Here is a 288358-nt window from a genome sequence, read left to right as displayed (position 1 = left end):
CCTCTGGGCTTGATCTCTCCTGCATCACAGCCTTGCTATCAATTTAAAAGCTAATGCCCAAATTCACTGCCTTTTTGCAATGAAATATGTACACAGTATGAGCACTCTATAAATAGGATTGTGGCATAATCATTTTTAAATTTCAGCTCAATTAGACCCTACCACAGACAGCAGAGGCAGGGACTTGGGAGTACCTGTGGATGAGAAGCTGGACATGAGCCACCAATGTGCATCTGAAGCCCAGAAGGGTCAACGACATCCTGGGCTGCATCACAAGAAGTGTGGCCAGCAGACTGAGATTGGGGATTCTGCCCCTCTGGTCTGCTCTGGGGAGCCCCCACCTAGGGTGCTGTATCCAGCTTTGGAGCCCTCAGTACAAGGACATGGACCTGTTGGAGTGTGTCCAGAGGAGGCCACAAAAATGATCCAAGGGCTGGAATGGCTCTCCTGTGAAGACAGGCTGAGAGAGTTGGAGTTGTTCATCCTGGAGAAGAGAAGGCTCCAGGGTGACCTTATAGTGGCCTTCTGGTACCTGAAAGGTGCCCTAGGAAAGCCGGGGAAGAACTGTTCATGAGGGCATGGAGTGATAGGATGAGGGGTGATGGTTTAAAACTTGAAAAGGGGAGATTTAGGTTGGATATTAGGAAAAAGTCTTCAGTATGAGGGTGGCTGCCCAGAGACGGCAGCCGCCCTCATACTGCCCAGATGGGTGGAGATGCCCAGATGGGTGGAGGCCCCATCCCTGGAGATATTTAAGGTCAGGCTTGGTGGGTCTCTGAGCGACCTGATGTAGTGAAGATGTCCCTGCTCACTGCAGGGGGGTTGGACTAGATGGGCTCTAAAGGTCCCTTCCAGTCTAACACATTCTATGATTCTATGACTCAGTCCTGTGAGGTGTTACCAATTAAAACCAGCAATTGTCTAGAAAACATTTTATAAGAAACAGCCCTGTGGGTACCACAGGGGCAAGGGAAAACTTCCACCGTTTGAAAAAGATTTTTCCATTTCATTACCAAAGCTGCAAGAATTTTAACCAGGTTGCCATGGTTTACATTCTCAACTCCAAATGATGAAGACTTATAATTAACCCAAAGATTTCAACTGAAAGCTCTGACTCCTCCAGTGTCCAGAAGGCCACAGAGAGAGCACCAGAGAGCTGTGAGCACTGAGAAGGCCACGGGGAAATATCAAAAATACTTGTTTTCCTCCACTGGTAATTACTACCCATGGAGTTACCATTAAAGCAAGCAATTTCAGCCTGGAAGGTTTTGAACAGCACATGGAACCGTAACACTAAGTAATGTTTTTTAATTGCAGAGCCATAACGATACCCAGTATTTCAGCAGCCTCTGAATGTAAGTCTTAGTTCAGTAACCTTTAAGATTTGTTATTCTTTGCCTTTTCATTGAGTTGTTACATTGTCCTAGGTGGTTATCTCTATGAGGTTTAAATTTCCAATCTATTAAAGTAATTTTAGCAATCTATTATTTCTAGGCCATTGAGGAAAGGTTAAAATGAAAATTATACTGGAGGGAATAAGTTCTGTTCCAAGTACGGGGTTGAAAACATCTCAGTAGTAGAAAGCAGTGAGGTTTCAGGGGAAGAAGCACTTATCAAGGGAAATGAAATGACTGATAGCTATTGATTAAAGCAGCTTGAGTGAGGTAACGTGAAAGGATATTTTTTCTCCCCCCACTAATGCAACAGAGAATTTGCAACGCATGATTTAGACAGCTTCTACCTCTGAGGTGCTTTTTGTGAGCCCGAGTTAGAGTTCTAGCACTAAATTACAGGGATGGAAAATTTCATTTTCAGGAGCACAGAAGAAGACAAGCATCCATCTCACAGCCATCCACCCAATTTAAACAAAGCTACGTGGCACAGGAGAAGCAGTGAGCATAGCTAAGTGGAAAGAGCGGTGTTCTCATCTGAAGGGAGATGCTTTGACATTAAAACCTCACACATCCCAGCCAGCCAGGTCGCAGTCATAACTCAGACCTGGGTGGCTGTGCAGCAGAAGTGGTGATGCCGTGGGTTAGCCAAGCTCAGTGTCATGCCTCTTTTCAATGGTCTGTAGGGACAGGACAAGGGGCGATGGCCTCAAGCTGGAGCACAGGAAATTCCACACCAATATGCAGAAGATCTTCATCACGGGAGGGTGAGGGAGCCCTGGGACAGGCTGACCAGGGGGTGTGGAGTCTCCTTCTCTGGAGAGATTCCAGACCTGTCTGGACACCGACCTGTGTGCCCTGCCCTAGGGACCCTGCTTTGGCAGGGTGTTGGACTCAATGATCTCTGGAGGTCCCTTCCAACCCCTACAGCTCTCTGATTCTGTGACTTACAGACTGACCAACCAATGTATGCCTGTTGCAGCACCAAGGGTTTGGTTATTCTCATGGCTTTGGTGTCTCATCCTGCCCCATTCCCCATGGCCATCCTTGTAATTGACCTTAGCAGGGAGCCAATCGCATCCATTCCTGTGAGTCAGACCGGTCCCAGGGAATGAAAATAATTTGCATCTGTTGGGACAGAACAGCAGCAGCAACAGGACCTTGAAATAACCCCCCAGCCCATGATGCTAGGTCTGTTTATTTTTTAGCACAATAGCAGCAGTTGATTTTATTAATTTTTACAGCACTATTGGGAAATGTAATAGTCCTATAAAACCCAGTTTAAAACCTCTCTAATTGTCTTATCTCTTCAAATAAATGCATACTCTGGGAGTTTTAAAAATGGAGACTATCAACTGGATAGACCTATTGCTATGTATAATTCCCCTCTTACACTAACACAGAGTCCCAACACAATAGACAATAGCTTCCATGGTTTGTTTGGGGGTGAATATGCCAAGGCTCACTAAAAGGGGGGTTTTGTTCACTGACCCCAGTCTGCTAAGGGCTCTTTTGGAGCTGCCACGTGTGCAGAGCAAACGGCAAGGCACCAAGGGCTCTTGTCAAAGGAGAGATTACATAGCCAGTTGTTTGAAAACACATAACTCAGTCATTTAATGTATTTTCACATAATAAAACTGTTTAAGTCACTGGTAAGGATGAATGGCACGTTCAGGGAATGGAACAGTCAGTCTGGGGCCACTGGAGGTGAGTCTCAGGGAGGTGGAGGTATGGGCAGCTTTGTAGGAGGGCATGGACTTTTAAGGCTTAAAGTCCCAGGTTAGGCAGGGAGAAGGGGAAAATGGGCACTTCACCATTTTCTGGTGCTGAGCTGAGCAGTTTGCACCTCTCTGTACCCTTAATAAGGTTGTTACATGTTCTTGCAAAGGCTTGATGCACAATGAAGGAGCGTGCCAGATGTGTGCAATACATCTGCAGCAGCAGCATCTCTACAGAGGGAGTGCCCCACTGCCCAAATGACATACATGCATGAGCCTGTATCCCCAAATTCTCTTTGTCTAGCCATGGAGCTATACTGTACGGATAGATAACCACTACATGAAAATTCCTGCTGGCCCTGCTTTGCTGTGCTAATATTTTTATGGCCCTCTGTTTTTTTCTAAAGGCAGCCAAGCCCTTCTACCTTTCACCTCCCCATTGCTTGCAGTGGGTGGCATGGCCCAGCTTCATCCCAGCATGGAGCTCCTGTACACAGCTTGCCCTGTCAGCCCATCACCCTGGCCTTGGGGCTGGCTGCCACCACAAGTGCCTGACCTCCTGCAAACAGGGCTTGTGTTCTAACTCCTTGAGACAGTGTTCTTCTCATAGGTCATACTCCCATTAGGTTATTCTTGCTTCTGATAATGCTTTTCACAGCTGCATGGGGTTGGACTCCATGACCTGTGGAGGTCCCTTCCAACCCCTGCAATTCTGTGATTTGATTTTATTTTCCTAGTCAAATGAGCCTTTGGAGGCAGTGACTATAAGGAGGAGTTTTTGCCTTCAGGAATCACCTCTACTACTGACAAAAGCTGTGAGACGGATGTTTTATGCTCCCCCGCGTAAGGAAGAAGAGAAAAAAAAGAACAAGAGCAACAGATCTCAGATGATGTTTCCATTTTTCTTCACGAGATCAAACAGATCCTCATGCTTCCCACAAGCTGGTTGGTGCCAGGGCTGCTGTGCTATGGGCTGGAACTGGGAGGATGCTCAAGGACATGGGGCAAACAGGTGACAAAGCGTGTTTTGAAAGAGAACACCCCAGGCTCACTCTGGATCCTCCACATGTTCTCCCAAAGATCTTGTAAACACCTTCTCTGCATATACCCCCAAGACTGGACAGGAATGCATTGGTTTTGATCCAATTCTGTGACTACTGAGGGTGCTCTTTGCCCCTCTCCTTCCTCCTCCTCTGCATGCTGAGCATTCAACGGGCAGACAGAATCTATTTCTCTCTTGGGTTTTTTTTTTTCAGAAGGAAAGATGCCATCTGTGACATATCCTCCTGTTTATGTCTGCTGCATCTCTGCAGACTGAAAACTGTTGTGTGTGTCAACGTGGAACCTCTCCAGTTGATGAACTTCTGGGTTTGGGGTGGTTTTTATATTTACAGGCGTGACTCACGTACCAGTGCAGAGAGAAAGGCATTTCCAGTCTCAAGGCTGTTTCTGAAAGTGTGCTTGGCACCTGCACTGAAACCTTGTCTAGAAGAAAAAGTGGTAGGTCCTCAATACCCAAAGGCAGACGTCCTGATGAATTCCTGACAGAGGAGGTTGGGTGGTAATTCATCCAGCAGCTTGAGGAGGACTCTGCACCTCTCTTCCAGATAATTGAACTTTAATTTATTTAAATTTAATGGAAAACCATATGGAGAGGAACAGAAAGCTAATTTAAAGCAGCGCTCAAAGCAATCAATATGTTAACAGATTCCTTCAACTTTTCACACTTGGTTGCTGAAAAATGTTTAAAATGTATGTTTTTTTAAACTGGTATTATGAAAATACAGGGTTTCTGGCATGTTGTATTCAAAACTCAAGAGCCAAAATAAGCCTCTGTTATGAAAATGAAATGTTAAGAACACAAATCATTTCATTAGAAGGGAAACAGACAACTGATTTATTTTTTATCAAACTTCACCCATCTCTGAAGTCTTCCAGGAAGATGTGTATGATTCCTAAAGGGTTCAAATCACAGGCCCAGCAATAAAAGCAATAAAGTTGTAGGAATTGCATTCACAGGTTGATGCTGGCAGTAAGAGTGCACGCTGGGTTTTGAGAACAGGTACACAACACCATGCTTGTACCCTTCCATGTCTTCCAAACACTCCAGGAACCTGTTAGACTCCTTCCTCCCTGCTGGATTGTACTTCCAGGAGACATCCAGTAAGTTGAAGTCCCCAATAAGGACGAGGGCTGGTGATCGTGAGACTTCTCCCAGTTGTTTGAAAAACAACTCATCAGCTTCCTCATCCTGGTCAGGTGTTCTATAGTAGAGTCCCATCACTGTATCTCATTCTCCTCTGATTTTTACCCAGAGACACTCAACCCTGTCTTCACCATACTCCAGCTCTAGGCTGTTCAAAGAATTCTCTGACATACAGGGCTACCCCACCTCCTCTCACATCTGTCTAGTTTATAACCAGCCATTGCAGCACTCCAGTCATGTGAATTATCCCACCACGTTTCAGTGATGGCAATCACATCATAGTCTCCTTTAGTTACAAGGACTTCTAATTTGATAGGACAAGGGGAAATGGCAAGAAGCTGTGTCAGGGCAGGTTTAGATTAGATATTAGAAAACAAATTTATACTGAAAGAGTTGTGGGGAGGTGGAACAGGCTGCCCAGGAAGGGGGTTGAGTCACCTTCCCTGGATGTGTTTAAAAAAAAGAGTAGGTGGGGTACATAGGGATATGGTTTAGCTTAGGATGGTAATGGTTGGACTTGGTGATCTTAAAAGGTCTTTTCCAACCTTGTGATTCTGTGATGTCGATCATCCAAACTGACCCTCTTCTGTCCCACATTTAAATGCTGATACTGTTTTGCTTGCAGCCAGGGACAATATAATTTAGTTATATGTTAAATGAACAAACTGTAGGCAATTTAAGGTCCTAGAAAAGAACAAATGCTCTAATTATATTTTATCTTATAAAAATCTACTGGTTTGGTGATGTCAGGGAGCTGTGAGCTTTATATATGCAATTTGTTATTCACATTACAAGGTCACCTATGTCAAGCTTGCAGAGTAAAAATTAAAAAAAAAACCCAGCAAAAATAAGTAAAAGCCTGTTCTTTCCTAAAGTTTAGTAACTTGAGATTAGTAAAAGATCTAGAAGCTGAAAGGATCTGTTGCTGCCTGCAGTGAACTTTTAGCAACCCGTACAAAGTCTTATGGAAATTCTATAAATAGCCTTTGGTCTAACCTCATTGAGGGCAGGTCTGACTTCTCTGTGGCTTTTTTAAAAGCAAATGATTCCAAGCAGCCTATTTTTTTTAAAAAAAGATGGGTTGTGGGGCTTTTTTTTGGGGGGAACAAATGATCCTGCAGCTCTTTTCATTATCTAAAGCCTGGAATTCATTTGAGTTTTGCCAAGTCCTCTCCCAGAAACTTATTAGCACAGTGGTACAGCTCTGCAGAGATTAATAGCTCCAAAGGAAAAAGAGCATATTATGGCTAAAGTAGCTTTTTTCTTTGGATAATGTAACGTTCCTTCCCTTTCTTTGTATCTTTTCCCCCTGGATTTGTTCTGTCTTTGGATAGTCTTGACTATAGAGCAACAGACGATTAAAATTCCGAGGTCCTGCAAGCGCTGCTGATTTCTTGAGAGATCAATGGAATAGTAAAACTCCTGGGTGCCAAACAAAAATGAAAGACTCTTTTAAATACAAGCATCATCAAGTTGATATAATTAAAACATTTGTCTTTCAGTGGCTACTCTGCTGTAAGCCATTGAACACACAGGGGAACGTAGAGGAGCTGGAAATTACACTCTCTATGAGCCTTTTAAGGCCCTCTGAGAAAAACCCCATTATGATCAGTACAAAAAAAAGCCACTAAAATGCCAACATACCAAAGGAAGAGGACAAGGCCAAGAGCATGATGCAGGGTGCCCAGGATAGCCAACAGGTCATGGTATGAGATTTGATAAGGACTTCCTTCCCTCCCAGGCAGTCCTGAAGGGATGCTCCTTCCTGAGCTGAGATCTGATGGCTGGGTAGCTTTAACCAGATTGGCTCTCTCCACCATCTGCATCCTAAACATACTTCTGAATATGAGTTGGGATGGCATCACACTTCTCTGAACATCCCAGTGTGTAATCAGTCTCTGCTGATTCGGAAGCAGGCAAAAAAACCCATCCAAGTCAAAAAGTCCTTGTGGTCTTTCAAGCAACCCATGATCAGAAAAACAGAATTTATTAATAGCCTAAACATGCTTCAATCAAAACTCATCAACAACCACTCAACAAATCTTTCAGCTCCTTGTGCAGAGAACCATCTTTCAACACCTTTAATTTCTAACTTGAGGATTCCTTCTGTTCTGTTACCAAATCCCACCCAGAAAGCTGCCACAATCCATCTTAAAACAGTTTAGGCTCCTTCTCCCACCACTCCGTTTGATGGAGGGTTTCTAAAGTTCAGCACAGTGATGACCATTTAATTCCACACAATGTGTTCAGATGTATGTATGTATGTATGTATGTATGTATGTATCTATCTATCTATCTATCTATCTATCTATCTATCTATCTCCATGTGATCTGGTACTATTCTTTTCCTGATTTTTAATGTCCTGGCTTTCTCTGTGATACCTGAGCTGCTGAGCTGGTTAAGCCACTGGCTTCTCCTGCAAGATGGAAATCACTCTCCTGGCTTGACTTGACACTCTTCCCACAGTTCTGACAGACCAGTGCCCACATTCACTGCCCTCCTCAACTTTTTGTGGAAAATCAAGGGCAGTGATAGAGGGCAATCAGTGAGAGAACATTGCTGAATGTTGCCCAGCACAGAAAGTCAGAATATGACAGAAGGATGGTCTGTTGGACAAATTACTGACTGATTTGAAAACCATATTGTTTGCTGTGCCTTGTACCAAGGAATGATCCTCAGCAAGCCATGGGCCTTTGAGGGATCCAGCACTTCAAAATCACTGTAGCCCACCAGCAACTAAATGTAGCTTCCCATGTACTTAGTATACGTCACTTTAATCCTATTTGGCATTAATTCCTTTGTGCAACCATCCTACAACTCATCCTTCAAGGGGAAAAAAAATCATTGATTAATTTTTCATTAGGGAAATGCAGAATAAGTTGATTTCTACACAGACAATCTGAGTAAGGCAAGTGGAGAAGGGCATTTGTGTTGGTGCTTGTTCTTTTTTAGCAACAGTACCATGGTTCCTTTCATCTGTTTGATTCTCCCTGGTGCACAACTTCATCTCCTCATGTCACAGGACCCAGACTCTCCAGAACATCCCAAGCTTCAGTGAGTTGCTGTTGAGGATATGTTGGATGTGCTTCCAGCACAAACTGATAGTAACACATATCTGGGCAGGTACCATCAAAACTGAAGTGTACAACTCCTCTACGTGTTGATACGTTACAGAGAGTGTTCAAACATCAAGAAAAAGCAGTTATAGCCTTTAAAGCCTTCTCCCTTACCTCTTGCCAGAAGACCTCCCAGTTGACTTCCACTTGCAGTGAGCATCTGCCAGTGAAGCCATAGACAACTGGAGTGAAGGAAGCAGGATCTGATCTGGGTGAGATGATGACATGTGGACACAGTCATTTTGTACCTGACACCTGATGCAGACAGCCTCCCACTTAAAGTGTGATTCATTAACTTCTCTTTAAAGACAACCCGTAAGTTCACTGAAAGGAAAATTCCAAACCTCTCACCCAAAGTATCTTGGGGGCTCCTATAATGGCACAGTTTAAATGAAAATGCCAAACATGGTGCTGTTAAGGCACACAGAAGATGGGATCTCCTCTTCCCAATCTCCCAACCAGAGCTGTGGTTAGCTGTGTTAGTTGTTCACAGGCAGGGCTGGCAGGAGAGCCACGATTCTTGCACGTCTGCTTTGATATAACCTCAAGGGAAGCATATTCCAGCCTGAAATGATGTGCTGGGAAAACAAGAGGACTCATGTGAGGCTGGGAGAAGCATGCTGGGAGGAGGAAGGGACAAAGGAGCTTTGACTCCTGCTCACAGGTCGAGTGCACAGTGCTTGGGAACTGCATATCTCGACATGGGGAGCTGTGGCAGAGCAATCTGACCGTGCCTTATTGGCTCCAGAGGGGCCCCAAAACCACTCTGAGTTTAGTAAAAACACTAAATTCTCTCCAGACTCACTCCAAAGGTATGGATGACATCATATAACGCTGCTAGTGACTTCCTCAAACTGCATGTGGGATTAAAAGAAGTTTATGGACGTGTGCTCCAGTGTCATCTACAGACAGCAGAGCACACAGGCAACAGCATTTACAGGCTGAAGGCAGCAGGATGCCTTCACACATCAGGTCCCACCAGGGCAGCGTCCTTCCATTGTGCTTATCTGTGTGTTCCTGTAAAGTGCTTCTGACTCCAGTGGTTTAATATCTTAAAGAGCCGTGGTGAATGTGAGTAGAATAGTGACGTTATGACAGCTTCTCCTGTGAGCCTGCATCTATGCTCTGGTGTCTGACTGCATTTACATGATTAAAACAAAGAGTGCAGCAGCAGAAGTGGTGCTAATGGATGACTCCCCTCACCCTTTACAACCGAGCACTGGCTGTCATTTACAAAGCAAGCTGGTTTTTCAACTAACTTCATTCTTTATTAGAATTTATTCGCTTTTATTTCCATGGCAGAAAACCTTTACTGGTTCCCAGGATACGACTTGGGACATATAAATCAAGTAGTGCAGGAAAATGTCAGATGTCTGTTGGCAAGAATAATGAGCATAGCCAGTGTGTGCCTCTCTCTGCCCAAGAAATGCATTTAGCTATGGAAAATCTTGGTGAAGTTGGGAAACCCCTGCCCTGACAGACCCTCCATCTACATTATTATTTGGATCATCTACAGGGAGAAAATCCTTTCTTCCTTCAGGATTCACATCATCTGAGCTTTCATTCTCACCTGCTCCTCACCTTCATGTCTGCACTCCTGCTTGAAAGCAGAGATGACAGCAGCCTCTCCGTGGACTTTTCCAAGCTGTATGGAAAGACTGGTTAGTTCACTGTGATTCACTGTTGTTGTTTTCCCTTTTTCCTTCCTCAGCGTGGGCGCATGTGTTAGACACTACCTGGCAGAGAGAGAAGGAGGAAAGCTCGGGCTGTGGGTCTGAAGCTGGAGGGGGATTCTGTACATGATAAAGGAACCATCTCTGTTCCTGGGTCTTGTCCTTCAGCCCTTCTGATCCTTTTGAGGAAGAAAATAAGAAAAAAAGAAGCCTGTTTTTTCCAAAGCTGACATGTTTTCAACCCATTCTCTTTGACTTTTCTGGGGGCAATGCTGCCAAGCAGAGCATCTGTCCTCAAAACAGACAGCCGAAGTGAAGCAATGCCCACCGAATGAAGATGATGGGAGTGATGGAGAAGATGAAACCGGAGACTCCGTCCCCCTCACCCCAGTTTGATAATGAAATTTGTTTCTACCTCCTTCTGTGTGTCACCTCCTACCCACAGTCCTTCTGACGGTGCTACCTCAGTGTCACAGAGTATTAACAGACCTCTCGTCACGTAGCGCTTTGCCCTTGTTTCATGGGCAGGGACAGACCGAGATGTCTGTGAGATCTGTGTGGTTGGTGAGATCTGTGGCCACTGTTTTACAGGCAGGAGACTCAGGTGACACACTCCAAGGCAGCGAGTTCCAAGGTGTTCCGAGTCCCCTGAGCACCATGGTGCAGCAGATGGGAACCTGGGTGTTCCAAGTCCCCTGAGCACCATGGTGCAGCAGATGGGAACCTGGGTGTTCCAAGTCCCTTGAGCACCATGGTGCAGCAGATGGGAACCTGGGCATTCTGAGTCCCCTGAGCACCACAGTGCAAGCTGATGGGGAAAACTCCATCCAGACCTTCATGGCGTAAACACTCAGCTGATGTTTCCTGCAGTTCCAGGGGTTAATGTCTATCCCTTGCCCACGCAGACTGGCTCGATGGAGGAGTCTCCCCACCAGCCTGGCTTTTCCCATCACTGTTCACCACACCCAAGCCCTCCACGGTCCTGGGTTTCTGCACAAAGCGGGTGGTTCTTGTAATACACAGCGAGAAATTCCTGTGGTGGTGTTTCGAAGCGCCAGCACATGTGGACCGCTCTCCGGGTACATATTTTCACTGTCTCCATTTCAGAATGATTTAAGGCTGTGGGGAAAATAGTTACAAAGGGGGAGAAAGAAAAAAAAAAAACAAAACCCAAAACCCCAAACATCCAACAAACCACCCAAACCCCAAACTCTTCAAGACTGCTGAGACTGGGCAGCTTAATTTCATACTTAGCAATCACAGCCCGCGCCGAGATAATTAGACTCAAAAGTCGAAAGAAAAGAGCCAGATGTTTCCAAACCTGTTCAGCAGAGATTTCTGCCTCTGATTGTGACAATTTAGCATATGAAACGAAATTGTCTGTCGTTGGAACTGGAGTTTAATTTCTGAGGTGCAAAAAAAATATCATCTGCTTCATAAGGGGGGGAAGCTCGCTCAGAGAGGAGCAAATAACCTGCAATGGGTAGTGAGATAAAAGGCATGGTTAAGGCAAAAATTAGTGAGTTTTACCCTCCGTGGAGTTTAAGTCCCTGCTATGATGGAGAAGACACCAGAGGATATGATAAACTATTACTGCACATAAAGATAAAACTAAAAAAACCCCAACATGCCCTTTTGATGTGTTTCTATAACAACAATAGTTTTGAGAGACAAAGAAGAGGGATGGCCTCTCAACAATAATTTTGAGAGACCATCCCTGCCCATCAAAGAATTTGAACGAAAAACATATGGGTAAATCATGATACCTGCAGGTTTTCATTTGGATTTTCACTTTATTTCAATATGAGACTAGAATGAAGTCAGCAATCACATCATGAGTTACCCCAGCTGAAGAGCTCCTCCCATTTGATTTACTTTTTTTTGTGTGGACCTCAACTGCCGTTCTCAAGGAACAACCAGAGGGATTGTAGGAGGATCAAGAAAGAAAGACAGGGGAAAAAGAAGTAATTATGAGAGAAGAAGCTAATTAAGATTCTAGACGATTGGAAAATCCCAATGCCACAGAATATGAAAGGTCAGGTAACCAAGAAACAGTCAAATTAAATTTACTTTCCCCTTCAGCTTTCCAGGAAAACCTCCACAGCCACAGCACATTTCAGACCCAAAGGAAAATTGGATGGAAATATTAGGTGTGCTTGAAGAAAGGGCTTATTTAAGTGCTTTCTCAACAGCACCAGGATATTGCTCTAAACTACACAGGTATCTTTGAACTGCTAGAATAGAAATCAGTGGAAAAGCCAGCACACACACAGCAGTTATCTGATTATCTGCCCTTAGTGGGACAAAGCCTGAGCTGCTCTGAGTCTGCTCTGTGGCTTTTATACTGCAGCGCTGTAATCCAATCACTTCCAATACTTCCAGTGAAACGTGTGGTCACGGATAAAAATCTCTCTGGACTGCTCAGGAAGGATCACTGTAACCCTGCCAAGGGGAAGGAGGTTACTGTGTTCAGAAACCTTGATTATATTATGTGACTGGCTAGGGGGAGAGCCGGTCACCTCATACCCAGCAGCAGCTGGTGTCAGAACTTACCCTCTAACCAGCCAGGCACTGGTGGAGCTAATCTCCATGTCTCTGAGCTGTATTAAGCACTTCCCAGCTAGAATCATTGACTGGGAAAATCCAAGGGTTCACCTCAGTATCACCTCTTGTGATGTGATTCCCTTTCTAAGAACATTTGTAATTCAGACACAATTCATATTGAATTTTGTGGGGTTTTTCCTGATAAAACATCCTGCTGAGCAGCTTCCACATATGGTCAAAGTTACCTAAAAGGATTTTTCTAATAAAGTGTTGCACAATAACATAAAAAAATCTCTCCCAGCTACAATTAACTTGGATAGATCAGAGTCCTCAAGCAATTGTTCCCAAATTGTTCTTGTTCTCCAGCCCTTTGTGAGACACACATACCTAGATCGCTACAAACATGCTAATAAAGTCCATATGATGTTCAATTCATTCCTTAAGTGAAGCTGACCCAACTCTAAATTTAGCTGCTCCTGGGGATGCAATAATGCTGTTTGGCTTTTTACACGTTGGCAGCATCAAGCCGTCTGGTCCCTCTTCAGCCTTCTCCTCCTCCCTTCTCCTTTGCTCATGGCTTCCTGGCCAGTCTCTCACTACTGCTCATTGCACCCAGGGTCTTCTTTTCAGTCTCATCACAGTCAATGCCTCTTCTCCACAGCAGCCATCAGACACAACTGTCTTACCTTTGTCTCAGGGCTCTTCATTAGTTAATTGCCCCCCGTGCCCAGACAAGCATTTTTTATAATTGTATTAAGGTTTTTATAGAATTGTGGAATCTTTAAGGCTGGAAAAGACCTCATCAAGTCCAACCATCAACCCAGCACCACTGTACTAAACCATGGAGTGCTACATCTACATGTTTTCTGAACCCTTCCAGGGATGATGACCCTACCACTGCTCTAGGCAGCCTGTCCCAGTGCTTGACAGCCCTTTGGGGGAAGATGTTTTCCCTCATACCCAATCTAACCCCCCCTGGCACAACTTGTTTCCTCTTGTCCTATCACTTGTTCCTTGGGAGAAGAGATCAACCCCACCTGGCTCCAACCTCCTTCCAGGTAGCTGTAGAGAGACATCAGCTCTCCCTTCAACCTTCTCTCTGGGGTAAACAAGCCCAGTTCCCTCAGCTGCTCTTCATGAGACTTGTAAGACTCCTCACTGCCTGGCTTTCAACCTGTTCTGTCTCCTTGTTCCTTCCACAGTTGGTTACTGTGCAACCACCACATCACTTGACCCAATGGATCAGTGTTCTATTTGGTAACACCAATAAGGGTGGGGCAAGGGGCAATAGCCTTAAATATCTTTAAAGTAATTTGCATCTTGTCTAATGATCAAACCCCCAGATCCCTCATCAAATAGATTGTTGCTCCTACTAGAGCAGGCTGGAGGTGGTACACCTGCAGCTCCAGGATCAGAAATAACTGAGAAAGATGGATGGATGCTAATTCTTTCTTCATAAATAGCTGAAGGAAACCATGCAAGTAGAACCAAGTTTCATTTCAATATTAGTGAATAAGCCTTTAAAAATGTGATTTGTGGAACAAAAAACCATCTGTGAAGTATGTTCTCTCTAGATCCTTGAACAAAAGCTCAGCATTTTACAATGCTGGGAGTACATTGTTTATGGATGTGTATGCTTTTCCCTGCTTTTGCCAACTGAAGTTTGCCCCCTGCTTTTCTTAAATATTGAGGTCAATACTGAATTTTTATGAGTCTGAAGAATGGAGCTGGTTCTTTTCTTGGTATTGCTTTGCTATTCTTCAAACTGATATCTACTCACCCTGCCTGGTTAAAGCTTGTCACTGCCCTGTGAGGTAGGAGAGAATTATCTTCGTTGTTCAGGGAGGATACCCTGAGTTTCAGAGATAGATTTATCTAAGGTTGCACAGTTTGACAGAAACAGGTCCGGACCTGTGTTGAAACTGTTAAACAGCTTTCCTGGGAGCAGGAACTGGAGGTATAGCTGTAGAATGTCCTATTTTGTTGTGGGTCAATTGACACAGAGAAATATTTTCAGACAAAAATAATGTTTAAAGAATTAGTGAAAAGAAAAGCTTCTTTTAAAATAGCTTCAGCCTCCAATTACTGCAGGAGAGGAAGGAGATGCTACAGCTTCTTTTTGCAAAATTCTGTTATGCTTTCATATGAGCCACAACAGAATTTAGATCTTGCAGGAATTCAGCAAGACATGAAGCATCTTTTATTTATACAGTATTTATTATATTCTTTTAAAATACATCTTCTTTTTATAACCACCTAATTCCAAACAGAATCCATACAAAATGCCTCTACCATTATATAGACAGATGTACAGGCTTTCTAGCTTTCACTGGTCTTACAGGCAAAGAAATAACAGGATGGAAATCCCTCCCAATTTGATTAGTAGAAAAATACAGTCTATTTCTGTTCTGTAATTCAGAAGAACACACTGAGAAGTGGCTCACCATCATGGATGAGCATCATTTCTGGTAGTCCAAATCTTTTGGTGAAATATAATAGGTTTGTATGAACTTTTTGCAAGGCTGTGTGGACTTGTGTTATCAGCATGACTCCTAGGATGCAGCTCTGCCATTCAAAATGCCAGGGGAGAAATTAATCCTTAACAAGTATTCTCAGGCTTGGGTGAGCAGGGACAGAGCAGGTACAATGGGTCACACTCAAAGCACATATTGGGAAAGCAACACATGTCCTATTTAAACTTCAAGCACCTAACTTTTCTTTGCCTGTATTTAACTCACTCTCTAAGCAATCTATTGAGTCCACCAAGAGAAACTTCCCTGCAGCTGTTTCTGTCACCCTTTGCTCCCTGTTTACTCTAAAAGAAGCCTAAACCCAAAGTCTTGGGTGAATGCTCATCACCAGGTAAAGATCATCCCCTTTGTCAGGGGCAAGAGTGTCTGTGCCATGACTGATCCTCTCTCCTGAACATCAAGAGAGACGGACAGCTGGAACCAGAACTTTCTGTCCCATTTTTCACTCTCCCAACCTCTGATGCCATGTGATAGTCACCATGCTGTAGCAGGTGGCCTGCACGTGTCCATAAGGATTCTCTAAGGACAAAACCTGGCCCAGTGGGGCATGGTGTGTTTTGCAAACCAGAAGAGCAGCAGTGCTGACAGCATCATGGTCCCTTGTGGCTTCCCTCACAGCCTGTGTGCAGATGCAGTTTGAGTGTTGGGAAGTCTTGGGGAGGTTTCCCATGCCCCACCTCAAGCGTGTCTTCACTTGATCGAGAAGGGGCCAGCACAACCCTTGCTCCAAACATAGCCAGTGGCTTGGACTGCTCATCTGAGACAAGGAGGGAGGTCCATCAGTCCATGGGACAGTGGAAGTTGCATGAAATGTGAGTTACCACAGGTCACATTTGCAGCAGGACTAAGCCAGCCAGACACATACTGCTTTTCTGTGGGCTGAGAAAGAGGTGCTGGGTTGTGCAATGGGTGGCCACAATGATGAGAATTAGGCTGTGACACAGGAAGGCCCGTGCAAGAGGGGACTCATCCCAGGAAGCTGATGCAGTCACCTGGGGACCATCTGTTGTTATTGTGAGAGACAAAAAAATCTGCAAAACCAAACCAAAGCTCCTCGTGCTGTCTGGGTGGAGGGAGATGTGGGGACTGTGATCCGTTTGGAAAGCAGCAGTACCAGCATTTTGTTCCTCTAGCAGTCACCACCCAGCCCACAAAGAGGAGAGAAGGAGCCCCAACATAGTGCCAGCAGCCTTGCTCCTCTGCCCATCTGCATCCTCTCCTTCTAACTTCTCAGAGTATGCCAGCACCGAGTTCTTGACTTCTTTCCCCACTCTCTAGCACCCCAGACTTTCAAGCCTCTCTGCAGCTTCTTCCCCAACCCAGATCTGACCTCTTCCCACAAGAAAACAGTTTGTTCATAAAACCTTTTCTCCTGAAGCCAGTTCCTTACGTAGGCAGCTGCTTTTCTCTGTCTCTCTTCCATGCTAAAATAAATGTCACAGCCTTTGTGTGACGCCAGAAGCTTCCACAGTTCTGCTTTTTACTTTCAAGCCTAGCAGTGCCTTCTCCAGCAAAGGGAGAAACTCCAGAAACTGCTCCCTTCCCTGCCCCAAGATCACCCAGGTTATCCAGTAGATCTTTCTAGTCTCTTTGTTTGGGGTAAGAATTGGATTCCTACCTTGAGAAACTTTTATTCCTTCCCCCAAAAATGCTCCCCAGGTGGGACCCCAGCTTTGGGTCACAGATAGTGCTGTGATTTCCTCATGAGGCTGCAAACACCCCAACTGAGATGGGGGTGACACTTCAGGAAAACAGGAAAGAGAAGGAAAAACCATTTTAAAAATAAAAAACCCTTGAAAAACTGCTCAGATGATTGCCACACATCCTGCATTTGATTCTTTAATGCCTTTTTTCTAGGCTGAAACGTTCCCCAGTGAGAGCTATGTCTTGGGTGTCAAATAATCCCCCACAACCCAGCCTTGAGAGCCATGTCTTGGGCATCAAATAGTCCCCCACAACCCAGCCTTGAGAGCCATGTCTTGGGCATCAGATAGTCCCCCACAACCCAGCCTTGAGAGCCATGTTTTGGGCATCAAATGGTCCCCCACACCCCTGCCTTCCTGCAAACACCAAACACTGGAAACAGGAGCTGTAGTGGAGCCAGGAATTACTGTTAGTCTCCTTCTGGATGCCCTTTGCCACCCTACAGACACCATGGCTGGCACAAACAGTGTAAGTTCTGGCAAAAATAGAATAATTCCTGCAAAAATCAGATGCTAAATATATTCCTTGGTTAACAAAGCAGTGCTACTGGCACGCGTCGAAGCAACGAAGAGGGAAGACATAAGGAACTGGCATGGAGCTCTTGTAGTGTTCTTTGCAGTTAATGGGATACATGGAGCCCCCAGCTTGGGGATTGTACCCTTAATTTTTAAAGGGGCTCACAGAGAGTTGAGCACCAAGAGGCATGGGAGGCATCATGAAGCAAAGCCTGGCGTGCCGCGATGAAAATGTAAGTGCAAGTAGAGCGGCTGCCAGCTGAGAGATAATGAGGTGTGCTTCTGGCCTTATCTGCAAACTACTGCTGAAAGCAGTCTCCTGGTGAAGAAGAACGCCTGCCTCCTATTAGGCTGTTTAAATGGTGTACTGTAATTATGCTTACAGATGCTTTAAGAACATGTATACAGGAGACTGCAGGTCTTTAATTATCGCTGGGGCTGCACGGCGTGCACCCTGCTTGGCTGCAAACCTGTGCTGAGCTGGGAGCGACCCTCGAACGCCTGTTTGGGGAAGACACGAGCTGCTTTCCTTCTGCACACTGAAATCAGTCATGAATGGCAATGACCCCCCTGTAAAAGTGCTTCCTTGCTCTGGCACAACAGTAAATCACCATCTTTCCACACAAGAACTGACAGCATCCCAGGAAGGATGGAGGCACAGCCGGTGGCACTTGTTTGTGAACTGAGGAGTACATTTAGCATCTGTTTTGTAGGAATTATTCTATTTTTGCCACAGCCCCCTTACCCTGGACTGGTCCCCACTCCAAGTGCAGCCCCACAGCTCTCTGAACTTGTGTCCTCCTTATCTTTGCCATCGAGTCAGATGCAGTTAGCTCCCGGGCTTCCTGCCGATGGGGAATTTGGCAGGAGCAGGAATTGCCCTTTCCTTCCCCCTTTCTCTTCTCTTGCTTTTCTACCTGCTTAAAAAACCCAGCCCACAGAGGCAACAAGAGCAAAGAGGGAGCTGTGGTAATTACACGGTATGTGGCATTATTATTGTTTACTGATTCTACAAAGAAACCAGGCATCCCCCTCCTGTCGTCTGCTCGGCTTCTTGCACCCTTTCCCAGTAAACAGTTCTCAGGGCAATGTCCTTGGCTATGCATGAGCATGCAAAAACATTAAGTCTGGAATTTAATTGCATTAACAAGGCCAACATCATCAGCATGCTTAAAAAGTTGGTTAACTAAGAGCAGGGGCTGTGGAAGAGGTGGCATCGCATTCTCAGGAGTGATCTGCCTCTTGTACATCCAGTCACAACTCAGATATCGTGCCACTTTTTAATGACTCTTTGCTTCTGTTAGCCTGGCAGAGCACACTTACCCAATAAAGAAAATTAATTCCACCCTTTGTGTTGTTTTGCAGCTTGTTTCCCATGCTCAGACCAGCTGCCAGCTTAGGTGGTGCCGAGGGATGGCAATGGGAGGAACCGGCTGTACCAGCCCTTCTCCTTCACCAGGAGCACAAGGACAAAGGAAACTAAAGTTTACTCTTCACTTTCTTTTAGTTTTCTAATTCTAAACCAAGGGACTCAGCACATAACTAGTTCATTGAGAGGATTAAACACTGTTTTATTAAAATAAAATATTTGGAGACAGAAAATACCCTACAAGTGTCCAGAATGTATCGTTCATATTAAAATACTCCCCTCATTTTTTTTACTCTCCCCTCTCTTGGGTAAGCTGTGTGACCCACAGATGTGGCAGACACCCTTTTATTTTGCAGAGAAAGGGTCCCACAGCCGGGTACTGGTTTTGACCTTACCACTGATCTCTCTATTACCTGAGCATCCCGGCAGGGAGAGAGTCTTTTAGACTGTAGAACTATACAACTCCCCATTGTCGTGGTGCTGCAAAGGAAGAGGGAGGAAATACACTTCCATGGACTTCAGAGAAATGGGAAAACCCAAGTGGATATGTTAAAAAGGATGCTTATGCAGAGATGCTCAGCTGCAGTGACAACATGGGAGACACATTTTTTTGTGGGTTTTTATTTTTACTAAGGCAATACAAACCTTGTCTGAGGTCTGGTTAGCCAAGCTGCATGAGGGATAGAGGGGGCAAAATCTGTATCCTGCCCAAGGGGCAGCAGGTATAAGCAATAACTGTGACACAAGAGGATTTCTTACCTACTGAGAAATCATCTAGCAGGCCACCTTGTCAACAAAAGGGGAAATTGTGGCAGCTGATACGACAGGCTCCTGCCCATGGCAAACCCATCACAGGGCAGCTGAGGCTGGGGATGTTATTACAGAGGTCTCCCCTTCTTTTATTAAAAGAAAGTAAGCCAATAAACAGGAAGGAGGTGCATGTGGAGAGACCACAGTAGATGGAAAGGAAAGGGAGAGAAGGTTAAAGGATGGTTAACAAATTTAAATGTGAGTGTTTCCAGACTCTCTTGGAACTGGATGAAAGGCGCCGATCTCCTCCAGGCTATTCTCAGTGGTTTTCGTTCAGGGTTGAGAGCAGCATTATGTAAAATATGCTTTTCCTGCAAGAGTTTAGCCTTTTCACCATTTCCTGACTTCAAAAATCAGAATAATTTAACTATTTCTACTGGTTGGCCATAGTGATGTCTGCTGATAACCCAGAGTTAAGGCCTTGTCCATGCTTGAAGCTTGTCAGCATAGCTTTCTCACTGAAATTATGCTAGGTTTGCATAGCAAATAGTCTCAGTGTAGAAGATACAGTAGCAGTAGATGGAACCATGTGGGTGAGCAGAATAGCTGCCTCAGTGGCAGGGGTTTTCCAGAGGAAGGTACACTCACAAAGGATGGGGAAAAGGCACATACCCCTCTCCTTGTAGCAACAAACTGTTTAGGCATGATCCATGTCTCTGTTCCTCACAAGTAAAGAATCAATGTCTAAACACTGGTGATTTGGGCTGTATTTTCTTTCTCTTTTTGTTTTGTTTGGTTCATGTTGCCAACAACTGCAGTCCTTTTTCCTTTCTAAATTCTTTGCCGTTAAAGTATTGTTTGTCCAGCATCAAAGACTGAAAGAAAGAACTCACTACTGCTAGAACAATTCGATCCTTGAAGGACAAAATACAAATATTTTGTGACCCAAAGGAAGTTTCAAAAAGGGCCCTAAAAGTAACACATCATCAGAGGAGCCACGTCTTTCACTGCAGCGTGTTGTCTGTGTTTTGTGTCAACCCAGCCCACGACCAGTGATAATCTTTACTGGAGGTGGCCACAGCAGATGGTGAGGGGCAAGAATAAATAATGAACTCACTGATGGGACACAAAACTGTTGGCAGACAGCTCAAATCTCACACTGGGGAGTTTTATTCATATATATGCAGTACTTGTCCTAGTCAACTGTACACAGATATGAGCTTTTGAATTCGTTGGAAGATGTTCCCTACGCTTTACTTTAATCTCAGAGAAGTTATTTAACCTGGCAACTGTAGTTCTCTCATTTTATAGGATCACAGAATGCTTTGGGTTCAAAGGGACCTCAGAGATCATTTAGTTTGAACCCACTGCCATGGGCAGGGACACCTCTCACTAGACCAGGTTGCCCAAAGCCCCATCCAACCTGGCCTTGAACACCTCCAGAGATGGGGCTTCCATACTCTCTCTGGGCACCCTGTGCCAGGGCCTCACCACCCTCAGTGCAAAGAATTTCTTCATAACACCTAACCTAACCCTGCCCTCTTCCAGCTTGAAGCCATCACCTCTTGTTCTGTCCCTGCATTCCATGGTGACCAGCCCCTCTCCCATGGTCCTGTAGGACCCCTTTAAGTATTTGTAGGCCGCAATTATGTCTCCTCAGAGCCTTCTCTTCTCCAGGCTGAACGAGCCCAGCTCTCTCAGCCTGTCTTCATAGCAGAGGTGCTCCAGCCCCCTGATCATCTTCCTGGCCTCCCCTGGACTTGTTCCAACAGCTCTATGTCGTTCCTGTACTGGGGACACCAGAGCTGGATGCAACACTGCAGATGGGGCCTCAGCTGAACTACAGTTAACATGAGAAGATTATATATGTCATTCATGGACGTGACTGTGGGATGGAGACCTGTGCCTGCTCCCCTGCTTCTGCAGAAAATGACAAATATCATTGAGAAAGAGTTAAAGGGCAATAGCAAGGAAATCTTCTGTGTTCTTGGCATTTGGGAGCTTATTCTTTGGGATATCACAGCACTTACGAGTGAGACCAGGTTGTATATGAAAACATAGAAGAAAATGGGCATTTTAGTGAACACACCTTGACTTTTAAAGTAAGAGTTTTCCCCTTCAATTTCAGATTTCCTGCAGATTTCAGTTGTAAATAGAAATGTCTCTCCATCTCTCTCTTTCACTGTTTTAGTTCCTACTACTGTAATTTGTAAATAACTCCAGACTTTTACATCTAGTGTTACAGTGAACCAGATTTTTTTTTTCCTGTACCTGGACAACAGCAGAGATTCTGGGAAAAGCCCACATCTTTATGTGCCCACAGTCTTTTCCACAGAAATATGCTGTAATGCCAGCTCTATTTGTTAAAATGTCTATTGACTTTTTTAACAGAGGTACCAAAAAGCCTTGGCTATAACAGAGCAACTAAAAATTCCCTGGCAGAGGGTGCTCCCCGGCATTTACCTTCCTTGGCACCAGAAGGCATGTTCAGAAGCTTTCTGTGTTCAAGATAGTCTCATCACAAAATCATCTGCAGATATCTTTAAGAGTAATGTACCTCTTGCATGCATCTGCTGTACAAACCCATCTATTTTAAAGCAGCGATGAGCTGGAGAATGGTCCAAGCCATGCTTGCAGTGCAGACTTGGGAGCAGAACTTAGAAGATTTTTGTAGTTTATTGGAGGTTTGTCTTTAGCCTGCCTGTGTATAAGAGGAGATGATTCTCCTACCTAGGAAAAAAGCAGGCAGTTCTTCAGCAGTTCACCCTACACGCCTCTTGCTGAATTTTTAGATTGGAATGAAAGTAAGCACTACTTTGGAATGAAAAGTCTAGTCTGGACACCCCACCAAAACCAAGGAGTTCATCCTATAGGTTTTTGAACTTCAACTCTCTCCTTAATCTCATTTCCAAATCTGCAAGCTCATGGGTTGTGAAATGGCCACAGAATGCCTGCAGGTTTTCAAGCTTCAGCTTGTGCTTTTCAAAGCCACGTAATCTCTGTTTAATTCTCACATCCCTTTTCATGAAAGCTAATTGGATCCTCTAGTTTCCAGAGGTGCCAGGAAAAGCCTTCCTCTTTACCCAGTTAGGATTTGCTATCAAATGAGATCACAGAATCACAGGGGTTGGAAGGGACCTCGAGAGATCATCAGGTCCAACCCCCCTGCCAAAGCAGCTCCCCAGCTCATATGGCACAGATAGACGTCCAGACAGGTCTTGAATATCTCACAACCTCCCTGGGCAGCCTATTCCAGTGCTCCCACAGAGATGTGGGAGCTAGACGTTCAACGGAAGCTTCAGAGCTGAGACACATCCTACAGATAACACCTCCGACTGGGTTTTGCCTGCAGTTTCTCTCGAACGCGGGCTGCAACCAACTGGAGCAGCTGAAATGAGGAATAGAGCCAAATTATGCAATAGAGCTACTACTTTTCTGTTCGTTCTGCATAAAGTTATCCCTCTTCAGTTAAACAGATTCCCTTCTCCTTCTCTCCATCATTATCTTTGCAGTTAGCCACGGTATTTTAGCCACGATGGGCTAGGGTTTAAGTGAGGTAATGGCTTTTAGGGGGAGAGAGTTTATCTTTTGTTGGATTACTGTAAAAGAACAGATAAGCACCCAGGCATGCAAGTCCAAATATTCAGGAAGCAACTGCTGATTTGAGAGCTCGCCTTTTTTTTCCTCCAGCTTCATCAGTTTGTCTAATAAAAGTGTTTTTCCTTGCAAAACTTGCCATGGCCATCCCTGAAATGCTGCAGAGAAGCCAGGGAACAGCAGTCCTCAGGAAGGGCTCACAGACAGGTTTTGAAGAGCTGGAATACCAGCCACAAGCAGGGATTATCTGTAGGTCTCATGAACTCAGATAGGAGCAGGTCTGGGGTTTCTGGCTGCAGACACTCAAGGCCATTCCTTGGCAGAGTTAAAGGAGCAATATTTACACAAGGGTGAAGCACAACTTTGTCAAAAGCATTTGCACAAATTAAAAAACTTTTGTTTTTCCTTTCTATTATTTATCATAACAGTCTGGGAAACAAAAAAACAAATGAAAAAAGACCCAAAGTTGGTTTCTCTACGATGGAATTTTAACTGGTTTCCATGCCAGGGACACTATGGGTCCTTTCTCATCACCATGGGTCCTGGGTCTCTTCCTCAGACACACGGAAAGGAGCTTGTTACAAGTCTTCTCAGGGAAAATCAAACCTCATTCATGGACTGGCTCTAGGTTACTGTCTTTAACCAGTTAAACAGCATCCTTGCCATCTCCAGGTTAGTGCACTCTCCCACACATCTTTTTCAGACCTGTGGCTGAAGATACTCCTTCCATAGATATATTGAATCTTAGATATAAATAGCAAATATATGTATCTTAGATATAGCAAAGCTTATACAATAAGCTCCTTGGTATCACCCTTATCAATGATTAGATCAGCTCCCTGAAGATCTTACTCAAATATTTACACAGCTCTCTCACAGGCAGGAAGGTGGTGACTCTGAATTTGCCCCATTATCCCAGTATAATTCTACCAAGGGCTTCCAGTCCAGTGCTTTCACCACTACAGGAGCATGCTGCAATATCTAGCCACTTCAGCTTTGCTTTTTGAATAGAGAAATAGAAATGCTTTTATATGCTTAGGCTAGACCTTGTGTGAACTGTGAGAATGATGGGGGGAAGGAAAGTATGTTTTCTTCTTATTGGGAATCCTGTACTGGTAGCAAGGAGCAGAGGCTTTAATGTCAGGGATTTATGCTGAGTGATCTGTCTTGCTGAGCTGGAGAACAAGCTGCTTTTCACCCAAAATCTGAAACAAATTTATTTTGGCTTCAGGCTGCTCCTTGAATGCATGATAATGTAGTTAAAGATTTCTTGACATTAACTTTGTCCTTAACAGAAAAAGGAGATGTCTGTAGTTAAAGTCTGTGGTCACAAACGGAGCCTGGGGAGGTCTGTTGATGCCAAACACCTCGCCAGCAGATGCTCGATACGGGGGAGATACAGTCTGTGCACCAAAGAACAGAAAACTGACAACAAAATACCAAGGTAACTCTCCTGATCCCTCCAGAAACATTATATAGCTTTCTGGAATGAATGACCCCATAAATCTCTCTGAGAAATAAGTTTTTATACCTGCATAGGCTCATAATGGATGAAAATAGGATATAGGATCATAATCGATGAAGACAGGAAATGATTTTCAGATGTCTTGGTGGCTGATTAGAACTATTTAGAAAATAGCAGTTTCATTTTGTAGGCAAATGTTAGAATTTCTTCATTTCTTCATTTCCATTTCCAACTGGAATAATATGTCAACATTTGCTGATACAATAACCATGAAGAAACAATACTGTAGTGCTATGGTAAAAAAAATACTGCCACAAAACCAGAAGAAATGATGAAGCTAACATCTTATTGAAACAAGATCTCAACAGTTTCATTAGGAAACTCTAAAATGCAAGTCAAACTTGATATGTCACCTCAAACACTGCTGCTCCCAAAACTGCACTTCCCCAGGTCTGTGTCTGTCTTCGCAAGGGCTGTGATGGCCACAGTCGGCTGTGACTGTGTCCTGCAGCTTGCTTTTCTCATGCAGTAACAGCATTTTCAGACAGTTTTCCAAGAATACTGTTGAATGTGGTGGTATCTAAAGCCTTCATGTCGTGATACACCCCATGCAATACCAGGCTGTTTGATACAGAATCACAGAATCATAACGTGGTGGGTTGGAAAGGACCTTTAGAGCCCATCTAGTCCAACCCCTGCAGTGAGCAGGGACATCTTCACTAGATCAGGTCACTCAGAGCCCCATCAAGCCTGACCTTGAATGTCTCCAGGGATGAGCCTCTACAACCTCTCTGGGCAACCTGTTCCAGTGATCCACCAATATTATATTGAAGAACTTTTTCCTAGTATCCAACCTGAATCTCCCCTTTTTGAGTGTAAAACCATTACCCCTTGTCCTGCTAGCACATGGCCTTGGGAATAGTTCTTCCCCAGCTTTCTTACAGGCACCTTTCATGTTCCTTGTTTCTGTCCCAGCAGCAGGAGAGGGATGATACACAGCCAACTTCATCCTGACAGGTTCTGGGAGGGTGAAAAAAGCATATTGTGGGGAACCTACATTGTCCAGCTGTCTAATCCCAGCCTCACTCCCTCTGTTCAAAAAGCAGCTCGGTCTGGATTTGACCTTGCCACTTAAATTCTACCTCACACTTGGAATGGAGCAGTGGTGGAAATGGTGGGAAATGTTGCAGTATGGTATAGACAAGGGGGAAACTGGTCCCAGGGAGTCCATTTTGCTCCTGAAGCTCTTTAAAGTGAAAAGCTTCATACACTTATTGTTGCTGACAGAGTCAGAAATGTATGAGGTTGTCAAAACCAAACTCAGACGCAATGTTGTGTCTGTCACCATGTTGGTGGGGTTTAGATAGGACTGAGAAAAAGAATTTGTTTCCTTGGTAGCAGAAAATTGCTTATTTTACAAGGTGCCACGCAGAGTGTTATCTGCTTGGGATTTACAGGGCAGGGGCTTTAATCATGCATTTCAGCAGGAAAGGAATATTTGTTTTACGACACGTTTCCCAGGGTGGCCGTTGGCTTTTAGATGCACCGTGTCTGGAAAATTAACAACCCACCTATCAGAGAGCTGTGGTCTCACTTGCCCCAAGGGCTAGGTAGGATTTGCAGTGGAGTTGGGAGCTCAGAGTGTTCCAAAGTCCTCAGGGTACCCGAGTTGCAGAGACACCCTGGGTGCTGGGCGTCCTGGTGGGATGGTGTCGGGAACAGAGCAACGGTGCATTAAATGCAGCTCATGATTTTGGACAGCACCTCTTTGGGTGGAGATGCCATTAGGAAGAGCAGCGGTGCTGGAGCCATAAAAAGCTGTTCCCATTGGATAGTACTGGGATCTGGTCCTGCGAAATACTGGTCGCTGATATCAGGTAGCAGTGGGGAGATAGTGCAAGCCTTTGAATCACATCCAGTGAGGGTAAAAGTGGTGCAGTGACTTTTATATTAAAGCCAGGGGATCAGGAAACATGCTGTAACCTTGTGGTGATCCAGCAAGCAGCAGCTCTGCCAGCTGAGTGGGTCCGACCCCAGCAGGCTGAGAGGGGAGGAAGGCACATCCCCTGCCAAACAGCTCTGGGGAGGGTAACATCACGTAGGCACAGAGAGTTATTTGTTGATTAATGAAGAGCCTCTTGAGGTGGAAGGTTCACAGTCCTTTCACAGCTCAGGTTGGTTGGAGTATGGGTGAGGCTGTGATGTGCGGAGGAAGCTGCGCAGACCAAGGCTGCAAAATCATATTGACCAGGGAAGGCTGACTGGGGATGTGAGCCAGCAAAGGTCAGGTAGAGCATGGTATGGGGGTAGTAATTAGGCCACTAATTAGATTCTTAAGGGCAGGCAGGGGAACGAAGAATGCTTTATGGTAGAAAAAGGAGGAAAAATTTCCCACCACAGTGTCAGGCAGGCATTGCTGTTTCCCTTCAGACCAATCCACCTCCTGATTGCTCTGGCGAGCCAAGTCCTAGTTGAGATGAGGTCTGAGCAGTTGGTGGTGAGATGTGAGGACCTTGTGCCAGAAATGGACATGTCTTCTTCACCGCAGAAAACCCTAAATTCAGAGAAGAACCCACTGTGAGTCCTTCTCCACCCTCCCTGGGGGAAAGCACTGGGCCAAACAAGCTGGATCAAAGCTGGATTTGGGTGAACGAGGGCTGGGAGCAGAGGTGTTTGAAACAGGCATCATCCTTTGCAAGCCTGAACGTGCTGCCATCTCTCCTCAGCGTGTAGGTAACTGGATTAAGGCAAATTAGAAAGGCTGAATATGTTCCCTGGAGAAAACAAGGTTCCCAGTGAGTTCAAGAAGCTGAATTTATGTCACAAAAACACTACAGCTTGATTTTCTGAGGTGGTTGGAGGCCCTGCAGAATCACAGACAGTGTTGGCTGGTGCTTGGCTTCATCCTGGCACCCTCCTCCTGGTCAAATTTAAAAATCACACTCATTTAATCTTCTTTTTCCCAGGCTGGGAGATCAATAGTCCAGTCACACGCAAATATAATCGAAATCTTTTTTTCCCTACTGTTTCAGTTGTTATCACAAAAAGGGCTCAGATTGAAAAGAACTTTATAAAAGATTGTTGTTTCTGCCGGGATGGATCAAAGCTAAATGTGTAATATGGAGAGAAGGGAGAATTCAAATAGTAAGGAAAAAGGGAAGGCATCTGGGACATAAAATAAATGTGTCATTTTAGCTGTGGTTCTTTCACCCCTATTTTTTATTGTGCTCATATACTTATTATTATATCATATACTTATTATTTATAGCATCTCCAATACAAATTAAGGGTATTACCTGAAATGGGCAAAAGCTTCTCAGAACCTTAAAGTTGACATACCTTAGAAAACACTCAGTGGAGCAATGTTTCCTTGGTATGTATCTGGATGGCATTGACGGTGCTGTAAGCGATGGAAATCATGATTTCAAAGGGCAGAGTCTCTCCCCGTGGGCTGTGTCCCTGCATCTGACTGCACCAGCGTCGCATCCCGTCTCAGGTGCAGCCTGAGGGGTGTTTGCTGTCCCTCCTCCCCCCAGCTTGCACCTATTGCCCCTTGTCCTATCGTTGCCATCACTGAGAAGAGCCCAGCTCCATCCTCCTGACTCTCGCCCTTTACTTATTTATAGACATTAATAAGGTCACCTGCCAGTCTCCTCCAAGCTAAAGAGGCCCAGCTCCTGCAGCATCTCCTCATAAGGAAGGTGCTCCACTCCCTTTATCATCTTGGTCGCCCTGTGCTGGACTCTTCCAAGGAGTTCTGTGTCCTTCTTGAACTGAGGGGCCCAGAACTGGACCCAATATTCCAGGTGCAGTCTCACCAGGACAGAGCAGAGGGGGAGAAGGACCCCTCTTGACCTATTAACCACCCCTCTTCTAATACACCCCAGGATGCCATCAGCCTCCTTAGCCACGAGGGCACATTGCTGGCTCATGGTCACCCTGCTGTCCCCCAGGACCTCCAGGTCCCTCTCACCTATGCTGCTCTCCACAATTTCTATATTAGCAAGCCCAGGCACCAGAACAGCCTGTGTGATCTGAAAGAGCTGCAAGCAGAGGGTATGTTCCCTAAAAAAAGATGAAGTGAAAGGTCAGCAGTGTCTGCAGGACCAGCAGCAATAAAGGGGGTGTCTCAGGATGAGTGAGCAGAGCTGGAGGACAGCAGCAAACCCTGGGAAAGTGTGGGAAGAAGGCTGCAGGCAATAACACGCCTCTAGAAAAGAGCAGGTTGGGACATCAGAGTTCCTCCTGTGATGACAGCACTGCAAACAGTGCTGGAAATAAAGATTTACGGGTGTGTGAAATGAGCAGGTATTCAAGTAAATACTTGAACACTGGTCCAGTCTATCCATAAATAAAATCAGTGAACTGTGCTGGGCCAACCAGACAGGAGGAAAACTGAACCTAATGAACATTACTCTACTGTAATGGTATTTTATAACTCCATATACCCTGAAAATAGAGCTCAGAGTCCAGGTACACATTATCCTGACTGTACAGCCCACATACATCAAGGAAAATCTTGCCCCAGAGTCTATTATCCTCAACATCCAAAGCTGATGGAGAACAGCTTTTTTATGGATGGCCATTGGAAGGTGGACAAAGCCTTCAACTCCACTGAAAAGAGTTCCCTATAGCAAAATTACACTCCACAAAAAGCAAAAGACTTGGTGGTGGAGCTTTTCTGGTGGCATCACCCTGAGGATTCGGTTACTTTGGTAAGAGATTCCATCCTATTTAATTGAGACTGTGCATGTCACTTGTCCTCACGCTTTTTTTTCTTTGGCTATGGAGAAGGGGAAACTTTGACTGAAGGAGAGGACTTCTGGAGCAGCACATAACCAAACTGCAGCCCTCAGCTTCGGTGCACAGCCACAGCGAGTCTCAGAGGTTATTGGCCCAAGAAGTTTATCAGAGGTCACCTTTTCAGCTCTCCAGCAGGAGAAAGTACCAGGAGCCATTGCTCAGCTGGTGACCAGTTTAAAAGAAAAAAAATTAGATTGTCATTTTTCACACAGCAACAGTTGCCAGACTCAGCTGCAGCCGGGCAATGGGGCTTCTTGTTGCCTGAGGAAGTCTCCAGCCGAGCTGCAGGAACACTGCGTACGGGTGGAAAGGACAGCTCTTTGTTTTTCTGGGCTTTGGGACTGCTCTACCTTGTGTAAAGCCTGGGTAAAGAGCATAAAACTCATTATTTTTTCTCCTGGGGAAAAAAAAAATGAAAAAAGGGGGGGGGAGGGGGAACAAAAAATATGAAAAAAAAGGAAAAACAAGAAAAAAGGGGGAGGGGGGAAGAAAAGCAGGAATAAAACCTTGATTCCTGAATTGGAAATAGAGGGACGTGTCAGGGACGTGCCAGGAGTGAGAGGAAGAGGAGCGCCCGATTTGGCCAGGGCAATGATGCAGAGGGCTGGGTGGGAGTCAGAGGAGCAAGGCAGAGCGGGCAGCATCCTGCCCACCCCCCCGGGAGGAAGTCTGAGCCAGGACAACAGGAAAGGCTCCACAAACGTGAAGTGCTGGGTACTAAAGCAAATCCTGGATCCTGGGGTGGAAACGCCGACGTTTTCATCGCTGGTGCTCTGTTAATTATGGATCGGTTTTATTTCCTTGAAGGAAGGAGGGAAACATAAAGAAATGGGGAATTTTATCTCCTGATAGACCTCCCCCCCCAACCCTCACTAAATTTGGAGAGAGAGCAAAGGGAGTTCACAACACCCTGGTGACTGCTGAGTGCCTCCCCAAGCTCGCCGTTCAATACTTTCACGTTACTTGTGGGTACCGATCGGCAGCACGGGTTTAATTACACAAAACCAGCACGCCAGTTTCTTGCTAAAAGGCCAGAAAATAATCATTCTGTAGAAATGGATCCCTCCAGCCTTCACTGAGGATAAACACTCAGAGCACTTGCACATCCCGATAAGCGGCTTCGAGCCTGCGTCGTTATCTTGCTTTGTTTTGTTTTGGTTTGGTTTATACAGTAAAGATGTTGGGAGGAATAAAAAGAGCCAGAAATCTTTATTATTCTTCCTAAGGGATTCATTGCCTTCCACTTTGCAATGCTTCACCATACTACCAGTTTCAGCCGTGCGTGCTTTTAATAAATACTTATTGTTACAAAGATAATAACACTCGTATCACATTAATGACTTTGTGGTAGTGTAAATGAAAATGAATATTAATAAAGTTAATGGTAACCTTGATACAGTAACAGAACACTGGTAACTGGGAATTTTTCTCAGGGTTTTACGGTAGGAGAAACCTTTCTCCTCTGCTATTTTTTTCTCCTGCCAGCACTGGAAGGGAAAGTATGTGAGATAGAAGTGTGGATAGATATTTGTGAAAAGGTCCCAGTGATTATTTCCCATTATAGATCACTGTGGGCTGCTTTATTAGCAATATCTTCTCAGCTGCAATTCTTCCCTGGGGTGTTTCTGCTGCCTGCCGGTGCTGCAATGAATGAATGAAGACACCATATGGACACTTGTCTTCCAGCGTGGGTATAGGTCTTCTGGGGTTCGGTATGGATCTCAGCATATAGGTCAGACTGACATTTCTTTTTCCATCCAGAGGATAAAAAAAACCAACCCCAGCAGCAGTGCTACAGCTGCCTTTCTCAGCAGCTCTGCATCTTCTTGTCTGAACAGCTTTCCTCTTACCTCATTTTTCCCTATGGTTTGTACACCAGCCGAGCCTTAGCTGGAGTCAGGACATACCAGACCAGCTCCACCACTGATCTGATGGGGCTGACTGTGCTAGCACATGATTTTGTTCCCATATTGTAAAATGAAGCAAAGCCAGAGGTCATGTCCCACAACTGTCCCACGCCCAGGGAGCTGAGAGCTTCCAGGAAGGCGCAGATGTCCTGTCCGTGGGTGATCTGCAAGGGCACAGGCAGTTCAGACGGCTGAAGGCACATCAGACCTCCTGCACGTCTCCAGCCCATCTGTGCAGAGCAAAAGCAGTTGGCCCAGCACGGCCCAGAAACACTGGACTGGCTGTGAATGACCTGTATGTTTGAACTCAATTACTGTGGGAGACACATCAAACATTCCCAGGAGTCTCACTGCTCGGTACGAGCCACTGGATGTCTGGGATGAGTGGACAGGACCCCAAAACTGCAACCCACCAGAGAAGAGAATCCTACAGAAGCAAACACACGGTAGAACTTGTTCAATGCACAGCTCCACCACCCTGAGGTTTGCTCCCCTGAGATCTTTCTCTAACAAAAGATTCACCCCCATGCAAACCATCAAACATGGAGGTTTTGCATCCCTGCCTATTTCCTGAGACTCTTCCTTTGCTCCCACATAGGCTGGATTTGAGACTGGGAGCACATGAAAGGGAGCACCAAAGCTTTTTGTGTGACCTTACTGCAGCATAGCGCTGACTTGAAAGCTGTTGGAGCAATGGGTCCTGGCAGTGGCACGTTCCATGACAGAGAGAGAATCATCTGGTCTGAAAAAGGGGCCCTGGAACACATGGTACTTGGTTAGGCTGACAGGAGAGCAACTCGTATGAGGAGCGGCTGAGGGAGCTGGGGGTGTTCAGCCTGGAGAAGAGGAGGCTGAGGGGAGACCTTATCACCACCTACACTGACCTGACAGGAGGGTGCAGAGAGGTGGGCGATGGTCTCTTCAGCCAGGGGACAGGAGATGGGACAAGGGGCAATGGGCTCAAGCTGCCCCAGGGCAGGGTCAGCTCAGATGTGAGGGGAAAGTTCTTCCCTGGCAGAGTTGTGGGGATGTGACACAGGCTGCCCAGGGAGGGGCTGAGTCCCCACCCCTGTGTGTGTTTAACAGAAGGGAGATGAGGTGCTCAGGGATCTGGTTTAGCACAGGACAGGAGGTTGGACTCGATGATCTTAAAGGTCTTTTTCAGCCTTGTGACTGTGAGAGGCATGGCAATGTGCTGATAGGGCAGTCAGGAGGAGTAGGGATATTGAAAGGTTTCAAAACATAGGCATTGAGATTTTAAAGTTAAAACCTGAGGGTTCACAGTGAGGCAAAGCCTGGAGATTTTTAAGTCTACAAAATCTGATAACTTTAAAGTCATTGTCTTTGCTGCACTGAACCCTGTCACACTGCTCACCTGCTTTTATAGTCCATGGACACTTCAACAAAATAAACAGTAATGTGACAAACTACAGACAGCAACTGCAGGGCAGCCAAGCATCAGTTCTGAGACCAAATTCAACTTGGAGGTTCCCTGGTGTAGCAGATGGCAGAGCTCAAGCCTGACTCTGCATTAAGGCAACTTTCTTGAGTGTGATCTTTAGGTGGAGGGAAGCGTGTGGCCAAACGCACGGGGAGCCTGGCTTGCCTGATGCTGCTACATAAGAAGATGATTAAGGGCCTGGAGAATCTCCCCTATGAGGAAAGGCTGAGTTCAGCCTGGAGAAAAGAAGACTAAGGGGGAACCTTATTAATGTTTATTAATATCTTAAGTATGGGATGCAGGGGGAAATGGGCAGCCCCTTTTCAGTGTCTGTGGGGACAGGACAAGGGGCAATGGCTGCAAGTTGGAACATAGGAAGTTCTGCACCTATATACAGGAGAACTTCTTCCCAGTGAGGGTGAGGGAGCCCTGGGACAGGCTGCCCAGGGGTGTGTGGAGTCTCCTTCTCTGGAGAGATTCCAGACCCGTCTGGACACCGACCTGTGTGCCCTGTCCTAGGGACCCTGCTTTGGCAGGGGGGTTGGACCTGATGATCTCTCAAGGTCCCTTCCAACTCGTCTTACGAGAAATACACCAGTTTAGGGAAAGTAGTTGGACCTCACAATGGAAGGTGGGGGTATCAGCAAACACCCGGAGACAGAAGTTCTGAGATTCTCAAAATCCATTCATGGTACAGGATCAAGCACATCTGTGTGTCTGACAGGGAGACCCAGCACTAACTCCATCAGTAACCCCAGGAGAGCTTAATGACCTATGCAAGAGCTCGACCTCACGATCAGCATAGCCTTTATTTCTGCAGCCTTAGGATGGCATTTCTAGCACTGAGTGTAAAGGGAACGTGGATGGATTTTACAGGAATATGTAAATTCCAGCCTGCACGTTCACCTCACCACGCTGGCACTGCTAATATCTCTCTCTCCACCACTCTGATTTACAACAGCCCTTAAAATGCAGACCAAGACCTCTCAGTGGTGTTTACGTCCCTGTCATTTCTTCCTTTTGCCTTGCTATCATGCTTGCAGGCAGCCAGAAGCTGCCAGCCACTGTCCTATAGCATAAAAGTGAACTGAATAAATTAATAATGGCCAAAGGGTATCATGGCAACCAGAGGTGAGAAGGAAAGTGGCCAGGTTTCCAAACAGGGTGATTAAATATGGCAATACAGTCGTGGTGAGTTAATAGAGCATCAGTTGCCCACGACTAACATGATAATTTTACCATCCAGAAATACTCTAGGGAAATAAACATTTCTCATCATTGCCAGGAAAGATGAATCATTAACAAACAGAATGATGATGAAATGCAGAAAGTCTTGGTTCTTGGGCAAAGCACATCAGTTTCTGGGACATGAGGCTCATTTGTAATAGGGTCCTAATTCATATTATCAACACAAAGACTAAACACTGAAGAGAAGACTTTCTGAAATAAAGATTGATTTCTGTGCCAGCCCTTCTATGTGAAACACACTTGCAAGTTGTATTTTTGTGTCCAGCAAGGGATATTGAGATGCCTAAATATCCATTTGTGCATACCAGTGGGCAGTTTGCTCATGCAACTAGAAGAAAAGTAGAGAGGTGGGGTTTCCAAATCCGAACTCTCCCAGGGATGCTTCTTGGCTCTCACTTTGAGGAGAATAGGCCTGGTGTGCTCCTCTGTCCTCTGTATTTCTGGGTAGAATTCACAAGCCGTTGAAGTGCTCCATGGCACCAGGCTGAGCTCTTTGAATAGGGATGAGATTATCTGTCTCATCTGCTCTGTAGTAATGCTTGACATTTATATTTCGCTTTCCACCAGAAGTTCTCGAAGCTCTTTTCAAGCCTAATTAAGGTTCACATCACACTTAAGGATGAGGCAGATATCCTAATGACAGGAAAAATGAAGACAGGAGAAGCAAAGTCACTTGCTTGGTATCACACAGCAGCAATCCTGAGACTGAAATGCAAAGATCTCGAGTGTCACTACTTTGCTCTAACCACTAATTAATAATAATGACCAACTGTATTGATAATTAATAGCACTATCGCTGAGCTTGATATGTGCAAAGAGCTATTGAAATACTAATTCATTCACCCCTGCTGATCACTGGGGGTCTGTACTGTCTTCATCCTGCAACCCACTCCACTGTGCCGATGTGGGAAGCCCCTGATCAGATATTGCTCCAGTGTGGAGAGCTGAGCATGGAAACGGTTGCAGGATGAGGTACAAATGAGGATGCTCATAGCTTCTGGCATGTAACCAAAGTGCCTGATGTAGGGGTGCCCGAGCTGAGAACTTGGTCTCCCCAGCAGATAGAAGCAGGCTCCATTAGAAGCCCATTCAATGCCTCTGAATTAGAAGCTCTTTCTCTCTGCCCAGCCTCCAGAGAGCCTAACATTAGAGGTCTCAAGCCAGACGTGTGAATACTCTCCTTTAAGTGCTTATTATTATTCCCATTTTGCAGGTGGGTGAACTGGAAAGGACAGGACTGTGCTAAATTAAGTGAGCTGCCTGCTCAGTGGTTAGGCTCCCTCTTTGCTCCCCCATAAAACCCCTGGAAATGTGCATGAGGAAAAGGAAAAAAAAAAAAATAAGAGCAAAGCTGAATAAATCTCCAGGGAATATGTTTAGGTTGTAAAAATACAGGGACAGTATCGAAATATCTCCAAGTGCTCTTGGAATATATGGTGAGTCATGAGCACCGTATATTAAATGGTCAACGCTTTTTCAACAGAAGTCATTTCTCATGCGAGACCACAGGAGTCACAGGAATTGGCTTTGCACCAAACTGCCTGATTCAGCAAGATATTACCAGCGTGCAGAAGCTCTGCTCTTAATGTTTCAGCTTCTAGGCACTGGGAGAGAAGAAGCAACCAACCAGCATGAGGAGGAACGAAGAGATTCCTTACGGATCCAAGGATGGCAGGGCTGTAACTCTGCAAGGAGGAACTTATCAGGGGAAAAAAAAATAATGTGTTAAGAATAGATAATATATGTATGAAATTCATCCCTTCCGTGCTATTTCTTCAGCTAGAGACTGAATTTTATCTCTCTCTTTTCTGCCATCTCTGGTATTCTTCCTAAAGCCAGAATTTCCGCTGCAAACAGGGAAGTCGTTAAAAATGATAATGTAAGAAAGTGTTTATCAGCTCTGTCGTTGCAGGTGGACTGGAAGAATGATCACAAATTGAAATGAGTTTGTAATGAAGCCTGAGTTACCAAAAGAAAAGAAAGGAAGACAGAGTAAAGGAATATTCATTCCCCCCCCCCTCCCTGAAATTAGCAGAAAGAATAACACTTGGAGAAAACATTTGTCATTATGTCAGCAAGGAGGTATGTGATTAATCTTTGCAATAATGGTTTTTCATGACTTTGAAGGTAAAGACAGCTGATCTATGTCGTTATTTTCCATACAACATCTACCAAGTTAAATGGCTTTATTTGTATCCCTAAAGTGAAGGCTGATGTAGCGTAAGCATGCTTGGAAACTCATCTCTCTGCAGCTGTACAGGGTTGGGGCTCTTCTGAAAGGAGCATAGCATGGGTCATCTCTGCACAAGCAAGCCCTCTTCTTTCACAAGCAGTCTGACCTCATGCACTGACCTCATCGGTGACTTCATACCTACAGGAAAGGTTGCTGATGATGCTGTTTCCTGAACCAGGTACTGTCTGGGCTAAGAGGTGGAACCTCATAGCTTGGCTCCAGATCTTGTCCCTCAGCACCCTAATACTGGCCAGGTAGCAACTTCTCACCAGGTGTGAGGGATGCCCACATCCCCCTTGGATCCCCTCACACAGGTAGAGGATTTTCTCTCCATCCATGAATGTCTATCACAACAAATGGCAAGTCCACATGGGAAGCACTCGACCCACAAATTCAACATCAACAAATCAGCCTGGGTAATTGCAATATTTATACATTACAGCTAAAAGAGACAGTCATTCTTTTGTCCAGCCAGATGAGGTGTTTATCCAGAATGTAAATAATTCCTAAGGATTCACATGTGCACACACATCCATGCATACATCATAAATGTATATTTGCTTCATGCCACAGTCTGGTTTTTTAGTTGACTTTGAAGCCTCTGCTGACAGCTGGGTTTGCAAGGAACTTCAGGCTTAGGCATGAATGAGAAGGCACAGATGGGAAAGAGGAAAGACTGGAGTGTGCAGGGAAAAGAGCTTATAAAATACAGCTAATCGGGTTTTTCCTGAGGTAGCTAGAATGGTCAGAATTAGTTAAGGAAATAAGGTCTATCTATAATCTAAGTGCTTGTTAAAACAGATCCCTGATCAAATTTTAAATGCTTCTTTTCTGAATTCAGGAGATGGAGGAGGAGTAATAAACAAGATGGAAATAAAAACTCCAGGCCGTGGCGTGCACACGAAATAGCCTGGTGACCTACAATTCCCCACGCAGGAGCGGCTCAGAGAGGAAATAAATTAACATCCACAACAGATCTGGAGAGAGACAGTTTGGATGTACAGCACAGAGGGGAAAAGATTATTCTGCAACAGACCCTAAACACCTTGAAGAGTGAAACTCTCCCTTCCTTGTTCACAAGGAAACAACAGGGATGCTCACATGGAAAAGTGAAGCAAGGAGCCAAGCTCCCGTTGACTTCAGTGGCAACCACAGTGGCAACCTTCAGTCAGGAGCCACACACAACGGTGACAGAGTGCACAATTGTTTTAACAGAACACTGAGAAGCCTTTGAGCATCTTTCCCCATTTAGTCTGCTCCTTAGCTACCCTCCAGCTCTTCTTCAACCAAAGCTTAATTGTGCGATGGATTTCTAAAGACCTTTTTTAAACTTATTTTATTTCAGTTTAAGCAAACAATTTAAATAAGAGCCTGAACCAACCTAAGGTCAAGCTCCTTGTCTGCTGGCTCACCTAGTTTTGCTGCTGCTGGGATGAGTATCAAAGAGTCGTAAGAGGGACGGTGCGAAGGCCTCAGGCCATCAGCACACCTGAGCTATTTCTGGTGCCAGTTTCGACCCCCATCTCCGTTTGCCTTCTAAATAGTAACTCCTCACACCCAGTCCTTCAGAGAAACGCAGGTTTAATAGCTTTGCCTGCCCTAGAAGTCAGATGTGTGTACCTCTGAGAGCAGCAGGCTTCAACCAGCTCCAAGCCCTCTCGTTGCGTGCGGTGCCGCAGCAGCACTATGGTAATTCGGAGCGCTGAACCATTTAAAACCTGTTTTAATTGATTCCCGGCTACTTTATGATTCCAGCATATTGTTAAATCAGTGGTAGATAAAAGTAGCAGGAGGTAACATCTTTTGTATTGCTGCAGGGAGATCACACCTAAAATAAGGCATTAAATTCCGGGGACCTCATTGCCAGGGAGATGCAGACAAATTGGAAGAAATTCATAGAAGGGCAATAAAAATGATTAAGGGGCTGCAGAGACTGAGTTATGAGTGAAGATTAAAGGAACTTAATATGTATAGCTTGGCTAAATGATGACTAAGAGGGAAATGATACCCTTCAACAAGTACTTGGAGGGCATAAATATCACAAATAAAAAGGGATTCTTGAGGTTGCTGAAGGACATGTAACTTGAGATAAAAGGATGGTGTTAGACAAAGAGAAACTGGCCTGGACATACATCATTAAAATGTAACAGACCATTTGTGGGGAACCGAATTCTGACACGTCTATCTAATCATGTCTCAGTATTAATTTTTGCCCATACAAGGAAAAAAGGCATTACCTTCAATTAAAGTTGGAGCACCAACTCCCAGATGCATCCCAGGGATGTGCATGCTGAGAAGAGTAATTCCCAATCCAAACTGGGAAGGCAGCAAAAAGGCTTTCCTTGTATTTGAAGGTTGATATACCCTTTACCCAAGAGCTGAAGGACATATAAGATACAAAATTAGTGATCTGTATTTTAGGAATGTGTTTGTTGCCAGGATACCATGGGGAAAATAAAAGTAATAATGCATTTCTTTAAAACATATGCATTCCATTAATTCTGGTGAGAGTTATACTGGTATTTTAATGGGACAACAGACCACTGTGAAGGATAAACCTGCAATTTTCTCCCAGCACTCATTTTCTTACAGCTCAGAACCCAGCCTCAGAGTTGAAAGAAGAGTGAAATAGTCTCCATGGGTGTCAGGGTGTCACGGCTGTACATCCCAACCCCAGCCTGTGGTAGAAAGCAACAGTGGGATTCATTCAATGGGATTGAATGCCTGGGTGAAACTGGGCTTTGCTGTGCCTCCCTGTTCAGCAGCACAGCAGCCCAAGTCCTCCAACTGCAAAGTACCACATGCATATCTCTGTGTGGTTTTTCAGACTTTGCTGTGGGGAAACTCCCCAGCTGAGCTTAGAGGTCCCCACACACTGAATTATTTACTTCCAGCTCCAGCCATCCCTTTGATTTTCTGGGCAAAAGGGGGAATCCTGAACCTGCTTGCTTGGGGAACTCGGGACATCTGTTTGCTCCTCATGGCTCGTGGCAGAAGGGGGTCGAGTTGGGAAAGTTTTTGTCTTTTCCTGTAACAACCCACATCCGTTTCTGGTGAGATTGCCCAATTTGATCTATTGGTATTAGTTTATTGCTGGTACCCTGCAAGAACATCCCTTGAGAAAAAGCTTTTGGAAAGCAGCGCCTGGTGATGGGAGGTCATGGGAAAAGGGCTCCCCAAAAGAAGCAGAGCACAAAGTCTCCCGGGTGCTTGCGGGCAATGAACTTCTGTTTTCTGAGTCTGGGAGAGAGGAAGCACAAAGCAGAAACAGCTGCATTGCTAACCCCTCTCTGTGAGTACACCCTGAAGATGCTGATGGTGTAGAAGGCACTCTGAGAAGGGCAGCCCGTTTCCCTGGATTAGCATCACGTTACGGTGGCGCTCTGAGGACACAGTCTGATTTGTCCAGCCCAGAGTTAGACCTGCTGATAAATGCACAGTTCTGCTGCTGTTAAACCCAGCCACCAGACCTCTCTGACAGGCTTCTGCCCTAAACTGCAGTCAGTAGCAATAAAGTAGGATTCCTCTGAGTTAAAAAAGACCCTAAATAAATCACTTTTAAAATTCACACACTTGTGCTGCTAACTCTGTGCCTGCTTTTCAACACTACTAAGGGGCTAAGAAATACATTCAAACTGGTTTCAAAAGTGAGGTGATCCTTTGCACGGTGCAGAGTAAGCATGGCAAGGAGCAGAAATCGTATTTACAGGTCAGGAGCTTTCATTTTGTGAAAAGCAGCCTAGTCTGAGAAACTTTTTCTGTAATTTCTGTATTGAAATCTTTCCATTTCCTGCCTCTTTGAATGTCTCAAATCATGAGAATTAAAGTTCAGTCTCTGCTTTTAGAGTTTCTAGAGACTTTATTCTGACTGTTCTTCTGCCTGACATTGCCCATGGTAACACAATTAGTTCCTGGACAGTGATTTATTATGCCATAAAACTTTGTATTTCCCTCCCCATCTCACCAGGTGATGCTGAAGACAGCTTGCAAGTGTCTGTGAGATGGGTAGACACAACCTTTGTGGAGTGCCTGGGAGGCTGAGGTACCACATGTAGATCATAACTATCATTAAGATAGTTACTCTAGCTGATGGTTGGTGAGGAACTGTGTGAACAGAGACTTCCTTGGGGAATTAAGATCTTGTTTTCATGACAGCTTCTCTGATGTGTTTGTTTTGGTGGGTTTTTATTTGAAATACATAAAAAGGAAGGAATTGTAATTATGCAGAAATCTGGCTAGGAGTAATTACTATTAAGAGCATCCCAGGAGACCTAAAAAGGCTTTGGAGGGCAGCATGTTTAACCCAGACCAGAAACACTGAATATATGTGAATATTTTATAAATCCCAGGCTTCACCTAGTCAGGTGTTTTATTCTGTGAAATCTTTGAGGTTTTTTTTTTTTTGTGCTAAGAATTAGGTGAGAATCAGGTGTGACCTGAACATCCACCCTCTGTGCTGTAGGAAACTTGTTCACGTGTGATTTTTAAGTTAGTCTCTCATTTACATATGGCCATACAGATGTATAATCACCCATTTAAAAATCCTTAAACTGTTTGGCTCCCAATCATCACTGTGTAATTTGGAAGCCTCTGGTTTGTATTTTACTATTAGTTTACATATGGTTTCACTTCAAAACAGATTCCTGCGAATCTGGGCAAGCTTTAGATGCTTCTGAGAGTTATAACCAAAGACAGGCTTGATTATGAAAGGAAATGCTGAAGTGCAACGTTCACCACGCTTTCAGATCCAGCTCCTACTTCACCACCTCAGCATCTTCTGTAACGACGATGCTGACTGCTCGACATGTGGATTTAAGCCCAGTTGTGTGTTCACTTAGTGCTGGGGAGGAAATAGGAAGAGCTTTCCTCCTCCGGCGTGCTCACGCAAACCTTGGCCAGCTGCAGATAGCCCCAGCTGCACACCACTTAGTGATACCATCAGCTTTGCAAGGGTTGCAAAACACCCGTGTGAAACCAGGCTACGGTCACACAACGTCCGGGCACACACACATCACAGGGGTGACTTCAGCAGGCTGTACATTTACATGTACGTATAGAGTCACGCATACGTGGTAGGATGGCTCTTGGTTCAGAATGAACCTTACACATAATGAGGAGATTTTTTGCTTCTGAGCCAAGATCTGTGCTGTTGCCATTCTGAAAGCGGGCGCACACCCCATGGGATCTGCAAGGTACACGGCACCCATCTCTGGTTTGCTGAAGTGATGGAGAACTGGCAGCTCGTGAGCGGTGTGTCTCCTCGGGTTGACCTCCGGCTGCCTCCCCCCCCCCCCCCCCCCCCCCCCCCCCGGAATTTGGGATGCTGGTTCCAGCTAAACGCCGTTTTGGTTGGGACAGCTCAGATTTCCTGCAGGATCCCCACGAAGAGGCCCATCTCCTTCCAAAAGCTTCCGAGCAAGCCCAGCCGGCAGTCCTGCCGCCCATGCCGGTGCTGCCGGGACCGGCCAACCTCGGGGGCGATGCCCGGTGGGACCCCCTCTGCCCCCCACCCCCCGCCACCGCCTCCCGCCCCATAACAGCCCCGCCGGGGCTACCGGAGGGGACTCCGCTCCCCTTCCCCCGCGCAGCCGCCGGTAGCGATGCGGCTCTGCCCAATATCCTCCCCCTCCTCTTCCTCCTCCTCCCGGGGGGCCGCTGGGGACCCCCCGCCCCCGCGGAGCCGGCCGAGCCGAGCGGCAGCACGCCGCCTCCCGGGCTACGCAGCGCGGCGGGGAGCGGCGCGGGGCTGCTCCCTCCCCTCCCGCCCCCTTCTTCTTCCTCCTCCTCCTCCTCCACCTCCTCCGCCCCCCCGCAAGGCAGAGCCGGCGGAGGCGGCGGGCGCTGATGGGCGGACGAGCGGGCGCGGTGCGGGGCAGAGCCGAACCGAACCGAGCCGGCGGAGGTAGGTACGCCGGGCGGGCGGCCGCGGCGGGGATGGGGGGTGTGGGATATGGGGGCTCCCCGGGCCGTGGGTCCCCAAGTTTGGAGCCGGGAGCCGGCGGGACTTTGAGGGAAGTTGGGCGGGCAGCCGGCACGGCGCGGCTCGGCTCGGTTCGGCTCGGCTCGGCTCGGGGTACGGCGGAGCGGAGCCCCGCGGGGGCGGCCCCGGGGGCGCGGTGCTCTCGCCGCGGCAGCCGGTTCTCGGGATGCGGAGACACCTCCGGCTGTCCCCGCCGCCTCACTCCAGGGTGAAGCCTGGAGGTGCCTCCCCAGCAAACTGGGAGCCGGGAGCGTTGCCCCCCACCCCCCCTCCTCTTCCGCGGGCAGGCACGTCGGGACTCCCCTTCCCCCTCACTCCCCCCCTCGCCCCGGGTGCAACATCCTCCGGCGCTTCTCAGCAGGGTGAGCCGAGCTGGCGCGGGGGGACCACTTCTTTACCCCGTGCCCCCCGACCAGGTTAGTGCTCCTCGGAGGACGGAACGATGACAAAGATAATGCAATTTGCTGTCATCTCTCCGGGCTGCCGGTGCCGGGCAGATCCCTGCTTGCCTGCTCGGTGCCTAATTGCGCTGCTCTCACGCTGGTTTGGGAGAGAAGACACTTGTGAAGCGCCTTTCTCTGAAAGATTCATAACATTCCGGCAGCGCATCCTGCCCACAATCAAGCCGTGGATGGATGTTGCCGTTCGCTGATGCATTATTTTTAGGTGGAGAGGGGTATTTCTTAAATGCAAGCTGTCTGCTGTTAAAGATAGCCTGGCTGCGAGCTTTCGCTGAGGATGCAGCCAAGGTTCAGTGACGGGTCATTATGGTTAGAGTCTGGTAAGCAGCGATTCACCGGCTGAACTTTGGTGGTGTCGTATATGGTTTGGGTTTGTCGTGTTGGGTGTGTGTCTGTCTCTTCCCCCCCCTCTGCCCCCCCCGCATCCTTCCTTGTGCTGCTTCATTGTGCTCCGCAGTGAATTGACTTTCTTAACCTTGCACAGCAGCATCTAACAGGGTAGGGGATAGTATTTCTAGGCTGGTGCAGCTCAAGGAAAATTCAGGTCTAGAGATGCGTTGGTGTTTATTTCCCCATATGGTTTTGGGTGGCCTCGAGTCCCCTTCGCATTGATTTGCTTGCTTATGACATAAGAAGGGTTTTGCTTCTTGAATCGTTAGCCAGACCACCAAAAAAATGTATCACTATCCTCTCCTGTAGAACAAACACGTGGCTCTTGTGTTTCGGGACTGAAAAAAACCCAGCAGCAGAGTAGGCTGCTGAGCCGATTACAGGTTGGAACTCAAAGTTTGCTGGTGCTGTTGGGGAAAGAGGAAAATCTTTTTAAGGTCTGGCTGAAAAATCCTATGCACTCATTTGTGTAAACAAATGCCTAATTGAACAGCTCTGAGCTTGATACTCACCGGGGACTACTTGATCCCTGCAAAAAGGGAAATTGCCTTCTATAAGAACTTATATATGAACTGTGCATATGTATTTATATCTGTGCTATTTATATACTCGATACATGGATTTTCTATATGGAGAAACACACAGGCACACACTCCCAAGCAGGCAGTACTAGTGGCATAGTTGTCTTGAAGCTGGTTTCTGGTGGTGGATTAAAGCGTTGTCACACGTCTCACCCTGAGAGCTCCTCTGCTGCTGCTGGTGCCATATCGCTCTTGGGCATCGAGTCAAAGGATTCATCTGCCTCTTCACATGCCAAAAAGAGAAAATCAATTTGAATGCAGAAAAGAGGAAACTACTTGTAGTTTCTCCATTAAATCTTCACAACTCCTTTCCCTTTTTCCCCCCCTTTTTAATGGCACTTAGGTCCTGTGTCTCTAAGTGCAGTCACCGTGCAGCTCTGGAATCAATAGCAAAACAGTTGTATGGCTCAGACTTTGTCATAGGAGGACTAATCTCAAATTCAGAGTCTTTTGTTTGGTGGTTTGCAACACCAACGTGATGAAACAGTGGAGATTTACGTGACAAAACACTTAATTCCACTAATGCAATAGATTTTATCTTCTTTGCTAAACTAGAAGTAGGTATCAGGAAACCGTATGAATAAGGTTAAAGCAGACACTCATAGTGGAATTATTTCATGTGGTTAAAGTGGAAGGATGAACTTCTATAATCCACTGGGCGCTTTAGCAAGGATGAGATTATGCAGGCATGCTCACAGAGATGCAATGCTTGTATTTTAACATTATTTTGAGCAACCTGTGGCTGGAGCTCTATGAGGACCAGGAGTTTCAGTGGGCAAATACTATGTTTGTAGCCCAGGTGACTTCGGGGTTACTGCATGTGGTTTTGAAGGTGGACTGTGTGCCAACTCTGGAGTAGCTCTCAAAGGATTTCTTCATATTTAAGATCAAGTTGTTAGGTGGATGATAACACACTCTTCCAAAGTTCCTGAGGTATTGCTAGCCATGCTGCTACAATCCCTCCAGGCCCAGTAAGGATTTCTATCAAATTGCTGATTAGGAAGGCATCCCCCTTATTATTAATTACTTTTCCTGTGCTGACTGCTTCCTCATGGGTTCGTGGGAGCAAGGTTTAAAGAAGCTGTAACTCAGTGTTTTGTTACCGTTCCATTCTGATGTACTTTCTCTGGAGACAGGCTAGCAGCAGTGGTCTGATCTTGCTTAAATGACATACTGATTTAGGAGGTTAGAGCATCTGACTCTCTTTCAGTACTGATACATCACTGAGGTGAAGAAAACCGTGACTTAAACAGGTGCCAATACACTCCTCCTCCCTCCTAACTATTAATTATCCGTGCAGTTACTGTATCCTTAAAGGGAGTGTATCTCACAGTCAGAAACTCCAAGGAAATGTGCTGTTAAATCACTCAGTGCTCTGGATGCTTGGTCGATGTGAATCACCGTTTCCAACGTCTCACAGAACCTGCAGGAGCTGTACCAGGGTTTGAACTGGGCTCCTTTATTTCTGTCTTCAGGCTTCAGTTCCTCCCTTAACCCACCTATTTTCCCCTGTACATCACACAGCGAGGGATAACTCTGAAGTCTCACCGTACTCCTTGGCTGTATTCATGTTGCTCAGCTGGAAGAATCCACAGTGCTGCGGAAAACCAAGGTGGATTTCCAATAAGAGAGCATTTTATTCCTCCCCCCCCCACACACCTCCCCTCTGGATTCCCCCTACAAATTACTATTTATTTATTTATTTTAAAAGCAAATTGCACTGTTTTCCTTCCTAAGTGCAGTGCCAGATTTGGCGTCTAAATACAGCTGTTCACACGCAGGGAAGGGATCTGTGAGCTCCTACAAGTTCTTAGCTCAAAGCAGCCCTGACTTACCCCAATCTCTCCACTTTCACTGCAGTTTCACTTGAATTAGCTAACGAAGCACAGTGCTGTTAACCTGGTCCCTCAAAAAAACACGTGGGGCTTCCCGTGTGCGCAACGGGAAGTGCCTTGCGCCGTCATAGCGGCTTCTTACCCTCCTGGCCTTTTCATTTGTGCTTCCTGGGGCTGCAAGGCACGACTGCAACTCAGTCCCAGTTGCTTGATTTGGTTTTAAGGTGGGAGGGAGATAGGAAAGCTGTGGAGGAGCTGGAGTGTGGCTGGTGCATTGCGATGGGAGCGCTGTGATCCTCTGATTGCACCGCCGTGCCTGACACGCCACTAAACAGCACTTGAGGGGTGAGCAGTTAATGTGGCTTTACCATGGAATGTTTGTTTATGTTACACCTGGTTGCCAGCAGATGTTGAAGGTGGCTTGTGAGCGCTGGGTTTAAGGAGCGTGGCATCCTCTGGAAGGAGATATAGCTGGGTGATGTGGCTGGTGGCCAGCAAGAAGAAGCAGGGGAAGAAGGATGTCTGTTGGCGTCGTGGTGGCTGACAGAAAGGATGGGGCACCTGTGGTGGTGCTGAGAGACCAGGTGTGAGGATGGCTGTGAACAAGAGTGAGTGGTCCATGGCAGGCTCTGTCCCAGTGCCCTGTCTCTGTCCCCCTGTGGCAGCACATCAGAGGTCATGGGCTTGCCAACCCCAACTCATTGCTCTTCCTCTTCTCATTCCCAGATCCCCATAAATTCTTAAAATTCCCACAAAAGCTTCATGTGGCTGAAATGTGTGTTTTCCAGTGGCAAGCCCACTGGTTTCCCTCTGGATTTGTTGGCAATGAGGTAGCACACATCAGCTAACCAGGCTCCAGAAAGGTTTTAGGAGCTCCTGGTGCAGCAGACCTTCCTTCCACGGTTTGCTGAAAGCCAAACCCCCTTCAGCTTTAGGGACAGCGAAGGACACTGGGCTGGCAAGGCTCCTGCCTCTGCACAATGGGTTTCCTTTGGCACCAGTACAGCCACGTGAAGAGGAGTGGTGATGGAGAGGTAGGGAAGTGACCTTTTTTTTACTTTTATAAGCCAAGCTCTACTAAATACACACTTTTTAATCTAAAACTTAATGTGCTGTCACTTGGGCTCATCAAATATGCACAGCATTTTATAAATAAGTGTGGAGGTTTTGTGCCAGCTCTGTACCTAAGGTAGGTCGTTCCTCCCTGCACAAGGTGTAGTTCAGTACTGAAATGGCAAAATACTACAACTCCTGTCACTTCTCATTTGCTTCACACCTTCCAGTAGGGAAAAATATGTTTCACAAGGAGATGTTTTTCCTGTAAAAAAAACAACCAAACAACTTTGATGCCCAGTGTGGGTGAGTGTACCCTGCTGCCTCACCATAAGAGTAGAAAAACTGATCACAGATTTACACAGAATCGTAGGGGTTGGAAGGGACCTCCAGAGATCATGGGGTCCAACCCCCTGCCAAAGCAGGGTCCCTAGGACAGGGCACACAGGTCGGTGTCCAGATGGGTTTGGAATATCTCCAGAGGAAGAGACTCCACACCCCCTGGGCAGCCTGTCCCAGGGCTCCCTCACCCTCACCATGAAGAAGTTCTTCTGCATATTGGTGCTGAACTTCCTGTGCCCCAGCTTATGATGAGCTTGAAAGAGACTTTTGTGTTATTATTTCCTTGCATATGTTGGTGTGTGGGTTAAATCTGCCATGTATAAGTTAGACCAGGACTGTGTGGAGCATAAGGAAGGACCTTTCTTCCAAATAATGGTGGTGGTTGTGCTACAGGCGAGTTTTAACTGGGAAGAGCTGTGAGATCAAACCAAAAGAATGAAGAAAAAAACCCCAATTCATATATGTAGAGAGAAAGCAAGATGGCTTGGAAAAAAATGCAAACTTCAGGAAGACATGTAGGAAAAATACTAAAGGCTTATCTGCAACATAGAGTAGTCAGGGGATGGGAGAAGGTCAGTAGATGGTGGTATTGAAAGAGTTGAGAGAACACAGCATGTTAGATGTGAGTTCGCTGTATTGGGTGGTTTCAGATGAAGATGACAGTGTCCTTAGATGATGTACATGCCCAGCTGAAAGCCAGGTCTTGGAGCTGTGTTGGAAAAAGCATTTAATTAAAGTGCTTTAGAACTGGCACCAAATTAGCAGCGAGATACCAACTAATAAGAGAGACCTCAGCAGAAAAAAAAACCCCAAAACATTAGAAATCAGGATTCTAGAAGGTTTTGCGTGATTTGAAGGAAACACAAGTGCCCAGCATTATCCTTGCTGTGCCCAAGCTAGCATATAATGGCCTATGAGTGCCAGGATTCATTAATCCAAAGCAAGAGAAGGAATCTCTTTGCCTGGCACAGCCAGGAGGTTTGGCTGTGGAAAGCTAGAAATGGGAGGAAGTGGAGAAGGGTAGTTTAATAGGTTATTAGGAGTGTATATGGTGTAATGAGATGAGTTTGCCTGCAGGGCCAGCTCTTCACAGGGGAGCCTCACCTCCTGAAAATTCTTTAACAGGTTTTAAAAACAACACTTCTTTGCAAGCCCATGAAATGCCTTATCTAGTGTTCCTTCCCAGCCTCGTTGGGTTTGTCACTTCTTCATTGAGAAATCTGCCTGCTGAGCTGTACAGATATTAAATAATGTTAAATAGATACTGTTAAATAAATTAAAAGGATAATGAATGTGAAATTTCTAGGATTTCCCAGGAACACCCTAAAAGCTCAGCTTCCCAGAGGTCTCTTACGACGTTAGGCTGATGGTTGAGCTCCTCTTGTCCTCCATCACCAGTTCATGCCTGTGCAGGGTTGCTGCTCATCCTTGGGCTTGAGGAGGATGTTGGATAGTGCTCTGCTGAAGTGGGAGAGGAGCAGGCTGAGTGTGTACATCAGGCTTTCAGCCCAAGCAGCCCTGATGCCAGTTCAGCTCCCCGAAGGGATATACAGGTTCATGGTGTGAGGCTGTGCTTTGGGATCAGGGACTTTTAGCTTCTTTTGTGGCTCCCTGCAGCTCCAGCCTGGGCTGACACTGTGGTACCCAGGTTCTGCATCTTAGGGGTCTGATAACCCTGGGTAAAACCACCACCACTCCCATTAAGGCCGCCAACAGAAATTACAACACAATAGTACAGTGGTGGTCTCTTCATTTGGGAAGACAAAGCCATGTTCTCCAGCATTTCAGCCCTGAGTATTCCAGCTTTGCACCCCGAGCAACTCCTCGGAGCCATTCCCAAAGCAAATAATTTAGATGAAAAATTTAATAAACGGTGGAGCTGTGGAAACAGTTCCTCAGGTTGAGGATTAACTCGCCTGAGGAACAGATAAGGATAAATCAGAATGAAACCACTATCGCTCTTGACATTTAGTATTGGAATTACTTTGCAAAGCTATTTATACCGGCTTTAAAACGCTTTCAGGAAGAAATGAGATGTGAGGGGTGAAGGGATGGGAAACAGTGGAACTTAAGCTCATCTCCCTCATTAGTAGGGAAGAAGAAAAATTAATTCATCTAATATCAAACTCTTGTAAATACTGAAGAGTTTAAGTCTCTAGAGAAGATTTTGAAACACTGCTAAGGAGACCAGCAAAACTAAAAATACACAGTGTAGTAGAATGGGATATAAACCGGTATCCATGGAAATCCCGCATGGATTTCTCTTGTGTTAAGGTAGATCAGGAGTAATTCAGCTCTGGGTTTTCCCCAGTGTAAGGGCGGATCAGAGTCTTGCTCCTACAAACTGTGGGCACTGCAGACGTTTTTCTGTTTGTTTTGGAGAAGTTCAGAGCCCTCAGCTCTGCTCAGCATGTCAGGGTGGTGAGGCTGGGAAACCTTGGCACCCGGCTGCCCCCGCCACCCAGCACTTGGCAGGGAGCTGCTTTTAGCTCCAGTCCCCACTACTTTTAAAAAAAAACCCAACCCAGCAACAAACCAATCTCAGCAAATATTTGGGGGAATACCCTTCTTCAGTGGTTATTTCTGCAAAGTCAGGTATTATTCTTGTTTGATACCAGAGTTACAGTGTCGCAGTAGCTCGGTTGGGTGTAATACAGGGAAAATGCATACAAAGCTGCTCCTGAGTTTTGATAGCCAATTCTTTTATTGGTCCCCATTAAGTGGGTGTGGTAATTTATCCAGTTTTCCAGTTTTTTTGTATCTTGCTATATTAGCACATTGGATAATAAATGAAAAAAGCTCTGGAAAATGTGCTGTGAAAATACAGGCAACCATGTAAATACCAGTATCACCAGTGATTTTTGTCAGACTGTTACAGTTCCTAGATCCTGAGGGCTTTTGATACTAGAAAATAAGATGAAACTTTATGGCAAGCTGTATTTGCACACTAAAAAATACTTCCCTGTTACTGAAACAAGAATATCCCAACCATAATTGAAGCTGAAGGAGGGAAGGTTTAGATGAGATATTGGGGGGAAGTTCTTTCCAGAGAGAGTGGTGAGGGGCTGGAACAGGCTGCCCAGAGAGGGGGTGGGTGCCCCATCCCTGGGGGTGTTCAAGGCCAGGTTGGATGGGGCAACCTTGTGTAGCTCCAGGCCTGGAGGTTGGTGTCCCTGCCTGTGGCAGGGGGTTGGAACTCTGTGATCCTTGGGGTCCCTTCCAACCCAGACCAGTCTGTGATTCTATGATAATAGCTAAAGTGGTGACACTGTGGTGTTTTAATAACCTCCTTTGTGTTATCTTTAAAGATAATAAATAATTTGGTTAAGCTGCCTTTTAAAAATAAATAAATAAAATAAAATTGAGGGTTTCAAATTAGATAATACAAATGCTGTGTTCATTCCAAGCAGTGATTCTCAGGATGAACCTGTGGCTTCATTAAAGTCAATGAGATGTCTTCCTGCTGACTTCAGCATGCCAGGATTTAATAACTAACTAACTAACTAGAAATGGGATCTTAAAAAGTTTCCTTCTCAATGAGGGACTGGGGCTAAAGTCATTCAGGTGTACTTCTCTGTTCTTTAGTTCAGCCAGGAAGCCTTAAGGTGAAGATGATGTCTGGTGGGGATAAGGGTATGTGAACAGGAAATAATATTTCTCTTTGAAATAATCTATCTGTAGTTGTGTTATCCCAGAGGTACCGTTTCATTGAGGTACTGCAGGCGTGTGCCTGTGTCAGTGCTCAGGGATGCTGACCGTGCACGTGGATGTTCCTGTGAAGGATATTTAGGCCCTTAAAAGTGATAGAAAGCCCCAAAATCAAACTCATTATTTAAAGTATTGCATCACTGCTTGGTGTGGATGGGTGTTTGGGCAGCCTTTTGCACCAAGTGCCCCGCTCAGGCAGGGTTTGAAGGGACATTTTTAGCTTTGCCTTTTTGGCATCAAGGATTTTTTTATGTAGCAATTGAATAGGAGGAAGGAATTAATTTGATTTAGAGATGTCAGGCTGAAACTACAGTTCCTCCTAGCACATCCTTCGAAGAACAGCTCAATGGCTCTGGATTTAGCCTGCCATCCGCTTTCTTTTTGCAGAGATATTTTTGAACTTCCTCTGCTGATAAATATTTAGAGTTTGTTTATCTTTCATCTGATTTCTGTTAGACAGTGCTTACAGATTATTTTTTTTTTTTCCCCCATAAATACTTATTACTGCAGAAATTGCTGCTCCAAACCTGGAAACTGCAGCGCTGGCAATTCTGTCATTTGAACTGTAGCTGACTGACAGTGTATTTATTAATTATCCAGGAGAGGCTTATAGCTTTCTAAAATAGAGCCTTGTTTCTGGGCTGGAGGAGTTAGAAGGGGAGCTGTAATTGCTTTCTGTCTGGAGTGCAGGTCTAGGTGCAGAAGGCTCGGCTGGATTAGATGTGACCATTGCTGAGGATCAATAAGGTGTGAGAAGTGGGAAGGATCTTTCAGGCCAGTTTTGAGTCACCAGGATGCTGCTGAGCTCAGGAAGAAAATTGCACCTCTTTCTTTCTTGTTGTTGTTGTTTCATTTAATTAAAACCTAATGAAAATCAATCCAGGGAGACCCAAGTTGGTGTGAATTACTCTGCCTCTCTGAAGGATTTCTTCTGACAGAACTCTGCTCAGCTGTTTCTCACAGCCCAGCTCCATATATGATTCTCACTGGTGCTGCCCAGCTAAATCTTAGCACTGCTTTGGCTCTGCCTCACTGATTCCTTTCCAGGGTTATGTTTTTGCCTGATGTGACTGTGACAATCCCACTTTAATTAGGTAACAGCAGTTGTCACTGTGCACAGGGGTTGGGATGCCTCAGTCTCAGAGGTATCCCTGTCTAAATAAATAAATAAAACATCTAAAAAACCCAATGAAGAAGCAGCAAACTTCAAAATGGAATTGGGTAGCAGCACTGGAATGAGTTGCCCTTTTCCATTACAGCATACAGCCACCAGATATCACTCTCTGAACCACTGTGCTGGGGGGGAATACACCCTCCATACGTAAAAGACAATAAAAACTAGCAACTTGCTCTAAGTGTGTTTGTTTCTGTTTGTATTTGTAATTGGCAGCTGTCTCCCTTGATAAATATTTTCATCTTTAAATAGCTTGCAGAGACTCATTTCCCACAGAGAAGCTAGTCTTGCATTTTTTTTTTTTTACAAGCCTTAAATGTCAGCAGTGACATTTTGAGATTTCAGCCTTTATGAAAATAATTAATGGGCTTTACTAAATTTTCAAAAGGGTGAGCACACGTTTTATGGGAAGGACAGTTTTATTATTATCAACTGTACTATCCTTAAAGACACTTTAACCAGTAGCTTGAACATATATATATATATATTTAAGTTGGCTGAAGGTGAATATATATATATTTTATATATATATATATTTATATATATATTTTTAATATATATATTCACCTTCAGCCAACTTAAAATGCAGTGAGATGAGTCTTAAAGTCACACAAGGCTTAAAGCAGGATAGAAATATGTGTGGGCAGGGGAAGGACCACTGCTAAAATCAGAGAGCAGCATCCACTTAGAGAATAAGCAATTTATCCTCAGGGTTTAAAGTCTTTAAAGAAAAGTGTGAATAAAGAGGTCGAGACAGGTAGGTAGATAAATAGGTAAGTAGGTAGAGATATCTCTCTAACCTGGCCAAGGAACACTTGTTACCCAAAGCAAAGCTGTTTTTCTTGACCCCAGGGAGCATGGGTGAAATGATTAACTGCTCACCAGTGGGAGCAAGCAAAGGGCTTCTCATCTGGGTCGTGGTGTTTCATGGTGGGTTTTTTTTTCCTCCCAGTGCTGGAGATGCTGATTTGACAGGTGCAGACCCTCCTCCTGCTCCATGCTCACATAAGCCTCATGCTCATTTATTTTTTGGTCTGTACCCAAAGGCAGCATCGTTAGGTAGGGGAAATGTCACTTGTGGGATGTGAAGCAGAAAGACTGAAAACTGAGGGATTTCCTGATGGGTAATTAGCAGGGTTTTTTCCAGTGGTATTACCACAGTTGGGTTTACATGCCAAATGTGTCTTCTACTCCAGAATTCAGTTTGGGATGGAGTCATACTCACTCTGTGGATCTTGGTCAGGTTGAAGGATGTAAATCCATCGCTCTGAGTGATGTGTGGATGGCTCTCCAAATTAATTTCCTTTTGAGTCCTCAGGAGCAGCTGTTTTGAAAGACTACATACCTTCCTTTTTCATCTGTGCTGAAAAATGGACTCAAGCATCATTCACCAACTGCAGGCAGGGTGTGTGGCACAGGCTTTTCCCCCCCTCCTTTTCTTCTGTGCTTGAGCAAAACCAGAGGTGAGCTACACCAGCCTTAACGAACAGAAAGGTGCTGACTGATAGCAAAGCTGAGAGAGTGTGGGATAGATTAGTGGATGGTGAGGTGGGTTGAGAACTGGTTGTCAGGCTGAGCTCAGTGGAGCAGAGTCTGACTGGAGACCTGTGACTAGCTGTGTTCCCCTGGGGTTGGTGTTGGGTCTGGTTTTGTTTAACGTCTTAATCTCAAGCTTGATGAGGGAACAGCATCCACCCTCAGCAAGTGCAGATGATACAAAGCTGGGAGGAGTGGCTGACACACAGGACACTGCGCTGCCATCCAGAGAGACCTGGCCAGGCTGGAGAGCTGGGCAGGGAGAAACCAGATGAGGTTCAATAAAAGCAAGTGGAGAGTCTGGCACCTGGGAAGGAATAACCACTTGTACCAGTACAGGCTGGGGGTGACCTGCTGGAGAAGAGCTCTGCAGAAAAGGACCTGGGTGTCCTGGTGGATGACAAGGTGACCATGAGCCAGCAGTGTGCCCTGGGGGCTGAGAGAGACAATGGGATCCTGGGGGACATCAGGAGGAGTGTGGCCAGCAGGTCACAGGAGGTGATCCTCCCCCTCTACTCTGCCCTGGTCAGGCCCCACCTGGAGTTTTGTGTCCAGTTCTGGGCTCCCTGGGATAAAAAAGACAGGGATCTCCTGGAGAGAGTCCAGAGGAGGCTACAGAGATGATGAAGGGCCTGGAGCATCTCTCCTGTAAGGAAAGGCTGAGTGAGCTGGGGCTGTTCAGCCTTGAGAAAGGAAGGCTGAGAGGGGATCTGATCAATGTTCATAAATACTTGAAGGATGGGACACAGGGGAACATGGGCAGCCTCTTCTCAGTGTCTGTGGGTACAGGAAAAGGGGTGATGGCCTCAAGCTGGAGCACAGGGATTTCCACACCAATATGTGGAAGAACTTTTACCCAGTGAGGGTGAGGGAGCCCTGGGACAGGCTGCCCAGGGGGTGTGGAGTCTCCTTCTCTGGAGAGATTCCAGCCCCGTCTGGATGTTGACCTGTGTGCCCTGTCCTAGGGACCCTGCTTGGGCAGGGGGTTGGACCCGATGATCTCTGGAGGTCCCTTCCAACCCCTGTGACTCTGTGACTTCTAATTGCAGCGAATTAGTGTTTTCACAGCTACTATGAAACCAATTATATTAATGCAGTGTCTGAACAGAGGGTTAGTTGTGAGACAGAGGGTTTCACTTCCTAGCAGCAGGTCTTGCACCATTGCTCCCGAAAATGCCACCTGCCAGCTCTGGCCCTGGCAAGTGCTCACTGAGTGTCGTGCAGTGGGGTCCGGGTGTGGCTCTGGGATGAGGAGCATGATTGCTGCTTGGAAAGGTTGGGAAAATGACTTTCTTTGCTTTTTGAGCTTATGGAAAGACTGAAATTCACCCTGTTTAATGTGGTTACTGGGGGAAATTCCGATTCAGTGCTGCCTGCCTTGGGTGCTTTATTTAGAAATTGGATGGCTGGTGACTTTATCTTGTACAATGTATACTGAATTCTGTTCCAAGTCCCTCAGTCCCCATGTAATGGGATTCTGGGCTGGGAGTTGAGAGAGACAGACTTTTCTTGGACTTTAACCATTTTATGCCATATGGTGGTATAGGCAACGCCTGTCAGTGCTCTGTCACTTTGTCATCCATAAACTGTAAAGCTCTCTTGACATCTGCTGTTGGGAGCTGCTCTGAGGAAGTGAATGCTGTCCATGCCCCAAGGGTCTGATGCACATGCACGTTCATCAACCTCAGAGACACCTCTGAGCAAGCTTCAGCATCCCCCTGAGCTTGCTGTGTGTGGCATGAGTGTTTGCAATGAGACATTTCCTTTCCTTGTTTAACTGATTTTCCAGGTTGAACAGAAGCTTCTCCATAAAGAGATTAATGAAACAATGTATATGTTGCTTTTAAATGTTTGAGTTTGGAGACTACATTCTGTCTGTTCTAGGTCAGTTTTGTTGGTGTAGCTTAGCCCTGTGCAAGTAAACTTTTGGAGGGGAAGAAATACTAACTTCCACATCAGGTTTTCCCATGTAAAGGAAGAAAAGCATGTAATTGTAAGGGTTTATTCTAATTTACTATGACTATCAAGGTCTAATTTATGACTGAGCCACACAACAGAGAAACAGAAGTATATTATCAGCATATGATTTAGTTTTACATTTAATGAGAGGAACTGTGAAATTGTCTGGGTTTATAGATGATTCTGAACTTCTGAAGTCCTTTAGTCTCATTATAAATGTTTTGGAAGCTGAAGGTGTTTTTCAGGGTTTAAACATGCAAGAAAGTTGTAAGTTACATCATGTGGACAGAGGAGAGGCCATAGTTTTTTCTTAGGTACCTAGTATAGTGGTTTTCTTGCATGCCTGGTTTCTCCACATACTGGTGAAGCAGCTGCTATGAAAGCAGCAGGAGTGACTCAGGTATTCACATGGATGATCTTTTGTCCATCAGGGCAGGGAGCTGACCCCTGGGCACCTTCCCTTGTTGGCTCTCTTTGGTTCAAAGCTCTGCTCCAGCTGTGCAAAGCAGGATCTGCTCTGTGGAAGCACCTTGGAGATGCAGAAGGGAATTGTCACAGTTGAGTTGCCAACTCTCCCTTGAAAGCATAAGCAAAGAGAGGAACTCACAGTACAGTTATGTTGCCAAAGTGTGGGTGTTCACCATGGGGAGAGCACCACAGCAATTCGTCATTGGGAAAAAAAAACCCCAAAATAACCAGTTTGGCTGACAACCTCATTGCCCAGACTCACAGAGGATGTCACACCTGGGTGTCAAGGCTGCTGAATTGGTGTTGGAGCTGTTTCTGGTGAAGCCAGGACAAGCCAGGGCTCGTGGGATGGTGGCAGCTCTGCTCTTCTGGGACCTCTGCTGCAGGGTGGAGGGGATGCAGTGTCTGACACCGCTCCTGCCAGCTGCTGAGTCACATTCCTGAAGCTTTGCTGGAAGTTGTGGCACTTTGTGGCACATTACTGCACGTTGCTGTCTTTAGATGTGGACTTGGAGTGACTTTTTTTTTTTGTAGAACACACTGAAGTGGCATTTGTGGCAAATGTGTTTTGTTTCATTCTTGAGGGTGGGAAGTGTTGATGGAAACCAAGCACAGGTGGACTTCTACACTGCCTGGTTTCTAAAACCATTCAGCTTTTTTTGGTGACTACTAAAAAATAGGTGCCACTCAGTGCATTATTGATAGAACAGGTCAATATAGACCCATCCTTCATGTTTCTCTGGAACTAAAAGAGCCCTTGTTTCAGGACCTGCAGTTTGATGCATCAGCTGGACCAAGCTCTTCTGCTGACAGATACAGCGTATGTCACAGAATCACAAGGTTGGAAAAGACCTTTAAGATCATCAAGCCCAACCGTTCGTGTCCTGTGCTGACCCAGATCCCTGAGCACCTCATCTCCCCTCTGTTAAACACACCCAGGGGTGGGGACTCAGCCCCCTCCCTGGGCAGCCTGTTCCAGGCCCTGACTGACAACTCTGCCAGGGAAGAACTTTTCCCTCCCATCTGCTCTGACCCTGCCCTGGTGCAGCTTGAGCCCATTGCCCCTTGTCCCATCTCCTGTCCCCTGGCTGAAGAGATCATTGTCCACCTCTCTACACCTTCCTATTAGGTGGGGAGAAGGTCTCCCCTCAGCCTCCTCTTCTCCAGGCTGAACACCCCCAGCTCCCTCAGCCGCTCCTCAGAGGATTTGCCCTCCAGCCCCTTCCCCAGCCTGGTTGCCCTTCTCTGGACATGCTCAAGGACCTCAATGTCCTCCTTATGGTGAGGGTCCCAGAACCATACCACTATCTGCATACAATATATGTATTTTATTAACCCTTTTTTTTTTGTAGTGTCTGGGTTTCAATTTTGAGACATGAACACTGCTTTCCTAGAATGCTTGTGTTGTCACTTATGGGACAGATTTCAGGGGTTTTCCTTGGTGTTATTATTTATATTACATCATAGTGCTTAGAAACCACAGAAAGGGCTTGGACATCATCTGATCCAGCCCTAAGACACCCTAGTAGGCTTTTATTTCAGCATAGTCCCTGCTGCAGACATATATTAAGGAATTTCTAGTTATTTCACATAAGAATAATGCATCTGTATGCTCTTGATGCCATCTTAGTCTCCTGTGTGTCTGAAAGCTTCGAATGCATTAACAGCCTAAACCACGTTATTACAGTCATCTCCTGAAATCAGAGATTCATGTCTTTTGACTCAAGGTAGAGTAAACACTGCTGGCAGCAGAGAAGCTTAACAGATGGAAATGCATCTCAAAATTTGGGAGGTATTTTTGCTGGATGTGATTTTTTGGTTAGATATGTTAATTCAGCCAAAGTTGGAGTTTATAGACCCTAGAGAATTATTTTGGGGGATATATTCCTGAGATGCTTCTAGTTCTCTGCAGTTTCGTAATGTTAATGCTGGATCTCAATTTTCCTGCATTAGGAACTAAGCTTTTCTGGGTTGTCATTAGTGGTTGTGTGTCTGTTCTTGAGAAGCTGGTTGGCAGCTGCAGTTGATAGAACTTGTGTCACTTCAGATTTCTTCAGTTAAGGGCTTCAGTAAATGGTTTGTTTCAAGAAGTGGAACCTGCACTCCAGTCCAATTCTGGATCCATCCTGTAGTGGCTCTGTGCCCTCCTCTATTTGTCTGGAAGCAAATATATCACCAGGCACTACAGTTTAGAACTGAAACCTCCTGCTGTTGGCTTTTGAGTTGGGCCCTGCTGTCCCCAGGGACTCAGGGAGTTTTCAGGAGTGAGAGCTTTTGGGCTGGAGCAGAGAACTCCAGAATGGCTGTCCTCCCTTTCTCCTTACCAGTGCATCCTCTGGACCATCTCAGGAGATGGTCTGTCCCACCGAGCAAGCCAGAGGAGCAACCTGGCCCAAGGCCACCCTGTACAACACCTGAGTGGGGATCAGGTGGGGATCAGTAAGGACCACTGGGTGAATTAGATGCTTGTGCCATCAGGGAGCTCCAACAAGGATGGGATTGTGGTTTTATTATAATTTCTCAATGCAAGGCTTTTAAAAAGTGAATTTTGACCAGAGGAGAAGTGAAAGTTTAGTATCAGTCAGCCCTCCCTAAAACAGAAGTTAAGTAATTAACATCTCCATTGGAAAGAAAGTCTCTTTGAGAGCTTGCCTTGGACTGTGAGGCTAAAGGCTGCCTTTGTGTTGCAGAAGAGACAGGGTGTGAGGGTGTGCATGCCAAAATTCTCTAGGTGCACTCATCATTATGCAGGGTTGGTTTGGTTTGTGTTGGGTTTTTCCTGGTTTCTTTCCATGGAAACTCAGTAGAGAAAGTTCTCAGATTTTTATCTTGTTTGTTTACAGTCCAGCTAAAAGTGGGATGCAGGGCATGAAAAGGGGTTTGTGGTTGTCTTCTTTCCAAGTGGAAAACAAGCAGGCTGAAGCCAAACACGGGCAAAATATGTAGGGAGAGAGTCAAGGGAGTCAGTGATACAGTGACTGAGGAACAGATTTATCTTATTACTGTTCTGGATATTACATTATTTACTTACTGGGTTCCTGTAGCAGGGTTGTGTGGCAAAGTTTTAGTAGCAGAGGGTCTAAGGGGGTGGTTTCTGCTAGAAGCTTGCCCTGTGTCTGACAGCTAGTGCCAGCTGGCTCCAATATGGACCTACTGCTGGCCAAGGCTGAGCCCATTGGTGATGGTGGTAGCACCTCTGGGGTAACAGAGTTAAGGAGGGGGGAAAAAAAAACCCCAACCCAAATCACCAAGAGCTATTGCAGCTGGAGAGAGGAGTGAGAAGATGGGAAAGGAACAACTCTGCAGACCCCAGGGTCAGTGCAGAAGGAGAGGGAGGAGGTGCTCCAGGAGCCGGAGCAGAAATTCCCCTGCAGCCTGGGGAGGAGGCTGTGGTGAGGCAGGCTGTGCCCCTGCAGCCTGTGGAACTCCATGGTGGAGCAGATATCCACTGCAGCCTGTGGAAGACCCCACTCTGGAGCAGATGGAGACACCTGAAGGATTGTGACCCCATGGGATACCTGTGCTGGAGCAAGCTCTTGACAGGACACGTGGCAGCATGGAGAGTGTATCCCATGCTGCAGCAGCTTTGCTGTGGGGACTTGTGGCCCCATCACCGACCCATGCTGGAGCAGGTGGTGAAGAACTGCAGCCCGTGGGAAGGACTCATATTGGAGAAGTCCTTGGAGGATTGTCTGCCATGGGAGGGACCCCATGCTGGAGCAGGGGCAGTGTGAGGAGTCAGTGTGTGATGAACTGACCTGACCCCCATTCCCCATCCCCCTGTGCTGCTGGGGAGGAGGGAGGGAAGTCAGGAGTGAAATTGAGCTCAGGAAGAAGCGAGGGGTGGGATGTGTTTAAAGATTTGGGTTTAATTCTCAAGTCTGATGTGACTGGCAATAAATTAAATTAATTTTCAGAAGCCAGGTCTGTTTTGCCCATGATGGTGAACACTGAGAAAGAATGAAACATGCTCTTTCTTGTAACAGTGTGAATAGATGAAGTTACTTGAATTTCCTTCGAGCTTTGTTCTTTAACAGTGATGATCCAAAGCTACAAGGACAGGAATGAGTGTTTAATCCATTCTCAAATGGCATGAGGTTCCACATCAAGTGCACACTCTGCCTTTACAGGTATATGTTGCTAGTGGCAGCAAGCAGGCTTTAGCCGTGCAGGAGCATCTTCAGGTCTTCAGCATGATGGGGTCTTGTAAGCTGGTTGGTAAGCATTTATTGCACATTAGCAGAGTTAAAGAGCACGTGGCAGGGATGAGTGGTGGAGCCTAAGCTTTTCATGAAACACTTAGGAATAGCAGTAGGAGACTTTGGAAATAAATGTTCCTTGACCAGTGCAGAATAAAAACCTTTCTAGGATGCTGAAAGCAATGTAATATATCAAAAAGGTTAATTAGCTATAGCCAGAAATTGCCTACAGGAGTTTTATCTGATGATACTGTCTGTGTTACCCTTGCAGAGATAACTACTAAGAAATTTCTTGAGGATACTTAGACCTTCTTGGGTTCTCCAGGTGAACTTTGAATCTGCTTCATTTTGGAGCAAGTGTGTAGTTTCTTGGTTAATGGACCACAAATTACCTGCTGTGTTCTTGCTGAAAGAATTCAAGTTTTGAATGTGTATAGAAGTTACTACTAAGCTTGGAACGGAGGGTGGTGGTTTGGTTTTTGGGGTTGTTTTCTTCTTTACAGTACTGAAATGAAGCCACAGTTGTGATTTGGCACCGATGAATAGTTTTTGTTGACGAATTTTGGGTTGAATTCGCAAGAAACTTTCACGTCAGGCTGGGAGACTGAGTTTGTCTTTTCAGGATGCAGCTGTGTATGTTTCCTTTCGCCCACTCAGCACTAGATGAAAGATGAAGTGCCCTATTCATAAAAAAAAGCACTTACACGGCACCTATGGATATTTGGGGTATGTTTCTCCTCCCATTTTAATGTGTGTCCCAGGGAGAAGGTACCATAGTCATAACAACAAAATTTCAGATGGCTGTGTTTTAAGGTAGTAAAGTTCATGGGGGGAAGTTCAGTTTGGAGGTGGAGGAAATAATCCCTTCCCAGTCACTAAAAAGCAAGTGAGCAGCTGCCAGCATGCACACTGCTCTGGAATTGTCACAACAACATTGTGTTTAAGGCAATGTTAAGTATCATGGAGACCAATCTCCTTCAGAAAGACTGCTTATTTATGAAGTGTTGAAGGTATATCAAATGAATTCTGGGAGATGCCAGTTGGTTTCATTGTTGGTGCATGAGAAAACATTTTGCCACACTGAGATAAACAGGTAGTGAAGGCGTTACATCACCCATCTTCTGTGTATTCCATACAATGGCATTCATCCCTTTAAAAGAAGCCTTAAATTAGCAGCTGATCTCTCACAGCCCACCAGATTTAGCTATTCATACTCCATACCATTTGCAGAGAGGCAGTAGGCATTGGATTTCAGATGGTGGAAAGAGTATGTTTCTCACTCCAAGTCAACTTGAGGTAGCAGCTGCTAAAATCAAGTGTGTAAAAAGAACAGGATGATAATCAGAGTAACATAACTGTGAATGCCCACTGTTTTGCAGCGTGCTGAAGCTGAAAATGCTTGGCAGGGCTGTTGGAAATACACTCAGAACGTTTTTGCCCCACGTGCTGGTTCTGCACCAGTAATCCATGCAAGAGACAAAGACACGGGCTTAAAATAAAACTCTTTGATGCTGCAAGATCTCTCCCTGCAGATTCAACTGTGCTACACTAGCTCTCCATCTCTCCCTCAGACAAGAGTCTGCTGGCACTCTGAATGTGAAGGTTTGTTTTCTTTAGCATAGTAAGGTTTGGTTTTCACACAATCAAAGAATCACAAGGTTGGAAAAGCCCTTTAAGATCATCGAGTCCAACCGTTCCTGTCCTGTGCTAAACCAGATCCCTGAGCACCTCATCTCCCCTCTGTTAAACACACCCAGGGATGGGGACTCAGCCCCCTCCCTGGGCAGCCTCTTCCAGGCAACGTACATGTTCACCTCATCTAACCTCAGAGGGGTGCATGGCAGATGCCTTAATCTGAGCTGGTCACTCAAAACTCCTGTTGTAGCCAACACAGGGCAATTGGCTGTCCAGAGCAATTTCCCTGTGTCCAGCTAAGGTGATGAAGACGAGCGTGCTGCCCTCATCAAACTGGGCTTTGCAGGAGGGGAAAACCCCCTGTCTCCATTGAGCCTGTTCTTCCAGAAGAGCTATTGGGGTAAATCCAATATCCGTCCAGAGACTCCAACAACAAATCAGACTTGGAAGCCTGAAAACAAAGCAGGATGGGTAGCTGTCAGACAGAACTGCGTAACAAAACATACCCTGTGCTTGATAAGTGAACTCTGTCCATACTAGATCAGTTCTTTGCCTCCAGAGGTTTTTTCCTGAAGATAAGTACTTATTTATTTCTGATTACAGCCTGACAGTGGGGCATATGGGAGCTGTATTTAGATATGATTTTTTTTTTTCCCACATGCCACCCTCAACCCCCCTGGATTTGCTTGAGGAAAAAAAAATACCTGGAGTGGAACAGATTCAGCCTCCACACTTCTTGTTTCCCTGTTGCATTAGGGGTGTGAAGATGATCAGAGGGCTGGAGCAGCTCCCCTATGGAGAGAGGCTGAGGGAGCTGGGCTGGTTCAGCCTGGAGAAGAGAAGGCTGTGGGGGGACCTCATTGCAGCCTGCCAGTCCCTGAAGGGAGCAGAGAAACAGGAGGGGAATCAGCTTGTTACAAGGCTAGACAATGGCAGAACAAGGGGGATGGATGGAAGCTAAAGGAAAGAAAGTTTAAATTAGATATTAGGGGGAATTTCTTTCCAGAGAGAGTGGTGAGGGGCTGGAACAGGCTGCCCAGAGAGGTGGTGGATGCCCCATCCCTGGGGGTGTTCAAGGTCAGGTTGGATGGGGCCCTGGGCAGCCTTGTGTAGCTCCAGGCCTGGAGGTTGGTGGCCCTGCCACCCCCAGTTGGAACTCTCTGATCCTTGGGGTCCCTTCCAACCCATGCCCATTCTATGATTAGTGCTTATAACGAGAATTTGGCTGATTTGTGGGGTGATAGTGTGATTTATTCCTTGAAAGAGCATGTAGGTAGGAATTTCTGTTCTTGTGAAGTAATGTGATATCCTGTGTTGGGAATGAAGCTTCAGCAGCTCCTGGGTTTTATTAAAAATGTAATAAAAACGTTTGTGGTGAGACCAGCCTTATCACTTCCACTCCCTGCACATGAAGTTGTATTTGAAGTGACCTCAAAGAGCTCTACTGTGAGCTCTTTGGTTCCTTTTCTATGGCTGCATAAACAAAAGGAAATAAATAGGTGAAATTCATCCTGGAGGCTTCTCACTGATATAAAACCACTGAATAAGTGATTTAACCTTCTGTGTCTGTCTACATCTTATTTTTGGCACTGGGTTTTTTTTCTGGAGATTTAAGAGAATACAGTTTGTCTTATCAAGGGCTAACTCCTGGTGCCATCAGTATCTTGTATCAGTTCTGACTCTTGGTGATTCGATTGTTTTAATGAGGGATTGGCTGCTTTGCATTAAATGTGTGTGGTTTCTGGTTGTATTCAGAATACAACCAGAATCTGGCTCCAGATTTTCTGGGAGACGAATCTGAGCGCCCCATGGAATGGCTCCATCAGTTGAGCTCTGTTTTCATGGGATGACCTCAAGGACTGTGTAGGATCCGTTGGGAGGTGAGCTGCACTTACTATGAGAATTAAGAAAAAAGATACCAAACCTCAAGCATGCATAATAACTACTGAAACTGGCTTCAGATGGCTTCTCTGTGAGAAGACAGGCACTGGTGTGAGTTAGGTAAAGACAAAGTTTTTCTACAGTGTGCATTTTTTTCATGTTCATTAGGAATCTGTCTGTGTTTCTGTAGCAAGACACTATGTGAGATGAATGGAAACCAAGTGAAGTGAAAAGATGAATTGCTGGAGATGTTGTACATCGTAGGCAGCAAGTTTTGATCAAGAGTTGAAAAGCCTGTGAGTATCATAGGCAGAATTCTGTTCTGAGCATCTGGGAATGGTTTGGGTGGGAAGGGACTTAAAAACCCATCCAGTGCCACCATCTGCCATGGGCAGGGACACCCTCCACTAGCCCAGGGTGCCCAAAGCCCCATCCAACCCGGCCTTGAACCCTGCCAGGGATCCAGGGGCAGCCCCAGCTTCTCTGGGCACCCTGTGCCAGGGGCTCTCCCCTCTTCAGGAAGGATTTCTGCCTCCCAGCTCCTCTCCAGGTGCCCTCCTGCAGCTGAATGCCATTCCCTGCCCGTGTCACCAGTCCCTCTCCAGCTTTCATGGAGTCATGTGAAGGTCCAACAGCTCCTAGGGACCCAAGAGCTCCACACTGGACTCCAGGTGGGGTTTCATGAGAGCAATGTAAGGGAGCAGAATCCCCTCCCTTGACCTGCTGGCCATGCCTTTTTTGATGCACCCCAGGATACAGTTGACTCTCTGGGCTGCAAACATACATTGCCAGGTCATGTAGAGCTTCTCATCCACCAACACCCTCAAGCCCTTCTCCTCAGGGCTGCACTCAATCCATTCTCTGCCCAATAGTTGTCTTCAGGATGGCATATTTGTGCTTGGGATAAAAACATAAGACTGAATTTTGCTCCATGTTGGTATAAGAGAGAAGGCTGGAATTCATTGCTATGATCTCTACCCTGATTCCAGACTGACTTAAACCAGGGGAAGCCTGAATAAACAACACAAAATTGGATACATTTTTTAGTGAGATTTCTTCCTGCTGAGAGTTTAAGTTTAAAAATGGGTGATGGCAAGCTTATTGTTTATTATTATTTTCACATTTTCAAGGCAAATCAGATGGTAACACATCAGAGGGTGTATGTGTTTGTTGGGGTGTATGTGTTGGGTGTATGTGTTGGGAGCACAAGAAGCTGGACCTAGGTAACTTCTAGGAACCTACACAGGACTTCAGACTCAATAACAGGCATGTCCGTGCTGTAGCTGATCCACAACAGTGTCCTGGTCCCCTTTCTGCTCTCCCCACCCCACCTTTTCCCTCTCTTCCAATAACCTGCTTATTCAGGCAGCGTTTATGCCCTAATTGAGTGGTGATTGGAGCTCGGTGACTATTTCCTGAGCACCGTGGCACAAATAATCCAAGCAGGTCCTTACTTGATGGAAACAACTGCTGTTTTGCTGATTTTAGGGGACTTTGCTTATGTTATTATTAGGTTTTTCTTGCTAATGGAGGGTGCCACTTATTCCATTCTCACTTTTTCTTTCCAAGTACATTGATGAGGAAGGAGTGGAGCGTTTTTAGGTTAAATCTTGAGGAAGAAACCAGCTGGGTCCTGGAATAAGCCACACTCAGTTGTTATTTAGGTGAGATTGCTGATTCAGTGGTGATTCAGGTGGTTTTCTTTGGCTTTAAAAGGTTTCAGAACTGGGAACTTGAGCAAGTGTTCAACAGCTTGAGTGTGTAATCATGGGTTATAACCACGGATTTTGGCTTTTAAAATACAATCTTTTTCAAGTGATTGCCTTAAAAACAGTTGCAGGAGGGGTGTTATAATTTCTTGGGCGTTGCATTTACCAATTATTTTTTAAAAATTCTGGGTGTTTTTAAGCTAATAGAGGAGCTTTACATAACTTCAGGCTGCAGGAGGTTGCTGAGCCTTGTGATGAGTCTTGCAGGGTCTCTAAACCATTGCAATAGCTTCCCCCCCCCCTTTTTTCTTCTCTTCTTGTTTTGCAAGGAGGTTGCAGAGGTCACTGATTCATGATTCTCTTTTTCTTTTTTATTTTTGGTCATATCTTCTTTTTGGCAGCTTGTTGATATCTCTGATGTAAATAGAAGGGAGTTCAGGCAAAGTTTATTTCCAAAAATGTTAACTTCAGGAGCCAAATGTGTACAATAAGTAGGATAGAGAGATTATTCCTCTCTTTCCTGAGCCTGGGTTATTTTTTTTTAGGTTAGGTTTTTATTACTTGCACTGTTTATTTGTTGGAATGGTACAACCTGCCCACTAACAGGATGAACTTCCTCACACTGTACAAATACTTTGCTACACTTGTACAAATACTTCATCATGTTCTGAAGAGACCACATCTGAGAACAAAACCTTTGTGCAGCCTGTAATCTGGGTCAATCCTTATCATTTCCTTAGGCTTGATAGCTAAGAAGTATTTGTAACTGTGAAGGTTTGTAGGTTTTTTTGTGTCCAGGGGTCATAAGCTTATCTTGATTGAAGAACTGCAGGGAGAATCATAGAATCACAGACTGGTCTGGGTTGGAAGGGACCCCAAGGGTCACAGAGCTCCAACCCCCTGCCACAGGCAGGGCCACCAACCTCCAGGCCTGGAGCTACACAAGGTTGCCCAGGGCCCCATGCAACCTGGCCTTGAACACCCCCAGGGATGGGGCACCCACCACTTCTCTGGGCAGCCTGTTTCACTCCCTCTGTAAAGATCTTCCCCCTAATATCTCATCTAACCCTCCCCCCCTTTAGCTTTAGTCCATTCCCTCTTGTCCTGCCATTATCTACCCGTTTAAGAAGCTGGTCCCTGCTGCTGTGGGCCATGTCACAGTGAGAGATGGAGGAATGGAAGAGGGATTACATGATTGTGCCACACTGCTGCTGAACATCACACCTTTCATTTATTTAAGGTGAAAATTTTATGAAGGTTTCACTCCCAGCCCTGCTCTGCCCTTTCATGTCTTCATTCCTCTTCATGTGAGTCATGGGAAGTTTATCCTGGTACAGTTGTGGGCAGTGTTTCACTTAGAGACCTACATCTTCTTGTGACTAATGTCACATCACTGTCTTCACAGGAGCTCTTGAGAGTGAAATATTGCCAAAGGGAAGTTTAATTTCTGGAGTGTTTGGAGAGGGTGTGGGATCAGCTTAGCTCTGAGACTTCAAAAAAAACCCCGTTAGTGGCACAAACTGAGAACTTGAATTAAACAAATCTTTCTGCCAGGGAAGGCATTTCAGGCAGTGAGAATATTTATCCAGATTAGTGAAAACAATTAGGAGGCTTTGGATAAAACAACATAGCTGTTATTCAAAGAATGGGATTAGATATTATTAAGTTAGGAGCCATATGCTGCTTCAGATGTTGCTGACCAGATGAGATCCAGCATCATTATCCTTTGCCTGATCCTTTTTTTGCTTTGTTTTTCCTCTTTTTGCTGGAGTTTCTTATCCTTATTTTTCTAGTATCTGCAGTTTTCACTGAAAAAAGAAGGGGGAGTCTGTGTGTGTGAGGGCTGCCTACTGCAGAGGACGTTTTCCATGTGCCTGCTTTGGGTGATGCTTCAGCTGAAATACCTTCTGGTGCAACTGTTGCTCATCACCTGGAGAGTTACAGACATCACAGCAGTCGAAGGTCTTCCCTTAACAAGGAAGCAACAGAGCAAGAACACAAAATGCTCTTGTGCTTTCACATATTAACAGTTCTAGGGGTTTTGTTTGTTTATTTATTTGCTTTTTACTTTTGCTGAGAAGCAATAAGATTCTCTGGGGAAAGGAGGCTGGTTTTCATCAAATTATAGAATGTGTAATGTTGGAAAAGACCTCTAAGATCATCAAGTCCAACTGTCTGTCCCATATCACCATGTCAACTGAATCATGTCCTGGAGTGCCACTTCTACACCTTTTTTTTTTTTCTTAACACCTCCTGGGATGGTGCCCCCACCACCTCTCTCAGCAGCCTGGCCCGATGCCTGACTGCTCTTTCAGTGAAGGAATTTTTCCTAAGATCCAATCTAAACCTCCCCTGACACAACTTGAGACCATTTCCTCTTGTCCTACTGCTAGTTACCAAGGAGAAGAGAACAACCTCCACCTCACTACAACGTCCTTTGAGGTAGTTGTAGAGAGTGATGAGGTCTCCCCTCAGCCTCCTCTTCTCTAGGCTAAACAACCCCAGTTCCTTTCAGCTCTAACAAGCACACCAATGTACAGATCCTTGATGTGATGCCTGACATGAGTGGGAATAGGAAAATGGGCAGAAAGAAGATGTGTGGTGTGAGATTGCAGAGTCTATCTGTGGGAGTTGTAGCTGAGGGGCACACTTTGGCCAGGATTCTTCCCATCTAGCCTGAGAACTGATGGATTATTTTCTAACTTGTTGTACACATCAATATTTTCAGGCTGTAACCTGCCTAACAGGACAATCTCAGCTCTTCAACTGGCACAGATACCTCTGTCCCCAGCTCCATCCCCTGCCCCTGACCAGCAATAAACACTCAATCAAAGAGTGTAGGAACAGGTATTAATAGATTTGTGCCATGCCCATCCCTTTCTAGCTTTCAGGAGTTGAGTCAAGCAGCCACTGATAGATTTATTCTCTGTTAATTATCTGATGTTGTTCAAAAGCATTCATACTTTTTGCCCTATGCTTTTTTTGGCCATACTTTTTGGGTCCCATGTTTTGATTGTATCGTGTGAAGAGAGGAAACCGAGTGCTGTAGCTCCACTGGCATCAAACAGAGAAACAGTTACACATCAAGCTGAGAAACGTGTTACTGGTCTACTTGAAGTGTGTTTAATAGATGAACAGCACGCCACTCTTTCATGTGGGAGGAGGAAAAGCTGAATGGGATTAAAAGGAACAAGGCTAGTATAAAATTTAGCCTTCAGAGTACTAGCAAAAGTTTGATTTATCTTTATTTAAAGAATTAGGGGGGGGGGGAAGGGAAAAGGAAAGCACATTAAATATTAAGGCTGGTGACCTGAAAAATAGGTCATACACTTAATGTCCAGAAGATGTGTGTACATGGGAAATCTGTTCCATCTGTTTTATCTTCTTCATAGAGGAGGGGGATTTTAGTTATATGGCTGAGCATATGAAAGTAATTTCTTTTTTATAGCTATTTTGATGACAGTCTTCCCTTACAAATCTTTAAGAGAAATGGGAAGAATTTTATGGAATGTTTATTTAATAGAAATTAAACCAGAACTTCAGATCTTTCTGTGCAGTGAACAAAAATACAGGGATGAATGGAAAAAATATCTCACCTTTTATTTTTGTTGGAATTTCTCTTTTTCCCCTGTTTCACTTCCCATGTGGCAGTGAGAGAGACAGGATGGGTACTGCATCTGCAGAAGCTTGTTGTAAGGCTCTTGGCAGGATGCTCTGCCTTGGCTGTTGGCTTTTGTGGGACCTGCCAGGGTTTACCTGCCAGCCTTCTCTCTGACGTCCTGCAGCCTGTGCACCCAGCAGCTCCTCTTCTGATATAAAGAAGGAAATGCACAGGGAAAACAGCAAAGAAAAGGCCTTGTCTGTCTGCTGTGGAGTCCTCTGCTGCACACAAATACGTTTCTGTGCTTGGGTCTCCTTCAGTTGGAAACAGTGGTGCAGGTCCTCTGGGTTTCAGCAGGCTTATATATCAGAATCTAAGATAGCTGTTGATGTTTTTCCCCCTTCCATCTCTTATATCCACGTCTCCTACTTAAGATACTCCCAAAGATCCTCATTTTTTATAAGGAAGATTACTTTTGGGGAAGGAACTTGCAAAGGTTGATGTTGGTGTCTGTTTTGAGGTTTGGAGCTGGTGTGCGTTTGTGTACAACAGACAAACACTGTATAGACATGATCATAAATAATTCACCACTCCTCTCAACAAGAGGAAATGACATGCTACATTATTCAACAATATCCAAAGATGCTGCTTGTTGTGTAAAGAGAGTCGTATTCTGCCAGTGAACCGACAGCAGTTTTGCAACTAAAGCAAATAAAGAGACATAAATGGTTTATTATCGACTCACATCTCATAACCTTTACTCAGGCTGCAGTTCACATCCTTCTGCTTTCTGGATTGAAGTACAAAGAAAGGTGAAGGATACCTGTGGTTATGACTACTGGAGATGTTGAATGGAAGAAACAAAACAAAATCATATGGTGGATTGTTTGATTTTGTGGGTGAGTGAGGAAAAGGAGGGCTGGGGAAGGATCCTGAGCGTCCCTCAGCAGTACAAGGTTGAGGAATGAACTTTTAAAAGCCTCTTGGTAAAGAGGAGGGAGTCACAATAGGAAATTATATCCTTTTTTTATAGTGTTTATTACAGTTGGGGTTTTTCTCATTACATGAGCCTGACAGTAGAAAATCACGTAGAACGGTGTGTCTGCAGCCAGCAGTTATTAAAAGGACTGTGTAAAATCAATGGCTCTATTCTGTTAGCTGAGTGATATGTCACAGCACCCTGTGGTAGGTCATCAGACCGATCATCTAATTAAGCAGCCTCTCATCGTGGCGTATGCAGAAGTTGGCAGAGATATAGTTGCTGGTGGATCTTTAAATTTTACCTCATTAAGAGGGTGTAATTAAGATTTCCGTTCTGCTGCAGCCTAAGCATTGTTTTTTTTTTTAACTCTTCCTCATATCAGCTTCCAGATAAAGCATTTTCCTCAGCTGCCAAAGATGTAGCTAACATAACTTTCCCTCCAGATTCTTATATTTGTACTGGAGCTTCATGAGAAGCATCTGGGGAGGGTTCAGTAAATTCCAGTCCATTTTATTAACATACAAAAAAAATAGGACTGAGAAGCTTATGTTTCTAAGCTCCATTATATTTCTAAGCTCCTGTGCTCTGTATCCATTAATCTATCTCTGATGGCACTTTAAAAAAGAAATCAGAATGAATGTCAAAAGCACAAGTCGTGAAGTGATTCTGGAAGAATATCTCAGGTAGCTCTGCTCAGTCAATATCACTGAGCCAGCTTCATCTTTGCATTGAAAGAGGACTGGAAAATAAATTGGATTTGATTTTTTTTCTAAATGGTGCATAGTAACTGGTCCCTCTGAAAATAAGCAGCAAGGAGATGGAGAGCAGAGGTCTGGCAGAACATTGAGATACTTGCTGGGTGTAAAAGTGGAAGATTTCAGGGTTTAAGGATTACATGAAAACTAATGTGTAGCACACAATAAATGAAATGAAGTGATGGTGTTGGCTACCTTCCAGTTACCAGGTCTTTTTGTACAGCTTTTTGAAGAGCTGGGTTTTTTCACCTCCCTTTTCTTATATTTTCTTACCTCATGTACTTTATGTGGGGTTTTTTTTTGTGGAGGGTGGGGGGAATATCTCTGTTTTCATTATTGCCTCCTTCACCTCCCTGGTTGATGTCTGAGTCTGCCCTGAGAGTACTTCAGTCTCCTCCTGCTGTCTTTGCTTCCTCTTTGGTTTAGCACAGGATGGGAACAGTTGGACTTGATGATCTTAAAGGTCTTTTCCAACCTTGGGATTCTGTGATTGAAAGCTTTTGCTCAGGTGCCTTGTTGCTGCCTGCATTGCCAACTTGCAAGGGGGGAACGTCCCATGTGTTGTAGGGACCTCCCTTTCTCATCCTACTTCTCTCCAGCAGTGAGGACTGTTGGTGGTGTTGGGCAACCATTAAGCTCTTTCTTGCTTTAAATCTTGGATCCTTCTCTCCCTTTCCATAGCTCCTCTTTTTCTTTTGGGTGCTCATTTAGGGGAAAAATGTTTCATGTAGAAGAAAGCATAAACTTTCTGGGTTTAGTATTATACATGGGAATCCCATTTAATCTCTGTAGTCACTCAGGCTTCTGTCAAAATCATCTCAGACCCATTTCTTGAGGGACATTTCAAAGACCAGTTTCTTTGAGAAGTCTTACATGGATTTCTTTCCATTTGGTTTAAATACAGTCAGTGATGGTTATGCTACAATTTCTGTCTGCCTCATCTGACGCTCATTTCCTTAATGAGTTTAATCTATTTCTTTTTGTAGGAAGGTATTTTGCAAATGCTTTTTGTTCAGTATTTATCTAAATAATTACTCTTCGAGCCCTTGAGACACAGCCTGCTTGCTCTGATTGCAGAAAACCTCTGATATGAGACCAGGCTAGGTGGGAGAAAGATCAAGAATACAAACAATTTTACAAAAGCACTTCATCTCACACAAAAAAAAGGTAACTAGAAGAATGATGGCATGAAGAGCACTGTAGGGTGAAGAAGGAAGAAGTTTGGAAAAAAACGCTGGGAAAAAGTGTTTCTGAGGTTTGAAGAGAAAGGTGATGGGGTTTTGAAGAGTAAGATGGGGTTTTGAAGAGAAAGAGCAACTGCTGTGGGTCCAGAGGAGGGAGCCACTGGCAAAAAGGAAAGAGAAGAATGTTTGTAGGTGATGACTGAGGTGTATTTAAACTAGGAGAACTGTACCTCCATGAGAGTTATAGTGGTGGCGATTGTTTTGTGTTATTCTGATACTACACTAGATTTTCATGAGTGGGAATTGTCCAACATCTCTTCTGTTTTGTCTTTTGATTAAGGTGAGTCGAAAATGTATTTTAATTAGGTAGTAAAAGTGGACGTTGGACCTTTAGACATCCCATCAAGCCATGAGCTGGCGCTCTGGTCTAGTGAAGTTAATTATAACACAGATTAACTTCATCTGAAAAAATAATCTTAATTAACTTTATCATCCATGGACTCCTGGGCTGCAGGATGCTTCAACCTCTGGTCTCTGTGGATGTGGAAACTTTTCTGGGACCTACAACTGCTCAAGTCCCTACCTATAGTGGCTGCCTTACAGCAAGGGCACATCCACTCCTGTGTCTTCTGCACAAGCTCTCTGGTGCCAAAGCTCACACCTTTGCTGGATCTGGGGTCTTGCCTTGAAGTTGCAGTACTGATGTGATTTAATAACTCATCTTGCCATTTTTAGCAAGTCTTGTTTTCAAACCATGTCTGGCTAGTGGTGCTGAAAGTGTATCTTGGTGACTTTACTGTGTGTGGTGGGTGGTCCCTGTCATCCCAGAATCACTTGGTCAAGAAACCAGAGATCCTGTCATGAGCCTTTGCTCGTCTCTATTATTTAATCTCTTCAATTTGCTGAATGTTTTACTTGTGGCTTTGGGGATTTTGTTTGGCTTTTTATCTCATATGCTTGAAAGGAGACTGTTAACTTATCCCTGCCTTGTTCTCTTCACTGGGGTCCTACCCCACTTCAGGATGGTTAATTTAAGGTCCCTGTACAGACAGAGTGTAAATATTTAAACCTGCCTTACTGAACACTGTCCAAAAATGCTTCCATATTTAAAGAGCAAATTAAGATTGGTTAGATAGGTTAATGAGCAGCTGAGGGAAGTCGTGTAGTGTTACCTGCGGTAGCAACTGTTGGTTGATGTCAGCAGATGGGTGATGGAAAAGAAAAGGGCAGCTCACTGTGAACTCAAAGCCAAATGTTTCCTGGGTTTAATATTGTGAGTGCTGTAATTAATATACTTGGCAAGTAGAAGACATCTTTCAAATAGAATCGTGGAATTGCTTGTGGTAGACTGCGTTTTGCTATGGCTTTGAGTGAAGGTGAATGTAGATTTTGAGCCTGTTGTTCTGTGTGTATCTATATATATGTATATCTTTGTTTCTTTAGGTTGTGTGATGCAAGTCTTTGAAACCATCTCTGGGAAGATGGAGCTACCAGTAGCAGCAGTCCGGTTTGGAACCCGCTTGTTTTAAGAATACCTGGGAATTTCTGCCCATATTTGCCTATTCCAGCTCAAATCAGAGGACAATGAGCTATTTTTGGTTTCTGCATATTTTCATGCTATGTGACAGTTTTCCTTCCTTCTCCTTTTGTTCAATGGGAAAAACTTGAGCCAGTCGTGCAGCTGATTCGTACTTCGCCACATTCCTCTTACAGAGCCAAATTCTTGGAAACTACCTTCATCTCTCTTTGTGTGTTGGTTGTCGTTTGGTTTTCCTTCTTATTTTGTGACATATGCCACTTTTGGGGTACTTTTACCTGCCCTTTCACCGTGCTGAGTAGTCACAGAACCACTGAAGGAACTAAATAGCTTCAGACTTCCAGAAGATGTCTCATGCTTCAGAAACATTTTCATGGCTGTCTTTGGCTCGTTGATACAGGAGTTCACCAGTAGTAATATGAGGTATTGCATTAATTGTTGCATACACTTATTACCAAATGACTTGCACAGACAGTGTTTCAGATGCCGTGGACCCAATCATAATAACCAGAAGTGTCCTGTTTGCAAAGGAGAAAGTAAGATCCCTTTGTACACCGATAGCAAGCAGATGAAGCTGCTTGCAGTTCTGGAAGTGAGGACTGATCCCAGTGAAAGCTGGAACGGATTTTTCTGCTTGAGGAAGGGGAAGCTATGCAGCTTAATATTTGGGTTGATTATAATGACTCTAGTGATGGCATCCTACATACTGACTGGAGCCAAACACGGACTCTTGTTAATACCATCTCCCTTCCATTACGGAGCTTTTACTAGCAATCCAAGCTTAATGGACAATGAAAGCCTTAGTGACATGAAAGACCATTACCAGCCTTCTAAAATGAATATTTCATACGTAAAGGATTATCCAAGCATTAAATTAATTATTGACACTATTACTTCAAAGATAGAGTTTATAACGAGACAGCGCCCTGATTTAGAAGAGCTGAGGAAACAAGAGCCACATGTAAGTATGAATCAAAGTGTGTCTGAAACTGCTGTGTACTTGCTTTTAAGACCTTTGGGTCAATCCTTTACTGAGATAAAAAAGCGCAGCTACTCGGATGCTCATATAGTGATTTACACCACCTAGAGCCTCCTGATCTATACCAGCTGGAAAGTTGGGATTGTAGATCACATCCTTCTGACTCATGGGCAGGATAGATGGGTTGTATAAATGGTCTTGGCACCTGAAACAAACAAAAAAAAAATAAATAAAATAATAAGCTGCACAATCTCGTTGAATTTTTTACCTTGTATCATGCCAAATCATTCTGATACAGAATTGCCACTCACCTTAAATGATAGCTAAGAAAGGAGCCTTTTTAATAACTAGTTACCAGTATGCCTTTATGAAAATCCAGTCATTGCAGACTTTGCATCTCAAGAATTAAAACTGGAAGTTAATTTCTTTTGAGTATTTTGTGTATGTTGCAGGGGAGTTGGGAGATTATTGAGGTCCATTCTGGTCTTAAAATCAAAGTATTTCTAAATGTGCTCCTTTCCCAGTCCAACTGTACAGGATTTGGATCCAGTGCCATCTAAAGAAATCAGTTAGGTAAACTTTGTAGTTAAAAAGCACGGGTTAAAAATTTCCACATATTATTTCTATTGTGTTGTCTTACTGTGGTAAATTAGAAAAGAATAACTCAGGTTGGTTTGTTTGGGGTTTTTTTTGCTGCCTTGACTGAAACTGTTGTTCTTTATGTTGCAGATGTTTTCAGTAATTCCTAATAAATTCCTTCCAAATAGCAAGAATCCTTGTTGGTATGAAGAGTACAGAGGAAACACAACCACGGACCCTTATGCAACAAACTCCTATGCACTGTATTCAAAGCGCTTTCGAACCATATTTGATTACCTCAGGAAGGTATTTTGGAACCACTTGTACCATTATAAGGACAAACACTACCGCTTGCGCTGTCTCCCCCACTTCTACATCATTGGCCAGCCCAAGTGTGGGACGACGGACTTGTACGACCGGCTCAGGCTGCACCCTGATGTTCGGTTCTCTGCAATCAAAGAGCCACACTGGTGGACAAGAAAACGGTTTGGTGAGTAAACGTGTCCCCTGGGGTCCAGGCAAGTTGCCTCTATTAAAATTTGACATATTTCCTATATATTTGGGACAAAGTTTATGGATTTACTCCATACTATCATACCTTGAAACAGCTGGAGTGAATGGTTTTGAAGAATCCAGGTGATGGTTGCTGAGTAGGTTCCAGCCTATCTTTGTTTAATGATGTTTTGGGTTAAACTTTTTGAGATGATGCACCTTTTAGTTTGTTTCATTTGCAGTGGTTTGGCAAATCTAAGGGAAAAGGTAAACAAACCAGAGAAAACCAACCTTGTGGATTTGTAAAAGCAGGAAGAGGAGCTATTATGTTGTGACGGCAGATTTAAAGAACAGCAGTGGTAGTTTTCTGTTGCAGTATTTTGTAGAGCGTTTCTTAGATGAATAAATAATGGGTTGGTATTGGAAATGTGGGTGGTTCAGTCCTTATGGTTCAATAAATACAGCGGTGCTTTGCAGCAGGAGCTTCATTTAGCGGTGTGGCTCCAGTCGAGCACTGAGCAGTAGAGATGCTCTGCAGGAACAGGCTCTCTCACAGTGAAGAACCTGCACATATTTTTTGATGCTGCTTTTTCCCTGGATGACATCAATATTTCATGAAGTGACCCTTCGTCTCTGAAGGCAGACTTGACTAGTTGAGGTTATGGCCTGCTGGAGCAAAACACACCTACCCCTCATGATTGCACCTTCAAAGAGTGTCTGAGGGCCACGGGGCTAAGTGCATTGTTTTATCCATCTGAAGTGTTTATGTCCTCCTTGGTCTGTCTTCCCTGGGCACCAAGAAAGGTCAGTCTTGTGGTCAGAGACTAGATGAAACACAGAAGAGCCGTTCCAGGCTGTTGTGTGCTCAGTGTTTTCCTCTAACTGGGGATGCGTGTAACACTTGCTGTGTTCCACCCAGGCTCTGGGTTTTCACACTGTTGGGTCTAACTCTTAAGTGCTGGTGTGCTCTCACTTTGTATGACTCTGGTATCAAAGATCACAGGCTTTTCAGTGATATTACTGTTTCCAAGAGGAAGACACTGGTTACTTACAGTGATGTGCTCGCTTCTGTTTCTCATTTGCTGTTGCTTCACTGCAGACACTGCCTTTGGAACAAGGGAAAACCTAGCACAGGGTAGATCATTTGATGAGGACTTTGCATCACTGCTTTTCTCTGGTGCTTTTCTAAGCTTCCTTGAAATGGGAAACTCTCTCTCTCCTAATGAACTGTGGTGTTTAAAGGCAAGGAAGGATGTTTTCTGAGGGACCAGGACACCCATAGTGCTACTTATGTTCTTTATCTTGGGGTCATAGCTTCAGTTCTTTTTCTTCTACATGTGGTGTTGCCATTTCCATCTCCCTTCCCATGTCCCTGGTGCCCAGAAGAACCTCTGAACTCCTGCAGATGAGGCATTGTTCCTCAGTGCTGGTCAAGGAGGAAGGCTCAGCTGCAGAGCTGGGATTTCATGATTTTGCAGGATTCTTGGAGTTTGTATTCTCTTCTTTTGCCATAAGAAAGTGGCTAAAATAAGTATTTTAAATGTTTTCTACAGGTTTGTTATAAACTAAAGGTTAAAGCAATATGACATAATACACAGTTTTGCTTTTGAGATAATTTGGTCCCGTTTAGGAGACACTGGAAGTACCAGTGTGAATTGAGGAGTCAAACTAGAGCAGCACTGTGGTGGCCCCTGAAGCCCCATGAGAAGGCATTCGTTCATCACAGTCACTGGATGACTGAAGACAAATTGTAAGAATTACCTCCTGACCTGAAGGTAAAAAATCCAATCAGCAAAGAAAGGGGATTTTAGACTTGGACACCTTCCAGTGCTGTGTTTTGTGTTATCTCTGGGACTGAGAGCAAAACCATCTGTGGAAGGTCACATCTTCCATGTGAGTGCTGGCAGGAAAGCCTGAACTGAGCTGATACTGTTAAAATCCTTCATACTGAACAGTTCTCTACACCTATGTTAGCCTCAACATAAAGGTTTGGAATTAATGTTGGAGGAGGTAGTGCATCTAACCTCAGTAAAGCAAGACTGGACTCAGTAAAGCTTAGAACCAGACCTGCCAAAGGGGCAGAAAGGTGTAAGAAATCAGCCTGGAATGCATATAATTTGAGAACAAGGATGAATTCCTATCTCTGTGCTGGCATTCACAACCCCTTCACTTGCATGGTCTTGTGGTCAGCCACTGGGGGCCAAGAGCAGATCCTTGAAGAGAACATTCTTTGCATAATTAAACTTTTGAAGCTATTTTGTTTAAGCTGAAGAATGAGGAAAGATTGCAGAACTCGTGGTCTCATGGGAAGGAGATCTGTAGACATGACCTTCTGGTCATCTCAGGCTGTTTGCCATTGAGAGTGAAAGATTGTTTGCTCTTGGTGGCTCAGTCCTTCCATTCTGCCTCAACTGTACATTAGGTAATGGTTGCCATTTTAAAATAAAAAAGAATAAGACAAATAGAGAAGAGGAATAAAACAAATAAGTGAAACAACAGACCCCTTTACAAGCCAGCTAGTGGGTATGACTCCTGTGCTCCTGGCTATTAGCTTGGTTTGGTTTATAACACTTACTGGACTAGAAAGTCTCTTTGTTCTCTGGCATCCTCTGATTCAGTGGATTTTTATGAGACTAATTTCAGCTGAAGCTAAAGTGCCCTCCTGGGGAGGCCCCATTTTGCAGATCACCACTTTCCTGTTCTGCTGGGATGGTTGGTGCTTTTGGGGACTTTGTCCCAGCTTGACTGTCTCTCTTTCCTGGCTCTTAGCCACAATTTCTATCCCCTTGAGTGGGCTGACGACAAACCAAGACAGTCTGTAGCACCACGCTTGAACTTTCCCCTGCCCCCTGCCTTGAAACAAGTCTAAATACACTGCTGAGCTTTCCTCTACTCTGATTAAATCCCACTTTCCTAAAGGGGAAAATCAGAGGGAACAGACAAAAGAACTCCCTTGCTGAGCATTCCTCTCCTATAATTGATAATTATTGGCCTTGCAGGAAGAAGAAAGGGAGAGCTGAGAAGCCTTGCTCTATACTTAGCTTTGCTCCTACTCCATTTCCTTCCCAATAATGTCCTTGACCACTGCCTGCTTGAGAAGCTCTCTCATGGTGTGGTAAAAAGCAAGCATTCAAAGGCAGGTGTGGGGAGCATGTACTAAAAGTGAAGAAGTGCAACTACATTTGAAAAGAAGAGTAGGAAATAGAGTATAAAAATCACATTTGTGGCTCAGGATGCTGAGAAAAATGCAGGGAGAAGTCGCTCCTGAGCACATTCTAGACTGTAGGGAAGGCAAGGAGAAAAAGAGGATGCTGACGTGTGGCTTTGTTCCCATGCTTGTGAAAGACAAAACCATGAATGACTTCCCAGATACCTCATTTTTTTTGGTAAGTGTGTGTGGGTTTACATTGGTGGTGTCAGACCCCCTGTTCTCAATCCCAATACAGTAAATCAAGTGGGAGTCCAGTGGTCACAGAATCACAAGGTTGGAAAAGACCTTTAAGATCATCAAATCCAACCATTCCCAATCCTGTGCTACTCCATGTTACTTCAAGTTATCATAGAATCACAGACTGGTCTGGCTTGGAAGGGACCCCAAGGATCATAGAGCTCCAACCCCCTGCCACAGGCAGGGACACCAACCTCCATCCAACCTGGCCTTGAACACCTCCAGGGACAGGGCATCCACCCCCTCTCTGGGCAGCCTGTTCCAGCCCCTCACCACTCTCTATGTAAAAAACTTCCCTCTGATATATAATCTAAACCTTCCCTCCTTTACCTTTAATCCATTCCCCCTTGTCCTGCCATTGCCTATCCTTTTAACAAGCTTATTCCCCTCCTGTTCCTCTGCTCCCTTCAGGGACTGGCAGGCTGCAGTGAGGTCCCCCCACAGCCTTCTTTTCTCCAGGCTGAACAAGCCCAGCTCCCTCAGCCTCTCTTCATAGAGCAGGTGCTCCAGCCCTCTAATCATGTTCGTTATATCAGTGGGAATTAAAGCAGGATCTGGTACTTTGTATTAATTCCAAAAGCTAAATTTAGGAGAAAAATCAAACGTGAGCTATTCGTGCACGGAAGATGTTCCCTATCGCTGTGAATCCGTGGCTTAATCACCCAGCATCTCCAATGTCAGCTACTTCATTATTGGCACTTTTCTCCAAGTAATATTATGCTTACTGCTGTTCTCCTTTTGTGCTGACGTTGGCTGGCTCAGTGCCAGCCCTGCCGGTGCCGCTGTCTCGATATACGCCAGCGGTTAACCTCACCCTGCTATCTTCATTTATTTATTTATTTATTTCTAACAGACCTCTCTCTCTCTCTCCCCTCACTGTCCTTAGGGATCATCCGTCTGAGGGATGGGTTCCACGATCGCTACCCGGTGGAAGATTACCTTGATCTGTTTGACTTGGCGGCGCATCAGATTCAGGGCGTGCTGCAGAGCGAAGCAGCCAAGGAGCGCGGCAAGACCAACAGCATCATCATCGGTAGGGCAGATACAGCCTCGTGCGACTGTCGCTCCGGGTCGGTGGTGTTCATAGAAGGGCATTTTCCCCACACGTGAATGGTTCCCAGCACAGGGCCTCTGATGTTGGTTTTCTCTGCTGTGGGTGGGTGGGTGTGCAGAAGTTCTTGCTGTTTCTGGAGGGTTGGTTGCTTATTTTGTTGAGAAGTTGTGGTTATCCTTAGCAAATGCCTAGGTCAGTGAAAAATGTCTGAACATCAGCATTTAATTAAATCTTAAAAAAAAAAGGGGTAATAATAGAGTGAGAATGACCTTGGAGACTCCTTCAAACATTGTTTTCGTTTTGTTTTCATTGTGAAGGGCTTGCCTGTAGTGATGGGACTAATATCTTCAGGTTCAAATGCTGCAGCAATGTGTTTGGGATAACATGCTAATTGTGGAACTACAACATACAATGGGTGCTGCAGAAATCCCGTAGCTGACTGGAGAGAACTGTGATAGTACCACAGGTCTTCTCAGTTTCCATCATGAGATACGTGTAGAACCACTGGGTTTTGTGTCATCATTCCTGTGTTGCCTGTGGTGGATTGACGGGGGGGACCTTATCACCACCTACAACTACCTGAAAAGAAGTTGTAGAGACATGGGTGTTGATCTCTTCAGCCAAGGGACAGGAGATGGGACAAGGGGCAATGGGCTCAAGCTGCACCAGGGCAGGGTCAGATCAGATGGGAGGGAAAAGTTCTTCCCTGGCAGAGTTGTGGGGATGTGGAACAGGCTGCCCAGGGAGGGGGCTGAGTCCCCATCCCTGGGTGTGTTTAACAGACAGGGAGATGAGGTGCTCAGGGATCTGGTTTAGCACAGGACAGGAATGGTTGGCCTTGATGATCTCAAAGGTCTCTTCCAACCTAGTGATTCTGTGAAGTAAATATGATTTAAACTCAAATAGGGACAATATTTTTCCTGCCTGACTATGGAGGGAATAAATCACCCTAAGAACAATTTTCTTTTTGGTCTCATTCTAATAAAAAACATAATTGACCTATTGTTATCTGGAGGAAATGCTGCTGATGTCTTGTGTTGTTTAAACCAGAGACTGGGCTATAGTCACATTTGTTCAGTCCTTCCTCAGCCTCCATTTAAGTCTATCGTTCACGTTATTAAATATTCAACATGGAGCAAAATTCCTTAAGAAATGTTGCCATCAAGGACATCTGCAGATTTTCCTTCTACTTACAATAATATCTCCTGTCCTTTTGTGGGTGAAGTGCTTATACTAATTAAATTTACTAATCTAATTTGCAACGTACATCTTTGATTACTTACCTCCTGTTACAGCTTTTTCCAGAGTTCACTTTGTGTTTCTTTTTCCTGTAGTCTCATTTCTTCTTTCATTAAGGTTCTGTTCGCTTTTCTTATTAAGTTTACAGGAAAAGTCCTGAATGATTATACTCATTAAGTTGGTCTTTTATGACCTTGGTTAAAAAAACCCCCAATGAAACAAAGATAGCTCATCTCTGTGAATCTGTATGAATATCAGGCTTGCTTGGAATCCTCCATTTTCTTATTTCAAATGATTAGAAAGAAAAATCAAGTTAAAAAACTATAAACATTGCAGTAGTTCATCATTTTATGCTATTTTGAAAAGTTAAGCTTCTCTGGATATTATACTTAGTGGGTAATAATTGCATTTCCCCCCCAAAAAAAAACCTTACTTAGAGGTGAACCAAAGAGGACAACACTGATCTAGCCTGAGGCATTCTGAGCAGGATTTGTTTATTTGTGATCATTAATAGGATAAATTCAGAGGAATGTCTTGTGAAAACACAGTATGCTTTTAATCTATTAATGACTGAATAAAGAGGTTATGCATCTATTCTTCAGGCAGTTTAGTAATTCATATGCTAAGTCCATTAGAAAATTAATATATTTTCGGTTGCACTGCAATAATTTTACATAATTACTATAGTGGTGCTTAATTTATCTCATGTTTAGTATGGCTTGTTCTCCACAGATACTAAATCTGTTGTGAAATGTAAAAGGAACACTGTCAAAACGTCAGGAGTAGTTTTGGCTGCTTCAGGGAATTAAAATTATAGGAGTCAGCAGAGACCAGAATGGGTTTGTTTTTTAATTCCCTAACATCCCCTCCAACTTAATTCTTGATAGTCATCTTGTTTGGAGAAGATTTGCCTTCTCAAACCCAGGGTGTCCTAGACACACTGCATTGGAGCAGCACCATGAGTCCCTGTTTGTCCCATGCTTTAGCATGATTTGGTGGTGTGTCATCTTCCCTTGCTCATATGCTGCTTGCAGGTTTCTGGTGGTGGCAGCTGGTCCAGCTGGAAGGATGTCTGTGGAGTGCTCTGGTCTGTGATGTGAAGAGAATCTGTCCATATATGTGATAACACTCTGGTTTTATGCAGTTCAGGTGGCACATGTGTAAGCAGATGTTCTTCTGCTCAGGTCCGGTCACTGTGGATGAGCTGCTTGGAATAAATCCAGTAGAACATCAGATGTGGTCAGAGTATGAAGGAATTTCAGAAAAACCTGTTCCAGGGAGGAATGGGTGGGTTGATGAGGCCATAGGCTTTAATCTTTGGCATGGCTCAACAAACATTTTTGAGGGAGCAGTTTGAGCCTGGCCTTTCCTCTCAGGGAGGCTTTCCAAGGTTGCTGTTACCCCTGGGCATGCTATTCTGTAAATCCCTGTGTGTGAATGGTCGTACCCACAGGCATTATATCATCTTCTGGTGGCACAGGAATAGCTGCAAGGTGGCTTTGTGGTGCAGCTATCTCAGCTCTTCTCCTGTGTTTAGCCTTTTGTCTTTCTACACGCTGCCTGGGAGCTGGGCTAATGGAGTTTTAATTGACAAATCAAAGCCCACCAATCATTAGGCAGAGCTCTGGCTAATTAATTTAGAGTAGAAAAGCAGGGCTGTTGTGGACACCCAGCTTTAGCCAACGGACCTAATCTCCTCCTTTTGAAAAGAGGCAAAATGAACATGACAGAAGATTAATGTGTTTTCTAACAGCTCCTAGGCTTTATTAATGAATCACATTATGTTAAGCTGAAGTTTGGAGCCAGTACCTTTTCCACGTTGTGCTTGGCCCATCAGTTTCAAAATCTTTATTGGACTTTCCCAGGAGAGAGAAGAAGAAGAAAAACAATATGAAATCATAAGCCTACAACATGACTATTTTTTTTCATCTCATTCCTTTTGATTCAGAAAACCTCATTAACAAGAATTAGCTCTCATTAGACTGCCAAGGAGTGGAAGTTTCCAAAAAGCTTCTGTATACCTTTTATTAAGCGGTTGCACGCCACATAGATGCTGGTATGACTTAAAAAGACAGGGAAGATTACACAACTCAAAACATCATAGCAGATCATTTATTTAGCAGCTGAAGCATCACATCTCTTGTTCTGGCAGAGACATTACTGATGGTGTTCCTCCCTGCAGCACTGCATTTCAGAGTAAGCTTCTTTGGAAGGTATGAGTGTCAGGATGTGGCGTTTAACCAGATGTGTTCTTTGTTCTGTGGACCTTGTGCCTAATAGTTAGTAAGTGGTTATATCTGACTTAATATTATATCTGACTTTCCTGGGCTCCATCAGGAGAGGAGTGGCCAGCAGGGACAGGGAGGTTATTGTCCCTCTCTGCTCTGCCCTCGTGAGGCCCCATCTGGAGTCCTGTGTCCAGAGCTGGGACCCCCAATACAAGAAGGATGTGGAACTGTTGGAGAGGGTTCAGAGGAGCCACAAGGATGATTAGAGGGCTGGAGCACCTTCCCTACAAAGAGAGGCTGAGGGAACTGGGCTTGTTCAGTCTGGAGAAGAGAAGGCTGTGGGGGGACCTCATTACAGCCTTTCAGTCCCTGAAGGGAGCTTATAGGCAGGAGGGGATTCAACTTTTTAAAAGAGCAGATAATGGCAAGACAAGGGGGATGGATGGAAGCTAAAGGAGAGAAGGTTTAGATTAGATATTAGGGGGAAGTTCTTTCCAGAGAGAGAGGTGAGGGGCTGGAACAGGCTGCCCAGAGAGGGGGTGGATGCCCCATCCCTGGGGGTGTTCAAGGCCAGGTTGGCTGGGGCCCTGGGCAACCTTGTGTAGCTCCAGGTCTGGAGGTTGGTGTCCCTGCCTGTGGCAGGGGGGTTGGAACTCTGTGACCTTTGGGGTCCCTTCCAACCCAGACCAGTCTATGATTCTATGATTAATCTACGTGAATAATTGTGGTTGATTAAGAAAGCTGTGATTAAGGGATGATTTTCAGAAGGGGATGTTTCAGACCCTGGTGATGCAGTTCTATACGCTTGATCCCTGGGAATGGTGGCTTCCCCCTGTTTTCATAAGCTGCTGTCACATTGCCTGGTTTGTTGGTGTGGTTTACTTCTCTTGGATGAGGAGCATTAAAACCAGACTTTGGGGTGCTATGGAGAGGATGACAGGTCTGCATAGGCGATGAGCTCCTGCCTCCTCGCTGGAGGATGTGCCAAAACCCTGAACTGTCCACCCCAGCCCAGATCAAATAGATTTGAGTGTGTTAACTGCTGACAGGAGTCAGTGCGGTAAGGGGACAGTAATATTTTGGGCAGAATTACATAAAATCTGCCTTAATCATCACTGCATTCCCAAAGGTACAAGGCAGTGTGACCGCTGTGGCTCCGGGGACCATTCTCCAGGTCAGTTTGCAAGAATAAAGGTACACTGAAGTTCACAGAGTCAAGTTTAAACAGTGCCCACCAGTTCAAAATCCAGCTGACTTCCACTCCAGTGCAAAGAATGAAGTGAGTTACTAGCAGAGATACTTTTCATTTCCAGGGGAGGCCAGTGCCTCGACCATGTGGGACAACAATGCTTGGATTTTCTTCTATGACAACAGCACTGAAGGAGAACCTCCCTTCTTAATCCAGGATTTTATCCATGCCTCCCAACCAAATGCCAAGCTTATCATCATGCTGAGAGACCCAGTTGAAAGGTGAGTGAGGATCACATTGCTAAAATGCATAAGGGGAATTTCATGCTATAAGAGTTTTATTCACACTCACTGTCTTCGGTGCAATTACTTGTTCACATGGTATTTTGCAGAGTTGCTTGGTTTGTGATGAGAGGGGCTGTTTGTATTTTGGCATATAAACAGGAGGGGAATCAACTTCTTAAAAGGGTAGAGAATGGCAGGACAAGGGGAAATGGATTTAAGCTAAAGGAGGAAAGGTTTAGATGAATTATTAGGGGTAAGTTCTTTACAGAGGGGTGAGGTGCTGAAACGGGCTGCCCAGAGAGGTGGTGGGTGCCCCATCCCTGGGGGTGTTCAAGGCCAGGTTGGATGGGGCCCTGGGCAACCTTGTGTAGCTCCAGACCTGGTGGTTGGTGTCCCTGCCTGTGGCAGGGGAGCTGGAATTCTGCAACCCTTGGGGTCCCTTCCAACCCAGCCCAGTCTATGACTCCATGATTCTATGATATGTAATTCTGATAGTGTTTAAAGAGGGGCATGTGAGTGTAAATGCTGCAGTGGGTGCCATGCATGGACACCTGAGGTCCTCTGAAGAAAATAATGTGTACATTGCCATAGGTGGGGTAATCTGGTTCTCAGCAGGGCTCAGTGGGCTGGCTCTGGCACGGCATTTACAAGTCTTGGCATAAGTGGTCCTGTGAAGCACTTCATGTTAAATGATGTTTATGTCTCCAAGGGGTATGCTGCTCAAAATGATGAAAAGATTGCAAATAGATCCAGAGTCAGCAAATGATAAGAAACTTCTTTTAATCCCCAAATGTGTTTGGTGCAACACTTACATAAAGCTTCTCTAGACAATTTGAGCTTGCACAACTAACAACAGCTTAGGACTTCACCCTTGGTCTCCCTGATGTTGCAGGAAGGGCTTTACTTTTGCAGAGCTGTGAATTGTTCTTGGGTTTCCATTGTGTTAGTCGTGAATTCCCTTCTTTCCACTTGCATTTCCTTTTTCCCTCCAGATTTCTTGGGCATTTCTTTCCACTATGTGCTCTGAAGGAGGAAGGTAAAGATGACAGTGATGGGCAGGTGGGAGGGAGTGGAGGCAAAGTCCAAAGAGATCCAAACCATGGAGTGTGAATTGCTTCTCTCTGTAGCTCCCTAGGGATATTCAGGCTACTTAGGGCAAAGGTACAAGGGCAAAGCCTGAGAAGCACCTAACAGAGAGAAGGGGATGATGATTGAAACCAGGCTTGGGCATGGGGACAAGGCATGGGGTGCTTGTGCAGGCAGCTCATACCCCACTGCCCAGCTCCCCAGAGCAACTTGGCAGTGGGAAGGGAAGGGTGCTCCTCATAGAGTTCCTCCAGTGGCAGGACACGATGCCTGGTGGGAGGCAGAGCTCTGTGAGTGCTTCCCACCTCCTGTGTTGGGACATAGAGTTCTCAACTTTGAGTGGCATCTCCTGACCTCAGGATTTAACAGATGGCAATTTTATGTGAGAGCACTGGCTGGAGTGGCTTCCTCATGTAAATTACCAACAAATCCCATGAGTGCTTTAACCAGCCTCAGTAATGTGGCTGCAGGTCTTTGCCAGGTTTAATAAGGGTGGGGTAAAAAGTCAGCCTTGTCTCCCCTGTGGTATTGATGATAAACTGGTTTCTTTCTGTTTACAATTCCCTATGCCCTCGTTGCTGATCTCTCATCTGAACTGCAGCAGGAAAAGGAGCTGTGGCAGAAGGGGCAGGTCCATCGACGATGCTGAGCAGCTGGGTGGTTGCCTTGCAGTAGGCAGGAGGATAAGGGTGCAGCATGGGGTCTGGGACAGGGTCTGATCTAACCCACATGGAGTCTGATCCATCCCCCAACGGGGGATATTTGGAGGAAGGACATCAGAGTTTGTGATGGTGGGTGTCAAGGGTGTCATTTCATTGTAATGATGGGGGTGACTGAGGGTAATGACTTCAAGTAGCCAGACCAGCTGAAATTCTAATCAGCAGAGATTTTACTCCCAAGCAGATGTCCCCAGAATTAAAAACAGATGGGAAGGAATACAAAAAAACTTGACTGCCCTGCAGAGAGAGAACTTGTCTTCAAGAACATAGCTTTCCATAAGATGTTAGCAAGTCTTGAAAACGATGTGTTTATTCTAATGAATGATTAGAAATATTAAGCAGTCATATTAAGCCTTTTTAAATAAAATTGCAGCTGGGCCCATGCTATATGTGATGCATGATGGCCAATTCCCCCCCAGCAAGAAGCTTTTAATTTGCTCTGCCAGGAGCAGTTGGTCCTGCCACCCCTGAGATGAGCTGGGCAAGCCTGAGTCTTGTTGATGTCCACAGCATTCTGCAAGCAGGAGATACTGCTGTGTGCCTAACTTAGTTGAAATTGGCTGGCTTTGTCCCTTAGTTTCTCTGCAGCTTGTCCTCATACCCTGTGCTGGTGGGGTGGCTCCTTGGTGGGTGCCTCCTTGGAGGGAGCCAAGGTTTGCCATTGTAGAAGGAGAGGACACACGTGGTGCCATCATTATAGTTCTCAAGCACTGGTGGGCATCACTTTGAAAAGAGGATGTCTGACCAGTCTAGTCCAGCCTGGTACCCTCCCTCTGCTCTGAGATGTAGTTTTATGATTCAGTGAAAACTGTCTGAAGTGAGTTTGCCAGACTGGGAAGAACTGGACAAAACCCAGAGTCTTTGTCTGTCTTAGTTGGTGACTCTATAGGCAGCATTGAGTGTCTCTGCATCATCTTCTATAGCTCACTGTGATACTTCTTGTTTGAAAAGTGTGTAAAACATTGAATTAAGTGTCCTCCAACAAATGTATCCCTTCTCTTGCCCCTTAAATGTACAGAGAGTCTTTATTTGTTTCACCTGGGAATTAAAATCCTGTTCTTGCAAAACACCAGCATAAATAATGAGTGCAGAGGGGCTATTCTTGTGCTTAAGTGCTCTGCTGGATTAGGGCCTAAACTTTCTAAATTAAATGATGAATTTTTAAGTACCTGTGGAAGTCCAGGGAAGTTAAAAAATAAATAAAGTGCAATACAAAAGGTCACTGCAGCTGTAAAATGAGACCTAAATACATTGACTTTTTTTAGGTCATTTTTTAGACACCTGTGTTTTTTGAAAGAGGCTGAGGAATTTTATAGGATTCCTGGAATTGTGTTGACAGGTGGGTGCTATGAAGGTGTAATGTTTGAGCTGAAAACACACTCAGGGAAGTGACTGTTTCGAAAACACTGTGGTTCTGCTCATAGTTCATAAGCCTAAATATGAAAGAAAATGAAAATATCATGTTTGGTGGATGATTCACACTCTCATATTTGTGCCTTGTGCATTTGCTTTGTCTCTTTGAACCCTGTTTATTATGGAAAAGTTCAATCAAGGTTTCAAGGATTATTGCTACAGCAGATATTTTATTTATAGAAGTTCTGGATTGTTTCCCTACCACCCCCTCCCCCCAAAGGGACTTGAATTTAGATAATCTTTTTCTTATGTGATATTAAGCAACTGTGAAACTTGGGCTAAGAATGTGCAATGAAGTGATGCTCCTCTGCAGTACCTTAGAGGAATTCCTGTCGCTGGTGGTTCTTGGTCACAACACTAGCAAGGGCTCTTCTTACCTGCAAGCTGCCAACATACATGGGGACACATCCTGCTGTCCTTGAAATAGAGGTGGGACAGCTTGGGGAGCAAGCACAGTGCTGCAGACTGTAACATGACTGTGAACTGTTGACCTTGCTGGAGTATCTCAGCTCAAAACCAACCACCACGCCAGAGGTGGAATGCTGTAAGTTGGGAGGCTTTGGCAGAAAGCCAGCATAGAAACAACATGGGATTGGAGGGGAGGAGGAGGAGCTTTCTGAAAATGAGGGAATAAGGATCTTTCCTACTTTTTATGATGGCCAGCTTGGTAATCACATAAAAATCACTCTTCTTAACCCATCCCACTCCTCTGTGGGTTTAGATTTCAACTCTAAGCTTTTGAGATGAGAAGCACCAAACATATAGGGGTACCAACATCCCTGAGACCATTTCTGCTGTTCATAGATAACACAAATTTAAAATATATACATTTGAAAAAAATTGCTGCTGTAGTTTTGCACGGCTGGGTGCTGGAGGAGGAGGAGGGGGCTGCATGGGGGGCTTCTGCAAGAAGCAGTGAGTAGCTTCCTGCAGACCCTACAGAAGAAATTCAGGAGAAAACATTAGCTGGCACAATTAACAGGATCAGCTTCTCAAGGGATGCTGACCTTGAAAGCAAGGATAATGTTTAGCAACTCCCTGGAGTGGATGCTGCACTGAGCCAAAACCCATCAAATTGAGTAGAAAACGTGTCTCCGGCTGAGCGGGCTGTCGATGAGGCAACATTACACACATGTACCCTTCCCCTCAATTTGTGTAGCTGATTGCCATTGTCACACAAATACATCTTCTTTCATTTCCCCCCATCGTTTACTCACACACATCTCACCCACAGATTGTACTCCGACTACCTGTACTTCGCCAGCGCCAATAAGTCGGCGGAGGATTTTCACGAGAAGGTGGCAGAATCCCTGCAGCTGTTTGAAAACTGCCTGCTGGATTACTCCCTGAGAGCCTGTGTCTACAACAACACCCTGAACAATGCCATGCCTGTACGTATTTCCCAAGGGAGTCTGATTGTTTGCTTCTCTAATGGGATGTTGGGACAAGGTGACTGGAAATACCAAAACACCGTGTGAGCGAGCGCTGAGGAATGAAGCTTTCTCCCTTTGCATTTGTAAAGCAGATGACATAAATATATATGTAGGCATGTAAAAGCTGATGTACTGGCTCAGCTGCCTCCTCAGCCTGTTCTCTGGTGAATGCCAACGGTAATAATACAGTCTTTCTATTGTGCAAGCGTACGGCGAGCGCATTGAGTGAAGATTGCAGTTTAATGTCTAAGCTTTCTGAAGATCTCTCAAAAAAAAGTAGCTCTGGCAAGGATCTTTGTGGCATGAAATTGCCTCAAAGTCGGAATAAATTATGTATTCTTTCTCAAGAAAAGGCTACCAATAACTAGATAAAACCTTTTTTGGGTTTTTTGGGGGTTTTTTTTAATCACACATATTAGAAAATGATAAAAGGAAATACAGAAACCTATGGCAGGGGAAATGGGTAAGTGTTACAGGCTCACTATTCCAAAATTCACGTTTTTAGTGGAGAACTGACTTCAAATTTTACTTTGTGAAGGGGAGAGCAGAAAGCCTTTGCAGAAGAATATGGAAGAGATTGCCTTGAAGTATCGCATCTGGCCAGTTCTCCATTCAATCCTCTTATTTCTCAGGCTGTAAAGGACTCGGAGGGAACACTTCCCTCTTTTGTCTCCAGATGAGATTATCGCCTCCTCCACTCGATAAAGTAACCATAAAAGAGTGTATTGCACAACCCTGAGCCCTGCAGCACCATGGCAAACAGGATGTTCCTCTTACTTACCTTGGCAGGTAGACGGGAGCTGCTGCTCTTTGATGATAACCTCCAGGACCTCCACAGCCATGAGCTGCTCTTGGGCAGTATCACAGCATTTTCCAGCTATTTGCTTGCAGAAATCCATACTTATTTTTTTTTCCCCAGTGTGGGGAGAGGAAGACAAGAGAAAACCAGAATTTTCCCCCTCATCTTCATCCTCAGGGTGCAGAACCAATCTTCATTTGTTGTCTTAGGCAGCCCTCTGAAGAAGATAACTTTTGAAAATGAACAGAGGAAGCCTCTTCCCAGAGAGCCTCAAGCAGGTGTTCCCATTAAAACAGAACAGCTAACTGTGCTCCTCAATGGGCTTTTTTTTCAGCTGCTTCTTCAGCCAAGTTGCTGAAGTCTGTTATGTGCATGGTTTGGTACGTATTGAAAAAGTAGGGACTGTTTTCCCTGGTGAGCTCATTAGATTGCTAATTGTGAGGCTGCACAGGGAGGGTTTTGTTAATATATTTTGTTTGTTAATGTATTTCTGAAATGGGAAAGGTGTGATGGATGTTGTTGCTGCTGATAGATGGTTACCTGCAAAGAAAGGGGTGTTTGTCAGCTCATCCTTGCTTAGAGTCAGAGAAAAGAGGAGGAGAAAGGCATGTTGAGCCAGGGTCAGCAGTCTGAAAATGCAGAAATGGGTATTATGGAGGGGAGAGCAGGTTGAGAAACTCTCAGTGTCCTCAAGTTGCACCAGGACAGGGTCAGATTAGATTTTAGGAAAAAGTTCTTCCCTGGCAGAGTTGTGGGGCTGTGGCCCAGGCTGCCCAGGGAGGGGGTTGAGTCCCCACCCCTGGGGGTGTTTAACAGAGGGGAGATGAGGTGCTCAGGGATATGGTTTAGCACAGGACAGGAATGGTTGGACTTGATGATCTTAAAGGTCTTTTCCAACCTTGTGATTCTGCTGATGCCTTTGAGGTACAGGGGAAGCACCAGAGCTTTATGGAAGGAGACAGTCTGGTTCAGAAGAACGGTGATGAGGAAGTCAGTACAACACACTGTATAAGGGAAGAAAATAAAGCTTCTTGCTGATCCCAAGAACACTGAAAATTATGGGGACATATTAGTTAAAATCCCTCTTTGTGTTGAAAAGCTTTAAAAAAGATTCCTAGCCCATGTGGGAGAGTGCTGCAGTCCCAAGCTCTGCCGTGAGGTGATGCTTGCTTTTTGCTTACCTCCATCTCCAGTCAGAAAGAAAAGCAAACCCCATCAAGGGGCCACATGCTTCCCCCAGTGTTCAGGGTAATGGGGCTGCAGCACTGCCCTGCCAGTATTATCACATTAGGCTAAGGTTTTAATCAAATACAAAGAAGTCTGCTAAATACAGGGGAGGTTATTGTTATAAGCTACCACCAACACACATCAGAATCATACATTATGACAATAATGGCTCAGCAATAAATCAAAACCTGGCTTATTTTGCTGGAATGGAGGTGCCAATGTAGGTCATGGGAGTCAGTGTAAGAAGTGAAAGAGACTCTTGTTATCTGGCTTCATTGGCTCTGCGGCAACGCGACTTGAAGATGTTAAGTCTCTTTTATGAAAGATGCTTATGACTTGGGATTCATTTCTCTTTTCTGAGCCTGGAGGGATTTAGAAAAATATTTATAAGCACAGTTGGAGGTTGGACTTTTAAGAACACCAGACTACCCTTTTTATGTTTCAACTTGTTATGTAAAATTGAGGAGGGAAGAAAAACAGAGATTAGGTCAGGACAGGCTGAAAACTGCCTTTTCACATCTCTGGTCTAACACAGTCTGGCACTCTCATTGCACACTCAGACAATGCGCCATTAACACTGTCTGGCAGCCACTTCTACTGCAGCTTAGCTCTAAATCTAATGATTGCAATCAGAGGATAAAGCAAACACACCCAAACCTAATTCCTACACAAGATCAGAATGTTTGTACCGCTGGTAGCGGCCTGATCTGGTGCAGCTGATAATCAAGGTGAAATAAGCAGCCTGAGGGCCTGGAGGAGGTAGCAGGACTTGGCATCTTCCCTTCCACTGCTGTTCATCCAAGGCCTGAAAGCCTTCAGTGTCTCCTTGAAGGCCGAGTCACCCCAAGCATGGAGGTGAGGTGGCCGAGCATCCTTCCGCATATGGTTGTCTGTACAGTGCTTTTACACAGACCTGTGGCTGATGCAGCAAGTGCACAGTGCCAAGCCCTGACTTAAGTGACATCTGTAACCAGTGGAAAGGCCAGTTGCAAAGATTTCCTTAAGCTGCACTGAAAACAAGAGGAAAAACTAAAAATAAATATTCAAATACTGTCTTTTCATGGTTCTTATTTGGTATTTTTTGCCCAGAAGAGAGAGGTGACTTGGTTTGGTACTGCTAGAAGGTTGCAAAGATGAACTGAGTTTGTTTTGCTTTTTTTTTTGTGTGTGTGTGCTTCCAGGTAAGGCTGCAGGTTGGGCTCTACGTTGTGTATCTTTTGGACTGGCTGACAGTTTTTGACAAAGATCAGATACTTGTTCTTCGCTTGGAGGATCATGCATCCAATGTGAAATACACCATGCACATGGTGTTCCAGTTTCTGGAGCTGGGTAGGTGTCTTTTTTTTTGTGATAGGAGTAAAAAAATCATTATTATCCTTCTAGATCATTTTTTCTTTATTAAGAGACAGAACAGAAGCTTGGGAATCTATCTTGAAGGATGCATTAATCTTGTTGCCTGGAGTCAAGCAAAATTGAAAGTCCCAAATTCCCATAGAAAGGCTGGTGTCAGAAGATCTTAATAAGTCTATCTTAAGAAAAAAAAAAAGAAATCAAAACCTTTCAGACCATAGGGTAAGAACATATCTTAGCCCTACAGAGCCAACCCTGCTTCAGAAGGCAGTCAGGGCTTGTTGGTCCTGGGTTTACGTAGGTGAAGAGTTATCCCATGCAATTTAAGCAACGTGCTACCACGGTGTGCCTGCCTTTGCCAGCACACACTGATCCAGGATCTAAATATGAGCCCGATGAAAGGTTGTGTTTCTAGCTGGGGAAAAAAGGGGGAAATTGTGTTTTTGCTGTGTTGATTGAGACATCTGTTGCTGATCCTCAGAGAAACGCTGGCAGGCAAAATGTTGCCCAATGTTGATTTGACAGTAGCAAGAGGATGAAAATGTGGCTGCAAAATAGTCTGGCTGGTCCAAACGCTGGTCTAGATGATGAGAAAGTTTGAGTGTAGCAGATTGAACAGATGAAGAGCTTGGCATCTTCTTTCTGAGTGTGGTTTATGCTGGAAAAGTCTGTGGGGTTTATATCTTGTTGAAGTACGTTGTCGAATTACTCCTGGAACAGGAGCATCACTATACCTGTGCACCCCTGATCCCACTGACAGCCCCCAAAGCAAATGAAAAAAGGACTTAGAGGAGTGAAGCTTGTAGAGTTTCTACCTGGACATCTCTTGCTGCAAAATTAAGTAAACAGTATAAAATAATTGCAACTCCAAATGGGACAGGAAGGTTGTAGTCAGTGTCACAGTTGTTTTCTGGAAACAAATTATTCCCTCCAGGAATTATTTATGCTGCTCGTTGTAAAGATGATTAATTAATGTGAAATGAAAATGTATTATTTCCATATTTACCAACAGTGATTTATTTTACTAATCGTGGCCTGTATTCAATATTCTGAAACATCATCACTACTAACACCAATTCCATTTGTCTTCCCTTGGCAAACCTTGGGAGTTAGTCATTTGTCGTCTTCAGCACGGGCATTTTTGGTGAAATACTTTAACATAATATTCTATTTTTTTCCCACAGCACCTCTAAGTGAGAAACAAGAAGCTCTGATTACAAAGAGCCCTGCATCAAACACTAGACGACCTGAAGACAGAAGCTTGGGACCTATGCTACCAACAACGAAGGCAATTTTAAGGGATTTCTATAGGCCTTTTAATACAAAACTGGCACAAGTTCTTTTTGATGATGCTTTTTTATGGAAGAGGACATAAGATGTAAATTTAGTGCCACAAATACAGTGCTTAAAGGAGTTTTTATTTTTTTAAATTCTATTTTTGTGCGTGGATATTTACATTTTTCCCATTCCAAAGAGAAGCCGATTGAGGAGCTGAGATTCTCGCCTTCAGTCAGCACACTTCACGACAGTAATACCACATTTTCCTTGTGAGAATGTAAAGCATCTTGCTTATCAGTTTATTGCAACTTCTTTTAACCCCCAGCAAGAGAGTAGAGTGGAAAAGCACTGGTGCAAAGATGGTGTCTTACACTCTTCCTGGGGATGTTGAAGTTTAACTTTCTCTAAGATGCTACAACACAGGATTAGCATCAGTTTCCTACAATTACACTTATAATCTCGTTTTCAATATATGTTATTCATTTTTTTCAAACTATGAATGTCATTTAGTCATTAAAATTTTTAATTGAATTCAACCTAAACATTTGTTTCTCTTTTTCTCTGCATATTCACACGTGGTCTCCACTTGCACTAAGGTTTAGTAGTTTCCTTAATTCTGAAACAAAGATAAAAGATAATTACATTTACATAAATTTCCAAGTCTAATTTATCATTTCAAGATAAATGGTCTTTCCTAGTCACACTTCTTGCAAAAGAAAATATCCCAGGTAAGATGAATGACTGAAATCTAAACACCAAGCCACATTTAGTGTTTATTGTAACAAATCCATTTTATTCTGTATTTTGTTAATGTAAAGATATATCATTTATTCATATCACACATTTCCCCACAGGAAGGCACTAGTAGGCTTTCCATAAAGTCCACTGCTGGCCATGGAGGGAGTTTATGAGGTTTTGTGATAGGTTCTACACAACTACTTTGGTTCTACACAACTACTTTCCATCGCAAAGAAATTTGTATTTTAAAATAGTTATGAGATCTTGCTAAATACAGGAAAGGACAGAATGCACATTGTCTCACATCCTCAGAGAAAGGATATGTTAACTAATGAATTAGTTGGACATGATGTGTTTCTCTCTTCAGGAAAGATGTCTTACTTCTGTTGGATATTAGGAAACATTTATTAACCCAACAGCTTGCCAAGCACTGGAACAGGATGCCTGTGGAAGTGGTGGAGTCGTCATTGCTTGAGGGGTTTAAATGCTGTCTACATGTGGTGCTTGGTGCTGGTTTATTGGTGGACTTGGGTTGACAGTTGGACTTGATGATCTTAAAGGTCTTTTTCAACCAAAACAATTCTTTGATTCTATGATCTCCTTAAAAAAAGTTCAGATATGTAGAATCAAGAAAAAACCCCAAACAAACCTGAAACACTTTGAAAGCTATGGAGAAGCCTTGGACTATCTGAAAGCTGTTATTTTACTAAAATGGACAATTTTTTAATATAAATGTATGGTAATTCAATATTTGATTGTAAACACACCTTGTTAGGGCCTCTGTCAGCTACAGTCTCCAGGCTTGGTGCAGGTAGAATGGACTAGCATTACCTACCTAAGCTAGGGGTTTTTTTTTTGAGAGACATGAAAATTATTCCTGTTGGTACTTTTCCTTTTAAGGGCTAAACTGATTTTTTTTCTTTCCTAAATACATGTTGAGTGGGTCAAATGAAGCTGGTACCTAGCTAGCAGATTTCAAAAGCCCAAAGAATCATCTCTTATTAGCTTCATGTGCCCTTTCAACCTTTTTATTGGACCTCACACTATAACTTACTGATGGATTCATAAGTACACTTACAAATACTAGGGATAACTGTTCTCCATCCTCCTCCATGGAGAAATATTATTCACCTCCTGTATTTCTACACTGAGAATCAATGCTGAAACCTTCATGAATTGGGAACATTTCACCCATGAATATGATTGATGACGTGAGATTTTTGGTAACAAAAGTCCATTTCTAGGTCCTTTGCCAGCTGGTAATGAGCTGTTTACAAAGGATTCAATCTGGTGTTTGGAAAGCCTAAAAGAAGTAATTTAGGGAAGCAGTTGTAGACAGCCAGAACAGTTTAGTTCTGAAATGCTTACAGACCAAAAATGGTTAGAGAACTGAGAACAGACTATTTTACCAGTACAAATCCACAGCAGCACCAATCAGAACATCACCATGAATTCACCACTGTTAGGAAATGGAAAATTGTCATTCAACAAGTTTATTTACACTAAAGATTTCTGCCAGGTGTGGCCTGAGTTCCAGTGAACACTGTGGGGGTCAGAATAACTCTGTGCAGAGTATTTGCTAACCTGATCTGCCACAGTCAAGTATTTCCACCTAATTGTGAGCTGCAGCCATGACCTAGTGATATGCACAGTGGTGGTGGCCAACGTAGCTTCACTAAGGGAAGGTCATGCCTGAGGGTTACAGAGTTGGTGGATAAGGGAAGAGCAACCTATGTCACCTACCTGGACTTGTGCAAAGCATTTCATACTGTCCTGCATAACATCCTTGTCTCAGAATTGGAGAGGTGATGATTTGGCAGATGGACCTACATCCCCAGGACAGTAATTTGCTGAGATTGATATCAAGACAATGTATTTTGGAGCACAGGAAGTTCTGCAGCATCATGTGGAAGAACTTTTACACAATGAGGGTGACAGAGCCCTGGGACAGGCTGCCCAGGGGGTGTGGAGTCTCCTTCTCTGGAGATACTCCAGACCCAGCTGGATGCCTCCCTGTGCGCCCTGTCCTAGGGACGGGGTTGGACTTGATGATCTCTCGAGGTCCCTTCCAACCCCTATAATTCTATGACTTCCACATCTGCCAAAGCACAGCAGTGGATCTTCACAAAGAGCTCAGAAAAAAAGCCTGTCTCACACCATGTTTCCTCTTACCTCAGCTGAAAAAAGTGCCGAGGCAAAGACGCAGCTTCCCTGAGCGCAGAGGTGCTGGGGAAAGGGTCACTTCCAAACCTTCTCGCTGCTACTGCAGAAGAACGTGCACCGTGTTTCCTGTAAGCCCTGCCGTGTCCAGGCCAAGCTGGCTGGAAGAAGCACAGTAAAAACAAAGCAACCTCTCCTTAAAAGACAAGCCTCCACGGTGTCACAAGGAGTTGCTCCCTCCTAGGTCGCCCAGCACGGGCATCCCGAAGGATGCAGCGCGGAGCATCCAACACCAAGGCTTGTGTTGCAGTACCATCTTGTGGTCAACACGGGCAGTGCTGCAACTTTGGGGTTGGGGTTTTTTTTTTTCCTCTGCTTTTATTTTCCTTCTTCCTCACATTGAAAAAAGAAAAGGCAGGTGAAAAAAACCCCAAACAAACAAAAAAACCCACACAAAATACCCCTTCCCCCCCCAAAAAAAAAACCCCAAGCACCAAAACCTTCCACATCTTTTCAGATGCCCCTGGGACTATAATTTCTAGTGCATCCCAGGAGATGAGGACCCTATAGAGAAGCACTGGCTCTGCACAGCCCCAACATCGAGAAATCATAGAATTACAGTATAGTTTAGATTAGGGAAGAACTTTAAGATGATCAAGTGCAACTGTTACCCTAGTATTTCCAAGCCCCCCACTCACCCATGTCCCTGAGCACCACATCTACTCCTGTGTTAAATCCCTCCAGGTTTGACGAATCCATCACTGCCCTGAGCAGCCTGTTCCAGTGCTTGACAGCCCTTTGCATGCAGACATGTTTCCTAATACTAAATCTAAACCTCCCCTGGAACAATTTGAGATAATCTCCTCTTGTTCTACCACTTGTTATTTGGGAGAAGAGACCGACACCCACCTTGCTACAATCTCATCCTTGCAGTCCCTCCTGGGGAGCTGTGGTGGGATCCTGTGTGAGGATTTGCCAGCACCACTGCAGATCACCATGCAGCACATACCTCTGCCCAGAGGGAATTTATTGGGCCATGTTGCTGCAGTGGTACCTCTAGTTAGCTCAGAGCAGCACCCAAGCCTCTCTCAGGCTGTGGTCCTGGCTCACAGAGCTACTGTAAGGATATTTGACCCACAATTCTGTCATCAGGGGAAAGATCTCAGCAGTGAGTGAGGCTGGAGAGATGCTCACCACAGCTGATTTCAGCAGTGTCCTGCTGGGGACTTTCTGCTTTGGAGTCACAGCTCCTGTGAACACTTTGCCATCTCGCTGCGCTGCCTCAATCAATAGAAAAGCCCTTAAAATGATTGCCAGCATGACAGGGGCTTAATGGACTGCCAGGCTGAAAGCTGCCATTGAAAAATTAGAGACCTGCTGGGTATGTATTAAGCCACAATTAGAGGAAAATAAGGTTTGGAAGAAACATAAATAGTAATCAGCATATCCCATGTGAGAGGAAGGACACGGTTCCCATCCCTCACCCTCATTGCTTCTGAGTGTCTCTCTGCCCCTTAGAGCAGATGTAGGTGTGTTGGTGTCCCTGTGGCTGGGCAAGCAGGGACTCCTCACACCCCCAGACTGTGCCAGGGCACTGGGGATGCCAGGATCCCTAGGTGTCTGTCTGTCTTCTCCTGGTATTGCCCACCAAGTGCATTTTTCTCCAATGATGGTGGCAGGAAAAGTAGAGAAGGCTGTGTGCATCTCTCTATCATAGATGCTTGCAAGGCTGAGAACTCTCAATCTCCTGATGTGACCCTGTTTGTCGTCTCCAATGCCTGGAAAAACAAGCCCAAAAGGCAGTATGAGTGCAGCTCATACCTCACTCCAGACCTCCATGCCCTTCATCTCCAGTTTGAAGCTCCAATCTAGCAGCAGGACCCCCCCCACACTGCAATGCTCCCCAGTCCCTGCCTCCCCACCTGTTTGCTCTGCTTTAGGCTGTGGGTCACAGCTGTGGAAAAATGCCCAAAATACAACTCTAAGAGCTTTAAAATTGCTGCAGAATTATCCATGAATTATAAATGAATGGGAACGAGGAAATGGAAGGGTTGTGCTGGTACTCAGAGCATTGCAGCAGGAGAACAAACCCAACCTGAGAGCAGCTCCCCAGACATCATTTGTTTTAGCCTACAGAGGCCACAGATGACTTGCAAACAACATGGGATCTGGCTTTGGCTGAAGCTAAAACTAATGCATCCTGATTATAGAACATTTTGGGTTTCCCAGAGACCAAAGATTTGGGGCTGTCTGTACCACACGTAGCAAGACATCAATCATCTGTTGCTTCTCACAGTTTAGCCAACCAAACAGGGTCTTTTACACCAGAATTTTTAAACTTCTGGTGCAAAAAAAAATTGTAGTAAAAATTTACTTCATTTAAATGCCTGTCCCTTTCTTAAGAGCCATTACCAGTGCTGCACTCAGGGACCAATCCAGCTACTGTTAAATAGCTATTAAGTAGAAACACACCCTGATACCTCCAGCCACTCTATCCTACCCTACCTGGGTGGTTATTTGGGTCTAAACATATTAACTCCCCCCTCTAGCAGTGTGAAAATAGAGATAGAAAGCAATGAAAGCTGCTGTCAGCTGATATCTGGGGCAGTGGGGTCCTACAGTGGGGTGAGGAGGCAAAGGCTGTGATAAAACAGCTACAGAAAGGGATGGAGGAATAGGGGGGGGGGGGTATGACAAGTGATTCAGTGATGTAGCTTAAGAGACAATTAACCTTGTTTTCCTGCCTGTGGCAGGGGGGTTGGAACTCTATGATCCTTGGGGTCCCTTCCAACCCAGACCATTCTATGATTCTATGATTTTCAGCTAAAAGGGGTTCCTAACTAGTTTGTCCAGGAATGTGGTTTTGACACTATGGGGAAAACAGTAAAGAGAGGAAGATGTCCAGCCCTCATCCCTGAAGACCACCAGAAGACCCTCTGAGTGTCCCTCAGCATGCTCTATCTGGGAGGAGTTAATGCAAATGATTTCCTGGGAATAATTTGCATAATCCAGGCTTTTCTTAAAAATTATAATGCATATGCAGAGTTAATCTGTATAAATATGAAAAATTTGGCTTTAAACAGTGCACACATTAGGAGGAGGGATCCCCTGGGTGCCCAGTGCTGTGATAAAGAATACCTGCTTCATACTGCTTCATAGCCACCCAGGCTGGGGAGATTTGATTCCAGCTTTCCGAGGCTTCACAAGAAAGAAATCCTGCAGTTGAGTCGAATGAAATCCTGGAAATGGTGAGATAGATCGATCAGGCAAAATTGCACTGGAGAAAGGAAAAAAAAAACAAGCAGGGTAGCCAAAAAATAGAAGAAATCAGGCAGAGAAATAAGCAGAAAGAGATGTTTGTCTGTCAGGAGAAAAGAAAAAAAAAAGAAAGATAGATTATTTTGACCACCTGAAGAGGCTTAGGAAAGGAAAATAGTGATGGAACTGTTGGCTTGCAGGGAGAGGCATCAGCTGAGCCCACTGCAGACTCAGATGTTACTGTGCCTTGCACTGGGAGCTCTAACCTCAGAGATGGGAGGGCTGGATCTGCCAAAATGTGGGTTCCTCACCTCCTTCTGCCCAGCTGGCACAGCAGAGTCCAGTATTTGCACTTGGGAAGGAGCAAACTACATGGAAGGGAATAGAAAAAGTATTGAGGGAGAAGGGCTAAAGTCAGGACAGGTCCTACATGGCTGGATTAGGAGCCTGAAAGAAAGGTGAAATGCTGCATCTATGGCTAAGAAGAAGGAAGGGCTGATGTTGGTATGGATACCTGGCCTCAGGTATCTCCCATCCCTGCCTGCAGGCTCTGGATGGAAGGATCCATCCAAAGGCAGGACTCTGGTCCAGGAGATCTGCTATGGATGGCAAAAGTAGAAGATGCCTTGTGGTAAATATTTAATGTGCCTTTTTTTCTTAGGTGAATTTAGGTGGTGGGGTGTGACGTTGCCAATGGAAGCAGAGAGGTGAGGGGGGGTGCAGCAGGGCACTTGCCAAAACCCAGCTGACACCCCATCCCCTCCAGCCGCAGCTTTGGGGGGGTCACCAGGAATTTCCTTCCCCGTGGTTCAGGGCCAGGGAGGAACGAGCCGTGATTAGAGCAGGAGGACACCACGAGAGGGCAGGGCATATCTGGAAATTCAGCTGCAGCTGGAAAAGCTGCCCTGCAATGGCCAGACCCAGCTTTTGTCAGGGATGTCCCCAGGGTGGTGGTGTGGTGGAGGGAAAGGAGTTCTCATCTGACATATCACGACTGCAAACGTACCATAAGTCAATACAAACCACGTGTAACTCGACAGGACACAAAGGGGACAGGGAGAATTAGGTGAGGGGACTGGAACATGTACAATCACAGGCAGCCCAGCATTGTTGTTATTCACATAGAAGCACTGGCATCACCATCCCCCTCTACTCTCCTGCATGAGCTGACCAGGACTAGGGTGGCCCCACACCTTCAAATTCCCCCTGACCCACACTGCCAAATAAATCACTTTCTGAAACCTCAACACAATCAAAATGGATTTTGAAGGTACCAAATGAAAATCCCATTTCCTCATGGTGGCTGGCAAACACAAGCCCAACTTCTACGAGTTTGTTGTGTCAATGTATTATTTAGTTATCCTGTAGCAAAATCCATCAGGAAAAGGACATTTTAACAATTCATCCCCCTGGAAAAAAAAAAATCCTTCTGTGACAGTTGCACACAAAGCAGTCAGTTCAGTATTTACTGAGTCATTAAACAGTGTCTGTTAAGTGCTGTGTTGCCTCACAGTGATAGTACCAAACCCAGAGGTGTTGAAGCATTCTTGAAAAAGAGTTTCTTACACTGAAAAAATGCCCTCTACATTGGAATAACACCTCCCAAACAGGCACATAGAATCTTAGGATCATAGAATCACCTGGGTTGGAAGAGACCCTTTAGATCATCGAGTCCAACCACAGCCTAACCCTGCCTAACCCACCTCTAGACCATGTCCTTAAGGACTTCATCCACACACCTTTGAATCCCTCCAGGGATGGTGGCTCCACCATCTCCCTGGGCAGCCTGTTCTGATGCCTGAGAACCCTTTCCTAAAGAAATTCTCCCTGAATCTGACTTAAATCTCCCCTGGGGCAATTTCAAGCCATTCCCTCTCATCTTATCACTTGTCACCTGAGAGAAGAGACCAAACCCTGACATCTCGGCAACTACCTTGCAGGCAGCTGTAGCGAGTGATGGGGTCTCCCCTCAGGTTCCTTTACTTAAGACTAAAAAGCCCCAGCCTCCTCAGCTGCTCCTCACAGGACCTGTGCTCCAGTCCCTTCACCAGATGTGAGTCAGCCCTTGTCATTGTTCATTTATTTTAGTGCTGTGTCCTGGGGCCCAGCATGAATCCTGGAACACTGGTTTCCATCCCAAAGCTGAGCGTGTATGATGTCTGTCCTGACCAGCAGTTTACACCTTTCAGAAAAGGGATTACAAAGCATATTTCATTTCAGCAGATGGTGCTGCAGAGCAGCCCTGCCCCTCCAGCTGTGGCTGAGGTTTTGTAATACAGTATTTGAGAAGTACTGCTTTTATACATCCACATTAAGCTGCTTTTCAATAGCTTGCCTTTCTTCTATACGTGCTCCAGAAGGGTACATTACTTAATGAACACCCTGGTAGGCACATGTTGCTGTGTAATTAAAGGCAGGGGGCTGAAGCCAGCACAGCAGGAGCCAAGCCAGATGTTTGAAACAATTCAGCAAGCAATCAAATCCTGAGCATCTCAAGCCAGAAGGTTCAAAGCACTTGGACTAGAGCAAGCGTGCTAGCATGAGCATGATAAACCCTCAGGAGGCAGAAGCTGTAGGTGTCCAGCACTGCAGGAGGCAGGATTTGCTGGAGCTCACTGCTGGAGGAGAAAGGATATTGGGAATTTTAGTGCCATGAATATTTACCAACTGAAGTGTTGGAGAACTGGAGAAGTTGGGGCAAAGAGAGATAAACCATGCCAGCATGTTGTGGTCCTCCAGCTGTAAGAGGAATGAACCAGCAAGAAGTGTTCACTGTTCACTGCTGTCTTAGCAGGTATCTAAGACATTTTAGACAGCAAATCTTGAAGTTCCCCCAGCTGTGGGTGTTTAAAAAGTCGCTACTCTTAGGATTACTTCTTTGAGGAGATCCTTATTCTTTGTTGTTCAGATTTTCTTTGCTTTCAAGAATGCTGCACCAAGGATTTGCCCCAGACAATAAAATACCCAGCTCGTGGTTGTTGTCATACCCAGGCTGGCATTTGCCTGGCTGGTTGCTTTAAAAGGACAAGACAAGGGGGAATACAAGAGATGTAACTGATTAGAATAAGTAGCTTGAATAATATCCTGAGATTTTTAATACAGGGAGATTTTCAAAAGCTTTGTGAAGGCAGCCTGGAACTGGTTGTCTTTAAAGCCAAGAACCAAGAAAATGTTGAGGTTTTCTTTTATAGTTTTCTATACTTTGAAGCACAGACATTGTTCAGGAGTTGTAATTCCACACATTCCTCCTCCATAGCCACCTCTCTCCTCTTTTTCCTTATGAACAGTTCAAGTAGATCCTCAAAAACAGGCGTCTGCCCTCTGTATCTCTGGGGCTATAGCAAAAGAGAGGGGAACTTTCACTATTACTAGTTCAGAAGAGCAGAAATCTATCAATTACACAAGACCTGAAACTGTTTCCATTTCCACAGCAAATGCCAGGTTCCAGACTTTTGGGCAGCATGGGCAGTGCTGTGACCAGCCACACCACTTCCCAGTGCAGCACCTTGTTTTCCCTGGGACATCTTTCCCCTTATAACATAGACACTTTGCAATATTAATGTAGGTAAAGGAGCTTTCAGCATTATGTTATAAAGTCTTTTAAGAGGCCTTCCAACTGACACAATGTCTTGATATCTACCATGTGCTTAAAAAGGACAAACTCTTAATTTACTAGAGCTTTTTATAGCACAGTGTCAGTCTTCCCATGAAGAAATAACACATTTTTGCTTAGCCCTGGCAAGGCCTGGTTTTCCTCACCTGTTTTTCCTGCTTTTTCCCAAGAGAAGGACCTCTCTTACCCTACTAACCACCCCCCTTCTAATACACCCCAGGGTGTCATCAGCCTTCTTAGCCACAAGGGCACATTGCTGGGTCACAGCCATCCTGCTGTCCCCCAGGATCCCCAGGTCCTTCTCACCTACGCTGCTCTCCAGCAGGCCAGTCCCCAACCTGTACTGGTACCTGGGGTTGTTCTCTAGATGCAAAACCCTACACTTGTTAAATCTCCTTGTTAAATCCTTTAAATAAAGTGTAAATTATCTTTAAACACAAACCCTAGGTTACAGAGCCCAAAGGTGGAGGCAAATGCTCCCAACAGGGACATCACGGATGCAAGAGAGCCAAATTGGACACCTGGACAGGGACCTGAAGCTGCTACCTCACAGCATGTCTTGACACAAAAAGCTTTTCCTGTACTTTTTAACACATCAGGAAGAATATTAAAGTATAAATATTCTTACCCTGAGTTACCCTTTTTCAAAGTTATTCTGTGTTTAGGGTATGGAAAAGGTATGCAGTGAGATGGAAGCCCAGGGAATATTATCTGAGCAAAACATCTCAGGGTGAGTCACAACAGGACAATTAGATGCCAAAAGTGTGCATGTCATTACATTCATTGGAGTTTAAAAATAATTCCACCTGCTTAAAGTCAATTCAAACAGGGCTGTAAGGGGCAGCAACTACCACCTTGTTCTTATGATTCATTGACTCTATTTGGGAAAAGAATTGCTTCCGGCATAAAAATTAGGTGAAACCCAGCCCTGCTCCATGGAGCTTAAGCTCTGCCCTCCCCTCCAGCGATCTGGTTTGCATCTGGGAGCCCTTTGCCTTCATGAAGTGTGTAAGAGCAGAAGCACCTCACACCCTCTGTATAATGGGTGCTGTGCACCTCAGCAAGGCACAGTAACAGAAGAGGCATCACTTTCAGGCTGCTCCTCTAATCCAAACGGTTGCTTTGCTGCAAGTTTTGCCTGAGCAAAGGGAAAAACCATTTGGCAGGCATCATTTCCACAAAGCACCAGCTCTTTCTCATGCTTTTGCACTTGTGAGCTTCGCAGCACCTGTGCAATGGGCACTTGGGTTCCAAGGGACCCTTGTGAGAGGAGGCGGATACGGAGCACGCCACCGGTTGATCCCATCTTGGATCACAACTGCATTAGGTGCTGCCACACAGCCACAGCTGAGGCTTATGCACCTCAAGCTGATTCTTTTCCCCTCTCCACTTACTCACGCTGCTCCAGTTAAAAGCTTGCCACCCACCATCCCTGCTAGCAGGGAGACAACTGGGACCTGGGGACAGTGAGGGCTGAGCAGAGCTGAGGACATCCACATTGACCATAGTCTAAACATGAGCTGGTTCTTGCCCTGGTCCCAGCCTGGAGCTCCACTTGGGAAGAGAGGATCAAGAAGGTTTCCCACAGCAGTGAGCTGTGTAAATGCTTAGGAGCAAGGCTCTGTGCAGGCAATACACCGGCTCAGCCCCTGTAGTAAGGATTTTGTTGCTTGGTCTGAAGCCAGTTTTAGTAGAGACTTAAAGGGAGCTGCTCTCACCGTTACTCCTCTCTTAGGAGCAAGGGGGAAGCAAAGAAAACTAAAGCAGGGTATGTGTGTGGAGCTGCCAGGGACCTAGCAGCAAATCTGCACCCTCTGCTCCAGTACCTTTGCCCGCTATCTGTCTCTGATTATTATTGTCTGTCCAGACCAACCTTCAGAGAAGCATAGTTCTGATACTTCAAAGGATTTCTTGCTGGCTGCAGATTAAACAAAAATTCAATCAAAACCACAAGACACCATTTCAGCTGCAACCAGCTGAAGTTCCGCTCTGAACACGAGGGCTGCACAAAGTAATGCTGAGGACTTGGCACTGAAAAATGAGAAGCTGCAGTCCCAGTATGACAAGGAAAAAGGAGATTCCTCTACCTGCCACCCATCCCTCCAGACACAAGCAGCAGAGAAGTGCCAGCCTGCAAGATATGTCTCTGATACATTGAGGTGTGCTGGGATGCGCTTTGTGGAGATGTCTCTTCTTGGCCCTGTAATTATTGCTTAGGAAATGATTCTGCTGGCAATCCACTGAAAGGAACAGAGTCCTGCTCTGCCCCTTCTGAGCACAGGGCAGTAAAACCCAGCAGGCAGAACTGGAGGGCAGGTTTCCAAGGATGAGGAGAGGAGCTGGAGTACTCCTCTGTGATCGTCAGACTGGGTGTTTACATGCCCAAGTCCCCTGTTAGGTCAGAGATGGTGATGCTGCACTGCTTCCCATTACCATGCACATGCCTCCCAGAGATAAACCCCAGGTGGGCACCATGGGGTGTGTGTGGTGGCTGCACATGGAGAAGATGGGACATCCATGGAGAGGAACTCTTGGGAAGCTCTCCAAAGCTCTGACCTGGGTTTCCTCCAGGTATTTCTTTTGGTAAAAAGAGATTTTCTTTCTTCTCTACCCATGTGCAGCGGTGGGATGGCACAAAGCCCACTCCCTTGGTCTGCGGGGACGTGGCACTTCGCAGGAGCAGAAAGTCCCAGTTGTGGCAGGTGTTTCCCCAGCAGTGGTCCCACCATGTATGTGGGGGGTGGACTTCCACAGCTGGGTAAGCCCTGAACAAACAGATGTGCATCCAACACATCTGCTGGGAGCCATCTGGTGAGTGGGAAGGCGCTTGGCCGCTGCTGGAGGGACACTTCTCGCAGCCAGAAACTTGTTCTTACCAGCCAGCAGATCCAAATAGAAAGCGTGGGCTGCTGTCTGGGCTATGTGAGCTGATGAGCTGAAGTGGCCTAGATTTAATAGCAGAGGCACTTTCAGGTGAAACATTGCATCTTCTCAACCCCAGGAGAACACGTCTCATCAAAATTTCATATGGCCTTGGGATCTTGGTGTTGTATAAACAAGGCATTTCCAGATGCATAAATGAGAAAAGGCTGGAATATCACAAATTGCTCATCCAGGGGAAAAATAATTGAAAAAAAAGAAAAGCTGAGGAACTTACTTAAAATACGTGGAAATTTCTATATTCATTTGGGAGCTTTACCCACCAACACCACTGCTGCTCTTGCAGGGAACCAGAGTAACTGGGAATTTCCCACATCATTCTTTCTCTCTTCCCAGGGTACTTTTGAGTTGAGGTCCTGAATGTGTTGCTAGAACAGGTGGTGTGGTCTATGGGGACTAAGTCACCTTGGATGGGGTTTTAGGGATTCTTTTGAAGTAAGCATCCATTTATATGGCTACCTTGTATTACATGGGATGGAACTTGATGACCCAAGTGTTCCTTTCCAGCTTCTAATGAAATAAAACCAGTGAAGAAGTTTGTTGTTCTAGGGCTCTTTTTAATTGCCATGAGGAAGCTTTCACAAAGGGAAGAAAAGATTATTATCAGTCATAATACCATAACGCCTAAGGAAGGTTTGATGTCTTTGTACTTATCATCCACCTCCCCAGTGAAAAATAGCACGCTTTTCCTTTCCATGAAAAATAAAAGGAAGCAAGAATTACTATTTGCGCTGGGTTTTTTCCAGCCCAGCTATACAAAAGGCCATTTTCCAAACCTACAAAACCTATTTCAAGTCTTTAAGGAAAGAAGAAGAGATCTTCGGGCTGGTATTGCTGAAGTACTCCAGGGTCTTTTAAAATACTGCATTAATTCCTATGCAATCTTTCCCATTCTTTCTAGATATCCTTGTAAGGATTCTGAGTGCTTTCTCTGTTGTATACTGCCATTATCCATAGCCAGGGATGCTAGAGAAGGAGTAAGGCCCCACCATGCACTAACAGAGTGTTAATCCCAGGCAGCCTCTGCTTAGGGAGACCCACAGCCTCTACACACACACTACACACACAAACACACACAGGCTGATGCTGGCATTTCCTAACTTCCAAGAGCTGCTTCAGTACAGGGTTTGGGTATCATGCAGCCCTATTGTCCCTATCAGGGTTTGTTTAAGAACAAGATCCATGACTCTTCTGGAAAACCCACCTATAGAACCTACCTGCGAGAGGCTGCTCTCCTCCTTGGCTCAGTTCTTCTAGTATTTAACAGGTACAGTCTCTTCTCTGGCAGCAATATTGCAGTTTCTAGAAACTTTCAGAGACTCTGATATACTGTGCCCTATACAGCCACTTCCTGAGAGGCAGGGAAATCTTGGAAGTGTGCTTGCTTGGAAAGGCTGGGTGAGCTTTCCATGTCCTGCTTCCTCTAAATGTTGCTTGTCTTTTGAAAGAGTTCCCATCAGGTTGTTAAATCACTCTGATGCTAATGTGCTCCAGGTGGTCCCACACTGCTGGGAGCTGACATGTGTTTCAGCACAGACAGACCCAGCAGTAAGTGTTTAGGGAATGGAATCACTGCAAAGGCTGCCAGTTGTCATTCATTCAACCAGCAGAACGGGTAGTGCTGATGATAACACACCACCAGACCTCTGGTGCAGGTCCTGATGCCCTGCAGAGTCAGGCAGCCCATGACTTCCTTCCCCCTTCCATAGTCTATCTATACATCATCCCCATGTCTGGGATAATTTATACAGCCTGCATGGAGGTCTGAGCACTTCCAGTAGTCAAAAGAGTATTTTATGGCAATGTCACCACCCAAATATAAAACACCTTAACAGAGGAAATAATTAACCATGAGTACCTGTGACCAAAGGCTTTGTCAAGATCCAAGATATTCTGAGTTAGCCAGTATGGACAAGGGAATAAAAAATATCTGTGGCAATATACAGTGGCAATTTTAATGGCAAGATCATTACAATGGTTCCTCTCATACCACAGCCCCAAATACTGAGGTTTTTTTCAGACAATTAAATCCCCCTCTCCCTTAAAGTATCAGAAATGTCTGAGAAAATGAGCATCCAAATGTTTTCCAAGGGTTTTGCTGAATTTATCAGCTTGCTAGTTAAAAGTATTTGAAGTCAAGATTTGTTTCAGTCACACTGGAAGTTCGTTTTCCATCAGTTCCTCTCTGCTTATTTCTGGCATTTCATGTACTAAATTTAAACTACATTTCTCAGTCTGTTTGAAATAAGTTCTTTTTTTGGCTCCAAATTGTTATACTAACTAGCTACTATAACTAAGTGCTATATAAACTATCGTACTGAAACTAAAAATGGACCATTTGTTTATGAAACTCTCTTTAGAACAGGGGAAACTTTTAAGCCATCTCACCATTTGGAGAAAATTGACATTGTTTCTGTCTTTCTAAGCATTATAACCAACTTTTAATTTTCCATTTATTTAAATTTCCATTTACATGACATTCCCAGTCAGTATTGCCTCATTTAGATTTGGTCTTGTTTCTATTCAGCTCTGAATTCTCCCCTCCTGTTCTCTGTTTCCTTCAGGCACTGCAGTGAGGTTCCCTCACAGCCTTCTCTTCTCCAGGTTGAACAAGCCCAGCTCCCTCAGCCTCTCTTCGTAGGGAAGCTGTTCCAGCCCTCTGATCATCCTCGTGGCTCCTCTGACCCCTCTCCAACAGTTCTACATCTTTCTTGTATTGCAGGGCCCAGATCTGGACACAGGACTCCAGCTGGGGCCTCATGAGGCCAGGTTACTCCATTTAGCCAGGTTACTCCTTCAGGCTTCTGATAGTTTTACTGACCACTCCTGGGTGAGGTTGGAGATCTCCACTCCTGGTGTAGCTGCAGGAAAACAGAAAAGCTTTAGAAAAATATTCAGCCACATAAGAAATCCTATACTTGGAGTTAATTCAGGTGTAATTAAAAGGGAAAATGCTATATATTGCATGTGCATGGCTGCTAATTTTGTGTATCGAAAAATGTAAATACAATCCTATGAAATGTGAAATTAATTGAAGTAAAACATTTGGGCTTTTTTTGAAGCTTGTGTTTCCCTGTTATCCACAGGTTTCCCATTTCATTTCCATGTTTGCCTTCCCAGCCATGTGGGCTGAAAACTAACTTCTTTTAAAAAGAAAAAGTCAAGGCTCTTCCACATTAAGTAAATTCACCTGATGGGCCTCTAAAGAAAATGCTCATTGCCAAGCAGTGAGCCATAAAACCTTTCATCAGTGGCACGGTGTGCGCAGTGGTGTTGTTCGTGGGCTGGCTCCAGTGTTTGGTGTGTGTTGCTCTTGGGTGGCTGGCAGGCCTCTGCCAGGGTGAAGACAAACACTGGAAGCCCATGCAGGGAACACAAGTCCATGGATTGACTTGATTATCACTGCAGGTGAGTTGGTTACTCTACAGGTAAACTAAAAAAAATCAAGTTTTGGAATTAATCTACTTACACAAGAGACTCTCTTTATATTTTTGACCTTAAAACAGGGTCCTTCTATGTTTTCACCATGACAAACACTATATAAATACAAATGCATTTTTCATTAGGACACCTGACACTCTTAGGAAATACCAAATCTATGCTGAGCTAAAGGACGAGGAACTGCCAACACAAGAAAACAGAGCATGCCTTGAAGCAATTAATCCCACATGTTTTCATCCAGTGTATTTATTATGATTTCTATTAAAAAGCCAGCACTTGCCCACGAAGAGTAACACAGCGCTATCACTGCCTGGTGGGACTGCAATTGTCCCTATAAAATACGAATTGTTGTGGCTCATTGTTCCAAGAACGTTTTTGCTTTACTTCTGTTAAGTTTAAAGAAGCAGAATGAGGCCTATCGTGACCGTTTGGAGTGAACCAGTTACAATTGTTGTAAACCAGTAGTTGAGCACTAGCTGTAGAGGTGAGGGGAAGTGTAGGGGAAGATGCTGTCACAATTCCAGTTGCTGCCACGTTGCATTGGCCACCACTGATAGAGGAAGGGGGAACAAACACACAAATCAACCAACTTTACTGCTGTGCAAGGCCTGCCACACAGCCCAGGCCAGATCCGGACCCTGCAGCTGGCCTCTTCTTTGTACTTTGTCTCACTCCAAATTATGCAAGCTCTTCCCCTCTCTCAGCACGAGCAGGATATTTGCCAACACCATCCAAGGTCACTAAGGGAAAAACCTCCCTGAGTTGGGCTTGAAGCTCTCAACAAGGTCATTTTCTCCAGGCTGCAGAGATGACTGCAGCATGCTGGCCTGAAACGATAGTCTAGATTTTCCTCAGGCTCTTAAAATACCTTTCCAGCATCAAAATCAAGGCCTGAAAAGCACTTTCTTAGCTTAAAACCATTACGCTTCAAACCTTAACTTTTATCACCCTTTGCTGATGTCACAGGTCCTTTCCCTGCTCCTTAAAGCATTTTCCTGAAGGATGGCACTCAGATGGGTCTTGAATATCTCTGGAGAAGGAGACTTCACAACCCCCTGGGCACCAGGTACATTTCCATACATGTCTCTATATAACATAACATTTCTAAGCCTTGACTCACATGAAGAATAAAAGGAATGAAGTTAGCTGCTTGGTTAAAATATTCAAAGCTTGATGTAAATAAATTAAAGGAAGAGAGGAAGAGCACCAATACCAGAAGACGACTAGAAGAAATGTCATTTTGGCACGTCATTCTGAAATCTGTCCCTTTGCTCTGATTCATGATTGAAACCTTTGTCAAGAGCCTCTTCATACCAGTCTTCTGAGGATCTTCTGCCTTTGCAGAGCTGGTGTTTTACATCTGAAAACAAGTGCCAACACAGGGGTTTGTGTTCCTGTTGAATATAGGGCCAATTCTACTGATTTCCATGGTATTACTTGAGCAATAAGCAACTGTTTGATACATTATTTTTTTGTAAATAAGGAAAATTCATGTCTAAAATCTGAATTGAACCATCTTTTCCTATGAAAAATACTTTCAGTGTCTGATCTCATTCTGCTTAATGCCTGACTGTGCTATAGACTGACACCTCATCACTGAGAAATAGCTGATTGAAATCACCACAAAATCAAAAATGTCTCTAAATAGAGTAGTTGAGCTTTTCTGCTGCTCAGGACAAGGATTGTATCTGAAATGAGTTTTGAACATTCAGTTTCTTGGATGTATCGTTCAAGTTTAGTTAAATACAATAGTGGAGTCATGAGGATATTCTTGCAATAGTTGCCATGGATTAGCACACAGCATAATCACAGTCTTATAAAAGTTAATTATTGTAAAAAGTAAGTTAGAGATATTATTCCTGATGCACAGCCAACTAGAAAATTACTATCCTATTTATACTTTAACCTGAGGATAAAAAAGCCGTGACTCAGGTCTCATTAGAACATAAAGAAATAAAACAATAGGATGTCATCTTCTTTCCCCTCCTTCCTTCAGTGATAACAAGAACAATGATAACAGCATAGGCTCTGCCATTTATAAAATTGAAAATGTTTTCTTGGTTGTATTACAGTGGGTACATAGTTTGCCTGGACCCAACACAGCATTTGTTCCTGTAATTTTTTTCAGTAATTAGAAAATTGGACTAATTTATCTTCTTTTCAAATGAAATCCCTGTCCAAATGAAGTCAGTGAGACATGTGTTGCTGGCTGCAGCGTTATCACCACCAAATTCAGTGCCCGTTACCTATGTCATGCACCACACAGCACAGCTATGGCACAAGGACCTGGTAACTTGAGAGGTGGACCACCAAACTGTCCCAGGTCCCATGCCTTTGGTGACCCACATCCTTGTCCCTAGCATAAGGAGAGAAGAATGCTGAATAACATCGTGGACTTGTTCCTCCATAGTCAGAAGCATCGTCTACTGGGGATTGCAGGGTGATGAGCGCAGGGGTCAGGCTTTGATCATCACTTGGCTCCACAAAACCTGAGCTCTGCAGGTACCACACTGACCTTTTCTCAGGAGACCTTCACAAAGACACAGAGTACACTTCCTCAGTTGGGCTAGGGCATCAACAACGATCAAAAATCAAAGTCATGAAGACTCATGAGTGCCACCAAAATCTTTCTGCTGGGCTGATCTTGTTGGTTTTTCTTCACTTTAAGAACATATCTGGACATGTTGGTTTTTTACTAGAACAACGTCTGGTGACTGCAAGCAACAAAACCTCTTCTACTAATATACCATGGGTGATTACCTAGAATTGGTTGCAAATTTGGAAAACTCTTCTCTTATTTAAATCTAATAAACAAGCTGGGCTTGAGATTCTCAAAAACTCTTTAATAATATTTCTGTCTCTGAGTGTGCATTTGTTCACACTGATAGATATGAAGAAAACGAGCATAGGATGAGAACTAAGGAAAGGAATCTGAAGCAGAAACCACAGCCTCGTGGTGCAGGGAAAAAAGGAAGTATCTGCTCTAACTTGTACAGGAAATTTATCTATTACACTGACATGTTGGAGCTTCAGTTGGGGGTGCTCTGAGAGTAAATATTATTATACAAAGAAAAAGAGACTGTAGGGTCCTGACAAAACTGGATGCCAGTGACTTGATTCATTGCCTTGAGTAATTCTTACACGTAAACAGAAGCCCCCAAACCCACTCCTACATACTCCTGAAAATGTTCACTGTTTTGTTTTGTCAGCTGGATGAAAGTCATGTCACAGTTTGTTTAAAGAAAAAGCTTTTTGTTTCAGAAAATGTATTCCCCAGTAAGCCACAAGAGACAAGTCTGTATAGCAGAAAATCCTTACCCTGAGAATACAACAGTAAACAAAACACATTTTCTAACCTAAGAAACCTCTGCCTTCCTTGGGCATGTTGTGTGATGAAGCCACAATGGTTTTACCTTCTAAAATGTGAGCATTGTTCAGAAAAGAAAGGAATGCTTCCATCACTGCTCCTTCTCCAGAGTCTGTCCTGGGGGTGTTGTTTACTCCTTGTGTTGCCCCATCCACACCAACAGTGATTAAAGTCAGTGAAAATTGCAAACAAAACGTTATCTGCCTTTTTTGAGGACTCCAGATACCTGTCACAAATGTACTAGTGACATTTTCTCAGAGTCTTGCAATATTTTTGCCTTTAAATCTTTTTTTCCTCCCAATATTTAAATTCACATCCTCTTAGGGATGTGCTGTAGACATTTCAGGCCCATCCTTTGCCACTTAGTGGTGATGGTAAAGAAGAAAAGATGAATCACCCAGAAAAGTCCATCTCCTCCAAGAGAACAGTAAATAGGACAACTCAACTTTATTTACTCTGTTGGGAACATCTTGAATACTTCTGGCTTGGTATTTTCCCAAAAAGCCAAAATTCTCCAGACACACTAATAAAAATAAAGAACAATCAATTTAATTCCTAACTGGAGCAGATCAGAAAACACTCTTGCATTTATTTTTTCTTGTCCAAGTCCCAAAAAACATCCCTCAACTCTGTTTTGGTTATGTGGGTCTGAAGTCAGACAAAGAATGAAAAGTGGCCAAACACTGAATAAACATTTCTCAAGGAAGGTGACTGTGATAGTCAATCCATGATAACTCCCTGGCTTCCTCCCTTTATAAACTAAGGGGAAAAATCTTCTGTTACATAATAATTTTCTAGAGATTTTTTTAAAAAGTAATTTAAGAAGCCAGTAAACTTTGGTCTTTCACAATTTTATCAAAATTCTGGAATTTTTAAAGACATCTTAGATACTCTCATCAGCTGAAACAGAATCACTTGAACAAACTTTATTTCAATTAAGATGCGATTTTTATGAAAAATGGATGTTGCCATTCAAATATTTTCAGTTTTTCTCTTTATTTAACATTGGTTTAATGTCTGGAAGTCAACTGTGTGCCTGTGGGCTGCATGGGCTCTGGCCAGAGGCAGAGTTCAGCCAATTGATTATTCTAGTCAAGTATTTTTATTAGAATATAAGGTACAGACAAGCCAAAATAAGTTTCTTTTGATATTGTCCCAGTGGCCAAGAAGGCCAATGGGATCTTGGGGTGCATTAAAAGGAGCATGGCCAGCAGATCAAAGGAGGTGATCTTCCCCCCCTGCCCTGGTCAGGTCCCACTAGTTCTGGGCTTCCCGGTACAAAAAAGACAGGGTTCCCTGGAAAGAGTCCAAAGGAGGACTATGAAGAGGATTAAGAGCCTGGAGCATCTCCTCTATGAGGAAAGGCTGAGTGAGCTGGGACTGTTCAGCCTTGAGAAAGGAAGACTGAGAGGGGATCTGATCAATGTTTGTAAATATCTGAAGTGTGGGACATGGGGGGAAATGGGCAGCCCCTTTTCAGTGGTCTTTGGGGACAGGACAAGGGGTGATGGCCTCAAGTTGGAGCACAGGAAGTTCTGCAGCAACATGCAGAAGAACTTTTACACAGTGAGGGTGAGGGAGCCCTGGGACAGGCTGCCCAGGGGGGTGTGGAGTCTCCACCTCTGAAGACATTCCAGACCCATCTGGACACCTCCCTGTGTGCCCTGTCCTAGGGACCCTGCTTTGGCAGGGGGTTGTACTTGATCTCTGGAGGTCCCTTCCAAGCCTTATAATTTGGTGATCCTCTGATTTCAGGGACAAAACCCCAACAACTGAGATGAAAGGTCACCCAGGCTCAAGAACAGCCAGACTGCAGACACTGAAATTAGAAAAGGGTTCTCACCTTCTCATCTAGTAGAAAGTTTAAGCTGGCAAGGATTTCCTTTCACCTGTTTGTAGTCAAAGCACATTCATTGTTTGTTTGGGGATTTTTTGCAAAAAAAGACTGAATGCTTTGCAGATAGTAGATTGAAGTTGGCGTCTTGCTAAGCTTTTTTCAACAGTGGTCTTCACCACCATGCACCAAGATGGTTTTTATTGCCAGAGAAAGCAGGAGACTGCTGGTCAAACACGGCACTCTCTAAAACAAGTTACCACTCCTCACCCAATGATTTCTTCCTTTGTTTCTGAACCTGGGATTTATCCTTTCCCCCCACTTCATTGGGAAAAAAATCTCCTGCCTATTAACTCATTTTGACCAGAGGATGGGAGTGAGAAGAAAACTGAGGCAGAGGGGGGATAAATGTTTCACCAAATGCTTGCTCATTAGCTGAGATGGAGGCTAATTGCCTCACACATTCACACCTTCACAGCCCATGTTTTGGCAAGACTTTCTCCCAAACCTGCTGGAAGCCCACACCCACAAGGTTGGTGGGAGATGTAAAGGGATATTTTCTGCACACTGCAAAACCTCTGCCCCTTTGACAGGAGTTGTTATTTTCTTTCAGGCTGGCTGATGCTAGAGAGTCCCTGGAGTCTGCTGGTTCTCCAAACTGGTGAGCTCATGATACTTTTAATAATCAGAAGTTATTCCCCTGTGGCTGGGCTTGATAGACAGGCTGACAGGATCTACCTGCAGGGCAGGAGTTGCTCAGAGAGTGAAGCAGCAGCACCGAGGGATTGATGTGGAGAGGTGCTGAGCTTCCACAGCTCTCCTGGTGTCTGCAGGGGTAGGATTATTGCTCTGTGCCAGTGCAGGATGAGAGGCAGGCAGAGAAACTGAGCTAGAAACAAGCACAAAGCCTTTTTGCCTTTTTTCCCCCAGGAAGCAAGGCCTGTCAGCTGGGGGCTTTGGCTGGAAGGGGTTCTAAGCAGTGTGATAATCTAGTACTCATCTTTCTTTTAGTTTGTGTATTTTTGGTGCTTTAAGTCAACAGGACCAGATTTCTGCTGTAATGGCCATGGCAGTGCAGCTGCCACGACACAGCTCAGCAGTGACAGGCACCTTGGGGCTCACAGCAGAGTCCTCTGGGGGGTCTGCAAACCACCAGGGACTTCCATAGGAATGGGGGAACATCAGCCTTGCCCATTGGGCATGGATTTCAGACACTACGAGAAGAGGCAGCTTATGACCTGCAGCCAGGGTGGCTGACAGACATGAGGTGGGAGGGACATTGGTCTGTCCTCCATCCCTTCTGCCTTCCTGCCAGCCCTGGCTGCTGGAAGCAGAATCTTTCCCCACTTTGTTCCTTCTAATTTCCACTGGTTTCAACATGTGGATTTTGCCATTAATCTTATTGCTTCTTTATCTGTGCTGTTTTCTTCTTATCCCTGGAACTCCCTAGGCTTTACATCCTAGCAGGGGGACTGTAGACTTTGTTTTTGCTGGTAAATCTAAATTCTATTCTTGAACCCACCCCATTTGCGTGGAAGATCAGTAGCAAAGCTGGCTGAAGAGAGGTGGTAATTCAATCAATGAATTAACCCCCTGGCTAAATGCCATATAGCCTGTGACTAGACAAAAGCATCATGACTCCTTTTTGGTTTAGAAATGAAAATTTCAACAAGGGAGATGAGTGGAGTTTATAATGACCTCAAATATTTGCCTTCAAAAATGATACCCCGGATGTTGGCTGGCAGACAAGGATTCACCCTCTGGAGTCTCAACAGTATGCTTGCAGCATGAAAAACGTGTTCTTATCAAGGAGTGGAGACTCCAGGCCCAATATTGGTTTAAATGAACATAATTCAAAGGCAGCAGAGGGTTTATTTAGTGCAGACAGCTAGCTGAAAACAAGATTTAGCTTGCTTTCCCAGGGCTGAGCAGAGAGTTGTACGTGCAAAATGGTGTGTGTAAAGCTGTTCTCACACTGTATCAAGGGAGAAACTCAAATCCTTCCATCCAGATGACAGAGAAGACAGATCACCTCTCAGCCTTGAAGAAGCGGGTCTGGGGTAGAAGCTTTGCTTTGAGTCCATTTGGGTACTGGGGGATTAACTGTGGTGGCAGCTGGAGCCTGGGCCACTCTTCAGTTTTGCATCTCCAAGGAAAGAAGACAGCTGATCCCTGGTGGCACCTAGATGAACTTCTTGCTCATTATTGAGGGCTGGAGAGCATCCTATCTCCCTGTCCTGCATTCTTGAAGAAGAGACAACTTATGAGAATGACTTGTGAGGATCAAAGGTTTACTGGAAATGTCCTAATTTCCCTGTAGATTGGCAAACTGCCATGGAACTCTTTCTGAGGACACATTCTTCCATGATTGCCCATCATGGATTGTCTCATGGCATCCTTTCCAGCAGGCTTACACTGTTTATTAGCTGCATGCAAACTGCCTCACAGGTCAATGTGACAAGAAATTAGGCTAAGGTAAAACCTTCAGCTTGAAAAAACCCCACACCCTTAGTATTTATTTTACTGTTCATGGACTGTCCCAGATTTCTTATTTCTATTTTGAAATGAATGCTATTCAATTTTTAGAAAGAAATCCTAAACTTCAATGCTGATTGGAGCTTATACATTCTCACATACATTTTTAAAGCTTAACAGAGAGATTTTAGATTTTCTTTAAAAATTAGAACCTTCCCTTTTACTTTTCAAGATCTTCAGCTGCTGCTTTTCCCAAACTCTCCAACCTTCTAGATGTGCCTTATTACTCTCCATCACATGACATACAGGTTTATCTGTAATAAATTCTGAATGTCTTTTCTTCCTAGTGATATACATACCATTAGGAATCTTTTTAAATCAGAAGCATTATATGCATTTTAAAATGTACAAATATGTGCACTTTGTTAAATAAGATGAGTAGAAGTTCAGATGTCTTAAACTCTGCTGTTTATATAATTCAAGCTGGACAGAATTTAGAAGGGTGACCTATCCAGGACATACAACTCTAGGTGGAGTTTAATAATAGCCTCAAAAGTTTTCCTCCTTTACCCACATAACCGGAAGGGAAAGAGAGAAATGAAAGATGAAAGTGTAGAAGACAATGAATATAACTCTGAAAGAAGAGAGAGAAACTGTAGAAATAAATTATTAATGAAACAGCCTCACTAAAAATTAAGATGATCCTTTAAAACCATAAGGCAGTTTTCAGGAACAGAATCTTGGCTTTTAGAATGAGATTATTATTATATTTAAGTGACTTTGAATTAGTCCTGTTGTAAAACTAGATAGCTGTGAAAAGATACAATCATTTGAATGAATTCAGTTTCTAATGGAGTCTTCCTGGAGAAAAAAACCCAACTCAACAGTTTGGCCACAGTGAGAGCCCTGGCATCTACAGGGAAAATTGCCTGAAGGAGTCCAAAGCCAAGGATTAACCATGGCTGTACATCTGCCCATGTCATCCCTCAATCTCCAAATAAAGACATCCACCCCAAAACACAGGAAACTAACTATATCTAGAATTGAAATAAAATTAGAATTCAAACCCAGGAGAGTTAGGACTTTTGAAGAAATTAGAAAACATTCAGGGGGAAACTTAAAGACACAGAGATGTTACGTGCAAGGATCACTTGCCAGGTAGCAAGGTGAAGGTAACAGTGAGAGGTCATATGGTAACAAAGAAAAATGTGATGGATGGTGCCTCATGCCTAAATGAGCAGTCCCTTACTCTGTGCCTTTTGTGAGACTTCAAAAGGCAAAGCTTTCATTTGCAATCAGTTTGCCTGTATTTACATTGCCTCATATATCGACCCTGAAGTTCTGCCTGCAGCTTTGTAGATTAAATATCTCTCAACCCTTCCACAACTCAGAAAGTATCAACTAAAATGTGTTTCCTGGTCTGAGCAGAAATCCATTGTTGCTTTGATAGAAAAGTTGCATTTAAATTCTGTTTTAAGAGCTTGTGCTTGTCCTACGTAGGAGAAAAATTTCAACCCCCTCTAGATACATCAGAGGCAGTGTGTGGGAGAAAATACAGGAGAAGACTCATCATTTAGGTCTACACTTACGTTCAACATCTGGCCATTTAAGCTAAATAAAAGCTTTTGGAAAAACAGAATATTTTGAGTAGAAGGGCCAATGACTTTTCTAAACTTTCCTAGATTATTTTAATAATTAAACAAGTATTTCTTTCCATTACTTGCAATTAGGAAAAGAAAAAAAAAATCTGGCATCTCTTTAAAGGCGTATTTTTGTGTTGCAGATGCATCTGTAGTTAATAAAAATTCTTCATGGCAATCTAGGCGAGGTTTGGAGGAGCAGACAAATTGACATTAAAAACATGGCATTAAAAGTTCAGTTTATTACTTAACAACTTCATAATAAAGATCTTTCCTGCTCATATGATGTTCATCTTCACTGCAGGAAAATACAACAACTCTGTGCAGTGGTACATCGAAAGGGTCTGTGTTTGAAGTTGGGACCATCCTCTTCACCTGAGAAGTGTTACAGCACAAAGACACTCCAAGCTGAACTAGGCAGAGATATCTATATTATATACTACTTTCTACTTTGCACATAGACCCTGAGGAAAGAATTTCTCACTTAAAGAGAGACTAATTATATGACCTTCGTATTTTGAGGATCCATCTGGAGAATTTTAATCACTCAGACAGCATGAATGATTCAAGTCAGCTGTACTTAAGATCAATTCCAATGTGTAAGCAGTTTTATTGGTAGCACAAGCCAGCAAAAAAAGGCACCTTGATGGAAAAAATGTTGTTTACGCTGAGTGCTAGAATATCTATTAAGATTTACACTTTTTCTGCTATCAATGAGGAAATTTGGACACCGATCCAGACCAAGAGTTAGCAGTGAGGACACCATTAGTAAAAGCTGGTGTGGTGAAGCAATGCAACAGATTTTCCCTTGCAAGGTCAGTGCAAATATATTCTTTGAGGTTTGCTCTGAAGTAGCTAGATTAAAAGGTTTTGTAGGCTCACCTGCCAGCTAAGGTAGATCTAGGCATCCTCCAGGCACTCAATTACACAGCCAGCATTGCCTCTTGGTCTGCTTAGGACTGAGGAACATCATCAGGTGAGAAAGGTAAAGAAGAAGATGAGATACACAGAGGAGAGGCACTGAATGGAGAAATTGCAGTTTGGCTGGCAATAGAAAAGGAAGAAGATGAAAGACATTAGTGGAAGTGTTCTGAACTCCTCATGCTACCTCCAGTCTATGGACATTTTATACGTAGCTGTGCATTTCTCACCATCATTAATAAGCACCAGACTCAAAATAAAAGCTTTGTATTTCTTTCCATAGGCTTGCCAGCTAAAGAAGGGAATAAGATCACTTATCCCCTTTCTAAACATCCAATAGATTGGAGAGAACTTGATTATCTCTGCAACTTGCAATGATATTTTCAATGCAAACAAGAGAATCTCAATCTTCACTTTGTTAAGCAGGACAAGTATGAAGCTTCCTATTATAAGGCATCTCTTCTAGACTTTGGATTATGTATTACTTTTAAAAAGTTCTTTTTTTCCTTTTCTTTGTAGAACTTCCATTTTGCTATGGAACAGCCATCTCCCAATTCCCATTAAAATTAGGGCATCAAACTACTTTTAATGATCCTGGTTTAAGAGCTTACAGGTTTTACCAGTGACTGTTACATACCCCCTGATTCATCTTTCTCTTCTGATACATCGTATTTGATAATATCCAGCTACCTCAGCTGCTTGGTCTGAGATTCATTGAATTATGACTGTTTAGCCTATTAAAAAGTCTAACAGACACTGTTATGGCTACTGCTTAACAAAAGGTTATTACAGGTTTTCTTTGCCAACAGATCCTTAGATCTGGGCTCATGTGATGCCTTTATTCCTAGATGAATCTAAGACCAAAGAGAATGTATTAGACAATTCTGCTTGGCCTGTGGGTCATGAATCAAATTAATAGCTCATCCTTGAGCTTTTAGTAAAAGATTTTTCTGTATCCATCATATTACCAGCTGATTTTGCAAGAAGCCTTTTGGTTTCTTAAATAGTAGATTGGCTTCAAGAAAAAAACAACAAAACATTTTGGAGACTTTAGCCTAATTATTTCAAGACTTAATTTTGATCCCAGTATCTGGAGCTGAACAAAAACCTCTTCCTTACTTATAACTCTGTGCAAAGATGTTTCATCATCCTGTAGATAAACTGACACAGAGCTAAAATGTCCCTACCTCTGCACATCTCTTCTGTTTGCTGCTTTTCTGATGAAGGCATGATGAGGCAGAGCACTAAGAGATACAAATACCTACAGATGGTCTCTGGAAATTGATGTGCAGGTGATCTAAAAGGTTATTTCTTTTCTCTGTCTCCTCATTTTCCCCTTTGCTACAACAGTTTTCCATAGCACATTACAAGGCTTTTGCTAGCTCTGCTACGATGATGGTGGTCTCTTGTGGCCACACAGCCAGCACATCTTAGCCCCTGAGGAGTCTGTAGGGTGGAAGTGTCTGGGAATCTGCATAAAAATGGAGATAGCAACAGCCAAAATTGGGTGTGAGGATATAGAGAGCATCAAATCTGTTCACATCAGAACGGATAAATACTTCCACTTAGTGAAATGGCAGCTTTGATTTGATCCGTTTCTACACCCAAACCAAAGTCCAGAAATTCTTGCCACAGTCTTAGGGATATCTATAGTAAGAATAAAAATAGCAACACATTGCTAATTTGAAATACATTATGATTTCATTTCCAGAGACAGACTCTGCTATCTGATGGCCATAAGACACGAGCGAAGTCGGTGGGTGGTTAAAAGCAGCATCTGTGGGATAAGCATTACCCAGGCCTGATGCCCCTATTGCTGATCATGTTGAAAAACATGCTGATATAGCTGGGGGGGGGGGGGGGGGGGGGTGCTTATAGAAATTTGAGTCTTATATTCCTATAGGGGAAAATTAAATAAATAATTTTCCATCTCAACAGCTGTAGGAAATGCTTAGATGTACCCTTTAATTTCCCTCATCAATCAGTTCAGATTGTTTTTAAATGGGGATCATAGGGAACCCATATGCCCAGAGATGTTCTTAACATATTGTTCAGTTGAACAGAACTGAACTTGCTCCTTAGGAGGCTAATTTTTCACTGTAATGCTGTGTTCTGATTGAATTTCCTAGCAGCTGGTGGTCTGTTGCAGTGTACAACGGGGCCATTTCAATGAGCTCCACAATAAAGTGGCAGACAGCTCTTGTCTCCCTTTCTTCTAATTGCTTAAGACATCTCCATATGCAAATGGCAGCACAAAGGTTTCATGGCAAGCAGTGACAAGGATAGCTGATCAGATCAAAGCAGAAGACTGTTGTGAGATACTGTATTTGAAGAAAGTTTTTCCTTTATCACAAAGACTCAGAAACGAGGTTTGATCCACCTTTTGCTCTCAGAGGGACCACGGGCCCTCCTAAGGCAGCAGTTTTCCCCCTCCCCTTCCTTTTACTTTAATATGTAAGCTGATCTTCTGTGGGGTTTCAAGCTCTGCAACATTAATAATTTGAAGCTCATGCATTCATGTGTGTGCAAAACTGTGTGCTTCCAAAAGGAGCAGTTAGCTCTGAAAACTGCCGGGGTTCAAATGCCCACGGTGGTCTGGAGAGAGAAGCATTCACAAATGTCCCTTTTTAAACTTTTTATTGCTCATGAAGGAGGACCTCAGTAACAGAAGAGGAAGAATCTTTCAAGTCAATTGCAAAGTCACAGAATCACAAGGTTGGAAAAGACTTTTAAGATCATCAAGTCCAACTGTTCCTGTCCTGTGCTAAACCAGATCCCTGAGCACCTCATCTCCCCGTCTGTTAAACACACCCAGGGGTGGGGACTCAGCCCCCTCCCTGGGCAGCCTGTGCCACAGCCCCACAACTCTGCCAGGGAAGAAATTTTCCCTAACATCTAATCTGAACCTCATTAGTCTCCAGCTCCATTCCATAAAGCAACTCCTTGGTCCTGGGGGTCTGTTTAGGACCAGGACAGACCTTCAGCTGCTGCTTGGCTCTGCAGCTCAAGGTCATGGATGTGGCACACTGCAGTCCATGAGGAAGATGGAAAATATGGTGTCAGTTCATATGCAATGAAATGCCCTGCAATGGAATATTTTAAACTTTTCCTGCTATTATTTCTTTGTGTGAAAGCAGAGGAATTGAGTCCATGAACATAAACTGAAAGAATGAGCAGCAAAGACAAAGCTTGTGTCCTAGATTCAGGCCAGTAACATCCATTTTTGGAGATGTCCAGTTGCACCACGTTGCCTGGGCAGGGTAGCCAGGGAGGGAAGGAGAGCTGTTCACTTGCTCTTGATTTTGGAAGGGAACTTGTTTCTACATGAGCCTCATCCCAAAGGCTGGGAGCTAAAAGGCAACGTTACCTTGAAGGGAAAGGAGAATGAGCAATCTTCAAGACTAATGGAAATGCTGGCACAGGGCATCACATAAATATAGCCTGGTTCTTCTTTCAGGAGTGTGTAAATCAGGACTGAATCCAGTAAGGGATAAAACATTATAATCTGGTGTACACAGAAGGGGAAAAAAAAAAAGGCAAGGACTCTATTTCTTTTGCCTACGGCATGTGCTCTTTGCAGCCTGAAGTAATAGCTCTCAGCATGGGAGATATTTTATACAACAACATCTGGTTACATAGTGCAAACAAAACAACAATTTACACAAGGGCCTGTGAAAAGGTTTGACATATGGTATTTATTTACGAATTTCAAAGAGCTGCCTGCATTTAGTTTGCATTCAGCTATTCCCCATGTCCCCTGAAGAGACCCCCCACGTATAGGTTGTATACATGACGGGATGGTTTTGCATGATGCCAAGCTAAGGTAACTTCTAACTGTCAGGCTCAGATTCCACACAGCACAGAGAGATATGGCAATGTTTTCTACAATAAATATCAGTAGCAAGTTCAGAACTGAGAAAAAAAATCATCCTTATTCGTGAAAAATGTTTATGTACCTACATGCTATTTTAAGAAACTTTTTCACATGCCATCAAGCATCAAAGGCTAATACCAAATTTTGATCCAGAAGTGGTGTGTCCCATTAAGTAGGACTACATTTTATTGTTTAGATGGAATATATATCAGAGCACTTTTCTAATGCTTTCCCTGCTAAGAGAAGATGAGATGTGCCTAATTATATAGAAGTCATATTTATGCCAGTCATTCGGTTGAGATCATGATGAAATCAGCCACCACACAAGCACAAACTTTCTGTGCCTACATTCACATCTGCTCATTTTTGCTCTTATCTTCCAAGATCCTTAATGCACAAAGTGATTTCAGGATTAAAAGATGCATGACTGGGTAACTTTGTTGTTACTAAACTACAGATCTATAATGTCTGCTTCATAGAATCATGGAGATATAGCATCATTTAGGTTGGAAAAGACCTTTAAGATCATCAAGTCCAACCATTAACCCAGCACTGCCAAGCCCACCACTCACCCATGTCCCTGAGCACTATATCTACACAGCTTTTAAATCCTTCCAGGGATGGTGACCCCACCACTGCCCTGAGCAGCCTGTTCCATGCCTAACAGCCCTTTGGAGGAAGACGTTTTCCCTAATACCCAATCTAAACCTCCCCTTGAGCAACTTAAGGTGATTTCTTCTTGTCCTATCACTTGTGACATGGGAGAAGAGCCTCACACCCACCTTGCTACCTCATGCCCCAGTGGGAAAAACGCACCTTTTTCCAGTGACCAAGCTGATTTCAACTACTTTACACCTATTCCTTTCCAAATCATAAATTCAAGTCTCAGATGGTGTTTCCAAACCCTTTGTAAATGTATGTTAGGCAGATGAATTTGATTAACTAAAACCCAAGAAAAGGTGAAAATTCTTTGGACAGTTCCACCAAGAGACATTTCTAGAATACCAACATATAAAATCTAAAAATTAGCATGATGTTAACCTGCCCATCCCCAGCTCATGACTTTTTTTTTTTTCAGTAGAGGAATGAGGAGCTGTAAATCTGTGATGGATTTTTGTGGTTATCCGTTTAGATCTACTGTGCAATACAGGCTAGAAAGGAAGTTTTATTAGGTTCTTTCCACAGCAAAATTCATAACTTTTAAATACGTTCTTTGTTTCTCTATCACATCTGTCACCAGTTAACTTGTTCCCATAAAGTTTAGCCTTGCTGTTAAATATTTGCAGCTCATTCCTGCTCTGTTTGTTATTTGTTTTATCAGTCGTTTTCAGCTACTAGACCTGAGATTTCCATCATTTGCTGAGCCAAAAGAGCCCTCTGCTGTTGGAAACCTACTTCCACCCAAGGGGACTTGCAGGTGACAGTCGAGCATTTGGATGAACAGTGAAGAAAAACAGAGGGTTTTAAAAGTTTTTGGAAGGCTGTATTTCTTTTGCTGGCATTCTTCTTGTAGCTCTGTTCTGAAACCTTTCTAAAATTGCCAACAGTTGCGTGGGCTGGCGTTGCAAACACTGGCATTTCGATTGTGGTGAAATTCAAAAATACTTTCTCCCCTCATCTCCCTTTCTCAAAATTTTTGAGTCTCAGATTTCCCTTTGAAATGGTTATTTTTTCAAAACAACCCTGAGAAAAAATAGCTCAAGTTGAGACGTTGGCTTTAGTGTGAACCAAGCAGTCAGAAGCAAAGGTGTGTAAGTGGCACTGTATGGAGAAGGCACCTTTCTGTAGTGTGGCTGGCATTGCTTTGAACTATATGTCACAGCATAACCCCTTCATCCAGAGTAGAAGACAGACATGAAGGTTTAAAAATGTAAGATGATAGTGACTGCAAACGCTGTTGAGCCTAGCAACAGTCCAAAGACTGAAGCTTTCCAATTTATTTTCACAGCTCTCATTAAAAATGTGGAAATGGGCTTTATCAAAAGCTTTGTTTCTGCAAAGCGAAAGCAAATTGCTGATCCAAAGTCTGGATTTGTGTTCTATGAGTGTTACCTATGAGGGTTATTTCCATGCCAGCTGCTGTACCCTCAGCCTGATGGCTGGGCCTTGTTTCCCTTGGCCTTCTCCTTGCATCGCCCAGCTGAACGCTCTGTCCTTACTCTGGGGCTCGGTCATGCAGAGCAATCCATGATGAAGATAGTGAGGAGGTGTGGAGGAAATAAAGAGCCTTTCTGGTGGGCAGGAGCATCACAGCCTGTTATGGGCCTCTGCTCACCTCCAGTGTTCAGGGCCACATCAAGGAAAAGACAGGCGGAGTGGACAGGGCAAGCTAGCTGCAGACACATCACTAAGGACAGCTTGGAGAGTAAACTCACTCAGTGGAAGCCAGGATGGGGTGTTCTGTTCCAGAAATCCTAGGCAGACAGAATGAAATACTGATTTTTCTCTGCACCAGACTTACAGCAATGTATCCCTGGATGTGCTTCTGCCTGGCACGGCCATTTGAGATCTGCATGTCCAGTGCACATAGCTGTGGTAGGATTGATGTGTCCCAGCATGAGCCATGCTGGAGGCTGGGTAAATGAACATGTATGGTCTTTGCAGCTGCTTCCACTATTAATTATGATGGGCATTTATGTACAATCCCATTTAAATGGATCCATCACCTTTGAGAGAATTTCATGGAAACATTCAAGAAGCTGAAAGCAAATAGTCTTCCCTTGAGCCAGACAAGCTGACCTTGGTTGAGTCACTGTCACTGGTCGCGCTCCAGAAATCTCCATGGATTTGACTTTATGGTGCTTCCTGGCTCCAATGATGCCCAATGGCTCAACCTGGTCACAAAGATGTTCCTTCACCTTTTCCTGATGTTCAAAGGAGATGCTAAATTTACAATCTATTGGCCCAACTCTTCACAGCATGTTAATTGTGCACATGTGATTAATTTTATTAGTGCTCTGGATGTTATTAACAAATCCCAGTTTGATTCTCTCATTAGCCTGTTTTGTTATTTAATTGGGCTTTTATATCCGTACTGTGAGAATGCTTTCTCTAATAACTTTTCTTCCAGTTGGCCTGGCTCATTGGGTTTTGACAGAGAACATGGAGGCTGCAGAGGTTTAACGTTACTACTGATTTCCTTTCCCACCTTCTTATTTTTATGAAATACCAATTGCTGCTGCTCTGGGTAAGGAACATGGCTGGAACTGACTTGTGAACAGATGACAGAGAATTTATGCAGGGAGATACATTGTAAGTAGCTCAGTCACCATAAAACATTAATAACTGTATTTTTTATTGCAACAGGTTGTTATGTAATGTGGAGTGTCACAGTTTCTGTTTGGATTTTGAGATAGATATTTGACCTGAGCTAGGAATGCAGGAACTTCTTGGTGTCTGCCTACATGAGACTTCAGCATGGCTAAAGCACCTCCAAACCACCAATGCCCACGTGGTGAACCCCCAGGGACCAGAGGGCTGTACACAATAACATACTAGAACAAGAAGAAGGAAGGGAAAAAATCCCCAAGAAACCCATTGAGCTGCCACTATTAATTGCTCTTGAAACAGTCAGGGATAGTGAAGTGGTCTGAAATAACCGACTGTGACTCTCCACAGCACATCTGCTCCAAAGCACACGCCAAGGTCCTGGTGAAAGCTGGTCAGTGTGAGGGACAGACAGCACTCTTGGGGAGGCCATCAAAAGCAGACAGGTTTTCACACTCCTACAGCTATTCTCACATGAAGATGGCTTCTAGGCTCTTCACGGGACTGATTTACTGCCCATCAGGGGGATACAGGAGCATTTTCTGGGCATCTTCTAAAAATCCCATTTACAGTTTAAATTAATCCGTCAGCCCTGGGCTTGTCACAGGATACGTGCTGGGGGGATGCAGGGGCTCAAACAGGTCTGGGCAGGAGGGATTTTTAGAACAAGCATCAGTACAATCAAAAAGCAAGAACCACCTCCCCACCCCCAACACAGCATCTCCCCATACAGAGAGGGACACTCACACCCTCTTACTAATGACCCAGGATCTCTATTTCCATTGAGCTCATTTGCATCTTATGCTTAAAGGTTGGCTTGGGCTGTCACTGCTGTTTATTTGGTGTAATGATCTGCAGTTACTTAGAGATGTAAGAGCAGCAATTTGAGCTAATCCCTTCTGACCACTATCATGCCATAGAAGTGTTAATCATTAACTGTCCAGAGCCATGCAGAAAGAAGAGTTAATTAATACTGTAGGCACCCACATGTATCACCCTTTTACTAAGAAAGGCTGGATGATGACATCAGCCTTCGAGAATGTCAACAGACATTTTTAAGAGTTCCTACTGCTTTTGTCCAAGAGGGCTCAGCTCCTCTGAGCTTCTGTAAAGGGAGTTAAATATCCAATTATAACAATTTTTACCATCCAGATCATGAGCTTACTCTTCAGAATTAGCCTGAATTAGTGGTAAGTGTGGAGAAAGGAGAAGTTACACATCATTATCAGCTGCATGTTTTTTTCTGGACAAAAACAAATCCCTGACCTCATTTTTAAACCCTCATTAGCAGCACTTGTAAAGGAGGTCATCCTGCTCTGCATCCAGCCTGTGGTCCCAGGGCACACATCAGGCTCAGGCAGTCGTCAGCTCTCACCACAGCACCTTGTCCTAAGCAGAGGCTTAGTGATCCACCATACATCTGAAATGACAGGGATTCGTGGCCAGCACCTCTGAGAAAACAGCACTGACAAAGCCAGCTACCTATGGGAGCTCCATAAATGGGACATCTTGGGATACTAACCCTAAGCTCAGGAACTGTGAAGCTTTGGGAAAAGTAACTTCCCCTGTCTTTCTCATACCCACCTCTGCTCTGTCCCACGCTCTATCAGAGCCTGACTTCTGACAGCAGCCTCAATAATGTGACTCCCAGGCAAATGCATCGTATGTGCCCCCACCTTCATCCACACCACCCAGCACAGATGTGTTTCCTAATAATCTCTATCATCATGTTATTATTTATAGGGCACACAATACACATTGCAATTATAAATTTACAAATATATAGAACACAGCCAGCGATATATAATCAAACATGTAAGAACACCACACTTCAGCAACTGTAGAGCAACGGTATGAAACCACCCACTAATCCCATACCTGTCTCTAAAAACACATGCAAATGATATTTTGAATACAACTCAAAAATTTGTATTCCAAATACCCTAAATTGGTAGTTTATGAGTTGTGGGTTCTTCAAGAAACAAGAGAACAGACTGCAACCAGGTGATGTTACCTGCACAGAGTTTTCCCTGCCTTTTACCTGTAGGGATGGTGGAGCACCATTCATAGTCAATGTTCTTAATTCAAATTTTCAAAAACCTGTGTTCAATATCCAAATGCACAGGGAAGCACAAGGGAATAATGCTGACAGCTCTTCTCAGCTGCATGAAAATACATCCCATCCCAGGAGAATAAATGAGGAGAGTTACAGAAAGTTTAAGTAACATGGTTCAGGTTCCTGCAGCAAGGCGGTGCCAGGGTTTAATGCAGCTCTCAGCTCTGCTGTTGCTCAGCATTCTGTGCTGGTGGCTGGACCACATGTTGTTGCTTGTGCAAAGAAGCTGGACAAAGGGAAAATTTGCAAGGAGCGCTTCTGTGTCTGGGGGAAAGAGAAGAATTGGGCTAGGGTGGGAGGAAGAAAACCTTTTCCTCTCTCTTGAGTCCTAAATCTGATTTTGAAAGAGTGCAGTATCCTAGCTTATCTGTTTAAAGATGACCATGCACTACTGACTCTCCAGAATTAATAGATTTTGATATTTTATTTGTAGAAATACAATTACAGCCCACTCTGAAGAGATCAGAATCACAACTGTCCCATTTTAAACCTTTCTTTATAGCGCAGACATTGAAAGAGACTGACAGGCCAGGCAGAAATACCTGTCTGTAAAGGCAGTGTTACCTCAATAGATTGTTGTTTGGCTGATAATAAAACCTTCTGGTTTCATTCTCTTTTCTTAGCAAAAACAGCTATTGGAAAAATCCGAGGTGCTGTGAACACCCAACACCGTAACAATGGATTAAGGAACCACGTGAAATGAAGGCACAAACATTAAGGACCGAGCTACAGAATAACTGGGTTGCCTGAAAGGGAATTGAGATAGAATTTGAAGGGATTGTTAATTGATGTGGCCTGAAGAAAGTCTTTTTGGCCTGATGGAGCCCAGAGCTGGCTGCACGCCTCGGCACCGCGGGGCTGCTGCCGGGCAGGGCTGTACCACTGGCTGCCGGGCTCCCCGGCACTGCTGACACGCACAAGCAGGGCTCTGTAAACACCAACTCATTAGAGCTTTTTGAAAAGAAAATTGTTGTAAATTAGAGCTGGGAGTGATGTTTGTGCAAGGTTTGCAGCCAGCGGACTTCGCATTCCCGGCAGGTCACCGGCGGGATGAGGTTGAGGTTTGCATCTGAACCCTCACACGTGGTTCACCCTCCCGCTGTGGCTGAGGTAGATGAGTGCTGGTGATGCTATTTGTGCAGGAGTAAGTATTTAACTACTAGAAAGTCTAACTCAATAGCACCTGACACTCACTTCCAATAATCTTAGAAATTGCAAGGATTTTTTTCCAGATTACTGTTTATCTGTGGAATTTGGCTGTCTGACTGGCATTTACCATCTCTTGCTTTGCCCTTCTCTACCCTACTGTTCTGTTTTAGGCTTCTGGTGTTTTCCAGGGCATTTTCAACATTCTCCTTTAAGCATTATCTTTTTTCATGACAGTCCTAGACAAATAGGCAGGAGAGATTTACCCATGATTGGACAAAATAACAAGTATTTTCCAATGCAATTACAAGGTTGGCCTCCTCATACAAATTATTTATGGGAAAATACTCTTAATACCATTACCCAGACTTTCCAAGATAGAAGAACATGAAGCTAAAGTTCCTGCTGCATCGTAATCCGTTAGTCTGGTATGAATGATGGATCACAGTTAGAAGGGAACAATGTAGAAAGTAGCTGTAAGTGATCCTCCAGCTGACCAGAGCTTTTGAAGCTAGTTTTCCACTTCCAAGGTGGAGATACATCTGCTACAGCACATCACATCCTTCTTCCCTGCCGTGCAACCCTCAGGTTGTTTAGACACAGTTCACTGTGCAGCCCTGGGAGCAGGAGATGGTTGTGGGTATGGGAAGGAAAATATGACACTGGAAACCCCTTGGTTTGTCTGAGCTGATTCTAGAGTGTTTTGAACAACTAGCACTGCCCTGCAGTGAATGTCTGAGGTGGGCAAGGAGGTCTATGGGCATGTGAGGGACGTGGCCATTGATGAGCCTCATGTTTACCCGAGCACTGTCCTTGGGACTCACAGTCCTTTGCCTAGTGGCTCAGGACAGGGAAGGATTTTCCCGCCCTGCTTAAATGGGATTCACCAAAGTCTCAAAGCAAAGCGCCTGTTGAATCAAGAACCAGCATAATCACAGCTCTGGGATTAGAGAAAACAGTGGCTGACAGCTTGGCTCATTGTAAACATCCAGGGAAGACGATCTGCTGCCAAAGACTCTGTTCAAATTCATTTATTAAACCAATCACTACGCACACTCACAGCTGTTAAAAAGCCCAGAAGTTCTTAGCTCTAACCTGAATTCCACATGTGGCAACTCCATCGTTAGGGCAGGTACTGTGAGTGAAATTTCCTTTTTCCTCTGCACTGAAGACAGATAATATGGGATTTAAATCAAATGTGCCTATAAAACTCCCTCCTGCTTGGTGATGTGCTGCCTACATGTCTGGGAGCTCACTCAGGAAGAGTTTTCGGCAGCCTGCCCTCTCCTCCTCTGCCTGTCAGCCGTGTGAGGGGTGTGGAAATCACACACCAGGAATCTTGGTGCAGAAATGACACCTTTGGACCATCAATGTCTCAGACGTGAGACATCCCTTCTACTGATGGTGCGTTATTCCCCTGGGGGGGGGGAACTATCACACAGTATTTTGGCCAGGGGCAGGAGGGATCATTGCAGCCTTTGGAAAGAGAGAGGCTGAGGCAGAAATAAGGAAAAAAAACCCCGACATGGTTCTTCTCTAATGACTTGATGCCTATGGCTGCTCATCACAGTGAGCTCAGTTTTACTTCATGCCTCTGGCTTTCTTCCACACCTCCAAATTGCTCTCCTGGCAAGAGGATTCATGTGCTTGGGTTGGTCTGAAGCTATCTGCATGTTGAGAAATCAGCTAGCTAACCAGAAGAGAAAATCATTAGACTCACAGTGCAGTTTTCCATCTCTGGGGTTACTAATTTAGCTGTATTTTTGCTATTCAGCCTATTTCCATACTGTGTGAAGGCAATTTATTTGCCACCTTGATTTTTCTGTTCAGTTCAAATGCAATTCAGTGGGGATTCCAGCATCACTAGGGATGAGGGCACTGCAGATGGACAGACAGCTTGGTGACAGTGCAACACGATGGCACAGGCGTTTCCAAAGACTCTACTAAACAAATTATCTCCCATGGGGGCTTGAGGGAGCAAGGATGGAAAAATGATGCTTCTATAACACCCTTGGCAGTTTGAATTTGTGGGAGATAACTCAGATGTATAGGAAGGGTGTGACATTTTTGATAGAATCACTGTTTTCAGATGAGTGTTTGCAAGTGACTTCTACAATTTATAAGACGTCATGACCTCATATGACTGTAATCTCATTTAAAATACATGTAAAGTACCCTTAAAACCTAAAGCTGTCACTCAGCATTAAATAATCAAAATATGTGAGTTCATGATGGAGTTCTCTGGAGAGAGAGGAGCTAAGTTTTCATTTTTCCTCATCTGCTGGCAAAGAGGCCTTTGGTAATGTTCCCTGCAAATGATCTGGAGCCTCTTGTGAGATTCTGCTGGGATTTTGTCCGAAGTGAATAAAATACAGATGATGAATGCTTCTGAAAAATGCTTGTTTGTATTCAGAAAAACATCATATTTAATACAGATTCAAATCACCAGTGAAACCCGATGAGAAAGGTAATTATGGTGCAATATTATGCCTACATAAAGATCAGGCCAACCTGGAGGCTCTGCAGGCTGCCAGCCTTGCAGGATGTCTGCTGATCTCATTCCAAAACCACCACATGTCTTCTGAGATTTCCCATGAAATGGAGCCTGGGAAACAGAAAGGAGTGATGCAGCGTGAAGGCAGGTCCTGGTTGCAATATTTGTATTAAAATCTGGAAATGTGGCACTGAAGAATTGGAGAGCTTGCCTGACCACGTAACTCCTTACCCTCTGGAGAAGAAACAAGGTCCTCACTGTGCCAACCCTCTGGGCTCAGCCTCTCCCCAGATGTGCTGTGGTCAACACCATACAGCATCATGGCCAAAGAAGAGCCCCATCCCAAGATAAGTGTGTAGGGGCCATGGGCAAGAGAGGAAGGGAATGTCATAGGCAATAACACATGTAACAGCATCCTTAAAAATACCAGGAGTATTTTGAAATTGCTGTATGGCAGTTTTGTTACTGGTCCAGTTACACCAGTAAAAAAAGAACTAAGAAACTCATTTGTCTGGATACTGCTGCGAAGGAGACAGGGGTTCTTACTATTAGTCACAAGTGATTTCCTCTAAAAAATAGTATTACTGTTATTACTATTATTTCTGAGATAAGACATTTAAGTCCTGATGGATGCTCCTAGAAATTACTCCCTACTCAGCTGACAAGCTTATCTGGCCTCAAGTGAAACCAAAGTATTTTACTTGGACTGTGTTTACCATAAGTAGTATGAAACAAGCAAAACCAATCTGCACTGTGGGGTGTGTTTGGTTTCAGTACTTCCAAAACTCGAATTCAGGAGCCCAAATATTAATGATACCCTTTGTGATAGAGCTCTGTTCAAATCAATAATGTCTCTAAGAGCATTGATCCCCAAAACGAATGGGAGATACAACCACACTGTGAGGAAGAAACCCTGTCTTAGAGATCTTACCACTTAAATGTATAAAGGGGATTGAACAAGGAAATGCTGGACTCCCAAAAGTCCCTTTAAACCTAAACTATTCTATGATTCTTGGAAGCTAACTAACTACTGAAAGTAGATTTACAACTGCAAGGCAATTTTCACCATCCCACTTCATTGGCAGAATTAGTGCCAAGGACCTGTGCAGAAAAAATATACATTAGTGTTTTTCAGAGAGCTGGGCATTTGTGATATGAGATGGCAAAAAATTATCTGGAACCTCATAATTACATTATGCCACATATTAGCACAATCTGCATGGTCTCCAAGCTTCGCTGCGTCTTTGGAGACTATCACTTCACCTTTCAAACAGCTTTCTCCAACATGCTGGCACAAGTCCTTTTTTAATGGCTAGAAGTTCAAACAAGTTTATTACACAGCTGTGAAATTACATTGGCATATCCGGTAATGTGAGTCTGAGATGAATCCTTGATGCCTCTTGTATGACAAATGAAAACTCATTTCAGAGCTTTCCTTTCCCATAAATTCTTGTGTCCTCACTGTTTCCATAAGTGAACGCATTATGGAAGGCACTTTCCAGCTTGCTGTCAAAAATATCTGATTATGAAGATAAACAAAACCATTTGTTCCCACCTTCAAACAAACACATTATCTATAAGTAATGAAACTTCATTGAATTACACTGAGTCTGTTTGGGTTTGGATGTGAGCTATGCAGAGACATAGTTATCATGTGGAAGTATCACATTATGGATTTATTGGTCCAGACAAGTCGCTGCCATGAAGCGTGCTTGTATCTGAAAGGAAGAATTCCTTGCTGTTCTGTCCTTAAAACACAATCCCTAAATACAGAAGCATTTATGGATTGCTCTCTGATGATGTTGCATTTTCCAGCTCTAATGCATTTAGCATAACAAGGACTACTACCTTCACGTGTCATCTTCAGTTCCCACCAGACTTTTGTCCATGGCTTCTCTGACTACAATTAGGCTGGGGGTGTTGAAGAAATCCCAGGAAAAAGTGGCCTTCAAGTAGGTTTCAGACAAACTCTGCTTTGCATCTCCCTGTCGCTGCCTGGGATGTGTTAAACTCACTGCTCACACTCCGCGTGGCACACGTACAGCGATTTTTCATCCAGGAAATACCAGACTGAAATGTGAGAGCCATTACTTTTTTGAAATTCAAATGTTGGCAGGCAGGTGATGTCCCTGGGAATTTGCTGGACCTGGCTGCTTTCATAGAAGCAAAGCGAAAAGGCCGTTCCAGCCGCCGCGCATCACCCGCAGCCTGGCTGTGTGCAGCCAGGCCATTCCATCCCATTTTCTCCAACTGTTCCATAAAACTAATGCCATCCAGTCATCTTGCTTGTCTTAGTGCTGCCAGTCTTAGAGTTATCATGAAATGCACCTAAAATTTGCCTGGTTTTGAGCACCACTATAAAACTAAACCAGTGACTAATGCAGACCTAGAACCTTCCAAATGCTGAGAAACTACCCAAAGATAAACAATATTTTAAAAAACTATATATTTCTACCTCTCCTTTTTGTACTGCTAGCATTGCAGATTTATTTTAATCACAAGGCAGGCTCTTCAGTGCCTTTCCTAGCGATAATCCTGCTGGCGTTAATCCAGCAGTGGCTGCCAAATGCCAGGGCAATGTGTTGTCAACATAAAATCTATGAGCATTCTGGGGCACAGAGAAATGTAGTTCCCATCATAAAATAAAATAATATAATATAATAACCATTGCATTCTTTACAAAAATGCCAGAAATTCTTTTGGGCTTTGTTTATGTCACTGGTTAACTTTGCCTTCCTGAAAATGTTTCCTCTCCCTTGTTCAGCAGGGAAGGAGAAGTAAGGAAAACTCTGGACCCAGAGTCCATGGAGATTTTTCACCTCTCCAGCAGAAATGAAGGCATGCAGATGTATCAGATGTAAATATTCATACATAATAACAATGATGGGTGCAGACTCTGCTCCACATTGAAAATATTTCTGCCGTGAACTGATCCATCACCCGAGATGATTAATTTGGGATGCTCAAGACACGACAGTCCCACAGTTCCATTTCTTGCTAAGAAAAGGGTTCATATAATGAAAATGGTATCATAGCACAGGGAAGTAGAAGAGAACAAGGAACTTTTGTTTCCATGGCAATCCTAGCTCCTTCTTCAGACACGAGCACAAAGGCAATATGCTGAATGATTATCTGAAGGTCATGTTGTTCTTAGGAGAAAAGTTAGTGAGAATACACCGGGCTAATTTCCCCAGTTAGGATGCACGCAGCATTACTGACCAGTTAAGATAAGCAATTGCTACAGGAAATAATTGCCTTCATTAATGTCATCTGTTTATTTTAAAAATCTGTTTTCCAAAAGGAAACAGCAGGCTCCTCATGAGGGAGGGGAACACAACTGGCTGTTCTTTAGGCTCCCTCATATTTTGCATGATTATTCGGTCTGCTCAGCGACACTTGTTAAGATCCCACATACTTTTGGCATCCCTCACCTGGTAAAATTATTCCATTCCCTTCAAACTCAAATACCTCTTAAACTGAGTAAAATATCTCCATGTGAGATCGTGTTGTGGAGTGGCAAGAGCCACTCTTTGGAGGATCTGCCTTATCAAGTGCAAATGCCTGGACACCCCAAAGAGGTGAGCAGTGCATGCAGGTGAGCAGAAAGACAGCTAGCTAGTGTCTGTCTCAGTTACATATGCAAAAAAAACAGGCATCCAGGAGATGCACAACCATTAAATGCCGTTTTACTTTGCATTTCCCAATGTCAGCTTTAGGTTTCCATCTCCTCTGAGGTGGCTTGACCTTGTTGACAGCGGGAGCAAACGCTTTACGAGGAGAAGCAAACGACTGCTTAAAAAGTGGCATTCTATTTTCTTGCCCCACTCTGTGCTTCATGATTTACTACAGATCTGAAGTACAAAGGAACAGAAACTTTATTGGTGTTCAGAAGGAAAGTTATTTTTAGTGTTGTTTTGTTGCCAAGGCGTATAGAAACCTTATGTGCTACCTCAGAAAGTTACCGTGGACTGGCTGTGAAAGGCGGGTGTCTATTTCCTCATCTTTTCCTTCCAGCCACAGAGCTTTTCTCCAAATTAAAAAAAAAAACCCTGATGCTTACATTCCAAAGGGTAAGTTGCAGGATTCACCAAGCAGTTTGAAGTTGAATTAAGCATAAATGTGCTATCCTCTAGTATAAATTCAAATTAAGATCTTGAACCAGGATGCTGCTTCTATATACAACCCTCCCACCCTTCAGTAAAAATGCATTCCCCAGTCTGAACTTCATGAAGTTATGGTTGTTGTCAAGCAGGTTGGGAGAAACAAGTACACAGACGTGGGGGCATAGAGCAGGACACGGGGAGCCCAGCTCTCCCCACACACAAACCTCTAGTTCTACTAAAGCCACGTATTGTCAAAATGGTACATGTGAAATAAGAGCTGGGAAACACCAGGGAAGGCAGGAAAGGATGGCTCATGGGTGCCCTCCCACTGCTGGCACCTGAGCATCTTCAGCCCCAGGGGATACACAAGGACCAGCCAGGCTAAGGATAACTTTTCCTATGTTAAGGAGGAGCTGGAAGTGCCTCTATTTCTAGAGGTGGTCTTGAAACTGGCTTAAAATACATGGCTCAAGAAGTGTTAACTCGACTTAAAGGGTAAACCATCATCTTTCAAACAAATACTTCTTGGGAACAGCAAGGGGAAACCCTGCTTGCTTGCAGATAACAGCATGTTGCATTTCACTCCAGCAGGACAAAGGTTTATAGCAAAGTGTAGAATGACTTACACATTATCACTGGCGTCAGTCCAGGAGGGGAGTACAGTGCTAGTTATAGTTGTTCCACACAAATATTAGTTTGCTTTATCTCCTTTCACATCACTTTCAAATTTTAAAAGCTATTGTGGTCCTTCACAGGCAAAAAATAAGGAACAGCCCTCAGGCCAAAAACATCTGAGCCTTCAGCAAACTTAATACTCCTGTGCCACTCCAAGAAGAAAACCCATCTCCTTCCCTGTAAGTTGGATGTTGCCAGGATGCTGACAGAGAGAGAAATAAAAATGGTAAAAACAACTTATGGTGAGGAAGACCAACATCCTGACAGATCTTTGAGGGGTTTCAGCTGGCTGGATGCATGCATACCCCAAAAACAGAGGTTGGTGTGGAAAGAGCAGCAGTGCATCCATACCCACACCCATAGGAAGTATTAAAATTCAGGAGATGAATACAGGACAGCTGGTTATTGACACAGGTCAAGACCCAGGAATTTGGCAGGTACGTTTGGGTGAAGAAATCTCCTTAAGGTAAGTATGTGTGGAATGAAAAGAGTTTTTGGTGGTGACAGGGGGAGGTGAAGAGTGGGTATGGCACTGCTTGAAGTCCTGCAAAGTTCTTCCCTGCTGAACTGGAGGTGTGCAAGCAAACCTGCTGCTCCTTGTTCTGCTGGGTACCTCCTTGTGACTGACCATAAATTCCTCACCAAGCTTCACTCCTGGCTCTGCTGTCCCCAGAAGCACTCTCAGCTATGGCTTCTGTTCCCAGCACTGTGCAAGCTCATGTGGTGGCCTTTCACCTCAGATAGCTCAGCGAGGAGGCCCTTGCAGGGATGTTTAGCTAACTACAGCTCATGGAAAGTTCACAGAGATCTTCACTGCTTTGATGAACTTGCTCGTAATCTGCCAGCGAATTCAGAGGTTATTAGGGTGAGATGAAAGAACCAGATGAAATGCTGCTGGCACACTGTCTGGTCCCTGAGGTTTCCACCAGCGTCTCACTTAAACAATGTGGACATAAAGGAATGAGTTGCTCAGTATGTGGGTAAGCTGGTGCTGTGGCAGATGATCTGGGTAACGTTTGGGTTCTATTTGTGTCACTTAAACATCTATTTTTACACATATTAAACATGTAGAGGTCTAATATTGGCAGAAGCTTTTTGCTGCTATACTGTACAGCCATCACATCCACTTATGTACAGCTACTATGCATACTCACCTGTTGGAGAGCTCCAAATCCAATATCTTACTAAATATTAAACCAATATAAATTAAACCCCCACAGAACCAGACTACACAGCTGTCTTTGTAGAAGAGATCCTATTTTATAGAATCGGACTGCTGTATGTGAAAGAAAATACGTGATTTTTGCCACATACATTATTGAAATGGATACATGTAAAGTCACCTAAAGCAAATAATGTAAAATTCCCCCTCAGGTCTTTAATTAATGAAAACTCCACTTTATATTTTACAAAAATGCTTCCTCTTATGCTTGGAAATGTAAATCCTCTTCTGTTCCTGCACACCCTTCATTCACTGCAATGAGTTAAATAATCATTCACAGCTAAAGTTCCTTTAGTTACCCAAAAAAATAGGTCATTAATGATGTCACAGAGAAGTCTGTTTTGCTATCACTTCTCACCACATCGGTGAACATCCCCAGTATGTGAAAGAGTGACTGTGCTGCAAAACTACATGTTTTCTGCAGCTCATGCTCTGCCCCCCAAGCTAGGAGCAAGGGAGGAGAGGAAAAACAGAGCATCTCCAAAAGCCTTAAAAAGGGATACCCAGGATGTTCAGCCTGCCACTGAATGCAGAGAACAAGCAGCCCCTTTCACACCCCACATACAGGGCGTCTTCACTCCCACAGCGCGCCCAGCCTCTGCACCCTGGGCCAAAGGTGACAAAGCCATCTAGTCCAGATAAAACTATCTGAAAAGTTTGATGGAAGGCTTCTTCCCATCAAAGGATTATAATTGTTATTGTTGTTTTTTTTTTTAATTTACCCTAAAAATAAGGCAAGTCAGATATTTCAGGTTAAAAAAAAATCAACCTGGAGAATAAAATGTTTCCACTAGCAATTCTGTTTTCAATCTGTCTAAAAGGAAGGACAACCAACACAATATAATCACTAAATTGCCTTTCAGACAGGGACTAAGAAAGCAAGGATCATCATTAAATATATTGGAGGGGATCACCCGCAGTCTGGAAGCAAATATACCAAAAAACAGAGGTACTGAGATATGAAATTAAGCTTATTATGGCATTAAAGTTATAAGAAACACACAAAACATGATTGTAAAGGCAGAAGGAAGAGCAGGGTAACAGATGTAATACTTTCTGCTAGACGGCTGGACAATGGCAAGGAATACAATATACATGATGAAAATATAAGCTGGTATTTTCAACACGGGAGTAAGGATCCATATTTCATGCAAGCCAACCACTGCACATTTCCTTCAACACCAAAGGTTATTTTAGAGGTATGAAAAAGATGAAAGATAGGATTTTATGCTCAGGCAAATTGATTCCATTAACGACACTGGGTTGCATGTGTGCAGCCGCTAGCAGCACACATCCTAATCTGCTTAGAAGGTGTTTCAGGGAGAACAAAAGTCAGGATGGTTCCAAAAAGGGTGAGAAAAAGGACCACTGATGAAACATGCCCTTCCTGGTTTTCAGCTGGGCAGAGTCCAAGGAGCCCCCATACAGCCTGGAAGATGCTTCTTAGAAATTGGCTCATGCTATGTGTTGAGTTATATTAATTACAGAACTTTTGAATGCAAATATATGTATTAATTAGATTCACAGAATCATAGGGACTGGAAGGGACCTCTAGAGATCATCAAGTCCAACCCCCTGCCAAAGCAGGGTCCCTAGGACAGGTCACACAGGTTGGCGTCCAGATGAGTCTGGAATATCTCCAGAGAAGGAGACTCCACACCCCCTGGGCAGCCTGTCCCAGGGCTCCCTCACCCTCACTGTGAAAAAATCTATGTTATACATATATAAACTAATATGAAGAGGGATCAGTGCTGGGGAGGGACCCTACATTTGTAAAAGCACAAAAGAAAAACAAAATACCATGAAAAGGACCACAGCCACCGACCCACATCACAGATATTGTCATGTACACCCAGTGTCAGAGCGCAGGCAGGGTTCATTCCCGGCCCTGTGTGCCCACCCCCATCTGCACAGCATCTCCTGGGGGAGGGAAACACTTTTGTAGCAGGCTGGGAGGCGAAGGCTGGCTGCCAAGTTTACTTTTCTTTGAATAAACGCGCTCTGGGATCAGCTGCGCGCGGGGAGACTAAGGAGACTGTTAGGGAATTCAGCTGCAACTGTGGGTTTAGAAGAAAGCAGCAGCAACAACAACAAACATGAAAGGCAGGAGAGGGAAAGCAGCGAGCTAACCGTGCTGGAGATCCCACCTGCCAAACGCCGGCGGAGCGCAGCGCTTGCTTGTCCGTCTGTCTGGCTGGTGAGCCCGACGATCACATGCATCCCCGTCCTGCCCCCTCCTTCCTCAGCTCTCCGTCCCGCTGCGCTCCTCACAACTTTCACAAAACTAGCCCAAAAGCGGCGGCTCTTTCCGCAGGGAGGCTCCTCTACCCTCCACGTCTCCCGGGAGGGGTTCGCCAGCTGCCAAGGCTCTCCGTTTTCCTGGTTTCCAAATAAAGTTCTGGGACTTGAAGCAGTGATTTCTGCAAAAGCAGAACGGTGATGATCGCCCTTAGCAAGAAAGGCTCATGTTCTTCTCTGCTCTGCCTCGCTCTCTGCGCCTTTGGGCTGGCATTGCTGGGGGATGTGTCCCAGGCTGTACCCATGGACGATCAGGATTATTACCTGCAGGAGATTAGCAACAGGGATCATTATTATTCCTTTCCATATCCCGGCGAAGAGTTTTTTCCTTTCACGGAGCGACCTGGAGAGGAAGAACCTATCCGCGCTGCAGAGACAGAGGAGCACCCAGGGGTCAAACCCAGCAGGAAAGAGTTAAAACCGAAGAAAAGCAACAAAAAAGGAAAACCCATTCTTGAAACTCCACCAGGTAACTTTCCACCTCCTCCTCCTCCTCCTCCAGAGCTTTGGAGTCTGCTGAATCTCATGCTGACTGACTTTTAGCGTTAATGAATATCCAGTTAATGGCAGTCTTGGTAATAATAACAATAAGTGTGCTTGTGGTGATGATGATGACAACACATTAATTTTTAATAACCCGCAGAACAGACCTACACAACTTTTATAGGCTTTTTAGCCCTGTCCTCATCAAGTGAGGAGATTTCAGAGCAGCAACGTGTTAATTATGCTGCACTCCAGCCAGTGTATGGACTTTTCCTTCTTAATTCCACTTGACAACTGGCTTGCTGTTAAAGCCGCAGTTCTCTAAGCAAAACTAGAGAGACAGATTCCTTACTAAAAGCTGATTTTATATGGTGACAACTTAATTTATCCCTTGTCAGTTTAATCTAAGAGAAGGTCCTGAATTAATTTTACTTATAAACTTGTGAATTCCTCTAATACTTCACTTTAAAGCCCTCCAGAGGAAGATCTGTGAACAAAGATCTTCCTGTAAAAGACTAAGACATAACAGGCTCAATTTAATTATTGACCTGTAAAATAAAGTAATTAAACAGCAACAAAACCACCTTAAAGTAAAAAAAAAGCCACCCTTAACTCCATTCTCTATATTCTGCATTTGACTGGATGAAAACATGCAGTTATTGAAGTTTGCAGAAACTTGATCAGCTTTTACCACCTAGTTGCTCCCATTAAGAGCTAATCACACCCCCCTGGAAGGGGAGTAATTCCCTTCTGTGTTTCCTGAATGCATGGTAGATACCATACTGGTTTGGGACACTTAGTAGTGAGTTTGGCCCATGAACTTCAGAGTTGTAAAACTTGGGGCCAGACGCCACTCCCCTACAGCTGAACTCTCCCCTCTGTACTTCAGAAGGAAAGTTTTAATGTAAACAGCTGGAGCATATGGCACTAAGTTTGCAATTTAGAGCCATTAATACATGCAGTACAGCACAACAGAGAGGATCAATGGCTGGGAAGCAGTTTTAACTTTTCCCAGTTCCATCTAGCAGAGAGCAGAGAAAATATTTTTCAATTTAATGTTAACACTAACTGGAATTAATTAGCCTTTTGATTATCAAAGATACAGGCTTTCATAGCAATGAGTAATAAGAAAATACTGTTTCTGAAATCTGGAAAAGCATTTGTGGGTCAGAAAGCTTGGGGTACCAGTGTAACTGGAGGATGGCAGCAACTGTACCTTGTCCAGGGAAGCAGAGAGACGAGACATCCATGCCCTTGGCTCCCTCAGGGGCCAGCAGCAAGGCAACAGCTTCCCAAGCAGCAAAGACTGCCTGTGTTATCTCAAGGACTGGCTTATTAGGTTTATCATCTAACCATTGACCACACATGGTTTTTAAAGCTCCCTAATAAGGTTCCAGGCTTCTCTGGTGTGTTGGATCCAGTACAGATTTCCAGCCCATGGCAGGATGTCTGAGTGTCAGCTCTGCTTTCAGCCACCCTGCTGGCCTTTTCCCAATTTTCCCAGCCCCATGGCTTCACACACAGTTCACCAAACATGACAATGATGATGCCAGCATCCAGTCTGTGAGGGCAATGTTGACTTATCTTTACAGACAGGCACTTTTCCTGTTCCTCACGAGCTGCACTGAGGACCTTACAGGTGCAAAGGAGGCAGCAGCCATACCAATAAATTCCTCCATCCTTGTGGAACACTCAGCCCTTCCAAACCTCCTCTGATTTATACACTGGAGACACAGGAGTATAAAATTCAACCTATATTACACCTGTGACCTACCAGGGGAGCACACTGAAGGTTTACAGGCAGCCTGAGTTTGGTCATTTCTTAAGACTGTTCAATTTTACAAATGCTACTTACCAAATTATGGAATAAGGAAGAGGAATAAAACCTCTCCCAGGAAACACCCCATTGCATGCCAACCAAATGACATGCACAGGATTCATCTTCTAACTTACAGCTTTCTACATGATTACCTTTCTACCTGTGCTACCTGACTTTCTGAGCCCACTTTATTCCTGCCTTCAGCCAGGTGAGATCCTCCCTCAGCCTCCTCTTCCTTGGCATAGCTGAGCACAAGGCAGAAGAGGAGAGGCTCATGATACACAACCCAAGGCAGCTGGAAAGACCTCAATCCCTGCTCCCACAACAGGCTCATGCTCTTTTGACACAGCTGAGCTCCAAGCCTTCACCAACCACATCCAATAAGAAGTTTTAAAGGCTATGAGATCTGAAAAAAAAAAAAAAAAAAAAGCCAGAGGTACAAAACCCAACCAATTCCCTCCATAAAATTTGGCTCCTTACCCCAGCACACGAAAGCTTGACACCAGCTCAACAAACTGGCTGTTAGACTGACTTTAACATAGGGAAATACAGTGTATTTCCTTGGGAGCAGCTGAACTATTTTAACTGAACTAGCCATAATAAGCCCTAAGGCAAACACCCAGTGAAGGGGATGGTTCCCATTTGTTAAAGATGTAAGTGAAAACAGGAGGTTTTTAACAGGAAGCATCAGGCAGTTTGAACTGCAGTGTTAAAAGTCCTGGCTACAACATTTGACATTTCTCCTCTGCCACAGGCAGGCGAGGGCCAGGTCCTGCCACGCAGCGGCTCTGGTGCTCAGCGCTGTGTCACCACGTCCCCCAGCATCAGTTCTCAACCATCTCAGAGATCCTCAGATCTCAAAGAGCTCGAAGATCTGAGAATCTGGCCCCTTACAGAGATAATCATTTCTCACATTTGGCCTGTTAAGAGGATAGCTACAAATAATAGTAGCACTTGCCAAGCAGATATCCACGAACAACTATAAATCTGACTGAGTAAATGTGTGTGTGTGTGTCGTGTGTACGTACACATATTTATACATAGACCTAGAGCTGGAATTAATTTATTGGACATGCAATAAATACCAAAAAAAAATTGCTTTTTGTGAGGCTCACTGGCAGCTGGGGCATGTGGGATTAATTAGTTGTAACAAACAATAGTCTGGCTGGGAGCTGGGAGGAAGAAAGCGGAGGACCGGGGATGTGCGATCTGCCCTTTGGCTGAGCAGCTGGTCCTGATCAGCTCTGGCTTTGAACCCAAGTGGAAATCAAGCCCAGCGATCTGAAGGACGCAGCGTATAACAGATGACACGGGCTCGATTTATTGAAGCTAATTAGCGAAGGTGGTGAGAATATAGATGCTTTCAATCTGTGAAATATTAATGTAGGATGAAATCCTGTTGATGCCAGTGGGGTTGCATGGGGTTTTTTTTTAGTATTATTAGAGTTAATAGGATATCTAAGTATTATTAGAATCAATATTTGCAGATACTCGATTCGGATTACAGTTAAAATATCAGCCTGCCTTCTTGCCCTTTAAATGACTCATAAATGAAGTGGTACCAGGTCATCATTGGAAGGTAAACAGTCAGATTGACAGGTTTCTGTATACACAGATTTCCACTTTCTAATTCCATCCTTGTTTGTTTAGGTCTCTATCCAAAGCCCGTCCAGATTGGTGGAAGGATTCTTGTTAAAGTCAATGTTTTTCTTTTATGAGGCCTTTAATAGAGTTTAATACACATGGTCTCAGTTCCCATCTGTGGGGCAGAACCCTATGGGTGGTTTAGGGCTCTGTCTGAGTACAGGCAGAAATTCATCAGGGAGAGGTTTGTGGGGGCGAGGTGCCCTCAGGCAGCGCTCAATGTTCACACTACTCTTGGTCCTGACTCAACAGGTCCCACTGTCAATCCTATCACACCAAAATCTGCCACAATAAAATCTATAATTATTTTTATTTGATTTACAAAACTTACACTTCTTACAACATGTGTATGTGTGTAGTAATTATGATTTCCTTTATCTTGCCTCCTCTGGATGCTTTCCCCAGGCTTGATGAAACTCTTCAGATACATCCATACCTTCTCATTATTTCTTTATTTTTGTGTAATGTTGTCACCTGTCCAACAATGTAATTCTTAAGGTTTGGAGGGTTTGGGGCTTTTTTTGGATGGCTCAGGATTTCAGTGAACCCCATGTCTAAGCAGAAGTCAGTTAGGAAGGCAAAAAGAGGATACAATGACCAGTGCAAGCAACGGTGCAAATTATCTTGCAGAAAGAATTTGAATGTATAAAAATAGGCTGATAGTACATTAATTAATTGTATGTCGAGATATGAGATATAAGTTATGTAGGGGTGTTTATCAAGACACAGAGATCAGTGAGAAAATGAGGAGAAAAGCTGAATCATAGAGATGTTATTCAGGGAAAACTAGAAAGATTTTGGTGCAAAATGGTGATGAAGATCTGAAGAGGGTGTGAAGTTAAAAACGTAGTAAGTTGAAAGTGTTACTGGCATATGAATGGTGAATTTCTTCACTTGGAATCAGGTATGAGAGAGAGAGAGATGTCAGGCATTGAACTGATAGCTGGAAGCGCTTTAGAAGAGGTCACCAAGATGCACCAGGTTTCCAGCTAGAACAGAAGGAAACATAGAAGGAAAAGGCAGCCTGTGAAAGAGCACTGCTTGCCAAAAATGTGGGCTTTGGTGGGATTAGCTAAAGCAGAGGAGGAAAGGGGAGACTGAGAACAGGCAGGCAGGCTGAAGGCCTACCTGGAGAGTTAGGAGGAAGTCTGGGAGCAAAGAGAGTCATCAAAGTCAAAGTTTTCCAAAGACATTTGAAGTCCAGAGCGTTGAACTTTGCTGGCATGTTGAAGATGGGGCAACGTCTTCAGAGCTCTGGCTAGGAAGAAGCCATTAGAAGGGTTGGCAAGGTGCCGTTGAGTGGAATGCAAGGGCGCAAAGCCAGAGCAGGGGAGGCAGCTGGCGTGGGTCTGGCAAGGAGCAGAGCCAGCAGTGGCTTTCGGCCACGTGTCAGGGAGCTTAGAGGAAAGGTGTGAAGGGAAATGGGACGGGAGCTGCAAATACAGGAGGTTCAGGGGTAATAGGAAGCAGGCTTTTGGGCTGGGGAACTGAATCCAAGGGTAAAATGAAGGGATGACTGTGTGCTTAGGTGAAGGCTATTCAGTGATAAATGACTCTATGAAGAAATAAACCCAGAATTATCCATATGCTGGGTAATGAGCAGTGCTGGTGTTTTCTAACTCATTGGTATCCTTCCTCCTAAACCTTGTAGCTGGCTTTTGTTCCTGAGAAGCCCAGAGAAAGCAGAGCATGCCTGTGACCTAGAATGTGGATTGTCATCTTAAAGCTTTTGCTTAAAGTTCTTACACTAGCAGCTTTTAAAGATGAACTCAGTGGCCATCAGTGCATACCCTATGAATTTTAATATGACCTGTAGCACATCCTAATTGCCAGATGTGACAAGCAAAGAGGAAAACATGTGGCTTTTAATGAGCTTTCTTTCATCTACCAGCCTCTATTTTCTCCTCAGCACTTCTACAAGTATGTAGAATAAGGAAATGCAACATAGCCATTCCATTTAAAAACCCCTCCTTTAAAGAATGTCACAACAAAAGAGGACAAAGGATGACTAAGAATGAATAATGAACAATGTCCTCAAAATTGGCCAAACCTTTCTGATTAGCATCCTTCCTTACCCACGGCTTCGATGAATAATGTAACATGAGAAAAAAACCCAACCCATAATAATCAGAATAAACACATTTGATTATGCTAGAGAAAACCGTTTTCTACAAGAATTCTCCTAGCAGCCTCCTCTGAATTCAAACTAATTTTTAAGGTGAGAAAAGTACCTCTTTAAAAAAAGGATGGTTTCACTGAATAGATTTTAATAGTGTGAACCTGAGTCTTGGCTTGTTCCTGAGATGCCAGCATATTACAAGTCACTCATTATTTGAATTCATTCTTGGTATTTAATGTTATTTTCTGTTCAGTGAGCTGGCTGTACAGGGCAATCCCATGGCTCACTATCAAATTTCACTTCTTTTGGGTTTGGAATGAAGACTTCTGTCAGCTCTGTGAACTTCGAAGCTGTCAGAAAGATGAAGTAGTGGAAGGTGTGGTGCAGAAGCAGCAATGTCTTGAATTTTTGATGTCTGAGCCCTTTCTTGCTGGGGATTTTGAGCCTTGCCCAATTCATTGCCTATGTAAAAAGGAGACTGCCAAAAGATTTGTTGGCTGGGTACAGAGCTGAGATTTGACTCTTCTATTCCTGCATAGTGGTTGTTTGTTCTTATTATTATTATAGAATATTAACAACAACAAAGATGATGATGATGATAATAATAATAATAAGACGATGATGGTGGTGATGATGATGATGTAGCAAAAGCATCATTTCAGGTAGTCTTGTCAGGCTGGTGAAGTTATCCCTCATGGCACTCCTTGTTTTATGAAACAAGGCTTTTTGAATTCAACATATAAATATGTGGCTTCAGCACTAGAGTTTTGGGTACTCAAGGGAAATGGGAACAAACAAAGCTCTGATGTAGCTGAAATTATTTGCCTTTTAAAAACCAGTGATTGCACATGCAAAGCACTCCCATAGCCTTTACTCAGCTCAAACAAACATTCAAGGAGATGAAGCAGAGGTGACAGGAACAATCATTCATTTTCAAAACAATCACCTTTAATCTTCCTGTCCCTGGGAGCTGCACTGGTGGACATTTGGGTCCCATTTTGGCCATGAATCAAAGACAGCATTCAAGTTTCTTTCACTTTTGGATGGGATTTCAGTCAGGGATGGCCATGGCCATTCTACCTGGGCAATTACATCTCCAATCTAGAAGATACTTGTCCATAAACTGCCACACTACCCATGCCCTGACCAGAATAAAGTGCACTGGCAATGGAACAAGGCTGTTTAGAGGACACTCTGGCCAGCCCCAGGATGGGTCTCTGACACTACTGCTGTCTGATTATTTTCCGTATGGAGACTTCTTTCCTGAGCCACAGATGATGCTGATCACAGACCACCACAGATACCTTCCAGGGGCTTGCCTAGCTCCTCTGGAAACTTTTCTCTGTCTGTTCTGTGGATTTCAAGATGTGTTCCATGGGAGTTTTTCATATATGATCAAGTAACAAAAAAACCCCTAACAAAACCCACTGCAATAATGCATTGATTCTAACACAAACACATTCCTAATTTCCTTGCAGCACACAGCAAAAGGAGCATTTGTGATTCCATTCCCTGTGATTTTATCATCCCAGTGTAGGGAAGAACAGGGTGCTCAGGGTGTTTTCTCAGTGCTGGAAGGGCTGGAGCACCATGAGAGAGGGGCAAGGCATTTTATGCTTCGTGCAGTCACCAGGCAGTGCTAAATCAACTTGACAGGTATAAAAAGAAAACTGTTTCTCTTTTCTACCCATAGCTAAAAATGGCAACAAAAAAAAGGTGAGAAAAACAAGAGGGGGAATGAAAAGATACCAGATGGTGACTCTGAGAGTCAGAGTTCCTATGAAGATATCAGAGGCAGAGAGAGAAGGGATCATTTCAAGCATCTTTAGAGTACTTGGGTTTAGCTGGTTAATCTCTGTAGCCCTGCTTGAATTAAATTTCAAAGGGTATTCTGGGGAGTCTGCTGATAGATATCTAAGACCTATTTTGGACATAAAATAGTTCCCTTCTGGTGGGTAACATATTGGTATTGGCAAGCAAGGATTTGTACCATATTACAGCTCAAAAGGAGACAAGGAAAGATAAGGGGTCTATTCCATATTTCCACAGTGATCTGCATCATTTTTCTAAACAAAAGGAGACTTTGAAGTGAGTTTCAGATTCTGGAGGGGTGTTTAAAGGAGCTGGGAATCAGGTCCAGTACACTGTAGAAGATATTTTACGAGAATGGCTTGGAAAAAATGTTTACGAGACACTGTGAGTGTGTCAGAGCTGGAGAAACACAGTTTATTCTTGGATTAGGCAGAGTGAGAGATTTCCTATCCTGATATATGAGTGAGCCCCAGACCTGCAGCACGTGGTCTGTGTGGGGCTGCGATGTGGTGAGTCCATTGGGATTTGGTATTGCAGAAAATCACAGAAAAGCTGGCAAACCTGAGCAGATCATGGTGACTTCCAGTAGCTGATGCTCATGAGTGAAGCTGAATGTCTAATTTAGAAGTGAAAGCACTCAGACATGGGTTTAACCTTCTCTTTACTTGTGGTGAGGTGCTGGAACAGGTTGCCCAGAGAGGTGGTAGGTGCCCCGTCCCTGGGGGTGTTCAAGATCAGGTTGGATGGGGCCCTGGGCAGCCTTGTGTAGCTCCAGGCCTGGAGGTTGGTGGCCCTGCCTGTGGCAGGGGGGTTGGAACTCTGTGATCCTTGAGGTCCCTTCCAACGTAGATCATCCTATGATTCTATTCTATTTACAGTCTGGGAATCCTGTAAATGTGCAGATCTGTATCAAATAAATAACACAGCTCTTCTGCTCCTGCCTTTGCACAAGCTTTAGCAGGATGCTGTATTTGCAAAAGTCCTGCTGCATCCAGCAGCCCAAACAAGGAATGTAATGAAAGTTGTTGTGTATGTAAGTTAATTATAATCAACATGATTCCCAAGGACCAAGTTCAACCAACAGTGCAACTTAAATCTTTATGAAGTCAGTGTTAAAGGGTTACATTTTTTTTTTTTTTTTGTATTTATAATCTTCTAAAAGTACAGGGGTTTTGAAAGAGGTGCAGGCTTGTGCTCAAGACAACAGACTAAAATCTAAGAGAGAAGCTCCTGTCCTTAGATACATGGGCACAGGTAGCAATCATTTTGGTAGTGGTGATTGAAACCATGGTTGATACTTCTCTATTCCAGACATTTGGGGTTAATACAAATATCAAAATAATTGTCAGGTCAGGATTTCTCATCCCCTAGCCCTTAAGTTGGAGACTCAAGCTCATCTGAGTTCTCCAGACCCCATTCAGCTCCCTCTGAGCTTTATGAAGGGTGTCTCCTGCAGTGTGGGCTGAGAGCACCTCTGTGCCTCAGCAGCTTGATGTTCAGCAACTCTCCCTGTGAGATGTGTGTTCACATCAGCAGTGTGAGTGCTTTAACCATCTGGGTAATGATCTGAGGTCAGAGGAAGGGAAGCAGCCTGTTCCTTCGCCGTGCCTGGTGGCTGCATTTCACCCAGCAATGTTGGGCAGCTTTGCTGTGTACAGATCTGTTCAGGACATTTGGACAGACAAATGCTTAGTTTTGAATCCCACCACATGGCAGACAGATCTTCACCATCCAGAAGGAGACATTCCTGTATGCCCCAAAGCTGAACACTAAACACAGCATTCAGCTGTTCTGTAGTGGGACTCTGGCTGAAGAACCAGAGTCCTCTGTTCACCTTGTTCTCTTGGACCTCAGTAGTTCATCCAGACAATAATAGAGCTCCCTAAATCTAATTTCTTTGCTTAGATTATGGGGCTTGAGCGCTTCCTGTAGATAATTTCTTCCTCATACTCCCACACATCACACATTTTTTTTCTTGTCATTTCCCTTCTTTTTGGCCCTACAAAATTTATTTTCCTGGCTGGGACATAAAAAGGACCCTGAGGGGGAAACCCAAATATCCCTGCTTGACTTCCAGAGTGTTCTTTGATCTGTGGAGGTGCTCAGGACATCTGTGGTCTCTGTTGTCCTTGGATTTGCCTTTTACCTGTTTCCTTAGATGAACTTTAGAAAGCAAAGCAGTCTCCCTCTTCAAGGGGAGTTAAGTCTGACAGGAGAGCACAGACTGAGGCCAAGTATCTCCTTCCTCAAACGCATCCAGGATTCACTGTAAAGTGCCCAAAAGCATTAATCACTGCAGGGTGCTGAGAGGTGGTGTTGTTTGCAATGGGAGCAACTGAAAACCCTCTTTTTTCATTCTTTCCCAGAAATAAGAGTATTTTTACGTTTGCCTCTTCAGAGCTACAGTGCTTTATGATGACATGTTTAGGGCTCCTCTCTACTGTCAGGGTCCTCCTAAAGCATCTGTCAAATGAAGGGAAAAGTTCAAAGTACTTTAGAAGAGCTGATATCAAATCTGGATGCAAACACTCCCTACCACCACCATTATGAACACCCCTGACCAGATTTGGCTTTAACACACTCTTTTTTATCACCAAGATAACTTTCAATAGTGTGATGAGTTTGCCCCATACTCATGGCAGCGGGTGTCTGAACACAGGTCCAGATTTCAACCCTCCCAAAGATCTGCCATTGGCTTAGAGCAGGAATTTCCATTTCAGCCAAAGACCCTTTCACATGTGGTTGTCAGAGTAGAATTTAAAACCTCAGCCTTTGACAACATATTTCTCTCTCCCCCCTTAATTGCTTCTGTGCTGAGAAGTCACAGAAAACATTTCAGAAACAGTTAGAATGATATTTGCCATCACAAGCTGGATGACAAGTACCCTACCCCAAAGGACAGACTCAGTGTTATCCCACAGGGGATTTGAATGACATTGTCTCTACATGCTTTAAATTCCAAGCAAAAATTCCAAGGAGAACTCTGCCAAAAGTGTGTCTGGGTTAAATATGCCCTACATACATGGCTGGAGAGAAGTCTGGAATTTCCCATAGTAAATCTGGACTCAGATCTGCTCCAGGATGCAGGTGACCCAATGGCATGGGGACATGTCCCAGCCTTCATTGCATGCATTTGGAGCAGGAGGCTTCTCCTAAGGTCAGGCAATTGTTCTTATGCTGCTGGTGAATGGAGAAGAGAGGAGAGGAGAAATAGCCAGGGCCAGTTGTAGCCGTGGTTCAGCACATACCCAGGTAAGACATAGAGGGGAATTGCTTGCAGCTCTATTGGTAGATACTCTTTCCTCAGGCTCCTCTGGATGGTTCTGGATCCCAGCAGACAACTGCAGTCCAAAGCTCTGGCAGGGTCCCCAGCTGAGTGTCTCATATCTGGTCCAGTGCCTTTGCATCAGGTATTTCATTAGATACATGTAAGTGACAAAAAGGGGCCCCCAAAAAATCTCTTTTACTTTCCCTCTTGTGGTGGAACAGATGATTTGGGATCATTAAGAGAGGCAGAAAGCTAGGAGTCTTCTTCCAAAGACTTTGAAAATGCTAACAAAGTGAGCTCAGGTACTGCAGAGTCCCAGAGAAGGGTGGAATACATGAGGGTCAGAGAAAAAAAATGGATAAATAAACTTGCAGCCTATGAGGAATAAGTTTTGAGGTATCTGGTCACAGAAGCAAGGTGTAGCATCTGTTCTTTGCCTGAACAGCTGAATTCTTTGTTTGAAAAGAGAAGTATGAGAGCTAACACACTCCTGCTCTGATTCTTCTGCAAAGCTATTGCAAGGACTACTGCAAAACTACTCATAGGACTTATGCTTCAAAGCATCCACCAGCTTCATTGCCCTTTTCTGAACGTGCTCCAGCATCTCAACGTCATTCTTGTAGTGAGGGGCCCAAGACTGGACACAGGATTCTAAGTGCAGCATCACCAGAGCTGAGTATAGTGGAACCATCACCTCCCTACTCCTGCTGGCCTCACTACTCCTGGTACAGGCCAGGATGTTGTTGGCCTTCTTGGCAAACTGGGCACACTGCTGGCTCACTGTGCACTAACACCCCCAGGTCCTTCTCCTCCAGGCAGCTCTCCAGACACCCTGCCCCAGGCTTGTAGTGCTGCCTGGGGTTATTGTGATCAATGTGCAGGATCCAGCCCTTGGCATTGTTGAACCCCACACAGTTGGCTTCTGCCCAGGTGCCTGCCCAGGTCCCTCTGCCTGCATGCACGCAATTTTAAGCTCACTAATAACTCACATTTTATATCTTTCAAAGCTTCTGACACACTTAGCTTTGCATCAGCGAAACCTCCTGTGTGCTAAATGTTTGGTGTGTGATTAGGAGCCTTTGCTGGACCAGGACTGGATTGTTAAACAAAGCAGAATAGCTGTTTAGACAGAATGAATTTCGGGAATCTTTTGCGGGCTGCACAGAGCTGCAAGATTGCAGGAAGCTGGAATGAGGAGGAAGGACCTCTCAACATTCAGTCATTTGAGTTGGAGAGGTGCCCACCCTTTGAGATATTTGTCTGAACCTTGCTTGAACTGTTTCAGTCCCTTCACTCCATAGCATGGAGCTGGAGCCCTGTAAGAGTTTCCCTGCTGAACCTCCGGTCCTTCCCTCCCATCAGCTCACACGTATCAAGAGCCGTGTCTTTCTCATGGTATTTTTAACATTTCTCTTTCTACAGGCAGGAAGCTGAGAGGCTTGGGAGAATGAGGAGTGCTTGAAATATAGAAGTTATTCAGCAAGCTTATAAAACCACGGAATCCTGGTGCTTCCTTGGGCTTGGGGCATTTTTAAAGGTTTTTTTGGTTTATTTTTTTTTAGTTCCCAAAATTTCTTTCCACAGTTTGAGGGCAGGTGGAGAGGGGGAAGTTAAATGGATGGACTATGGTCTGTGCCATTGTCATTTTGACAATGAACATCTGAGAGTTAAAAGTCATCTGGAAGCTGAAATCCCTTGGGAAGACGAGCGAAAGCTCATGGGGAGCACAGCTGGTGGACTGTGGGAAAGGGAGAGCCTGACTGCAGCGTGCATGTGTGCTTTTGGAGCTCCTTAAACATCACTTCTCTTTCAGAAACAGCTTTAGGGAATAATGAGTTGTCTGAGTAAGTTAGGCTCAGTCCTTAGATCCCTTAATCAATGGTGCATTTCTCAGTGGGCTTCCAGTGATGCCCTGGGGTTTGTGTTCCTGCAGTGAGCCCAGATTCCAGTCATAGACCTATTCCCAAGGGAAGCATCCCTCCTTCTGTGCCCCTACTTGCACCCCAGCAATCCCACTCCTCTGCTTTTTCATGCTCCTTCCTTCCTTCCTTCCTTCCTTCCTTCCTTCCTTCCTTCCTTCCTTCCTTCCTTCCTTCCTTCCTTCCTTCCTTCCTTCCGTGCAATATGAGCTAGGGAGATGCTTTGGCAGGGGGTTGGACCCGATGATCTCTGGAGGTCCCTTCCAACCCCTGTGATTCTGTGATTCTTCCTGTCTTCCTCAGGTGGATGCAGTCAGATTTCAATCCAAGCCTGGGTTTTATTTTCTGAAATCTTAATTTAATGTATTCTTGAAGGATCACTTCCTTCTGCTTTGAACTCTTCCACGCTCTGCTTCCAGGGTGCTTCTCAAGGGCGCAACAGTTTGGACATAGGGTGCTTTGAAGGAAAGAGGAAAGCTTTGTAATACGAGTTTCTAAATCTTTTGATTTACAAGATTTCTGGGTATATCCAAAGAATCTCTCATTATTTTGTGCATCCTATGGGTGATTTTTTTTTATCCCTTCACTAAAACAGTTTTCCACTGTTTGGGACTTTAAATGTATTACCCACTTCTGACTTCGTAGTACTACCTTAGAGCTGAGCTTGAATCAACCATGTGATTAAAAGCCCACTAAGAGCAATAATCAAGTGAAAACCAAACAAGCTAACTAAACTGTTTTGGGGTTTTTTTGTCTTTTACTTTGCTCTAAAAAACACAAACAGATTCCTTTTCCAGGGTTGGGAAGGAGTACAAAGTTGGAGTTCAGGTTAATCGCAACCACACAACTTTCTTCTGAAATCTGTGTCTGAGCAATAGCTCCAGGCACTACAGTGACTTCTATGCTTTATGAGAAGTGTTTGTTTTTATTCATTCCTCTTATTATTTCATATGAAATAATAACAACAGATGTGATTTTAGGGGGGAAAAAAATCCAAAGTATAAACATGAAAACTCACTGCTAGAGCAGACGTACCAGGTCTCCATAAAACCAAGACTTACACTTTATAAAAGGTTTTAAAACCAAGTTGGATTGATTTTAGGTATTTCCTGTCACAGGCTTTCTATGTAGGTCAAGTATTTAGCCCAGATGTGCAACCTGGAGGAGCATTAGGCAGCAACCGTGCAGGATGACGACTCACAAAGAAACTCTGAGGCTTGAGGACTCGTTCCCACCCCCTCAGTGATGCTCCCAGGTAGTGGGCAGCACGGTTGCTGCTGCTGGAGGAGGAGGGATGTTAATTGCAAGGGGTATAAGCACAGTTGGGTGCTGGGGTGTGATGGTTGGAGCAGCAACCCCTGGCAAGGCGTCAGCCAGCCTTTGAGGGTCTTCTTGCTTGTGCATGAGGGTGTGTTTGCAACTCCTTGTTCATCAACATGCAGAGGAGGCAAATTTCCACGTCGCTTCCAATTAGCAGCATATTCCTTGAAAAGGATTTAAAACTGGCAAGGATTAGTTGTTCACCAACCAGCAGGTGGGGAGTGACTCTCAGAGAGATGATCCTGTACTACCCACCTAGGCCTAACTGCAGATGCAGACCACTTCTGTGCTCCATTCTGCTGGCAAATGCATGTATTTTTAGTTTTAATCATGAAAAATGAAAGATGACATTTCAACTCACAGCTGAGATGACTGATGACTGTCTGCTGCCTAAAGGCGTAGCTCATGCTACTTCATCATGCTGGCTCTGAAGTTTGCTGGCTCCCATCAGGAGCTCAGTCAGAAAGCTAAACTGGTAGAAAACAGCCTACTAGGAAGCCCAAACCTGAACAGCAAAGTGCTTCTATCTCTATCCCTGATGTACTTGTGGTAGGCTTTGGGCTGCTTCATCAAAGGAAGTTAATGCATCTGTTTCAGGATAATTTTCAGCATGTTTTCTACCTTTTTGAAAAGTAAAAGAAATATGGTTTAGTGTATGCTAGAGCTTAACTTGATTAAAACTTGAGTAACGTTTAGTACTGCTGATTTCAGTCTTTCTCAAGTGTAAATTTAGTACTTGGGAGGGCAAATAACTACAGGAGCAGTGATAAAATGTAATGGTTCATCCCTGCTAATGAGATCTCCTTGACAATGTCTCAAGATTTTCCCTGCTCTATGTGGGAGGGTTTCATGTGTGTGCTAGGGAGAGTGAGAAGGTGAAAGCTGGGTGGCACCATTAGTAGTTCCATCTATTGTGGTGAAATCAGGTGTTTTTTTGAGAACTATTAAAGCTGCTCCATGTGCATCTCACCACTTGGTCTACTACAGTCCCAGGTGTGCCATTCTCATCCTTCGGATGGAGCATTTACAGCCCCTTTCTCATGTCCTTCCACAGGTACACTTCCCTTGTGCCACCTGGAATACCTGTTTTGCCCCCAAAAATGTGTCTCTTCTGCAAAACCTTTAAATCCAGAAGAACTCTTCATAGACTTATATTTCTAGGGTCTAAAGTTAGGGACATTTTGAGGTTATTCATGTTTAAGAAAGTTCCTGCCCATGCCATGACTCTGTACAAGGACACACTGAACAGATATATATATTTACTTCTGTATAAAGTTGCTACTACAGCTTTAACAGAGCAGGAGGAAAATAATTGCACCATAAGCCAATGTTCCACAACAGTTTTTATGTAGCTGTATGATTTTTGCTAGAAAACCCTCAAATGGAGTTAAGAAAGTGGTTAAACTTTAGCACTTTCAAGGTATCTCATTTATCAAGCCAGGGTTGTATCTTAAGATTGCAGCTATTTTCTGCCTTCATTTTGTGCTGGTTAATGGTATTCCAAGTCTCAATGTTTGTTTTTAATGGCTACAATCAATGTTGTTACTGTAGAACCTTTGGTTTTGAAGTATACCTCGATGATTTGATATTTTAAGCTATTTCTGGCATGAAGACATTGGACACATACACAATTTGAATAGTAATTTTTGTCTTCTACCCAGCCATTGTGTGAGTGGTCTGTCTCAGGTCTTTTTTTTTCCCCCTCCCATTGTTTGGCTAAGTCTATTTGTTTGGCTCTGGAATAAAACCAGGATGGTTCTCATTTTTGATGGCTGTACTCAGTTTCGTGGCTTTAGCTGGAATTACAGAAAGTCTTCATCCTGTGCTTCAGAAAAGCATCAGAGGAGACATTTTAAACTACAAGCACAGAAGTCAGGCTTGGTCAAAGTAAAAAGTTAAGAAATTATGCTATTTTTCAGACTGTTTGGTTGTTGTTTGGGGGTTTTTTTGTTTATTTGTCTTTGTTTTGGATTGGTTTTGCCATTAAATGGAATAATATCTTGTTCTTAGAGCAGCTAAATACATGTATTCTTTTGTAGAGAAAGTGAAGGATTTGTCAGATATAGATACAAAAGAGAAGGTACCTTGTCCCACAGGTATCTGGAAATCTTTTCTGGGGCTACGCCTACAGCGATGCTTAATGACTCTGTATGCTGATGGTCCACACTGATTGCAGCTTGTCTTTGCATCATTTTTTTTTTGTTAATGGCTTTGATGTCATGATCAGAAAGAGTTATGGACAGTGTTTCCATACCTACCCACCTCTGCACCAGGAGAAGGCTGCTGCCTGTGGGCATGTATGGCTGTGGGTGCTTCTTCCCCTTGAGTAGAAGGACCACAGGCAGCAAGAGCAAGGAGGAAAAATGGGAGATGCTTAGAATCATAGAACCATTTTGGTTGGAAAAGACCTTTAAGATCATCAACTGATCATCATCATCATCTAACCATTAACTTCCTTGTGCCCAGGCACGCTGACTTGTGCATGGGGAGCTGGGCTCTGGTATTGTCCATGTCATAAATAACATCATCTGGGATTGCTGGGAATGCATCCCTCAACATGAGGGAATGGGTATGGTATCTGGAGTTCAGATGATCTCTCTCTTGAGTCTGAAAACTTCACCAGAAAACTCCCAGAGCACAGAATTTCTGGAAATTCCTGCTCCCAGCTGTGCCAGGAATAAGACATCTTCCTGCTAAATGTGATGTTTTGTTGCATCCAGAACCAGCCACAGCCTGGGTGTGTGAGGGAGCCAAAAGGTGAACAGTAATGAAAGAATTTTTTCTTTAAAAAGTACTTTTTGAATTTCAAAACTGTTTGATTTCATGTCAGACCTGACATAAAGGATCCAGGTGATTCTTAATTTATTCTTTATTTGCTTTTAAATGATGAATGTTCTCTTAACCTTGGAAGCAGTAGAAGAAACACCACTACCCTTGCAGACAGTCCGTACTCTGCTATTTTTTGAGTACTGGTTGTCCCCAGTCCTGCCAGCTGGTGCAGTGTTTGGGTGGCATAAAGAAACCAGGGAAGGGCTCAGTGCCTGTGCACCATGGGAGGGCTCTGTGGGTCATCGCTATCAGATATGGTGGGGACAAAATTTTGGTGGCCTTTAAACTGTCCCAGGGCTTCTGTGCTTGTCTGCTGCCCCTGAGTCCAGCAGAGCAAGGCTTTAAATCCACACCTTCCCTCCCCAGGACTGCATTGCTTCCTGACATCAAGCAGAAGACATCTCTGACTTCTTAGTAGCTACCCCCCTTCCTAAAGAGCTGGTTTGGTTTTTGAAGCATGTGCAGCACCAGCAAATCTTCTGGTGAGACTCCCAGCAGGGAGAGGAGTGAGTTTACCTGCATGTAGCAAGCAAGCTAGGATCAAAAGCCATTTCCCCTCCCCACAAGCTCAGAGGCTGCCAAAACACAGCTCCTGGGCCCAGAGGCAGCCCCTGGAGAAGGTGGTTGCAAAGAAGGGGCATATTTGGTCATCAAAAGCAGCTCTGAGATATCAGGTGGGTAGGATTTGTGGGAGCGTCACTCACCTAGAGCCCTTAAAAATGTCCCCCTGATTTAAGGAGGCTTTGGGTCTAACAGAGCTGGGGTTTGTGGCTTCTAACTAAAAGTGGTTGTGGTCTGGTGCTTTTGGTTTTTTAATCTTCAACAGCAACACTAGAGAGAAGTGTAGGCTGCAGTGCTGTGATACATATTACCCTTTCCTTCTGAGACAAGTCCCCAACGTCTCAACCCCCTGTGCAGTATTTGCCCCTTGTCCTAGAAAAATATATGGCTTTGATGCAACAGTAGAGAACAATTAATGCTGTCTTAGGATAGAAAATATTGGCATCTCTTTTGATCTGGGACTAAAATTCAGTATTTTATGTTCTATATAGGGGTTTGTTTTAAGTGCACATTGCTTGCTCTGTTCTTTTAGTACCCTGGGGATGGATTTATAAGAAAAAGTAAATAAAAGCAAACTGTGTGTGCTCGAAGAACCTTCATCTGCCTCTACTGCTGCAATTCATCTGGGGTGCACAGGGGCTGGTGGCCTGAATTTGGGCCAGAAAAGGAGCTGGTGTGAATTGCTAGCAGCACTTTGTACATGAACCAAGTCAGGAAAGCGCTCGGAGCGAAAGGCATGGACCTGTCTGCAGGGAAAAGCTGGGCCAAACCAAGTATAGCCTGTGAGTCACGAACAGCTGTGGAAATGTCACACTTCCACAATCACATCATCAAACCAGCAACATTTAGCTAGACCACATCCCCCCAACTCCAAAATGTCCCGAGACTGTAACATAGAGAACCTTGTTCTGTTTAATTCAGCCCCCACAAAGGCTGCCCGTCACAGAAAAGCAATCAGGGGATGTTTTCAGCAAGCAGCAGGTCAGCAGAAATGGGCTTTTTCTGTTGTTTCACCTTCTAGGTGCACTGCAGTATTATAATCCTTTGCACACCTCTGACCTAAGTATTACTGGAGGCATGGGAATTAGACTACTGGGGCTCCCATTAAAGGTTTCTGTTTGATAGAACGTGAATTATCAACCATATTTTTCATAGGAAAAGCTCTAAAATTAGCTGTTAGGGTAACATTAAAGAATTTTTGCCCAAAAGTATAAATATTTAAGAATTATAAGAATAGCATAATAAGTGTTCAAGTCTTCATCCCCCAAATATATGCTTAATTGTGGGCTTAACTTACCTGTATTGGTGGCTTCACAGATCTGCCCCTTCTTCATTAACTCTATGTTTAAGTGTTTTGCTTAAGCACATCCTAAATTCTGCATCTACCCTGGGACTTTCCAGGGAATAAAAGCAGGAAATAAAACTCTAAAACTAACTCTTATCTTGTGATGTGGGGTTTTGCTGTGAGATACCTGACCTGAGTGTGCTGGACAGGTATGTGCTGAGCCCCCAAAAACGAGGTCTCCAGAGAAGGGACGAGTCTACGGCAGATCTGATAGGGAGATGGGTTTATGGAAGGAAGAAACAGGTACTGACTGCAGTAAATAAAATGCTGAAGCACATCACGCTGGCACCATACCTGTCATGACCTTCCCAGCAATGACAAGTCATCTCTATTGCTGCAGGGACCTGCTGGTGACCATCTTTGTAGCCCTTCTCTGGACAGGCTCAAGCATCTCAATGTCCTTCTTGTAGTAAGGGGCCCAAAACTGAACACAGGAGGAGGGCTGCAGGGATGATTAAGGGCCCAGAGCATCTTCACTGTGGTGGGGGGCTGAGGGAGCTGGGATTGCTCGTCCTTGAGAGAGGAGGACTAAGGGAGGGACTTTATTAATGTTTATGAATATCTTAAGCATGGGATGCAGGGGGAAATGGGCAGCCCCTTTTCAGTATCTGTGGGGACAGGACAAGGGGCAACGTCTGCAAGTTGGAGCACAGGGAGTTCCACACCAACATGTGGAAGAACTTTTACCCAGTGAGGGTGACAGAGCCCTGGGACAGGCTGCCCAGGGAGGTTGTGGAAGCTCCATCTCTGGAGAGATTCAAGACCTGTCTGGATGCCTATCTGTGCAACATGAGCTGGGGAGCTGCTTTGGCAGGGGGGTTGGAACCGATGATCTCTCAAGGTCCCTTCCAACCCCTATGATTCTATGATTCTATGATCATCCCCTGCCCTGGGCATATTCTACCTACTTGAGGGCCAAGATGTGCCACATATATTTTTGACCCTCTAAACTGACCAACATAATTTTTAAAGGTACTTTGGAGTCCTTTGCTGCTGCTGAATGCAGAGATAACCTGGGGCATGCTGTGTTACTGAAGATTGTACCAGCAGTGTTTCCACAGAAGATGCACTACCTAAAGAAATCCACTACACAGGAGGGGTGATGAGGTCTTCATCACAGTGAAAACCTGATCCAGCTTCTATTTGAGTCACCAGGGGCTCTGTTGCAAGACCAAGCACCAAGTGCAGAGATACAGATACAGCAACAACAAAAAATCCTGGCACTAAAACCATTCTCTGCAGGGAGGAAATTTTGTTAGCACTGCCTTGACCTCCTCTCATCCTCTCTGAACTGCTGTATCTCAGTAGTGCAACACCATTTCTCCCCAAACAGAAGCTTTGAAGTGCAAGGGGATGCTTACGTATTTAAAAATGACAAAGCTCCTGGAGCTAAAACACATTTAGAAACAGAGAGAAAATAAATAGGCAGAGTACATTCTGCCTCCAAATGTCAAGAAGCCTGTCAGGCTGCACACGGCTGAGATTGCTCCGCTCCTGGATCCCTGTATCACTGTACACGAGGAGTTAGACAAGAACAGACTTGTGGGGATTGAAAAGGATTATAGGGACAGCTCATAAAAAATACAACTGAGGAGGAAACATGATGCTTGTGGTTTTTTTCATCCCATTTGAAAAACTGAACGTGTTCCTAAATTGATGGAAAATCTCCTTTAAATAAAACAATGGTTTGCTTTAAAGGCTGTGTCTTTGAAAGAACAGCACAGAATGATTTCCTAAATGCATCATTATTAGATACAAGAGCTATAAATACAACCTGTGCTTATCTGACAAGCTTTATTTAGACCAGAAGAGAATAAAATAAATTCATAATCTGGGCAATAAAGATGAACAGAAGTGTTTTCCTTGCCCTGCTCATACATAAATCTTCTACTTCTTGAATTAATATTTTTCTGAGAATGCCTGCTAACACAGTTTTCTCATGAAGAATAGCTAATTTTGTAGCTGAGCAGCTGTAATGATGCTGCAGGTGTAAAGACAAGCAAACTGGCTCTGCAGAAGGTGTTTTCTTTGACCAGAGTTTCAGTGGAAAACACATCATTGCTCAGGCATAGCCATCATGAGGCTGACACTGCTGTCAAACCTGGGCTAATATCCTTGCACAAAGCCATGCTGAGTGCAGGCTGAGTTGGTGTGGGCTTGAGAAGGAAACTCAGTAGCTCCTTCAGGTATTGCTCGTGGTATGGGCAAGCCCTAAATTATGTCTGGTAAACTGACATTTCCAGAGTTGAGGTTGTGACTGAAGTAATTCTCAAGTGTTTCCCCCTCCTGACTTCAAAGGGCAGGCTCTTGCTGACAGTGTTGAAGTATAAGAAATGCCTTTATCTGGGATACAGTCATCTGGCTGGCTAGCAGAAGGATAATTGAAAATAATGGACACTGAGAGATAACCATTTAACACAGGTTAAGCCATCTCAAAATGGAAACCTTGCAAAACAAAGATGCAGATGTTATCAAGTGTGAATCCAAGCCTCATCTCTTTTCAGGTCTTGGGATTAATTCAATCTAGAGGTCTCATTAATGTCTTGGTTTTAAAGCAAATACCTAATTCATTGTTGCAAATCAGAAGTCAAATCATGGTTGGATATAGGCCAGGAACAGGGGAATATCCACAACTCGACCTCTTCCTTACATCTGCAAGCTTAATGCTTGCTTTTCAGTCACCCTAAACCAGAAATGCTCCAGATGCGTCATTATGGACATAGCACATGGATTTAAGTGTCTTTCAAAGCCATAGTTGAATTTCCTGTATTTTATAATGGTTAGCTTTCCAACCAGTTAAAGAAATTATTGAATAACTAGAATCATGGAATCATAGAATTCCTTTGGGTGGGAAGGGACTTCAGAGGTCATCTAGTTCTACTACATCATTTCCAGTTGAACCTGTAAGGTATGAACTGCTCTGATCATTCATGCTGCCCAATTTCTGTAGCTTCTGCTAGTATTTTTTGAACCAGCATGGAGAATATGAAATTGTTAGGACAGTCTTAGGGATTGTGTGGCAATTTTCGTTGCTATATGGAAGATTTCTTAAATAAAATATATTAAAGCAATCCTTTAAAAAGCTCAGTCTTTATGAATGCCATAAATCAGTTTCTTTTCCTCTATGTTTTTCAAAAATAAGTTGTCCTGACACACACCAATAAAACAATTACTCTGAAATTGAATTCGCTCCATGACTCAGGATTCATTTTTTTGGGTAGTGAAATGGCAACCTTAAGTAGACTGTGTTGTATTCTAATGAGAAACTTGGACTTAATTAGGTGGGTCCATAGCAAAACATTTACCAACACCATCTCTGTACTTTAGAGGTTGATGTTTTGGTTTAACATACTCCTCTTTTCATCCCTTTATTGACACAGGAATTCATATGCATGTGGAAAAAATTAATATTCCTAAAGTGTTAATAAGCAAACATCATGGCTAGAATTAGAAGACATAATTTCATTCAAAAGCAAAGGTTTTTCTCATGTGGAAAACAGCACAAATTCCATACACCAAAGCTACTGCAAACAATAGGCTTGGTGACTCCAAGAATATCATCATGGTACAGAGCTGCACACATGGAAACATCTAAAGGTCAATGGTCTTTTATGAAGAATCCTGCTGCTCTGTTCCCAGTTTGGGATGGTCACTGAAGAAAGAGGGACCAACTGTGAAAGCAGTGTGCTTTTCATCAATTTTCAGTCGAGTGCTGGAGCAAAAAACTTGATTTTTCCTGCCAAGTTAAATAAAAGAATTATAAAATCTTCACATGATGCGGTTACTGACGTGACAGCTTAAAGTTTAGTTCACTTCCAGAGAAAGCAAGTTAGCTGTTCTCCTACTGATTCACATAAATAACAGTGAAAAAAACAAACTCCTGGATACTATTGAATTAGTGGTAAAGATCCTAATGGTTCCCCCTGAAATACTGTAAGGCTTGAGAACTTAAAAAGGGTAGATCAGGTACTAAGGGATGTGGTTTAGAATAGGATGGGAAAGTTTGGATTTGATGATCTTAAAGGTCTTTTCCAACCTTGTGATTCAGTGATTCTGAGAACACTGAGAAAGGACCCTGTATTGTTAACATATTGCACAGTTTTCATCGGTTATCTACATGGCATATAGTAGATAGCTCTGGCCTGCTCTTAGAGCCCAGTCTTGCTTTCATTGAAAACTCACATGAAATTGAGCATTTCATAATATTGGCTTACTAATCTGATCCATTCACAGACAATATGGATCGTTCTTTATCGTGGTTTTGCCCCAGCTGAGAGCTGGGCACCACACAGCCACTTCTTCTTGAAGGGGTTGGGGGTTGGATTGAGGGAGGGAGAAAGGGAGGAAGAAGAAAACCCAGGGAAACAAAACCTGGCTGGTTGGGATAAGGATAGTTTCCTGGGATAGCAGAAAGATAGATATAATAATAATAATAACAGGACTTTATAGCAAAATCTATGAAACTGGTGATATATAATGCAGTGTCTCACCGAACCACACAGCTCAGGTCATACAGCTGACAGCCATCCCGACACTGGACCATCCCCAAAACCACACATCCTGGAGCAGCCTGCTCCTCTCCTCATCAGCACCCCTTTTATGCTGAGCATGACATAAGTGGAATGACCCTTTGGCCAGCTTGGGTCACCTGTCCTGGCTGTGTCCCCTCCCTTTTTGTTAGCGGGGAAATATGAACAACTGAGAGGGCCCTGACTGCTTGGCAACAACTAGAAACATCAGGGTGTTATCAGTGCTGCTCTCATCCCAACTGCCAAACACAGCATTCCATCCGCTGCTAGAAAAGAAACTAACTCTATCCTAGCCAAAACCAGGACATTCATCCTTAAAAAAATCATGAGCAGTCAGGCATGTTTAACTGAGATCCATATGAACGCTTTTGAGTCTCCTCCTAGGCTTCAGTTCCTCAAGACACAGAGATAACACACACAAATACACACAGGCAGCTTTTTCAGCCTGTTAAATATTGATTCTTCAGGTTAAGAAACCCTCCCTGAGATCCACAGGCAACCCAAGAACATTCCAGTTTTATGGTCAGTTGGTGATATTTCAGTTCACTTCTCGTACGTACACTGACTGGTGTATGTCAGTCCAGGTAACTTCAGCCAGGTCTGACAGGCAGCTGCCAGGGTCAGAAATATTGTGTCTTTCCTACAGGTTTTGTGAAAAAATAGGTACAGAAGAGAGCAGCAGTGAGGAAAGGGGACTGTGGATTGAGTGGCTGTGCGTCCCGTGGAGCAGCGATGTGCTGACTGTCCCCGGGGCAGCTCCATAAGCCTTTGCTTACGGTATAAAAGTCAAATGAAATGATATTTTACAAACTGAGCATGAAAAAGCACCTTCCTTTTATTATCATCTCAGGTCTGGGTGCTTCTGGGTGGCTTTTGAGTGTCTGGAAACAGTACCAAAGTGCAAAAGAGTTTGCAGGGTTGCAGCATGAGACTGATTTCCAAGCCTTCCAACCAGAGGAGAGAACTTGTTGAAGAAAGGACAGCAGTCCCCAGCTATAGAATTTAAGCCCAGGAGAGATCTGTCAGAGCCTGAGACTTCTTCCAGTCAGAACATGAGGAAAGATGAAACACTCTATAAGGAAATGTGATTAAAACAATCAGCCAATGAAACAAAAATCCTCTGAGCTACTCCTTCCTCTAGCTTTCCTTGTACATCCTGTCTCTTCTCTCTTTTGGATAATTAGATTGAAAGCCCTTTGAAATGAGGAACTGTCTACATTTTGTCTCTTGTGTTAGGCTAGGATCCCTGCTGCTACTTTAGAAAATACATTAATGCTTAGCATTTGTCTGTACTGCATCTGATGGGGACATTTGGCCCTGGATTTGTGTAGGAACTTGGTAAGTGAGGATGAGCAAAGAAATACTGGCGTGAATTGACAGCATGTAACATTTTTCCTTAGGGATTTTAAGTTGTTATGAACTAAGGAGGAGCATTGGAAATCCTGTATGTTTTGCCATGGTGATGCAAAACTGCATGTGAAAGTTAGTCCAGGATGAGATGCTCTTGTGCACACCCTCATGACATTTTGGTGAGATGTGAAACTTATATATGTAAGAAGGATGTGGGTATAGTGCATGGGAGGAGCTCTTTGACAGTTCTACTGCAACCATGGCATGAGGAAGATCCCAACCCCAGGCAGGTGGTGAGCAGGGATGGTTGGGAATGGCAGGGGTACCCTGGAGAGTGGAAATGCAGTCTGGGCTTCACAACTGGTGCTTGTCTCCCATCTCCCTGTCTCTGCCACAGCTTCTTGTGCAAGTTGCAGCAAACCTCCTACACTGAGCTGCAGGAAAAAGATCTGTCCTCTATCCAAAACCAGAACATGATATGGCCAAGGCAGCACAAAACTGAGTCTAACCAAACAAGTAACTCATCTAAAATTTAAGTATGTCTCTGCTTTCCACCTCTGACCCACACAGACTCACCAGTTCCAGCTGCCCCTGACTTGAGGGTCTTTAGATGGTGCTTTGTTGTAGAACTTCGGTGCTCCCAGAGTGTCTCTCTGCTCTTCTGTCTACCTCCCATGAAATGCTGAGAACCTCACCATTGTATTTTGGGGATAAATACTCTGAGCATTGTGAGGGACTTAAAAACTGGTGGTTGGGGTGATTTTCGAGCAGAACATTTTTCCCATAATCATGAAGTAAACTCTTTCCAACATCTTACCTTCCAAAGCCAGAACTCCAGACTCCAGTTTGCTGCATCGCTGGGTAGCTGCTTAAAGTGGTGGCATCTGCTTTTCTTTCTTCATAGGCTTTGCAGGTTTGTGGAGCTTAGAGAGACAGACCCTTGTTTCAGAATTGCTCTCTTTGTGCTTAGTCATTACCTCTGCAGAGCTGGGCTGTCCAGCCTCCCAGACCTCTGTAAGCAGATGCTATTGTGCAATGTGAGGGACAGGGATTGAAGTTTCCAGAACAGATTTTAATTAGAAGCATAACTTCATACAGTAGCTTGGAATGAGTGCAGGGGGGGGGAGGGTGTGGAAAAAGGGGAAACAAAAAAAAGAAACAAAACAGAAAATGAGATGAAAAAGAAAATGCCAAAATAAAAGGACATTTTACTGGCATTCTGTACTGAAAAACACTTGACAGGAAATACTGTGTAAATGCATAAAAAGAAATGCAGCATATGGCAAGAAGTAACAACTGAGCCCCTCAAAAAGCCAGCTCCTCAGCTGGCATAAAGCAGCATTGCCTGGTTGATTGTCTGAGAGCTGCCATTTCTCATTGGCTTCAGTGGTGCTGTGCTCATTTATACCAGCTGAGGAGCCCAGCCAGCTTGGCACAAGTGAGACCCAAGAACTTTGAATACTTGTTTGTTTTGTGTTCCGTGGTGCTGGTGGTTGGTATTTTTTTTTTGGTTAATTAAATTTTAATCAATCTTTTGTTTTGCAGATTGCCCTCCACTTGGTCTAGAGACATTAAAAATTACTGACTTCCAGCTCCATGCCTCTACAGCAAAGCGGTATGGCCTTGGGGCTCACCGAGGAAGGCTTAATATTCAGGTAACAGCAATTTCTCTCCTAAGTGGGAGAATGGCTTAAGGTTGTATAAAGAGAACCTGGGGATGGTTATCGGTTCTGACTGCTTTGTCAGCTCATGTAATTCAAATGAAGGGGAAACACTGGGATTATAGGAGTGGCTGATGGATAACCTTTAGATTTGTGGGGCTTAGTTAGGGAAAGAAAACAACCCCTTCCAAACTTGGTGTGCTGAGGGTGCAAACCCAACCAGACCTCTATGAGTAAAGCAAAGGTGGAGGCAGCCCACAGAATGGGTGGGAAACTGTCCCAGGTCCCTGAGCCATCAGACTGGGAGGAGGCTCAACCAGCAAGTTGCTTGCTTTGTTCTGTGCCTGTACTTAATGATGATGGTTAATTGAAACTGGGGGGTTTAAGTGAAGAGCTTGCCCTAAAGGCAGTGTTTCTGTGGCATTGCTTATGCTAACAAAAACAAACAAAAGCCTCAATTCAGAAACCACTAACACACAATCTGGTTTTGGTTCTTTTATTTAATTTTAAGATGTGTTTAGGTGCTTTACAGGACCAACTTCTATTTTCCCATTTCTTGTGCCTCAGTTTTCACTTTATTAGTGCTCTTTTTTGAGTTACAGCTTTTTCTAGTGTAAAGAAAAGCTACTTTTGCATAAAAAGTGCAACATTTAAAACTCAGTCATATACAGGATAGTATCACCAATCTAACAGCAATAAACCTAAGTTTTATTTCATTTATTGGTTATCTTTCACTGTTAGACACTCATTAGATTGTGGAAGGGTTTGCTAATTACTAAGACTGGGACTAGGAAGGATGAGGTTTCCTCTTACTATCTGAAAGCTGGTTTTGCTCTTTTCAGCACCAGGCCCATTACCTGATACTGATAACCCAACAAAACCCAGCTCATAACAAAGTCTGATCTCAGTGGCTTCACTAGTTTAGTTGTTTAAATGTACCCCTTTGTCTCTGCTACAACATCACCCCAGCAGAGTTTTCTGGTATCCTGGGATCAAAAGCTTTTACTGTTACTGAAAACTTACCTGCATGCTATAGACACAGTAATTCCTTAAGCCCCTTGACCACTGTGACTGTCAGTGTTAAAAGTTTGGGGTTCCATTTATTTTCCTTTAGAGACTGCTTAAAATTAATAGCACTTTAAGATTTTTTCAAAGCCACTTAGAATTTGCAGATCTCTTCCCCATCACTTGATTGTTTTTACTTTTTTTTCCAGTGCTTAATTTTAATTTGCATTAAGGCTTCTGAATTCCAGTAGTATTTAAAAGATACACACTTAGAAGCAAGAAAAGGTACCCCAAGGGACTGGGTGATCCCTGGTGACTTCTGTTTGCTGTTCAAAAGAGCAGGTTGCACCGTGCTGGGGAAAAGCAAAAGGCAGTGGCTTAAAGCAGCTGTGTTTTCATGCTGTTTGGCACTGTTTATGGAGGAAAATACTTGGCCTGAATCAGAGAGGCTTGGAGAGGCTGATGTGTCACTCAAGTTTCTCCAGAGAACTCTGCTAAGTGTCTGGTGATGAGCCATTTTGTGGGATGCTGCCCCTGTGACATGGTCTGGACATCACCACAATGCCATTATTTGTGTGGCTATTGCATCCCACCCCAAAATAAGATGAAATTCACTTTCTGCCCTATCTTGTTGTCTATGATCTGAAGTGAGCTGGGAGGCTTCAGGCTCACCCCAGGTAAAAGGCACTACCTCAATTTGTGTGGGGCTATGGTATTGTGAAGTTTATCCAAGGCTTTAGAGCAGTTTTTCTGTTTCAATTATTCAAATAATATTAAATTAATCCAGCAGCATACACTTCATTCTGAAGAAGGACAGGATAAGAACTTTTAGGACCTGCTTCTCTTGTGACCTTGCACTGTGAGGGACCTGATTCTGCTCCCAGACCTGTTTGGATGTGGTGACTAAGCTGGGACATCCTGAGGGCAGGAGCAGTGCTGCTCGGGTTCCACTGGAGATCTACCCTGCATCTGCAGAAGTGGCATAACCAGGAGTAATTTCACATCATCAAGAAAGATCATAGCATAAAATAACACTCAGTGAGGCGCTCTGCCTTCAGGGATAAAAGTCATTAGTATTTGTCACTCGGAAAATAATTATCAGTGGTTAAAACCTGAAGTAATTAGTCAAATTATGTTTCTTCCCCTTCCTCTTTTTTTTCTGGTTGGAGAAATCCAAACAGCATTGAAGATTAGCCAAGTAATGCAATCATGTATGCAAATGAGCAGGGCATTTGGTGGGGTTTTTTTGTGCTTTCAGCTCTTTGTTTCACTGGTTCCTTTTGAAAAGCTCCTTTATCAAAACATAACCAAAAGACCAACTTACTGAAGGTCTGCTTTCAGCCCATGTGCTTTCACTCTTCTCCCCCTCTTTCCCACTGGCAGTGGTGGCTATAAATACCTGTGATGAGCAAAGGATTGCCCCCCCCCAATTTCCTATGGTGAAATAATGTTTGTGATCTGGGAGCAGAGAAGAATTTACACAGAAGTCATTCGATATTGGGTATATTATTACCACCTCTCTAGCTGCCTTGTGGCAGAAGACTGAAATTTCTTCCTCTGTTTGAATACATTTAGGCAGTAATGTATTTTTCCTCATTATAAAATAAGGCTTTTGGAACAGGGGTAATGCAAGCAAGTGTTTATTTTCACCTGCATGTCTAATTCTGAAGAGGAAAATGAATTAAAACCAGAAGTCAAGTAATTTGTAAAGGAGTTGTAACCTTTTGGTTTCCCTTAATCTTAACTTCTGGGTACATAACAAGTAGATTTGTTTTATCTGAACTACAGTTTTCAGCATTCACATTTATAGATAATTTATTCAAGACTGACAGAATAAAAGTCCATCTCCTGTATCAGAAAAGTATCTCTCCTAAGACACTGCATGTTGAGAGATGTCTTTATGTTTGCCTGCAAGAGAACTCTAAGCTGGGTTAGACTTCAAGTTACTCTTGAAAATTCAGTGAAGGAATAAACAGTTCAATAAAGACCAAGTCCTTGCCTCCAGTTTTCATTAGCTCCTTCACCTTCCTTTTTATGAAGGCAATCTAAGCGTTTTAAATGTATACCTTAAAGTTATGCACATCCTAACTTAAATCCATTCTCTCTGCTAATTCAATATACAAGGTGTAAATTTGAGTAAACAACTTACTGAGGAAAGGTATCTTGATCTATATTCTTTGGTTTCATATTAGAATATAATTGTTCTCATCTTTCAGGAATGATTTTTTTCCCTCCCTGAAGGAATTAAATTTAACAGCAATTCTAACTACTAAATATTTGATTGGGTTTATAAAGGGTGGGGATTTTTTTTTTTTTAGAAACAGTAATTTTTAAGTGACCATAGGGAAAATTCAAAACTTCAAGTGCCTTAGGAAAAAATACAGACTTGAAGCTTGAGAACTTCGAACACAAATCTATTGGAAAAGTTTTCCTCTGGAAATGTTTCTAATAAGATTTTCTCATTGATTATCCCCACCACACCAGGAACTCAGAGCAGGAAGAAGTAGCAGCACCCTTTCTTTTCTCATTTGTGCTCTCTTTGCCCCTATTTAAGGCTGTAGTATTTTAAGCTGTGCTTAGCTGTAAGCATGTCCTTTAGACTCCTCACATTTGATGTACAACTTAAACCCATGTTTAGCTTTAAGTCCCACTGAAACCACAGAGACCTGAATATGTAATTTAAGGTAATTTTGCAAATAAGCCCCTCTTTTCTCTCCTCTGCTTCCCTCCTCTCACCATAACATAGAGGAGAGTTTTGCACCCTGATGAGCATCACACCAATGGGAAATACCCTCCCTCTGAATGAGGAAGCAGGATCCCAGCTGAAGCAATGAGAGATAAGGGTGCTTGGCCTGCAGAAACAGGTAGAATTTCATCAGTGTGAAGGGGATTAGCAGGACACTGGTTCAAGGTGCTCTGCAGATCTTAACAGTTCCTGGCAAGCATTGGTTTTAAACCCTAAGGCTACTTCAAATTCCATCTTATTATAAAATGAATCAAAACCTTTTCTTGAGAAAGGTTATAACTCAGGTCAGTGATCATATTTATATTCTTGTGTTTTCCTGTCATTCACTTCCCCTTGAAGAATTTACCTTCCACTGTTAATAGTTTTTTTCTCTGCATCTCGTACTTTGACTTTTATACAAACTTCACTTTAAAAAGTCAGAGTTAATACATAGAAATAGGTGACTTAATGTGCATTTGGTAGATGCAGGAGGACAACTTCTCAACTTCCCTATCTCAGATGTGAGTATCCGAGAAAACAAGAAGTTTTAGGTATCATTTTTAGGTATCAATTTAGGTATTAATTAGTGGGGAGCAGAAAGATAATTCAGGAAGTTTAATTGGCAGTTTTATTCTTGGGTACTTCACAGGTTTCTTGTATACACACACAGCAACTGAAAGTATACTGCTGAGCATTCAATAACTGTATATCAGAGCTTTAAGATCTGCAAGTAATATAAACTTATATAGTTTTCCACACTCTTATATTTGGGAAATATTTAAGGAAATCCACTCTTGGAATTGCATGGATGGCAGTGATAAATGTATGTTAAACACAGATGAAATATGATAAAAATACATGTAGCCTCAGAGGACCACATGGAAAATCTTCTGTAGCCAGCTTGGTGTTAAACATTTCCTGGGCTTTAGTAACAGGATAAATATCTGAGGACTTCAGATGCCAAGGTTTTTAAATGCAGTTTGGAATACCACTTGCTCAAAATGTCTTGCAGCTATTTCTTTGAGAATGCTGAGAAGGCTGTGGTGCTCTTGCCAATGTAAATTGGCATAGAGATTGGTACACAACTTGGAGTGCTGCTAGGCATTCCTAAAGTTTTAAACTTTAATGTTAATTTGCTTAAGGCTTGAGTATCCCTAGGGATGAAAAGTAATAATTCTGGGGTTGAAAATTGGTGGGAAATGGTATTTTTGTTTCTACATGCCCTACAGTCTCCTTTGCTGCTTCCAGGTGAAAGGAGATTTCTCCACCCATGGCCACTATTTACATGGCTTGGAGGTGGCTTGTTAGGGCTTCCATAACTCTGAAGACCATGTGGATAATTTTTTCTGGATAAAGGCTCTGTCAGGCCATGGGCACTCCCTTTATGCTTTCTAAATCTTAACTTAATTTTCTATGCAATGCCTCTTAGTTTTTAAAGGCTCTTTGAGTAAGAAAATGTTTTGGTCACTCTATACAGCTATTGAGAATGATGGTCTCAGGGGGCTTAAACTGGAGCCAAAGGAGTAAGTAGAATGAATGATGATTCCATGTGTTCTTTTTTCCCCATGAAAGGTGTTCAGTTTCTTGCTTCTGATTTATGAAGGGAGTTTTGCCTTCTTTTCAGGCAGGTGTTAACGAAAATGATTTTTATGATGGTGCTTGGTGTGCAGGAAGAAATGACCCGTATCAGTGGATTGAAGTTGATGCTCGAAGGCTGACAAAATTCACTGGAGTCATCACACAAGGAAGAAACTCTCTCTGGTCGTAAGTACATAGTTACTTTTTTTTTTTCCATGAGATTCTGAGTTTTCAAAGCAAGGAATTCATGTTGTGTTGTGTTTTGGCTCTTCAAGGAAAAGAGAAAGAATGTAAATACTGTGTGACATCAAGTAGTTCAACAGAATAACAGTAAAAGGCAAAGTGATTATGTATGGCATAAATGATAAGTTTAAGGGTAGCAAACCTCTGTAGTCATGATCTATATTTGGCAAAGGAATTGGCATGATACCCTCAGATTATCTTCCTTTACACTCACCTTGACAAATTTGCTTGTGTTCAACTTCATTCTTGTACAATTTCTAACTTGATTAGCTTAGATACTACCTTTTTGGATATTAGTTTAGAATAACCACTTACCTTTGAGATTTCTCTAATGTACAGCAGATCACCAAAAAAAACCTGGTCAAATTCCAAAATAACATTTTTAAATGAGCAATCAAACCAAATTGTATATCTGTCCTTTTTTGTTGTTGTTCTAGAGAGGAATTTATAAGGTACGTGTTGACCAGCACTGCAGCGTTTGGCAGCAGGCAAGTTGGTTTGCATTTAGAGGTGCTAGGAGGACTCTATGCAGCTCAAACCTACCTGCTAAAGATTTTTTAGGAAGGGTGCTCACCATGAATAAGGCAGCTGCCTTGTTGTGTTGGTCTAAGGAGCCAATCCAGACGTGTGTGCCTCAGGAATTCAACTTTGATCTGATAGTGTTGCCCACTTCCCACGTTGAAGGCATCTGTGAGCTTTCTGGTTACTGCTTCTGCTACTCCTGTGCATTTGCTCATTTGTGACCCATTTCTGAGTGTAGGTGTCCATATTGGGCACCCTAGGCTAGTGAAGGGTTTCACTGCCCATGGCAGAGGGTTGGGACTGGGTGGGCTTTGAGGTCCCTTCCAAACCAGTCTGGGATTCCACGATTGCCAGTGTGAACGAGGTGAGAATTATACACCAGGAATACAACAATTAGCTGGCATAAACAGGAACTGGAGGTGGTGGTTTATTTTTTCCCTGATCTTTACAGTGTCTGTTTAGTCTCTTAACTTCTTGTTGAGCCTCACTGCACTATGTGAGCAAATAATCCCATTCGCCCTGCCAGAGCTTTTGACCAAGGGTGCAGGTGACACACAGCGTTAGGTCCATTCTGGTCAGATCTCTCACTTAAGGGAATGAATGCATCATGTAATAAAAGGCAAACTAGAAAAATGCCACTATATCTAAGAAGAAAGAGAGTTGGTGGGTTGGGTTTGTTTTTTTTTTTCCTTCTATAGTTTAATTTTCTGGGTTTTTTCATTTCTTTTCACATCGCTGTGGGAGTAGGAGCCTTTTGGGCAGGGAGGTTTCTATATTTATCCCACATTGTTCTGTGTTAGGTAGATAATTACTGTAGCAAAGTTGTCTTCTTTTCTACATTCATCCTCTTGACATTGCTGTTCCTATCCACACTGGTGCTGCACTGCTTCATCTTGTATTACTATTTTTAGTTCAGCTCTGTTGTGAGTTTACAGCAGGACTTGATACTCCATTTATAGCTGGTATTCACAGGCATCTTTTTATTTGTTTGGTTTTTGAATTCTTGGATTTTTTGCTTATTCTCTCTTCCCCCAAGGAGAATTGGTAGGTAGAACCTTGAGGGTCTGCAGGAAGAGCAGGGTTGGTGCTGGGAGAGCAGATCCAAGCTCCTCCTGGGTTGTTATTCAGATTTGTGGAGAAAAAGGTATATTTCTGCTTCATAGGAGCAAAGATGGTTTCAACTGGACCAGCTGCACTATGGGGCAGGCCAATGTCTCCTGGAAAACATGAGCTCTGCCCCATGGTGGGGGCTGGGGAGGAGTCGTCCCAGGAAGGTGACCTCTTTCCCTACCTCCAGCTTGCACACATGGGGCTGCCATGGAGGTGTTTTTTCTTGCCAGGGAATGATGATCTCCATCTCACTCGCTGTTTCTTGATATAGCCTTGGCTGTGGGACTGCCTTCTCTGGGGTCCACCTTGGTTTTTATCTTTTATTTCCTCTCCCCTCATCAGACTGAACAGATAAAGTCAGTGTAGTTTCTGTCTGTGTGCTCTGCTTCTGCATGTGTAAATCATTAGGTTTAAAAAAACCAAACCACCTTACTACTCCCTGAGGTACCAAAGTAGATGTTCATGCTTTCAGAAGGGTTTAGGCTGATTGTAGGCAGCCCTCATCTGGGCCAAGAGTAGTGGTTCTGGGTTTTCCAGAGCCTCAGCACTTGGGAGCATCATGTCCAGGAAGATGGCAGATGCTGTTTTCTGAACTCATTGGATTGTTGCATCGAAAAGATGATCTTCTCAGTCTGACTTTCTACCCCAATTCCTCCAGCAGTCCAGAAAGAGAGAGGAAAGGAAAAATGAGAAATCCTGTTGTGGAGTAGAGCTAGGCAAAGGGAAACTGAACCCATACAACAATAGAGATACAGAGGTTGGAGCAGAAGTTGAATTGGGGTGGGGTTCAGAGGCACTTGTCCCAAGCTCCAGAAACTTTCCCTGGAGCCAAAGGGCTTGCATGAAGTGAATTCCCTTTTGTAAGGCAGCCCAGGAGAAACAGGCTGGCAGGACTTCCAGTGCTGGGGGCAGGTTGGTTTGCAACTGTTTTGCTGTAATGGGCACTGGAAGCAAAGGAGACCCTTTAGCTTCCTTCTCTTATACTTAGTTACTAACCATGATGGTATCAAAAAGGACTGTCTATGATATCAAAGCTTGTACAAAAAGATGTGATTCTGTCACCTGAGGCATCTTCCCAACTTCAGGAAGTAGGAGAACATAGTGCTTTCATAAGTAACAGAAGTGCATGTTGGAGAATAAGCTTATTTCAGGTAGGAGAGCCAAAACCCACCCCTCTGATCTGTGGTGTACAAGACAAAGAAGCCTGCCAAGCTTGAGAGCTGGGGTAAGGTTTTTGTTTCAACCTTGGAGACTTTCCCAGTGTTATATATAAAATCAAGACACCAGGTTCTAGGCTTAGTTCACCCATGTTATTATGTGATAATGATGAAGAATTGGGAAAGCAACCTTTGTTCCTTTTACTTCCCCCCTGCCCTGTTTTGTATTAATAGGAAACTTTAACAGAGAGAAAAAATTGCCTAAGTGAAAGTCCTCTCTGAGCTTCTACCTAGGTCAGATTTGTATCAGTCCTGCTTGCTTGAACTTCCTGCTGCTGACTCAAAGAGGACACCTGAAGTGACAAGGGATGGGAGGCAGTGACAGCCTGATGAATCCTGCAACACATGACTCTGCCCCTCATTGCAGGGCTGCAATGTTTGGGGGTTGGCTCAATGATCTCTGGAGGTCCCTCCAACCCCTACAATTCTGTGACCTGAGTTACTGGCAACCTGGCCTTTGATACTCCTATTTCTGATGCTGTGGCTTGAGCTAGTATAGGGCTGGTGGAAGCAAGACTTTACTCCTTTATAGCAGCACTGGCAGCTGTAGTCTGCTTTCCCTGATGGTCCACTCCACCCAGAGACTGTCTATCCATATGAGCCTCGCTCGCTGGTCTTGGTTGTTTTTTAACTGGGTGGATTCAAGGTTACATTTGACACAACACAAAGAACCCAGAAATGCCTGGGGCTGTCACTTTCTGTGTGCTGGCAGGAGCTTCTTCACCTCTGAGATTCCTCTCCCAGTCTCACTGGGAAAGTTGCTGTTTTGTGTCTGCTTTGCCCTGTGGGCTCTGCTTGTCTGTCCAGGGCTCTTGCGCTTGAGACATGAGAGCCTTGAGGAGGAAGAGGTGCAGAAACACCTCCAGAGAGCACAGATCACCTGACTAGAGAAAGAAGGAAACCATCCCTGGTTTGCAGGGAATACTTGAATTGGTTAATCATTTCCTTTTTAAGGAAAACCACTTCTGAGTGAAATTTTGAGCACAAACTGCCTGGCTGTGAATTCCATACTGATCATGTGGAATTAAATCTTCCTGCTTTTATTTTATACCTCTAATGAGCAAAAAAAATGCTTTAAGGAAAGATTTTTTGGTTTTACATTTCAAATCTGGCACATGGACTCAGTGGTTGTTGCTGTCCAGGCACCTCAGGTATTCTTGGGAAGCCTGAAGTCATGGAGAAGTGCTCTTTCACCATCATAAATGGCAAGTTCTGTTTAGATCATCCAGAAGATCTGCAGCTGTTGAATTCCATAGATAAAATGGGGGCCAGCTGCAAGAATTGGCACCTTTTTTGACTCTTACCCTGAAGATATCAAAAACTCATAAGTACCATGAGTGTTGGTTGACACAAATTAAAGTTAACACCTTGAGAGTGGGCAGATCTCAGTTCTGCTGTATGAGCTGAGAACATTTGGGGATCTTGGCTGTTACCACACTGTTTCTCTGTGAATGTCCTGTAATTGATAGACACCAGTGACATCTCTTTGATGACCTTTTTATTTCCTTCTCATGATAAAGTCATGCGAGTGATGTGACATTTCAAAAGGCATGAGACATCCTCCTCTGAGACATGGATGGTGCCCTAGCTGGGCTACAAAGGGGTTTAGGGATGGATACTTGGGGGAGAAACACAGTATGTAACTATTTATGTTGCTGCCAATGCTTCCATCAATTTTATGAGCTAAATATCTTTAAATGACTGTTCAAAGCTGTTGAGTAAGACACTGGAAGCATCACTGTGGAATCATGCCATATATATACAGCAATGATGTGATAGTTTAAAATATGCACTCTCTTGACAGGGGGAAAGAAAATATTAATCATTCTTAGCAGTTTGGCAAGAATCTAAAAAAACATAGGAAAAAAAACCCCCATGTTTCCCACAACCCAAACAATCTTCTGATAATTCAGCATCATCTTCTGTATCAAGAGAAAACCCACACGTCTCACTAGACTCAGAGTGTGCTGACTGTAATATAGAGTTTCAGATTGTCTCAGTGCAGAGGATGTTTTGATCTTTTAGAAGAGGATGCAGTGTTACAGTGAGATGTGTTTGTGACTTGATGTGTTTTATTAAAATTAATCTTCCAGCATGTTCAATTATGCACTCTCATGACATGTCATGAAATCACAAAACAACAGTAGGAAAAAGCACAGATGAAATAATCTCTGCAGAACACTCACATTCCAAAGCAAAGTTCTGAAAGTTTTAGAAAAAAAATCAAATTAGACTTGTTTCCAAGTCTTTTCTCTAAGACCTTTCAATCTTTAAGACCTTTCTTTAAGACCTTTCAAAATATTGAAGATTTTTTTTACTTTTATACAAGATATTTGTCTTTAAGGCATAAAAAAAAGGGGGGGGAGAAGGGTGGTGCCTTGCAAACCTGCAACAGGGCTTAAAAGGTAGGTTGGTTGGAGGAGACAGTAAATCAATGGCATTGCTGGCTGGAAGGAATAATGATGATGACTTACACATAAGGCTTGCTTCTAAACTGACCCACTTCTAAACCAGTCATTTTTTGTTCATTACTGCTGGGGCCATGTTTTAACTGGAGGATAATGCAGACACCATTACCTGCTCCCTACTGTGTGGCTTGTTTGGTTTCCTTTCACTGTTCTGTAGGGATAGCAAATAATAAATATCCAGCAGACTTCTTTTTGTGTCTCATTGTTCTTTTTCTGAAGAACAATATATTTATAATTGAATTGGGGGGAGGGAAGTTACAATTCTGTTGCAGTACACCCTCATCCTTCTCCATGTGCTGTGTAGGTCTTCATGATCCCTCAGCATCTCTTTTTGACAAACTGTCCTTAGGGAATGGTAAGTCTGTAGCAAGCTGGGTACCTTCCAGACATACAGTGGCGGATAAATTTAGGTCAGTGCAGTTTACTGGCTTCTAATTTTGGTGGTATGACATTCTTCTCTCTCTTTAGTCACAAAATGAATGCATTGCCCCAAATTTCAATTTATTGCTGGACTCACTGGCAGCCCCTCAGGAGCTTAGATTGGCTTTCATGGACTGTCTCTATGTGAGGATTGCAAGGTGATAAACTTCCTTGCCTGCAAGAGGGTAAAAATCATTGCTTCCTCCCCACTTTATCAACTATTCATGCTATTAAGACCATGGTCTTGTTATTAAGACGCACTTTGTGAAGAGATGATCACATAAGCATCTTCAGCATTTCAATAGGAGAACAAAGAGCAGAGTTAGTATTTGGGATGCTATAGTGGTTACTTATAGGTCCTTGAACTGTTTCTAGAGATACCTAAGGACACATAACTTTGCTCTGTGTACATTAAGAGGGGGCAAAATGCAACAGGTCGTTGCTGCCTTTGAAAGCAAAGTAGAAGAAATTCTAAATCCTGCCCAGCTCACAGGGACAGCAGACATACCTGGCACTGACTTTCCAAGTCATCTTCCTCATCCCCACCCAGGGACTGTGAAAGCACCCTGATGAAACTCCAGCAAATTCAATGAAAATGCCTTGATGTCCTATCCAAATCATGTAATAAAACAAGCAGATGCTCTGCACTGATAGGAATTGTTACAGCACATCAAATCAGTGCAAACTCTTATTTGCCCTGACTGGGTGATAGGACTGCAGAGATTATCACAGCTTCCCCAAAGTCAGACTCTGAGTCAATTGCTTCACAGCCACTGAAATCATATCAAGTATATTCATGGGAGTTATAAAACAACCTGAAAGCATAGAAGAACCTCCCTCAACATATTAACATCACTGCTTATGTTTTATAATAGTGTTTATGATTGGTGATATTTTGTTAACTCTGGCTTGGTGGAGACATCCCAGGGGCTTTGAGTTGCTGCAGCACTGAGAGTTGGAGCTTTGGCAGCTTCCACCTTGAGTGCTCTTCTTCTCTTTACTTAAACTTTTCCTGGGCTGTCTCCCACCTTGGTTCTTGTGCCCTACACTGGGTTTTGGTGCAGCACTCATGAGTGCCAATGCACACTCCCTGCCTGCTCCCAGGGGTTTGTGCCTGGCTTGGGTGATCATGTGTAGGTGGAGTTCTGACAGCACACCCAGAAATCTATTTATACTTTCACAAGTTTGTTTGACAAAAACGTTCAAAACTGATGATGATATGTTGAGGGCATGATTTGTCATGGTGTTCTTACCCCAATTACAACTCTCTTACCAAAGACTTGGTGACTCACCACATGGCACTGGGAGAGAGCAGGTCACTGCCACCCCCAGGAAGAGGGCTCGTGCCTGGTTTACCCCCACTTTGCACTGGGGAAGGGTGGTGGTGTGTGAAGAGAACCCCTTTTGTGCACTGGGGATGGTCAGGAGATGAAGGAAGGATTTTTAACCTCTGTGATGGGCAAATCTTAACTCAGACGAGCTCAAGCCTTTAGGAAAAGGAACCTCAAATGACTACAGGGATCTGTTGCAACAGATTTGTCATGCTCATCAATCACAGCCATGACTTTTTATAATTTGCATGTGCATAATGACTGGAGGGAGATGGTACCAAGAGGACATGGGGCTGCTTTCCCCTCCACCTGTGCCCTGAGCAGCCTTCCCAAGTCAGCATCCCTTCTGCAGGCACTGAGCAGCACTTGGCTGCATCTTTGTGTGCACTCAGTAGGTGTGAGCCTGTTCAGAATGACCTGAAACACATTCACAGCTGTGCACACAAGCACCAGCACTTGCTGGATACTGTTAGAGCTGCTCATTTTCCATTGCTTACTAATATTCAGGAAGGAGAGGAAAAGGCACAGTGAGGAGCTGCCTATATAGTTGAGATGATTCTCCTCAAATAGGTGAGCAATTCACAAAGGTGAGACAGGCACAAGCAAGACTGGAGAGATAAAAATGCCAGAAAAGGAGGTTTAGAAGGAAAGAAGTCCCAGATTGGAAAGTGTAGGAAGAGTTTCCAGTGCCTGCAGATGCCTTTGCAAAGAGTGGCCTGAAATAGCAGGCATTATGGCCATAAAATCTTTGGGATAGGGGATGTGTTTAACCTCTTGAAAAAGGAGGTCTGGCACCTTCAGGTGTTGTGTTTGCAGCTCCCAACTCCTCCAGGCTGAGAAGAGAGAGCTTTGAAAAATCCCTGGTTGATTCCTTCTGAGCAAGTGCAATTCTGACCCTGAGCTTCTCTTCAGGAGGCCCCCAAAGAGGCAGATTTCACAGTGGTATATTCATTTCAGTCAGCTAGAAGCAATTTAAAAAATTAAATATTCAAAGATTTCAATTATTAAAAAACCCACCCTGGCTGGCTTTTCAAATTCCATCTCTTAAATCATATTTATTTTAATTAGTTTGTAAAACTTGCTGGGCTACCTGTGGTTAGCCTGAGCATTTTTTTTTGAGTTGGCTTGGTTTTGACCTGCTGGGCAGCGGGTGATTTAGAATTTATCAGCATAAATGTTATTATTTAAAATTAATATTAATGGGTTTGTATTTAATTGCATAAGGTTACAAATTAGTTTTTTCTCAAGGAGAAAGTAATTTAATTTCCAACATGCTGATTCTGTTCCTTGATTACAGATTAATCTAAGGTTTGCCTAGCATTTTTTTTTGAGGTAGATATACCACTCTTTCAAGTATTTTGGTGGGCCAATTTATGTATGATTGTAGGATGCACATTTGTCTGCCTGTCTCTATTTTTTTATTAATTTGGGAGATTTATAATACAGAAAAATCAGATCATCAGCAGAATAACAAGGTCCATTGTAGATGATGCTGCAGCGAACTCTGCAAATGTTTCCTTGTCTCATCTCCAGCATTTCTGCCACTGTGGGCCTGAGCTTCTGCTGACCAGCACTTGCCAACCTTCCTCCTTTATCTCCAACCATGTGGGGTTTCGGTGATGTAGAAAAGCATCCTTAGAGACTAGGATGGGAGTATCAGATTTATTTTACTATTCAGCTTTCCAAATTTGAGAATCTTGGCCTTAAAATATCACATGCAGCAGATGCTGTTCAAACAAAACGAAATCATATCCAAATAGTCAGGACTCTCAGCTGATGTATTTGCCTGCTGAAGGCTGGGCAGCCAAATGTCTGGCATCTCTCCACTGTTTCCTGTTTGGTACTCGCCCTGTGTTGTGCCGAGCTGAGATTCATCCATGTGTCTAATACAAAGAAAAGTAAGAAAGATGTATTGGGGAAGGCAAGGCAGGAAGGTGTTTTGCTGCTCTGGTGCTGTCATGATGTCTTTCCCTATGCTCAGTAGCCTGATGACATGGGTAGATAAGGAAAGGCTGATCCTTTGGACAGGAATCTGCCATGGCTGTAGGAGTTCTGCTTTTAATTCTCTGCTTTGGCTCAGATTTCCTTTCTGTCCCTGGGCATGTCACCTAATCACAGACTCACAGCATGACTAGGTTGGAAAAGACCTTTAAGATCATCAAGTCCAACCGTTCCTGTCCTGTGCTAAACCAGATCCCTGAGCACCTCATCTCCCCTCTGTTAAACACACCCAGGGGTGGGGACTCAGCCCCCTCCCTGGGCAGCCTGTGCCACAGCCCCACAACTCTGCCAGGGAAGAACTTTTCCCTCCCATCTGATCTGACCCTGCCCTGGGGCAGCTTGAGCCCATTGCCCCTTGTCCCATCTCCTGTCCCTTGGCTGAAGAGACCATCGCCCACCTCTCTGCACCCTTCTGTCAGGTCAATGTAGGTGGTGATAAGGTCTCCCCTCAGCCTCCTCTTCTCAAGACTAAACATCCCCAGTTCCCAAACTTGTCTAATCCCTCAGTTTGTCCTTTTTTTTGGATAGAAATAGACATGCTGGACATCTCCATACATAACAAGAAGCTGAATTTGAAATTGAAGATGCTCATATAACCTTATCTAGTGCCTTGCCTAAACATAATGCATTACAGATAAAAGCCAAGTAATTATTATTAATAATAATAAAAGCCTCACCAGTTTGAATAGTATTTGCTTTGTGCATTTACTTTCTGTGGCGTGATTTGATTAGGCTGGGCAACACACCATGAGCTTTTTCAGGTAGGTTCCCCCTGAAGAATATAAGGCTGGCATCAATTTTTAAAAGTGTTCTTAATGGGAAATACCCGAATCCAAATGATTCCTGTCAAATCTCTGTCTCATGATCCTGCCCTTGCACTGATGACATGCGTGAGGCGGTCGTGTGAGTAGCACTTTGTGCTGGAGCGCGGTGCACTAGAGGTAACCTCGAAGCCTTTCGAAGACCCTGTCACGCAATAACTTCTGTATTGCCTAGCTGCCTGCCAAAAAATGAGCTCCATAATTAATGCACTGAGTTCTGAATGCTGGCATAGGACTTTCCCTGAATTATGCCTCCTTGACCCCATGAAATGAACAAATATCTGAGGAATAGAATAGTAGGTCTAAGGGGATTTTATAGAGTGTATTCAGAAGAGCTTCTCTCAAACTATGGCAGGGACATCCTGAGTACTGTAAAGCTCCATAGCTTGCTTTCAGCTTTCCTTAAATAGCTTGATTGTTCGGCACTAATGGGCTCTGAAAAGATTCAATGGGATGTGCTGCAGGAATTAATGTCTGCAATCCCAAAGCCAATGAGATGGACCTTCCTGTCATCAGGTCACAACACAGAGCAGGTGACATCCCCCAGCGCTGCTTCTGGCACAAAACTTGGCTTCACCTGTCTCAGGTCTGGGATGGATTTCCCTGAATCTTTCAGATTTCTGTGTGTATGTGAATAAACTGAGCACTGTGTACGGATTAAACTCTCCAGTTCTGGGAAGCACTGTGCTTACTGAAAACAGACTGGCTGTTGGTTCGAGGATGTGCAACACATCCATCTGCTTCCAGGAAGCATCAGACCTCCTGTATCCCTCATGTGTAGAAAATCTGCAGCTTTTGTGAAGAGTTAGTATGTTGAATGTACAAACCAGCAGAAGAACCTGTAGAAATAGCTAGAAACTCATCTACCTGGTCAGAAGTCCCATGCATCAGCTACAGCTAATACATTCAGATACCCTGAACACATGAATTCATGTGGAGTTCCTCCTCCCTGTTGCAGGGAATGGGGCTGCAAGGCAGAAGGTGGCATTTCTGAGGGCAATCTGAATTTACAGCAGCCTTCTTGATAATGGCAAAAGCTGGTTTTGTTAGGCTGTTACCAGAAAGGGGGGAAGGATTTAAGCTCTTAGAGGCAGCTTTGCATTTTGTGCCCGATCTGGTCACCCATGATGTTTCCATGTTGCATCTCAACACATGCAAACTGGATGCTTATTCCTTACAGAGAAACCCAGTTAATAGAATGTGGTGTGGGATCTAATCCATTACACTGATTTATCTCCTCTTGTGACCTTCTGTATTCCTTCTATACTGCAAATGTACAGGGCTGGATGAAGTCCCATTAGAGTTTTAATTGGCAGAGTGCCTCTGAAAAGCATGTTACTCGTTGCCACTGAAGATGGAAAGTGTGTACAGCTGATTAGTGTATGTTTCCCTCTGGGAGAAGTTTGAACCTCAGTAACTGTAGGGAGTGAGAAAATTAAAATATGGTAAATAAAAATCCCAGCTTGGAAATATGAGGGTAACAGCAACATTTTCTCATGTTGGTAAAATGAGCTGGTTCTTTTAAAAGCTTTGTATATGTGCCATGCTTTTCTTACAGAATTCTCAATTATAAAGGTTGTCCACTGTTGCCTTGTTATTAATGTGGCTGTGATATGCTGTCTGAATTTCCTTCCCAGGTGTAGAGTAATGAATATGATGTGTTTTCTTTGCCCTCCTATTCTTATTTGTGCAGTTGAGGGGGAAAAAAAAAGTCCTGTAATGCTTCAGAAGCAGTGGTGTTGTTTGGTCTGTGATCCTGTTGCTTTCAGGCTTTTAACCTGATTTTGAAAATTTGCCAAGAATATTAAAACAAAAACAAACACAAACCAAATTTAAAACCCCCTCCACATCAAAAACCCCAATGCCATTTTTATGTGCACTGAATATGTCTTTACCATCACCACCCCATCCGTACCCATGAGTTTTGCTCTTAAGCTTGGGCTTGGGTTTGGGGTTTTTTTAATCAGAGAAAGACATTTTTCCTTTTCATATAGTTCTGATGTTCCATAATATCTGATTTTCATCTTTGCTAGAAGTACATCTGCCTTCCTTCAACTCATAATCACAGAAGTTGAGGGAAGAAAGTTCTTCAGAAGTCTTAGTAGAAACTTGATCACAGAATCATAGAACCATGGAATGGTCTGGGTTGGAAGGGACCCCAAGAGTCACAGAGTTCCAACCCCCTGCCACAGGCAGGGCCACCAACCTCCAGGCCTGGAGCTACACAAGGTTGCCCAGGGCCTCATCCAACCTGGCCTTGAACACCCCCAGGGATGGGGCATCCACCACCTCTCTGGGCAGCCTGTTCCAGCCCCTCACCACTCTGTTAAGAACTTCCCCCTAATAATTCATCTAAACCTTCCCTCCTTCAGCTTCACTCCATGCCCCTTGTCCTGCTGGTGTCTACCCTTTTAACAAGCTGATTCCCCTCCTGTTTCTCTGCTCCCTTCAGGGACTGGCAGGCTGCAATGAGGTCCCCCCTGCAGCCTTCTCTTCTCCAGGCTGAACAAGCCCAGCTCCCTCTGCCTCTCTTCGTAGGGGAGCTGCTCCAGCCCTCTGAGCATCCTCATGGCTCCCCTGAACCCTCTCCAACAGTTCTACATCTTTCTTGTGTTGGGGGCCCCAGATCTGGACACAGGACTCCAGATGGGGCCTCACGAGGGCAGAGTAGAGAGGGACAATCCCCTCCCTGTCCCTGCTGGCCACCCCTCTGCTGATGGAGCCCAGGATACCATCGGAAAGTCACTACTTTTTACTATATCATTTTATTGATTTTCAGGGGGTATTAGTATGCTACATGCAGAATTGCTTCTCTAAATCCTACTAAACACCTAATCTTTGGCTTTAGGTGTCATTATAACTGGACATCAGTTTTCTGTAAGTGGGACCACAGTTACTCTGAAAATGAAATTGCAGATGGAAATACAGTTAGACGTTTTCTTCTGCCATGCTTTGACTTGGGCATTAGCTGAAAGTCATTATTTTGTTCAAGGCAAAGCTGGGTGAACCTGTGCTGATCTTGTGGCTGATGAATTTGCTCTTGTTCCACCTCTTCCCTTTCTTTTCATCTTCACTAGAAGCCTGACTCTCTTTTAGTGAACACATTAAGGCTGGTACATAAGCACAGTGGAGTCACTGTGTGTGTTTGCAGGGAATTTGCTAGTATTCTTTGTTGATACTAAAAGAAAGAAAAGCAAACAAAGTTGTGTTTGTATGGGAGCAGTACAAGGGGAAGCTTTTCTTGGGTGAGTCTGTCCTTCCAGATACTCCCTGATCTCCAACCCATATGTTCCCATGGCTCTTCCATAACTGCCCAAATTGCTTCTATTCTCCTTTCTCCTCCCAAGAGCTTTCCTTACCCTGGTTTTACTCCCAGCAATCTGACTGTGCAGCTTACCTAAGAACCAGTGTTCAAAAATAACTCCTCTGGAGAACCGCTGGTTACGCGCGGTCAGTTTATATACAGGAAAATGGAATTTAATCATCCTGGACTGTCTTTGCGGTACAAAGATACCTCCAAGCCACAACTCTCCTTCAAGTCACTGCCTGTTGAAACCAGGAAGGTGTTAGGGGGAAAAAAATAAATCACTGCTGCCCTTTCAGACCAAGAAATATGAGAGGAGAGTTGGGGCATTACCTTCTCTGTAGCGGTATGTATACTAAGGGGAGTGCCTAGACAGTGTAAAAGCTACACAGCTTTTACTCCTCTCAGAATCCAGGAAGCAATATTTTATTTCTTCTCACACTCTTCTTTAGATGAGTACAAGGCAGAATTTAAGTATAAATTGAGATTTTGCCTTTTTTACAGGTGATTTTTGCTGTACATCAGGTAACAGGCAATGAGAAAGATCAACCTGCTGAAGATTGATCTAGATATTGTAGCCATGCACTGGTACCATGATTGATTGGACTCTGTCATGCAGAGAGAGAATTGTCTCTTTGTTCCTATCTATTGCTAATAAATACCAGAATGACTACAGGCTCCAGTCGTTCTTGTATTGGAAGAAATGGAAATTGTGCTGGTTGAAATTCATGGACTTTCCATCCTTGAGGATTTATTATTTCCCCACCCCCACCCCACTCCCCTCTCTGATAACAACAGCAGAAATAATAAATATTCTGTAGTTGAAAAGGTAAGATATTTGAATGCTGGATGTGTTTGTTCTAGATAAGCCATTTATCCTGCATCCTGCATTTAAAAGGAAAGGAGAGGAAGAATCCCTCACCTCATGGAATCTCAGAATATTATCTTGGTGGGTTGGGGTTTTCTTTGCTTCTGCTTGCTGAGCTTTTGTTAATTATCTGTTGAATCTAGATTTGTATGTCACTTTTTCAGCCAAGTGTTGACATGACTCTGCCAACTGGGATTTCCATTCCTAGCCACCTTACCAGCTTTATTACGTTAACCACAATTTGCAGTCATTCTAAGTGATGGAAAATAACTCTCTGTCTTTTTCAAGGAGTAACTGGGTGACCTCGTACAGAGTCTTGGTGAGCAATGACAGTCACGCATGGACTGCTGTCAGAAATGAATCTGGAGACGTGGTGAGTATCACAAAACAGATGTTTTATGGAGAGAAGAGGTGGGAAAGTGGGGGCTGTCCACGAGCAGTTTTGATGTGCCAGATCGGTCAGTGTGAGACAACAAGGTGACATCTCCCAGTGATCCCACTAATTTTAAGGAGCAAATCACGTAATAATAATATAATACAGAGACACAGAATATCCTACATCCTACATGAAAAATCTATATGTGCCTGCCTATGGATGTGAATTCTACCCAGGCAGTGCTCTTGTCTGTGATGAGACACGTTTCTTGCTGCAGGGCTTGTGCAAGGGTTAGTGGCAGTCTGCTGGTCCCTGGGGACATCTCACACCCATGAGGTGTCTTTTGTTGGAGAGAGGCTGTGGAGCTCTGGTTCCTCCACCCCACTCTGAGAAGCATGGGGAGATTGTACTCTTTGAAAAGCAGCTCTGGCCTGAGACATCATCAGTCTGGAGCTGTGCCAGCTGACTTTTTCAGCGCTTTTGGTAATAGAAACAGACTTTTTGAAGCCCTGATCTTGCCATTTCTGTCTGTTTGGCTTACATAGATTTTTGAAGGAAACAGTGAGAAAGAGATCCCAGTTCTCAATATGTTGCCAGTGCCACTGGTTGCACGCTACATCCGTATCAACCCCCGCTCCTGGTTTCAAGAAGGCAGCATCTGTATGAGACTGGAAATCTTAGGGTGTCCTTTGCCAGGTAAGAGTCTCTCTCACTCGATGTTGACAGGGCTGCCTGTGCCAAGACTCAGACATTTCATTTCCTTTGGATGTTTGTGCCTTTGATATAATGCCTGTCTTTATTGAGTAGAGTTACGCAAAAGGGAACAAAGATATCTGGCCAGATACATGGACAGTATCAGGAGAACTCTTCAAATGCTACATATAGTATCTATAGGTGTCTTTATTAATAAGGCAAAATTGTATGGATGGTCTAAAAAGATGTTCTGTTTGGGCTGAAATGCAGTGCAATTAATCTTACTGAGCACGCACGTCCTGAGGGGGCAATAGAATTACCCATCAGAACAGTCACTAGCAGAAGTCTGAAGCTTCTAAGTCAAGAAAAACCATTTCAACTGTGTAATCCAAGTATTTATTTTGAAAAAAATTATTATTATTTCATTGTACAGGCGATAGGATCTCCCTGAATTAATTTGAAGGCAAATACTGTGACTGAACTAACACTAATCTTGCAGGGGGAGGGAGGGGAGTTGGGGATATAAAGAATTTCCAGCAAATTTCAAGCATTGCTGAATCCAGCATGATCCCTGACAAGTCTTGGGGGAAAGTGAATAGTCCTGCCTTTGGTAAAGACTCTCAGAAAGGCACAACCTGATGCTTGCCATGAGCATCAGGCGTTAGTGGTTTCTGTGCCAAGTGGAATTAGGGTTTTGCTAAGAAGTGTGTATGAAGTGAAACCTTATACAAGCCTTCAATGCTGCAAATTATGGTAAAGCTGTGTTTCCATTAAGTATGTGCTAAACAGTCTTATGGTGGATTTGTGTCTACATGTCTGTATGTATATAAATATTTGAAAAACTGTACAAACCTCTTCTGTGTTGCCCACTACTCATTCTGTGTCCTTCATTTGTTTTTTTCCTCTTTGATCTTAAATTCTGGCACCCTGGGGATAGCACTCTTGTTTTTTTGTAGGGGGCTATGAATAGTATTTTCAGAAACACTAGAGAGAGAGAGAGAAATGCAGAAAGAGATCTGCCTTCCCAGAGCCTATCATTACTGCTTTCACTGCTCCTGCTGCTGTTCAGAGACTTGCTGCCTCCAATACTACTGTTGATGTAGGGTCTTCACATGCCAAGAGGAGGTAGTCTGATTTTTTTCATTTAGATGCTTAAATACTAATGAGGGGAAAAAAGCAGCATCAACCACCACCACCAACAAAACTCAAGCAGGGACATGGGAGGGATAATTCTCTGAAAAAGAGATGTATAGGGCAAGTATTGTCTTAAAACTTGAGGTGTATTACCATAAAGCAGTGAAAGCATCATTTAGAGAACTGCTTTGCTGGGGTAGCAAATGCATCCTGGACTTGAATGGCAGCAACCAGGGGTATCCTGTGTATGTCAGTGTCTGTTTTTGATATGATTTGGGTTTGTTTTAACCCTGGGTTTAGAAAACTCCAGCTCTGTGAGCTACTTGTTTCCCACAATACCCTTTACCCTGGAGGGGCAATTCCAGAGCCTGTATTTCCCCCATCTCTTGAAAGTACTGGTGTGGGCTGCTGGAGAGCAGAGACCCTGCAGATTGCTCTGTGGGTTTGAGGAGGATCCAACCTATAAGACGGTGTGTGTGGCTGAAGGAAGAGCTTAGCTTTCACCAGCACCATGACTTTACCAGCACATGGGATGTGCACAGAGATCCCCAGCGAACAGCAGACACGATGCTCAAACCATTTTGCAGAGCAGTTTGTAGGGAAGTTCTCATAGTACTTTTCTATTCCACAAAACTCTACTTAAAGAGCAAAAATGCAGCTATTTGGAAAGGTGAGTTTTCTTTACTGAGTGCACCAGTTGCTTGCACCAGTGCCTTACTGGGTATGCACCCAGGAGCAATGTATCTGTCACCCTTCAGTGTCACAAGGCTGTACCAGCGGGCGAAGGTGTTACAGGGGTAACACTCTGTACTCTGAACTCCCATCACTGTGGCAGTGAGTGCTCTTATGGTTTGTTGTGGGTCTTGGATTAGCATAGAAACAGCGTCAATGCTTCTTCCTGATACTCATTTATTGAGTTAATTGCCTGCAGTGGCTGATTCAGTTTAATCCTGAAAGAAAATACCAGAATCATTCATTGAGAAACACAATGGGAACAGGGTGTGTTTATTCAAAATGTAATGGGACTGAAAGAACTAATAGGTTTTGATAAGCTGCTGACCCATCTTTTTAGCTCAGAAAGAACTGACATTTCTTTCTTCTAGCTCATTTTATTCATGGCACACAAGGCTCCCAAAACAAAGCTGTCCCCCAGGTTGCAGAGGCCTTTCCATGAGTGTTTCCTCCCTGTAGGACGTGACTTATCTTTTGCAGTTCCTTGTAACCAGGCTTCTTCACCCTCTGTTGGTGTCATCTGGCTTGTTCCAAGTTGGATAACCAACTGGTTTGGCCATGGGTCCAGTCTCTTTGATAACATTGTTAAATACTGGATTGACTGCTCAACTAGAAATCAAGGGTTCTTCTGACAGATGTTTCCTCCATAGAACTGAGAAAGTCTCTAAATACATAAAAATCAGGAGATGGAGCTCTGTCATTTCCCACACCTTCCCAAAGCCCATGAAAGAATCCCAGAATTACAAGGTTGGAAAAGACCTTTAAGACCACGGAATCCAAAAGAACTTACATGTAGTTACATTTCCTTGAATGCCTGGTGTGCTTTTGAATAGATTTACACCCTGAGTAGGAAAGTACAAGAAATCAGGCTGTCAGAGGGAATGGTTTGGTCAAGTTTTAGAGCTCCCACACACCATGTTCTCCTTAGGCAATGATAATGCATGGGAAGATGGGAGATGGGAAGATAGCCCAAGAAAAAAAGTGGGGCTGAAGGAAAGTGTAATTTTTCATCACTGAGAATTTTTTTCTGCATGTTTTAAACTTGTAATGTTAGGGTGTATGTCTTTATTAATCCCTGAGTAAATGAAGTGATTTGCATTCAGTCTGTACTCAGTATCAGCTTTCCATCGCGTAGGCTCACAAGGGAGGCTAAGAAAGTAATACCAGATGAAGAAGAAACCTGAATAAGACATTAATGTTCTAGGGAAGCTTTTTTAGCACTGGCAGGATGTGAGGGAAATGGTTAAAGACAGCTAGCACCCACTCCTGTGAGTAGGGCTCTGTTAATAAAACATGCTGCATATGCTAGGAGCACTAAAAGTTAGACAAATCATGAGAAAACACTATTTAGATAATTGGAACAGAGCAGTTACTGATTATCTAAGCACTATTATACAAGACGATTGTAATTTTTATCAGTGAAATGCTTATATATTATTCATAACATACATTTTTGGTGTGTTGTAGGCTAGCCTTGACAAATAACCTTTACTGGATGATTGCAGCAGCTCTACAAAAAAAAAAAAGCTGTGTTATTCAACTGTGTCAGTACCATCTTTCAGGCAACAGAAGTGATTTGCTGGTTCACCAAGGGAAAAACATTTAGCTGTGGAGGAAAGATGCCCAAAAAAATCCTACCTATAGCAGAGGATCAGCGCTGCCATTTCTTGTTGGGGAAAAAAAAAAGGGGGTGGGGTAAAAGCACCAGCATTTAATCATTTAATTCCCTCTTCAGTTTCCAAAAACACTAGTATTTACATAGATGGAGAGGCTGACATGCACAATCTTTTCCAATTTCTCTCTGAGGGATGGAAGTACTTTCTTTGCCTTTTCTTTCTCAAACCTAAGGAAAATAACAAAGAAACTGCATCTGATCAAAAGTACCCAGAGATAGGAGAGAGAAAATTAGCTGAGCTCTTCATGCATTTATTTATACTGTAGAGTATTCAAGGTAATAGGCAATTATGTGAATGGAATAAATTTGTGATTAAATTGAATTTTTAATAATTCTTATATAGAAAACTATCACTGATACCATGATTATGCTATCACTATCACCCAAGACAAAAGATGAACTACTCTGTAATGGACTACTGTTTTTGCAGTGGATGCATCCTCTGGTTCTATTTTCATTGCCTGTCTCTTCTTGCCCAGCTACCTGATTAAGTCTAGGGCTGTCCTGATTTCATATGAAACTGTGACTTTCTGCAAGTACCTTTCATTACAGTGAATGTGTACACAGCAGCACTAAATGCAGTGGATTACTCATGAGAGTAAGTTTTTACTTAGAGTGGAGTCTGTCCTTGTGTTCTGCTGTTATCATTGAAAAGCCAAAACTTAATCTAGGCCAATTTAAAACCTTTTTTTTTTTTTTTAAAGTTTGCCTGAGCAAAAAAGAGAATCAAAATTAACCCTAAATTCATTGTCTCCTGGGAAAAGCTAATATATGATGTTTCACCATGCTCATCGAGATTGATGAGTAACATCCCCTAGCAATGCACTGGGTATTATTAAAAGGTTTTCTTTCATATTTTATTTGTACAACAAAGTGTATACTACTCTGGAAGAGTATTTCCAACCCTCAGAATTGTCATTATTAGGGCTACAAAGATGATTAAGGGGCTGGAGCATTTCCCCTATGAGAAAAGGCTGAGTGAGCTGGGACTGCTCAGCCTGGAGAAAAGAAGACTAAGGGGGGACCTTATTAATGTTTATAAATATCTTAAGTATGGGATGCAGGGGGAAATGGGCAGCCCCTTTTCAGTGTCTGTGGGGACAGGACAAGGGGCAATGGCTGCAAGTTGGAGCACAGGGAGTTCCACACCAACATGGGAAAGAACTTTTACACAGTGAGGGTGGCAGAGCCCTGGACAGGCTGCCAAGGGGGGTGTGGAGTCTCCTTCTCTGGAGATATTCCAGACCCATCTGGATGCCTCCCTGTGTGACCTGTCCTAGGGAACCTGCTTTGGCAAGGGGGGGTTGGACTTGATGATCTCTGGAGGTCCCTTCCAACCCCTACAGTTCTGTGATTCTGATTAGAATTAAACTGTAGGAAATAATTTGAAACTACCAAATATTGGTAGAAAACCCTTAAGAAACAACTACCACAGTGAAAGGGTTTGTTTTTTCTCTCACACGTTATTATTGCTCATTATACTTAGCTGGAATTAATTGTGCAGTAATTGAGTATACATCAACGTAGACAGAAAAGAATCCATATGTAGCTGCAGAATATTATTTCACTGCTGATTTAATGTGGGATGTTGCTGCTCATGGCTGCCACGAAGTAGACCGTGTGGAAAAAGATCTGTAGTCATCTGCTATGTCTGCCAGTGGATTTTTTTCCAGATCACACATGTGCAGCCTGTAACACGTTTGGGTTTGTGAAGACAAGTCCAGTTCACTGACAGGACACAGAAACAGGGGGAAAAAAAAGGGTCATCTGCAAAATGGCATCTTGAGACTTTTCAGGGAGTCTGAAGAATTATACTAGGCTATTATTTTTATTGGAACATCAGCTAAATCACTTGGAATGACTGAATTCTCTTGTCCATTTGGTGCTCCACGTGAGCACCACTTCTGAGCTTGCAATATCCATCAGAGCGATACTATACAACTCACTGGAGGACTTCTGTGAGAATGGAGCAGACATCTTCCCAAAATCTGGCTTTTCCTGACCTTTCAAATAGTCACAGAATCCCAGACTGCTTTGGGTGGGAATGGACCTCAAAGCTCACCCAGTCCCACCCCTGCCATGGGCAGGGACACCCTCCACCAGCTCAGGGTGCCCAAAGGCTTATCCAACCTGACCCTGAACCCTGCCAGGGATTCAGGGGCAGCCTCATCTATTCTGGGCACCCTGTGCCAGGGCCTCCCCACCCTGACAAGGAAGGATTTCTGCCTAATGTCTCATCTAAATCTCTGCTCCTTCAGTTTCTGGCCATCACCCCCTGTCTTATCAATCACTGTCCCTGTAACCAGTCCCTCTCCAGCTTTCCTGGAGCCCCTTCAGGTACTGGGAGGCTGCTATAAAGTGTGAGGTGCATATGAAGCCTATGAACCAATCATACTGGGAATAGATGCAAGTTTTCCTTACTAAATGAGAGTATTTTGATCATGTTGCTTTGTGAGTGTCAATGTCATCTTCAAGTCATTGTGAAGTTCATTGAACTTCAGTTCAGTGCAAGTGAAAATTGAAAACTAGGGCAGGAAAAAGAAGACCAATGCACATTGTTAACATCATGACTGGAAACCCACTGGAAGCATCAGGGCTGCACTGCTTGAGGTGCTCTGTATAACAGAGCTGCAGTATAACAGAAAAAGGTCTCCATGTCACTTGTCCATCTTTTCAATGAATAGAAGTTTGAAGGTAACAAGCTACCTTTACCTGAAAACTTGACTAATTCTACTGGTAATGTAAAGATAGATTAGTTCTGGAAAAAAATAATATATTCCTTTGGATAAAAGGGAGTGCCACCCTTTTGAGGATCATCTCTCTTTGGAAGAGAGACTAGCAGAGGTAGTGCCATGAATAAATGAGTGCACTTAAACCCATATTCTTCTGTGGATTGATTTTCTTAGTCTTTTATTCTCTGTTTCATGAAAGAAAATAATTCTTGCCAAAGTTGACCTAACCAGCTGTGCACAAGATTTGTGGGTCTTTCTCCATTTTAGCCTTTAATTTGCTAATCTCTATTCCTGCTGCAGCAGAGATCCAGTGATCCAAGAGGACTCACAGTAGAGCCTGGCAAAACACGAGTGTTAATTCCCTGGGGAGCTGTCAGATTGTGCACTGGTTTGGAGCACAGACCAGAGATATGCTCATTCTCACAGTATGATTTTTTAAAGTTTCCACCAACTCTGCATCATTCACAGTCATTTCCATGATATTAATGTTTGATGTATGGAAAAAGTGCCAGACTTTGAAAGGAATGGGATTAAAGTATTAGGGAAAAAAAATCAGTTGCTGTATATTTTGGCTCATGGTGATAGAGAAAGTCTTCAACATCCTGGCAGCATTGTGATGTTTATATTTTTACAACAAAAGGATATTTTTACAATGGTGAAGATACTCTGTGTAGGATTATGCACATTGTCTCTAGAAGAGGTGGGGGTTTTTTATTGATTTACATTTCTCAGACACCAATACATTAATGAATCATTTCTATGAATTAACATGGCTTGAACTTTAAGGGTTTGGCATTCCAGAGTCATCTGCAGAGTTAATGCAGCATCATTGCTGTCAGTGGATTTGCATGAATTTAGCCTGCAGTTAGGTTGCAAAGAAGACCTAATGCTGTAGGTGAATTATATGAAAGTTCACAAGTTTGGGTTGTTTTTTTTTTTTTTTTTTAAATAAGCAAAGAAATCTGTCTCCTCACTTGATTGGGCTTGAATTCAAATTCCATGTGGTCTTGCTATAGAATAAATTCTCACTGGAAAGGAGGAACCACTTTGAACAGGAGTTTGCTGAGTCAGGATGGGGTTTCTTTGACCTGCCAGTATTTCTGCTGTAGATTAAGGAATTTAACTGGATACGAGCATGTGAATAAAAACTGGCAGAGACCACGGGTGGTGTTAAGGTGAAGCTTAATGGAACTTCATGTTTCATTTCATAAATAACTTAACTAGTTCAACTCTTGCTTTCCTTCCACGTAAGAAAAAAAAAACCAAATACTTTCAGAATTTTATGAGAAGAACAAATTTGAGGATGTTGAAGTTTTAATGTCAGAAACATGAAGCTTAAAAATGTGAAATCATGAGGTATTTTAAGTGGTATGAGTTTTCCATCATTTCAGTAGTTGTTGTATTATAGTGTCTACATATTCTTTCTACTAAGAGCTATGGGGCTTTTTTTCCCCCAAAAAATCACAACTGCCAGGTGATTCTGTATAACAAAGGAATTTTTCTTCTCTAGACACAGTGTCTTTTGGCAAGGCACTGACTTTTAGGCTTTTATATTGGGGATTTTTTTTTCCCAATAATTTTAAACCAAATGAAGATGATATTGAGCAAAGGGAAACAATTTATCAGAACAGCCTGACAACCACTGGTTTGACAAACAATTACTCAAGAGTCTGGATGTCCCAGATATGGCAAATGAAGGAACATGTCCAGTGTTTTCCAAATAGACTTGTTTGTCTCTAAAAATAAATGATGCTAGATTAGGTATTGGAGCATATATATCAGGAAATACAAAGTCTTGTCCTGTTTTGGTTTTTTCCAGATGAATGGCCTGGAAAGTCAAGGAAACAAAGGATATTGTTCTATCCATATATTGTCCTTTTATACATCAAATCACACAAACCATAATTAATATCCATGTAGAAACTAATATAGAATCATAGAATATACTGAATTGGGAAAGACCCATAGGATAATCAAGTCCAACTCCTGGATCCACACAATATGCTAGTTTTAAAGTAACAAAACCTCCAAGTTCCACAAAAAATATTTAGGAAATCATTCAGAAATGTTTAATATGTGCAGTAAATTCTGTCTGTATTTTCAAGCAGTGCAGAGACTCTGAAAATACTCATCAAGGAAACTAAAAGATTATTCCTAGTAACATAAAATTAATCAAGTAGACACAAAACATTTACTGGGGCTTTTTCCTCTGATGTGATCTTTTTCCACAATTTTATCTTCCATCTGACTCATCATTTTCCAGTGCCTTTTGCCCTCCTCTCTAGCCTCAGGATGCTCTTCTGCTTCTCTGTTGAAGTTCAGTTGTTCGTGCAGAGTAGCTGCCCAGCAAGATGATACCTCCTTGTTTCTGTTTGGCTCTACATGAACTGATTCATTCAGTAGTTAGAAATACTTCATATTTGTTAATTCTTTGAGTTTTGCTTTTGAAAACCTGTTTTAAGTACATATAGGACAGTGGAATTCAGATTTCCACACCACTTGCATTCATTATGCCTCTAAACATCTCCACATTTGAAATACATAAACATATGAAACTTCTTTTATTTTCTTTTCTCAGATCCAAATAATTATTACCACAGAAGAAATGAAATGACAACCACAGATAATCTTGACTTTAAGCACCACAACTACAAGGAAATGAGGCAGGTAGGACAAGAATCTGGGGTGTGACCTGAATGGAGGGTGGATGGGTGCAGGGTTTTCAGCTCTTAGGAATTCTACCTGTTAAAAAATATTGTTAAAGGGTGTGTTTGATCTATTATATATATTTTTTCCAGTTTTAATGTATTATTAAAAGTTGCAATCTGTTAAAATCCTGAAGTTTGCAGATCATCTAACCTTACACAGATGACACTACATGACAGAATGTTTATACATCATGTCTTGTCATTTTGCTTCCACATATATCTGAGCAGTGAATGTTGTATTGGTTTCTCCTTTCAGATTTGACCTAGCCATCAGAATTCCTTTAGATTTTGGCAAGGTTGAATGATCAGAATAAACTATACAGAGTCCAATTCTGTATTCATAGTTGTGACAGTTGGAAATAACTCAACAAAAACTACTGGAATTACTCTCTTAGCCAGGAGAAAGGAGGAAAATAATCCTGTTAGTATAGTTTTAAATCTACCAGCCTTGTTAATCTTGTTCCTTTAGCTTCAGGTAGGCAATGTTTTTGTTGTTTCTGTGGTTGTTTTTAATCTTGCTTCATGTCACCATAGACATAGGTGTTTGTTGTGCTAAAGAAATATTTCTTCCCTCTTTCTCCTCAAATATAAAGATAATATGTTTGGACTTGAAGTGTGTGAATCATTTGCTGTGTGCTGAATTTTCAGTGTATTTATACTGCATGAATCACCATTCTTTTTTATTGAGCAATTGTGTACTGAGTCACACATTTATTTTGGTAGAGATTTCATGGCCTATATTTCTTAGTGCAAAGATTAGACAAGTAGAAACTCAATTGGCATAGTTACTGTCAAGAACAAGAAAAAAAAGTGAATTTTAGATTCTCATTGGAGAAAGACAGGTTGGTCAGGTTAGAAATACGTTGGGGGGAAAAAAACCCACAGCTTTAAAACAGAATGTTTTTGCACTTTTCATACAAGAAGAAAATTTCCAGCTGTAGCTGAGAGCTGGTCAGTTGTGAAGTTTGACTTTGCTCTCCGAAGTTCTGTTTTTCTGTGTTAAAAAATGTCTTTTAGAGCCTATTGGATTCAAATTGGATTCAAATTGGGTTCTGCTGCCGGTGGGCAGAAGATTGTTGGTTGGATAGCAGTAAGTCTTATATTCCCAGAGGTATTCTTAGAACTTCATAGTTTCTTTCCTGAGTGTAAAATGGAACTATACTTCATTTTCAAGAGTCAATTTATTTATTATTTTAAATACTGTGCATTATGGTGAGTTTTTTTAGCTGCTTCACTGCCAACCATCTTTGAGATTATATATCACAAACACTGAGGAAGGAGGAGGAGAGAGTGTTCCCAGGGCCATGTTTTGGAAACATTACATTACATTGCAATATGTCAAGTATTTCTGAGAGGGAGGGATTTTCTCACTGTCAGATTATTTTAATAGAACTCTCTGTTTAGGAAGATGAAATTTATAGTAACAATTTTTTTCTCTAAAAGAGCATTCAAGATGGTTCTTTCAGTGAATGGGAACACTTGGTGTGCTCTCATGCAGAAGTCATGGTCTTACAGTCCAAAATAGTTGCATGATGTATTGATGCTGTACAGGGAGATGTTAAAATGGTTAATAGATATCCCCAGAAATAGCATGAGACAGACATTTGAGTACAACCTTGTCTTTGAAATAACTAACCTGGATCCTATCTTTCTTAGGAAACAGGAGAGTTAACTTTGAAATCCTTTTAAGTGGATGTGACTGGTATCTTTGCACAATCCAGACTCCAAGCACCCCTGAAGTCTTGTGGTCAGCTGTGTTTGTGGAGTGATGTAATGATAATGCAGAAAATTCTTCTGAATTGACGGGCACTGTATATGTCACCAACTGAACAGGTTTATTTGAGGGTGCACCAACCCAATGTAGAAGATGAGAGCTATACCCAGCAAACATCCTAGGTGGCATTGAATGATAGATGGTGTCTAATAGTCTCCAAGGTCAAAGAGGAGGTAGTTTATGGTTTGGTTGGCAGCAGAACAAGTAGAGAGATCTCCAGAGAGGGTAATGATAGCACTAACCTGGAAAGCATTGACTGAGGGCCCTTTGGCGTCCTTGCACTTGCACCATCTACAGTGTAAAGGTGTATTAAACACCTCTTCAGGAAGACAGAGGAATTGGACCTTCAAGACACAGGTTTTGCAGGGCTGCTTCAAAGACTGCATGAAGTGTTTTCCAGTGCGCTGGCAGGGTAAATAATTGGTAGTGACAAACAAATAGGAGCTGTCAAATAAGAGCTGTTAGTGACTGTAATTGTGAAAGTGTTTTACAGTCCTGTTGGTTGTTAATAAAGCCCCAACTGACTGTTACCATCAATTGTCTCTGACAGGTCGTACAAAATGCAAAGAAAACACGGTGACATTTCGGGTGACTTACCATGCTTTTTGTAGGGAAATGGCTATGAGAAAAGCTAATATGAAATATATTCATTTTCAGTATTGTGTTCACATACAAGTATTTAACTACATCCCTATATCCCTGCCGTTATCAAGAGAGCCCCAGGGAAGACTACTGCAGAGGAGAAGTTCTTTGACTCAGAGGGTGATCACATGCTTGCAATCAAAGAGGTGGTGGGAAGTTTGCTGAGGCCAGTATAAATATTTCCACTGGCTGCAATGTACTTTGAAGTTGGTCCTAAGCATTTTTCTCCCTAGTAATGAATTTTTTAACATACTTTTAACTGCTTTCCTAAATCTGTGCTCCGGATGTCCTGTGCCTGCTGGAGTGTCCATGTTAGGAAAGCTTCTGCTTCTGATTTCAGAGACACCCCTGTGAGGACAAGTTCATCTTCCTTATTTCACATCTTAGGGAGCTCTGGGATACATCAGCCAGGAGGCACTTTCCTACTGTTTGAAAAGGGTGTAAGGAGAGGAACTGGTAAATGTAGAGTTGAGACAGTAACAATTTTTACACATGACAGAAAGCAGGGTTTAGCCTGCTGAATTAGACCTCCTTTTAATGCAATATCTGTAGCCATTGGCAGACTAAAAAGAAATAATATTTATCTGCATTGGAGAAAAATACTGTATCTGATCCATGTCATCCTCTTGTCAGCAGGACACAAACTAATGATCCTCACACAGTAGACCTTGGATAAGTTTTGATCTGTGAGGCTCTAACAAGAGGTTCACAGCTCCATATCCCTTGATAGTATTTTTGGTTCATTATGAGAGGGTTCAGATGTGGTAGCTCTTGATCACAAAGATTTAAGGCAGTCTGTCTCCAAAAAGTTGGGAACTGTTTAAACCAAAGACTAGAAAATATAAAACAACGTCCTCTGGCTTCACCACCGTGTTTCAGCTGGAACAGCAAATGATGACATACCCACTGACGTGTGCCCAGAATGTTAAAATGGAGTTCTGTGGCAATAGGTAGGCACCCAAAATACCAGCACACTGATGGTGATGACAGTGGTGAAAAATGTAGATATGAAAATGGACAATATACCCCATCTGGCTCTATTTTTCAGATGGGTGCTGAGGGTAGATTTGCAAAAGCAATTGTTTCTTATATGTCTAAAGCCAACGTGAGAGATGAACAAATGTACAAAAATAGCATCTTTTCAATCTCTTTGCAACATGATTATAAACAGGAGTGAAGCCTTCTATGAGTGGAATTTTAATGATGTTCCTTCCAATGTGAATTGTGTTTCCACTTTGATTTGGTAAATGGTGGCAAGGGGATCGGACACATCTAATTATTGCATTTTTAAAAAATCATCAGCCTTGTTATCATCCAATATTGTTTCTAAATTAACACTACGTGAGCAAAGGGGTTTGCTGTGCTACAGTATTCCTTCAATAATGCATGCACCCTTGTTTATGAAAATATTGTCTAATTAATAGTCCCTAGGGTTCCAATTTACAGTAAAGTCCCTATTTCTTTCTTTGATTCCTTCCAATGGGGAAAAAAACATAAAATTGAGACACAAATTCTTGTCATTTAAAGCTATTTGCAATAACATCTTATTATTAACATATAAATTTTCAGGCTCGTTTCTAAATTTGAACGTTCACCTGAAATTCCACAGTATGGTGTGTGTTTGTGGGAGAATTTAGACTCTGGGCATCCTTATCTGGATGACGACCGTGTAGCTCCATTGGTTTAAAGAGAACTCTACCCTTAGCTGTGACCTTCCCATGTGTGTTAGTAAGCACTCTGGCTGTTTGATTGTATTTTGACTGTGTCATGCAGAATTTGCAGCAACAGTGAATAGAATAGATTTTGTTGGGTGGAATGTCTTTGATAGGAAGCTGGCATTTCCATTATTAACTCCTGTTTTTTTCCTGAGGCTTGGTAAGCAGATTCTGTGGAATCTGTACTGAAGGAGTATATCTTGCTGTGCTTAGGGAGTCATCCAGATTATATTCAGTTTGTAATTTTGGCTACATAGACACTGCCTTAACTGATGATTTTTCCCCATGAGATTTCACACTGTCACACAAGAAGGGTGGGTTTGGTTTCTACCAAATCACATTTCAATGGATGACAGCATTCTCTCCTTGTTTTGAATTAAGTTGTTGCCAGATAGGGTGAAGGAGAGAGAATTCTCCTGTACTGGACAGTGTGTCTGTGGCAACCACTAACACACTTGTGGTGGTGTGTCACTAACACCCCCGGTCACCTCAAGTCACTTAGCTATAGTCAGTCACAGTGTGTGTAGAAGCAAGTGTTAAGTTGCCTTCCACTGCATAATGTTTTGAAAACGTGGCTTACTGCCTGTTCATAGTGTAGCAACATGTTTGTGCTGGTTTCATTCTTAGTGGACTCCCCCCCTCAAGTCTTTAATTTTGTGATAATAATGTTACAAATACATCTCATGTAGGAAAGGAGTCCAGCAGAGACACACAAAGATGATTAAGGGTCTGGGGCATCTCCTCTACAAGGAAAGGCTGAATGAGCTGGGGTTGTTCAGCCTTGAGAAAAGAAGACTAAGGGGGGATCTGATCAATGTTTATCAATATCTGAAGTGTGGGACACAGGGGGACATGGGCAGCCCCTTCTCAGTGTCTGTGGGGACAGGACAAGGGGCAATGGCCTCAAATTAGAGCATAGGAAGTTCCACACTAATATGCAGAAGAACTTCTCCACAGTGAGGGTGAGGGAGCCCTGGGACAGGCTGCCCAAGGGGTGTGGAGTCTCCTTCTCTGGAGAGATTCCAGCCCCGTCTGGACACCGACCTGTGTGACCTGTCCTAGGGACCCTGCTTTGGCAGGGGGTTGGACTTGATGACCTCTGGAGGTCCCTTCCAACTCCTACAGTTCTGTGATTCTGTGAATCTCACCTACTCTGTGGCGTTACAGCAGACAGTGTTCAGCCTGTTCCAGCATGACAGCAGAGCCATACTTCATGATCTAAACATAAAGCTGTTACGACTAAGAAATGATCAGAACAGAAAATTAAGTTTTCTGCTGCAACCAGTGTGTGTTGAAATAATTAGCAGTGGATCTATTTTGATGCTGCATTGTCTAACTGCCTGTCTTTCTTTTCTTGGCAGCTGATGAAAACAGTGAACAAAATGTGCCCGAATATCACAAGAATTTACAATATTGGAAAAAGCAACCAAGGACTAAAGCTGTATGCTGTCGAGATTTCTGACAACCCAGGAGAACATGAAGTTGGTTAGGATTTAGTCTAACTAAATCTGTTGAAGGGTGTTGGGATTTGGGGTTGGGGTTTTTTTTATCCTCGTTCTCTGTATCTGCTGTAATTATCACTGATGGAATTATATTCACAGCAGCAAAGATTTCAAATGTATGTGGGAGGAACTTAGTGCTGTATTTCTAAATTGGGAAGAGGAGGGTGAGCGCAAATAGAAGGCATTTTGAATATGGGATCAAATTCTTTAATGATAATGAGTTTTATTCTTTATTTTAGCAAAATAGGAGTGAACTTTAGTACTGGGAAATGGGTTTTATTTGTGGGGATTTATGTAGCTTTGGACAGAAATCTGCCTTTTTTAAAAGGGGTGAATGCATTGCAAGCAAGGACAGGACAAATCTCCCAAATCATCTTTCACTGGTGAATGTTGGGGTACAATTTCCTACAATCATATAATTCTTCAGAATGCAAACTCATTCAGTCTTTTGACCTTCTGTGGAGAAGAATAAAGGTCTCCCTGTGATAGTGCCTGGGGCTGCTGTTGGAATAAAGGTGTCTTGTGCTTTGCCTTGTCCATAAATACCCTGATACATATTCATCCCACCCAAGATAAAATGCTGAGACACGCTCCTAAGCCATCTCTCAGTTTGTCTTAAGGGATGGAGCACAATAGATGTAACTTCTCAGTAGACTCCAGCGGGTCTTCAACTGCAGCCTCTGGGTCTTAGTTGTTAACACCAGAATAATTCATCTCATAATTCATCTTGTCCACTTACCTATCATTGAGAGTCCTACAGAAAACATGCAGAAAAACTGGGAAGGTGAATCCCACTTCAACACTTGGTCAATTTGGGTCTGTTGTGTTGATGTTTGCAAGTGTTATTCATACAAAGGACAACTAAATTACGGGGCTTTTTTAAATAGCTGACATTGTTATTAATCATCTCTGAAGTATTTTGTAGTTGAGTGTAAGTATTGCAGCATTCAATGTAACCTTGAAAAATACACATGAACCTGTGTTTTTAATTAGGGAAGGAAAAGGAGTGTGTGAAGTCAGAGATCAATTATGGTAACGCAGTGTTATCTTTTACAAGCCTGAACATCCGTCCCAGTGAACTACCAGCAATTATTCATGTTATTTCATGTTATTTTTAGACTATCAGAACTTTAAAAATCTACCCATAACATGCTGAAATAGTGAGTATAATTAAAAATCTGTTTCATGGAAACTAGGTTTTGGAGGTTTTACACAGTGTCTTTGGTCGTCACTGATACAGAAACCTGTTCTTCTAAAATAGCAACAGAAAATAGTGATTTGTTTCTCAAAAAGTTACATTTTCACCTGTCACTTGTTCAGTTAAGGCATTTCTCAAGCTCTCCTTAAGCAAAATACTGCTGATTGACATATTGCTGATTAGGTCAGATATTTGATGTGCTGCTCTGACTACACTTCTGCCCCATGTGTTTTCAACAGGTGAACCAGAATTTCGGTACATTGCAGGAGCTCATGGGAATGAAGTGCTTGGACGGGAGCTAATCCTTTTGCTAATGCAGTTCATGTGCCAGGAATACCTGGCTGGGAACCCACGCATTGTTCATCTCATTGAGGACACCAGAATCCACCTCCTGCCCTCAGTCAACCCAGATGGATATGACAAGGCATATAAAGCGGTAATAGGATTATGACCACGTCAAGGAATTATTTTAGTGGAATTTGATTAATGAAACGTGCTCCTGTTGCCATGATTTTCTTTTTAAAGGTCATATTTTACAAACAATCAAAATAAACACATTTTAAAAATAAGCACATCAAGGCAAACAGAAGCCACTGGAACATCTTGGGGAAAAATAAAAAGCCTGAAAGAATTCTATGTGATATTGGCTAACAGGACGATGTGTATGGAAAGGAGGGTCATAAAGTCTGCCAGAACAAACCATACTGAGGTGTATAGATCAATGGGAACAGCATTATGGAAAATGGAAAATTCATGCAGTCTGTTTCTCATGAGAAACCAAGCTAAGCACATGAAAATTTTGCATTCCTCTGCAGCTGAAATTTAATAGTGTGCCTTTAAGGAGAGCACAATGTGTTGGGCATCATAATAATTCAGTCTGGAAGAAGACAGACAGCAGGAGGAAAAATTGCAGGGGCTGGTCAAATGCACTTGGAAAATCTTGCAGGGCAGTCAGTAGAAGACTGGAATACAAAAGTTGCATTCATAGCATAGAAGTGAATATATGCTATCCCTAGGCTAACCCAGGAGAGACTCAGTCCTAAATAGAAACCTTGAAAACAAAACAGAACCTTTTCACTAACCTCAATAATTTTTCACGGGTTCTGCTTCACCTCATTCAAGGTTTGAAAAAAATCCAATTGTTCATTTCAGTTAATTAAAGAATTCATCGTTCAGTTTCTCTGTATAGAATTCTCTCTGACACATCCCCAAATGCTTTGCTGAGGGCTCACAGGTTGTCATTTTCTCCATAAACATTTTTTTTCTCTTTCTTCCTTTCTTTTTTTATTATCTAAGGGTTCAGAATTAGGAGGCTGGTCTTTAGGACGATGGACACAGGATGGCATTGACATCAACAATAATTTCCCTGATTTAAACTCTTTGCTCTGGGAGTCAGAAGATCAGAAGAAGAGTAAAAGAAAAGTTCCAAACCATCACATCCCAATCCCTGACTGGTACCTGTCTGAAAATGCAACTGTGAGTAAAAACCAGAGAGAAGGAAACACAATGTCTGGGGCAGGCTGAAAGAGTGGGCTTTGTATTTCTTAAGAAATTAGTAACTTGTGGGTGAAATTGCACAACTGGCCTAAGCTTCCTTGTTAGTGGAAATAAAAATGCAATGAATGTACTATTCACCACTGTATTTTACAGAATCACAGAATCCCTAGGTTGAAAAAGACCTTTAAGATCACCCAGTCCAACCCTTCCTGTCCTGTGCTAAACCAGATCCCTGAGCACCTCATCTACCCAGCTGTTAAACACACCCAGGGATGCTGACTCAGCCCCCTCCCTGGGCAGCCTGTGCCACAGCCCCACAACTCTGCCAGGGAAGAACTTTTCCCTCACATCTGATCTGATCCTGCCCTGGGGCAGCTTGAGGCCATTGCCCCTTGTCCCATCTCCTGTCCCCTGGCTGAAGAGACCATCGCCCACCTCTCTGCACCCTCCTGGCAGGGCAGGGGAGGTGGGGATAGGATCTCTCCTCAGCCTCCTCTTCTCCAGGCTGAACACCCCCAGCTCCCTCAGCTGCTCCTCAGAGGATTTGCCCTCCAGCCCCTTCCCCAGCCTGGTTGCCCTTCTCTGGACTCGCTCCAGGACCTCAATGTCCTTCTGATGGTGAGGAGCCCAGAACTGGACACAGCACTCGAGCTGTGGCCTCACCAATGCCGAGTACAGGGGCACAATCACTTCCCTAAACCTACTGGCCACACTATTTCTGATACAAAGAGACAATATTTCTGATTTTAGAGGCAGCATTTGGGAAGGGAACTGCTTCCCAGAGGATTTTCTTGTCCCTGGGCTATTGCTGGAACCTGGAGGACTCCTTGCCCAACTTTAAGGCAGCAGCAGGTAGACAAAGGAAAACCCACCACAGAGCTCAGAGCTGTAAATTGAGCTTCTCCCTGGTTTTGCTGCACAGACAAGCTCTTTGCAAAGTCAGCAGCCATATGGATTTCTCCTGGGGTTTTCTTGACGTTGTTATTTGAAATAACACAGCAAACATCGAAGCATATGCAAAAACAGTGCAGTGGCTTATGTTAAAGTCATTTCTTGGATCATAGAGCCAAAAATTTAACTTATTTTTTGAATGGCCTTTTAAAATATAATGGCAACTATTTCTAGTGGTGAGATTCCCTCAGTTTGAGGGGAAGGCACTGAACTGTAGCAGTTCTGTGGGCTTTAGAAATGTTTCTGGGCCTAAAATCCCTTCTTTCATTAACTCATTTCTCCTGATGGCAAGGGGAGCAGTGTCATTGTCTGACATCTGTGTCAGTTGCTGCCTTTGGCCTCACTGTTCAAAGATCTTCCTGCTACATAAATTACAATCCTTAAGGTTTTGTTAGGTGTTATGGGCTGTCAGTGACCTCCAAGGGGTGGCTGAGGAGCACCCTAACTTAGAGAAGCACTTCTCCTTGGCCACATCTCTGGTGCTGGCTACTCATCCACGCTAAGAAGCTCACAGCAGGACTCCAGTGTCTGTTCTACCTTTGAAAGAGAAACGGTCAGATTTCCCAGTTTGCATGCAAGCTGCTGTTTCTTTCTCTCCCAGGTGGCAGTCGAGACACGGGCAATAATAGCGTGGATGGAGAAAATTCCTTTCGTGCTGGGTGGCAACTTGCAGGGGGGGGAGCTGGTGGTGGCATACCCCTACGATATGGTGAGATCCATGTGGAAAACCCAGGATTACACACCCACCCCGGATGACCACGTCTTCCGCTGGCTGGCGTATTCCTACGCCTCCACTCATCGCCTGATGACAGATGCGAGAAGGCGAGCCTGTCACACAGAGGATTTCCAGAAGGAGGATGGCACTGTTAACGGAGCCTCCTGGCACACTGTGGCTGGAAGTAAGTGTCTGTAGAATCATAGGAACATTAAGGTTGGAAAAGGCCTCCGAGATCATCTAGTCCAACCGTTTCCCTACCACCCGTATCACTCACTAACCCACGTCCCTAAGAACCTCACCCAGCCTTTCCTTGAACACCCCAGTGACTCCACCACCTCCCTGGGCAACCCCTCCCAATGCCCAATTACTCTTTTGGAGAAGGAATTTCTCCTCATTTCTAACCTGAACCTCCCCTGGCACAACTCACAGCCATCCCCTCTTGTCCTGCCACTAGTTATCTGTGAGAAGAGGCTGACCCCCAGCCCCCCACAGCCTCCTGTCAGGGAGTTGGAGAGAGCAATAAGGTCTCCCTGAGCCTCCTCTTCTCCAGGCTGAACAGTCCCAGCTCCCTCAGCTGCTCCCCATCAGACTTGTGCTCCAGCCCCTTCCCCAGCTTCATGCTCTTCTCTGGACATGCTCCAGGGCCTTGATGTCTTTCTGGTAGTCAGGGGTCCAGAACTGAACACAGTATTTGAGGTGTAGCCTCACCAGAGCTGAGCACAGGGGGATGACCACTTCCCTGGTCCTGCTGGCCACGCTATTCCTGATGCAAGCCCAGGTGTCTGAGGGCTGAGGCAGGTGGTGTCACTAGTGCCCGGTGACCAATTCATTTGCTACTGAGGTTTTCAAAAGTGCACATGCAATATGTGAGTTTTATGGATTCTATATGTTTGAGATGGTTTGTCAAGACAAAACCAACAAGTCAAACTCACTAGCATGGGGGAACCTATCAGCCTTTGCCACCTCAGAGGGTGCCAACAGAAAAATGTTGCCAAACAGCAGGAGTAACCAGTGTCAGAGCCAAGGCAGTGACTCCCAAACCAGTCTGGGAGCCCGGAGAGAGACTCCAGTGGCCCTCAGATTAAAAAAAATCATTATTTCAGCCTTCTTCTCACTGAACTCAGTTGCAGATCAGTCCTCACTCACATCTACTTCGAGTTGTAAAAACATGCCACCAAAAGCCACTGCCTGGCTGCTACCATCGTATTTTGGAAAAGGCCTGGGTGTGCTTACACTTAAACTTTGCGCCGATTCCGGAGGCATTTCAGCTGCCAGAATAAATTACAGATTACATCTTTCACCATATGCCCAAGCCTGTCATCCTGTCAAGGAGCAGGAAGGGGAAGCCGTGTCCTGGTGTGCAGGCAAAGCATCGATTTCCAGGAAAGCCCAATTAGCAGCACATTTTTTAGCAGCAATAGGCAGGGTTGTCACTCCGGGTGGATGCTGTGAGCGTATTCAGAGCAGGCACTCTGCTGATTCATCAAATCTTTTCTCTTTTTTTGGTAAGCACATCCACTAGACAACATATTCAGTGAAATTAAGGAGCGAGCTGTACATCTGCCATGCCGTTGATGACGATGGGAAGGACCGTGGTGGTAATGGCAAACAGATGCGAGCGAGCATCTGTGCAGACCTCGGGTTATTTGAGCTGGCTCTTGTTTGTAACCTGCAGGTAGTTTCACTGCACAAACATCTCTGTGTTTTGGACACCACTTTTATGGCCTTTTACATTGGCCAGTGTAAAGTTAACACTGGCCAGCTTTTAAAGATTAGAGCCAAAAATAAATTTCCAAATATTTTTTCAGGAGGTTAGAAAGTGCTGGGTGAATTTGGGGGGGAAAGATCAAACTCTTAGACCACAAGGCCAATACCTGGTATTACATTTCCACGTGTTTCAGCAAATTCTGAAAACCAAAACCTTGAATGCTAACTAGACTGCTTGATTATCTGAGTTTGACTAGCCTAACTGCGATGAGAAACATGATCGTGAATCGATCAAGAAGAGATGACATTGGCTGTGCCACTAACTGATGTCACACTGAGTTACATGACCTACAACATAGATACTGAATAGTACCGTGATTTCTTAGTAAAATTTGCATATTTGATTTGGTCCATCTGTTTTGTTTTATTGCTTTATGATGTTTCTCATTATACTTTGCACCCTGCTCTCTTACATTAGAGTAAGACTTCCACGACTCTTTGAGAAAGATACTGGAATATTGCTTTTACTTTCAATTCTTTACACCTTGGACCCCAGACTAAACCTCACAGGATGTGGTTTGAATTTGAGCTCAGCCTTGAACATGCAGAATCAGTTTAGACCTCTTTTCCGCTCAGACAAATGGAAGAGAGTGAATTGTATGGCAGATATACGTATGCATGCATTTGTATACATTATAGCTGATAGCTAACAGTGGCGTTTTGCACTGTAAAGGGTTCTCCAAATATGAGTCCATATTTGAAGACAAATTTCTCCTATACTGTTTCACTCTGTAGTCCCATGACTATATGGCTGTAGCTGTGCAGCTCACCCCACTTTTCCTGTTTCTTTACCTTTCAGATCAGCATTTAAGACATTTTCCTCTTAAACCCTGCTTGCTCAATGTCTGACCTGAAGGCAACACCCCAATATATTGCTTGCAGAAAGCTGCCCCCCACTTTGTCCTTCAATGTAGGTGGCATCTCCTGGCTGTAGCTCAAGTTGAAGCTGCCCACCATCTCTCTCTATCTATCTATCTCTCTCTCTCCATCCTCCCACTGCCTGGCCGTGCAGGGATCATGCATCCAAACCTCTCTGCTCATGCCACGGGAAAATTTAGAAGGGATTTTTCTATCTCCTTTTCCGTGCCAGAGAGGCCCTAGAGAAGTGTGAGCACCACAGATATCTTGCACAGACATCAAACACCTCCGTATGCCTTTGAAACCTAGACCTACTATTTCCTGCACATATTTTAGGTTGCAAAGAGCACAAGCTCTTCAGCAATTTGACATATAATGATTCTGCACTGGGGGAACTGCATGAAGGCAAAGAACAGATGAATTTCATTTGATTTCCAGTGTTTTCAAGTCTGGATTTGCATGGTTCAGGCACCGCACAGAGAGTTCCTCTTGGCAGCATTAAGCCATTTTCTTAAATACATGTATTAAAGCTGAGCAATTACTGTGCATCACAAAACATTTCACAACAGATTCATCGGGATGTGATAGGGTATGTGAGGGGAAAATAATCATGGCTGTTTCTCAAACAGAGAGGAAGTGAGTTTATGCAGAGCAGCATATGCCACTGCCTGATATTTAAGCTTTCCCCATTAACAGAAGTGAAAAGCTTAACATCTGTATTATATAATCCTCCTGCTCAGCATCCCAAAACTGCTGAGGGCTCATTGAATATTTGACTACTGTTCTATGGTAATTGGACAAGACTTGGGGATGGGTTAACTCTACAATCAGAAGCGCTCGGTGGATGCATTTCCCAAATTAGAACATTTCCTGCTCAAATTTGCTGTTGTAAAGTATAACAACTAATAATCATTAATCAACATTTAAATACATTCTTTTTTTTTTTTTTTTCAAAATTCAGGTGGATAATAAGAAATTAAACTCCCATAATTTCTTCTTCTAGGGTTCATGTACCATGTTATCCATGTGATGGGGGGGACACACAGGGGATTTATAAACAGAATTTCCCAAAGGAAAACTAATTGTGAGAAACAGTATAGAAACCTGGAGGATGGAAGTGTTTGAGATCCATATGCAAATGCAGCCTCAGCACTCAGAACCTTGTGAAAGTCACACCCCTCTCCAAACACAAACCACAGCTCCCCAGAGTCAGAGGCACGGAGGTTCCTGGGTTTCAGTTAGGATGCATCCCTGTGGCAGAGCATTGCTGCAGATTCCAGGCCTCCAGAAAGCCACAACAGGGAGAAAACAGCATAGACCTTTCGTTTTCTTTCCTTACAAGGTAACAGATGCTGTATAGAACTTAAAGGAATTTTACTGCCTTGATTTTTCTGGCTTTCCTGTCATTTAGATTACGTACATGGGAAAACATTTAGGCTGAGAAACTGTTTCATCAAATCCTTTTTAGTCAACAGTTGCTGTGTGCACATTACTCTGCATCCCAACATTTAGGGCTGTAGAAATTCCATTAAGGGCCATACATCCATGCAAGCTAACATAGACCATCCCATTTCTACCCAGGGCAAATAAAAGTGAGAGCTGCTCAAGGGAAAGAGTCCAGGATTAGTGTAGCATTGCACCTTTCCAAAAAATACCCTATGAGCTTGTTGCTGTAAAGACAGACCTTTCCTAACATCTTCCTGGTGTGGCCCCATCTTCTCCGTCAACATTGTGGAAATTTTATCTGGAATGAGTTTAATTTTTTCGTTTAAAGGTGATTGTGCCCCTGTACTCAGCATTGGTGAGGCTGCACCTTGAGTGCTGTGTCCAGTTCTGGGCTCCTCACCATAAGAAGGACATTGAGGTCCTTGAGTGTGTCCAGAGAAAGGTAACAAAAGGAGGGTGCAGACAGGTGGGTGATGGTCTTAGCCAGGTGACAGGTGATGGGACAAGGGGAAATGGCCTCAAGCTGCTCCTGGGCAGGATCAGATCAGATGTCAGGATAGAATTTTCACTGAAAGAGTTGTGGGGCTGTGGCACAGGCTGCCCAGGGAGGGAGTTGAGTCACCATCCTTGGGTATGTTTAACAGACGGGTGGATGAGGTGCTCAGGGATATGGTTTAGCACGGGATAGGAATGGTTGGACTAGATGATCTTAAAGGTCTTTTCCAACCTTGTGATTCTGGTTGTTTTCTGCTAAATCACGATTTCCTGTGAGTTTTGTGACAGCAGAAGGATGCTGCTCTTTGCAGCAGAGGATTCGGGGATGTGGTGGTGCTGGCTGATGTGGTAGATCATGCTGTCATGGTGCAGATTTGCATCCTCTGTTTTAAACCTGTTGACAGGACACTGTCTTTAGAAAGTCTTGCTTTATTAAACATACAGCTTGGATGTTTCTTCACTGTTTCATTACAAGAGACATGGCATTTCTAAAAAAATTTGTGCCCTACCTGTTCTATAGACAAAGTCATCTGGCAAAAATGCCCATTTTGTGCTTAAATAAGTTATATTACTTTGCATAAAATAATCAGGTCTGTTGAATCTGTTGAGCTTGGAGAAGATAAGGCTCTGGTTGAACCTTATAGCAGCTTTCCAGTACCTAAAAGGTGCCTGTATGAAAGCTGGGGAAGAACTGTTCTGAGGGCATGGAACGATAGGACGGCAGGTAATGGTTTTAAACTGGAAAAGGGGAGATTTAGGTTGGATATTAGGCAAAAATTCTCAAATATAAGGGTGATGGATTACTGAACAGGTTTCCCAGAGAGGTGCTGGAGCCCCATCCATGGAGATATTCAAGATCAGGCTTGATGGGGCTCTGAGTGATCTTATCTAGTGAAGATGTCCCTGCTCACTGCAGGGGGGTTGGACTAGATGGGCTCTAAAGGTCCCTTCCAACCATTCTGTGATTCTATGATTCTAATAGATTAAAAGAGAAAGCAAATTGTTTCTTTTTTACCTCCTATTGACAGGCATAAATGACTTCAGTTACCTGCACACAAACTGCTTTGAGCTCTCCATCTACGTCGGCTGTGACAAGTACCCCCACGAGAGCGAGCTGCCCGAAGAGTGGGAAAACAACCGCGAGTCCCTGATAGTTTTTATGGAACAGGTACCTGACCAACTTCTGAATAACTTGATGGCTCCTTTCAGATTGAAAGGAGCCATTTTTGCATTTTTCTTGCATGGCTAATTACATGATTATTGATATTTAAGAAAGAAACCTTACCTATAACTAATGCCGGTATATCACTTCAGCCAGGCTATTTTAACTTAGGAGGGACTAAACAATGAAGCTTGTTAAAATTTGATGTGAGTGCAGAGCTTCTAGAAATGACTGCCAGAAAAAAAAACCCTTATGTCTGCTGTATTATCTACCTGTTTTGCCTGTCTGTTGAATGAGATACCTCAGTAATCTTAACAGAATTTGTAGCTAATGCCTGGAAGGCTGGTACTGGGTTAATAATGGTATTTCAGAATTGCTTGAACCATAAAGTAGGGATAGAATACATTTTTTTCACATACAGAATTAATAATTTGTTGTATCTTCCTAATGCTAGTGCTGTTCATCCCCTTGCAATATATATCTGTTTATTTTTTTCTCTCAATAGGTCCATCGAGGCATCAAAGGCATAGTAAAAGATATGCATGGAAAGGGAATCCCAAATGCTGTGATTTCAGTAGAAGGTGTTAACCATGACATTCGCACAGGTAAAAGAAAAAACCCAAAAAAAAAAAACCCAAACAACAAAAAAACCCACAAACAAACAAACAAATCAGTGCAAAGGAACAGATTGATGATTTAAAAACAAAATACAGAACCTCATTTAAATCTTGTGTTGCAGAAAGGGTGGCACGTAAGGACAGAGTCACCTATTTCCTGGGTGCAGCTGGATAGTCAGGAACAGAACTATGGCTTTCCAGGGCTTTCCTCTCTGTCCCCCTTCCTCACATTGAGCAAATAGCCTTTTATCCACCCAAAATCAACAGCCTGAGTAAGGTTGTGTCTACAGAACTCTCACTGCTCCTTTTCTGATGCATTGGAAATCTAACCCAGACTAATTATAGTGCTGAAAGACAAGGGAGTAGGTGATGCCTTGGTGGGCAAAGGGTATTTCTTTAGCTGTTAACAGTTATAGGACTGTGAATGTGCTGGAGATGCGCTCTAGAGCTGTGGCCAGAGGAGGAACAGCTGTTGCAGGGAAGGGGGAGTTTCACAACCCAAAGAGCCTCCTGCAAAATATCACAGCTTTATAAAAGTGTGTTTAACGGGGCTCAGTAGAGACAGTGCTTTCCATGGGTGAATTTCAGCTCAGACAATTACTTTTCAAGATGTATAATTAAAACAATACCCCACAGAAATGGCTATTTCCATTGTTAGCACAGCCTTGCTACGTACCCAGACACAGATAGGTATATTCAGAGTAAACTCTAGGCCTATTTCATGTCCTGGGAATTAGTTATGGCACTAAATAAAAACTGCTTTAAATAGTAGATTAATGAAAATTGTTGTTGGTAGGTCACAGCTGGGATGGCGTTCAATGGCCATTGTGTTTGTGTAGGTACTGACCTGTGATTTAAGCCACACAGTCGTGTTAAATAGAGAAACAGCAGAGGGGATACAGCAAGGAGAGGGGCACGCTGAAACAAATAGTGAAAGAAGATGTCAGAAGGAGTCTCTAGTGAGCTGGTTGCAAGAGCTTAACAAGGTTTCTGTTGGGTGATTATGGAAAGGTAGCCACCATTTTGTTGTGTACTCTAGGTTTGCTTCAACATTAGAAACAGGAACACTAATTTTATGTGGGTTTTTTACATCCTGAATGGCATTCTGAGTCTTTAATTAGCTGCCACTTTCACTTACTCTGCCACTAAGGTACAGTATGGCACACTTTGATATGTCAACTGCTTTTAGGCTATGGGCATTCAATAAGAGACTTCCAAATCTTTAGTGTTTGCTACAGTAGATTATCTGAGCCAATAATAAATCTTGGACTATCTAACTTAGTTTACACTAAGTGCTACTGTGTCTCTGTTGTAAAAGAAAACATTGAATGACAGGCATTTAATTAGGCAATAACCATTCCGCCTTAAATATTTTTTAAAATGGGACCTCTGGGAAATGATATGTGGAATTAAAGTAATCAGTTGTTTTTCCTTGCCTTGGAAGCCTTGGCAGTCTTGAAAGACTGCCCTAAACTGTAGTTTGTATTACTCTGTTAGCAGAATTAATATACCGCTCTGGTTGAGGCCTAGGAAATGCAATAGGTGATTAATCTCCAGCTTTCACTACACTGGATTGTGACATGAAAGAAAAATCAAGAGTTTAAAGACAACAAACGTGTTCAGAGAGGAGTCAGAGTGACATGGTAATAACAGTGCAGGATCACGGACTCCACCTTGTAATGCTGAGGGAAATCTGCCGCTGTTTACACCTAGACGTTGGCCTGAGCTTCCGTGGCTCAAGGCCAGCTGCTACTGTTAGTAAAGCTAAAAGTACCTATTTCATTCTGTTTAATTCTTTTTTTTTAAATGACAGACACATTTAAGCTGACACTGTTTGGGAGTCACTTCGTAGATGGGAACATAAAAGTCCTATCTCATTTTATATTGTACAGGTAACAATATGTCTCTCATTAGTCTTTGAAACTAAAGAATTTATGTTGGAGCCAAAAAGCTAAAATGACATGTATAACTCCAGAGAATAAAAGGCAAATTGTCAGCAGTCTTCTTTCATTTGTACCTTTTAAAATGAAAAATGAGTCCATTTAAACCTCTGAGTTGCCTTGATATAAAAATAGGCCAAGCAGGAGAAGAATTATGACCACTATCTCTATTCATAAGTTTAGTTTAAAGTGTGCTGAGCTGTAAGGGATCTACTGTTTCTTTGATACATTAATGTGGCCGACTACCCTGTTGAGCCAGACGAAAGTCATCTGTAAAGGTCCCCTAGAAACATTTGCTTGTTTGAGAAGATTTCCCTGCTTCTTCCCATGGACAAAAAAAATTGAAACACATATGGAAAGAGCTTTTTCTTTTTTAACTTTCTTTTGGATGAGCAGCATACATCACGGAAGGGAGACTTGCTGACACTAAGCTACCAACAATAGGCTAATGCAAGTCATTGATTCTTTCTGGAAAAGTATTCCTTTTTCTCTTGATGCAGATGTAAGTATTGATGAGGTCTGAGCAATTACAGGTTGTTACGTCAAGATGCAGAGCATGTTCTATGAGAGAACCTTTGGAAAAGAGTTCATCAGTTGGGTGACCTCAATACCTTATTGCCCCCATGCTGCAAAGGCAGTTTTGTGGGTTGCTTCCTGTAATTTGACATCTTGGAAATCTCAATGAAGAGAGGTAGAGTTTTCTTCTAGTGAGACTTCTGTATCGCAGCCTGTACTGGAGTCCAATGTGACTTTTGCAATCAAGGATAATTGATTTAATTTCACACAATATATTTTCACTATTTTAATATGTTTTACAACACTTTTTTACTGTTTTGGGAAATTTCATATGATTCCAGCATACATTATACAATGAAACCGTAAGATTTTGAAGAATTTAGCAATATATAGTAACATTAATCTAAGCTAAGCATCACTCTGGTATTATAACTCACCAGCTTCATCCTTGGCAGCCTGTTTAGCAAAGATCTGGGTTTTAGCTGTTCCATGCATTGGGCTAGATTTCCCAGAGAGTTTTTTAATTAGAATAGCATTTTATAATGCATTTAAATTTGGTACATTCAAGTGTAAATATGACACTTAACTGTAACAAAGGTCTGTCTTATCAGGCTCAAAGAGCATTCCTCTTGATTGAAGTGTTTACAGAGCCATCTGAGAAATTTAATTTATAATAATATTATCTTGGTATTTTTATGCATTGTTATTTTATCTAGGCAGGTATGGCAATTCTTTTCCAGACCAGATAGGATGAGATAGATGCAGTCTGCCTCCAGACTGCTCCCACTGGAATCTCTTCTTTTAGCAAGCCTATTATTTACTAAATTTATCTGTATTTTTAATTGTGTTTCTCTTGCCATCTGCTCTGAAATTTTTTACCTACTGCATTTAATCTGATTTTCAAAAGGAAAACAAAACCCCTTTTAGCCTGATATTAAATTCTGGGCGATGACAGCTGACAGACATACTAATGTCTACTTACTTGTAAATGGAAAGGAGGTAAAGTGCATCCTGCTAACAGTTTAATACCCAGCTTGGTAATAATTTCCCCGTGGTGTGTGAATGTGTAGACTTTTTCCTGGCTTTGTGTGCACCATTGTGATGAGCTGCCTGTTAAATGTGTCTGAAAAATGTGGGTCAATTTTGAAGTCTGGGGGTTGAAGCCAGCTTCTGAACAGGAATGTGTCTGCAGCCAGGTACAGGGTGATCTGTAGCCCTTTGCCAGCCCTGTATATCACCAGCACATTTTCAGCTAAAAATAAGCCCTTAGGGATGAATTCAAGAAACCTGGGCAAAGTGTATAAAAATACACAATATTTTTACGAAAATCACCTTCAGCTTTTGCCACGTGCTGCACTGCCAGTGACCCAGTGCTAGTGATAGCAGGGCTATCAGCTCCCATCAGTGCTAAAAAAAATTCAACCCCCTTTCTACAAGAGCTGTTTCATTTCTGTTTATATACAGAACTGCACGTTTGAATATGCACCTTCATTCCACAGTGGGTTTTCCCAGGACAGAGAGCAAAACTAATTGCAGATATTGGTGTTTCCTCTTTTTCTGTCCACAGCTAAGCATACTCCTTAGTTAAAATAATATTTAAGTTGTCTTAAGCCTTCCTTATGTAAGTATGTGTAATATATACTCTGACCATGCATTTAAATGTAGGCAAGTGGTTACGTATCCAGATGAATAATAATTTGCAAGAAAATGAGTGTAATAAAACTCAATATATGAATTTATAGAGGGGGATATTTAGTTAGATCTCCAAGGGAAATGGCATTGTGCATTCACACCTCTGTGTACTAAATAACACCGAAACATGTGTCCAGGGGGTCTGGCCAGGACCATGAGTGTGATGCAGGTACCTACTGGAGCTTCCAGTTGTTAGAATTATCTGCTGAAGGTCTTTTGTACCCCTCAGGATGTCCCTTTGTCTTTCTGACATCAATTGATCAAAATCCTGGGCCATATTGTCCTCATTGCATGTTTGGACAACATGTTTGAGGCGTGTTTTCCTGTAGGGTTTGCAGGAGGAGGGAGGAGTATGTGTGATGGGGGGCAGCCTCACTAGCACCCTCCTAGTCTGAGAACATGAGGTTGTTACTTCTGGTGTCATCATACCCACACACAGGCATTCCTGTACTCTCATAACCAATCCATTCCTCAAGGAGAAAGACCCAATGTCCATAAAACCATCTTTTTTCCTCCTAGGAGCCGACGGGGATTACTGGCGTCTTCTCAACCCTGGGGAATACGTGGTGGGCGTGAAGGCGGAGGGCTACACGGCCGCCACCAAGACCTGCGAAGTCGGTTACGACATGGGAGCGACCCAGTGTGACTTCACCATCTCCAAAACCAACCTGGCAAGAATCAAGGAGATCATGAAGAAGTTTGGGAAGCAGCCGATCAGCATGTCCATCCGGCGGCTCAGGCAGAGGGCTCGGCAGTGGCGGCAGCAGCGATAGGCCTCGGCCTGGCAGCCCACGGCATCCATGATCTCTGCTTCTATCAGCCTGGCTGTAGTTGTAGTGAGAGTTACATAGCCCATCTCTTCATGCATATTTCTCTGCACGAGGCCTTTCCATTAGTGGGGCTGGATGAATAGTAGGGGAGGGGGTTCAGTTTGGTGAAATATCAGAAAGAAAAGGCAAGGTGAACTGGAGTAAGCCCCAGGTTGGGAGGACAGGCAAGAAGAGCACAGAAAGATGTTTTGAGTTAACCTGGAAAGGAATATTTTGCTTGTTGGGTTATTTAATCCTTTATAAATCTGTTTTCTTTTAAAAAGGGGAGGGGGGGGAAAGGCAAAAAAATATAAAGAAGTGTTGTTTTGAACTAAAACCTGAAAAACATTGTTTAGTCTAAAGTATAACATTGGTATATTTTTGCAAATCAAAAATGTTTTGACACTCCTTATGTTTTGACACTCCTTATGTGGAAAGCTGAGAGGGGACAAGTTCTCTTGCATATCATTAAAATTTGTGTCACAATTTCAGAGCCCCTTTCCTGAAAGTCCCCCTTTTGACAAGCTCCATCATGTCTGGGGAAAAACCTGAAATGAATAACCCATCTCACCTTTCTTACTTGAGGTTTTTATAGTTAAGGATGTCTTGTGGTTCCAGAATTTAATTCCAGGAATGGTTTTCTCCTCTGGCTTTTTAAGGCTGTGGTTTTACTCCATGAACTAACCCTAAGAAAAAGGGCATGGGGTAAGGACCACTGCAAGGCTATGGGGTGGCATGGCACCCCCTCTCTAACGTGGGAGAAGGACTTGAAGCAAAGCTGTTCTTATGGATGCCGACAGTTGTATCACATGTATGGGAGGAGAGGCTTGGCCACTGTACCACACATTCTTCACAAATCCACTGATAGCACCTTTTTTCTTGATTTTTGGCCTGCCTGTAATTGCTTTTTCTGCTCATCCACACCTTGTGCCACCATCTTCTGGGACATGCAAAGGGAGTTTGTACCGCTACACGTGTCTGCTCATCTTGTCACTGCAGCTGCTGCTGCTTTTCTGGCCTTACTTCTCTATCAGAGCAGAATTTGTGCTTTATTATCAGCTTTTAAGAAACAAAATTGTACAGCAGGATAGGATTGAGGTTCAGGAAAGATGCAGACCAGATCTAGGAAAGAATGAACTAAATAAACACTGGACAAAATATCAGCTGGTGAAAATCAACTTTCCTCTGTTAGCTTCAACATTAGGACCTTAATTACACCAAACGAAGGGCCATCTGTACAGTTTTAGCCAGTCAAATCTCTGCAGCTAAATAAACATCTCTTAATATGCAAAAGAACGCGGCATAGACTTACAAATACAGTTCTGTTTAAGACATTTTAATTGTTATTACATGGGGGTTTTTGCCTATTTGATGTGACTCTTGGAAAAGACATTCACCCAAGCATCATTCAGAGCCGAGGAAAAATAAAGTGCAAGTAGAAAATGTACCATAAAATACCACGTGCTCTCTGTCTTAAATCCTTTTTCTCACGTCAACGAATCTTGTAAACACGTAAAAGGCAAAACATTGCAGACTGAATTATATAATCATGAAGCCTTGCATAATAAATAGTCGCATTCTTATCTTTCTTAGGTAACTCCAGCCCGCCCATGCTTGTTCTGCAGGTGCCATTAAATATCAGCACTGTATTTGGCAGCAAGGGCCCCAAGAAAATGAAGACTACATACATAATTTTCTATAACTGAAATTATGAGACTCCAGCCAGCATCATATAAATTACTTTATAGAGCCAAATAAATAATCAAACCGTTACATTAGCACTTAGAATTATATTTTACTTATTTCTCTCTACCACCCTTACAACATTCTATGTGCCAATATAACAACGACTTGTGAAGAAGGGGCTTTTTGGCAGCTGTGAAGGTGTCTTTGTACAGGTAGCAATGTGCAATGATTTTGGAATATGGAGTAATGACAGAAGGCAATTTGATAGCAGTTCAGTTTGGCTTGTTGATTGACGTACGTAGATTTTGTTGCCGCCATAACAGGTCAGAACCATACATGATTTTTTGTGTTAGGAACTGATGGAGATGCTTAGGTGGTTTCTCTCTGGAGTCATGTGAAGGCTACCCAGTCGTCTTCCTGGGGGTGGTTGACATGACAAGCAAAGGAGGAGCTAACCAGCCAAACTGAAATCACACTGATGATCAGATTGAAGGTGGAAACCACTGTATCAGTCCTGGCAGGTCAGTTCTTTCTACTTTGAAGGAATGTTTCAGCCCACTTTGAGATTTACTTTATCAATCTAGAGGTGCCTATACTTGTTCTCAGGTATGAGGCTGTCTCAATGAGAGGTTATTTCTTATTGATAGCAAGAAGAGGATTTGATGGTAATACTTTGATGTCTGTTAACTAAAATTAGATGGGCTGTGATTGCTGAAGACCATGGCCTCAGTGGTCCTTACTGGCCATGACTAGTGCTTACGCATACTTGGGCACAGCAGAACTATGACTAATGCAGGTGACCTTACTCCATTTTAGCCCAGGAATTACTAAATAAATGGCCTAATAGCTGCCAAGAGCACTTGTCTGTCCAATTCTTTTTTGATTGTCCAGCACCTTTACACTGGAAAACACTCAAGTTCAACAGAGTTATACTAGGAACTTCACATGTGTGATTATCTCGTGCTGAGATAAGATGCTTGTGCCTGCCCTGAATATAATAATGCTGAACTGGTGAGTGCCCTATTTACTGCTATAGTTATGCACTCAGGACTTTAAATGGTTTTGTTCTTTGAACCACAAACCAATAAACCTGGATATGAGTGCTTTCTATTTGCCTACCTTCTCCATGTCTGTAAAACAGGTAACTTTTTTTCTAAATTCTGTGGGTTTAATCTCTTTTCCTTTTAGGGTTGTGGGAAAATAGGCAACCCTGCAGAAATGACAGGAAAGGGAACATGAGAATGGATGTGCTCGTTTTATAATTAAAACTCCATTCTAACAGCTACTTATATGAAGGTTTCGCTAAGCTTCGATCATCCTTTTGATCATCAATCCCTTCCAATTAATACGAAATTCAGCTGCACAATCTCACCTGTACAATAAAGGTTAAACAAATAAAAGGTTAAAGCAGGACATATTCCGCTCTCCTTGATAATACCACCCATCAGTCATGGGCTCTCATGCAGAGCTCTAACAAATACAGCTCTTGCTGACCCGTTTCACCATGATTATCCATGTTATCTTAGTCTCTTTTTTCTTTGCCCATTTAATTGTCATAATTTTTAACACCCTGTATCTCAGTTTCTCATCCATCTTACTAACTACAATTACACTAACCCCTCCAAGACAAATCTCAGTATCTGCAAATCAGCTTGGGAATGCTGAACCAATAAAACTGTATCTACTAAAGCTGTATCTACTTACACACGCTGGTATAAATGCAGTGAGTCCTGTTAATCCCTAATCCAAATTTAATCTGCTGGCACCAGAACACTGTTAGGAGTATCCAAGCATCAATTTTACCAGGAGGTTGAGTTCCCTGTGGGTAAAACACACTGATAAAAAGGAATGTAAACGATGTTACTGACTCCTCTGGTGACGAAACACCATTTTTTGTTGGATATTTTAAGCCAGTCACATAGTTTCAGCTTGTCTCACCATCGCCTTTCCCTTTTTTTATCCATGTATAGTTGTGGGTTTTTCTTCTCACTTCAGCGTATTATTAGGAGTGGATATGGGGCATCCTCCCAGAGTGTGGTTTTTGGCAGCCAGATTTCCTTCCCTCTTCTTTTATTGTGCTATAGTAGGTGGTTGACCTTTTTGAAAAGCACTGAAACAGAGATGAGTTAACTTAAAACAGGGCAGAAGTGGTTTCACACCAACTTCTTTCACTAGTTAACTTTAAAAAAAGAAAAAGGCATGTAATATATTTGCTAGGGCTCTGAAAAGCACCTGAGTTTGGAGGCAAAAGTGTCTCTTTACCATTTATCTTTGTAATCAGTCTCCATGTGAGTTCAGTCATAACACAAGTGCAAAGGAGTATAAAAGCACATACAAGCCATATAAATTGTGGTAGCATCTCCTCCCACTGCAGTATACTGTTAAACCAGCATAGAAACACAGCAGGACAAACTGCTCTGTCCATCTACCAACCACCCAGCAGGATCCCAAAGTTCTAATTCATACTCACTACAAGGATAGAAATTTCCAACCAACTTTTTCCTCTCTTGCTGGAGCAGTTCCACACACAGAAAGAGGGTCAGTGATTTTTTTTTCTTTACATTTCATGTCATGGATAATGTTAATACCACTTTGGCTCTGCTTCTTTGCGCTCTCATCATGGCAAAAAAATTTTCTCAGTCTTTTTCAATCTTTAAATATTATTTTTTTGCTTCAGGTGATTAGCTTACAGAAATTTTAGATCTTTATTCTGGTATTTCCTTAATTTTCCAAGTTTAAATCACATCTATACACTTAGTCTCACGTGCTTAGAGGTGCTTAATTTCTTTTAAAAGGTCGTATAGCTTGAGATGATCTTTTTGTATTTCACCATAACACTATAATATGATCTCTGAGCTCCAAATTTATGTTCAATGAAGCCATTGCAGGGAATGCAATTTTGTGCCTGCAACAATAAGTCACTAAACAACCATTCTCTGCTATTTTCCACTGCTGTAATAACCATTTTACAGCATGTGTAGCCAGTTTAAGTGGAGCTGAGACTTACAAACCCACCAAGTCCACATTCAGATTTGCAGGACAGTTTACTGATGAGTTGTTAGGGTATCTTATCTCTTCTCTTAACCTGACAAGTTACCCAGCTTTATTTTGATAGAGATTTGGCTTACTGCTTCATGTGAAAATGTGAACCAGGGCTCTCATACTCACTACCTGTTACCTTGTTCATTTGGCAGGGGGGGAAAAAAAACCAAAAAAGACATTTTTACACCTTTCATAAATTTCAGAGGGGCTGTATTGACTGGACAATTTTTGGTATAGCATTTCAACTTGTAACTACCTGAAATGAATATATTTATCAGTAAAAAATGCCAAGAATGGGATTTTGGAAAGCCCATGAAAAAAGTTTGGGCAGTGAACATAAAGGTACTTTATAGCTGCATGTTTACATACTTAATCTGCCTTTTCAGTTACAGAAGAGACTTTAATCATCTTCTAAGAGCCAGGCTAAGAGATATTAAATCCATCTTCCCCTCCCCTGTGTCTGGTGGTTTGCACAGGCTGGATTAAACAATATCCCACACAGCTCCTTTCCTTCATTCTTTACTAAAATGATCTTCAGAGACCTTCCAAGCACTTACCTCTCCCCTCTAGCCAGGTTCCTAGATGAAGGTCTGACTTTCATCTGTGAAAGGTCCTTAGAGCATGGTCAGAGTGCCAGCATCGCCTCTGGAGGCGGTACCTGGGCTTTCAAGGTACATCTGCATTTCTGAAGTGGGCTTTTTTTCCAGCAAAATACTACAAAGAAGCATTGCTCTGCTCTGCAAATGCTTACTACTTAGCCTACTACTATTCTAAGAGAAGGCGTAGGCGGTTTAGAAAGCACTATTTCCCCAACCAGGATATAGGTAAAGAAACAGTTGAGGGCCTGGTAAAGAGTGAATGTTGAAGAAAGTATTAATGGATTGCTCCATAAGGAATGCTTTGCATTTAGATTTATGAAGACTTCATGAAGAATTTATAGAGATCTTGAAAGTTTTCTTGCAAAAATGATGAATTCCATACAAAATAAGCACTTTTCCCCCCAGTAGCTTAAATATTAAATCATCACAGAATCACAGAGCTGTAGGGGTTGGAAGGGACCTCCAGAGATCATCAAGTCCAACCCCCCTGCCAAAGCAGGGTCCCTAGGACAGGTCACACAGATCGGTGTCCAGACGGGGCTGGAATCTCTCCAGAGAAGGAGACTCCACACCCCCTGGGCAGCCTGTCCCAGGGCTCCCTCACCCTCACTGGGTAAAAGTTCTTCTGCATATTGGTGCAGAACTTCCTGTGCTCCAATTTGAAGCCATTGCCCCTTGTCCTGTCTCCACAGAACATCCTGTATTTCACTACACGCTGAGGAATTGCAGTGTCCTGGGTAGACTGAGGCTGGAAACAGCTGAAAGATGCTGTCTCAGATGGTGAAGCATCACTGTGCACAGCAGCTTCCAAGGCCAGAAAAAAATACATGGAATGGGACATATACAGATCTAAAGAAATATATAAATAGAGAGATGTGGGGTGGAGATTTAAGCAGGGCAGCTTGGTAATTGCCCATATGCATGAAGACCCACTATGCTTGTGATAAATATATGTATATATAAATATATGTTTATGTATACATACAGAATGGGATGTCCTATGAGAAGCAAAAACCAAAATAAACTCAAAACACCACTTCCCCTATTCTGAGCAAAATCCTCCTCTGCATGTTTGAAACAATATTTGTGAATAGCAATACCAAATCACAGTTGTGGACAGAAAGCTTTCTCTTTTCTTTTAGATCCTTTTCCATTCCAAATCTGCACTGTGTATTTTAAAATACTGATGTTGTTTAGAGAAAACAATTCCCAGCTATTATTATATGAAGTAATATCTACCACCTGATATTTTAATTATTTTAGTCATTAAATCTCACTTAATTTGCAGCAGCTGCTTTCAAGAATTCACTTATGTCAACAGCACAATCATTCTTATTAACTCTGTATTACCCCACGAGCAACAAATAAGAGCATTTGGAGTAAGCCATCATTTAAAGATCTAACAACATTCAGCCAGCCTTATTGTCAGCAAGCAAAAATATGAAAATTGGAATTACATTTTGTGGTTTAGATGTGACAGAAATTCAATACCTGGGTTAATAAGGATCAGTGGCAGCTTAAATTCTCTTCTCTTGGGTGACAAGCGATAGGACGAGGGGGAATGGCTCCAAAATGCAGCAGGGAAGATGTAGGTTAGATATCAGGTGGGATTTCTGCACAGAAAGGGCTGTCAGGCATTGGAACAGGATGCCCAGGGAGGTGGTGGAGTCACTATCCCTGGAGGGATTTAAAAGGTGTGTAGATGAAGTCCTTAACGACATGATCTAGAGGTGGGCTGGGGAGGGTTAGGCTGTGGTTGGAGTCAATGATCTAAAGGGCCTCTTCCAACCCAGGTGATTCTTTGATGACCTCACTTGAGCATCCTAAGGGAGGGGTGGAATATAAATTTGCCCTCTATTTCTTACCACACAGACCTGATTAGGAGACTTCAGGGTGTTTTTTGATTTAGTGTAAAAGGCATTAAAATCCCATTCTTACTCATCACAGTTTTGCACGCCCTCTCATCCCCAGCCGAATGGAATCATTCATTTGGTTGTCTCCTTGTGCCATGCTACAGCAATAACCCAGCTTCCCCTCTCAGCTCCTGGTGGTCTGGAGGTTGGGCCAGGCTCTGAAAAGCAGAACTGGTAGATTTACAGTATAATCTGGAAAGGAGTGGAAAGCAAATGGGCAAACAGATCCGCCCTGTACCTGCCTAAACACAAAGGTTTATTTCTCCATACCTGGCTAAAGGAGGGCAGCTGGGGCCACTGCAGTGAGCATAATGGTTTCTGGGATCATGTCTACCTCCTGAGGTTGCACTGAAGGACCAAGACTGTCACAGGAATGGCTCCACAGGGAACAAGATGTAAGCTATTAAATCTTCCTATTTGGTTTCCTTCTGAATGGTTTTGCTCCTGTTTGTTGGTATATGATAATCTTAAAATAAGTCGCTTGAGTGTTAGAACTTTGAGGGTTATTCTTCAGAGACATGAGGCATCTGGCTTTAATGAAACTCCAGAGCAGAATTTCCTTGCACACTTTATACCACTTTCACTCTAAGGCTGATCAAGGATCAGTTTAATGACTCTGAGTCACTGTACTAGATTTTCAGTAACCATGCCACTTTCAGCATTAAGTGATGTGCAGAACATATGTGATCTGGAGGAAATACAGCATTATAAAATCAGTTTCTTGCTAATGAAAGTGTTTGTACAAATTAATTGATGAATTTCCATCTTGGCTTTGGAAGCAATCTATTATTCTTAAAGCAGTATGAGGCTCTAGAGAGCACTTCTCAGATGATCACATTCTTTAGATGTATTATTGATTCCTTCACTGCCAGATGATCTGCTGTTAGCAGACATCTGTAGTAAGTGCTTGAGAATGATGGGGTTTCACCTGGGAACTTAATTGATGTCTTACTGGTACTAACTCACAGGACAACAACAAAGAGCAAACTTTCCCCATTTTTGCAAATTCACCATTAATGATGGTTGAGAAGAAATACTACTCAGACCAGATCTGCACAAAATATCATTGATAGACCTTCTTTGGTAATCATCCTTATAATCTGCAGGGAACTTGTTAGGTTCTTAGGTCTAGTGACTGGGAAATGAGAACAGAAATAGCATGAGTTTGGGGCTAGGAGAAAGATAACCACTTTTTCAGGAAAAAAGCAACGGCATGGAAAAGAGGAGTCAAGGTGAAATCCCCTGTTTGTCCTGAATAATAGTGCCTGAACTTGCCTTTTTCTGAATTTTCAAATAGTTATAGAATCATAGAATGGTTTGGGTTGGAATTTACTCCAAAACCCACCCAGTCCCACCCCTCTCATGGGCAGGGAGGCCCCCCACGAGCCCAGGGTACCCAAAGGCCCATCCAACCTGTCCTTGAACCCTGCCAGGGATCCAGGGGCCTCCCCACCTTCCCCTCAGATCTCACCTAAGTCTCCCATCCTGCAGCTGCAGGCCACTGCCCCTTGCCCTGTCACTCACTGCCCTTGTCACCAACCCCTCTCCAGTTTTCCTAGAGCCCGTTTAGGGACTAAAAAGTGCTTAAAGGTCTCCCTGGAGCTTTGTCTTCTCAAGGCTGAACCAGCCCAACTCATCCTGTCTTTGATTTTGAAGCAGTTGGTGAGATGACTTACAAAGAACACTGTAAGTGGTGGCATTTGAAAATTTCCAGTCTAAGCCAAAGAGTTCAGAAGCAGATGCTGGAATACTAGTTTTCCCCCAATGTTGATAACTGTTGGTTTTAAAAGAACAGGAAACAAATCTGAATTTTGGGACTGGGCAGGAAGGAAAAGTCTGGGTGTATTTCACACCAAGGGAACTGGAAGAGAGCTGATAAACCTCAGGGTAGGAAACATGAGGGTCAAAGAAGTATTCCTTCACTGAGTCTGTGTTTTGTCATGAATTTCATGTTTGGTGTGAAGGAGGAAATGCTGTTATGTCCTTTCATGGCAGGAAGATGGACAGTCAGTGGAGCAGGTGTGAAATAAGCCAAGCCAGGGCTCTGTTCCCCTCCTGTCAGCATCCAGTCTTCAGCCCATCCCAGGAGCAGGTGTGACTTTGAATCATCACTGTCCCACACCACAGAATCTGGAGAGAGGTGTTGAGTTTCTAGAAAGATATTACAGAAGCACCATGAACTGCTGAGAGTCTTGAAACGATCCATTTCCAATTGAAAATAAAATAAAAGTCTGTTAATAGAGGTAAAAAAATAAACTCTGGAGGGGGAGGAAGGAGCACATAAGGATTTTAAACATAACAGAGTAGGGATGAGTTTCTGTGACCCACACCACCACCAGTGTGTGTGTTTCTGTGCCTTGTGTGGGCATGTTGTATATACTTTGCCTGTTTACTTTCAGTAGACAGAAGCAATTATGAGGACAGGCAGCCCTCAGGGGGCATCAGCATTGCTGAGCTGCCAATAGTTTGAGGTTAGAAACACCAGACTGTACGAATGTGGCCTTATTATAGTAACAATCAGAGCAGAGTGTAGGAGTCTGTAGTATTTATCAGCTTTCCTGATTATATCTCCTTGAATTTGTATCAGTGATGAAGCTGCAGCCTAAGAATTCAAGATGTAAAATTGTGGTTTTAGCAAAAAAAGAAAAAGAAGGAAGAAAACCGAACCCAAACCCACCCTCCTGATGAAATCCCCAAGGTCTCCTCTGATTTTTGTATCTGAAAAAGCTTCCTTGAAATATTTAGAAACTTGGCCATGGTTTTTTTATGAGTTGGGTTTAAAGAGGCTTTAGAGAGGAAACAAGAACAAATTCTCATCTGCTGAAGCTATACAAAACCTACAGAAGCCAAGAGAAAATTGCCCAGCCACTTTGTCACTGAATTTGATAGACTTCCTTAGCAGTAATACAAAGGCAGAGGTTGTGGCTCAGCAAGAGTTAATTTCAACTGAATCCTACTGTGAAAGTCTGATGATTTTCTACATCAAAGTTTGTGACCTAGCCCCACTTGAACGTTTATAAAAGCTCCAGCACATTGTGGGTGCTGCTGTAAACAAACTACTAATAAAAATACGTCATTTGAGCTCTGGTAAAATGCTGCCAACACTTGTATTTATACTACAGATCTCCCTGGAAGAATCTCAGGGTTTGATGGTTTTTTTTTTTAAAAAGGAATTATTTTCTCTTCTTCAGAGCAATATATGAAACCCACAGATCAGAGGTTTGCAAGTATCTGGAGTAACCATGGCCAAGTACTGATGCCCTCAGTCACATTTTTCATGACTTTTAAGCTGAGCTCATGACTTTGCATGAGCCAGACTAGAAATTTTTAAGACATTGAACTGGTAATATTATGAGGATTTTTTTTTCCACTTGCTGCTTCCTAAGATTACTTTTCTTATATGAATTCTGTGCTTAATGTTAACATTGAGCTTATAAGAATGTTTTCTGTAATTGAGAGAGCACTTTAATCACAGTACCCATGGCAGCCTATTGCCTTTGCCCCTTCTGAAGTTGTATGCACAATACCTTAAGCATTAATCTTTAGCCTCCCAGAGACAGACCTATAGCCTGAGTCCCTGATTAAAATCACCCCATGTTGGTGAATAAAACTCCAGTTCTGTAATGTTCTGTTGGCAACAGGGAGAAATGGAGAACAATGATGGTCCCAGGAGAGGTAGGTGCCACAGTAAGGGGACATGGGGAGCAATGGGGGTAACTGGCACATCCAGCATTGTACATTTATCGTGGCTTGTACAGAAAACTCATGAAATTCAGCTCTAACTGCCTCCCTCCTTCAACTAACCATCTCTCAGAAGCTGATCACTTGTTTCTGGGGGTGTAGATGGCTGTGACAGAAACAGTGTAAGAGGCTAGACAGTAACAAGAGAAAACCTAAAGGAAAACACACTGGCAGTATGCTCAGGAACAAAACATCCCAGAGGGAGAGGAGGTGAGAGAGAAGGGACTTGGGAGCAAGGAAATGGTGTCCTTGTTTATCATTCCTTCAGGCAAGCAGTACTTAGTGTACAAATAAACCAAGTACCATCGCCAGTGCTTGTCTCCATGCTGTTTTTTCTCATGAACACAAAGAGGGATGGCAGGGGCTGGTGGCAGCAGTGTTCCCAGCAATCTTTGGCAGGTGTTTTTTTCACTCCACTGATATGTTGTTCCAAAGGCAAAGGCACAATTTTCAAACTTCTGCAAACTAAATTAGCTTTCACGATGCCCATATCCACATGCTATAAACAAATGTGTTGTGGAAAAGCTGAGAGACTAATTCTAAAACAGTTCTGCAGCTCTTGAGTAGAAGTTCACAGGAAGCATTCCTAAACAGGCATCCTCTTAAATTTATAGAGCCTTTCAAATACCCCATATGCAAGCACACTTCTTGCTGTGAGGCAAAAAGAGCTCTTGAAACCCCAATCTAAAGAAAGTTAAAGCATTTTTTTTTAAAGGACAAACAACAGTGTAGGAGAGGTCTTCATGGTCAGTGTGGTAGTTAACATCTTTTTCTTATCAATGATTCTTAAGAAGTACCAGAAGATAACTGAGGTCATCATCTTCATCCCTTCACTGCAAGGCAGAAGTGATGCACATGTCTACCCCCTCTGTACAGGTGAGAAGGATATTTAAAGCAAAGCAGTTACCCCACATCAGGTGATACTAGGAGGTTGCCTGGAAGATGTCCTTTCTTATGCACACCAGCCAGTTGGGCCAGAAGACTGAAGAATGTGGTATGGAAAGTCAAAAATCTACAGGCTCTGCATAAACAGAAGTCAGGACATGTAATGCTTCTATGCCCTATCCATAGAGACTGCTGCTGCCAAGTTAACATTGTCACTATTTCTGTCTTGCTGCCCCTATAGGAAGACTCTACACACACATTCACAGTGAGAAAAACTCTGACAACCCACTGAAAACCAAGCATGCCACCAGGTTAGGTGCTAGTCTGCAAGGTGGCCCATGGTTCTTCAGAACGACTCACTGTAAGCAACAGTGCTCATGCCCCAACAGCCCAAAATATCTGAAATATCTTAAACAACTTCAGTGACTCAGCAGCTCCCTAAAACTGTGAACAGGCAGGGGACCATCTGTAAACAACAACCAGAGCTCAGTCCAGTCGGTTGCTCACAACAAATGATTTGAACAGCTATGTGTCTGCAGTTAGAGCAGATAATTTTAATGTCAAAATTATGGCAAATACAGAGTCACCTTAATAGGATGATTAAGAACTGTGGGCTCCTGGGGAGAACGTTTCAGCAGTGTGTGTGCCTGCATCTATTAAAAGAAGCAAACTACATAGAACAACAAGCAGGAACTCGTCAGCCCATCTGTAGGTCGTGACATGAGCTGGGAGGAACTGAGATGGAAAGGGAAAAGAGAAAATACATTGTAAGGTGGCCTGTGAGCATGTTCTCACAGAACTTTATGGGTTGGAAGGGACTTCAAGAGCTTATTGGGTCCAAACCCCCTGCCAAAGCAGGTTCCCTAGGACATATCGCACAGGTAGGCATCCAGACAGGTCTTGAATACCTCCAGTGAAGGGTTTTAAGCCTGCCACAAAGCATAAAAGTGTCTTGCCAGCTCAGGCCGTGGTGTGGGAGCTCACTGGTGGTGCAGGTGAGCCGAGCAAGTCACACTAGGCCGCACTGGATGCCCACCTCCCTCTGTAAACGCCTTAAAACCGATGGAGATTTTGGAACCCACATGGAATTTGAGTTATGAGGGAAGAAAAAGTAGCATTAACGAAGTCACAGGTAATATCTTTGCCACCCAATCGACTCAATCTAATCTCACTTCCACTGTAGGCAAGAATACACCTCATTCCTTGGAATAAGTCTGTGCAAGCTGGCCAAAAATTAGAGGAAGCAATCTAAAGTATTCAGAAGCTCTTCTGAGATGATGATCTCATTGTCTATGTATATGCAGCGTTTGCTGGTAGGCAGCAATATTATTTGTGTCTTCTTGACAGAGGAGAAGTGAAAATAATTATAATTTCTAAATACTGATTTCTTATTAAAAGAATTGGGTAATTTTTAACAGATAGTGGATTTTATTGCCTTTCTATTATTCCTTTAGAAGAATACATTTGTAAAACATGAATATTTATATGCAGCATAAATATATAACTATGAAAAATGCACAGATAGAGATTCCCTTCCTCTTCTTTCTTTTGCATTGCAAAGGAGGACCAAAGCAGGAGTAAAAATATCTTTAGACAAATACTGCCTGGCTCTAAGGAGTGTTTGTACATTGCTGATTCCAGAATTACAACCAGATGAGCAAAACAAGGCCCAAGAAGCTTATTAACTGTGTTTATACACACCCAATAATTCATAGCTGGAGAGAGGCTTTCAGGCAGCTGGCCGGTGCTTCAGCCAGCAGTTTATCAGTTTTGACACACGAGCTTTCACTGATGAAACGTTTGGCTTCACAACTGCCCTGATTTCTACCCTTCTTTAAAAACACCCTCTGTTGTAAGTCAGCCCTTTGCTGGTTAGACCTCCTGCCCAGGTCCTCTTGCAGGTACAGACATGGGAAATCGGAGAGACACGATTCTTCCACAGCACTGATACACATAACCCTTTTATTACGTTGCTGAGCAGCCTTCCTGGGAGCACATCTTAAAATGCTGATGATAACTTATATTGACTTTTAGCTCATTTTCCCCACTGAACCAGAGGCCAGCCACTACTGACCCAGGCGACATGGCGAATAGCCCTGTTGAGGCTACCAAGGTCACAGAAGAAGGTGATGCTCCTTGTGACTACCGGTGACAAATATAAAACCTAATGTAAGTTTATTGACAAGCAAAATTAGAGAGATGGCCAAGAAAGCGAGGTAAAGGCCCTGCAGCATCTAGGAACTGATGCAGTGATTTCCCATCCCAATAAAGACTGGTATGTCCTGCCTGTGTAGGATGAATGTCCTTGAATTATCAGGCAGCAGTTCTCTAGGTAGAATATCTACCTGCTGTTAAATACACCGTTATTTAGAGAACTGTCTTTGTTCAGCATCATTTACATTTTCCTTTAGACTTAGATACCATCTGCTGCTCTGTTTTCTTTTGCCTGCTCTCAAATTCGTAAGCATGTAATTACCATAGTCCTACTCATTCTTTTTTCCCCTAGTTCTTTTTCATTACAAGCTTAATTTCAGTCATTTTTTTTTATCTTTAGCTCTCTTAAAGCCTGCAATTATTAGAAGGCACTTAATGAGATCAACGGCAACGTTTCGTGCCGCTCAGACATTTTTGAGATGGATTAAATGAGGACAGATGATGAAGCACCAAAAGCAATCTTTGTATCAGAAAAATGGGAGGAAAAAGCAGCCTTGTAAAAATTAACACACCATGTATTGAAAACTTTGAAAGATCTTTTTGTTTCCCTCATAGTGGTAAGAATTGGCAGTCCTAAGAGTGGATCTTTGTGAACTATCAGCAGGACAAAGTGCCACCTTGTCACTTTCTGACAAGAAAAGTCAGCATGAGATCTGGGCTTCACTAAGAGGGGGAATTGGCTGGATTTGAACTGAACTTAGAAAAATGAATTCTTGGAGGGTGATTTGGGAGCATCTTGGTCCTGGGAACTGTGGCATGCAGGTCTGGCTCAGGGGAGAAACAGCTTTTTCTCCCTGTTGTCCCTAAAGGGATGTGGATGTAGAGCCTGGCAGGCACATGGTTCCTATAGGACTTCGGGGTGGAAGTCTTGGACGTGGCTTGAAGTTAAAGTCATGGAAATGTCACTGCCCACACATCTTATAAAACACAGGAGGATGTAGACAAAACATCCCATGAAAACAAAGACAGCCCTTTAAAATGTGTTAATTCTGTTTAGAAAAGAGAGTACTCACCTAAGAATGCCGTGGGAGCTCTTGCAAGGGTGCTTGGAGAAGTGAACATAATTGATTATAAAAACACACTGCAGCATCCCAGGACCAACCTGCCAGGCCCATAGCTGCACTGCTTAAGAAAGGTGATCATAGAATCACAAGGTTGGAAAAGACCTTTAAGAGCATTGAATCCAACCATTCCTGTCCTATGCTAAACCAGATCCCTGAGCTACCCCAGGATGGTGACTCAACTCCTTCCCTGGGCAGCCTGTTCTACATCCCCCACAACTCTTTAAGTGAAGACCTTTTTCCCTCACATCCAATCTGACCCTGCCCTTTGCACAGCTTGAAGCCATTTCCCCCTTGTCCTGTCACCTGGATGAAAAGACCATGACCCACCTCTCTATACCCTCCTGTCAGGTAATTGTAGGCAGTGATAAGGTCAAGGTGATAAGGACCAGGTGATCCTTGGTCCTAGCTGCTGGGAACTGCATAAATGCTCTCAGAGGGCCTTAAAGGAGGTATTGTTGCAGATTATGTAGATTTTATATGGAAAGTACCATCAAAAGCTTTCACTTACAGGACACTGATTGGGGGAAAAGCTAAGGTTTTTGACTAAGTTTTTAGTAAGAAAACTTTTGAAAATATGGGGGTTTGGTTGTTGGGTTTTTTTTTCAATTTCTTAACATCCTGAAGTCTTTTCAAAAACATCATGTGACATTGTTACTGTTGACTCATTAGCAGCTTGGAAATAATGCAACTGATCGCTGCCAGCATCCCATCCATCTGCAGGGACAGTGTTATTGTGCAAGTGTTTATCCTTTTCAAAGGGGTTTTGCAGGATTAAAAAAGGATAAGGAACTTTATGGTTTGTTTTTTTTTTTTTCTGAAAGCTTCCTTTATATTTTTAGTTCTTGTAAATAAAGCTTTAACTCTTTAAAGTCTCACTTATTAGAATGTTTCCTCCTGTAACTACACTTGCATAAAACAGGTTAAGAGCTATGCATTTTGCATCTAGGTTTACAGCAATGTTATATATTACAGAGCATAATCTGATTCTAGGAATGGTAAAGCTTTGACATAATCTGGAGAAGATAAAGGACTTGTGGAACAATCATCACTGGGACTTTTGCAAAGCAGGTGAGGCTACCCCATCCTGCAGCTGGACTAGTTATACCTGAGCCTACCTGAGGGCAGGGAGCCCCAGACATCTGATTCACTATAGAATTGTTTTAAACAGTTATTTTCTTATGCTCCAGTCCAAAGCATCGCAGCTGGAAGTGATTCTGTTAGTGTTCACATGGCAGATTGGCTGTGATGGTAAATCTGGTGTTTACACTTTCTTGATTGCAAATAGGGACTTTGATAGTTTAGCTCTTTCAGGTCTGGGACTTTGGTGGAAATTCTCCACAATACCCTGTCAATCAGGTCCCTTCGTGCTGTCTCCTAGGAACTTTCTGCTATCATGCTAACATTTTATTTTAAATATTTCCTTATGGATCTGTAAGACTGCTTGGTATTAGCAAGAGAATAAAAATTTCTAAAATAATTTTTAAAACAGAGTGGAGGGCTCATATATTAAAGTTTTAATGATTACAAATAAATTTTTGATTAATTTTTTTTCAGCACATATATTGGAAGAAAGTCCTGGCATTCCAACGTCAGGCCATGTCAGGTTATTTCAGTTCCTTCCTGTGCCCACTGGGGTTTCTGAATTGCCCTCTGGAAATGCCTGTCTCCATTGATTAGAAAAGCAGTCCTAGGCACTAAGATATATCACCATAACAGCCAATCTGATCTCCCTGACAGAGAGGCAAAGCTCACTGCTGAACACCAGCCTACAGCTTAGACCCTCTGTAACAGCAGTGAAGGCTCTCATGCAGGTACATGGTCAGTGGACCATGTGCAGTAGATCAGTTGGACCTTAAAGGTCTTTTCCAACCTTGTGATTCTGTGACTCCATTAGAGCAATTTATGGGAAGTATTACATTTCCTAAAGGTAGAAGGAAAATTGCCTTCCTAAATTATTGGGGCACTGGACTTCCTAAAGGTATCTGAAATGCTTATAGCTGTTGGCAAGCCTGACAATGAGTAAGGAAACAAAAATGCATTTAATGTACTTTTTTCCTTTGCTGTGTTCCATTGAACAGTGACAACTTCAGAGTGGTGCCTCCAGAACTCAGTGATGCAGGTGACAATGTGGAGGAACATTCCCTGCCCAACAGACGTGCTAAGGGAGAGCCTGACCTGGAGCCTGTGTCTGTGTGGGCATCCTGAATGTCAGGTCCTTTCTTGATTGCTGCACCCTCCAGAGACCCTGGCACCCAATGTGAGCAGTCCTGGGGTGAGCATGGAAGCAGTGAGGATGACTGACAGCCCTTGAGGGAGAAAATGCAGGCTTACTGTCTGCAACACAGTCCTTCAAGTAGGGTTTGTCTAAAAGTTGATAGCTAGTCAGACCAGAGCAAGTTCAGGTGCCATCACTTTGTTGGGTTGGCTGTTCATATGACGTCTGTTTTTATGAGCAGTTTGAATTTGTATGGATTCCAGAGAAACCTGGGTTTAAAGGAACCAATGTGATTTTGACAGTTTGCCTGTGGGGTTTGGAGGGTTTACAATAGAAAGAAGTGGGAAGAATAAGACAATAACCCAAACGTTTCTGGCTGGATTCTGCCCCAGTGGGTCTTTTCCTCAAACACCAGCAGAAGGAGAGATTTATCCCAAGATGTTAGTGAAATCCTGTGATGGTCAAATGGTAGATTTAAGATTTTGGGAGTATTAGGTTCAAGCAGATGGCTTCAGAAACAGAGGTAGAAGAGAGGAAATCAAGCCAAGATTATTCCTTCTCATGTGCCATATAAGTCAGAATATTAAGGACATAGCAACAGGAATTACTGCTTGTAGAAAAGGTATATAATAATTTATTTTTACAGTTAAAGAAGCTTACAGAACTAATGAAAGCAAATGTGACATCACATGTGGGAAGATATAGGAAAATGCTATGTAGCTACAGTTAGTAAAATGGGAATTAAATATGATACCTGGAGAGTTAAGGTGCAGCATTAATTTTTAAGTTATTAAATCGGATGTAATGATGAAACCATTAGGAAAGCTGTCAGAACATCACTTGTCATCTTGGAAATAGGCTCTCTAAAGCACTTTGGGGAAGGGCTAAAAAGAAAAGAAATCTGGAAAGAAATATTTGCAATTCAGAGTAATAAAACTCCTTACCAAAACCCAAAGGCAAATGGCATTAACCACGACCAGCCTGAACTGGAAAGCTGAATCATTTAGAGTGCTTCATCTTATAATGAGACACAGTGTTTCCTCCTAGAGCTTCCTTCAGCTGAAGCCTCTGTGTATGTGCAAAATTACCATCCAAGTTAATTGATCCTAGTTATCAAATATAATGGTTTGGCATAGGCATATTCAGATATGGGGCTTAAAGATTAATGCAGCTAATTACCTGGGAAACACTGTGGTGCAATGATCTGAATTGATAGGGTTTAATTTAACAAAAAACCCCAAAAAGGACCCCCAAGTGCTTCCTCATGTCAGTGCCCAGGTGAGCTCTGAGCAAGGGGCTCCTGTGCTATGCACATGCTAGCCAGACCACAGGCAGAGCAGGAATGGCTGGAGATGCTACTCGATCTTTTCCCTTTCTTAAGTGGAACAGCATCTCCTGAGCTACATCTCCTTCCAAAAGCACTTTTCCTGTTTAATCTCCTCTCCCTCTGGAACACTTTTCCTTTCTGTTGATACTATAGTAAATATGAATAGCAGCTTATTTGCTGCCAGGTAATTGCATTTTGTTTGCTTTCTTTAATTTTATCTTTCATCAGAGTCTTTCTGACAATAAATAATACATTGGGCATACCCTGGCAGGGACACTAACACAAATAGTTTGGATAAATAGCACTGATGTAAGTATGTCTGCATCGTCTGCATGGACTATCTGCACACACCCATTGGAAAATGGTCTGTACAGCCATGCCTAGGGTTATAATATCAGTTAAGCTTGGCTCATTGTCATCTAATCCACCATAAAACACCTCATAAATAGCTCACAACCTTTCTGGGTCTCTTGGCTACCTGGTGATGTGCTGAGGCTTAACTTCTCATGTACTGCTCCGGTGTGCAGGGACCAGACTGTCTCAGGGGATGGACTCAAGGAGTCCACATACATCTCTTCTGTTTTCTGTTGGAAGCCCTACAGCTTTGGCCAAGCCCCTTTCCTACATTGCACATGCCACTAAACATGAAAGAATAAATAAGCAGCTTTATTTTTCAAGGTGTCTTACTATGTTGGATGCGTGTCCCCTGTGTTGCTGGCATTACAGCTTGTTTCCTTCAAAGTCTGGGGAGCAGAAGTTGGCACAAGGCCTCTAACTAGGCCCTAGCATGTTGTTGGCAAAAGAAAAAGGGTCTGTAGCTATGTGGATGGCAAGTCATTTGAAATGAGATGCTTTTTCCAGGGTAATTATTCTGTCTCTGCTAAACCTCCAGGCAAAACTTTCCAGGAATTAATATTCCTTTGCACCAGCTTTTGTAATGCAAAAGGCAATATTTAGGTCCTTCCTAAGGGATGAAAAGAAGCAGTTGTAGAGACCAGAGCAAAACAAAACCTCCCACAGATTCAGAGGGAACACTTGCATGTGTGTTAGCGGGTTTCCTTTGGGTGTCTGAGCCTGGAGCCCTGGATGGAACTGGGATGCTGGGAAATGCCTGTCCCCCGTGACAGCACATGACTGTGGCATTGAGGGTTGGCAGAGCCAGCAAGTCTCCAGCTCCTTCTCCCAAAGACAACAGTGAAACCTTGGTGTTTGGTGCCTGATTTGTCCACTGCCCTCAGTACAAATCACAAGGGGCTGTGAGCTGGATGTGGATAAATTATTTACCTCCCCCAGCCCTGCCAGCCTTTCTGAGAGCACAGTGTTAATCTCCAGGGACCGTCTGTGTGCCAGGAAGGGAGGGCACATGCAGAGAAAGATGGAAAAAGAAGCTTAGTTGATGAGCTGTTTAAAATGGGGGGGGGGGTGGAGGGAAGTGGGCACAGAGTCGTAGCACAAAGTAATCATATTGGTTAAATCAGAAATTATTTGATGCCTGAGAATTTTGAGCTCTTCTGCTTTTCTACAGCGGAGATTTAACGCCTGTAAGGGAAGCAAAAGAGCCCTTAAGAGGCCTAATCTGTGCGCTGGAGTGGAATTTAATCTTCAACTCAAATCTCTGTCTAGAGATCTCAGGGAGAAGGCTGCAGATACTCTTGATTTCAATACGTGCTTACCCACGTCTGAGTACCGAGGTTCTGACTTTGCCATTACAGCACAGTTGATGATTAAACCCTGTGAGTCAGCAGAAAAACACATTTGGGGACCAAATAGTTTGGAGTTTCTACAGATAATAGAAGACTTTCCCTCTGGGAGGACTACTGGCTGTTCCCTCTGCAATGTATCTCTGTTGGGTGGAGCCCGAAACCTCCAGAGACCTCTCGGTGGGAGCTCTGGGTGGGCAAGGATGCAAGAGGAAACCCCACACCACCAGCTCAACCCCCAGCCTTGGTTTCACACCAACTGTGAAACCTGCTTAAGAAGTTAAGGAACAGGTAAATATAAGTAGGACTATGTGTATTAAGATTAGCCACATGGATTAAGACTAGGTGTATGTATTAGGTGTTAACGTTCTCCAATTATTTCACTCATACTGTGTACAACTATGGTGAAGCAATAATAATCTATTTCAGTTGACTTTGTAGCTGTTCTCCAAAAATGATGGGGTCTGACCAGATCACATCACCACAATGGCATTTACAGTTTTGACTTTTGCAACAATGAAGTAAACCAGACTTTTTAAAATGCTTGTTTTATCTGAAAAAATAGCTCACACAGAGTCCTTTAATCATAATCACATTTCATTAACGGTAAATTTAACAAAACCACAATATACATATACAGCATGTATTTCAGTATGTCACTTTGTATTATCCATTAACTCCAGGTAATAAAAATATATTACAGCATTGGATGGGTATTCACAAAGCACAAGCCATTGTAAACAGAATAGACAAGCACAGGCCCCATTATTCCAACCATTTGAAGTCAGGGTTACAGTTTAGTTCATTGAACTCCTTCAAACTGTTGGGAACTTCTGCAGCAGAATTTTCTGGATCTTTACACGAATGAATCTGCATCTTCAAAATACCTATTAGGAGATTGTTGGAATTTGGCTTTCCTGGGACCTTAAAGCCCATGTTAAGCCATGGCACTCTTGGGCACGTTGTCATTCCAAACTGGTCTGTGCATCTCTCTCCCCATGCAGTTTAGAAAGGTTTTATTTATATTGCCATTTTTTCCCCCCTTAAATAAATAGCCCCTGCAATTACATCCCATTTTTATTAAAAAAGCAATAAATTATAATATTATATTTATGATAGTATAGTCAAAACATGCCCTATCTATCTACAGCAGCTATTATTGATGTTATTTCAGAACTAGCTCTCTTCAGACTGGCTAGGTGCTTTAAGAAATAGGGAACCATCTATTTTCATTGTTTGCAAAACAAAAAGAAGTCTAAAATACGCAGGCTGGAACATTTATACCTCTCATTATACAAATCAGCCTTATTCATCCAAGCAACCCCACTGTCCTTACAGCAAGGATTTGTAAAACCAGCCCCCCTCTCCCCAACATTTTTCACAAAGCAAATAATCATCTAATAATCTAATCGAGGGGAAAATGTTTCTATCTAAGTGTATCTGGAAAGACTGGTAGTACGGTACATTCCTGCAAGAATTAAGAAGGGAATGATTAGTGATTGCCAAATATTTCGGGGGTTTTTTATCCTAAAATGATCTTAAGAAAATAAAAAACACTGTGAAAAAAACCCAAACCCTAAGGTTTAGAAAAATGCCCTGTGTAGGAGTAAAGGTAAAGCAAGGCACCTTTTAATTATCTATTTCTATTTTCCAAGGCAATTCGTGATAATGATTTTTCAAGCATTTTATCTGGGAAGCTCTATGGTTTCTATTATGAAAAGCCCCATTCTTTACTCTGGCTGATGCAGGTAGCTTTATTTCACTTGAATGAGGCTGGGCTGGATGGCAGAGGCAGGAGAACTCGTTCCCAGTCTTGTCACATGCTTGTTGTGTGACCCTAAGGGCACCGAGTGTTTTACTGACATTTTTCTCCTGAAAAATATCATTCTATTTTACTTTTTAAAACTTTTTTTTCTTTTCCTTTTTCCTTTTTTTCTCTTGTAGCTCATTGGTCACATTAGCAAAGCAGGAGGAGTAGTGATTGCCTGTCTTTGCATAAGGATTTCATGGCCAGAAGGTTATATAAACCATTCTGATATCCAACAGGGCTTTCCTTAAACTTTTGTTTGAGAACTCAAGGTAGCATTAATGCAACATGACTGAGCAGGACTACCTGTGATGGTCAGCAAGAGGAAGGTCGTAGCCAACTTTGCACCCTGGTCCATGTTGCATTCCTACTAATATCTCCCCAAAACTGCATTTCATCCAGTGCTTTTCCTTTTCTCCTTGGGAACTCTTGCTGGATCCATGCCCTGGGAGGATGGAGGCTCTCAGTTTTTTTGCTAGCTCTCTGATTTTTTTTAAAGCTTTGCTTTAAAGCTTTAATCATCTAACTACAATGACTAGAAACCAGTTTCCTAGTACTCAGTAATAACTCCAAATGGCATTTCTCTTCCTAATATATCTTTGTAGATTATTAATCAACCACGTGGGCTCGAGCCTTTGGGTTCATTGAAACCATGTGCAATGAGGTTTCTTCAAGCAACAACCAAAAAAATCAGGCTTTCCTAGACAATTACCACGCATGCATGCTGTCATACACCTGCTCCATTCATTTCTCAACACACACATTTCTGAAGTGCACTTACAGTCTGTAGGACTAACCCTCTGTCTTAGAAATATAGACCTATATGATAAACTATAGCTCTCTAGTTCGTTAGAATCGGCGTCGTTTGCTTAAAAACCATGGATGCTAGGTACATATTTACACAATACACACCAGGACTACAGGTTAAGTAGACATTTTATGAAGACTGCAGCAAGTCTTTTCTCCATGTAAACTTTTATACCCCCCGACAGGGACAGCTGCCTTTTTGAGCACGATGGTTTTCGTAAAGAAACTTCACCCATCAAAGCTTTTTTGACATACTGAGTGCTGAAAGAATAAAAAGGAGATTAAATAGTAATAATAATAAATAGTAGATTTAAGGCTAAAATGTTATTGTTCTCATATATTCAGGCTTGGGCAGGATACAAAGGTATAGTCCCTGATTCTGCAAACTTGTAAGCCTAAGCTTAGCCCTAACGATCCAGGGCTCCTTACTGAAGCCAATACATCATGTCCATGGGATCCAGGTCTAACTGAGCTGAATGTGACATGCTGAAATATTTCGTGATTTTTAGGGTCAATAACAATGAGCTGACGTAATTGTGAAGTCTCTGGCTTTGCTTTCAGGCTTCTTTCAGTCACAAGAACACTGAACATAGGGAAAAGGCAGCTCTCTCAGTAGTGAAGAGCAGGTGATTTCCAAGGGGTTGTTTCAAAGGTATTCACTGTGCATGTAAATAAAAAAGATAGGACAAGCTATTTAGAGCCCCCAGAACCTTCCTGATTCAGGATCAAGATTGCTAAGGAACCATGAAACCTTTGGCATACAGGCCTAGGGAAAAAAAACCCCAACTTTCTGCAAACTGCCTAAACCTCCAGGGCTGTGAGAATTAAACTCTCCTCAGGTAAGGTTCATGCAGGTGTAGGTGGTTTCTGGTCATTAAACTCATGTGAGTATTCTCCATATAGGCCATCTGAAAACCATTAGAGTCTTCTCAGCCCAACAAGGATCCTCCTGTGGAGACCATGCTGTTCCTACAACCTCAGCCCACTCTGTAGCAGCAACTGGGCTTTGACAGAAGTTTTACCTTTCTCTTTGGGGTAAGTGGGTGCTGAGAGACCTGGAGAGGTCTCAGCCTAGCAAGAGGTCACTGGGAAAAGCCCAGTGCTGCCAGGGTAGCTCATTATTGCAACAGCAGCATAACCAGCTTGTAGTCCCCAGCCATCCTGACCCTTGGACTCCATTCCCATCAATTTCTGCCCCAGTTGTGTAACCTCTAAAGTTGTTCTGATGTAGCTGGCTTTGAAGTTCAGGTTAAGATGTTTTCCAGAATTTGGTGGGTTTGGGTTTTTTTTAAATTATGTCCAGGAAGATTTTATTGTTGACCTGAAGAAGACTAAGATCACTTCCCAGCACTACTGCAATGCAAACACATGCACTGGCAAAATTGAGGCAGTAAATTACAGCAAGAGGCAGCGATGTGCCTTCTGAGGGCTGGACAAGACGACATCCAGAGGTCCCTTCCAACCTTGGCTGGTCTGTGATGCTGTGATATGTGTGACTACTGCTGCAGCAGTCCTCAGGCTTCATAAGGATTTATCTAGACCATTTCTAATCACAGAATTGTTAGATTTGATTGATTTTTTTTTCTGAAACAAAGGAAGTTATAAAAAGTCTGGGTGAGGTTCTTGGAGTCTTTTCCTCAAAGAATAAAACCAGGGAGGAGTCTTGCAGTTGTCTGACATTGCAAGTGGGACGTACACACATGAGGAACCCCACTGAAGCCTGTTTGCATCTTTCCATTTATACTTATCATGAAATCAGGGCCCTGTGCATTTAGAAGAGATCTATAGCTCTGGATGTTGTTATCCAGTGGGACCCAGTCCTTAAGTGAGACAACCAGCTGTTGTGCTCTGTCAGGAGAAGACCTGGTATTTATTCAGTAAACTCTTAGCAATCTCTCACTGGTTTTGCCAAGATCTTCCCATTCAAAGTGGCTCAAACCCATAAACCAGAATCCTAATTCCCAGTTAGGGTGCTGAGATTACATAAATAACTGTCAGATAAATGGAGGGGGGGGGGGAGCTCAGAATCTGCAAAATGACACAGTGGACTAAATTCTCTTAATCATCTGCCAACATTCTGCCTGCCAAATTTGCAAGATAGGAATAAAATGATAACTGAACATGGGTGTGAAGAAAAGATATTGCATATGGATGGTGGGTACCAACAAACAGAGAGCTGCATATTGCCTAAGCAGCTGCACAGTTTTTGCACATGCAGTTCCATATTTTGGGCACACGTTGTAGCCTTACTTTACAAACTTCCTCAAAAAAATATGTAAATAGTGAATGGAAAATCACCCCCACACACATGCACACACTCGTTTGTGTTAGGCAAGAGACCAGTTCTGCTTCCCCATCAGAGATAATCAAGTATTGTGCATCACATTTCCCATCATCATTCTAACTCACTCGAGCAAAAGTGGTGTATGGCACATCTAATACTCAGCAGACAGTTACTCATATCTACATTCATCACTTAGACATACATCTGAGAAAATTTTGCCAGTTACCTATAAGAATTCAGCTGACTATCTAGCACTTAACGAGCCACAGCATCATTTTTTCTAGCATCTTATAAAATGTCCTCAGGAAACATTAGGTTATTACTTTTATTTTGTGTACTGAGTCAGTTTGTCAAGCTCCAGCATTTACAACCCTCGCCTGCTTCCGATGGTAGAAATATGACAATGTGTCAGAGAGCTGATGTAAGGAAGGGGAAATTATATTTATTCTCTGGTATAAGATTAATTCTAGAAGAAAGGCACCATGAAAGAAAGACAAATTTTTTAACACATCCAAGGGGAGAGATTTATTGCTCATGGTGACACATAAATCAACCAGTCGCTGACTGGGATATACAAGCATAATGAGACAAGACTGATGCTGTATTTTTCCCCATCTTTTACTAGCTATCCTAAATGTACTATTTTGTCTTTTTTTTTTTTTTCTGGGAAATTATCCTGCTCTATTTGAATAATTGATTTAAAATTTGAAATCCCTCTGGGGCTGGGTTTATCAGCATACAAACCTCCCATTGACTTTGGCAGCAGCCCAGCGTATAGGTTGTGGATGTGATCAATCATCCTGTTGGGATTTATTTATGTAAAAGTGGTTTTAGTGAAATGTATAACAATCTGATACAGAGCTTCTCATCTTTTAAAACTCACTAATAATCAACTTGCTAATATCCTGTATTCTGATACTTTCACGTCATCAAAACTACTTCCATTTCTTAAGAAGCAGCTGTTGAACTGGGAGTTTTTCTCAATTGCACCTGAGAAAATTAAGTCAAACCTAAGAAGCAGAATGATTAAGATAAGGTAAACTATTTAGTCTGGCTAAAGGCTAATTTTCAATGTGGTGTTGGAAAAACTGGCTGAAATTAGATCTGTGGGGATGTTTTGTTGTGGTTATGCTATTGTTCCAGAATAAGAATGAACGTTTAAACTGCAGTTTTGCATTTATATGGTAGTGATGATCTTCATCAGATTAGTTTTTTCCATTTATAGAGGAGGTGACGATGTGAGTTTCAGGATTAACATGGCTCCTTGCAGCTGTGGTACCACTCAGGAGCAAGGGCTAAGGCAAGACTCTCCAGATGAACAACTGAGGTCCACTGGTTTGTGGGTGAAGCCCCTCACTGAGTCTGAGCTTTGAATCACTGGTCAGACACTTCAGTAGAGGACACATTTTGCAAGGTACAAAGGAAACTGTAGTTGCCATAACGTTTGTTGCACTGGGGACAGGTGGTATTGCTTGCAAACTGGAGCAGGTTAATGTCTGCAAAATGAGTGATAGTGATATTGGATGTGACCTGTCCTAGGGAGCTGCTTTGGCAGGGGGTTGGACCCGATGATCTCTCGAGGTCCCTTCCAACCCCTACAATTCTGTGATTCTAACCAAGACCATAAAAATCTGGCCATGTATTTGCCATTTACCCTCAGAAAAGAAATTGTGTAGTTTATGGCTGCTGGACTGAAGCTTTCTTGATCTATCCAGCAAAAATGAATTTCATTTCTGATGTTAACTCACTGTTGTCTTATGGACTTTAAGTCACTTGCTGGAGAAAAAAATGTGAGCGGAATTAAAGTCAGAATTGGTAGTAAATCTTCTGTCAATCAAAGTGTAAATGTGAAGCTCTTGAAACCAATAGTTCCTTACCTGAAAATAATTTTAAGAGGTCATAAGGATGCCACATTTTGTTGATGAAAGCTGGTTTAGAAATTGCTATTCCTAAAGATTCTAACAACAGAAAGGTCAATTAATTAATTAATTATTGTTCTTGCTGTTCTACAGCTTAATTAACAAGAAAACACTTGAGGAACTGTCTCATTTCATAGGGTTTTCCCTGAATTGAGAGAGAAGTCATTGAAAATTATCCAGGAAACTAATCCTTCAGTCACTGGAGGATGGCTTCAGCATCACCAGGCTATGTGACAGTTGTGAAGCCATTTACCAGCTGTAGTTGTACTTGTGGTGAACTAAATAACACTTTGAAAAATTAAGATGCTGTGATGGTGTCTGAGGGAAGAAATGTCCTGGTTTTGAAAATCTTACTGGTATTGAGTCCTGTATTAGCTGCAGGCTGAGCTGGATGTTATTAAGCTTACTTTGCAGAGCTATGAAGATTTATATTTAAACCCCCTGAGATCTGCACATTCAGATGTAGATTTAGATTACTGGTTGTGCTTTCATGGTGAGAAAGGGTTTATTATATGTGCTCCACCTACTTTGGAAAGTATGCTTTTAAACTCAGCTTTAGGCTCATCTTTTCTTCAAGCAACATGCCTATAGGAAAAACCGTGATTAGTAACATCTCAGAAGAAGAGGAAAGGGTTTTGTTTGGGTTTTGGTTGGTTTGTTTGTCTCTCCCCTGGGCTGGGCCCAGTTCTGCAGCTTTGGACAAAATCCATCTTTTTTTTGCACAGATATACTAGCATGTAGGCAGGAAGTATTCTGACCTTTCCATCCTGTCCACTGTTTTTATAAATTTAATGGGAAGAAAACTAATGGGATTCTGTGGAAGTTATCTAAAAACTTAAGAGAAGACCTGGCTGAATCCAGCCTGTAGCTTACTTCAACTGTGATTTTTCTCTTCCTTTAGTTCTACAGGATTGTACATAAAATATGTGTCAGAAGAGGTTAAAACCTATGTTGGGCACTGCATGAGTATCTGGGTAAAGATATTTCTATTAAGCCTTTCCTATTAAGAGTTTTTCTATACGGGACCTTCTCAAGCAACTAGGTTGGGGTTGGTTTTGTAAAGCCAGGTTGGCAGCTCCATCAGAGGGAGCGTTACCTGTAACCAGTACAAAATACAGCACAAATATCCCTGTGCAGCTTTTTAGAATAGCCATGTGACAGTACTGGTTTGCTCCCATTCCTTTCATGAGTCCTCCTGCTGAGGACTAGCTTTTTACCCTCTATGTACATGTAGCTGCTGATGGAAATCGATGGGAGATTTGTGTGTGTGAAGCCTGCAGGACCACAGATCAATAGTGCTCTTGGGAGGAGATACCAAGCAGCCTGCCTCCCTTAGGTATCCCATGGGCTACTGGAGGGACACAGGCTGGGCTTCGACCTGTCCATGACCACCACCCAAAACCTTGACAGCTCAGGGATAGCTACTAGGGATTAGGCCAGTTACTTTTGTTTCCCACATACTGTTTTACAAGTCTTGAAGGTCCCATACCAGCCTCCTCATTCGTTCAGCTGCAATATATTCCGATTGTGCGATTCGCTTGTGAGGGCAGAGGAGTTGATGGAGCTTCTCTTGAGGATCTTGTTTATGATGTCTTTCCAGGTCTTCTTGTACTGATGTCGGAGTAAAGAGTACACAAAAGGGTCTGAAACAGCTTTGCTGTAAGCTAAGCACTTGGAAATGATTCCCCAGTGGGAATTGATGTGGACCACAGAGGATAATTCAACAAGTCTGTGGAAAGAGGAAGGTTGGAAGAGTGAATATTCATGTTGAAAGTGTGGAGCAACAGTACAGCTGTAAGCAAACAACACCCCTTCAAGCCCCCAATTTATTACTGGGCAATTACAAGAAAACAAAAGGCAAGTCATACCCATGAAAGTATGAATGCAGTGGTCCCTTTCTACATTTCTGAGACTGGAAGTGTAAAATTGAGGTCTGTTTCCCAAGGATGGGACTACAAGGCTCCTATCAGAATGTCTTGACCTCCAAACTTCAAGGCATCCTTGATTCTGGACAATTAGCTGTACATTTACTGAGGCTAGAAGTGGACTTTGGATGCGTTGCCTCCTAAAGGACTCCCTTGATCTTTTGCCACAATAAATGTTTTTTGCCACAATAAATAAAGATTTTACTGCGAAATGGAGTAGTTCCAGCAGGATATGAGGCAGTATTCAGAAGAACCTATTTATTTGTTGTTGGAATATGCCTTTTGGAGACTAAAAACTGAAATCAAATCTCTGATGTAGAGTTGGGTTTTGAATTCATCTGGCTTTCTCAGGCAATCAAGAAGTTGGATAAATGTATATCTCTCTTTAGAGCTCTGTAACCTAATCCTATTTTATCTGTCTAGTGAGCACCCAGTTTGGGATCATAAATGCTCTGAGGTAAGAAGGTCAACATCTCCCAGAAAGTTTACTGCTGGTGAAAATATTGTGCATATGGATCAAGTTACTTTCCCTGATTATGCTAGGGTTTTCAGTCCTAGTTAAGGAAACAACTTAGAAATAAAAGTTAGAAAATTAAGTTTGTTAGAAAATGAAGTTTCTCATTTGATATTTCACTTAATATGTTTTTTCCTTCATTTAGTGCTTTTGTTGTGTGGATTTTTCTAGTTCTACATGTCACTAAATCATGTTTCTGGCAGCTGAAGTTCATCACAGACTTGATATAACTCTAAAGAAAATGAGAGGAGTGTCATCTACCCAGGTATGTTACCTGTTGACTTTCATTCTTAGATCACCATTAAATGCATCATGACAGGAAGTTTAACCATAAATGTTATAAACAAGTATTTCTGCAAAACTTAACATGACTTCCTAAATATTGCTCCAAAACCTTATGTTGAACTCTGAAGGTTGAAATCAGGACACACAGTGGCATTGCTTGGTCTCATGGGACTCACATTCCCCTACAATTAACCATCTAAAAAATCCAGCTTCTTGTCTGAACTCTCTGGGTCCCCTCTGAGAAACCACCTCAGAGGTCCAATGTACCTTTCTCAGCCAGTCCAGCTCCTACAGAGAGAGCTGGGTGTCTTTGAACAGTTTGTCTGGGTCGTTGGAGAAGGACACAAGGAACATTCATCACTGAGAAGATGGTATGATGTATCTTGAATTTAAAAACTGGTCATTTTAAAGGCCAAACATACACATTTGCACCAAATTTAGTGAGGCAAAACTTTAAAGTCATCTGGGGGAGGGAGAGAAGGAAGAACTTTATATACTCCTCATACCAACACTAGTAGAGAGAGTTCAGTTTGTACTGAGATTTAGAGTACTTTTGACAGGGAAATATTGATGATTCCACAAGGTTTTCTTCCCCCATGTCTTTGAGCAGCACTGAAGGGCAGTTCTGTTCCATATATCTCTACAGCTGTTGAGAAGCTTTTGATTTTTCTAGAGGAGGAACAGCCACGTGTGCTGCTAGAGAGCCTGCTGTGCAGTGGCATGTAAGATCTTTACCAGAAGACTCTTCAGCCATGGGTGCCCTTAAACCTGCTCAGAAAATACTTCAATTGCTACTGTTTCTTGAGAGAAACACCCATTCCAGGGACTCTTCTGGGCAAGGTTTCTGCAGCAGCAATGACAAAAGTTTAGGTACTTGAAGCAGTTTAAGGATGAGGATTTTTTTTCCCCTGTCATTTTGTTCTCATTCCATTAACTTCCACCAAGTTGTGTTGTTTAAAATAGCACTGGCAGATGGCATGGTCCAGTCATTTGAGCACAGAAGTGGGACTAAGGAGCCTTAATTTGTTATAGCCCTGACTGCAAACTTCTGGCTTCTCTCTCTGTTTTGGTGTGCCTGGACTGTAAACCCCATGGCAAAGGTGCTTCATGCTAACAATTGTATGTACTGCTCCCATCAGAAGTGAGGTGCACCTGGACAAGGATGCTTTTAGGGCTGGTGACATTGGAGAAAAATACTCTTTGGGCTCTCAGACCTGAGAGACATTTGAGGTGAGCATTGGCTGTGTGACATGACAATGCTTGGGAATTGCTCCTTCACCTCTGTGGGTGCCACTTGGCTCAGCTGATCACTGTAAGCAGCTTTGAGATACCAAAAGCTGCCACATGTCCCAGCTGTCTCCCTGTTTGTCTCATCAAAACAATGCTGTCCTTTCAACCTCTCCCTGTAGCTCATGGCTGATGTCTTTCTTATGAAGTAGGATCCAAACTCATACATAATTATCATCTACCCAAGCTGCTGGGGGGTTTCATCTGGAGTATTGTTTAATAAAATGTAGCTTATGACACCCACATTAATATGCTCTAAAATGAGACTTGCCTATTTGGAAATTAATCATTTACTGAGTCATGTTGATTTTGTAATCTGCCACGAGCTGTCCCTGTCTTTGCTACTCTCCACATTGCGTATGAGAAGCCTCCTTTGCATTTTGAATCTCATCTGGGTGATTTACTGAATGTTACACAGATGGGAATTTGATGAATCATAGAATCATAGACTGGTCTGGGTTGGAAGGGACCCCAAGGATCACACAAAGTTCCAACCCCCTGCCACAGGTAGGGACACCAACCTCCAGGCCTGGAGCTACACAAGGTTGCCCAGGGCCCCATCCAGCCTGGCCTTGAACACCCCCAGGGATGGGGCACCCACCACCTCTCTGGGCAGCCCCTTCCAGCCCCTCACCACTCTCTCTGTAAAAAACTTCCCCCTAATATCTAATTTAAACCTTAAATGAAGTTTAATTAAACACGAAGTTTAATTAAAATCAGTGGATTGTCTTGAATGACCAAACTAAGGCAAATTTGTGTCTCTGCCTGTCACTCAGTTCTAGGAGACGTGAACAATCTCCAGTTAAAGCACATCAAACAGGCACGTCGGGGTTGCAAGACTAGACTTGTTAATTTGCCTTCATGGATCGATGCACTAAAAAGCCCACACTTTTATTGACAGCATTTTAAATATTTTCTTTGATTATTTTCCCCAAGTGTCCCTGAAATTTACACATTTTGTAATTCCTACGGATTACTTTTTATAGTAAATGACATTTGCAGCCATCAAGCAGCAAGCACAGAAATGCAGATAAACCCGGAGCCACGCGATTCCATTCCGTGTACAAACAATTAAATGTCAGCCTTTCAAGGCACATCACATACTTTATTCCCTTTGAAAGAGGGTTTTGTTTCTCATTTATGAGGGAAATCATACGCATAGCTTCAATTTTCTGCCAAAAAAGACATTTTCAGTGAAGGAGCTTTAATATTTCAGTGCTTCCTGTAAATTACATTCTGTAGTATCGCCTGTGTAATTCCCTTTCTTGCTTTCACAAGCTACTCTTCCACTGTCTTGTCTTCAATACCTTTCCATTTCAAAGCTGTAAGCTGTTTTGCTGTGATATTTTCCTAATATTTCAGAAACTTGTAATTATGGGACGTTTGTCATGTCAAATGGCTGCCCAATTATTTTATTTCGCTGTGGGGAAACAAATGGGATCATTATGTTGAAGATTAAGACCTTGGTCATGTACACAGATAATAGACACTGCAAACTCTTTGTATACATTGCAGTTCTGTAAAATATTTTACTGAACTTGTATACATCCAGCTGGAGGCTACTACGATGGCAGCACACCACCTGCTGTGCCTTGCTTAGACCTGAGCACCTCACTGGCTTGTGGAGAAAACTCTGAATACACCAGAGCCTCAGACAAGCCAAAATGCCTCATTGTTCAGCAGTGAAACAAAGCTGGTGCTGCGTTTTGGAGCTGGTAGATACATGGTGAAGTTCTCACCAGAAGAACTTCCATCCTTTCCCCAGGAGTTGGGATCAGCTGCCATTCCTGACATGTCTAATTAGGATATTTCCCCCCCCCCCCCCCCCCAAGTCCCACAGTACCAGAATTCAACCTTACTTGTTCCTCTTGTGTTGAAGATATGAATAAGCTGGCCATGATTTTTACAGTGATGTTGATTTTCTTTTAATTTTACTTTATTTCTTGGTAGGTTGAAACTCTTGCATGCTGTCTTGCTAATGAAAAGAATCCAATTTTAATCATTGCTGCCTGATACAGAAATGACATTGTGGTGAATGCTGGCTGGTTTGCCCTTAGCCAGGTTTGCCTCTTACATGGTGTACATATTACAACTGGCCAACTTATGTTGTCCAGCAGATGTTTGGACTAATCTTGCAAATCTCTTGTAGCAAATCTTGCAAACCAGAGTTGCAGGAGCCACCTGTCAGCACAGAGATATGATAGCAGGCAGCATGTCCAGCCTGTACCAAAAAGGTTTTGCTATCCCCTTCACTTGTGATGAAGACTAGAAGACCACAGCATAGAATTGTGTAGAAAAATGATGTATTTATATGCACAGACAGGCAAGTCCTGAAGTCACAGAGGAATTCTGAACTCGCTTGTCTACCTGAACAGGATCTGTGTGGAGAGGACAGGCAACTACTTTAAAAGCACAGTTTGTTTACCCCTTGTCCCCCAGGGAGGATACAAGAGATTTTTAATCTTCTGTCTGTTCCACCACACTTCTCTCTAACCTGAGGGCTTTGGGGCTATGAACTTCTTGCTGATATTACTTCAGGAGATTTAATTTAAAGCCAATTTCCTCACACGTTGACACCACTTATTAACTTACACAAGCAAAGTTCTGTATTTCAGTTTGGAAAGCCTGGAGTTGGAAATTAATATTAGACATTGGCATGACTTATTTTAAATTTTCCTATGAAAAAGCTCCTTGGAGAAAATAGATTTTGAACAATATTATTTAATTGCATGATAATAAATATAACAAAAGAAGAGATGTGTGCTAATAGAATTCTTTACAAACCATGAAACAAGCTATGCCTAGAAACAAATACTACAGGGTATTGCATCTGTCCTACTGGTACAGGGGAAAGTAATAAAGAAGAATCAGATTCTCCAGATGCACCACTGAACTAATTGGAAGGGCATTTTCCTGATGAAAGAGGTGCCTAATCTAATTTTTTATCTTAATCCAATCTGAAAAACTCTGATTTACACAGAAAATAATTTATCTGGCTGGGGCTATAAGCACAGCACCTTCACTGGTTCATGGGATTGCTAGAGACCATGATTAGTTGGGGATTTTTTTTTAGTGTGGAAGCAGAAAGACGTGGTTACAGTAAAGCTTTGTGATTTGCTACTCTCAGGCCTCAATTCATGAAGTCCTTGGAAGTGGCTGTCCAAGCAAGAGGCAGCCACACACTGCATCGTCTATTTTCTGTTCACTGCCTTAGAAAAGTGGTTGATTGCCTCTATCTTCTGAATGCAAAGCACTGGGCACACTCCAGAAAATAACTTGCTTACACAGTGAAGCTCCAAAGCTTCCTAATCCCCTCAACTTCAACACCCCCAGCCGTGGGCATGAAGTGCAGGGAAGCACAGTAACACACGCCCCTGACTAAGGGTAGTGTCCAGCAAGGTCTGGAGGGGAGAGCTCGGGTGGGAATGCCTGTAGCCTGTCGTGCTGTGATCCCCATAGAGCTGAAAAGTCCAGGGAAGTGACAGCCTTCACCCCACCAACATGCCTGGCCAGCACCCAGCCCTTCAAGCATTCTACATGCATTCAAGACCTTTCGTCTTGACTCTTCTCTCAGTCACTCTCTGTGGCAAAACTGTTTGTCCTCAACAGACCAGAACCTTGAGGACATGTAACTGATCCACGTGTGGACTAAAGGGAGGAGGGTTTGGGTTTATCTAACCCCTCTTCTGGATCTTAGGGCTATTGGGACACAAATTAGGATGCCGCAGGGTTAAGGGGAGCTGGGGAGGTGGTGTCTGGGGGCTGAGAGCTGAGGTGCCTGTGGAGAAGCACAGAAATCCTGCTGTCAGTCCTGGTTAGAGCACTTGGGATGGACCCACAAGTTATCCTGTGACTGTGACGATTCTCCTTGAGTTCAGAGACCCAACATGAGATTAAGTTTAACCATTTGCAATGAGAGAAATGCTCTAACACCTTCTAGGCTGACAGCCAAGGCTGAATGCCTACAATTATGTCTTCTAGTGCCTAGAAAGTGAAAGTGAAGGTAAATACAGCAACACTGTTACAAAGTTACCACCAACACTGTTATTGTTATCTGCAACATTGTTACTGTGATCTGCAACACTGTTCTAAAGTTATTTTCAACACTGTTACAAAGCAGCAGCACCACTCAATTGGTTATTATTTGGTGAACACCAAACCAATGAGACATGGAGGTTTCCATTTTTACCATGAGGCTACAAGACTTCCTCATGATTTTTTGTTGTTGTTAGAAACTGAGATTCAGGATAGTCTACTGAATTGGGAAAACTTTGGGCTGGCTACGTGTCCACCTACACTGGGTCTCAATTCAGCTTTTTCAATGATTCTTTTATGATGGATCTGAGTTTGACAGAAGTCAACCCCAATAATTTTTATTTGATAGCACTGGAATAGGTGAGACTTTGCTTTATATTTTATTTTCTCTGTTCTGCATAGCATCATTTTAGGGTTTTTTCCAGTAAGGAACACAAGTTGTAAATTTCTTTCAAGGAACAGATAACGCTTTTCTGGATATACTCACTTGCTAATACTTTGTGTTTCATAGGAGTAATTTTGTGTTTCCCACAGGAGCCATTTCTAAAGATAAGCTAGCAGATAGATAAGGACATCTGACTGTAAATCACAAGAAAAATTTTTCACCCATGAGGCAGAACAGCTCTGATATTCGATGTTTATGACTAATAAACTCTATCCAGTCAGACAAAACTATCATTTAAGTTTGTGGATTGTGTTCTCACCTCAGCTGGATCCTGTTTGACTGGATTTTTACAGCCTGACCTATTCAAGAAAGTGCCTTCCCCTGCAGATCTGCCCCTGTCCAGGGAGACAGGCTGAGGAGCACATGAGCCAACATGAGAGAAGTCTGCAAAATCCCCTGGACTCACTTTCCTAAATCATTCCCACGCGACCAACACATCGTCTGGGCTGGCTGAGCAGAGGTGGACCCACAGAGCGTGCCAGGATTGTGTCAGATCAGTTCTACCACATCTTACACCGTTTTGATGGCTCAGGAAATGTGATCCCTGCCACAGGAGTGGAAACATCACACACAGTTTTCACAGGAGACCTGAACCATTTTCTGCTTCAGAGCGCCCTACTTCTCCGAGTTGAGGGAACATCTCCCACAGTCTTTTCCAGTATGTAGGTTCACACTTACCTTGTAATTACATAAGGTGCAAAACAAAGTATGAAGGTGCCAATAAAGGTACTTATTTTCTTGGTTGCTCGCTGCCTCCGTCTCTTCTGCTCTTCCAGACAACGCTCTCGTACGCTGTGTGACAGTCAACACAAACAAGAACATGAATCACAATACCAGGTAGCAGATTGCAACACCTTTACTTATGGAACGATGGGAATCAGTCACTCCACTTAGTATTGTATTCCCATAAGCCAACACCAGGTGTGCTGCATTTATATGGGACAATACCAACTATTAATGCAGCATGCCATCACCTTACCCTCCAAAAACAGTCACTGAGAAATACATGAGTATATATTTATATGCACACATCTCCATTATATCAATGCATATATAGTCAAATTCATGGAATTCAGCCTTTAATTCAGTTGCAGCTCTTTTTTTCTGGAAATGCTGTAAGCTGTATTTGCAGACCAGAGTTTGCCTTGTGATATTGAGAGGAATATCCAGAGTTGGGTAGACAGCATGCTACCTCCCTAAAAACCACTCTTTTAGGAGAAACTTCACAGTAAGGTAAGCAATAAAACAATGAAATCAGAAAGGTAGGGAAAAATAAGCTCTGAGCATTCAGCCCAATGTTGGAGGAATCGCTGCATCCCACAGCTGAGAACCACGTGGCCATAAACCTTTCAGCAGCCCGTGTAGCTCTGCACAACCCCTGTGCTGAACACTCTGCAAAGCCCAGGAATTACTGAGCAGATCCAGGCCACTGTGATGTTCTGCCTCCTCACCTCAACCCAGCCTTGTTTCCAACTAAGCAGATACAAATTAGTGCTACCCTGGGATTTTTCCTACCTGTGGAATTTTAGGACAACAGCTTCACTTTTGAGTTTCCCAAAAGTTTCTCCTTCAAGTGGTGGTCTCATCAGGCCACCACAGAACTGCTAAGACCCTCAGTGTACCAGCAAGGTGATGGGAGCACAGGACTGAGATCACACTTGCACTGCAAGACATTCCCTTTGCAATCAGCACGTTTGCTTGCTAAAAGGGTGATAACATGAAAACCCATCCTCCTTCTCTACCTGTTCGTGTAATTCTTGTGCTGGCTGGACATTTTGAGGGAAGCAAAGAAGTTAGTGTCTTCTCCAGGCAGGTAGGTTGGATGGGCAGCACTAGTTGTATCTCCCAGAGCCCCAGAGCTGCCTGTACCTGAAGTAGTCCCTTTGGGAAAGGGAAAAACCAAAGCCAGGTTGCACTCCTGACACATCTCTACATGCACAGCAGCACTGTCATGAGCTGACTCACTGCACAGGTCCATGGTAAAGCCATTGCAAGCTGTGTGGTCTGGCCCACGTGCTGTGTTTGTAACTGCTTGGCATCTGTCCCTCTGCTTTTATCATAAGCTTGTGATTGATGGCTTGCTCTCAGGCTCCATGCTCACATATGCTTACAGCAGCAAGGTGGGACACATGGGGAAATGGTCACCCTCTTCTCAGTGGTCTGCGGAGACAGGACAAGGGGCAATGGCCTCAAGTTGGAGCACAGGAAGTTCTGCACCAATATGCAGAAGAACTTCTTCCTGGTGAGGGTGAGGGAGCCCTGGGACAGGCTGCCCAGGGGGTGTGGAGTCTCCTTCTCTGGAGAGATTCAAGACCCATCTGGATACTGGCCTGTGCAACCTGTCCTAGGGACCCTGCTTTTGCGGGGGGGGGGGGGGGTTGGACTCGATGGTCCCTGGAGGTCCCTTCCAACCCCTACAGTTCTGTGATTCTTACGCTGTTCACTGTCCCTGTAAACATGTGATCATCACCTAAACACACGTTATATCCTAAGGATCCCAGTGTGCTTCGCTGGTCCCTGTGGCAGTGAGTTCTTACATTACTTTTCAGTTGCATTAAAGTCTTTCCCTGGATCTGTTTCATACACAATCCAACACTCCCAGTCCCAAGAGCAGCTGCCATGATGGGAAAATGACCAAACTACTGGAGGAGAAGGTTTTCCTCCTTGAAGGAACAAATCTCACTCTTAAAATATATGCCTAAGTAGAATGAACACACGTCTGAAAGTGTTACGTGTTCTACGTCTGAGCTATTTGCAGCAAGAAATGACAGCTGAGAAGGGGGAAAAAGATTCCACCTTTTCAAGGGAACCTATGTGCTTTCAGTTCTGCCAAAGCTGGAGAACTCGGAATAATTTTAGGTGCAGACAGATGATCTTTGGGGTTCGGCAGCTTTGCTTCAGACCCATGTTACTAAATTCATAGTATCCCAGGCACACAGCAATATAGGAAACCTCCAAAGTAAGTGCAATTTGGGCATTGTTAAGGTGTAGAGGGTGGCATATTTTTTGCCTCTAATGATTTCCCCAGTTATAACTTTTCCCTACTGGCATATACAAAGCTGTCTGCGACTCCCAGAGTTCACACATGACTTGGGAGATCCTGATAGACTTCAACCAGTTTATTTTTCTTTTAGTCCTTCCAGATGTAGCTAGTAAATACCACATCACAGAGGAAGGTATTTTATCTCATTCCTCCATACAGACAATGTATACAGATGGGTGTTTTTGCTTTTGCACACACTTCTATGCACTAAGATAAGAACATATATGCAAGCTGAGGTAGTAACACTACTCAGAAACCAGATTATTGACTAAGCTTTCACTTAAAGATTTTAATATCCTAGAACATCTGAGATATGTCCCTTTGAAGATTTGGTATTTTAAACAAGGTTTATGAGGTACTGGACCTTAAGATCTGTAAAGTTGAGTACACCAAAAAGATAGTAGAAATAATTTGGGTGAAGAAATATATGAGGTAGGCACTTCAGAGAAGTCTTGCCTAAACCTCTCACAATACCAATGCTGTTCTTCAGAACAAAGTCAGGAAAACACAGTGCCCAGTAAAAATGCCTAAGCTAACTCAAAAGGACATGTGCCCCACACGTTCACACAGCTTTGTTGTGGTATTTAGAGGTTTCCTTCCTACTTGTCTGGAATGATCTTCAGAAGCTCGCTCGTGCCTTTCCACGTCACAGGTAATAAAGCCATCTGTCAAAACGCCTGTCTCCAGACCCCCCTGCGGGTGGGTTCTGAGTCATAGGAAGCAGAAAATTGTCCATACTCATTTCTCAGCGTTGAAACTAGGCTGTGCCAAAAGCCAGGGAAGTCGGGGTAAGGCTAAGGTGGGATTGCAAACTTTGGGCTCTCCTGTGCCCCCTCCCAGCACCCATGCCTGTGCTGCTAGGTGCTCTAGTAAACAGGGAAATTGCCTGTATATATATATATATATATATATACCACTTATGTAATTCAAGTGATGCCTTTGTTATGTCAGAGCTTTATGAACATCACTGACTGCTCCGGGAGACCTGCAGCCTTTCAGTAGCTCTCCCAGCAGGGAAGGCAATCCCAGGTCTAACCCTGTCAGCAGAGATAGCTGTCAGCAATTAAGGCAGCCCTACTACAGCTACCATTTCTGTAGCCTAGAAAAGAAGCTAAAACCCTCCTTTCTTAGAGAGGAGGGTTAGAATAACCTGATGCAAGAGATAAATAACCATTAGTAACCCGTTACTCGCAGCAAAGTGCCTGCACAACTCTGTCTCCCCATCGAATCCACCCCTCGGTGAGATGATTACAAAATGCAGGAACACCCTCACAAATGAACCTAGACCAGAGAAAAAATAATGCAGAGGAGGAGAAATACCAATTAGAGGGGGGTTTTGCCCTTTTTCTGAATTTTCCTGTGCAGTCCAGGCATACTTTAAGCATTAAGCATCACAACTGTAGCTCCAAAGAACCCCAGAGGGTCTATGGCACCAGGGTCCTGGGAGTAACCACCCTATCTCATAGTGTGTGCAGGAACTAAGACCAGCTGAGGCACAGGTTAGCAGCCAGACAGCACGTAGGGCAGAAGGGTGTTTTTCCCTCTCTGTGACTCGGGGGATAAGGGAAGATTTATATGTGTGTTTCTCAAGAACGGGACTTGCCTGAAGTTCTGCTCTGCATTCTTGGTCAAGACACAGATCAAACAGCTTAACTGGAGAATTTTAAGCAGAAGTTTCTGGTCTGGTAAGAGTGTGCTGTCCTGCCCTGATCCTTTCAGCCTTTAAGCTTAGGAATCCCCAAAATATGACCCTTTTTTTTTTTTGAGGACAGCTCCATGTGCTTTCAGTCCTGCAGCTCTGCTCCTGCCTGGCTGCAAACAGAGCTGGGGTTCGCCTCTGGCTTGCAGAGCAAAGGATGGCAAGGGGGGATCAGGTGGGATGTCTGGCATGGGACTGCCCTCTTCAACTGCCACTGGCTTTCCTCCCCTCAAGGCAGACTTCTTTCCCTGTCACAGACGCTTCCCTGCACTGCCAGCTGCCAGGATTTTTCAGAAAGACATTTCCATTCCCTTCCCTTCCATCTCTGACAGAGACAGCCCAAACCTTTAGATCCCATTTCTGACTCTCTCCAAGCAGCACAGGCACCCCTCACAGCCGCTCCATCACCCCAGCTAGCCAACCGTTCTGTCCCTTTGCCCCTGGCAAATACAGCAGACCCTTTCCTTTCCAAACACTCACTCCAGCCACACTAAACCCTAAGACAAATTAGGAAACAGAGCTGATTTCTTTGCACCCTGAGACCAGTGCCCCTGGTTTCCCCTTTCCAGGGCTCACTCGTTGCCTCTTGTGACCCTTTCCCAGTCCTACCTGGGTCTTAGTCCAACCTGCCCCAGCTCATCAGAGCCTCTCAGCTGGGACATGCTGATCCATTAGCCACCCTGTCCTGCTCCATCCTGCCTCAGCTGTGCAGGTTCACTTCTCAAATCCCCATCTCCCGAATGGCTTGTCCTGCTGTCCCCTTCTCACCAGCCCAGACCTGTGTCCTTCCAGCTGTGCCTGTTCTGGTCCTCTCCGTATCCCCCTCTCTGCTTCTCGTGGGCAGAACCATCTCATACTCACAGCACAGTCTGGCTTCCTCCTCCTTCCAGGCACCTTCCCCAGCTCCTTGCCAGCATCGCTGCCTGCCCAGCACCACCTTTGGGCTTCCATCCAGCAAGGCTTTCTCTCCTTCAGCTTTACCACTACGTTCCTCTCACTGACCCAGGGAAAACTGTCTCTCCCACCGTCCCTCCTCCAGCCAAACCTGCATCCCTTCCAGATCCAGACCTAGCCTATTCACTCAAGATTTACAGTTTGTGTAGAGTCCCTGCCGGGACTCTTTCACACACATTCAGACCCGTTTGGCACTTGCCCTCAAGCCCATTATCCTCCCAGCCCCTGGAGACTTCTCTCCTCCTGTGTTTAAGCACAGGGGGCTCTCTTAAAGACTTTGCTTTGAAAGGAACTTTATCCATCCCTCGCTGGTCACATTAACGTTGCTACTGGAGTCTCTCTCTCACGTGGATTTGAGTACAGGCACTCAAGCATATGCATTTTGCAGATGTTATTCCCTTCCCATTCTGCCTTTGGGGAAAGATGAATTTACAGAGAGAGATAGGGAAACTGCCAGGCAAAAGAAGCTGCCCGCAGCACCCAGCTCACCCCTCTTGAATTCAGACTGAAGGGATATGTGCAGCCTCAGCCTGCTTCCTCACCAGGGATTCAGCAATGATTCGTGCCAAAAAAAATGCAAATCTATTGACCACTAAATCCACCTTCAGAGACAAAGGGCAGCGATCTATCGCTGTCTTGAAGGGAGGTGTGTGCTCAGCCAAAACTGCCCGTTTCTTTGCTCTCCCTCTCAAAACAAGCCCTTAAGCACAATAAAAAAGAGTTGTTTCTACAACCAGAAAAATAAGCCCAAGTAACAAGAAACATGCAGAATAGAAACTGGCAAGGATGCTTGTTATCTCCCCCTCCCCATCCCCTGCTGTGCTACAGCTCAAACTGTATTTAACATAACATTGAGCCCCATCCTCTGTTCCTCTGTAGTCTCACTCGCTGAACACACAGGCACCTTACCTGGGGTGGATGTCCACAAGGAGCACCAGGGTCTGCATAGTGATCACATCAATCCGCTTACAGTGAAACCGTGCCACCTTCAGCACTTTTAGATATGTGAAACACAGGACTACAAGGGAGAGAAGGAAGCTGAGGGTGTGAAAGACCCCAGTGAAAATCACAAACTGTGTCCTATCCTCTGGTCTCTTGTTGTACAGGGTGCAGGAGGCATAGAGGTGATGGAAACCCACCCAGGAGAGAGAAGCTGCCACTATCGGGAACGACACCGAGTGTAACCACGTGTAGCTCAGTATGAGAGCAGCATCTCTGTACCTCATTTTGGAGTGATAACTTAGAGGGAAGACCACAGCAATCCACCTGTCAATGCTCAAAGCTGCCATGCTCAACATGGAGTTCGTGGTGAGAAAAGTCTCCAGGAAGCCCACAACGTGGCAGATCTGATCTCCTCCTGGTTGACTCTTGAAAATGATCCCAGCCAAGGTCAGGGGCATGTTCGAAACAGTCATCAACAGGTTGCAGAAGGTGAGGTTGAGGATGAACAATCCCGGGACCTGCTTGCGGATGTCGGAGCTGTACAGGAAGCACAGCAGCACCAGCACGTTGGCCAGCAGGGCCACGAGCATCAGCACCACCACCACAAAAGCCAGGATCACCTCCCAGATGCTCATGGTGCGTCCAGTCACAGGAGGGACATCTCCGGAACTGCGCCGCGCCGGCACCCGGGGAACATGGTGCGAGGCGCGCTCACCTCACCCTCCTCCCCAGCCTGCTGGCACTCTTGCATGCCCTCCGTATTTTTAGAAGAGCTGCAGGTTTTTTTTTCCCTCCAACCTCCCCCTCCTCGCTGCTCCTTTCCACGTCAACGCTTTCCGAGACGTGCACAAAAGCGCTGGGAATGCCCATCAAACTGCAAGGAGGGCTTAAAAAATATCAGCAGGACTGAACCACTGTCTCCACTCGGTCCATTCGAAGGAGAGTGGGTTATTCTGAGGAACTGCTCTCCTGAGATCCCTAATTATCAGCCCGGAGCTTTGCAAGCAATTCACCGAGTGAATTGTGCTCTCTTTCTCCCCTGCTTTCTGTCTCTCTCTCTCTCTCTCTCTCTCCGTCTCTCCCTCTTGCTCTTTTTCTCCCCTCCCCTCTCCTCCAACCCTCACTCCCTTCCAGGCTGAATGTAACCTGCTTTTTATGATCACAGATAAAAACCCCATTAATGGATTAAAGCCTGCACACACTGCTGGTGATTCGCAAACGTGATTATGTCATCCCCACGCCACAACCCCTCCCCTTCTCCTCACGATTGTGACTAGACTTTCCTCAAGAGAAGCCCCATGCTTTCATTTAATTGATTTAGCCATTAATTTGCAAGCAGCCGTGTAACCGAATTCCAGCACTCCAGTGCGTTTCCTACATTTCAGTGCATCCCTTCCACAGTTGCTGCTTGCTCTCAGCCAGGGCAGGGGCTTTCTCTTCTCTTCCCTTCCTTAGCTGTGCTTAAAAAGACAGGGAAATACGGATGTATTCTGCTACTTCTCCAGAAGGCTACGGGGATGCTTTTCCTGCTCTGGTTTAGTACTTGGCAGTCCTGTGTCTCCAAGCATGATGTGCAGGAGTAGAATGATTGTCTCTCCCTGTGCTTCAAAAGCAGGGGAAAGCAGAGCCCCAAATGACACTGTAACAAGCCCAAGGTTGTAGAGCAGGTGAGTGTCAGAGACAGCAACACGCTGGCAGGCTAGCTGTTCCATCAGGCTTTCTCCCCTTCAACAGCCTCTGCTTCCCTCCCTGTCAGGGCGAGCATCCCTTGAGATCAAAACCAAGCAGCAGCTTGGCAAAGAGAACAGAAAATAATCTGCATTGCACGCAGTTAGGTGTTGAAATTAAGTTGGTTTTAAAAGGAGGGGGTGCTTTCTGATTGCCTTTCCTGTCTCTTTAAAACAGTTTGAACTGGGAAGGCTGAGCGGTGGTGAGCAATCCAGCCAGCTTTCTCATCAAGGCAGCCGAGCCTTAATCCCCACACAATAAGAAGGCAAAAGATACCCTGCAGCACAGTTACTGTGGCTGAGTAAGTGCCTCCTCACGTGTGGGAGAGCTGGATGCTCAGGTGGATTTTCCCTCCTTGCCAGAGCCCTGTACGCTGGATTGACTGGAGCTCTTCATGTCAGACACTCGGGCTCAGTAGCGGAGCTGTCCCCCCGCACGCTGCTGGAGCTTGGCACGCTGTAGGAAGGCCACTTCTCTTCCTGCTCTTGCTTTGGTTTGTTTGCTTAAACCCAGCTTTAAAGATCTAATTGAGACAGAAACCTGTCAGACCCCACAGAAGGCTGGGACACTCCAGGACAGCTCCTCTGGGAATGCAGCTCCTCCAAGCACCCACTTAGCAGGCAAGGGGCAGCTTGGGGTGCAGAGCCCAGGTCTGTCTGTAAGCCCTGCGAGCTCCTTATCTCCAGAACACAGGCACATGCCCTCATCCTGAGTGGATGAGGAGTGGGTCATCGGTGTCTGGTCCTCTCCAGAGTGGCAGTGATTCAAAGCCACATGAGAAAATCCTAAAGGTGACCTCTTCTCTAAACAAAAGGGCCCTTGACCATCTTCCAAGAGGTAGTTAAGGAGATGAGAAGATGTAGATGCTGCTGCTTGGCACCAGAACCTCAGCAAGTTTCTTTCTCAGGTTGGAAGTGACCTCCCTGGCCATTAAAGCTGTCCTAGCACCCATAGACTGAACAGGGTGTCATGTAGAAGACTTAGTGCGATGCCAGCTTAAAGCTCAGCAAAGACAACTGCAGCTCCCCAGGAAGAGGTCACAGGCACTGAGAAGAAAAACTGGTGAGCTTCTAAAGACGTGGCAAGACTTGCTGGAAAACTAGGAAGGAGAAGAAAAAAGGGAGGGAAATCCTGGGAGGCAGGTGCCCTGTGACAGATGAGGGGGGAACCACACATACATCTGGTGTCAAGGTGATACCTGCCTTCTCCTTGCCATGCTCAGCCTCTGTCTTGGCTCAAGTCTGTCCTGCAAGGCCCCAGGCTTCAGAAATCACCCAAAGCCCAGCAGCACAGGCACTGGGAAGTCATTTGTGTTACCTTGCAGCACCTGATGCTATAGCTTTATCAGGGTGGTTTCCTGCAGCAGGGAGCTCTATTCCCTTTAATGAGCTGCAGTGTCTCCTGGATTTAAAAGCTCTGCTTGTGAGCGATTCTCATGGGTTACTGCTTTGGGGAACTGGAGAAAGAAACCCTCCCCTGTCTCCCCGTGCAGCCCTTGTGCTGCAAGTGCCATGACAGCCACACCATCGCTGCTCACCAGAACACTTCTGGGGAGTTATTCATGTTCCTGCTAGTTCACTTTGTGGAATTGAAGTAACATCAGCTCCTGAGGCACATGGCTGATGCTTCTGGCACTTACGCCTGCCAGATGGGTTTTTAAGGGGCTTTGAGGGCAGCTAAGAAACTCAAATCAAGCCAGCAGCAGCAAGCCATGTGAACTTTTGAGTCAAGGATTTTGGTGGGTGGCTGTGTGTGTAGGTGGAAGGCACAGCTCTCCCTTTCCCTGGGCTGCTTCTGAGCCAGCTGAGAACTTTCTTCCAGGGACCAATTAAGTGGATGAGCAACCTCAGTCACTTGGTGCGAGTAGGAGAATAACTCGGCGTCTCTGTGTTATTCCTGCAAACACAAGGTGTTGAATGACAGGTTCCAGCATGAGGTTTGGTTCACAGTTGGTATTTTTGGAATCACTCCATATCAGTATGGTTAATGATGCAGATATTGATTCACACATCATTGTCATATCTGGCTATATTAAAATAATATTCATTTAAAGGAGAGGGAGCGTGGATGCACCTGATTTATTTGGGTTTACCTATCAAGACAGCAAAGAGGGCTAGAGTAAAAGCTTGGTTGATGGATTTTAAGTGCACTTTCAATTTTGCACAATTGTATTTACTAGCAAAGAATGACTATATTTAATTTTCTTAAAGATGTAAGACACTTTTGGGGTTCTTTCTGCTGTTTTTCATTCTCAACCTGTTTTTACTCCTCACCTTTCTTATATGCCAGTGGATATGAGAAAACTAATCTGAAAATTAAGATAATCTTCTCTGCAAAATGTTGAAAAGCTAAAATGAGATAAACACCTCTGCTCATTTAAAATATAATTAAATTAAAACATCCATAGTACTGCAACCTTTAGAAGAGTATCAGTACCTTCAGAAATAAAATTTTCCATCAGTTCTTTCACCATTCTTCATCTCGCATGCAGAGCTGCAGGGGTTAGAATTATTCAGCACACCCCAACAGGCTTTCTAGCCCAAACCCTGGAAAGTATTTCTAGAAAGGCTAATTTCCAGCCTCCAGGACTTGCTGAAACGTTATCCAGGATGCTACATGCACCAACTGAATGAAAATTGCTTTCAGATAATTGGGAAAAAGGAATTCATGCATTGAAAGTCTGCTTAGATGATGCCATCACTATTTGCAAGCTGCATAGCTATTCTGTTGTTATTCACATGAAAACATGTCAATCAAATATCACCTGAATTGAACAAAATGTTGTTATTGCTTTGAGTTACACTTATGTTTTCCTGTCTATGTTGTAAGGGTGAAAGTGAACAGATGTGCATGTAAAGGAGCTCCATGAATACCCCAGAGTGCTTCTCCCATGAGGAGTGCTAACGAGGACTCTATCAGATCTTGAGATTACAAGAGCTCAGCTGTCACAGCTGATGGTGATGTCCTTTTCCAGGCTTGCCCATGAGGATGTGGCATGATTCCTCAGAAAAGCAGAGCTGCCTTGTGAACTGCTGTAGTGACCTGACCTCAGGTAGGGCTCAGTTTTAGACTCATCCCTTGACCAGCATGGGCTTACAGCTAACAGGGATGGCTTTGTCATCGTTAGTGTTCAAGTCACAAGCCGTGTCTCTCTTTGTCTTTGTTCATTAACTTGAGAGACTCACATTCATCTCACTGCTTGGTTGACTTGCTAGAGGTCTCCAACAAACCCAAAGGCACTTTGTCTTACTTATATCTACGTATATTTGGGAGAAAGCTTTTCCTTGACAAGTCTGAGCTCATGCAGGTGACTCCAAAAGCTCCTGAGAAGATTGAGACCCTTGTTCAAATGAGAAGGCAAAGCAACTGGAAAGGCACTGATTAAGGGGAAGTAATTAAGCTTAGGAGTGACCTCTAGCACACCACTTATAATGCCACGGAAGATGTCACTCTGGGATTTAAACCATCATGGGAAAAGCGCTGGGCATTTGAAATGTGGGGAATATATATATATTAAAGGAAGAAGAAAGATAGTCACTAATTAAAAGACCCAAAATATTCTCAGGTGTTTGAAGGCAGGTGAAACAAATTCCTTCCCTATTTCTGTTGAGAAAAGGCCAGACTGAGTCTGGTAGATATTGCATTTTAAACTGGTCCTGTGTTCCTGATAACCAAGTGAGATCTGTCACATCCGTGCTCTTCTAGGCAGAATTCTTTTTCCTCTTTCCCCTGTAGTTCTTCAAAATGTCAGAGCAGAAATCACTTTTGTCACACTTGCTCTTTTTAGGCGTGAAGTATTTCAGTTGCCTCTTGTTTTAAACTGGGCTGGCTCCTTCTCACTCAGCAAAGACGAAAATAGAGGCTTGCAACAGAAGGCTTTTAAAACAGTATGTAGATGGCAGAGCCTGTTTCTATATAAAGAGTGGTGCATGAGCACACACCCTCGTAAACTTCCCTTCAGCAATTAGCTAGGTGTTTCATATTTTATAATCACTTCTGGTATAGCAGTTTTACATGGGCACTTGTACCTTTTCACTCCTTCACATGGAATATCCACGTTTAAAAGCATTATCTTGTATTGAAATCATTTATTTTTGCATCTTGCTTTTCTCTGGAGTGGAATGGAATTTCTGCTCTTCACAATTTCTGCAGGGGAGGAGACTGTTGTACGTATGAGGATGATGTAACCCAATATGTCTGCTTTATTAATGAAGGATTTTTGGATCTTTGCCTCAGGCTGGGCAGAAGAGTTCAGCTTCAAAAATATCTTTAATTTGCATGCTTGTATGTATTTTTTACATGGCTTTCCTTGCTGGCCTTGCTGTGCTGGAATGGTGGACTTCAGAGCTCAACTGAAGTGTTGTCACCTGATTTTTTTTAACTATTATAAATATACTTTAAAGGGGGAAGTATATTTAGGGGAAAGTTCTTTACAGAGAAAGTGGTGAGGGGCTGGAACAGGCTGCCCAGAGAGGGGGTGGATGCCCCGTCCCTGGAGGTGTTCAAGGCCAGGTTGGATGGGGCCCTGGGCAACCTTGTGTAGCTCCAGGCCTGGAGGTTGGTGGCCCTGCCTGAGGCAGGGGGGTTGGAACTATGTGATCCTTGGGGTCCCTTCCAACCCAGACCAGTCTGTGATTCTATGATTCTATGAAAGTTTATTAATGCCATTCCAGCTCAGGGAAGGTAACAATTTATAGATCTTGAATCAAGAGATTCAACAAGTCACTGTAAAGCAGTTTATTAAAAGTTCAATTTATTTTCCTGAAAGAGCTCTTCTGGGTTTGTGGTTCCATTGGGTTTGCGATGTATTGATGAGGCTTTTATGAGGCTTCTTTTCATTTCAAGCTTTCCTACAGGCTCACTAACTTTAAGGACCTTGAAATTCTAATTTTAATTCTTGTTTTAACTGGTTTACCATGGTACTGAAGGAATTATGCAATCCTTTCAATAAACCCCAGCAGCCTTTTTAAAATAGGTTATGTTATTTCCCAGCCCACAGTTTGGGAAGCATTATTAATGATGTACAGCATGCCCTTGCTACCAGTTCAGCCTTTTTCTTTTAAAATGTTATTAACTTCAAGGCTTTTAGTTTGAACCTGTGCATCTAAGTCGACATTTTACAAGCAAAATGAAGTTCAAAAAGGAGGTGAATGCTAAACACACTTGTCTGTGTTAATTCAAAACAATCATTTGACCATCAACCACAGCCAGCAGGTTCTTAGACAGACTGTGTCCCGTGAAATTATTACAAAAGTAGCTGTGCTGGCATTTCCTTTGTAATCAAGAGAGGTGGAGACCTGGCTCCTGTTTGGAAAGATTCTTGCATTCTTGTATCAAACGTTTCAGTTCATGATAAACTGGAAGAGCTGATTCACAAAAGCATGTAGTAGTAGGATGAGGGGTGATGGATTAAAACTAGAAAAGGACAGATTTAGGTTGGATATTAGGAAAAAAACTCTTCAGTATGAGGGTGGTGGATCCCTGGAACAGGTTGCCCAGAGAGATGGTGGAGGCCCCATCCTTGAAGACATTCAAGGTCAGGCTTGATGGGGCTCTGAGCGACCTGATCTAGTGAAGATGTCCCTGCTCACTTCAGGGGGGTTGGGCTAGATGACCTCTAAAGGTCCCTTCCAACCTATCAAACTCAATGATTCTATTCTATGATTCTATTCTGTGATCTTTTATTGACTGTGAGCTGGACTTTGTCTTGGAGATAGCCCATTTGTAGTTCCATTTGTTTTCTGGAGCTGGGAGCAAACACCACTTTAATTGTATTGCAAATCACATGCCACAGCTCTCCTCGCCCCTAGAGCAGAGCATGGTCCAGAGCAAATACAAATGCAGATCTAATTGGTGGGTGACTGAATTCCTGCAGCAGGAGATGTACATGACCTACAAGAGCTCACAGAGGGGCCAGAGTCAAGAAGCCAGAAGGCTATGGAGGGCTGTAAATGAATTTAAGCAAAATGAAAGTGCAAGGCAATGGAAGTGCTGATAGCATGCCAAGTTGAACAGGAATCTTGCAAACACATACTGTAACGTCTGTGGATGCATGGAGCAGAAAGCTATGGATCAAGCATTAGTTTAAATTGCCTGGAGACCAGTGTCCACTAAGCAATAGGGTAACTGTATCACACTAATTGCTGTAATTTCATCTTCCTTAATATCACTTAGCTTATAAGATATCATTCATGTGCACAGTCAATAAAAGATGCTGCTACTGACTGATTAATAATATCAGACTGTTTAAAAGACCACCTCTTCAAAATTGCATAATGATAAAGGAAGCTTTTAACGAATTAGCAATTTATGAAAAGACTGCTCCGTTCCTCAGGAGATAATGAATCACTTCTCTCCAGTTCTCATCATGACCCAAGGACTGAGCATGACTAAACTACCCATACTACCTTTGTAAGTTAGTTCTCAGCCATGAAAACAAAGGGTGGTCCAAATTGTTTATTGGTGACATCAGTGGCAAAGCATTCATATATTTAATAAGACCTTGTTTTCCTGCTAGTTGTGAAGTAGGCTTATAGAAGGGATGATGAGAGCAAGGCAATAAGACAAACACAAAAACTAGTTACATTTTCTTAAGGTTAATAAAAAGAATATAAACAAAGTTAAATTTCCAAGAGAGAGCTCGGTAAGTGACTGATTTCAAAACAGTAACTGTTTTGGCAACTCTCACCAGAACAAAGGGCATCATACTCATCTACCTTGACCTTTTCCAAGGGTAAGTCTCACACCGAAAAAGAACCAGGCGCATACCAGAGCGTGCACAGACCATACTGACACTGTTCTCCTACAAACATGGGAAAAATCCTCCAGGATTAGTCTTCATTTAGTAGCCTAACCAGAAAAGTATTGAGGTCTGGTTTTGATCGAGTTTAATATTTTTGCAACATGCACAGCTGCCACCACAGCCTGTGTTCAATACTTTGACAATGTTCTTCATCTCTCCACTAGTGTAGAGCACATCAATCAAAGCCCTCTACAAAAGTCACAGCCTTTCAGTCAACTAGACTTCTGCCTGGTCAAACCAAACAATGAAATAGAAAGTATTGGCTGCTTTCTACTCTGTTCTTATCAGTCATGTGGTCTGCTGATAATGAAAGAAAATTCATGTAAACCTAATGCAGAGAGCCAAGTGTCCTTGGTGTCCAGTATCAACAAGCTACTGATGGAACAATTCGGAAACCCACACAGCTCACAGTAGTACTGTGCAATTATTTGCTGTAAACAGTGACAACTTCAGTTTCTTTTTGCCAAGGAGTTCTCAGGAGTGAGGCTTAAGCAAGTTGCTTCCTACAATGGAAAAAGTTAATTTAATACATTTTCATATAGATTATTTCAGTGTCTACTAACTCATCCATTTGTCTTTTTAAAACATTCTTCTCCTAAAGGTTCAGAGCAACCATGAGAAAAGAAGAAAGCAACCACACAAGAAGATTTAAGGTTTGTGGAGGGAGCAAGTAAGGACAGAGACCCTGAAGTGATCTGTTCTATCCTTTATATCATAATATGCTAGAACATCTTTGACTTTCCTTATATTAAATTCCACCTGTTAGTTGGGAGTCTAGCTACAAAATCTAATTATAAGGCAGAAAAGAAGAAAGTTATGAAGTTTTGTCTATGCCCTTAATCACTATTTGATTTTTATCAACCCTAGGCATAATAAACATCACCTGCAATTATCTCCCACACAGAAAGATTGCTTCCTTTTGTCATGAATACCTGTCATCCAGACCCAGGAGCCCTGGGCTGTTATTAGTCGGAGCTCGAGGAACACCTGCGTTTCCTTGGCAAGCTCTTGAAATGAAAATGCTTTAGCAGGATTCATGTAAGAACTACTTCTGCATTCCCAAGTATCTCATTGACCTGGTAGCTATACAGGAAGAAAAATTAAAGGGGTTGCCAACTGGTTTCTTTTTCACAGAGTTGAGGATCTTCCACTCTTCATCACGGGTTTTGGATGGATTACATATCACAGAAAATCCCCACTGTCATTGTTTGGGAGAAGGCTGAAGCCCTAAAGGATTTGGACAGAAAGCTCCAAATGTGTTTTTACTTTCCAGACAAAATGCTGATATTTTTTTTTTATTATTTCTCCTATGTAAAAGAAAAAAAAATTCTAATTACTGCTAAGAAAATATTTATTCTCTTTTTATTTTAAATCAGTATAATTCAATTAGCTTCAAGCAGTTGTACATCCTCTACCTCCAGATGCTGAGAGGTAAGGAAGCACTGTAGCCAGCAGGAATATCTCCACACAGGCAGTGTCCCTGAAGCCCTATGGCTTTTTTCCTCTCCTAGATGTATTTTCTTCAAGCTGAACCAATGCCTTCATAAATGGCTCTAAATGCAAAGAAATAGAGGTTGTCTTAATGCATATCCTCTGCAACATTTCCTCAGTTTCAAGCAGAGTTGCCAGTTTGGATGTCCAGCTATCATAATTTCCCCTGTCTATACCCAGGCTTCTCCCTCTTTTTGATACCAGCTACATAAGGTCACAGTGGGTTTTGAATTTGTTTTCTTCTGTCCTTTCTTGCAAATTAGTGGAGGGAAACAACCAAAACTTGAAACTCTGATGCTTTCCTAATTTATTATTTTTTTTTTCTCCATAGACCTAAAATGTCTTTTCTTCAATGTTATCTTAAGGGAAAGAGCATTGCAATGAGTTATACTGGAGAACACATGCAGAGAACAAAACACTTCAACCCAATTAGTATAAAGTGCATGTCTGCTCCTCAGGAAAACCTCTAAGAGACATTGGCAGGGAAGAGATCCCGGTGTCAGTGACGCCTTTTGGATAAAAGACCTTTTGAAACAGCATTTCAGATCTAGCTAACAAACTGCACGCTGTCTCCTAGATGTGAGGGTGTCTGCACCAAGGCTCACCTGCACTTTCTCAGCAAGGTCTAATTTGTCTGAAGGGCCTGGAGCACGAGCCACCTTGCTGGCCATGCTTGTGCTGTGGTGGAACTTGGCAGCAGTGGTCAATGCAGAGTGATACTTGGAAAGACCCCAATAGTGCTCCATTACAGAGGCACATGTGGACACACTCTGTATGGATTTTGAGGCAGCTTTGGCCTGAAGTGATATTGATGTCACGAGAGGTGAAAGAGGAACGTGTGCTCTAAGATGTATGAGTAAGCCTGTCCTTTGGCTCCTGGCCCTGAAGGACCTACTATCCAGACCAGCTGAAGGCCTCATTTATGATTTCAAAAATCCCTGAAATATTATCATTCTAGCAGTGCCTTTTTCTTCTGTTTGTGATGCTAACGTGTCCTCCTTGCTCAGTGGAGGTCAACCGAGGCCTGCCAAAGCAAACTTTTGGGCTCCCAAAATTGAAAAGGCCCTGTCCTGGGGGCAGGTTGCAGCATGCACTGCGGGAAGGCCTGGTTTTTATATAAAACATGAATTTTAGTTCAGCTAAACCATATGTCCAGCCAGAAGGTCATGTTTAGTACTACTTGTCTGCTTAGCAGGTAGGGAACTAAGCTGCTGGTTTCAATTCTGTTTAATAATTTAAGAACTATGGGAGGAAAGGTGAGTGTGTTTGTGTGTGCCTCATGGATAAAAACCACTGCTTTGGAATATATGTGTGCCTCATGGATACAAACCACTGCTTTGGAATATGTATGATGAATGGTATTATTTCTCTCTGCCTATGGATACCTACAGAAGAAGCTGCAGGGTAGCCTTCTCATGCATGTCTGTGTGAGAGTGGTATTTCAGATTGCTTTATCTCCACCCTCCATCCCTGGCTTTCTCATAATATTGGATATATTTTATAAAACACCCTCTGCTTTCTGAGGGCTTTGCTCAGCATCATGCAGGAGGGACTCCAGGTGCCAGCTGAACAGTTGCCTTTGGCTTGGGGAGGTCTTGCCATGGTTAAGGGCACCTTGTCAATTCTCTGGGTGCAACTCCCATTCTCACACTGTCACAGTGGGGCAATCCAAGAGCAAAGAGCGTGCCTGAAGCCATCCTAGATGTCACAGCTTGTAGTCTGCTGCCACGTTACAGGCATCCAGTTGCATCTAATATAAATCAGCTGGAGAGTATGGTACCAATCTCAATTCACATCTGTGGGAATTATTTCCCCATACATTACTCAAAGATGACAAGCTGATTGAAAGGGCAGAAAATCTGAATCTTTGATTCCAAAAGGCTGGGAAAATTCTGCTGATGAATTCCACGTGGCATGAGTGCCAGAAGGAAATCTCAAAAGAATTTGCCCATCTTAGGGGCAAGTAAAAACTGCCTTAGAAAGTCTTTATGGTCTATTGCAACTGTAGGAGATGAGAAAGGAAACTCAGGTGCTTGTCAACAATCTAATAAACTGAAAGCATAATTCCAGAGCCAGTCCATCTCCCTTGGCAGCCAGGACATCCAAGCTGTGTATTCCCAGGGTTCCCAAAGCAGGATAAAAGCTCAGATTTCTCCACTGAGTCATGAATCAGCTAAAATCAGTATTTTCATTTTAAATTAGGGGTTGGGGAATATTTTTTATCTGTAAGCTTCCCAGGATGGGGACCACACTGCTAAACCTCAGCTTTAAAATAATGTTTTCTGACAGGACATGCATCACTGAAAATAGGGGTCTGTAATGAAAGTGATGGCACAAGTTTACAGCACTGCAAACACAAACAGGTGATGACAGTGTCTCAGAGTAATGGCCTGCTGTTTACATGTATATCCCTCAGAAGACTCTTTGCCTTGGTGAGATCCCATGAGGGCTGAACCCACAGCAAATCTGAGCAAAGGGTTTGTGTGGTTTTTCCAGCGTTACATAAAAATGTAATCTGATCTGTGGTGGCAAAGGGGATGTAAACCTTCCCCCACTGAAGATATTCTGGTGGTGGTGGTGTCCCTGGCTATAGCAGCAAGCATTTCCTACCCCCTCCTTGGTCAGATCAGAAAGGTGTGGGAGCTGTGATCAGTGCAGCCCTGTCCTGCTACTGTCCCAGAAAGAACCAGAGGCTCATTACAGCCTCAGCTTCCTCTCAGTTATCCCCAGAGATCCCACAACAAAGAAGGCAGAAAAATCACATCTCTCTCCTATTCCTGGGTTGGTAACAGGAAACCTGGATTTGTAATCTTGTTCATTCTTCTTATACTTCTCTCTTTTCTAATAGAAATATAGCCCTTTCTTTCCTGAGCATGATAATAACCCTTGCCTCTGTAATCTTTCTTGGCAAATTACTAGAGATAGATAGATAGATAGATAGATAGATAGATAGATAGATAGATAGACAGAGATACAGATAGATACAGACCATATCCATGAATATTCCAGGATATTACCTTTATCCACCAAAGGATAAGATTACTTGCTGGGCAACTTCATTAAGCACTAAGTTATATGACTTTCACCATAGAAACCTGTATTATAATGTGGCTGAAAAATAAGCACTGGACCTGCAATAAAAGTTCAAAGAGGTGATATGCTATCTAAACTGAACTGTGTATCTGCTGGGGGGTCGTGGTAACAAAGTGCTGTATGTCATGTGCTCAGTTTGCTCTTGCCCCATTGCCAGATGTGATGCTTTGCATGTAGAAAGCCATGGAGGCTTTTTCTGACAGTCTGTTTTTCAGAAGAACACAAAACCCATCATTTCAGCACCTCCTGAGTCAGATGGATGACATTAGCTCCAAGACAAATTAAGAGAAGGATTTTACCTCTATGCATCTTAAAAGAGATAAAGGTGGGTATGGGCTTTGAATAGCAGGAATTGGGACATACCTTATGAAAACAATGATCTGCCCAGACCTCCAAGCATGCTAGCAAAATATGTTCTAGCTGCATGCTTGGATCAGTTGGGATCTCTCCTGATTGCAACCAGGCTCTGAAGCTGTAGATATTTCTACCTGCTGCTGTCTCTACCAGAGGAAGATGCTTTAAAACATGTTTAAGTTCCTCCTCGGTGATTTACTGAATGTAAATTGAAGGGGCTTGGATGGGTTTTCTTTTTAACAAAGGAGTATCCTTGTTCTGTTTTCTCTAAAGCTACTGCTTCCAAGTTTGCTGAGCTGTTAGCCCAGAGCATTTAGCTTCCAGATGAGTGCAGCAGCATTCCTTGTTTCCTCAATGCAGGAAGATAAAAGGGAGAAGCAGAATGTGGTGCTTTGTAATAGGATCTGAAAAACTACTGTTTCTGGGCTAAGGTTGGGGTTTTTTTTCAAAGAAAAATCTCCTAGGTGAGAAAGATATGACAAGAAAAAAAGCTTTCTGAACTAATACTCTAAAGAAACTGTTCAGGAACAGTTAATCCCCACCAAAAAAGATATTTCTTGAGCAATTCTGGCAAGATTAGATAGAAAAGTCTCTTACTTATGTGTCTTACTGTTATTTGCAGTGTGGGTAGGAGGTGTCAAGACACAAGTCTGCAGAAGTTTTGATACCTTAGGTCATTCTTTCTTCTGTAATCAGCATTATTTCTCATTCATGTCACTTCTATCCTCTTTCCATCATTCGCTTTAAACTTCCATCCCTATGGCATATAGTATTAGACCTGATTTTATGCTTGCTGCAGTTAGTAGAAAGACTTATGGGAAGATAAGTGGAAAGACTCTGAGGGCTTTTAATTAACCTTTTTTAAGCTTTTCACCCCACAGGGAAAACCTTCCCACATAGGTGAAAATAACTGGTTTTAGCTGTCTGCCTGTATCACTTGGGAAATGTTACCTGCTAGTACTTCCCAAACTGGCAGATCACACATCAAGTCATGAAACTGTAGGCACTGCCATTAGGTATATGTATAGCAAATAAAATGAAAAAGTAAACCCAACAATTCGTTCCCAACCAGTCAATCATTCCTGAAAAGAAGGCTGAAAAACTAGGATTGATGCTAACAACAAAAGAGATCTTTGCATTTCATATTTGTGTCCTTGCATGATGCTGTCTTCTATAGGCTGACAATATATGGCATATGATCTGTTTGATCAGTGCAACTGCTCTACAGCAGGTCTGGATAGAGCTGAGAGTCCAATAGAGGATGAGGGACCTCAAGGATCAGCATCCCACAACCTGGCACAAGGTATCACAAGGCACTAAGGTCTAAGTGATCTCAGCCATCCCCAAGTAGATAAACCAGCTCATGGAGTAATCCATTCTGCATGGAACTGCAAAGATGTTGCTACTGAGCAGCCAGTGATGTGATTCACCAGAGCTAGCCAACTATGACAAAACTAGTTTGCTCTAAAGTGCAATAAGGTGGAAGTTGTACCACAGATCTGCTTATTTGTGTAGCAGTGGGTGTCCACTGAGGTAAAAGCCCAAAACACAAATAGGTTGTTAAACTTTTGAGAGCCATGGAGGCATTTCTTTGCACTGGACTTCTGCACCACTCTTGTTTCTTGATGGGACTGAAAGGAAAGAAGACTGACAGACAGTCCCTGCAAGCACCTGATTTAAAGCCGTCACCAACATCCAACACATCTTTCTAGGTGAAGTGTCTGCCAGCCTAAAGGGCTTTCTTCAATCAATTTTTACTTTACTTGATGATAATTGAAATTCTTTAACAGATGTCTGCGAAGATCTCTCCATCTTTTCACTTTCCAGTGGAAAACTATGAGTACGTGTCTCATTTCACATCTGGTGGGTTCTTGCAACCCACAATGTACATTGTACAAGCTCAAAATAAGCTGTCCCTCATTATTATGCTCTACCCTGTACAAAGTTTCATTAAAACACCCTGACCCCTAGATCACCTCAACAGTCTGAGATTAATCTTAATCTTTCCTGCTATTTTAAACCATATTAGGCAAAATAAGCCAAAATTAACCTGATTGCAGAAGTCCCAGTGAACTCACATAATGGGACATGATGGTTTTGCTACACAAATAACCAACATCATCATTATGTCATTGCTTAACTGGGTGTTAAATTATGTCATGGTTTAACTGAGCCTGAAGCAGGGGAGAAATTCATGCCTCTAGAGCTGGGCAACCAACTGGTCATCAACCATGTCTCTAAAAGAGAGGAAAAATAGAACTTGATGAGATTCTGCATCTTAGTTGAGGAAATGCATTCAGGAGTATGAAAGTAAAGGCCAATACAAATTTGAAGGCTAGGCTGAGACCCATTTTAGGAGTCTGACCTCTTATTCCAAAGAAATGCCTGCAGGAGAGCACAGTGTTTCTATCTTCTGTGAAATAGGGCTTATCATGTTTCAGAAAGGAAGTAGTTGTGCTCTCATACTTCTAGTTTATTTTTTGCCCCAACAGCCTGAATTACATAGCTATGGATTTCTGTGGTGCTTTAATTCTTACCAAAAAAATTAGCTTTCTGTTCATAAATGTGAACAGGCTTCTGAAACAGAATAACAGTTATTCCTTAAACAGAAAGTGGTTTATATTTGTGTGGCCCTTTTTATTCTGGTGATTTTAAGTGCAGTGAAAAGACTGTACTAGATAAGATGCTTTATAAGCTTTAGAGTCAATTTAGTTTATTTATAAATATGTATTTTATTCAGCTCCTTATCTAATGGTTATCAGCCTCAAGATACTCTGTAGCCGAGGTAATCATTCAATATTTAAGACACCGTGTAGGCACAGACTGTCATTAGAATTCAATACAAGTGGTATTTCAAAGAGCATTTTGGATAAGGGCTGATGTACACCCAAGTGGCTTGTGCAATACAGGCACTCAGGGAAGGTTTTCCAGCTCCACTGAATAAAGCAGCATTAGGAAGGCATAGAAAATAGTTCAAAATGGGGTCAAAGTCTTAAACACATTGTCTGCTTTAGGATGGCCTTAGCAGACAGACTGGTTTAAAAACCACTACAGTTCTTATGAATGTTTATACATCTGTAAAGGGTGAGAGTCAGGAGGACAGAGCCAGGCTCTTCTCAGGGATGGCCAGTGATAGGACAAGGGACAATGGGTGCAAGCTGGAGCAGGGGAGGTTCCATGGGAATATAAGGAGGAACTTTTTCCCTGTGAGGGTGATGGAGCACTGGGACAGGCTGCCCAGAGAGGTTGTGGAATCTCCTTCTGTGGAGACATTCAAACCCACCTGGATGCATCCCTGGGTGATTTAGACTGGCAGAGAGGTTGGACTAGATGGTCTTTCAAGGTCCCTTCAAACCCCTAACGTTCTGTGATTCTGTGATTCTCTTATCAACAGCTCATTGCAACTCATCTCCTTCCCGAGTCTCTCCCTTTTCCTCACAGCTGCCATAACTTACACTGCAAAACTGAGTTTTAATATGATTTATTTCCTGGCCCTGAAGAGGACTAACCACAGTGAAATCAGCTTGGTGTCTGTGGACTAGCATGAGTCCAGGGAAACAGCATTCAGACATCGTGGGCATCGTGTGTGAACCCAGACTGCAGCACAGAGTTTTGGTGTAGCTTAATGAATCCAAATTAAATGCTTGGACTTGGGGACATCCAAACATTTTCCCTCCATTTAAGAAGTTAAAACCAAATGTTTCACTGTACCCATGCTTTTTTAAACTTTCCACTTTGCAAATCACTCAGCTTGCTGACTTTTCAGCCCAGCTTAGGAAGAAAAACATCAGGCTTTTCCACAGAGTGGAAAAAAGAGCTGGGGGGAAAAAAAAAGCTTATGTGAAACCTAATTGGCAGTAGGGAATAATATCAGATTTCTGAAAAAATGTTTATATATGGCAAACCTTGCTGCTTAATGGGCAGACAGGCTGAAAAATGCAGCTGAATTAAACTGTGTCCCAAACTCCTGGCTTTCCTGGGGAAGGTGGCACTGGCTGATGCCTGAGCAGCAGCAGAGACATGACCTCAGGAAGGAGCAGAGGATCTTCATCATTTTAGGGATATGGTTTAGTATAGGACAGGAACGATTGGACTTGATAATCTTAAAGGTCTTTTCCAGCCTTGTGATTCTGTGATTCTGTGATCATTGCCAGTTCTACAAAGTTTCTCCTGAATAACCAGAGCAAGAAGCTTTCAATCCCCCCTCAGCTGCAGCTTCCCCCCTGCCCCACCCCAGCAGCTGAGGAGCAAGCATGTCCCTTACCTAAAGGATTCTGCTATTTAAAGGGTTCAGATGTACAGACACCAATGAGCAAAGCACCCTCACCTTTTCCTACCTCTTCAGTGAATGAGCAGATTTCTAATGGCAGCATCTCTGTGGTCTGTTAAACTTACTGTGGTCCTTTTCCAGATGGAAAAAGCAGTCAAATGTATTGAATCCAATTAAGCTATGGGTTTAAAATTAGAATGAGAAATAATTGACAGTGAAAGTCCAGGAATTTTTTCACACAGAAAAGTGACGAGTTTGGCTTTCCTGTAGACTTACTAAAAGCTTAAATATCACTGTGGTCTGGGAGAGCTTGAGTAAAACCTTGTGTTTGATTCTCAAAAACCAACGTGAAAATGGTGTTTGGAAGTGGAAATGTTTTTGTTTTCACAACGAAACCCTCAGCAAACATTATCCACTCTCCTCCTCAGATTCATGTGACAAGTTTCACTGGCTCAAATAAAATGCATTTATTTCCAGGGAACCCTTTCAAGGAAATTATTTTGAAATAAGCTGACTTTGGTTGTTCTCCTACACTTTTTCAGATTTTACTAGCTTGACTCTTAACAGATGGCATTTAATGAATAATTACACAGCAATGGATAAAATATTTTGCATTTAAAGAAAGCTTTATGCAGATTTCCTAATCAATTTAGACATTGTGTCTCATTTGTTTATAGAACATCTCCCAATTGGAATGTAATTATCTACTTTGTACCTATATTTAACTGTCTAAATTGAAGGAAATAAACCAGAGTTGAAGTAACTAATTGTCAGTGTTACCCACCAATTTGTACTGAAGGATTAATCAGTACAGAAGGGTGTTTGAGCTTAAAATATTCTAGGCTTTCATAGATACTGAATAACAATATTTATGAGTGCTTCCCTCTTCTGTGGATTCTCCATTACATAGGGCTATAATCTGCAGAATCCACTAAATATCTGTTGAAATGTGCAATTATATCTGAAGTGTCACCGTCGATTTTCACGGTGACAAAGTAGTGGATGGAAGGAAGAAAAAGAGAGAGACTTTCAGGGGACTGGAAGGCATGATGCATCTTACTGTTCTGCACTGTGAACTTACTAAGCTCATGAGCCTGGTCCTGCTGCCCTTGAGCCTGTGGAAAGCACCAGCCTGATCGCTTCGAGCCCTTGATCTGTGTACCCTGATGGGCATTGGTTTAAACCAGTTTAGCCTGGAGAAGAGGAGGCTGAGGGGAGACCTTGTCACTGCCTACAATTATCTGAAAGGAGGTTGTAGAGATGGGTGTTGCTCTCTTCAGCTAAGCAACAGGAGATAGGACAAGGGGGAATGGACTCAAGCTGCACCAGGGCAAGGTCAGATTAGTCATTAGGAAAAAATTCTTCACTGAAAGGGTTATCAGGCACTGGAACAGGCTGCCCAGGGAGGGGGGTTGAGTCACCATCCCTGGATGTATTTAAAAGATGGATAGAGGAGGTGTTTGGAGATATGGGTTAGGAGAGGACAAGAATGGTTGGACTCTGATCTCAAAGGTCTTTTCCAACTTAGTGGTTCCTTGAAACCCACTGCTCAGTATCTAGATTTTCCCAAATTTGGGAACAATGTTTTCCCATGCCTGTTGGATGTCTTTGCACCCACAACGAACACCAACCACCCAGTTTCCCCATCCCTCAAGAACCTCTCAACCCTTTAACAATTCTTCCCCCTTTTCCCATCTTTGGGTTTCCCACAATACTTTCCCACATTCTCCATCCCCATACACATTTCAATTCATATTTGAGCTTCCAACTTGTAGAGCAAAACGAGCAAATCCCAGCGATATTGTATTTGCCACAGAGCTCACCTCCAAGCAGAGTCACTAATGAGGTGTACTTGCTCCACTGTTACATGCTGCAAAAGCCACAGCAGCAATCAGCAGTGGTGTGAGTAGCTGCAAGCAAAGCTGATTTTGTGGGGCTGTGATGGGGTTTCACAGTCCTTGCGTGTTTTTATGGCTCTCAACTTCTGTCACTGAAGGTTTTCCATTCTTCTCACTTTTTCTTCCTTTTCCTTCAAGTGAGCTTTTCTAAAGAATACACTCCTGTGTTGATTTAGGGGAGAAAAAAAAGAAGAAAAAGGGGAAAAAAAAGAAATAAAAGGGGAAAAAAAGCACCTTTTACTTAAAAAGGGGAAAAAATCAAAAGGAATGCAAAAACACTCAGCCAGCACCCTGGGGCACACTTTATTTTGCCCATCCTTTCTGCTATGTCTATCTTGGCTTCCATGTTCTGAAAGATTATGATGTTAAAGCTTTTACATTCAGTTGAACTTATCTTAAACAGCTGTAGGGTGCTGTGTGCATCGTCCAGGCATTCTTATCTCTAGAAGCAAATTGAAAAATAATTTAGAACTAATACCTGGGTCACTTCAGCAAAGAATGTGAAAATTATAGCAAATAAGTGAAATTACGGATCAATTCTCAGCTTTTCCCTTATTTCTTGTAACACTTGAGATGGATTTGAAGGACTGAAGCTTTTTCTCTCTTCTGTTTTTTTGAAAAAACAACTGTTGCAGCTGATTTGAAGAACTGTTAGAACAAATACTTCAAGCATGTTTTAGGCTATAGATTTATAGCAAAAATAACAAAGAAAAATAACTCGTACTTTTGCTGTTCTAAAATGCATTGCTGATATTCCACATGACACCAAAGACCACTTTTCAAAGATTGTTTAGCACCTTAAATAAATTCAGCTGGAGGAATGTCTTTACCAAGAAATTTGGATGACCCCAAAACGTGTCCTGAATAGCAGTAACATCTCACTCCCTGGTTATACAATTAATTTAAATAAAAATCAATTAAAAAATGGAATTTGCTTCCTGTGGTCTGGAGAAGTACCTTATCTTCTGTATTACTTCTTTTTTTTTCCCCCCTAAAATGTGCTAAGGAATAAATAGAAAGCTTGAAGGTAAGGGCAGTAAAGATCCTCATGTAACAACTGTGTAGCAACTGGGTACAGACATGAAAATACAGTGTTTATCTGGGATGACAATGACAGTCCACCTAGTATAATATTTCTACAAATATAAATACACAGATTAAATGAGCCACAAATGAGTTACTTCTCATGGGGTCCAGAAATGGAGTACTACCAAGTAAGCCCAGAGTTGTCTCTGAACATGAGTTCAGTAGGATTCAAAGACCTTTTCTTCCTGGAAAAGAGGAGGAGATCAGAACCACTGGCCATGGACTTCACAGATTAATCATGGACACAGGGAGGCACTGCTGCAGCAAGCAAAGTGGAGCCAAAGCCACGTGATGAGGAGGCAGGAGTGTCCCAAAAGGGAAGCATCAGATTGCCCGAATTTCAGAACCTGGTGCTGCCAGGCTCTTCTTCCATCTCCTGGAGATGTGCAGAGATTTTCAGGTGGTAACTAGCTTGTACAGCAAGCATTGTGAAGACAATGCTTTGCTGACCCTGCTGCTCTGTGGGGGCTTGCTGCTCATGGGAGAGGAGAGCTGCTATGTGTCAGCTCCTCCTCATGCTCTTCTTTCCCATGTGGAAGGATGCTCCTGCATCCCCTCTCAGAAGAGTGAAAGCCTCATTTTGGGCTCAGTTACTGCAGTACAAAACATGAAAACTCCACTGAAGTCACTTTGAAGTACACATACAAAACAGTCTTGAGGTCAGTGTCTTTGTAACTGCCTGCAAGTTATCTCCAAGAAGTGGCAAAGTGTTAGGAAAACACCTTGCTGCACTCAACCTTTCATGTTTTGCTGTTATGTAGCACACAGGAGTGACAGTTTAGCACAGTGAAGAACAGATATTCCGTGCCATCAAATAAGATCACTCAATACAAGCTAAATACATCCGGTGTATGTAGTAGCAATATATGATTTACTGGGTAAAAATACCTTTTTCAGTTATTAGTTGCTACCTGAGGCTGAAAAGTGATGCAGAGCACAGGGATGGCTGTCATGGGAAACCTAGGGACAGAACAAGTCAGAGAGATCTAGATTGATCCAGATAGCTTGAGATATAGAAATAGGAGGGAGAACATGGTAATTGTAAGTGGAAAGTCTCTTGACTGCCTGTTGCCCTAGTTGCTCTTTCAGTGACAAGTCACTTCAGGGAGGAAATCTAACCGTCCGTGGCATTCTGCCCACAGGGAACAACCTGTGACAAGTGGAAAATGTCAACGTGTCTGAAGGAATTGTTAACCCTTCTCTGAGAGGGAAGAGCGTTAATCGCTAATGGAGAGCAGGACAAGAGTGATGGTGGGAAAACCTCTTAGCTAACAGCCTGTTTTGCTGTCTCAAACTTCTCAAGAGTTGTTAAAGGTTCTTCTGCCAGTGAGGCAAACTGGAAGCCTTTTCCCAGCGGTGTGTGGGAAGCAGGGCTGAATGTGACCCTGCCTGTCCTGGGCAAGGGAAAGCTTCATCCCCAGCACCCTCCCTAGGGCAAACCCAGTGTTGTGGTTTTGTGTGGCTGGGTTCTGGTGGAGAAGGGGGTCTGCAGGGGTGACTTCTGCAAGAAGCAGCTAGAAGCTCTCTGCAGGCCTTACAGAGTAAACACCAGCTGACTGAAGGCCGGAGTCACTGCTGACCAAGGCCGAGCCCCTCAGTGACAGTCGCAGCACCTCTGGGAATCACATTTCGGAGAAAAAAAAAACCCCAAACAACCCATAATCAGCCCCTTTTTGTCCCCAGAGAAGGGAGTGAGAAGATGTAAGAAACTGTGCAGCCACCAAGGCCAGTGAAGGGGAGGAGGAGGCGGGTGTCCCCCCACAGCCCATGGAAAAGGCCCAGACCCCACCTGCAGCCTGTGGAGAGGCTCCATGCTGGAGCAGGAGGAGACATGCAGAAGATGCTGTGACCTGTGCTGGAGCAAACCCCTGTCAGCACTTGCAGCCCATGGTGAGAGACAGAGAGATGAGTGAGAGATCCAACCAGGGTCACAGCACCATGCCCAGCCTCCGGCCCTGCTGTGCTGATGCAAGCCCTGCATTTCAGAGGCAAGGCTGAGAGGAGCTGTGTCAGTGCAGTGAGATATCACCGGCTGAAATGAGATGTCTCCAGAGAGATTGATGAGTTCTATTTGGTTTAGGCAGGCACAAGTGTTTGTCCCCTTCCAGACTCATCCCATTCACTGTGTATCAGCTCCTTGTTCTTGTGTGACAGCCTCAGTTACAGAGAGAGCATAAAACTGGAGGAAAACTGTTCCATGAGACGACTCTAGCTCACACCAGGGATGGAAAAGACTTTTTTGGCCTCAGATCACAGAGGTGGCTTACAAAGCCCTCGCCTGTTGTCCTCAGTCCTTCCAGAATATGTACAGAAACAACAGAGAAAGAGGCCACGATCTGCTCTCATATTTGTGGTGAACCACAGACTTCAGTGAGCTGGATCAACTATGTCAGGCTCGCTGGATTATGCAATCCGGATAATATCCCAGTGACAGCCATGAGAACCACTCTCCCTGCGATGTGATTTCAGTGGTTAATTCTCTCCTACAATGACTACGTGAGAACAGTTGTTTTTCACTCAACGCATCACATGGATTCACAGCCTGAGTTCAGTGCTTTATTGATAACAAAACCCCACAAATGGGGTTTAGCTCCATTCCTGACTCACTGTGCCCCATCCCTGCAACACTGACATCCGAGGGCATCCTGGCAGGGCCAGTGCAGGCCACACTGCATTGGCCCAGCACCAGCCAAGAGGTGAATGTCCTCTAAAACCTTTGCAACGTGTGATGATTGACAAACTACTTGAGCTATGAGGTCTGGATATTGGAAGGAAGTGGGTTTTTTTTTTCCCCTCTTTACAAATTGGGCCCAGCTGATGAGGAGCCTGAGAGTAAACGCCCGAGTTGTAGAAGCAAATCTGGGGAGGAGGACATGAGCTGGTGGGCTCTCACCCACCTCAGCAAGCCCTGATATTCCTTCTCTTATACAAGATGAAAAAACCCACAGGTGATACTGAAGCAACACTCACCAGAGAGAACCAAACCCAAATGCCCAGCCGATGAAACAGCAAGGAGGAGATCTGTTTTTCAGCCCCAGCCCTGGCTAGTATCTCACCCAGAGTGCAGTAAATATGCCTAGTGCCAAAGGAAAGATATAATGAGGCATGAGAGAGGATGGCTTTGCTGTTCCCTGCCTGGATTCCCTCTTTGAGAGCAGGCCATGCAAACACTCTGAGCAGCACACCCGCAAGCGGGGCTGTCGGTAGGAGCAGGCAGCAGCAGGCCTCACCGCTCCGTGAGGATTACTTTGTTAGCAGCAGGTTTCATGACTGTCACTTCTCTGTTGGATTTTAAGCTCTGCCTCCCACACCCCACAGCAAAGCACCCAAAACCTGGTCACTCTCAGTGGGGAGGGCTGTGTCGAAGTGGAGCTGCAGCGAGCCAGACAAGACGATGTGGGAGAGATGTATTAGTAAGCTCTAAGCAACTTTGCTTTAAGTTTGCAAGCCTAGAAATCTCTGCTAAGGCTTATTTTGTTCATAAATTCTGCTTATTTACAAACATATTTTAAATAGACACGCTGCTATTTTAGAGACTTCCATAATAACTTGCTATATATGTGCTACAGAAAAGCAAGATTGTCCAAAGATGCTGTGAATCATTTTATCTTGGCAGCAAGTTTTATAAAGTATACACAGCGTTATAAAGCATTATGTTACTGTTTTCTGTCAGGAGGTTGATCCAAGATGAGATCTTATGGGAGATTGTGTTGCTAGTGAGTTAGATGAAAGGCTTAGAACTGCTGCGAGCTGACGGCAGCAGGAACGGAGGGGAGGACTGTCAAAGGAGCTGATGGGAATCAGGCACACAAATCCCACTGAAATGTAACGGATTGGGGGTGCATTAAGCTCCAGTCAAAACCCCAACCTAAGCAAATGATAGATTTTTCACACTTTAAAGGTGCCTGCTGCTTGAGGTTGGTCCCATGGCAGGTGCAGTGAGCAGCGCCGCGGCGGTGAGCTGTGCCGGTGCTGCTCCCGGAGCATCCCACTGCTGGTAGAGAAAGCAGGCACTGCCACTGGGAAATGCTGCAGGCAGTCAGCAGCTTCCTTTTGTAGAGAGATAGGATGACTTATCTGAAAACAGGTATTATCAGCCAGTCCTGGAAAGTGGCAGCAAGTGTTACGAGGTTTAGAGAAACCTGGGTGGGAAAGGATGGACCTTTAACGTTGAAGACAGCATCTTCTTGCCTTGATTCTTCCAGCCTCTTACTTCAGTTTAAGTTGAGGAAACTGATATCACTAAGAATATAAAGGAAAAGTACTCAGAGGGACTGAGCTGTAACACAAAGACAGTGCTGGAAAAAAGCCACAAATGTCAGGAAATCATCCCAAGCAGAGGAGCTCCCATCTCAGCTGCCTGTCAGAGCTTCGGAGCAAGGAGCAAAGCCTGATAATTGCTAATCTCACTAAATTGTCCCTTCCACCTGACTAGTGGAAGGAATTGAGCATCTTAAAAAAGGTTCAATGATGCTCATTTTATTTTTCTCTTTTACTTAGACATTTACTCAAGTCCAGTTGTTCTTGTGTGCAAACAAGGCTGCCAGAGACTATTTAATGACTTCAAACATAAATATCTAGTGTTATTCTGACACCTCAGGGTGTCTGAAACCTCCTTTGTGTCTGGTGGTGGTGGTGTGGGGCAGCTCAGGGGCCATCAGAGACAGCCTAGAAAGACTGGAATGGCACAAGCACTTAGTTTGGGCACCCAAATTGCTCCCATGGTTTAAAATTGTCCCGGAAAAGGAAAATAAGCATGTTAATTTTTGCAAGGAGAAGCCTCTTGCTGAGTTACCAAGGCAATGCCAACCCCTGGAAATCAATGCAGCACCCAGCAGCCGTGAGCTGGTGCAGGGTGAAGCTGCACGAGTCCCTTAGGAAAGGAGAGATGTCTGAGGTCATGAACACTTCCCTTATTGTGGGTGACCCAGCAGGACCATTAAAGCCCCTTGCACCTTCCCCAATCATTGCCCTGGCATGTCAAACACCAGGGATGGGGTTTCAGCACGTCTCTCTGCAGAGTCTTGTGCAGATCTGTCAATGCACAGGCAAGAAAATAGCTCAGAAAGCCCTTCACTGGCCCTGGCATATCCCTTGCCCCTCTCCCGTGCTCTCAGGCTGTTTAGGGAAGCTGCAGAAATCCAGGGGTATTTTAATTTCTTTGCTCAGCTATCAGATGAGTCAGGTCTACTGTGCTGAGCAAGACCATAAACAAAATTACAAAGAAGAAACTGAAACCCACCAAACTGGGAATACAACCCACATGAAAGCACACGTGTTTTTTTTCAATCCATTAAAAGGCAGGAGCTGGGTTTATGGCAGTGTAGCGATGCTGTCAGGTTTTTAATACGCTCTGCCAGCTGTTTCAGGATTGTACCCCAGCATTATTATTTAATAAGTTCCTTCAGCCAGAGTGTTGGCAAATAAATAAAGCAATAGGTTAAGTGCAAAAACAATCCCACTAAAAGGATGTGCTCTATTTGCTCCACTCAGGTATTGCTAATAATAGAGGTATTGTAAAACTGCTCAAACTGTAGCAGAGAAGTTGAATGCTCGAGTGCACTCTGCAGAGGAATAACTGTCCATATAGACACTGCAATCATGTCCCTTCAGATTAGCATGGGGAAGTCAGCAAATGCCACACAGCCCTGGCACACCCTGTCCACGCAGCAGGGCTTTAAAGGCGCTTCTGTTCCCCTTTGCCAGGCTGTGTTTGGGGAAGAGAGCATCCCCTCGGAAAAAATAACCTCTTCAAATGACAACCACAATATTTATTCATCGGAAAGTGTGCATTTAACAAGCTCAGCTGGCTGCCCTCTGCTCTGGCAGTTTCTAGAAAACCTTCCCTGCGATGCATTGCGCTCTGCTTTCCTAGCAGGCTGGGGATGCCATCCGCTCTTTCGCCTCTGCTGGCTGTTTTCCACTTATTTGCTTACTCTTTTCCATCCCAGTTAGCTCTGCATAGCCTGGAGGGAATGAACTAGATTTCTCTTTCTGGGGCATCCTCAAAAGAAATGTTTACCAAATGGCAGACAATCACATCTGTGTAAATCTGGTGGCAGCACATGTGCACTGCAGTGGCCTGCAGAGATTTCTATTTTTCCTGATTGCACAGGAAGGAA

General features: G+C 43.4%; 3 protein-coding genes across 3 annotated transcripts; 2 read left to right on the top strand and 1 right to left on the bottom strand.

The window, feature by feature from the left end:
- Positions 1–73585: 73585 nt before the first annotated feature.
- Positions 73586–94076, top strand: CHST15 (carbohydrate sulfotransferase 15; the record flags this gene model as incomplete). Its single annotated transcript, XM_084265051.1, has 7 exons — positions 73586–74143; positions 74891–75230; positions 79567–79713; positions 84515–84671; positions 89127–89283; positions 92533–92680; positions 93886–94076. Exons 1-7 carry the CDS (start codon positions 73601–73603, stop codon positions 94074–94076), a joined length of 1683 nt encoding a protein of 560 aa, XP_084121177.1. The 5' UTR covers positions 73586–73600.
- A 47626-nt stretch (positions 94077–141702) lies between these two features.
- On the top strand, positions 141703–219146 carry CPXM2 (carboxypeptidase X, M14 family member 2; the record flags this gene model as incomplete). The annotated part of the gene is given in 15 exon segments (XM_084265438.1): positions 141703–142030; positions 149320–149333; positions 149336–149420; positions 168105–168214; positions 173575–173714; positions 188122–188206; positions 188755–188905; positions 197754–197842; positions 203376–203499; positions 204954–205150; positions 206011–206190; positions 207764–208061; positions 213475–213614; positions 214114–214213; positions 218893–219146. Coding segments are annotated over 15 exon segments (2295 nt in total).
- A 28736-nt stretch (positions 219147–247882) lies between these two features.
- Positions 247883–262149, bottom strand: GPR26 (G protein-coupled receptor 26; the record flags this gene model as incomplete). Its single annotated transcript, XM_084265118.1, has 3 exons — positions 247883–248114; positions 255555–255668; positions 261482–262149. The coding sequence occupies 3 exons, from the start codon at positions 262147–262149 to the stop codon at positions 247883–247885; spliced, it is 1014 nt and encodes a 337-aa protein (XP_084121244.1).
- Between the last annotated feature and the right edge of the window lie 26209 nt (positions 262150–288358).

This window comes from Gallinula chloropus, assembly GCF_964237585.1.
Source record: "Gallinula chloropus genome assembly, chromosome: 5".
Taxonomy (NCBI): domain Eukaryota; kingdom Metazoa; phylum Chordata; class Aves; order Gruiformes; family Rallidae; genus Gallinula; species Gallinula chloropus.
Note: the sequence above shows the minus strand (reverse complement) of the source record. Positions and strands in the feature narration are given on the sequence as shown.